At 42.2% G+C, this 221,776-nt stretch overlaps 2 long non-coding RNA genes across 12 annotated transcripts; one reads left to right on the top strand and one right to left on the bottom strand.

Annotated features, from left to right (window-relative positions):
- Nucleotides 1-8,831: 8,831 nt before the first annotated feature.
- Nucleotides 8,832-154,859, bottom strand: LOC120097031 (uncharacterized). 11 transcript variants are annotated; one of them, XR_015638924.1, is made up of 8 exons: nt 154,403-154,859; nt 154,023-154,100; nt 54,146-54,367; nt 27,572-27,739; nt 11,581-11,681; nt 10,771-10,911; nt 9,784-10,002; nt 8,832-9,557 (listed from the first exon to the last, which is right to left on the bottom strand). It is a non-coding gene; the product is annotated as an uncharacterized LOC120097031 (long non-coding RNA). The 11 variants fall into 11 exon arrangements; XR_015638925.1 differs by lacking the exons at nt 154,023-154,100; nt 154,403-154,859 and adding an exon at nt 23,979-24,140; XR_015638922.1 differs by lacking the exons at nt 154,023-154,100; nt 154,403-154,859 and having other exon boundaries at nt 54,146-55,033.
- Nucleotides 39,680-43,229, top strand: LOC148001032 (uncharacterized). Its single transcript, XR_015638931.1, has 3 exons — nt 39,680-39,841; nt 40,056-40,305; nt 42,541-43,229. It is a non-coding gene; the product is annotated as an uncharacterized LOC148001032 (long non-coding RNA).
- Nucleotides 154,860-221,776: the final 66,917 nt, after the last annotated feature.

Genomic DNA, 221,776 nt, shown 5'->3' with positions numbered 1-221,776 from the left:
TTGGGCTAAAGATCTGAGAAAGTTAATCTGTTCCTGCACTTGCCTAATACTGAAGCAACCCTGGCCCCATCTCTCTAACAGGACACAACACATGAGGGATCCTGAAACGGTTGTGTAAATGAGCTAAGTACAACAGACCTCAGACGGTGGAGGCTGCTTCATGGCCATCAGAGGGACTCAGGCTGGTCCACTGCTGTGCTTACAAGCTGTCCTCTTATAGTAGAGGACCTGTCCATGAAGGGCTACATTTTAGGATGTAGCTCAGTTAGAATGGTACCTGTATATATAAGGCCCTGGGTTTTGAGCTTCAGCACCACATAAACTGGGCATAGTTGTGCACACCTGTAATCAAAGCATTCAGGAGGTAGAGCCAAGAGGATTAGGAGTTGAATTATATAGAGATTTTGAAGCCAGCCTGAGCTACATCTGACTTTTCCTCATCAAACATAAAGGCAGGAGGAGTTTCTTGAATCTTCAATTTCCTCCTCCATAAAATGGGGATGCTAACTAAAACACACCTCTATGCATGGCAAGTGAGAGTTAAAAGAGGTGAGCTACCAAGAGTAGGACTTTATAAACATTCAAGTAATTAGGAGACTTGCCCACTATGTCTCTGCCTGTTCTTTACCAAAGACAGCTGTGAGATATGTTTTGTGCCATTTGCTAGGTTTTGTGGAAGAAAAAAAGGTCGGAAAGTATTACTATCTGGGACAGGAGCATGCGTACTCACTTCTTCATTTACATCTTCTTCCTGTGGATTGCCATCTGCCTTGATGGCTCCAAGTGCCCTCTATGACCTCTAACCCCCAAATCATACCATGATCTAGTCTACCTCCAGGACATTTCCACTTGGATCATCCGTGACTTTTGTTATTAGACTGCTCAGGCCATCCCACCACTGAGGGGCATCTTAAACAGGATGAGTATATATTGTCAAAGTTCAGAAGACTATGTGCAGGGACAACTCATTCTATCTGAGGCCTGCATCCTTGTCGATAGATGGCTATCTTCTCTGTGTGTCCTCAGAAAGTCTTCCTTCTGTGTGTCTGTCCCCTAATATGATGGTTCACCAATCATATTGAGTAATAGCTCAGCCTAGTAACCAAAAGTTAACTTAATCATCATTTTAAAGACTATGCCTTAGGGCTGGAGAGATGGCACTTGCTGTTCTTGCAAAGGACCTGGGTTCAGTTCCCCATCCCCGAGCTCACATATGAACTCCCCACTTCTGTCTTTGCCTTTTGTCACATTGCCTCTCACTGCTGAGACTGTATCTCTCCCTCCTGATAGACTTGGTGGGCATGACTCTGACACTTCAGCCTTGAGTTCACAGCATGCTGCACAATGCCTGAGGTCCCCCAAGGGCTCAGTGAATTGCTCTTGCAAAATTCCTTACCAGGAGGAGATGTAAGCAGTATCTACCTTCCTACATAGATCCCAGTGCCAAACAGAGGCATAATCCCCCCAGGTTTACTCTAGGGAACCAATAAGTTCATTGTACTTCCTCAAGAACACAGGTAAGGGGTTACTTTCCAAAGAGTAGGTGCTCCCCCCATAAAAGACTACCCCAAAAAGTCTTTTCTCAGAACAATGATGATTTTCCTATACCTAGCAGTTGAATGAAACCATCCTCCTTTTTCCCCTGGACTATATATTCTAGCACTTTCCGGGGCTACAAGCAATTAAAGTGGACTTACACAACAGGTGGTAGGGTGTGACTAGATACTCAGGAGAGAGTCAAGTCCCCAATCCATTCTCCTATGAAGGGAAGTAAGTAGTCAACAAGCCTAGGTGGGATAATCTTTTTGCAAGTAGACATTGCTGAACTCCCCAAGATGGCTTAGAGGATAAACCCGCACAATGATTGATTGATCACCTTGTGCTTACTGCAGCACTATTTAGTGACAACTTACAGAACCAGTCTCTTGGTGCCCAACAACAGAGGAGTGGAACCAATCTCTCAGTAATGAACAACAAAGGAATGGTTGTTTTTAAATGTGATATGTATACACAGTCATACTTTTTTCAACTATAAAGAAGAATAAACTTGTATCATTCGAGGGGCAGGATACAACTGTAAAAGATTCTATTAAATGAATAATGCCATTCTCACAAAGATAGATATTGTATACTTTCATTTGTGGTTCCAAGATTATAAATGGCCACATACAATCATATTTGCATTTATTAAATGAAAGTAAAAGGGGAGTTGTCTAAGGGAGCTAAATGGATTAACTGGAGGGAGAGAGCAGGAGAGACAAATGTAGAAGGAAACGTGAGGGGATATACCCAAAGTACAGTGTATTTCTGTGAGAAAATTTGAAAACTATAAAATTTTAAAGTGAAAAGCCTATCCCGTCGCAAAGCCTATCACCTTAAATAAATGAATGAATATCTATGTGCACACTTACATAAGTGGCTAGACTAGCCACGCGTACAGCATCATAGGAAAAAGTTCTTCTATAGCGCCTACAGGCCAGCCCAACTCTAAGTGTATTCCAGCCCCATAAAGGCCATGTTTAATTTCCTGCTGCCTTTTATTGTGTGATCAATAACTTCCTAAAATCTTTCAAAATGTGCTTCAGGGCAAGGCTGAGGATCTTCAAAGTGGTGTGGGGGGGACATCAGCAGAGCCTGCAAGAGGCACTTCTTGGGAGATGTAGGCATCACCAGGGTATTAATATTAATAGCAGAATGACTGCCCCAAAGCATCAGCCTCAATAGTTTGCAGTTCCAGACAAACACCTTTAATGAGTGGTGACAGATGAATGGTTTCCTGGTAGAGTTGAAATACATTGTTACTAAGGCAGCAAGTATTTCTCCCAGGTAGAACCAGCCTTAGAGACATTGTCTCCACCAGATTGCAGATACTCACTTACTACCTGGGATGGAATGTCCCTGGCAACATGATTTCAGACCCAGGAACTCTTTGCAAATGACAGCAAACAACGGAAAAAATTATATGAACTCTTCATTCAAGCACAGTATCAGTTGTAATTCCACAGGTGGTGTACAGGTCTACTTGAAATATCATCTCTACCAAATATACCAGGGTGTTTACTACCCTTGGGGTAGGACCTTTGGCAAGGATCTTTTGGCAAAAGAAATGATATATCCAGGAAATCCTTTTGCAAAATGAATACAGGTGTGTTCTTCCTTAATAGAGACTAATTTACAAATTCTACTGAATTGAGCAAGTGTTCATTAATAATTGTTTTCTGTTTTCGTGGCTCCGGGCCAGGTCAAGTGATAAGATGGATATTACAACACAATCCTTGCCCTTAGCAAACTCATATTCTGGGCCACCGTTGAGATAACTCAGCAGCAGACAGAGGCACTGCTAACAAACCTAAGTCCCTGAGTTCAGTCCCTGGATCCACCTGATAGAAGGAGAGAACGGGTATCTACAAGTTGTCCTTTGAACTCTACAGGAAGGCCAGTGCATACATGGGTACACACACACACACACACACACACACACACACACACACACACACACACACATGCGCCCGCACAGAAAAACAAATAAACAAATGCAATAAAACTTTATAAAGAAAGAAAAAAGAACCGAATCACTCCCTGGAATTACAGTGAGTCTGCATTAAAGAACAAGAGGGGTCTGGGGTTTACAACTGAAGGAGCTTTGATTCTGAGAATGCTTGCCTAGCCTGGGTTTGATCACCAACGCCTCATTAACCAGGAATAGACATACCAAAATCCCACATTGCTTCACTATGTTTCTCTCATCTGCATTGAAGGCTATGCGCTGGGAAGTTCTAACCTTAGGATCACAATCATGCGGTCACAGGTTCTGTACCCATCCCATGAGAATCTGCTGTCCACTGGTCATTCTCTCCTACCCACTGTTTTTATAGTCATGTTGACAGCCAGATGCAGCAAGGCCTTGGTCCTCATTATCCTCATCACCATCTCCATGCATCGCTTACTGAATAATCCAAACTGGATACATCAATCCTGGAATGGGACCTGAGAGAAATGTAAGCTGCTATTCCACCATCGAGAAGAGGCTCTGAGTCTCAGAGAGGCCATTTAACTTGCCTGTGACTTTACCGCTAATTGTCTGCAGAGATCAGCCTGAACCGGCCATTCCTGGTAACCTCCTTACTCCCAGTATTCAAGAGGCTCTGAGTCATTTCCTAAGTGGACAAGCAGTAGCATTGCTACAAGGTATGTATAGACAGACCTTAATGAAACCTTATGCCTCCTCCTCCATAACTACTCACAAGACATGAAGTTGCAAACTGACACGGGGCAGGATTCTAGAAACAAATGACTTTCTAATTACAAATAACTGTGGGGTTTATAACTCTTCCCTAGGGGAGATATGGTGGTCTCCTGAAGTTCAGTAGACAAAGGTAGAAATGTTCAGTGCTACACCAAGTCTTTAGAGAGATGGGACAACTTCAGCCGGACAGTACAGGTACACAGAAAGGTCATGGAGAACCCAAACTCTTTCTATTTTTCTGCTACTCATCCACAGTAAGATGGCTGTGCTCATCTCACAGTTAGAAAATGGCTGCAGAGGCAGGGCTGGGTGTTTCCTCATGTAGCTGCCATCATAGATACAAATGTGTCTTTCTTTTACCCTACTGAAGGAAATTGCTTCTGTTGCCTCTTCTTAAATTACCCCCTAGTTCTGATTTGCTGCAGCAGGGCTCGGCAGCAGTCCCAGCCAAAGAAATACTGTAAGCCTCAATGGCTCCGTTTGGTTAGTGTTCTACCTATGGTCAGTTCCTGAATAAGAGTGATGGTCCAAGACCCAGAAAGTAAAAAGCATCCCCATAGTAACTGGCTTTGGCTAAACCAAGGGCTCTTCATCTCAGAAGGGAGATAGGCTTTTCAGCTCCCCCATCGTCTCTCAAGCAGTGGACTCTCTACACAAGTGCTACAGTAAAGCTGTCCTCAGCTCCAGGAGGTTGTGAGACCCGAGCTTTCACGAGCTGCCTGCTGTTAAGAGCTTTGCTCTTTTTATTTTTATTTTTTCTTGGAATATAGCTTTTATTGGATTATTTTTTATTTACATTTCAAATGGTATTCCCTTTCCCAGTTTCCTGTCCATAAGAAGGAAACTCCCCTCCCCCTTCCCTTCTTCTATAAGGGTGTTCCTCTCCCCATTCATCCCCCTTCCTGCCCCCCCCCACATTCCCTTACACTGGGGGTCCAACCTTGGCAGGACCAAGGGTTTCTCCTTTATTTGGTGCCCAACAAGGCCATCCTCTGCTACATATGCAGTTGGAGCCATGGGTCAGTCTTTGGGTAGTGGTTTAGTCCCTGGGAGCTCTGGTATTTGTTGGCATTGTTGTTCTTATAGGGTTACAAGTCCCTTCAGCAATTTCAATCCTTTCTCTAATTCCTCCAACAGGGGTCCCTTTCTCAGTTCAATGGTTTGCTGCTAGCATTCACCTCTATATTTAACATGTTCTGGCTGTGTCTCTCAGAAGACATCTGTATCCAGTTCCTGTCAGCATGCACTTCTTAGTTTCATCAATCTTATCTAGTTTTGGTGGCTGTACATATACATATGGGCCACATGTGGGGCAGGCTCTGAATGGCCGTTCCTTCAGTCTCTGCTCCAAACTTTGCCTCGATGTCTGTACCTATGAAAATTTTTGTTACCTCTTTTAAGAAGAAGTGAAGCATCTGCACTTTGGTCATTCTTCTTTTTGAGCTTCATGTAGTCTGTGGATTGTATTTTGGTTAATTCAAGCTTTTGGGCTAATATCCACTTATCAGTGAGTACATACCATGTGTGTTTTTCTGTGATTGGGTTACCTCACTCAGGATGATTTTTCCAGATCCATCCATTAGCCTATGAATTGTTTTTGATAGCTGAGTAGTACTCTATTGTGTAGATGGACCACATTTTCTGTATCCATTCCTCTGTTGAAGGCCATCTAGGTTCTTTCCAGCTTCTGGCTATTATAAATAAGGCTGCAACGAACGTAGTGGATCATGTGTCTTTGTTGTATGTTGGAGCATCTTTTGGGTATATGCCCAAGAGAGGTACAGCTGGGTCCTCAGGTAGTGCAATGTCCAATTTTCTGAGAAACCTCCAGACTGATTTCCAGAATGGTTGTACCAGTGTGCAATCCCACCAACAGTGGAGGAGTGTTCCTCTTTCTCCACATCCTCGCCAGCATCTGCTGTCACCTGAGTTTTTGATCTTAGCCATTCTGACTGGTATGAGGTGAAATCTCAGGGTTGTTTTGATTTGCATTTCCCTGATGACTAAGGATGTTGAGCATTTCTTTAGGTACTTCTCAGCCATTCAACATTCCTCAGCTTAGAATTCTTTGTTTAGCTCTGTACCCCATTTTTAATAGGGTTACTTGGCTCTCTGGAGTCTAACTTCTTGAGTTCTTTGTATATTTTGGATATTCGCCCTCTATCAGATGTAGGGTTGGTAAAGATCTTTTCCCAATCTGTTGGTTGCCGTTTTGTCCTAATGACAGTGTCCTTTGCCTTACAGAAGCTTTGCAGTTTTATGATGTCCCATTTGTGGATTCTCGATTTTAGAGCATAAACCATTGGTGTTCTGTTCAGGAAATTTTTCTCCAGTGCCCATGTGTTCCAGATGCTTCCCTAGTTTTTCTTCTATTAGTTTGAGTGTATCTGATTTATGTGAAGGTCCTTGATCCACTAGGACTTAAATTTGTACAGGGTGATAAGCATGGATCGATCTGCATTCTTCTACAAGCTCACCTCCAGTTGAACCAACACCATTTGCTGAAAATGCTCTTTTTTCCATTGGATGGTTTTGGTTCCTTTGTCAAAGATCAAGTGGCCATAGGTGTGTGCATTCATTTCTGGGTCTTCAGTTCTATTCCATTGACCTACCTGCCTGTCTCTGTACAAACACCATACAGTATTTATCAGGATTGCTCTGTAATACAGCTTGAGGTCAGGAATGGTGATTTCCCCCAGAAGTTCTTTTATTGTTAAGGATAGTTTTTACTATCCTGGGATTTTTGTTATTCCAAATGAATTTGTGAATTGCTCTTTCTAACTCTATGAAGAATTGAGTTGGAATTTTGATAGGGATTGCATTGAATCTGTAGATTGCTTTTGACAAAATGGCCATTTTTATTGAGCTCTGCTCTCTTAATATGACCAGCCTGCTCTTCACTCTCCTCGGCATTTGAGGAACAAAGCCCTGCTATGAGTTAGCTCATTAGCTTGGGTACTTTATGCCTTAGGTCTCTAGCTGAACTAAGCACAAAGCTCTAAATGACAAGTGTCAGGGTCCTGGAAACGATACTTTAAAAAGGGCAGCACTGTGGTACACCAGGAGCTTTGAACTAAAAGAGATGGGAGCCTTAGAGACTAGATCTCGCTGCCTCCTCCTACAGCATGGATGGAATCCCACCCAGTCAGAAAAGCCATTGTAGGAGGATGCTAGAACCTTTATGGACCCTCTTGGAGGTCTACATCACTGAGTACATATCTTCAAAAGGGGCTATGGGATCTCATCACCTCCATGTCTCTCTCTGTCTCTCTCTGTCTCTGTGTCTCTGTCTCTGTCTCTGTCTCTGTCTCTCTCTCTCTCTCTCTCTCTCTCTCTCTCTCTCTCTCCTTCTTGGTTTAGATGCAAGTGCTTTGGTTCACTGTGAGCTTGCAGAAAGTGGCCATATGATCTTGACTACGAGTGCCTGTGGAGCAGGAGCTGAGTAAACCTTTGTTTTTGTTTGAGTTAACTGCTTCAGGTATTTCTCTATAGCAATACTGAGATTCTCCGGCTTTCCTGCTATCTTCCCCCAACTGCCTTAGCCCACATGTGGAAACTAAATCTCTTTTCCCTAAGGCAAACCATAGAAACTAAATCCTGTCTCCGGTGACTGTAACTTCATAGAGGTTCTGTTTTCAGAAGCAAGTGATGCAGCACGTAGAGGCCAAGAAGAAGCAAGCAGACAGGACATGCTATTTCTCCATCAGGTGGTTGGTCATGGCAACAGGAAGCAGTAGGATATCTTGCTTCCCTTGTTCATCTGTATTTGTTGGGGTTGGGGACAGTTGTGATTCTAAGATCATGAGTTTTCCATCCCTATCATAGACAGGTGGAACTACATGGACAGGAAACTAGACAGAAGAGTCAGAAAGACAATTTCAGTGTGAGATTTGACTGGTGTAGACATAGCATGAGGAAGAAGCCAGGGGTCACTTCAGCTCACTAGCATAGGACCCCAGATGGAGCTTGACGCTGAGAAGGACAATGAAATCAAGACACATTGCCTAATCATTCTGATCAATTGATGTCAGAGCTGGGGGTTTATGCAGTCCCAAGAGCTCTGCAGTGAGTGCTTGCTTTCAGTGGGAAGTAACAACAGAGTGTGCTTGCTCCTAGCCAGCTCTCCCCTCCTCCTGCCTGACTCTTATAGAGCACACTTGCAGTGGATGGCTACCTCAGCTTCATAACAACCTGCTTCCTAAGGTCAGAAGATACAAGATCAGGATTGGAGGAGGCATCAACGTTCCTGGATATCTCCTGAGTCTCTCAGATCACCTGCCATTCTACTTTACTTGTATGTTTTAAACTAATACCAACAATTGGCTGAGTCCACATAGTAGCTGAGCTCAGGTCTAAGAATCCATATTGAAAAATAAATTAATAAACAAATAGATCCTGGCCTGATGGCATTTGCTTGTAATTACAGCACAAGGAAGGTAGAGACTAAAAGGACCTCAGAGCTCACTGGTCAACAAGCCTAACCTACTTGTTTGTTCCAGACCATTAAGGGACACACACACACACACACACACACACACACACACACACACACATATATATATATATATATATAATTATTTATTTTATATTATCACTTTATTGTAGTATATAAGTATGCACCTGAGAATCAATACCAAAGATTGTCCTCTAGCCTCCAATGCATGAGCACACATGTTAAACCACACCCCTACACAGAAGCATACCCACAAACATGCATACACACGTTCACACACATACGCAATAATAAGAGTAGCTGTGATAATCAATCGTGCACTGCTTCTTGTTCAAAATGTTATCAGAGAAGCTTTTTTGTAAATATGTAATAAATCTATGACATAATTTTATTATAAACCAAATCATCCTCCCCATACAGACATTTGAGTACCAGCAGCATTAAGAGAATGGACTATTCACTGAAAATACATAGCAAGTAAAAACCATTTAAAAATTCAAAGATAGTAATGCAATATTCAATGTTTAAAAGGCTATCATACTAAAGGAAGAACAATTTAAACACACAGAGCGTTCATTGTTCCCACTCAAAGTAAAAATGTTCTTGCTTTGCAAGGGTAGTTGTCAAATTTGGTAAGTTTGTGTCCAAAATCAACTTGAAATTGGCGTTATATAAGCTCACTTCCTTCCTCCCAGCAAACACATTTTCTCTGCCCGATCTGATTTGGGTTCCGTCTTTGAATTTGTAATTGCCTCTGCTAACTTGGATTTTTAAATCAATTTCTGCTTTAATGTTATAGTCTTCTCCCAGCATTCGCATCTTCTCTTTGTATTTCTCCACTGAAGTATTTACAAACAGCTGCAATGCACAGAAAAAAAATATTTTAGCCATAATTGAAAATAACAATATCCGGATCTCCTAAAATGCTCCTTACAGAGACACACAGATCCAAGTGCCAAAATTGCCTTTCGAATGACTTATTTTTTGACTCCAAAGTTTATTATTTCTTGGGATACCATGCACAGACTTTATAGACGTATTTCCCATGGGTAAGCGCGGGCATTTATCTGCAACTTGGACTCACCAGTAGCAGCAAACAGGATCATGAGCATGTTCTTGGCAGGCAGCAGGGATGAACAGCCCCTGGCCCAGCCCGACAGCCGCACTTCCTGGTTCTATCTTGCTCTGGGTACTCCGACCTTTAGGGTCAACTCTTGTGCTGTTTCTTTTCTCGCGTTCTATTTTGTGTCGGCAGATTCTTTCAAAGCAGCAACACCCCTGCGTTGCTTGCTAAGATATAATTCTTCCAGGAGAACAATAACACTTCTTATTATTTCCCTGTTTCTCAGAGGATTTTTCCTGGGTATTAGATGAACATAATCAATTTCTCCCAATTGTGGGCACCACACATGGGCGGTCTCCACCTGCCAGCCCTTAAATGGGACTAACTAGAGACTCTCAACCTTAACCCCAAGTTAGAAAGCCTTCCACTGCTCCAGGAAAAGATGATACAGGACCATACACCACCCTACTTCTGCCTCTCTTCCTTCCCACCAATGTTCTATCCCCATGTAATCAATTTACACTAAGGCTCATCTACACCCAACTGCCCTGTTTCCTGGCTTTAATTTACCTTCTTGCTTCTCTCTGCTGTCCCAGCCCCCACCACCATCTCTTGCAGTGTTCCGATTTTCTGAGCAAAATCCATACCAGCCACAAGCCCAGCCTAATCACCGCTATGACAATTTAATTAAAACCATTCAGACTAAGCTATGAATCATCCATAAATTTCCACTCACTATCCACACGATATGGAAAATATTACTTCATCCTACTGAACCTCAATTTTTTGGCCTATAAAATGGAGATAAAAATCCCCAGCCCATAATATATTTTGGGAAGATGAAATGATACAGGGATAGCAAAGAGGAGCTAAGTGCTGGGGAGTGCTTCTTTTTGCTCCTTCCCTGAAGAATGTAATGTTTGAGTCTTAAGAGAACATTCCAGGGCAAATGGATTGTTCCTGAGCTGGAAACAGCAGGCACTGTCTCCAGAAGCATAATGGCTGTACCTGTAAATCCAGACAGGAGGCAGTGTCAGCAAATGTCTTTCTTGTTATTCTCTGCAAAACTACACACACGTCAGGTGAGATGGCTCCGTGGGTAAAGGCTTCTGATGCCAAGCCTGAAAATCTGAGCTTAATTCTATGGATCTGTAAGAGGAAAGGGAGAAAACCACTCAAACATTGTCTTCTGACCTCCATGCAAGCTCCATGGCATGCATGCATTTCATCCTCTCTCTCTCTCTCTCTCTCTCTCTCTCTCTCTCTCTCTCTCTCTCTCCCTCTCCCTCTCACACACACACACACACACATACACACACGCACTATCTCTAAGAAAGGTAATAAAAGTGGTTGTTAAGGGTACTTAAAAATTATTCTATTGGGGGAAGGTGTGATTGGGAGGGATATAAAGTGAACAAATAAATTAATGAAAAATTATTTTTTGTGTTTATGAGTGTTTTGCCTGAATGTATGTTTTTGTACCACCTGTATGCAACATTCATGGAAGCCAGAAGATGTATATGATCCATAGGAACTAGAGTTATAGACACCTGTGGGCTGCAACGTGGGTGCTGGGAATTGAACCTGGGTCTTCTGGAAGAGCAGACAGTGATTATTTTTTACTGTGGAGACATGATTTTTTTCTTTCCTCTTTCTTCTTTTCCTTCTTTTTTCTTTTCTCTTTCTTTTTAAGTTCATACCTCAGATAGAAGTTTCCACCATAGAGTGAAAAGGAAGGTCCCAAAGGCATCAAGATTGACATGAAAGAAATTAATGGCAGAGGAAAACAAGGAACCTTCCGTTGACCTACCAACCTACCTAGGACTGCATGTAATAAAACAGAGCGTCGTGCACAGGGAAAATAAAAAAAAGGTCCATGCTGTCCAAATGCCAGAGAATGCAGGTACCATGTAAATGACCTATAAAAAAATTAAGACTCTGGTGACTCAGGGCCTTTGAGCCTTAGACACCCCCCAAGTTCCTACCCCACCTCTACCCACAGATGTGCCTTTATTATTCATAAACAGTCTCTGTCTACCACTAGCCACGGTTCCTTCTTTCAATACTTTTCTCTAGAACACAAAAATGTGAAAACTCACTGGGTGACTTGCTGGATTCTTATCTGTGCCCACAACATACCCACTGATCCTGTGTTAGTTCCATTAACTTCCTACCCTGCATGTGTGCAAATAAGGCTTGCCCTGAGAGAGTTAAACCATCCACACTGCTCCCAGTGCCTGGCCTGAAGTAAATGCGCAATAAATGTTTGCCCAATTCAATTTCCCTTCTCCCTGGATTAATTGGTGGCAGACACAGGGAGCTGGGCCCTCTGGGTAGCTGCAATGCCTACAGGCTTTGTGAGTCATGTCTTGAAAGGTTGGGCAGTAGCCACCCCCTTCTTTGCCTCTGACCTCTCCTGCTTCTTCAGCATGTTTATGGACATAATTACTGTGTGCTATTGATTTCCTGACAGCTGCCTGATGTAACTATTTTACAGAATCAAGCTAATTTCATACATTGAGGCTTTTATGGTCTTTGGCAAACTTGACCCAAGAAGTAATTCCCTCTTCCATGGGTACTTCTGCCCCTTCTCTAACCTCACTTCCTGAGCTCCTCTATCTGTAAGGCCAGGAAAATCCAGAGCCTCTTCCTTCTCCTTGTGGCCCCATACTGATGGTTTCCTCAGGGGTACTATCATAGGCAAACAGGGATGTGTTGGAGAACCAGGAGGCAGAAGGGTGCCAGGTAGAAGGGGTCTCTGCAACCCCTACAGTCTGCCCTGTGGTCTCTTTCCCCGTACATATATGGGTTCCTAAAACAGTTTTCCTGAGCCCATCTGCTCCTTGCGATTTACAGAGGGATCTAAGGCACACATTGTATCATTTCCTTAGCAGCTCAGTCCTCTGATTACACTGTTATCCACTTTAAAAGTGTGGAAACTGAAGCTGAAACAGGAAGGCAGGTTATAATACAAAATATTCACACCTGACCTATGCACATCTCATCTAACACCCTTTCCCTTGGTGCTCTTTCTACTTAGAATGATGTGCAGAGCCAAGATAAAAACATGGAGGCCTCTACTGCTAACCCATGCTTCAGATTCTGGGGACCTTTCATGGTTCTCACAGGCCCAGTCTCTCTCACATAGCCTGGCTCACCAGGCTGTGGCCACATGCCCTCTCCATTTCTTCCCTTCAAGCCAACTCTACCTCTGTAGAACTATGTCCAGTTCTCCCTACACCAGGTAGCCCTTCCTTATAAGTCCAGCCACCAGTGATCTCTTTACTCCGAATAGTAGAAATGCCATCTACACTAGGAGAAAACAGATCTACTCAAGTGTCTCTGAGAGAACCGCCCTGAGTTAGTTGAATCCACACCATATGCCTTTCAATAGATAGAAATTGCTCACCTTCACAACAGCCCTCCATTCTCTCTGAGGATTGACAGGCTTCCAATCCCTAAGTTCATCCCTAGTCCACGGATGGGATCCAGAAAAGCCACACTAGTCAAGGCATGCATGTGACCCAAGAAGGTCCAATCTGAGTGACCATAATTTCTCATAGGACAGGAAACAGGGAGGAAGGAGGGGTCAGAAATAGAGAAAGTGGCTTCAGGTCAAACACTCTAAGCTAGAAGATCAAGCCTTGCCTAAAGCTAATGGGGCTCTTTTATTAGATATTTCAGCTCCACACAGCAAATGGTTTCTCTTTGTTTAAAGTACTATGAGGCAGGATTTCTGCCCCTGAAGGGATTCTAGCACATATACTTGAATGGTGGTGTTTGTTCTAATACATATCAACACAGCAGCAGCCTGACCCTCTATTCAGACGTTGAATTTTTATAAGGGGGTATGCCAAACTACAATTAGCTCCATTGATTTTTTTTATATGACTTATTGGATTTTTGTTTTATCTGATAACAAAATAATACATGTCCATTAAAAACAATTTAGAAACTCCACCATGGAAGATTACTACTAACAAACAAGATATATTTACTTTTATTTAATTATGTATGGTATGCTATGAAATTGGAATGGATGTGTGCACACTCGTAATTTTGGATCTTGTTTTAGTCTCTTGTACTATCAGGCTAAGGCTAGCACAGCAGAAAATAAAAAGAGAAAGTTGCTACATTGCCAAGGTTCAAACCCTGTCTCTTTATGAATGTGACTTTCAAAATAAAGCTATCCCTTGTATGTCTTGATGGCTTTATACATAAAATTAGCATAAAGAGGACTGGTGAGATGGCTCCACAGGTAGAGTCACTTGTCCAGCAAACCTAGAGACCTGAGTTCAACCCCTGGAACCCAGGAAAGAACTGATTGCACAAAGTTGTCCTTTGACCTCTACAATGTATGAAGTGCCACTAGCACTACATGTATCATGCACACCAAGAGAGAAATGAATGGTGACAGTAATTGATCTGTAGAGGTTTGTGAGGATTAAAGCACATAAAGGTATTTAGTGTGAGACCTGGCATATACTATGAGCTCAGTTTTGGACAAATTGAACTTGACATATGAGGACTAAGTAACAACCAGTTGCTGTGGTTGGTGATAGTAGTGATGGTGATGGTGATGGTGATGGTGATGGTGATGAATGAATCAGTCTTAGGCATTGTAGGATATGTAGACTCATCCCCGCCCTCTAAGTACTAGATGCCACCCCACCCCCAGACTACCTCCACCCCACCTTTATCCTTACAACTAAAAGTATCCAGACATTAACAAGTGACCTCTGGGAAAAAAATCTCCCCCCCCCCCAAAAAGCTACACTTGCAGGATATTTCACAATGTATCTGTACCTCATGGTATTTTAACTCATTCTTTATTGTGTAATTAGAGTGCACAGAACTTACTTAGGCGACCTTCATATTGTATCTGTGGCTTGATTGATAGAATTCCTACTATTCAAGTTCTTACATTACATCCTTTCTTCCTAACAGGGCCGCCCTTTCTTAAACTGGGAACTCCATGCAGAGCCACGTAACCGAATCTAGAGTTGTACAATCAGTTGACAACAGGAAACGGTTTCCGAACACATGATAATCAAACATTAAAAACTGAGCACACACTGACACTGAGGGGTTTCTGGCAACACTCATTTGTACAGCAACTTCTCCTCAACCTTGACTGGGAAAATAACATTGCAACTGCCAAAGACCATGGCTTCGGAGCCCTCAGACTTAGAACTACTGTTCCATTTTTGTTTCATTTTTTGTTGTACCTACAAAGTTGTGTGCTTTTACTCAAACCTTGTGGCTTACTTGTGGAGAGCAACAGCCTTCAATATTGTCTTAGCACTATTCCTTGGGATTTCAGTAGCAATTCATATGTTTTTGGATCATATTGTTGGGATGTTTAATTTTAAGCAAGCATTGTTATTCGGCCTCCTGATATACATTTCATGGAAAGACAGAATAAGGATGAATTTTTGTTTAGTATTGGGACAGGATTTCTAAGAAACTTTGGAAAAGCCTTCAACATGCCTCTGCCATCTTGCAACATGTATTTAAGCAAAGTGACCTTCTCAGCACCGATAACTGCAAAATCAAAACCTCCATCAACTCTGAAAACTGTGAAAGGTGTCCCACTCTGTTCACCTCAAATACTCAGTCCGAATTTAACTATTTATTCGAAAAGAGGCAAACATATCCATCTCATTGGAATTCAGTGCAAGCTTGGTGTGGTCTTTAACAAATGGTAAAGTTTTACTTTCCCAAATAACTATTTTTAAAAATTTATAGAAGGCTGTGTGAAGAAGCCCATGCCTGTAATCCCAGAATTTGGGAAGCAGAGGCAGATGGATCTCTGTAATTTCAAAGCTAGTCTGAGCCACATAATTCCAGACCAGTCCGAGTTACGAATGAGATCTTGTCTATAAATTAATTAATTGATTAATTAATAGAATTTGTCAGATGAGAGTTGAGCAATGTTTATGGGTATGGCAATATGCCATTAAGAATTGGGGTTTTTTTTCCTATGTTCATCTAGCAGAAAAAAATAGTAGAACGTTTTACTTAGGGGAGAAGACCTATCTATTCCCAGGTTCCTGGCTTTGTTAACAGAGTCAGTATGGATCCCATCTCATGGAGTGGGCATTAAACTCAATAACAAACATTGCTCACTATTCTCATAACAGGCGTGTCGCTATTACACCAGTGGTATATAACAAGCAGGCAGGTTCCTATTGCAGCTCGAAGGGTCCACAACTATGTGAGATTGACTATTACATTTCTCCTCCAGTAGGCTATATCACCATCCAGCACCGTAAATGCTAGTCAGTAGGAATGAGGCACCAGCTCAATTCCTCCATGTTCAATGACTTTAGTATGTGGTGTCTTCAGCAATCGGGTCTTATCATTAGGTTGTAGGAGATTAAAGTATTATCAATGGCCTTTAATACTTAAGGGAGTCTATGGACTCCTTCGGATACTCAACTGCATAACCCATTCATTGCACTCAGTGTTGGTAGCATATGATGTATAGTTGAGGTATTGTCTCCCTATTATATTATAACTTCATTTAAATTTAATTTACAGATGTATCTATTTTAGGACATTTCTACAGTATTAGGGTTCCATATGAAATTTTGTAAGGCCTTCGTTGTTATTTGTCCCTTCCGTTTCCCCTCCTCTACTTCGCCCTCCTTCCCCTCTTTTAACCCTCATAAGAGAAACTTCTTGCAGTAGATGATAATTATCAGAGATTGAACGATGTGCATAGAGCAAGAGAGTTCAGAGCACTTGGTCCTTAATGGAATGTCTTTTTCAAGTCCCTCTCCCTTAAGCCTCAGGAATCTATGTAGAAGAGGAGGTAGAAAGACTGTGGGAGCCAGAGGTGATGCATAACTCAAAGAAAACAGAATTTTCCATATCCAACAGGACTGATACACATATGAACTCACAGAGACCACATCCACATGTACAAGACCTGTACAAGTTCAAGCCAGATAAAGTCTCAGCAAGGAGAAAGAGGAGGGGACACAAAATCCCACCCATAACCAAGAAGCCATTTGCAACTGATGGGAAGGGGGAAAATTGGTTTTTGCAACAGCGTCATACTGGACTCTGTTAGGCATCAACTATATTCCAGAGCAGGACACATGGACTTTGTGTTGTTTGAGGCTTGATTTTCTTTTGTTTTGTTTTGGGGTGTGTGTGTGTGTGTGTGTGTGTGTGTGTGTGTGTGTGCGTGTTCCTGTTGTTTTGTTTGGTTCTATTTTAAGAGGCAAAGCATGAAGGTTGGTAGGAAGGATCTAGGGAGAGTTGGGGGAAGGGAAATAATATGATCAAAATGTATGAGATTATTTAAATTAAATTATTATTTGTTAGTAGCTTTTTATCTTCATACATATTTCATGCTACAGTATACCCAGCATAACGTAAACATTTCTCAGATAAAAGGAGTTCACAACTGAAAAACATTTAAGAAGCTGCAAAGTTGTCTTTTTCTTAATAGCAGAAGACATTATGGGATAGGTCGAGTTAGGGAAAAGACTACAGTTTTCGTTTCATACATTGAACTGAACGCTGTTCACAATTACTTCATTATTAGGACTATGGTAGTTCCATAAAATGACTCACAAAGTCTTCCATTTTTCTAAAGGAGGAAAGGATTGAGTTGACCTTCTAAATTAACATTTCTTAATGTTTGATCAGTTGAGCTATAAATTTAAGGAAACTTAGCAAAAGGCATTTCTTCAGTAATTTTTTTCTTACAAGTTATTCAAAACTGTAAGTTCTTTAATTTGTCAATTTAGATTTCTATCTTGATACAGAATCATGTCTTATAATATGAATACTAAAAATTACATCAAATGTTATAATTGATATCATACAGCATGTTCTATATCTAGTACCTGTAATTATATCCATTTTCCAGAATCTAATTTTGTATTTGCTTTCTCCTTTTATTCTATTAAATTTTCTAGGTCTTCTACTGGCATTTTAATTCAATTTAATTTCATTTAACACAGTTCCTCTGAGTTTTATTTGGGTTGGTTGTTTCTTTTCATTTTTTCTTCTTTGGATTATTTTTTTATTTAATCCATTTGTTTCTTTACTAGCTGATTGAGACAATCCTGCTGTGTCTACGTAACCAACTCCTAACCATTGAACTCACAGTGCCCTTAAGTCAGCACCCTGAATGATAGGATTAGAGGTACTCACTACCATAGCTGGCTCTCTTTTCTTGTTCTATATTTAGCTTCTGTTTGCTGCTCATTAAAATATCTGAATTAATGTTTCATTCTACGTGAAGAAAAAAAAACCCACAGTTTATAAAAAAAAAAAAACACATTTAGCCCAGCATGATCCGTTCCTGGACTTTATCTCATGTTTTTATTAAATGAAGTTCATGTCGATGATGTATCCTTCACCCTTGTTAGTCCCTTGGCACATCATCGCCTTCCATATTCTGGGAATCAATTTTAGGAATCAATGACTGAATCTCCTTACATTTCCTAATGCTTTTGCTATGGACACTTGATATTCAGTTACTGGACATCATCTATACTTTGTCTTTTGAGTGTGGTGTTTTTGTTTGACTGTCTGTTTCATGAATATTGAATCATCCTTTTGTGCTTCAAATTCTATTGTAGTTATGTTAATATAAACACTATTGCATTTTGTGTCCCCTTTCTCTGCATCTGTTATTCTTAATCTTCCCTTGTCAATCATTGCATGACGTTTGAATCTTATAGCAGCAGCACATAGTTGAGGACCTAGGAGGATTGATCATCTCAGTTATTGTTCTAAATTAAATATCTGTACTTGTTACCATAAATTCATTTTATTATTTCTGCCCATGGGACTCCTTTACTACTTCGAATATTTTTAAGACACCATGTAACCCTGGCTGGCCTAGAACTCACTATGCAGGTAGAGCTGGCCTCAAACTCATGGAAGTCTGCCTGCCTCTGGCTGCTGAGTACTGAGATTAAAGACTCATGCCACCATGCCTAGCCTTCTTTTGATATCTTTATTAATTTATTTTCCCTTACAGCTTTCTTTTCTTTTTCATTTCTATGTACTAAAGACGTCATTAATTGTTTCCTTTGATTTTTCCTCTCTAGTAGCTTAGATGACAGAAAAAAATATATCTTAAAAAAGTATTTTAAAAATTTTGGTGTCAGTGAGAATGGCTAAGATCAAAAACTCAGGTGACAGCAGATGCTGGCGAGGATGTGGAGAAAGAGGAACACTCCTCCATTGTTGGTGGGATTGCAGACTGGTAAAACCATTCTGGAAATCAGTCTGGAGGTTCCTCAGAAAATTGGACATTGAACTGCCTGAGGATCCAGCCATACCTCTCTTGGGCATATACCCAAAAGATGCCTCAACATATAAAAGAGACACGTGCTCCACTATGTTCATCGCAGCCTTATTTATAATAGCCAGAAACTGGAAAGAACCCAGATGCCCTTCAACAGAGGAATGGATACAGAAAATGTGGTACATCTACACAATGGAATATTACTCAGCTATCAAAAACAACGAGTTTATGAAATTCGTAGGCAAATGGTTGGAACTGGAAAATATCATCCTGAGTGAGCTAACCCACTCACAGAAAGACATACATGGTATGCACTCATTGATAAGTGGCTATTAGCCCAAATGCTTGAATTACCCTAGATCCCTAGAACAAAGGAAACTCAAGACGGATGATCAAAATGTGAATGCTTCACTCCTTCTTTAAATGAGGAAAAAGAATACCCTTGGCAGGGAAGGGAGAGGCAAAGATTAAAACAGAGACTGAAGGAACACCCATTCAGAGCCTGCCCCACAGGTGGCCCATACATATACAGCCACCCAATTAGACAAGATGGATGAAGCAAAGAAGTGCAGACCGACAGGAGCCGGATGTAGATCGCTCCTGAGAGACACAGCCAGAATACAGCAAATACAGAGGCGAATGCCAGCAGCAAACCACTGAACTGAGAATAGGTCCCCCGTTGAAGGAATCAGAGAAAGAACTGGAAGAGCTTGAAGGTGCTCGAGACCCCAAAAGTACAACAATGTCAAGCAACCAGAGCTTCCAGGGACTAAGCCACTACCTAAAGACTATACATGGACTGACCCTGGACTCTGTCCCCATAGGTAGCAATGAATATCCTAGTAAGAGCACCAGTGGAAGGGGAAGCCCTGGGTCCTGCTAAGACTGAACCCCCAGTGAACTAGACTATGCGGGGAGGGTGGCAATGGGGGGAGGTTTGGGAGGGGAACACCCATAAGGAAGGGGAGGGGGGAGGGTGGTGTTTGTCCGGAAACCGGGAAAGGGAATAACACTTGAAATGTATATAAGAAATACTCAAGTTAATAAAAAAAAAAAAGAAAAATTAAAAAAAAAATTTTGGTGTCCTTAGTATTCAGAAAATAACTCTTAAACTTTATTATAATCCATCTGAAAAACAAAGAATAAATCATTTCTCCTTTTTCTTCCTGTGAAATGAAGAAGCTAAGACATTTTAAATTCTTTCTATACACACCGTCTCTTCTATCTCTTAGAATAAAACATTCTCAGAGCCACGTTTTCTTGTTTTATTTTGTTGGCACTTTTGAGGACAACTTTAACTTTCATGCCACCTTAAGCCATATTAACAAGCATCATTTAGATTTTACTCCATGCTCGATAGACCTTAGTGCTCAGCTCCAAGTTCACTCCGAGACAACCTCCTCACGCTTACATTCATTTTGACACATCTCTGTCAGCTGGAGTGTATTCTAAAGTACTTTTCACCTAGGAAGCGCAAGGCCCTGGGTTCGGTCCCCAGCTCCGAAAAAAAAAAAGAACCAAAAAAAAAAAAAAGTACTTTTCTCTGAAAGAAAGTAAGTCTGTGCCACATTCTAAACTCTTATATTTTGGAAAATAAGTGTCTGGGTTTAGCCCTCAGGGCCCCCACCTGACTAAATTATAAAACAAACTAATTTGAATCACAGTTACTTCTCTTAAAGACTCTGAAGTGCTTTATGCAAAGCAGATTCAAGAGGATAATAGCTCCAGAACTGCAGAGGCTCAATACTGGTCAGAGACCCTTGCAGGCTATCCTGAGGAAAATGGATGAGGTTCTGTTGTCACTGAGAGGCCTCTGGAATGTATCTGGAATCTGGCTGACAATGGGCAGAGGTGGAGAGGAGAAAAGAAGAGAAAGATAGGGATGGGAGGAGAGCAAATAAAGAAAAGAGAGAGAAAGGGGAGGCGATGAGAGGAGATAAGGAGATGAGATTCTAAGCTGCTAAGTATCATAGCAGATCTCAGGGGCCAGGCTAGTAGTGGATTGTCACTTCTATCCAGGCCTATCTGACAGAACCATTCACATGCCTACGTTATTATCTACATTTCCTATTGTTATGAGCAAATATCTGACCATAACAATTCAAAAGAAGAAGAAATTCTTTTGGCTCACTGTTTCAAGATATTCCAGCCCCCCAAAAAAAGTGTGGTGGGGAAGTTGTACTAGTGATGGTGTCTTAGTCCTGCATCTCTGAGAACATGAGGTAGCTGTCGCATTAAGGTGGCCAGTCAGAAGGCACCAAGAATAAGAGAGAGGGAGTCATGGGTAATATTTTCCCAAGAATCCACTCACGCCCTGTGACTACTTCCTCCAGGTAGGCCCACCTCCTACACGTTCAACAGACACCCCCAAAATAGCACCACAACTGGGGATCAAGTGTTCTAATACTTGAGTCTGTGAGAAAACTATTCACATTTAAACAGAGTAACAGATGTAACTATTAGGAAAACCAAGTGGTTTGATGATTGGGAACCTCGTCTGTACTACAAGATGCCCTGTTGCCTTTGGTATTTGCAAGACATTCTAATTAATTTAACTTTTGTGATGAGGTATTCAATCTTTTTGTTTCCGTTTTTCCCCTTTTCTGGTGTTTATCGTGCTTAATCTATTAAGTCAATAATCCAGCCAGGCTTCAGATAAACAGCTGAGGCAGCTTCTCAGTGCACCATCTTCCACAGTGAGTTTGATCTTTGTTTCTATGAGCATTGTCCTGATGGAACATTCCTCAGCAGCACTGAGGATGACTTTTCGATTGAGTCTCCTTCCTGTATTCTCTGTCTTAGCTCGGCGTCGCCTTCATCTGGGTATAAGGAGAACCCATGTCTTCCTATTGCCTATTGGGTCAGAGGCATTTCTCCTTCCGTGCACAATGCTGTCTTTGTCTACACCCAGGTATCCTTCACTCATTTCATTTCGCCATCTTTTACCCCTTCTTTTTTTCATCTCTACTTGTTCCTCCTCCCCACTTTTGCTTAGACAATTCATAGCATTTTTTCCAATTTACCATTTATTTTTAAATATGACATAATTTTCCCAGCCCACGGGGGCTATGAGGCAGACGTGTATTGCCTTTGACTTGATACACTCTTGGGTGAAGGGCAGTTACAGACTCTCTATCCAAGTGCCAATAAGTGGGACCCACATTTCTATTCTGTCAGAACTAAGCAGAGAAGACTCGGCTAAGGCTCAAGAGACTTCAGGAATCTCCCTACAGCACTCATGGCATGACAGGCACAGATATCTGGTACAAAAACATGAGGTCTCTGGTTATCACTTGAGCATCTTCCTAAATAAGAGCTGTAAGGCAAGTATATGCCATCCATCGAAACTTCTGGGGTTTCCAGAGCAGAGGGCCGGAAGGGTCTCTGAGTCCAGGCACATAACCAGGGCAACAGCATTCTCCTAAAACTTCAGCAGAGAGGAATGGAAAATGTCCCCTGATGACAAAGTCAAGCTTAGCTGGATCTCCTGGAGATGTCTCTGGCCTCATAAGGTTTCCATGCAATTTATTGAGCATGGCCTAATAAACAGAGCTTCTGTATGAATTGATGCTATAAAACGAGTTCAATTATCACAATAAATGTTTTCAATGTCTATATTAACTACCCAAATAAAGCCTAAGTCATCTTTTTTTTTTTTTTTTGCGATTTTTGGATACTGACCATGTACTTTACTGATCATTAGTCAGACAATGTTGGATGAATAAGTCAATATGAATGGGTCCATGAATGGAGTGAGTGACTGAGTATTAGGAAACAAACCAACAGCTAAAACAATGTCATCTTGTCTTAGTATACCAATCAGAATTGGTTTCCTGTGTGTTTTCCCTCTCTCTGGGAGAAGGAATTCCTCACATTGTAACACAAAGACAATAGTCAAGTGACTTCTAAGTGGCACCCAACTGGAGCATGCTGGGAGAGCTGTACTGGCCTTTGCCTGATGCTGAACTGCTAGCCTGCCAGTTCACATTGCCGTCAGCCAGCTCTTGATCTATACTCGCTTCAGCCCCCGCCATTGACACAGTTCTGCCCTGTCTTGCTCCCTAGGTATGAGGTGCCTTGTTTTTGACCCACTGTATTGATAGCTAACCAGCTTCCCTTTGAGGGTTCTCCATCTCTTTCTCTGACTGAGCAGTGGACTTGCTGCAGATGTAAACACCCACAGGTACAGAGACATGAAGAACAGAGCAAAGATTGAGGTCAGGATCAGAGACTCCCAGTGAAGAATCATGTGCTCTGTAAAAATGGCAGACTGTTAGCCCCTGCGTATGTGGATATGACAGCTAAATACATGATCAAGTTGCCAAAGTGACATGGTGACAGGTTCCTCTGACATAAATACCAGTCAAAATGTAATGAGGATGTAGCCCAACCACCAGCAGAGTCCCGGACAGGATGCCCTACTCTCTACAAAGTGAAGATCAGAGAACAGCCCTGGTTCTGATCAAGGTCTCCTCTGCACAGGATCAGGTAATGAATGCAGAGGGCTCAGGATGATGCAGGTTTCTGAGCTGATAGAGGCAGCTCTGACAACAGAGCAGGGAAACTGACAAGTAGCCCCAGGTCCTGTACTAACTAGCTATGCAATCTCAGACCGCCATTAACCTCTCTCAATCTTGATAGACTGCCCAGTGGAATGGGATATTGGTAACGGGTTGTTTCTCTGTACTAATTCTTTCCATGAGACTCATCTCACCCTCTGCCTGTGCACCCACCTCACATACCACCTCGGAGTCACCTAACGAGCCCCAAATGGAGTTGTTCCCAGGGCTGTCAGCCAACTGGATCTTCAGTTGATGTGGGGCCCTATTTTTGTAATGCCTCTGACAACAGCTTTGGTGCCAGGCTCTGATTTAATTGTTATGCATATAAAACAATGTAATCCAGGCTGAGGTGACAGATAAGCAGGGAAAGTGCTCACCTTGCAGACATAAGGACATGAGTCCAATCTCTACAGCCCAGATGAAATAGCCAGGGATGTCCCAGAAATTTCAGCACTGGAGAGGCAGAGATGAGAGAGTCCCTGGGGCTCACCAGTCAGCAAGCCAAACCAAATCATCAAGTCACAGTCCAGTGGAAGGCCCTGTCTTGAAAAAAATCCAAGAGCAATGCTATCTTGAAGAAGAATATTGAAAGTAAACCTGTGGTCTCCATATTATGTGCACATGCATATATGTACACTCAATACACATATGTACACACACTAAAAAAATTAATAATGATGTAATCTTCAAAACACTCTGAAGAAATATAGCAACCCACCATATAACAATGTTTCACTCAGCAATGGATGGCATGGACAGTGTGGTCCCAAGAAAATTATAATGGAACTAAAATATCCACATCGCCCTGCAGCATAGAGTCACAGCACAGTGCATTGCTCCTGTGTTTGTGGAAATGATGTTGGAAACAAATCTGCTGAGCCACTTGTTGCAGGAAGCTAGCACACATCCAATTATACATGGCATGTGATACCTGATAATAACAGTAAGTGATTGGCATGTGTTCATGTGCTTGGCATGGCTTCGCCATTATTTTGCAGCATACTTTTTTTGCACTTACTTTTGAAAGAACTTACTGAAAAACAAGATGTTTTGTTATGCCAGCAGCCACTTCACACATCTGCTTATGTCCCCTGGCAACCTGAAGCGGCTGTGTGGGAAAGTTGATACTGTGTGTGTAAACATCCTTTAAGGCTCCCACCGTGGTGCAATCACCTTCCTGTGCACATCTCGAAAGCTTTCACCATTCTGAAATGACTTACAACTGTGTCATCACTATTCCTACCATAGTGTCACACTAACCCAGTGTCCCAGAGACACTGCAGACTTCTTGCTTACTGATAACTAGGCTCTCAACTCATGTCCAAATAATAGCTTCTGCACCTCTGACTGCCCCAAATTACCCTCCTACCTTCCAATCCATGGCCAGTTAAACCCCATCTTTATTCCCTACAGTTGCAACTCTAACATGGCCAGAAATTCTGTTTCCTTAAAATTATGGCCCTCTTCTGCCTTTCCAGGTTTTGAACCAGGATCATAGCACCCCAAGGTCTGTAATGCCATCTGACTACAGCTCTCACCTGTGGTTATTCAGTATCATAGCCCACCAGCCTGGAGGGTGCTGGAGCCTAGAACACAGCCAGCCCATCCATCTTCGCCAGATGGCTGGTTCTGTGTTTCTTGCTTCTTGTCAACCACTTGGTCAAACCAACTCAACTCACTTCTCCCCTTGACTGTTTCTTTACCTGCAAACAGTGTTTCTAAACCTGTAAACAGCTTACGTGGCACCATAGGAATCTGACCATAGAAAAGCACTTTCTGTGTCTCAATAGCTGGGGTATTCCAAGCACTGGAGTCTGAGACCCCTGGCTGGAAATCCCTCTCTTCTATTTCATCTGCCCATTTGTTTGTAAATGAAAATTCATGAGTGAGGTGTAAAGGCCTTATGAAGAGAACTCAATGGGGTTATTTCAAATGTGTGTAGCCATGTCTACATAATTTCACATAACTATTACCCGACCAGCTGCTCTCAGTCTCTTCTACAGTCAATTCCTTCTTCCCATAACCAAGCATAGTTCAGAACCTCATCATTTGTAGATCTGATCTAATGTTGAACTTAGACTTCTAGGAAAGAAAAGAGAACCTTGTAGGTCAGCTTCCTTTCATTAACAAGTTGCTCTGACCATCTACCAATTGCTTTTCTTTGGTTTTATTACTCTCTTGTCTTCTACTGTGTATGGGAAAAGCAGGCATCATTCCCTCTGAAATCTTAAAAACTTTTAAGGCTCCCCACCCAATAATTCATTCTTCCTTCCACCCATCCATCCATCAATCCATTCATTCATTCATTCATTCATCTAACAAGAACTTACTCTGTAACTCAGACTTCTTTTCCATAAGATATTGCTGTTGACATCTGCTGCTTTCTGAGTGTTTAATTAGGATTAGAGTGTCAATAGGTACAAGGGTGATATCAGAAGCCACAAGTCTACATTCAAATTCCTGTTGTATCCCTTACCAGCTGTTTGATCATTAAAGAATATTTAGCTGTTCTGTGCTTCTGTTCCCTTCCCTAGAAAAGGATTAAATGTGGGTTAAACTGATATTTGGAAGGTGCTTGGGATAGTGTTTAGTACACAGTAGGTGCACTCTATACAAGCAGCCTATAATTACCAAATATGCACCATGTCCTGTGGCTACATAAACATTCACTGCATCATAGCTGTTGTTTTTTATTATGTTCGTCTTCACAGACAGGAGACAATAGGAGTACACTGGAAGTTACCTGGAGCAGTATCATGGGAAGAAAATCCAGTCTTTAAGCCATTGTAGTACATCAAGAGATCTAACCTAAGGTTGTATCTAACCTAAGGTGGCCAGCTTTCAGTTAGCATTGGAAAATCCCAGGAATACTCCCATAGTCCAAAGCAAACAGAGTAGTGGGCTACTTAGCAAGGGAGCATAATACCCTATGCTGTCTTTCTCCTGGGCTTACCACAAGGGACAAAGGAAACTAAGTGTGTGAGAGTGCTATGCAGCCGAAGGAGAGCTTTTTGTTCTCCTGAGTATCTTGCTCTGTTTTCTGATGATACAACAGAATGCCTACAGGAAGAGATGCTTAAAAGAACAGAGGTTAATTTGACTAAGAGTTCTATCTACTGGGTAGTTGTATCCAGTTAACTTTGTTCAGCAATCCATGGTGGAGAAGTAGAAAATACAAGCGGGCCATGAAGGAGGAACACTTACACAGAAGAGATGGGAGGCTGTGAAAGGCTTACACTTGTCCCAGAAGAACTAACACCTCCCCCACCCCAGCAAATTTAATCCCATGGAGAGAACTAACCCAGTTTCTGCACAAGACATTAATCCATTCCTGAGGGTGGTACTCTATGATCTAATTATCTCCCTTTAGACTTCCTCGTTTTTATTTTTCAGGATTATAATCTTCATTTATATTTTGACCATCATTGAATATTACAGTTCACTTCTTACCATTGTCAACATCTATGTAGAGTTTTTAAAGCACATATTTTCAAGACATTTATTACTTTTAATTGTGCATATCACGTAATTTCTTGGTCTCTAATAGTCTCAGCAAACCTTACCCAGGCTTAAATGGATTCCCTATACTCAGCCTCTAAACCTCCCACGTGGTCCTCAGATGCAGCTAGCAGCAGAACCTGGAACCACTGCCAGAATCAGGAGGCCTCAGTGGTAATCAGTGCATAGAGGCCTGAGGTGATAGGATGCTGGTGCAATTATATATTGATTACAGGGGTTGTAGCTGTCCTGATTGCTTCTTATTGATATAAATATACCAGGCTGCCTATTTGGATAAAGCTGAGGAAGAATTAGGACAGACAGGAAAAGAATTGAAAAAGAGCTTAAGAGAGGAGGAGGTGTCAGTGCAGAGGAGCAAGCCACAGAGCTGGAAACAGCAGTGGCATGAGTTACCCTCAGCCTGGAGCTCTTAGCTATGGGGCCAATGTGTTCTTTTGTCAGCCTGACATACCTGGAAATATGGACTCTTGGTTGAAGAGCTGTTACCGTCAGATGTCCTTTCAGCATGTCTGTGGCTGTATTGGATGAAGGTTGCCATAGGAGGATGCAGCCACTGTGAGCTGTGCCATACTTAAGTAGGTAGGCCTGGACTGTCTCAAAGACTTAAATGGATGTGAGCCTGGAAGAGAGGCAATAATCAGCGTCTCCTGGAGGTCTCTATTTCAGCTCCTGCCTCATGGCCCCTGCCTTGCCCTCTCCTACCCTGGACTCCTTCCATTTTGGATTCTAACATAGTTAAATAAACATAGTTAGATAAAATAAAGAAGAGTTTATTTTAAGCCAAATAAACTCTTTCATCTTTTAAGTTGTTTTGGTCAGGATTCTATCACAGCGACAGAGAAGTAGAACAGTATCCAAGAAACAGGACAACACAGATACCATCTCTCCACAGTCACTTCATTCCTTAGAACTCCCAGATGCAGGAGCCTCAGCAAAGCCTTTGTGGACAAATATGAGGACCAGAATTTGATCTCCCAGAACTCATTTTTTTAAAAAAAAGTCAGGAATGATGAGAAGTGCTTGTATTAGAGGCAGAGACAGGTAGACCAGATCTCTGGACTTGCTGGCCAGCCATTGTAGCCTACTTGGTGAGTTCTAGGCCAGTGAGAGATTCTGTCTGCAAAACAAGAAGAGGGACAATTGAAGATTTCCTCCAGCCTCCACAGCATATGTACTTTTATGCATTTTCATGCATTTCCATATGCACACATATGAGCAATGCATGTATATATGCATGCACACACACCCCCTATTCATACTCATACTTGAACTCATACTCATACTCATACTCATACTCATACTCAAGAAGAACTTCTGGAAGCTTCTTATGCCTAACAAAGATATACCTCTCAGGTTGGAGAGATCAGAATCAACAGCTGGCTGGCTGGCTGCCTCCCTACGGCAGCCAGGCTGTGATATGAAAGAAGCAATGGCAAGAAACTACCTGTGGAGGTCAAAAGTCAAATGAGAGTCACAGTACAAAGGGGTCAGAAGTCATGAAGTTGAAGCACAGAGAGAGAGAGAGAGAGAGAGAGAGAGAGAGAGAGAGAGAGAGAGAGAGAAGAGAAAAGAGAACCAGGAGTCTGATCTCAAGATAAATTATTGGACATCAATTATGCATTTATGTTAATGGGATAAACATGTTTAACAGAGCAATGGCATCATCCATCCCAAAGACTTTGAGAACCTCCAGTCTGTGCTAATGAGAGAACTAGAGGAAAAGGGTCAAATAACAGTTCACACTTACGAAAATAACTTAAACATCATGGTTCAATAGACGTGTCTAGGGAGTCAGAGCCCCTGCATTCAAGATTAGGAAGCACCAGCCTGAAGGTCTAGCAATGTTGTCTCATGTTGCAACTAAGCAAGCATGATCCTTGCCTTCTACACAGTGTTACATGTATACCACCTCATCTAGTTTGAACTAGCTCCTACATTTCCACAGCCCACAGTTGGGGGAACAAGTCCCCCACCCTCTTAGAGAAGCCAAAGTGTGTATGCTTGTGCATACACACACACACACACACACACACACACACACACACACACACACACACACACACACACACGAGCTGCTCCTTACTAGTCACAGAGGCTAAACTCACTCAGGTTGGTTCATAAGCCCGAATTAACACTCAGCACTCTTTGGACTTGTGAAGAGTAGTGAAAGTTTTGAGTTGCTGACATGCACGCCTCAACAAAGGTGAGGCTCAACAAGGTAGCAAATGCTCTGCCTTCTCCTGCAGCTCCCATATGCTAACCAGCTGTCCTTGTCAGGGTCTGTGACTCTTGGTGGCATTTCTATTGCTAAAGTAAGATGTTCCTCAAGTTCAGTGGTGAAGAGCAAGAAGACTGGCATATGGCCTGAAATGAAGATACAGGCATTAGAAAAGTTTTGTTTAAGCAAAATATATGGTGCTTCTGGGAGTGACCTCATCATTCATGAATAAACTATGCATATTAAACAAGGCTCTTAAAACAGAAACACACAAAGATACAGTTATATGTAGACTGGATAAAGAAATGTGTGATGGTATGAATAGGTTTGGCCCTCCACAGACTCATGTGTTTGAAAGCTTGGTTCACAGGAAATGGCACTACTAGGAGGTGTGGTCTTGTTGGAGGGGATGCGTTACTGTGTGGGTGGGCCTGAGGTCTCCCAGGCTTAAGCTCTGCCCAGTATACAATTTCAGTCAACTCCCTACTGCCTATAGAAGACAGTCTGGCTACCTTCAGATCAAGACGTAGAACTCTCAGCTCCTACCCCAGCACCATGTCTGCTAGCACACTGCCATGCTTCCTGTCATGATGAAAATGCCCTGATTAAATGTCTGCCTTTATAAGAGTTGCCATGGTCATGGTGTCTCTTCACAGCAATGAAACCCTAGCTAAGACAAAATGCTACAAGCAAAGCTAGTGGGAGCCTAACCACACATTTCCCATTGGGACCACTTATTCCACGTTTCTTGACTTTACTGAACATGATGTAAATGATGCACTAAGTAGTAAAATCAGGCTTCCCTGCCTAGTGCTGGGCCTGAAACTAAAGGAAGAACCAGTGGTCTTTGTAGGCTACTGAATGTCCGAGAAAGAACATCTGTAGCCACAACTTTTCAAATCTAACAGCTGATCTTAAGAAATCTGACACTCATGGAAAGAAAGGTCCTTTCCCCACAAGGAACAGAACAGTAACAGAAACTATGGGGGTTTTGGGTACTTTTTCCTCAAAACAGTTACAATATATGTATTGGGTGAAACAGTTCTTTGAAAATTTCTGCAAAAAAAGCAGAAGGTACTTTTCTTTTCAAAAGTATCAAATGCTTGAGTCTCTGGGTATTCTTTTGGTTCCCAGGAGTTGGTTCCCAGTAGGCAGAAGGCCCCAGTCAGCAGACCATCCTAAGCCATGGCTGAAGCAGGAGGATTGCCTCAAGTTTGAAACCAACCTGAAGTTCAAGACCACCTGGAACTTCAAAGGAAGACCCTGTCTCAATAAAACAAGAGAGAGAGAGAGAGAGAGAGAGAGAGAGAGAGAGAGAGAGAGAGAGAGAGAGGAGATTTACCTAGATAATTTAAAATCAAGTATCAGATTGCTACGTGCTAGCTCACAGAATTGGCACGGACAGTAAAGAGATCCAGACCTTTCTTAGAGAAAATCCATACAAACAAGGGCTGTTTCTTGTATTGCTGCTGGTTGGAATATTGCACAACCCATGTCTCTCCTCTGGCCTACAGGGAAAAGAAAACTCCTGCTGAGGCTGGTCCAACTCACAATTCCAAACTGTTTCTTTGTAACCCTTACTCCAAATTCCCGGTTCCAAATAGGAACACCCAATTTCTCAGAAGTAAGTTTCCAAAGACCGGTTGACAGGATATTGGAGCATGCAGGTCTAGAATTTTCAAGGCCAGCGTCTATGTGGATGCTGGCCTTGATTCCCATCATTGGCATACTGATGTGGGGCTACAGGGTTGGCATTAAGAATGGATAAAATGTATATACAATGAAAAAAATAAAAAGAAGACACTGACATCATGGAGATAATGCCTGGGTATAGAGGTCAGCCTGGATTCTTGGGTGACCCCCAGATATATTTCTTTACATCCAGGTCAAGAATGGTGACAAATGCTGGGTCAGAGAGCACAAAGCAGTCAGCTCAGTTTAAACAAGGAGATTTTGAGAAGCCTGTGGCTGTTGGAGGGTCATGCTACACATTCTCCAGCCTTGTGTGATTGACAGGACACTCTTCAGACAGTGGATACTGTAGTCATCATTACCTTAGAAAGAAACAGAAAGAGAGACAAAAACAAATGGAGACCGAGAGAGAGAGAGAGAGAGAGAGAGAGAGAGAGAGAGAGAGAGAGAGAGAGAGAGAGCAGATTGCTCAATGAACAGGGACAAAGCATTGTCTCTGCCATCCCTGTATAGTCATTTCTGGAGTGTTTGGAGGAGACAAGATGACAATATGTTGCTCAAGAATGGAAAATTCCAGAATGTTCCATGTTCACCATCCTAGAGAAGGCAGAGGGAAAACTGAGTGATGAGGCAGTCTAATCTTCTGCCCTTGTCTTTTAGGATAGGATTCATCCTGTTTACACGCTTGTTTCAGAGCAGAACTTGTTTAATTATCTGAAGTTTTTGGATTTATTTTGTTGTTGTTTTTAATTCGCTAAGTGTAGCCCGCAGCCTCAAAGTAAGCAGAGTGTGTCTTTAATGAAGCTTTAATAAGTTTAAAAGAGGGAAGAACAGAAAATAAGTGTTGCCATCTACTAGGAGAGTGCAGTGCTCTCCGTACACCTGCCCCTTTCAGCCCTCTGCACCGACACTTGACAGGAGTCAGTTCACCACACAAGGTCTCTGTTATTAACAAGAGGTGCAGAGAGACTCCCCAACTCGTGAGTCTATTCAGGCCTTGTTGACTGATTACCCACCACATACAGCAGGCACCAAGAATCACGTAAGTGCATGCTCCTGAAAGAACTCAGCACACAGTAGGCATTCAAACAATGCTTTTGTTTTTCTTGGCTGTGGTTCCATGTCTGTCAAACCTGAAGTCACAGCCCCATGAGGAATCAGGCATTTTCTCTACATATATACACATCTTCTCCATAGGCTAAATACTGAACAAATCAGCTTTTATATATAATATTACTTCCATTTATTTTGCAAAAGATTTGCTGACAAGACACCGGTAGCATCCAAAATTTCATCTAGACAAACAGGGCAGGGACCAGGGGAGCTGGGAGCTCTGTTTTCTCCTGTAAGCTTCCCACTGCCTCCTTTCTACCCTTGCAAATGCACCCACAGCCCAGCACATGTGCACCAGGGTGATAAGAGACTTTCAAAGGCCTGGCCACAGCGGCAAGAAGCAAGTGGATCCGAACCTGTGTGTCTGTGTGCTTGTGTGGCACACACACACATGCACCTGGAGTGCTTTTGGAGCTCATGAGACAATGGAGCAAAGGCAGAGAGACTACAAAAGGTGAGGGAGAGGCAAGGGAGCAAAGAAAGCAAGCTGCTTGGCCGCCTCCCTTCAGTTCTGGCTGCACAATCTGAGCCAGCTAACCAGTTAACCATATGATAAAGGACGGCAGGGAAGGAGGGAAGCTGCCAGCCCTCGGGCCCTGATGTGGAATGAAGATAAACATTAATCACCGCAATGCCTTATGGGAGCTGGGCTTGTTCTGTACACATTTTGGTGGGGGATTTATGAACTAGTAAATGTGGACAGCAAAGTTAATGCTTTCCCCTATTTTCTTCTGGGGCCTTCATGCTCTAACCCTTGGTTAGTCAGGTAATCTCACCCCAATCCTAGTATGCACAGTTCAGTCATACACATAGCAAACACACACACAGAGTCATACACACACACACACACACACACACACACACACACAAACACACACCACACATATACACACAAAGAGTGACATACACATATACACACCACACACACACACACACACACACACACAGGGGTGGCAGGGGGCAGGGAGGCAGCTCTTGCCTTGTGATGAGGGCAGATTAAGGATGGAGGGGTGAAGGAAAAGGAGACAAACAAACATGCATTTATGGAGACCTAGTTTGTGCCAGGCTTTTCAGAAGAATTTTTTTAAGCCCATTTGTACAAATGAGGGAAACTAAGATGTAGATAAGCTATTTGGACTTCGTTTTTATTTTCAGATCTACACAGCTGGTAAATAGTGAATAAGGACTCAAGCCTAGAATTTTTTCTCTCTTTCTTACTCTTTTTTATGCCTAAACTAAGATGCTTAGCATGAAAAATATGGCAGATTTTGACAGATGTATATACTCAAGAGATGCTCAAAAAAATGGGGATAATAAACATCCCAACCCCGATGTCCCCAGTTTCCCCCATGAGCCTTTGCAATCTCCCTCCTCCATCCTTCCAGTCCCCTCTTCACCAGGCTACAATGGGAATACATCTCTGTTACCAAAGAACACTTTGCATTTCCTGGAACTTTCTGTTTATTTGGACCCACAGAATATATATATTTTGTGTGTCAACCCTCTGGCATTCATGATTATACTGAAATGAATCTATGCTGTAACATGTACTGGTGTCCAATTACTTCTAAGTTGATTCTATCCTCTGATATGCCACAATTAGGTTATAACACAAATGTGTTAGTAAATATCTGGTTTATTTCTGCTCTGAGACATTGTATGTACACACACACACACACACACACACACACACACACACACACACACACACAGAACCCTCTACAAATTATCATCACCACCACCACCATCACCGTTTCCATGTCATGAGTGTGGGTCTCTCTCTCTCTCTCTCTCTCTCTCTCTCTCTCTCTCTCTCTCTCTCTCTCTCTCTCCCCACTTTTACAAAGGTTCTGGTATCTAATTCAGATCATCAAGCTTGTATGGGAACTACCTTTATCCACTGACCTATCTCATTGGACCCTCCAACTGGATAATAATTAGAATAATTTACCAGAAAGTTATACAGATATAAAATTACCCATCTGAGAAGGTATTTGCTAGCATTGGTCATTAGAGCACTCAAATGAAAGCTACAAGGGGACATCACCTCGTGAAGGGTAGAATGACTAGAAAGGAGCAGAGTGACCATCTGAAGAGTCAGGGCTGATGTGGTGTGAGTGGATGCTCCAGCTCACTGGTAAGGAGTTGAAAGGTTAGGACTATTTCAGGACACTGCTGGGCTGATTTCATAAGGTAACTATGATTAGATAGACCCAGTACACTCCTAGGTAGGTAGTTGCCTAGGAGAAATGAGACACGTACTCATACGAGCACCTTTGCCAACTCTTTATACAAAATCTACCTGATGTTAGACTTGTAAGTCAGCTAAAGATAATTTTGAGCATTGTGGAATGTTGGTACCCTAGAGAGTCCTGTCTATAGGAATGACTGTATAAGTAAAATGAGAGAATACAATTCAATGAATCTATGTGATATTGAACAAGATACTTAGCCTCTCTGGGACTGTGTTTGGTACATTTCTGTACTTTGTTGATCTTAAAGAACTCTACCATAAACCTAACTCATGAAAAGGGAGAATACATCCTACATGAGGGCCTTAGCGTTCCTGCCAGTAGGTGTGTCCTTATACCTTTCTGGCAGAAGTTCAGTCATATGAGTAGATATACACAGATACATGCACATTCACATGCACACACACACACTCACCCACACTCACAGAAACACATGTATACATATATATATAGAGATATATAGATATATATATAGATATATAGTCACAATATACATACAGGCATATTCACATATACACTCACACTATCCCTCACATACACTCATGCACACATTTATATTTAAACACACATGCAAACACTCACACACTTGCACACAGAGTCACACATATACATACATGCCCACACACTCATATAAACACACTCTCATACACAGGCACATACACATGCTACACTCATACACACTCACATAGACTTTCACACACAAATACCGCCCACAGACACATACACACAAACTCACACATACTCACATAGGCACATACACAAACTCATACATAGACACACATACTTATACATACACTCACACATATATACACTCACATGCACATTTACATTTACACACACACACACACACACACACACACACACACACCTTGAGAGCTTGAAATGTTAATCTCTCCAACAGTGAGGGTCTCATAGTTATTGTCTACCTGCTCCCAACACAAAGCCATAGCCTGCTTTGAGGCTCACAAGAAGCTGTCTTCCTCTTGTCAGAATCTCCTTTGTCAGCAATGATTTACCCATTCTGAATAACCAGCAGAATGAAATTGGGGACAGAATCATCCACCTCTGTCATTTGGAGATAGACTTGTCACTTGCAGTCTCCATTGGCACCTGTGGTGCTTTGGGTCAAAAACTATTTCAAGGCCTCACTTATTACCACTCTTTAAAGAAGTCAGTCTCTGATGGAGAGCCAGGGCATTCCATGTTTTGCCCCCTCAAAACGCACTCCCACCCCCATGATCCTAGCACTTTCTTTGAAAGCCTGTTTACTTCAGGAAATTCGGCGACTGCTCCCAAATGTCCTTTGATGTCTATTGAATTTAATATCTTTTGCTGCATTATGGAAAAGCTATTTCAGCTTGGGCCCCAGCATCTCCTTGATGTGCTGAGGGGGCTTTCTGTTGGATTTTGCGTGTGTGGTTGTTGATTTGTGTGGTTGAGTTTTTTCTTTTTAAGAACGATTTGAAGATTTTTTTTTCTTTTTAAGTTTTTAAAAATACCAGCCGAAGGGTGAGCAAGCAAAGAGACTGACAGCTCCGAGAAGCTAGAATCCTCCACTGAGGAGATCACAGGAAGCAATTGGTCCCTTGTTTTCCCTAATTCCATTGCCAGCAGTGGCTCTCCAGTGAACCAACACAGAGCATCCTTCAGCAGCACCGTATCTATCAATGGACAATCAACGACCCACTGTGCTAAATGAAGTCTAGCACTAGGTATAAAAGTCAAATAGATTAAAGAGTAACTGTGTGCTGAGGGCTGTGTCTTTACAAGATGGAATGATGCATCCCACGGATTCGCATCTGCTCATGACTTTGCAAACGTGTTATGTCTGGGAATAAGGATCTTTGAAGAGGTAATCAAGTTAAAATGAGGTCATGCCTCATCCCTAACCCAGAGACTGGTATCTTTATAAGAAGAGGAAAGATCAGACTGGGAAAACAAACCAAGCGAAGACAGAGCCAGATGGGAATGATGTTGCCACAAGCCAAGGAGTGGCCATAATCACCAGATACCTCCAGTAGCTGGAGAGGCAATGGGTTTTTAGATAAAGCTTATGGAGTGGATACAGATGGGCCAACCAACACCTTAGTCTCCATCCTTCAGCATCTAAAACTACTAGTAAAGAAACTCTCCTTGCTTGCAATTCTCAATTTGTAATAATTCTTTGCTGCAGCCCTACAATGTTATTATATCGAAGACCTAATTAGTAACATATGGCTCCATACTATCAGTTGGTAATGTAAATGCTCTCATGTGCTTAATCATTACAATCTTATAAATTAAGTGCTATTATTAACACCCCATGCTTAGGGTAACCTCAGGATTTATCCAAACCTAACACATATGAGAAGGAAAGGGAACACCAGGAATAACTACACTGGGATAATTGGCTTTGACCAACACTGTCAGGAATGTATTTCACCTTCTCCATGTTATAGATAGGAGACTGAATTGTAGGAAAGCTAACTATCTTACCCAAGAGTACCTGGCTTGTAGGTAATAGACATAAGGTCTTGGCCTAGGCTGCCTCCAGAACTTACTTATAAGACTTTGTCCTGTTGGATCTATTCAGACTCTGAGACCTAGACGGGAAGAAAGAGCCACCTGCATATTGGGTACTATACTGCATATAGGACTCATCATGGGCCTGCACTGACACTGAAAGACAGAAGAGGCAGCAAGTGGACTTCTCCTCATTCTCTTAGGCAGAATCCCAGGAAGAGAAATCAGAGGACCTTGACTATGTGAATTTCTGTCCTCTAGTAACAGTGCCCTGTGGTCAGTCATTCCTTCCTTTTTTGCCTGTTTTCCCTCCCAGCTGCCTCTTACATGTTCTAACTTCATTTGCATCCAATATTAATCAGTGACACACACACACACAGACACCCCGCAGGATGACTCAGGTCAGAGTATCAAACAATGGCTAATGGTTGCAAAGAAATCTGTAGGCAGGGGATCCTCTTCAGACTGTAGATGGGTCCAAGAATCTCCTATGGCTTCAGTCCTAGTCAGGGTTTGTATTTCTGCACAAAACATCATGACCAAGAAGCAAGTTGGGAAGGAAAGGGTTTATTCAGCTTACACTTCCACACTGCTGTTCATCACCAAAGGAAGTCAGGACTGGAACTCACACATGGCAGGAACTTGGAGTCAGGAGCTGATGCAGAGGCCATGGAGGGTGCTGCTCACTGGCTTGCTTCCCTTGACTTACTCAGCTTGCTTTCTTATAGAACCCAGGACTACCAGCCTAGGGATGGCACCACCCACAATGGGCTAGACCCTCCCCCCTTAATCACTAATTGAGAAATGCCTTACAGCTGGATCTCATAGAAGCATTTCCTCAAGGGAGGCTCCTTTCTCTGTCATAACTTCAGCTTGTGTCAAGTTGACACACAAAACCAGCCAGTACAGCTCCTAAAGTAGAAAATGGGATGTACCACATTAAACTTAACCTTTGGGTTTCCCCAGAAACAAAGATCCTCCCTTTCCTAAAGAGCAGAGACCAGAGATAGAAAGAACAAAGACCACATTCTGAAGTCTGTACTTGTTTTTAAGTCAAGCTTTGGACCCTAAATTAGGCTGAAGTTTTAATGTCCCCACTCCCTATGGCCTATGCCACCTCCCAGGTGACACCTTGCACATTACAAAGACTTGGACAAGCGTTGAGTTTACTGTCTCTTTAGAACTGGTGCTTGTGACCACTCTGGTGAGCCTCTCTGGGCTGGCACAGTCTGGTCTCTGTCTGTAGCTGTTATCAGTCTCCTTTCTCCCTGGAAGTTGCTTCGTGGGCAGATCCTGATCAACTCAGATTCCCATCCCATCCTATTAGTCCCGCATTATGTAAAACCTGCTCGCTAAGCAACTGCCTGCCCAGGCCCCTTATCTCCAGCTGCATGAGCCAGTACCCCACAACTGCACTCTATCTGGCTCAGTTCTCCTCTGCTTTGTCTTTTCTTTTCATGGATTCACCCATCGCACCATTATGTAGACTTTTAGGACACAATATGGATTGGTCAGTATCATGACTGATGTGATGACCCTCAGTATATTCCAGTACAAAGACCAAGCTCCTAGGCATCATTATAGCTACTCCCTCACCCTATATCCAAACTGCATCTAACATCTCCTTACTCTTTCCAAGCACAGTGCCCTCCCACTTCATACTCTACTTGTCCCCCAATACGCCAGTCACTCAGTGCCTTTTCTTCCATTGCCCAGAATGCCACAGCCCTGTGCCTAACTCCATCTGTCTCTTTCACTCCTTACTGTGCATCTCTGATACCACTTCCTGATGCCAATGGTCCTTGCTTCCTCCCTTCCACACCCAGCTTCCCTTAGAACCAGTGCCTAGCAGACCCTAAGGTGCCTAGACAAACCTCTCCTGGCTCTTCTCCGAGGTGACAGATGACAAAGTCCCACTGTACCTCTCTGGCTCCTTGGAGACCAAACATCCTCACTGTTGAGTCCCTATCATGTCCAACTGTGCAGGTAGCACAAAAAGAGCTCAGAAAATGTGCTACAGCTAAGATCGAATTCCTCATCTATCTGCCTCCTTTCTGGATGGGTCCTGCTATGTACATGGCCCCGTGTGTGGAAATTAGAGGCTGAAGACCTAGACCGTAGGGGAAGACACACAAAAGTCTCCAAAGACAGCCACTGGGAGGGAAGCCCAGGATGTTATTATGCCCCAAGACAGCGGAGGAAAGAATAGGAAAGCATGGGATTGGCTTTTGCAGCCACCCTCCTTTGAAGGCTTTTCCTGCCAGCCACATTCCAGTCTGTGCTGCCAGCCCTTGCAGGAGGGTTCTGAAGGTTTGTTTTTCCTTCCTTTCCTCCTTTTCTCCATTGCCACAGCCCTCTGGTGCTCATGGAGATTTGGCTGCCAAAGCCTTTTCAAATACACATCATTAATTCCACTAGGCCGTGCATGTGGGGCCACGTAGTTGCAAAGGGAGAAAAAGGCAGAATTCAGAATCTGGGCTGCCACATACAAAGACCATTGGGAAGGCATAGCAAAGACAGCCTTTATGTTTTTGTTTTTCAACAGACAGAAGGTCACGGCAAGCAGCAACCATTAGGCTAATTAGACCCTCAGAATATGAGAGGGGAGAGAACTCTCCAGCAGAGGAGAGGGAAGGGAGGGGACAAAGACAGTAATTGAAGCCAAATAATGAATATTAAACTCTTGTAAGTAATGTTTAATTAAGTTATCTTACGACAGAGGCTTTTTGCAAATATTTTCATGGGATTCAAAGTAGTACATTAAGTGCCTGGAAAAATCACTGAGCAGGGAGAGGGACTGCCTGCCTTCCCTCAGTCTAGGCAGCTGCTTTGGTGTAACAGAGTTCCCTGGGTTGAAAGCTAAGGGGACTACTGAAGAATGAGGCCCCTAGCCCACCGCTTCGGCCTGCTCTTCACAGCTTCCTCACCTCACCACAAGACACAGGTTAGAGTTGAAAACTCTTTGTCCAGACTCATGTGTAAGGTCCGCAAAGGAGGACGGACTAATAGGCTTCATTCAGGAAAGGAGATGCAGAGGGGTCTTTAGTGCAGAGAGTAGAGTCTACCCTTCCCTCTCAGGCTTAGTGGCAGAAGGGTGGAAAGGGGGGAGAGGGAAAAGGAGTATGAATATTTTTCTTTTCTTTTTTTGTCCTGGGTAGGTTGTTGCCAGGGGCAGGTATGGTGTGTGCTGAACTAAAGAATGTCCGAACTGATGAACATCTTTCCTGTCCTGGGGGATGATAAGGGTGAGGATTAAAAATCAACAAGATACCTTGCTTTCGGTACTTGGTGTTGTCAATCCAAATGGAGAAACTTTGAAAGTGGCATGGTCATCCCTGACACCTTGTAGGAACGAAGATGAGGCAACGCTCGAGGAAAGATGTTTTCAAAGCATGGAATCAGCTGAAGGTAACTGTGCAGACTGTGTAAAAGTCTCTTATATAAGACATGGGAATGCAACGGGAAGCACTAGGAGACGGAAACAAGCAGGCAATTCACAGAATGGAAAGTAATCTGATGAGCATATAAGGAAACAAGACAAAGATACAAGAAATCAGAAAAATACTCTATCCAAAATGCTACTGTTGGTGGCGTCCGAGTCAATATCTGCTTGCCCAACAGCCCAAACATGCCAGATCAAGTCACCTGTCCTTCCGTGATAAGACTATTAAAAACAATCAAATTAATAATGCAAGGGAGGTGCTAACATTAGGAAAATGAACACTCCCCCCAACCCTGAAGGGCATCTCCAGGATCAAGTTAAAGTCTAAATAGTTCTGCATGTCTCAGCAAACCTGACCAAGGAGTGACCCTGCCTGTCACTAGATCATCACTGTCTGGGCTGCAGTCTCATTCTGCACCATGGTCTGCCAAGTTCTCAGCACTGTGGAATCTCTTTCTGGGATCATGTTCCCCCTCTGGCTAGTACCAGGCTTCAGCTTTTTCCTTCTCCTAGCATGAGACTCCTAGAGGAAATCCCAGTTCCCCTAGGTGCCTTATTTCACAGCCTTATAGCCAAAGGGAGAGAAAAAATAGTGTCTCTTAGAATACTGTGATTCCATTCAAGCATGCCACTTAAACAACCACCTCATACACACCAGACAAACAATACGATGTGAGTATGTGCTTGTGTTAGTGAGGATACAGGTAGCCAAAAATGTATCATTGAGATACACAGATGCCATTAAAGAGCAATGCATCAACACACACACACACACACACACACACACACACATACATACACACACACAAGTATCCAGGAAATTCCCTGCCAATTATATATTCTAGATTTGCAAAACTGTGACAAGAACATGCAAGGAGGCATTTTTGGGCAGTTCAACTTGGAAACAAATTCATATTCACTAGCAAGGCAATGGACCTATCAACCAGAGCATATATGAATTGAAGTTGGCAAAGACATTATATCACAATGCTAAATCTTTTCAATAGATTTTTAAAGAAAAAAGTACAAAATAACAAAAGACGTGGCAGTAAAATTAAATCATTATTATGCAATTTGTGTAAGGGCTTTAAGTGCCGTGTTCTACACATAGACTCTTCTGGTCAGTAGTCAGAATGTATTACCCTGCCCATTGGCCCACTTGCATATTTAGAGGCAAATACATATGTATTAAGGATGAAATGCATGCTAATAACACTGTATGCATGGTAGAGGCTACCTGGGGCAGAGAATTCTAGAAATAATGGGGATAGTGTCCAGGGCTCTAAATGGGTACCCATCACATTCACCTTTAAAGCTTTTGCACATTTTAAATGTTTCAGAAGATATTTAAAAGTAGCCATCATATTCTTAAACAGATATAAATACATTTTATTAGATTGCAAACACCATGAATGGCTGTACTTCATTTCTATTAAGTGCTATGCACTTAGGATTAATGATGTGTATTTGAAAGGGGCTATCTGGGCAAATCTCCACCAACTCCTGAGGGCAGAGCTGAAGGGAAAATGAGTGAAAGACAATATCTGAACCTTCCTGCTAAGAAGACAGGAAGTAAGGCCCTCTGTCAAAGCTCAGAGGGGGAGGCGGCTTCATAAGCCAATCATGAGCTTTCTTACTCTTACTTCCTCTGTCTTGGGACATAAGGGTTTCTCTCTCGGTGAGTTTCCTTGGACACTTTTGTGAATCTACCCACGGTCTGCCTACAGTCTGTATCTTCAGTTCCTAGGTTTCCACCCACTTGTGCAGGTCATGTGCTACTAGGGAAGAGAGGAAGATCAGACATGAATCTTCCAACATGTAAAGCTGAGGTACATGCAAAGAGGAGGGATTTGGAGGGTTGTGATGTGTTCTATTGTTGAAACATCTATAAAAAAAAAAACATACCTGAAAATCAGGTGGATGGCTATCTGCCCAGAACTAATCCACACAGAGCAATTGCCATAACTAGACCAAGTGAGTTACTGGACCTCTCCTAAACCCTGGTAAACAAAAAGACGTAAGGGTGGAGGATCTGTCTACAGGGAAACAAAAACTCAACAATTCTCACTGAAAGAAAGAGGTTGCATTGCAATATTTTTCTCCATTGCATTACAGACATTACACATATATCTGAATGTAGCCTCATTTAAAAAGTCAGCAGGAATTTTCAGATCACTGACAGAAGCCCCTTTTCTTTTCAGAGTTTGAGTATACTTGGTGAGCAATAAGAAGCCAGACCTGGATCATGGATAAGAAGAGCAGCAATGCAGAAGTACCTGAACCTCTATGAAAGAGGATCTCAATTTAAAGAAGTCATTCTCAAGGAAGTACATAGGTGAATGCCTATTTCTATGAAGGTTCACTATGATGAACTCCTCCACCATAAGTTAAACATCCAAAGAGCAGCATTTCTCCCAGAGAGTGACCCTGCTGTGTTGACTATTTATTGAAAAGGAAATAGACCAGGGAGAAAAGCCAGAAATCCTAGCACTGCCTTGTGGTTTGCCCTGAAGTTATCTGTATTTTGATGCTAATTCCACTGCCCCAAGGACAGCTGCCTAGTCACTAGTCACATATTCAGAACTCAGGTGACTTCACCAGAGCCACCTCCTCATTGAATTTGTAAAGTACAGATGAAGGGCAGGTACAGGATAGAAGGAGGCCTGTCATTGAAGGAGAAGGAAGAATGGGCGGGAGAGAAGTTTGAAGGATGGGGAGGAGACTAGAACGGAAAGGAGGAGAGGAGACAGAGGAGAGGGTGAGAAGCCATGGCAGGTGATGTTAAGATTCTGCTCTGTGTATTTACAGGTTGTTATTAATGTTCCTAAAGAATGGATGGTACCAGGCTTTGTATGTTTAAGTGGGCAATTATATCTTACCAATTGGGTCAAAGGTTATTGTGTTGTGTGTTCTTTAATGTGTAGATTTAAGTGTAATGGAGTGTGGGGCAACTGGTCTGGGCCGCCTCAGAGTTGGGATGTGTTTCCACCAAGATATCTAGCAGATATCTTGAGGCACCACGGTGCGGACCCAACGAGGTAAAAGACAACTATACTTTTTTTATTTTTTATATTTTTACAACAACACTGCGTTGTTTTAGTAGGGAATCAGAGACTAACTTCAGCTCTGTAATTAGGAGATTGGTCTGTCTAAGGTATTGCCCACTTTAGCCTACTGTAACTGATGATGGTTTTGGGCCACAAGGTACTAGTAATGAGCACAGACCATACAGCCCACAGAATCTAAAATACTTCCTATCTGTCTCTTTACAGCAATTTTTTTCTAATCCCAAGTCTAGAGTGAAACGGTCCATGAGGAATAGTATAATATAGGCCACACACAAAATATTAAAGCTATTGGCAGTCACCTTGAGATATCAAAAAGTATATACTGCATTTAACCTGATAAAATAACAAAGTGTGATCAACCTAAAGGAAATTTTAACATTATACATTTTGGTTTATTGCTCCTAAAGACATGCAAATCAGATCTATATTTAGCAGTTAAAGCATTATCTTCGTGCAGTTGGTTACAGTTGAAGTGTTCTGTAGCTATGTGTGGGCAATGGCTAGTATTGTAGAAAGACCAAGGCCAGGTAATGTAAAACTCTTTGCTCAGGCACACAAACACACACACACACACACACACACACACACACACACACACACACACACCACCACCACCACCACCACCACCACCACCAGCAGCAACAATAACAACAACAAAACAGCATGTAATTGTACTTGTAATTCTGATAACTCTTCCCTTATTCTTCCCATCCACACCAACCTTTCACAGTATGTAGCTCTCTGTGGAAGTATGAACCACATATACAGATACAAGGACCTCATGTTTTCCATAGAGCTGAGCCCACAGACCTGGGTTCCATGTCTGCCCTGCAACTTGTTCATTCTGGACTTCTGCTCTCATTCAGTACCCTGTACCAGACTGTCACATTATATGGGCCACTCTATCTAACCTGTCTTTATCTCTCCTGGGACTTTGACGTGGAATTTTTTTCTTCTTCTCTTGCTCATAGATATCTACGAACTCCCTCAGCTAGCAACTGACCTGCACCTCTCTGGGAGTGTGTGTGTGGAGGGAGCATGTCCAGGAGCCAGCTACAGAGATTAGGCTGGGTTGAGAATAAAGCACCCCTACAGAGTAGTTCAGCAAAGTCAGAAGTAAAGGATTCATCCATGCCTGGAAGGGTCCTTTGAGATAAGAGAAACATCAGACACCTTAGAGTTACCCAGTGAGACATATTGGGAGAATTGAGCATGGAGCAAGATGGAGGAGAAAAGAGTCTAGGGTCAAAAAAAGGTAAGCTCAGTTCCTCTAGAGACCCACTTCACAGACAGAGTCAGGAAACAGGTAAGTCACAATGGAAGCCCAAGTCCCCTGCTTCAAGGTCTGAAGGTACAAGATGGGGCTGAAAAGATGGGGACTGGGACGCCAGGGAGGAACTTAATACTCTGGGGTTTAGTACTGAGATTGTTGGCACTCAGCACCATCTGTCACCATCAGAGAGAGGATGTGCACTCCAATCTCCATCTCCACCTCCACACAACCTTACCGTGCCCCTGGAGACCACCATTCAGGCAAAGCCTGATCCCTGGCTATGCCACGGAAAACAAAAAGTCCAGGACACAGTAAGCCAAAATTAGTGAGTTTACATAGACATAAGATGCAGTACGCACGGCTAGTAAGAGAGATGGCTCAAAAGAGGATGCTACATGTTCAAAGGTGGCCTGATAGAGGGGTGCACAGAGAGAGGAAGAGGAAGAGGGAGAGGGAGCGAGAGACCCTTTGGTGTCCTACCAAAGGGTCTGGCTATAAGTACTACCCTGGTTAAGTCATATTGCTAAAACAATGTCATTTACAACAATGTTTAAAGATGTTTTTAAAAAGCTAACAATTATTATATTCTTACTTTTTAAAAAAAGAATGATAAAACATGAGAGCTAGTTTACCTGCTTCTCTTAAAGAAGTTCTTTTTTACAAATAAAATTTTTCTGAAGGTTCCTTGCTTAGGTTTTGGGATAAGAAGAGATCCAATAGAGTTAAACACATTTAAAATATTCTGGTTCTGAGTAAACACAATTACTTGTTATTTTAACATCCTTATTGGAGAGGTCTTCAAGAAAAGCCAGCAGTATCTATTTAGGCCATTTTGGCTTTATCTATTGTGTTAAGGTTTCTAACTCTTGGCTGGCAGGAAGTCAAATAAGATCTCAGCTTAAGGAGATTCCTCCCTTCCCATGTACCCTTAATTTTTACTGTCTTTTTTACCCAGTCTCAAAAATACAATCCAGATAGCTGGGCTTGAAACAGCACACCAGTAATCCTGGCTACATAGCAAGTGCTACACAGCCTGTGCTGCGTTCATAGCAAGACTCTGTCAAAGATTTGTGTCAAAATAAAAATGGTTAGTAGTATACATTGTTAGTATACCATTTACCTAGCATATGCAAGATTCTGAATTAAATCCTAGTCTCTCTCTCTCTCTCTCTCTCTCTCTCTCTCTCTCTCTCTCTCTCTCTCTCTTACACACACACACACACACACACACACACACTCTCTCTCTCTCTCTCACACACACACACACACACACACACACACACACACACACACACGGGACGGGGCGGGAAAGCACATCTAAAGTCTCTGTAACTGCTCTGCTCCTAGAAGGAGCTTGTGAAGGCACTTCTATGTGTGCCCAGAGAGATGGGGAGTGCTGTATTTTTAAATTATATATGCTATTACTATAAGATAATCGCTCAGTATAACCTTTTTCAAACTATATATAAAGTACAAGACAAAAATACCTTAACCAGATGTTAAGGTACAAAATGTTTTAGATTTCAGGGGTGTTTAAGACTTGAAATCTTTGCATAGACTATAGAGCACCCCAGATTCAAAATTTACACCTCAGCTGAGCAAAACAGGAGGATCCAGTCAGCACTCAAAAAGGTTTGGATCTTGTTGCATTTTCAATTTTAGATTTTTGGATTTGAGAAGCCTAACATACATTAGAAGAAAAAGGTAATTGGTAAATTACTGAAGTTGCCTAGCCCTGCAGTAAGTTCTATCTTTTATGTACCACAACAGTATTTAGCAACCATATGAAGTCAAATTGCTATCCATATATCCATGTAGTGTGTGTGTGTGTATGTGTGTGTATGTGTGTATATGTGTGTATGTGTATATGTGTGTGTATGTGTGTATGTGTGTGTATGTGTGTGTATGTATGTATGTGTGTGTATGTGTGTGTATGTGTGTATGTGTGTGTATGTATGTATGTGTGTGTATGTATATGTGTGTATGTGTGTATATGTGTGTATGTGTATATGTGTGTGTATGTGTGTATGTGTGTGTATGTGTGTGTATGTATGTATGTGTGTGTATGTGTGTGTATGTGTGTATGTGTGTGTATGTATGTATGTGTGTGTATGTATATGTGTGTATGTGTGTGTATGTGTGTGTATGTGTATGTGTGTGTATGTATATGTGTGTATGTGTGTGTATATGTGTGTGTATGTGTGTATGTGTGTGTATGTATATGTGTGTATGTGTGTGTATGTATGTGTATGTGTGTATGTGTGTGTATGTGTGTGTATGTGTGTATGCATGTATATGTGTATGTGTGTGTATGTATATGTGTGTATGTGTGTATATGTGTGTATGTGTATATGTGTGTATGTGTATATGTGTGTATGTGTATATGTGTGTATATGTGTGTATGTGTATATGTGTGTGTATGTGTGTATGTGTGTGTATATGTGTGAGTGTGTGTGTGTGTGTGTGTGTGTGTGTGTGTGTGTGTTATTGGTTCAACATTCTCTTGAATTTTAGGAGATCTACTCTAGCCCTTTGGCCCACTGCAAGCTTTATGAACATAGGGAAAGTTGCCATTATTTTACACAAATGATAATTTTACACATTTCTCTCCACTTTGGTTATCACATACTTTATATAGTTTCTCCAAATTAATGGGTTTAAGATTGATTTTCTTTGGATGTCAGCAGAATGTGAGCAGTGTGGTATACTACAATTTTCCCAGCCATGTCTACTGATGGGCCCTCCCTTTGAAACGATTTTGTATTTACCCTTACTTACTGCTGTTTGGATTTCCTTGGGATATATACCCAGCACTGTAACTTCTGGGTGGAAGGAGAGTTGCATTTGACTTGATGCCTGACTTGATACTCCGTTTATGGCCCCTGGCTCCTCCTTCACACTCGTTACCTACACCATGCTGAACTAAATCATGTAATATGAAACTTCCCACCTGCCCTAAAGACGTTATAACAGTCAGTCTTTCCTTTGATGAGTAATGCATCTCCTTGATCCAACACTAGGTGAGGGCAGCAAATATGACTCCTCATAGCCCACCACACCTAAAGAGCCATGTGAATCTTTGATATATTAAGAAGCATACTTTGAGCTCTGGACCTGCTTCTTGTTTTCTGGCACATGGCTTCTACAATCCTTGGAACCTCTGGAGTGAAGCTGCTTTGTATGTTAATGAGGAACCTGAAGGCTAAGGCTTCTCATAGCTTGAGAAGCTGGGGGGGGGGGGGGCAACAATGGCTCTACAAGGTGGAAAATTCCAGATCCAACCCATGACCTCTGAGGTCAAAGGTTAAGGTGGTCACCAGTGATTTACTGACTCAGAATCATTTACTAGACCACATTTCATTACTCAATCACAATTGAGCCATGAAACCATGATACTAAGACAAAAGGAAAAGGTTCAAGGCACCCAGGTTATGAGTATGCCCACAGCCATAAGCAGACAGGCATGCAGTCCCACAGGGGCAGAAGTTCCTTTGCCTCATCCTACAGATTCCTCAGTCAGGCTGTTTAAAGTATTATATGTAATAAATTGATATTGATAACTAAATCATTTTTTTCTGGGCTCTGTGAGCTACGCCAGAACATTATTAAACTCGACAAGGAGAGCATCAAAACCTATCATTGGTGTCCTGAGGAGTTCCCTCATCTCTTAGTGATCTCTGCTAGGTAAAGTCACACTGTTGACTGTGCCACTAAAGAAAAGAACTTCAGGATGAACCAGTAGAAAGCAAAGTTAGTGACTGTATTAAGATAAGGAAGAGGACAAATAAAGAGAGAGGTAAAAAGGGAGGCAGATAGACAGACACAGGAAATCATGGTAGGCAACAAAGAAATAGATACAGGTTTCTTAAGGAAGTCACACTTAGATGTCTTACAAATGACATACACATGCACAGTTTTGTGTCTTTCCAGGTTATATGGGTTTAACTTATAGTGTAATTTATACCAAGTTTCAAAAATTAAGCTTAAAATTTTATGTAAAATTTAACATGTAAGAGAAAATATGTGAGCTTGTTTATTTGTTATCCTTTCATAGGGCTGAGGAAGTGGCTCAGTGGCTAAGAGTACTTATGGTTCTTGCAGTAGAATACCTGGATTTAATTCCCAAAACTACCTATAACTCCAGTTCTAGGTGATCTGATGTCCTCTTCTGACTTCCTCAGCCATGACCCCCAAAAATAACTAATACAAGGGTGGCCATCTTGGTCTGGCTTGAGACAACCATGCAAGTCCTTTGAGCTATATACAGTGTTCTGAAGGGAGTCAGTCAATACCACCTGTCCAGTTCTACTCCAGTCCCCACCCTTCCACAACAGTAGATTGAAGAAATTTCTCCAATATCCCCTGTGTCCCTGTGAATCCTTTCTATGACATCCCCTCATTGTGTGGCTGATTATGTACATCTGAAATAGTGTTTAAGAAGGATGGCTTTACCAGAACTCCATCCAAATGCTTGAAATAAAACAAGCCTTGAACTACATAGAGTGGCTCTCAATCTGAGATGTAGGCATAGGCTTCCTGGGGTGCTGACAGCTTTTCAACCACTCCATGTGGACTTGAACTTCCTAACCCACAACTCACCTTTGCTAGACATTTCATTGCCTTATCACTCAATTTCATCTTAAAAGCCACATTTAGTGATGACCTTAATAGAAAATGAAGGCTCTGGTTCTTTTGGCCAAATCTCGCATGAAAGAATGCATGGCAAATTGCTTCCCTGGACTTACTTAACACAACCCTCCAATTTACTCCCTATTATGGTACTTACTCTAATTTAGTTATTTGTGGCTGTCAAATAAAGATGAAGAGGCCTCCCAGGTTTGAGAGCAGTTCTCCACATTGAGACCACAATGCTCAAATACTTCCAGAGGCACAAAAGCCAACGCATACCCATGATAGGGGGTTCATCATCAACTCAGCAGAAGCAGAGACCATTGGCTATGCTGTGAAATAAACACTAGTCTTCCTGTTCTAAGCACAAATCTGAATCCTGAGAAGTACCTGCTGAGGTTTCCATGCTTTTGTGTCCCAGGACAAAGAATTACACCAGGGACACAGGGCAAGGTAGAGAAAGCATTTCTAAGAAGAGGAATGGGCTGGCGAACTGAAGAAAGGCATGGGCTCAACTGCACTGGGCTACTAGGCACATTGTGACACTTTATAGGTCATATACATAGTGTCTACCCACATTGCATACTTCAAGATTTTCTCAAACACATGTGCTTCATGTAACCTGGAACCCAGGAGGAGATAGGCTTCCAATCCTCCTGCCTTTCTTTCAACTGGTTTCTTTCATTTGTTAATCTTTTTTTAAAAAGTTTCAAATTCTATCTATCTATCTATCTATCTATCTACTGTCTATCTATCTGTCTACCTATCTTATGTATATGTGTGACATGTGTATTTTGGTACGGGCGTGGGTGTCATACATATGGAGGCCACTGGTCAATTTGTGTGTGTAGTTCTCTTCTTCCACCATGTGTGTCCCTGATCAAACTCAGACTTTCAGGTTTAGTGGTTTAGCAGCAAGTGCCTTTTCCAGCTGAATACATCCCTGGCCCTTCATATGTTAATCATGATGCAGTTTCCTCCAGCCCCTAGTCTTCTACAACAGGATCACTGCTCTGGAGGCCTCTTAGCAACTCAAAGAAGGTCAAAGAAGAACAAGTTACATGGTCCTGGGTCCTCCTATGACAAAATGACTGGGTACAATTTTGCACTCTCTCGCTACCTCCAAGATTCAGCTTCCCACCTAAGCTCCAAGAGGAAAACCAAACTAAGAGCATTGCTGAGCTGGGAATCCTTGATTTTATATTCCCAAAGCATTGTTTTAGATACTCTTTCATTTTTCCAGAATTCACACACTAGACTCCTGGCCCTCTCATATCCTTGGAGAAACTTGAGCATGACTGGATTCTCTTTGTTTCTACTGGGTCAGATTCAACAGTGAAATTCCTCCCAGATTTTCATTTTCTGAGGTCTTACTTCTGAGCATTCCAAATTGTGAATGTTTCTTAGACATGGGTTCCAAATTGCACATCTGGAACTGGTCTCTCCTAATGGTCTGCCCTCAATCTGAGAAGTTTATCAGTTCTTTTGGAGAGGTTCCACCATGCCATTATCATTGGATATGAATGTCACACTTTGCAAGCCTTGTTTTTTGGATCTTTAGACAAATCAGAGCCATCAAACCCAACCAGATTTACTTGGTGCCTTAGTCAGAATGTTAACTGGAGAAAGGAAATCTTTTCAGAGATGGAGGGAAATACAGAGAAAGACTGAGTTGTTGCCACAGACATGGCACAAGAGAGTATACAGGAATCCTCCGTGTCCTGCAGTTTCACACCATTGACAAGGCATTTACATATATACAAGGTCTTCTGGCCTTCCCACTCTACAGGCATGCACTATTCCTACTCTTAGACCATCATCTTTAGCTCAGATATTTACCTCTCACCTCAGTACAGTCAAGTTCTCCTTCCCAATCACTTCTATCAGCCTGGCCTAAAGAAGGAGTCTCCCTCTCATCATTCTGCATTTTATCAAACTTTTTAAAATAGTACCTAATTATGATTTTATATGTGTGATTATATTCCTTCTCTCTCTCTCTCTCTCTCTCTCTCTCTCTCTCTCTCTCTCTTGCTCGCTCTCTCTCTCTCTCTCATTGAAATATTAATTTCTTAAAAGGTAAGAATCCCAAAAATATTTATTTTAATTTAAGAAAACAGGTAAGAATCCATTTCATCTCATTCAGTTTGAGTTACTAGAATACGAGGCACTGCTCTGTCAGTGAATCATTGCTGAGTCAGTCAACATGGATTTGCAGGGCAAGCCTATGCTCACAAGATTCCACATGTTCCTCCCCCTACCTGTATCTGCCACATTACACCACAATGGCCCATTCCCTCAAATGCTTTGCCTACCTCTTATGCCCACCTCACATTACCATGATGAAAGACTATGCTTCTGTATCTGTAGTCTCTCTACTTGTAGCACAGGGCCAGTGTCAGATGCTTGACAGATCCTCCACAAACAGCACTGTCCTAGCTCTCACTCACTACTTCCTAGCTGCCACGATGTAAGCACCCTCTCCCTCTGCTGTACTCTTCTGCTTCTCCTCAGAAGTGGTACAATGGAGTTTGCAAATCACGGGTTAAGACCCTGAAAGTGTCAGCTAAAATGACTCTTCTTAAGTTGTTTTTCTCAGGTATCCATAAGACTGGTGAACACTGGCTAACTTACGGCCATTAGGACTTAAGTGTAGTTTGGGGAGATATAATTCAACTCATTCTGGTGCATCCTTAGAGCTGATTAGGCCCCACCCATCCAGTGCCCACATCAACCACTCTCTGTCTCATTTGCCTGTAGTAAAATCTCAGGGAAGAACTGTCTGATCAAATTGTGAGTTCACCAAAATTGATGTCTAATGGCCTTTCTTCCATCACCTTTTCCCCAGTTTTGTGACTTCTTACTTCACTTTTGCTTTGATGTCTTCTGGTAGCCTACAAGGAATCTGCCTCTGTGTGTGAGTGAAGGTGAAGCTAACATCAAGGTCCAGCGATATTTCTCCATCATAATAGTGTTTCAGATACAATGGAGGCAGCTGAAGGAGAGGTACTGGAGACACTGAATGAGTATAGTTGGCTCTCTTCCCTACTGGGATCCTCTCATAGTCAAATGGAAGCTCTAGTCATGAGATAGTAAAGGGTCCAGAGGAAGAGACTGTAAGTTGGCACCAGAAGCAGAGAAACTGCTCCATTGGGTGTGCTAAGCCTGCACAGCTATATGCAGGGTGGGTTAATAAAAACTTCCAGTTCTAGCCATCATCTTGGTGCCCAGCCATGAGCAAGGATACTAGCCTGTAGTCTGGGCACAGTCTCTAGTCCAACACCTTCACACTAACCTGCCAGGTGAAAATGAGCCAGGCTCTTCCCCTCTGTGCACTCCCCACAGGAAGACTGTGTGGGGATGGTTTAGAAAAGGTGGGGAGTGGAATGTCTAGCCCCTCCACACACCCACATCCTCTGAGCATCTGCAATGACCCCCCCCCCCCCGCCGCCGCCAAGATCGCCACAACATCAAACAGGGAGAAAGGGCAATGCGAGCCAAGCCTTCATCTGCTCAGTCACTCTAAACAGAAATCACTTACCCTAAGCGGCAATCAGTCCCCGATGGCCTCCTTTCCAAATGCCTTGTATGACAATGAGTGATTTGTAACAACATCCAATCAGGCGCACCTAACCTTCCTGTAATTGCCTGTCCTTTTCAGCGTTCTTAAAAGCTTTCCAGTGGAAGAGAACATAAGCTCTTTGCCAGAAACAGGCTATTACACAGAGGAGAGAGACACCCCCACCACCCCTTGCCATCCTTCAAGCCCATCTGTGTACCCCCCAGTCTCTGTGCCACTGTAGAAGGAACCTCCTTCTTGACTCTCAACTCTTGACTCTCCCACACAATCCCCTGCCCTTTTCTAACTTCTAGAAGCTAGATCTGAGCAACTCACAGCTACCCTGTATGAAATAGGGGCAGAAGAAGGGGCAATAATAGTATTTTCATTCAGGCCAAATGCTGTCATGAAAACATGAAGAACCAGACACCATGGAGGTCTGGAAATGAGCCCTGGGTCCCAGGGTTTGTGCTGAGCTTCCATGCAGGCATGGGAAGAAGGCAAGTTGTATATTCGACTTCTGTGCTCTGACCAGAATAACAGTGAAACTCTGCTGGCCTGGACAGCCGAAGGTTAGGAATGCTACTCCATGCCACAGCCTATCCTCCACATAACAGAGGTGAGACCAATACCTAGATTGGGAAGCCCATTAAACCATGATCACAAAAATGAGAGAAAAGTAGCCATGACCTAGAAGAGTATCATAGGGATTAAAAAGAAAAGTGGAAATTCTATGAAAAAAGAAGTCCTAGGAACAGTTTATAGGCAAAAATCCATAGCTGTACCATTTTTACCTTAAAAGATCTAGAATGATCTCTCACTCCCCAAAACATTGTATTCACTTCAAATCTCTTGATGTTTCCTCAACTCAATGGATTCATTCCGCAGACACATCTTAACACCGTAAAAGACAAGGAAGGAGCTGAAAAACTAACTCAGTCAATGTTGTCATGCTAGCACGAAGACTTAAGTTCAGATCTGCAGAGCACATGTTAAAAAATAGGTGTACTGCACGTGCCTATAATCCCAGAGCTAGGGAGGCAGAGACAGGAGGATGCCTGGGGCCAGCTCACCGGCCAGTCTGATTGAAAGAACTCAGAGTTCAGGAAGAAGCTCTATCTCAAAAACTAAAGTCAAAAGGAAATTAATAAAATCCCTAGGTTCGATATACATTCCTAAACACATATGCATATATCTGTATTAGTCTGGGTTCTCTAGAAGGATAGAACAAATGGGATGGAGGTGGGGGAGAAGGACGGAGGGAGAGAGAGACTTCATACATTAAAATAGCAACAGGAGCTGAATCACACTGAGTGCTGAGAAGTCAGCAGTTGCTTAGTCCTTTAGGCTGGGAGCCTCTGTAGTTGGAATAGTCTTATGGTGGCTGTTTCTCACTGGGGAGGTTGACAACCAGGCAGTTGCTCAGTTCACAAGGCTTAGTGTCTCAACAGTCCCAATCTTGAAAATCTGGAAAGTTCCTGTGACGTGGCTGGTTCTTTAATCTAAGATGGGAGATAGGAAATATTGGTTCTGTTATCAGTGACAGAGTCGTCGCCATCCTCCTCCTCCTCATCCTCCTCCTCCTCCTCCTCCTCCTCCTCCTCCTCCCCCTCCTCGTCCGAAGCAACAGCAGCATCAACAGCAGCAACGAAAACCAACGGAGTAACAATAGAGAAACCCAGGGAAGCAAAAGGGTCCTTCCACCACACCCTTTTATCTTAGCAGCTACCAGAAGGTGCTCCCCAAAATCAGGATGAGTCATCCCAAATCAATTAAGGTAATCATAATAGTTCTTCGGCTGAGGTTCCTATTTAAGTGATTTTAATTTGTGTCAAGGTGATATTGAAACCAACCATTATAACACCCACATATCTGAGTATGCACACCCACAAAGGACCATTTAAGATGGGGGTTCAGCTCAGTCTGGGACTGATCAGTCATTGGGAAGACTTCATGAGATCGCTAGTGACTGGCCATGGACAGTGCGTGTGTGTGTGTGTGTGTGTGTGTGTGTGTGTGTGTGTGTGTGTGTGTGTGTGTGTGTGTGTGGTGTGTTTCAGAAGTACCTCCAAGGGGTAGCTTATGGGCAGAAGTCAGGGGAGGTTTTGAAGATTAGAGAACAGGGTGGGAAAATCACTAAGGCACATCCAAGCAACCATGTAGAGAGTGATGGGAAGTGAGGGGGACAGAAGAAGAGATGAAGAAGAGGGCATGGGAACCCCTTTCCACACCAGAGGCCAGCAAGTAGCTTTCCCTCAGACCTGTGATCCTACTATTTAGGCAAGCAAAATAGTTAGTTCTAGTCTGAGAATAGCCAGGGGAATCTGTATGGTAGAGTCCTACAAACAAGAAAATAAGGCCCCACTAAGTGTCCTTTCTGAGCCTTTATGCTGAGCCTTCATCTCCAGCTCTGTTGCACTGGAGGTGAGTTTTCCCTGGAACTTCCTAATCAGTCCAGGAAAAGACAGGCCCTGGAACACCATCCTCTCTCCCTCTTTGCCCATCACCGAAAAGGCACTCAATCTAAATTATCCTCTCCATGTTGAGTTACATCCTGTTGCTCTTTCAAGGTATACCACCTCCAAGAAGCCTGTGCTTCTATCTGCCAGTCCACCTCAGTCTATGCCCATCTCCCACCCTGGAGCCAACTGTACATTTCTCACTATGCATTTGGTACTCAGCAGTCTACCTGGCAATGCATATGTTATTCCTTGTCCCCAGACACACTTCAGGGCTCTGTGGGAGGGGCTGGCATTCTACCTTTCTGTCCTCTCCCCTGATATTTGAAACAGTGGCTTAGTTCTGCTGAGAGCTTAAGAAACATCTGTGAATTAATTGACTGATAAAAGGCACTGAAATTTGCAAGCAACGCTGTCTTTTAATCACAGCCCTGGGAACACCAGATGGAATTCTGTTTCTTTTCTAACCTTCCCCCTTGTGAAAAGTTGACAGTGTCAGTCCAGTTTCTCCTAAGCACCTGGTCCCAACTTCAAGCATATGAATAATACCACTTCCAATGGAGGTCCAAGGCTCAACTCCTCCAAGGTAGAAGATACTTGATGACTTTGTACAGAAATCCACAGAGGGACCCTGAGGGAGACTGCCTGTTTACAGAGTGTGGACCTTGTCAATGCTATTGAATCTTTTACATTGTCCTACCATGGTATCTTATAGTCATTCTCTATTGTCACCTGTTCCATGCAGGTACATCACATCCCACTCTACTATAATGTTCACTCTTTCCTAGACTAGTCACATGTTTACCATGGTGGTTTGAATATGCTTGGCCTATAGGGAATGGCACTATTAGGAGACATGGCCTTGTCAGAATAGGTGTGGCCTTGTCGGAGGAAGTGTGTCACTATGTAAGCAGGCTTTGAAGTCTCTTCCTTTGTTTAGACTCTACCCACTGAGGATGAGCTCCTCCTCCTGACTGCCCGCAGAGAAGAGTCTGACTGCCTTTGGATCAAGACACAGAACTCTTTCAGCTCCTCTAGCACCATGTCTGCCTGAGGGCTGCCATGATTCCCACCATGATGATAATGGACTGAACCTCTGAAACTGTAACCAGCCCCAATTAAATGTTGTTCTTCCTAAGATTTGCCCTGGTCATGGTGTCTCCTCACAGCAATAGAAACCCTGACTGAGACATCTACCAATGTTCAGATCCTTTTTCTCTCATTTCCAGATTTTCAGTCTCTCGATAGCAGAGTATATGTTTCTTCTAAATTCTGTATCTTCAGAACCACGAGTGCTTACAGTAAGTAGCAGAAACTTGCATAATGTAGAAGGAAAAGAGGGGAGGGAGGAAGTATATGAGAAGGGGAACAGATGGGTAAAGGGAACCAGAGGCCTTAGGAATTACCTTTTGCTCAAGCTCCAAGTAGAATTCAGTCCCACTACAAAACACAAGGCACCATTTGCAACCTACACAGAAGTGTCAGACTCTCAATTTACTCACCTACTTCTGAGTTTTCCCATTTTCAGAAACAGGGAGGGTAGAGTGCCTACCCCAGGGTACTTATAAAGCTTAAATAAATTACTATGTGCAGAATTCTTCTCATACTGCCTGTCAGAGAATAAGCAATCAATCACATTAGTCATTGTCTTTACCATTCTCGTTATAGCAAGAATGGCTCCTTTGGGCTATCAAGTCCACACCTGGTTGCAAAATACACACTTCTTCTTCTGTGTAGAATCTCCTTCCTGCTAAGGGGCAGGCATACGTCTTTAATATGTTTTAAATTGTCTCCTATTGTGTATATTTGAATGCATGATTTATTGAGTATGTGCTGCATAGCTCCGACTTGGGGACAACCAAACACAAAATGCCAAATGCCTCATTCATGCCTTCTTGTCTGAAATCAAGGAAATGTTCAGGCTGAGTAAAGTTTCCAGATAACTGAGCTTTATCCTTCCACACACGAACTTTTCTTACTTTGGCCATTGTTGATGAAAGATGTTTTCCATATGTAGCAACTTCATGCTTACTTTGAGCTCTGCTCATATCAGTATGGTTTCATAGAAGAGGAGCCAAAGCCTCTTATCATTCCCGTGTCCTTAAATCACCCTGGGCATCACTCATGGGCAAAACCAGATGGTGCCCATCTCTACGCACAATGGGGTTCTCAGGATTCAAGGGCACAAAGGCCTGTGACAGTACTGAGCAGACTTTAGAGGACCACATGAATGTACAGGGCCATAACAGAAAACCTTGGAGGTCATTCAGGCTACAAAGCCATTTGTCCCTCCACTAAGTGTCCCAATTACTCTGTGCTGAGCTGAAGTTTCTTCTTGCTTTTCCATTATTGTTAGCTCTTCCAGGAAAAACATCCTTAACTTACAACCTTTTTGATCTTACAACCAACCATCACCACCATTTCTGTCCCATGGTGCTCTATCTACTGTCACACCAAATGAGTTTGCTGCCTAACTCATTAAAGAGTAACTGCCATGCTGTTCCTACAAAGGCAAAGAAATCAGACATTCAGAGGGACAATCTGAATCTTGAGAAGCATCTAATTTGATACTATAAGATGAGGCATCTGAGAGCCAGGAAGGAGGGAACAATTACTCTATTATCCAGCATATTATTAACAGCAGAGTTGGAACTAGAATTAAATTGTCAACCTGAGTAGACCTTGTTTGGTCTGAAGGATGTTGAACCCATCAACTTGCCTGATGAAACACATAGACATTGCAGTTTTTGTTGTTTTCTGTTCACATCTAAGTTTGTAGCAAGATTCACATGGATATACCATGCCAGACCAGTAGGAGTAAGACCAGTAAGACCAGAAACTTCTTTGGCAGCCAAAAGACCAGACTGAGTTGGGAACAACAGGATGAACTTGTAAAGCTCAGAATGCCCTAACCAAACCCCAGACCTGAGCTTACTCAAATCCAATTTCTGCATCCATCCCTTCTCTTGTGTAAATGTGAAGGGTGGTCCAACATCCATTTCTTTCAGTTGGATATGCGGACCAAAAGCATCCTCTGAGAACCTACTGGAAATGACAACTGTAGACTCCATCCCAAACATGCTGAATTAGGCTCTGCCCAAGTAACTTGTAGGCACATGACAATCTAGTGTCTCTGAATTTTCCACTTCTGTCCTCTTCTTGTCCCATCCTCAGGTACAGCCGTAAGAGGATCCCCAAGGGAAACAGGAGCAGCCTGAGCTTCCCCTAGTTTACAAGGTGGTCTCTGCCTGTTATCAGAAACCTTTCCCTTGCTCTCATGATGGGCTGAGGTCACCACTCACGGGAAGTTTTCAGGATAAGAAGAGGAAATTATGCCGTTCTACCATGAAGAAAGCCATTACCAGACTTCTCGGTGAGGAAGGAAGAGTTCAGGCGCTCACAGACCCAGATAAGCATCTCTTGACTTCCCAGGCTGTTCCGCTCCTTACACAACTCTTCATCTAGAGAAATGATTTGGCTGTCACATGCATTTAATCATTTCCCCTGGCCTCATGGCCAAGTACCAGGGGAGAAGCAGGCTGTGGCTGTGACTTCTTTGCTATCCAAAGGACATCCTTCTTTAAGAGGATATGTGCATTACAGTATGGAAACGGGGTCCAGAAAGGGAGAAATTCCCCCAGGATCTCACCCTTTTGAAGACTGGGGGCTCAGGGATCTGGGGACCCCAGAGGCTTTACTCTGCTAGCTACCTGATCTGATGTGGTGAGATCACAGTAAGGATGATAAAGCTTCGTGTCCAACAATAGGTTAATAATTTCATATGAGAGATTTGCATACAGCTGTGGCTCATCCTTGTAGTTCCCAATTCATCCCCCCCCCCACTGTTTAGTTTGGCCTCTTTCTAGAATAGGATGAAACGCCTTTGTGTCTGAAATGGATTATACAGTGGTAATTAGTTGGACTGCTTGTGCACATTATTAAGTTAAAAGCCATCTGAGGGCAGTGCCTTTTCCTCTCCTGCTCCTACGCCCAATACCCACAGTGCTGAGAACAATTCATGACTTCCAAGATGCACAGTAGACCTAGGTATAGCACTTGGTAGATTAAACTGGAGATCTTTCCTTAGCCAAGCATGACTGAGTACTCTGTGGAGATAGTGACAAAGTGACAATATTTCTTTATTCCCAGATAGAACTCATGAGTTAGTCAGGGAACATTTGAAAAGTTGGACAGCTTCTACCACCTGCTGAGTATGAGCGACACTACCTTTACAACACAGGCTGTCCCCACCCAGCATTGGTATTGAAAAATTAGTCTTCCTTTTCTCTATGCTAAGCTGTCACTTGTCACCTGAAGTAGCATGGAACTGTCAGTAAAGAGGAAGTTAGAAACTGCTCTGCAGAAGAGCAGGTATGAAGCAGGCACCCTCCCCACCATAGCCACTGTAATCTCTCTCACATTGGGGGCGGGGGAACAGTGAGACAGCTCTTCTCAGTTTCAACATGATGTTCTCTGTGCCCACCACCCTGTTCCTGCTCTAGGTCATTGTCCAAGCTGATGATGTTGGCCTGAGAAACATGTCACAGCCTTGATCCAATACAAATGTCACAACACACACATGAGAAAGATGAGCTTCAAAGGCAAGGTGACTTCTGAAGGTCTTGAACACAAGAGAACAGAGGCAAGGTGAGCACTCGAGTCCTCTGAATTCTGACCTGGTGCCCTGTGTTCCTACCGGCTGTGTTACTACTTCCTTAATCCTTGTCAAACATGCACTTCTGCTTTCCTATTGGCTGAAAAACTGTAATAAAAAACTAAATGCAGGAACTTGCTTAGACTATTTGTAAAGCAAAATATTTGCTATTCTTATTTTTATTTGCTCCCCATCTTATGTTATTGGGACAATACAAATTAAAAGCGAGATTCAATTGTACCACTTTTAGAACAGCTAAATCCTGAACATCACCACTCAGCAAACACTAGCACAGGGCAACTGCTTCTTGTTTACTATTGGAAGGAGTGGATAATGGGGCAGTCCCCTCTTTATGAAGACAATCTGGAAGTTTCTTGCAATGTTAAGCAGAATCTTGCCAGAGAACTCAACTGTCTCACCCCATGATTTCCACCAAGTTGAGTTACAGACTTACGACCACACCAGAATGTTTATAACAGCTTTATTCATAATTACCCAAACTTGGAAGCAGTCAAGATGTCCCTCTATCAATAAACAGACTCTGGGACTCAGATCCAATGAATTGTTATACAGTAATAAAACAGAAATGAGCTATCAAGCCCAACAAAGAATGTGAAGTAACCTTAAATACATATTACCAAGTGAAAGGAGCCAATCAAAAAATGCTACATACAGCACAAGTCCTAGCAAGTGACAGTCTGAAAAGATGGGTTCATACAGAGGCACTAATCTGATCAGTGGCCACCAAGAGTCTGGGAAGGGCTTCGTGAAGCAGCAGAGGCTTTCCAGGGGTGGAGGTGGAGGCTACATGCTATTCCGTATTCCCAAACTATGCAAAACTATGCAACATGAAGTGTTAATCCATGCAGAGCTTAATAGTTGGTAGGCAATTTATAAGTATTGGCTTATCGGTGACCACAGACTTACCACACCAATGCAAGATGATAATAGTAAGAACTGTGTTAAAGGAGAGATTATATGGAAAGGACTATATTTTCTGTTCAATGTTTCTTTACATTTAAAACCTGCTTTTTAAGGTAAAACCTCTTTTAAAAGACTAAAAGTAAATAAAAAATTGTGTCTAGTGTAGAAGAACATAGGCACTGCTCTATTTGTAGCATGCATGAACTTTAATACTTGAGTCACTGAGGAACAAGGGGCCTGGCTGACATGCTGCTGTCTTGTCCCAGCATAGCATGGCTAGATGGGAATCTTGAGGCCTGATCTCTGTCTCATGACTCTTACACCTTTGAAACTAGCACTCTCCCACTTTGCCACTAAATATGGAAGCAACGATCTGAACTCATTCCAGACTGGCTACTGCCTCCAATTCATGCAATAGGTGTCCTTTCTAGGGTACTGTGGATAATGTACTTGCTACAAAAGCAAGAAGACTGGAGTTAGAAACCCCAGTACCCATGTAAGTGTCAGGTATGTGTGGTGGCCTGCCTGAAATGGCAGAACTTGGGAGGCAGATAGACTGGGGATCCCTAAAGAAAGCCTGCCTGCTCTACAAGCTGAGTTAGCATGCTCTAAGTTCCACCCAGGCACTCACTCTATTTCAACTCATAAGATGAAAAGCCATTTAAGAAAATACCCAATGTCAACCTCTGGCTTCTGCATACATGTACACTCCCCCCATACACACACTAACAAGGAAACACACATAACACACACACACACACACACACACACACACACACACACACACAAAAAAAAAAAAAAAAACAAGCCAATGGCTCTTCTGTTTCATCAATGGCATTGGATATCTAACCATCACCTGAGGAATTTCTCAATGGCTTTTATTTTCCAGAAATAATCCTTAAACCCCAAGCTGCTGCACCTCTCCCCCAGGGAGTCTGGTCCCTGCTCTCCTGGTAAAACATTGGTAAATAGCCACAGACTGTCCTACGTCCAAATGAAACCTGTGGAGGAGGATGGGAAGAAGGATTTCCACAGCAGGAGCCATTCTGGGACACAGGCACTGAGCTGACAGACTAACTACAAATCACGAATCAGATGCAGGCAGTAAAAGGCCCATCATCTCACTAAAGCCATCTTTATTCACCCTGTATTTTTCCACACATTTCATTTCCCATCATGGCTGACTGCCTAAAGCATTCATGTGAAAATAGCAGATTTTTGCCTGTGTTGTGTTACTCCCTGTCTCCTCCCAATAATGCAGTTTACTGGAGTCTCAGAAATGACATAAACACTTGGCATATTCAAGTGGAAGAAGCAAAGAGGAAAAAAATAAAATATCTACCGATACCATCATGGAGAGAAGAGTTGATCCTGTAATCCTATGACAACGGTGGAGTCAAAGGTGTCCTGGTATGTTAGAGAGGCCCTTCATGTTGATGCCATTTCATAGATAGGATAACTGAGTCCCAGAGACCATTTCCTCAGTGTCTGTACAAATATAACGAGGTCTTGGGTGTGTTCTCCAGGGGATTTCTTTCTCATCAAGATACAGAAGCTGGGAGAATTCTGAGTGGAGCCTTTGAGTAGGAGATTGGAACAGTGTCTTTCTCAAGGTCTTTTGAGTCTCCTCTCTTGGTACTCACAGGATCCAGTAGGATTCATGGAGGAACCTAAAAGGATGCATGAGAAGCAGGATAGCATAACACCAACTGCATGCACAGCATGGAATAAACTTGGCATAAATTAACTCGAGTATCCAGAATCATCATATGAATGTCTTTCTAATAAGGACTCTGGGGTCCCAAAGCATACTGCCACAGAGAAGAAATGTACTCGTGACCATATTGACATCTGGCTTATCATTTGCTAGACAAACCTAAGTCCTTGAATATGTATGGTGTTATCAACTTAACAGAATCTAGAGACAGCTAGGAAGCAAATGTCTATGTAAGTCTTGGAGAGAATCTCTTTAGAGATATCTACCTTGATCGTGTATGGCGCTGTTCCACTGGCTGGGGTCTTGGACTGAATAAAAAGGAGAAAGCAGGCTGAGCACCAGCGTTCATCTCTCTCTGCTTCCTGACTGCAGAGGCAATGACTGGTCAGCTGCCTCATATTTCTACAGCAGGGACTTCTCTGCGAAAACCCACTGTGCCTTCAAACTGACAGCCAAAATAATCCCCCTCTTTCTATCAGGTGCTTTTTGTCAGAGTGGGGAAAATAACTGATACATTGTGTTAACAGAGTAAGCCTCCTGAGAATTCTATACAGCTGGTTGGTCATTCTCCCTGATGGAAGCCAAGAAACCAAAGAACCTGCTGGATATAGAAATGTTTTCTGAATGTGCTCAGCTTGACTACAGTGGGGCTGGATTTCACCCCTAATACTCGATCTAGAACTAAGGCATAGTGCATTGCTTTATCTTCTTTGAAATGTCCATCTCACTTGACCCAGGAAAAGTACAAGGGTTTTCCATAAACCACCTAGTTAGATCTCCAAACGTCCCTATAAAATGGCACAGCGAAGCTCACTAACCCATTCAACTGAGTAAGAACCCAGAGCTTAGACCAAAGGCCTCAGCATGGAGGCCTCACCCCTCTCCCTGCTCTGTATCCACACTAGACATAGAAGTGCTCTCAGAAGTAAGTCCCTCTGTTTGTCTCCACCCCTACTAAGACAAGTGTAGGGACATTCTTAGATTTGGAAGGGTCAAAAGAAGGGTTCCTAACCCAGAACTGTTTCCATGCAGCATTAACTTTAATTTCCCAGATTCCTCCATGAGTTGGTTTGATGATATCCCCTGTTGGCTTCCTATGCACTGGTGTTGGATGACTGATGGAAAAGGAACCCTGCCAAACTTGTCCCCCAAATCAACCTTCCTTTCCTCTTTTCTTCTTTCTCCTTTCACCTACCAAGACTTCCTCCTTGTTCCTGTTTGTCACAGATTATTACCTCCCCAACCCCTCACAGCCCTTATCCATGCTCTTTATGAATTGTACAGTGAGGGTGACATTTAGAGGCAGAGTCCTGGAAGAAATCATATGGATCTGGATCTGTCAGAACACTAAATTTAGCAACCCAGAGGGCCCCGAGGAAATCAGAAGGGAGGGACATGGAAGAGGGGGAGACTTCATCCTGCAATTGGGCTGCAAAACACAGATCCACCCAGACCGGGCTGTCCTCCTTTCTTGCTCATCAGAATGGGGAACATAACCTCAATCAGCTGCATTCGCCTGACACCATTGTTAGGTTGCTTGGAAAGGCCCTAATCATGTCCCCTATTGTCTGGTCCTTCACAGAGCTAAGCATAGCCGTATCAAAGCTGCTCTTCCCTCTGCAGAAACCCCTGAAGTGTGTTGAAATATGCATCTAGACATATAGGTCTACATATAACCTCCCACTCTCTTATTCATCTGCACAAGTACACACTCCCACACGGAAGTGTGTTTATCCAATGAGGAGCAGAGGGTACTGTCCAATCTCAACCCTTCTCATAAAAGGACAGCAGTGACAAAATGCTTTGCTTTTACTTGCTCTTCAGATCCCTCCTTGGGGGAGCCACCCAAAGATTGTGCATTGAAAATAGAAGCCCAGTGTTCATTCTAGATAATCTGGAAACATCTATGTTCACAGCTTAAAATGATGCAGGAGCAGTAGGAATCTTCTCATTGCCTCAGTTTCTCACCTGAGCCAAGAGACCTGAAGTGCTGGCAAAGTAGCTCTACCTGTCCCTCTTGTTCTTCATAAGCTGTGTTTGGAAAAGAAGCAGAACCTATTTTCTTAAATAGAGGTTAGCCCTACCCATAGAAAGTAAATAAATGATCTACGAAGATTTCCCTTTCCCGAAGAAATGCTTAAGCCCTTATAAAATGTCAGACCCTAGGCAATTTTGTTGTTCAATAAGATGCAAAGCAGGAACCAGATGTAATAGAGTGAAGCAAATTATTGTCTTAACAGCTGGAACCTGGATGCCTCTTAGGGGGAGAACATTGTTTGCTGAGGATAATGCCTCATAAGAGACACAGTATGATGGATGGATTGCTCTAACAGCATGGCTCGTTCTGCTTGGCTGTATCATGTCCTTTGTAGAGTCTCCCAGAATACTCTAGTCTGGGCCCTGTCAATATAACTGGGAATGCCTACTGGATGGGTACAAAAGACACCTGGAAAAAAGGAAAGTCAATTTTGTCACAGCCATAGTAAAGCAGGGATCCTTGATATGACCCAGCGACTGTCAGCGTGTGCACAAACAAGCTCAGACCAGATCAGCAGAGTCTACACATGATGAGAAGGACCATCTGTGATGGTTCAGATGTAGCTTAAAGTTGTCCCCATAAATAATATGTGTGTTGAAGTTTAATCTGTCTTACAAATATTGAGACATTGGAAACCTAACCTGACAATGGTTTTTAGAAGTAGAGACAATTAAGGTTGTGATACATTATTCCCTCTCATTCTACCAATCCCATTTCTCCATTTTCCATTCCAAACATGCCTCCAGGTGGTTCCATCCCTTGTGTTATATATACTCAGTATATATGTATATATCAAGTATATATGTAATATGTATCAAGTATAAATATATATGACATATGTATATGTATGTCATATATATCAAATATATATTTCATTCCAAACATATCTCCAGGTTGTTCCATCCCATGAATTATATATACACATACTCAGCATATATATATATATATATATATATATATATATATATATATAATGTGTGTGTGTCATTATTATCAAATATATATTTGTATGTATCATGTCTCCCAATTCTAATCTTACATACACTGTAATTTACCCTCCACACTGAGACAGAGTGATTGTACTGAAATTAAAACATTACCCTGATGCTTCTGTGAGCAAACATCTACTATAGGGGTTATTCCCAAATCACTGTGTGCTAACACATTTAGTACCAGGGGCCTCCCACAAACCACAGCATGACCTACATGGCCATGATCATCACCTCTACTCTACTCTACTCCAATATTCTCATCTGCCTGGAACACCTGGCCTCATGGATACTGTCACTTCTTCATATGGTAATCTACTTCCCTCTTCTACTCACCAGTCATGAAGAAAACTCACACTGCTCTTCCAGACCTCACAAGTGAGACCTCTCTCCTGCCATACCCACAAACTCACACCCATCTCCCAGACCTGAGAAGTGAGGCCTCTCCTGATGTACACCCACACCTCCCGAGTAGATAGTTTCAAGTGTTTAAGATCTGCCCTTACCTGGCCTTAGTGCAGTTTTGAACATGTGACTAAGAAATGCCTGCGGCACTTCAAGCTTGGACGCCAGTGCTGAGCCACTAGAAATATAAAGCCAAATTTTAAAGTCCCATGAACTCCTAGGAAGATGATCTCTCCTGGGTCACAAGCTACTAAGTATTGCTATCTTGATTGTCCTTAATTAATTTTGAATATAAATATAAATATTAATTCACTAAAAAGTTTGGGAATGTTGTATGTTACTTTCAAGCATATTTCATAATATAGGAGCTGTTCTTGGGATAGAAGACAGGACCTGTTGGGCAAGCATTATACCACTAAGTTACATATCCAGCTGCTGTAGGTTATTCTTTTTTTTCTTTTTTTTGTCCTTGTCCTCCTCCTCCCCTTCCTCCTCTTCCTCCTCCTCCTCTTCCTCCTCCTCCTCTTCCTCCTCCTTCAGATTATTCTTTACATACTCCTAACGTCCTTCAGCCATCCACATCAGGATTTTTATTACATCATCTTCCCCTCAAGGAAGCAACAGACTAGCATCCATCACTGGCTACTCTTTATGCCCCTTCCTCTACCTGCTCTCTCTTGTTCCATTCCCTCTGCCTATACCACTTTTCAACCATTCTTTCCCCTTCATTATACAGAACCCTCATCCTTCTGAGCATGACAGTCACACATTGCTGTAGAGTCACAATAACAAGACAAAACCCACATGAATTCCACACACAGTAACCTACCATCTCCAGACTTCCACCCTTGGTTTGGATTGTCCTCCCATGACCCAAAGAACTAGAGAGTGGAAGGGAAGCTAAGCTACAGAGTAATGTGCATTTAGTAGTACTACAAATAACCCTTGCATGGCTTCCATGGATCTTGTGTTAAGCATGTGAGACAGGAAGGAGAATGCGACCCTGTTCTGCTCTCAGGATTCAGTCTATGGAGGCACAGAAGTAGTTTAGGGGAAAAAAATCATGTTTCCTTTTTACAGCCATCCAGAGAAGGGATGGAGGGGCTTAGTGCACTTTGTCCTTTTATTGCGACTTAACTGTCGTATACAGAAGGTGGAAGAGTTCTGTATAATTAAGAGGAAGAAATTTCGTAAGGCAGTGTTGTAGACAGAGGAGATGGAGTTTACAAGCCCCTGTTCTTCCTCTGCTTTCATGGACCACGGTCCACCCACTGAAAACTAGCCTCTCCCATCCTCAGCCCCCTTGAGTGGTGGTTCAGCATATTTCTGTGTGAACTAAATGTTATTTTCTAGTATGTCCAGATTTTATTAGTCTTCCGGTCCGTGAAAATCTAAGTAAGAGATGAAGCATGTGGCATAAAGTGGCTTTTTCTTACACCAGGCAGAAAAAGATAACGCTACTCAAGGGGGGAAAACGAAGAGAGACAGTCACACACAGAGAGAACTAACTTCCTCATTTAATCAAGTCGGAACACAGATTATATGAGGTTGAAAAGCAGTTACCTTGTCCTAGCACAAGCCTCTCACTCTTGTCTGGGGCTATAAAACCGTATGTGATTTTATCTTTTCATAAACTTTTATGGAATCTGATGTTCAAGGGGCCATGGAGGATCATCCAATTAAACTCCCCCCTCTAATCCTACTCTTAAACCCCAGCACCAAATGGATAGGAGATTAAAAGGCAATAAATATGACAAATGAGAGTTGATCTGCAGGTTGATAAAAGAAATAGAGTCAGGTAAGGATTTGGCAGGGAAAATCAAGCCCTGATGTTGGCCAGCATGGGCTGTTGGGGACCTTTGTCATGGTAACAAATCCAAACTTCTGAAACACTAAAACTCAGATGCTTAGGACAAAGTTCTTCTCAATAATGCTGTGACTGAAGCTAAGACATTCTGTCCACCCAGAGCAAGGCAGTGCAGAGGGAGGAGGCTGAACTTGATAAAGACTCCCAAGGGATGAAACACCAGCACTAATCTTGCTAGCTAGGAAGCTCTGCAGGTAATGCTAGTGTGCCCTATGTATTTTCCAAAGGATAACTATATTTATCCTTGTTCTTCATGGACAAGTCCCTTCGTTCCCTCGTCCCCAGTCCCCTTCCAGGGTTCTGCCCACCTTTCCTTTCCTATGTATACAAGTCATGGAGGAAAGAGGATATACCCTCTTGTATCTATTAGCAAAGCAAAGGTCAGAATAAGCCAACATTTTCCCCCACAGCCCTTCATTAAGTAGTAGGGCCAATATGAACCTTGTCTTTCTTGGAAAATAGCCTCTGCTTCCTGGAGTTGTGTTAAGGGTTTAATGAGAAACCAAGGCGATGCAGACTTTGCAGTAGCCACCCAAGCAGCTCATCTTCTTTCCTCCCTTAGATCCACCCCCTGCATTTTAAGCAACTGTTCATTGTCTACTGGCATCACCACCCCTCCCCTAATGCAATCTTGAAATAGAGGGGGCCTGATCATCTTTATCACTTCATTTCATCACATTGAAGATAGCCAAGAACACATTCTCTGCCAGACTCTTTCATAAATATGTATCAAACTAATCCTCATATCAGCCGTAAGAAATAAGAATTATTTCTTCATTTTAATTAATGCACAAACAGAAGCTTACAGAATCCAAATGATTCCTCAAGAATCATTTGTGACAGATAGAGATGAGTCCCAGACTAAGTGTGCCTTTGGATCAAGGTCTGTGCTCCTTCCAACTCTACACTACCCAAATTAGCATCTAGGCCAGCAGGTGACCAGACAGAAACAAAACCACAGGAAAATTAAATCGTGGGGTTTCTGCCATGTCGGACACACTGTCTGCCATAACCTTTTCTGTGATGAAAGGTATGCCAAAGAAAGTTGGGTGCCAAGGGAACCTTGGTGCACTGGGCTCTCACAAGTACTAAAAAGATGACATGAGAAACTGTTTGAAGAAACAAGAGAACTCTAATTTGATTGCATTGTGTGTGTTTTAAGCAGGAAAATCTGATGCATTAAAAGGGATGGGTAAAGTCCTTGCCACACAAGCAGGAAAACCTGAGTTCAATTCCCAGAACCCGCATTTTAAAAAGCTGAATACAGTGGTGTGCTCCTGCAGGTCCATTACCAGACAGGCAAAGACAGGTGGCTCCTTGGGTCTTTCTGGCCAGCCAGCATAGCTGAATCAAGACTTGGTCTCAGAAAAACATAGCAAACAACATCCTGGTGAACAATACAATGTCTGGCTTCCATATATGTGGATGTCTACAAACATCAACACAAGCCACACACACACACACACACACACACACACACACACACACACACAGGAAGACAGGATGAAATCAGGAGAGTATGTATATCAAGGTAAGAAGTACCATGAACTCAAGTTCAAAGCCCCATATATCACATCATCGTTCCCTGCTTCATAGAACATTGTCTCTGCCAACAACCCACAGAACAACTGCCCTTAAACAAGTGTGACAATGAAAGTAAGTCCTTCCAAAGCAGGTAGTTTGGGTACAGCAGTGAACTGAAGCAAGAACAACCCAGTCCTGCACCACTTACTGTTCATGTACATTTGGACCTGTGGAGGATGGGCAGGCTGAAGGACAACACTTCCTGTCTGTCCTGGGTGGAGATGCTATCCTGGACTTTGCTTTCATTCTCTATGTATGCAAGCAACAGGGAGCCTCAGAGAAATGAAATTTCCCTGCATGCCAATTGGGTACATTGGAATTCAGTTCACTGAGTGTCTACCATGAAGCAGCTACAACCAGCTCCAGGAAGTAAAGATAATTTTTTATAGAAACCCAAGGTTCTAATCTTGGTACTAACATTTAATAAGAGACATTGGAGGAAACTGCCAGCTTGTTCTGCACCTTGGTTTGCTAGCATATAGTAGAAAAAGACTCCACTTGTGGGTAATGCCTTGGTCAGTGCTCAGGAAAAAACCAACTTCAGCTTCTAAGGCCAATCCCAAAGTCTTCACAGCTCCTCTGGCTGCTTGGCATCTCAGGAAGGAAAAGAGATGAACTCACAATACAGACCCACTGAACACCACACTCTTTTCCACACATGATCTCACTTTATCAAACAGGCACTTTGTCCCTCCAATTAATCTCATTTTTACAGGAAAATATAATCGGGGCTAACCCAAAGACATATGGCTGTCTTGAAGTTTCAATTACCTGACTCCAAGGACACAAATGTCCTTTACTGCTTCAATGGAGCTTGGTCCTGGCTGGTCAGAAGACTAACCAGTGAGACACCAAAACAGATACATCACTGGTAGTAAAGTTACTTTTCTTGCACTGGACTGCCTCTGCTTTCTGGGATCCTCTCTGTTGATGTTTGCTTTCCCCTAAGGAATGAGTCCTTGATGGACTGGCCCTAACCCACCTTAGAAGAGGACCATCTCTTGTTTTCAGAACTACCCAGCTGAAGGTTCTGACTCTTAATACAAGTAAATATTCATTTCATCACACTTAATTAACACAGAGAGACTAGAGAGATCTCAGCATGGCACCCAGCTAGCAGGAGCCTGTGCCTCCCTTGGATTCAATCACGGCACTGTCTTCCACAATTAGCTTCCTTTCCCCTGATCTGAAGGGTCTGTGCCCATAAATATCAACCAATTTTATTGATATTTGTAATTAAAACCACCCAACGGGTCACGCTCAGTTGAGCAACTTTGCAACACATACATCCATAACAGGAACATGAGCATATTTGTATGTGACATTTGATAGATAATAATACAGGGCATTTTCTCATTTTCAGAACATCCTGTGCATACCAGCTAATTAATCCTAGCATGTCTCTGGGGATGGAGGACGTACTTCAGACATACCCCTTTGATTGTCTTTGTTCCTGAAATTTTAAAGAAGGAAGGATCAAGAAAGTAGGTGACTGGGCTGGTGAGAAGTCTCTTAACTACTAAGAACACTGTTGCTCTCTCAGAGGACTCAGGTTCAACATCCACCATGCATGTAATGGCCCACAGTCACCTGTAGCCCAGATCCAAGGCATCCAGTGCCTTCTTCTGGTGGAGTTCAGATTCCCCATGTGATGCACATACATACATGTAAGTAAAACACTCATACTAATAAAATAAACATTTTTATAAAATTGATAGCAGGCCGAAGACACATGGAAGCACATGAATCCTAGGGCTAACCTTGTCACTTTCTCAAGTTTCTTCTCACTCATTCTCTCTGCTTCCTTCTAGGGGAGTTTTAAAATAAATGATATTAGAAATGAGCTCCAGGCAGGCAGGTTGCTCACATCTGCAATCCCAGTTACTCAAGGGGTCAAAGCAAAGGCCTTGTTGGGAATTTAAGAGTAGCCTGGGCTACCTAATGAGTTCCAGGCCAACCTGGACAGGAGATTGGGAAATTGTCTCAACACACATAGGGAATGGAGATCTGGGCTTCCCCATAAGATCCATGGAGTCATCTAGAGTTTTCACTTATGATACAATGAGCCCTTCCAGCCCCTAACCCCCTTATCCCACAAATGGTGTGGACAAAGGAATAAAGTCTCACTTATTCCTTAGTTCACACCTCATAGAGCAGGAGTGATAGAGACCATCACTTAGAAGCACCATGGTTGCACTTCCCTAATGATCCACTGTGGAATGATGGTTTGTCATAGTTGTCTATTTAACTGGATCCAAAGACTGATGAGACACACCTGTGTGCCTTCTAGGGCACTTCCAGAGAGGACCGGTGTTGTGGGCACTGACTGGAAGGAGAATAGTCCCCTAAATGAAAACAGCATCTTTTTCCTGGCAAATTTCCTGACTGGCAGAAGGGAAATCAGAATGACATCATGTGAGCCTTCAAGGTACCACTTTGTCCTGATTGAGCACATCTCCTGCTGCCAGCAACAGACTCCAGCCTCTAGGCCCTTCAGTATGAACCTAATGCCAGCAACTGTCCAGGCCATTTTTCAGGGTTGTCAATGCTACATTTGGGTGCTGAAGCATCTAACTTCTTAGATGGGGAACTTGACCCCTGCCTCTTTGACATGCAGAGATGGTCAGTGTTGAATTAATTAAGCTCTTTCATGTAAGCCAAACCCCTGGGTCAATAACTTCTTATAATACTTACACATGCATTTTATTGGTTCTGTTTCTCTAAAGAATCCAGTCTAACTACTACATGTAGCTACATTCACATGTTGTTTGGGATGCTGGTTATTTGTTCCCTGGGCATTGTCCATATGTTTATCCATGAGTCACATGGAGTGCCAGAGTAGAATGTTCAGAGATCACTGGTTGAGCAGAGATGGTCACCAGAAATGGGCTCTGCATAAGCTCAGGTTATCATATCTGCCCATGACTCTTTTCACCCCTTGAAATCTCATAGCTCCAATATACTCAGTGAGATTTAAGATCTTTCTCCCCAAATCCCCTAACAGCATTCTTAGCAGAAACAATCAGCTTGCAAGTGAGTTAAAAGGAAGCTGTTTTATCCAAAAGGGAAGCCTTGCGAGTGTCTGGGCAGCAGGTATAGTCCTCCTATGACCTGGAGTAACCTCATCATTGCCAAACCCCTGAAGGATGGAAAGGAACTCCAGGTGGGAAGCAGCTAGGAGAAACCGGTGAAGAGAGATAATTCAAAGACAGATGGAAATGTATTGCTGAGCAATACTGGGGGGAGGGGCATTTTTACAGTGTGAAGACTCACGCCATACCTGCTTCCCCAAATGATTTAGGACTGTTATTATAATAGGCACATATCCAATAAAGCCATTAAAAACAGAAACAAGGAGTGTAACTGTCTGCAGAGGGTGACATTGAAGAAGTCATGATTCCCATTATCCCAAGAGCTCAAGTGGGAACAGTGGGTTTAAAGAAAGTGTGGGGAGATTCATTGATCAACGGGACAACTAACTCAATTATTCAGGGACTAACGATCCAATTTGTGTTTAATCTGAGCCTCTGGCATCACTTCTCTCTCTCTCTCCTCTGCTGCCTAACTAGGAATAATTTTTACTGCCCAGCACGTAGCCATCCAAACATAGCCATGAAAGGGATGGAGTCAGCAGCTCATTCAGCGGAAGTCAAGTTTATCTATCACCCAGGATGACTCTGCCAAAACTCTTCACAGAGCTGCTAGGGCACAGATGTATGACATCAGCTTGGACACTCATGAGACAGGATGCGTACCACCTTCAGGGTATTCTTTAAGCAGTTTGGATCATTAGAAACTTCTTTGTCATAAAAGGACAAAAATCCACCCTTTTTGAGAAATCAAGCAGTGATTCCCAAGCTTGGTTCAACTTCAAAACTACCTGAGATGTTCTGGAAAAAAAGAGATTCTTGTGAAAGTATAAATTAATGCCCCATTGGAAAAAAGAAAGTTTAGCCAATTTACCAAAACTGGGCATATACAGAGCAAAGATTATACTCTCAGGTGGACCCTGGGACAAGTTTTAAAACATTCTCAAAAATAGGCTTCTCAACCACCACCAAAATGTCCATCAACTATAATGGAATGCCTGAAGCTGGATGATGTATTTTAAAGAGAAGTTTATTTGTTTCATGATTATAGTGGCTGTGAAGTTTAAATACCATGGTGCCTATTGTGGCTGGATCATAATGTGACATAAAAGTAGAAAGGGAAATGGTCACATGAATAATGGACTGAACACATGAGTGACCTTACCTTATAACAAATAGATCTCAAGAGAACCATCCTATTCCAAGATAACTATATTAATCCTTTCTTAAGGTCATGATGATCCTATGACCTAGTAAACTTTCACTAGGCCCTGCCTCTTAAAGACTCTACCATGTCTCAGATACATTACAGTGACTCTATGTGAGGCACTAGGCCTTGTAGGAGGAGAGGGCCTAATAGAAGTAAGCTATGTGTGGGGGGCCACACTTTTCAGGGTAATGACGAGATTTCTATTATAGACTCCCCATTTTATCCTCTTCCATTTTTCTGACCACCTGATGGTGAGAAGCTTTGCCTTGTCACATGCTTCCTTTGTGGTGTCCTGTCTTGATACAACTGGGCCAAGAGATGTCGGCTGGAAAGCTCTGGACTCATAAGCCAAAACAAACATTTCCTATTTTAAGTTGATTTCTTTTAGGTTATTTTGTCACAGCAATGAAGAGATGACCCAATTTCTATCAGGTTCAAAAACTGGTAAAATTAAACCAAACATTTGGAGAGGATATAAAGTGTAAGTTGGGGATATTGCTTACCTGATATGACTGCTGGTTGGAGGGGAAAGCTGAACCACTGGCTCTGTTCCTGAATGGCTCAGGTGTTTGCTCTGTGATAAATCACTGAGCACTGAGCTGTCCTTTCCATTTGGTGCACGTTGCTGTGTGTGCTTTATTCTTCATAGTTTAAAATGGGTTTAAATTACACCTTGTTTTCTGGGTTTTCCGCAAATCTGAAGCCACTAAATGTTTACTTTTTAAAACAAAAGAGTAAGTTACAGATTTATTGAAGCAGAGTTTCTGAGACTTTTTTATGCTCAGGAGTAATTTTGTTGTATGTCTTTGTGGGAGGGCCATGGGGAAATTCTTTACCAAAGTTGATGATGCTCAGAATAGTCACTCATGCCTGGAGAAAGAACTCCAACCTACTGTCCTACATACCATATGTGTTCTGCCTGGACTCAATCCAATAGATAAGGGCTCTGTAGGCTCTGCTGGTCCTGAGTCCAGTCTATTTGCTCTTTCTGGCCCTGGTGAGCATCTTTCTGTCACAGTCTCAGAAAGCAAACCCAGAGTTTCATTGCTCATGTTAGCTATACAATGATAGAGAAGAGACGCCCTCAGAGTTTCTGAGGAGTACGTTTAAAAAGTCCTGGCTGAAATGAACATCAAGAATGTCATTCGTCCTCACTTTCCAGCATCTCAGTCAACTACAAATGATGCTATGGGACAAAAGTCCAACCTGTAGCTGACACATGGAGTAAATTGCATGTAGATAATGCTCATTCTTTCCCATGGAGTATATAGGCATGTAGTTGGGCTCACTCTTCCTTGTGTCTGCTCAATCCTCTCTGTGGTGGCTTGAATAAAAAGGAACTGCCTTAGGTTCATGAACCTGAATACTAGGTCCCCAGCTGATGGAATCTGGGGATTTATGGAATGTTTAGAGGGTTCAGCTTTGTTGGAGCAAGTATGCAATTAGAAGTAGGCTTTGAGCGGCACAGGTCTTCCTGGTTGCTGCCGCTGCAGAGAGCCCCTGGGCAGCACCCCACGAGCGAACCTGAGCCTCGGGACGACAGGTAAGACCAAATTTTCTGCTGCAAGAAAGCTGCCTCGTGAGCTTGGGACACACGGAAGCAGAATTTCTCTAGGACCTGGCACGTTCTGTGTTTACCGGAAGTCCCACACCCGCGGATCCCGGCCCGCAGCAGCTCTCTGCTCCCAGACTTGGTGAGAGAGAGACCCAACGGCCTGGTCAGGTGGGCACTCCTGAGGCTGCAGAGCGGAAGAGACCACCAACACTGCTCACCCCTGCCCACATCCCTGGCCCAAGAGGAAATTGTATAAGGCCTCTGGGCTCCCGTGGGGGAGGGCCCAGGAGCGGCAGGACCCCTGCCAGAGAGACCGCCGGACCCTGAAAGAAACAGACCGGATAAACAGTTCTCTGCACCCAAATCCCGTGGGAGGGAGAGCTAAACCTTCAGAGAGGCAGACAAGCCTGGGAAACCAGAAGAGACTGCTCTCTGCACACACATCTCGGACGCCAGAGGAAAAAGCCAAAGACCATCTTGAACCCTGGTGCACTGAAGCTCCCGGAAGGGGCGGCACAGGTCTTCCTGGTTGCTGCCGCTGCAGAGAGCCCCTGGGCAGCACCCCACGAACGAACCTGAGCCTCGGGACCACAGGTAAGACCAAATTTTCTGCTGCAAGGAAGCTGCCTGGTGAACTCAAGACACAGGCCCACAGGAACAGCTGAAGACCTGTAGAGAGGAAAAACTACACGCCCGAAAGCAGAACACTCTGTCCCCATAACTGACTGAAAGAGAGGAAAACAGGTCTACAGCACTCCTGACACACAGGCTTATAGGACAGTCTAGCCACTGTCAGAAATAGCAGAACAAAGTAACACTAGAGATAATCTGATGGCGAGAGGCAAGCGCAGGAACCCAAGCAACAGAAACCAAGACTACATGCCATCATCGGAGCCCAATTCTCCCACCAAAACAAACATGGAATATCCAAACACACCAGAAAAGCAAGATCTAGTTTCAAAATCATATTTGATCATGATGCTGGAGGACTTCAAGAAAGACATGAACACACTTAGGGAAACACAGGAAAACATTAATAAACAAGTAGAAGCCTACAGAGAGGAATCACAAAAATCCCTGAAAGAATTCCAGGAAAACACAATCAAACAGTTGAAGGAATTAAAAATGGAAATAGAAGCAATCAAGAAAGAACACTTGCAAACAACCCTGGATATAGAAAACCAAAAGAAGAGACAAGGAGCTGTAGATACAAGCTTCACCAACAGAATACAAGAGATGGAAGAGAGAATCTCAGGAGCAGAAGATTCCATAGAAATCATTGACTCAACTGTCAAAGATAATGTAAAGCAGAAAAAGCTACTGGTCCAAAACATACAGGAAATCCAGGACTCAATGAGAAGATCAAACCTAAGGATAATAGGTATAGAAGAGAGTGAAGACTCCCAGCTCAAAGGACCAGTAAATATCTTCAACAAAATCATAAAAGAAAACTTCCCTAACCTAAAAAAAGAGATACCCATAGACATACAAGAAGCCTACAGAACTCCAAATAGATTGGACCAGAAAAGAAACACCTCCCGTCACATAATTGTCAAAACACCAAACGCACAAAATAAAGAAAGAATATTAAAAGCAGTAAGGGAAAAAGGTCAAGTAACATATAAAGGGAGACCTATCAGAATCACACCAGACTTCTCGCCAGAAACTATGAAGGCCAGAAGATCCTGGACTGATGTTATACAGACCCTAAGAGAACACAAATGCCAGCCCAGGTTACTGTATCCAGCAAAACTCTCAATTAACATTGATGGAGAAACCAAGATATTCCATGACAAAACCAAATTTACACAATATCTTTCTACAAATCCAGCACTACAAAGGATAATAAATGGTAAAGCCCAACATAAGGAGGCAAGCTATACCCTAGAAGAAGCAAGAAACTAATCGTCTTGGCAACAAAACAAAGAGAATGAAAGCACACAAACATAACCTCACATCCAAATATGAATATAACGGGAAGCAATAATCACTATTCCTTAATATCTCTCAATATCAATGGCCTCAACTCCCCAATAAAAAGACATAGATTAACAAACTGGATACGCAATGAGGACCCTGCATTCTGCTGCCTACAGGAAACACACCTCAGAGACAAAGACAGACACTACCTCAGAGTGAAAGGCTGGAAAACAACTTTCCAAGCAAATGGTCAGAGGAAGCAAGCTGGAGTAGCCATTCTAATATCAAATAAAATCAATTTTCAATTAAAAGTCATCAAAAAAGATAAGGAAGGACACTTCATATTCATCAAAGGAAAAATCAACCAAGATGAACTCTCAATCCTAAATATCTATGCCCCAAATACAAGGGCACCTACATACGTAAAAGAAACCTTACTAAAGCTCAAAACACACATTGCACCTCACACAATAATAGTGGGAGATTTCAACACCCCACTCTCATCAATGGACAGATCATGGAAACAGAAATTAAACAGTGATGTCGACAGACTAAGAGAAGTCATGAGCCAAATGGACTTAACGGATATTTATAGAACATTCTATCCTAAAGCAAAAGGATATACCTTCTTCTCAGCTCCTCATGGTACTTTCTCCAAAATTGACCATATAATTGGTCAAAAAACAGGCCTCAACAGGTACAGAAAGATAGAAATAATCCCATGCGTGCTATCGGACCACCACGGCCTAAAACTGGTCTTCAATAACAATAAGGGAAGAATGCCCACATATACGTGGAAATTGAACAATGCTCTACTCAATGATAACCTGGTCAAGGAAGAAATAAAGAAAGAAATTAAAAACTTTTTAGAATTTAATGAAAATGAAGATACAACATACTCAAACTTATGGGACACAATGAAAGCTGTGCTAAGAGGAAAACTCATAGCGCTGAGTGCCTGCAGAAAGAAACAGGAAAGAGCATATGTCAGCAGCTTGACAGCACACCTAAAAGCTCTAGAACAAAAAGAAGCAAATACACCCAGGAGGAGTAGAAGGCAGGAAATAATCAAACTCAGAGCTGAAATCAACCAAGTAGAAACAAAAAGGACCATACAAAGAATCAACAGAACCAAAAGTTGGTTCTTTGAGAAAATCAACAAGATAGATAAACCCTTAGCCAGACTAACGAGAGGACACAGAGAGTGCGTCCAAATTAACAAAATCAGAAATGAAAAGGGAGACATAACTACAGATTCAGAGGAAATTCAAAAAATCATCAGATCTTACTATAAAAACCTATATTCAACAAAATTTGAAAATCTTCAGGAAATGGACAATTTCCTAGACAGATACCAGGTATCGAAGTTAAATCAGGAACAGATAAACCAGTTAAACAACCCCATAACTCCTAAGGAAATAGAAGCAGTCATTAAAGGTCTCCCAACCAAAAAGAGCCCAGGTCCAGACGGGTTTAGTGCAGAATTCTATCAAACCTTCATAGAAGACCTCATACCAATATTATCCAAACTATTCCACAAAATTGAAACAGATGGAGCCCTACCGAATTCCTTCTACGAAGCCACAATTACTCTTATACCTAAACCACACAAAGACACAACAAAGAAAGAGAACTTCAGACCAATTTCCCTTATGAATATCGACGCAAAAATGCTCAATAAAATTCTGGCAAACCGAATCCAAGAGCACATCAAAACAATCATCCACCATGATCAATTAGGCTTCATCCCAGGCATGCAGGGATGGATTAATATACGGAAAACCATCAACGTGATCCATTATATAAACAAACTGAAAGAACAGAACCACATGATCATTTCATTAGATGCTGAGAAAGCATTTGACAAAATTCAACACCCCTTCATGATAAAAGTCCTGGAAAGAATAGGAATTCAAGGCCCATACCTAAACATAGTAAAAGCCATATACAGCAAACCAGTTGCTAACATTAAACTAAATGGAGAGAAACTTGAAGCAATCCCACTAAAATCAGGGACTAGACAAGGCTGCTCACTCTCTCCCTACTTATTCAATATAGTTCTTGAAGTTCTAGCCAGAGCAATCAGACAACAAAAGGAGATCAAAGGGATACAGATCGGAAAAGAAGAGGTCAAAATATCACTATTTGCAGATGACATGATAGTATATTTAAGTGATCCCAAAAGTTCCACCAGAGAACTACTAAAGCTGATAAACAACTTCAGCAAAGTGGCTGGGTATAAAATTAACTCAAATAAATCAGTTGCCTTCCTCTATACAAAAGAGAAACAAGCCGAGAAAGAAATTAGGGAAACGACACCCTTCATAATAGACCCAAATAATATAAAGTACCTCGGTGTGACTTTAACCAAGCAAGTAAAAGATTTGTACAATAAGAACTTCAAGACACTGAGGAAAGAAATTGAAGAAGACCTCAGAAGATGGAAAGATCTCCCATGCTCATGGATTGGCAGGATTAATATAGTAAAAATGGCCATTTTACCAAAAGCAATCTACAGATTCAATGCAATCCCCATCAAAATACCAATCCAATTCTTCAAAGAGTTAGACAGAACAATTTGCAAATTCATCTGGAATAACAAAAAACCCAGGATAGCTAAAGCTATCCTCAACAATAAAAGGACTTCAGGGGGAATCACTATCCCTGAACTCAAGCAGTATTACAGAGCAATAGTGATAAAAACTGCATGGTATTGGTACAGAGACAGACAGATAGACCAATGGAATAGAATTGAAGACCCAGAAATGAACCCACACACCTATGGTCACTTGATTTTTGACAAAGGAGCCAAAACCATCCAATGGAAAAAAGATAGCATTTTCAGCAAATGGTGCTGGTTCAACTGGAGGGCAACATGTAGAAGAATGCAGATCGATCCATGCTTATCACCCTGTACAAAGCTTAAGTCCAAGTGGATCAAGGACCTCCACATCAAACCAGACACACTCAAACTAATAGAAGAAAAACTAGGGAAGCATCTGGAACACATGGGCACTGGAAAAAATTTCCTGAACAAAACACCAATGGCTTATGCTCTAAGATCAAGAATCGACAAATGGGATCTCATAAAACTGCAAAGCTTCTGTAAGGCAAAGGACACTGTGGTTAGGACAAAACGGCAACCAACAGATTGGGAAAAGATCTTTACCAATCCTACAACAGATAGAGGCCTTATATCCAAAATATACAAAGAACTCAAGAAGTTAGACCGCAGGGAAACAAATAACCCTATTAAAAAATGGGGTTCAGAGCTAAACAAAAAATTCACAGCTGAGGAATGCCGAATGGCTGAGAAACACCTAAAGAAATGTTCAACATCTTTAGTCATAAGGGAAATGCAAATCAAAACAACCCTGAGATTTCACCTCACACCAGTGCGATTGGCTAAGATCAAAAACTCAGGTGACAGCAGATGCTGGCGAGGATGTGGAGAAAGAGGAACACTCCTCCATTGTTGGTGGGATTGCAGACTGGTAAAACCATTCTGGAAATCAGTCTGGAGGTTCCTCAGAAAATTGGACATTGAACTGCCTGAGGATCCAGCTATACCTCTCTTGGGCATATACCCAAAAGATGCCTCAACATATAAAAGAGACACGTGCTCCACTATGTTCATCGCAGCCTTATTTATAATAGCCAGAAAATGGAAAGAACCCAGATGCCCTTCAACAGAGGAATGGATACAGAAAATGTGGTACATCTACACAATGGAATATTACTCAGCTATCAAAAACAACGAGTTTATGAAATTCGTAGGCAAATGGTTGGAACTGGAAAATATCATCCTGAGTGAGCTAACCCAATCACAGAAAGACATACATGGTATGCACTCATTGATAAGTGGCTATTAGCCCAAATGCTTGAATTACCCTAGATCCCTAGAACAAACGAAACTCAAGACGGATGATCAAAATGTGAATGCTTCACTCCTTCTTTAAATGAGGAAAAAGAATACCCTTGGCAGGGAAGGGAGAGGCAAAGATTAAAACAGAGACTGAAGGAACACCCATTCAGAGCCTGCCCCACATGTGGCCCATACATATACAGCCACCCAATTAGACAAGATGGATGAAGCAAAGAAGTGCAGACCGACAGGAGCCGGATGTAGATCGCTCCTGAGAGACACAGCCAGAATACAGCAAATACAGAGGCGAATGCCAGCAGCAAACCACTGAACTGAGAATAGGTCCCCTATTGAAGGAATCAGAGAAAGAACTGGAAGAGCTTGAAGGGGCTCGAGACCCCAAAAGTACAACAATGCCAAGCAACCAGAGCTTCCAGGGACTAAGCCACTACCTAAAGACTATACATGGACTGACCCTGGACTCTGACCCCATAGGTAGCAATGAATATCCTAGTAACAGCACCAGTGGAATGGGAAGCCCTGGGTCCTGCTAAGACTGAACCCCCAGTGAAATAGTCTATGGGGGGAGGGCGGCAATGGGGGGAGGGTTGGGAGGGGAACACCCATAAGGAAGGGGAGGGGGGAGGGGGATGTTTGCCCGGAAACCGGGAAAGGGAATAACACTCGAAATGTATATAAGAAATACTCAAGTTAATAAAAAAAAATTTAGGATATGGAAAAAAAAAAAGACTGAAGAATTTCTCACCTAGAATCCACATTACACTTATAGACAAATTTATATTAATAATTTGTAAGTTGTATGAGCCATATATTATTATTTTAATTTTACACATGAACTTGGCAAATTGTCCTTTCTTCTTAGTTGTCTTCTTTGCAAGTAGTTAATGGTTTTCATATACATGATGAGACATATTAATTCTGTGGAAGATTGTGACATGTACTATGAGCTTGGGGTGGGAACTTTCTGCCCGGCTTTTTTATTTATAATTATCCTATTTTTGAGATCACAACACATTTTTGGAGATAGTTCTTTATTCTGTTGCCCATAGGAGCCTACAATTTGCACACAGTCTTTAAATTCATGAAAATCCCCGTGTGTCATTTTTTTCTATGTTGAAATGAAAGGTGTGAGTATTAAAGCTTTTACAAGACCTTAAAAAAAAAAAAGAAGTAGGCTTTGAGAGTTTATGGCATGACGTTGCTTCTAGTTGCTATGGTCAGTGTGGTCCCAGCATCCTGCCCCTACCACCATACTGATTGCTGCTATGCCCCTCCTTCTATGATGGGCTCTTACCCATCTGTGATGTGACAAATACATTCTCCACCCTAGAATAGAGTTCCCTTTCCTGTTTAGTGAGCTGCCTTCCCCAAACCCTTCCACATGTGAGCTTTGCTCAGACATGAAGTACAGTTACAACAAAGCCACAAGCAGGTTCTGAAGATTTCTCTACTCCTACTTTTCTCTTGAGAACTCCATGTTTCTGGGGTGGAGCAAGGCTGGTCTGGGGTCAGTGTTTATCAACCAAGAAAGAGGAAGACTTTGACCAGAACTGAAGATGATAGGTTTACACCACAAGCCTAGCTGAACAGAGAATGTGCCCCAGGAAAAAATAAGCAGAAGTAAGGAATGGTAGTCTGTAAACAATAGTTTAGATCATGATCCCTTCTGCTCCCAGGGCTCCACTTCCTCAGGATTACATTATTCAGTGCAGACTCAGTCTGCAGAGACATATGTGACAACTTGATAGGTTGAGTAGATTTTCTTATACCCATTTTAGAGGAAGAAATTGAGGACTCCAGAAACCCTAAGCTTCATTTTGGCTATAATGCCAGCTGCTCCATGCCAACAATCTCATCATTAGATCAAGAAAACAAAATATAAAATTCCCTGCAGATATACTGTGAAGTAAGCAGATACTTTCTGTTTTCATACAGGAAGAGACCTGATAACATGAAGGAGTCAGACCTTCAGCTGTCACAGAGGCCTCCATGTCTGGCTTCCAAACACCATAGCTGGAGGTGAGTTGTGTTTTGATTTGAAGAAAAGCATCCAGGGACCACGTGCACAAGGAAGCTAGGCTTTACCTGCATGAGGTACATCAAGTGAGGACAGAGTGAAGCGTGATTAAACCTCATTCTGTAAACCCTGCTATGTTTTCTGCTGAGAGGAAGGCCAGCATTTCCTTCTCCCATGATCCTACACTGCATTCATATTCCCAACCCCTGAAGGTTACCCTCATTAACATTGCCAAAGGCAGCGCGCTCTCTCTCCCTACATTTACTTGCTCCAAGACCAATGGAACTTTACCTGCTTCCCAGACACAGGAGGCCAATGACTGTGCATTTGGGGCTATGTGTCTGCATGTCTCAGTGTATGCATTTGGTGCATCCTGGTGCAGGATGTGCATGCCTTGTAAGTGGGTGCATTTTGCTCTCTCCTAGTGCTTAATGTCCTTCCACAGTCAAGACTAATAGAATCAGGTTGTGATTCAGATGATATCACATTGGTGTGACTCACATCTTGCTAGATGGATAAATTCCCCACCCCCTCTGCATTCTTTTCAAGGTAACCGTGACTTGTCACACAGCCAACCAAGGATGCCAGGAAGCAGATTTTTTTTTCTCCCAGAGACATTGACTTAGCCATGACAGTTAACAATGGTGGCTGTGGAGAAGAAATAAATGGAAGGCAGGAGCCAAAGGCTGGACCTGAGGTGTGAGCTAGTGAGAAGAGTTGCCCCCTATCTACCCCTCTGTTAGGGATGGGGATGCCCAGAGGCTATGTCGGTGTGGACTGCATGACTCTGTTCCCTGGCAATGACCTTTCTCAGCAACCTTGTTATTAAACACCCTCTCCTCTTGGGAAGCAAGCAGGTCCTGAGGGGGAAATAAATAGTCAGCGCAGCTGGAAAACACTGCGACAACAGAGCAGGGGTGCAATTATGCCATCGTTTCCGCCACTAGAATTTCTTTAAGGAAATTTTTCATTGGGAAAATAAAAAGCAGAGAGGCTGACTCACCCTCTTTCAAGATGCTGTCGGCCCCAAAGGATACACATGCAGAGGTCAGACCAGCACAGTTAGCTGTGCTCTGATCCTTGGCTCCAAAGGCAAACACAGTCTGGGCACTTGCCCGTCTTTGTGCCAGTTCCTTCATTTCTCTGCCTGGGGTCTTTTTGGAGATGTTTCTTCTCCAGACCTTCAACTGCACATGTGGGGCCAAACAACATCAAGTAATCTAGGTGGTTGTGGGGAAGCTGCTCAATTGCTTTTTATAGACTTGCATTAGTTAATTACCTTGTCTCCGAAGCAAAATAACGGACAAAAGCAACTAAAAGGAGGGTTTGTTTTAACTCACATTGTAAGGAACAGTCCATGTGCCGGGGGTCACACTGCATGCACAGTCAGGAGGCAGAGAGAAAGAGATGAATGCTGGTGTTTACCCTATCCTGGTCATACATTCAGGACCCCAGCCTATGGGATGGTGCCACCTACACTTAGGATTATCTTTCTCATTTCAACTAACTTCATTTAGAGATTCCACACAGATGTTCAGTGGTTTGTTTCCCTTGTTGATTCTAAATCCTATATAGTTATCAATCAGATTAACCAGCACGAGTCTCATTCAGGCCACAAAATGCCATCTTGGAGTTGGTGAAACAGCTCAGGGCAGGGAGTGTGGGAAAAAGCACCTGCCATCAGGCCTGGTGACTGAGTTCTATTCCCATAAACCTTCACAGTGGAAAGAAAGAACAGGCTCCTGCAAGTTGGCCCCTGATCTCCACATGCATGCCATGGAATATGCACAAATGCACACATCCATGTACATTCACATTAGATACACAAGTAAGAAAGTTCAGTTTATTAAGGCTCTGAGTTTTCATCGAGGGTTAATCATACAAATTACGCGGGCAGTTTGCTTCACCTCCAGATAAGCAGGAGGACACAGATGCTTTCATTTCCAGCACTGAAATGCTTCTGATTTGCCCCATCCAACCACCTTTTGTACCAGGTAATGACCCAGGGAGGTAGATTAGTGACACAAGCAATGAGCGACATCTACAGGGTTAGTCTAGGTTTCCAGTGACACCCGTTCTAAAGACTCTAAGCCTTCATCCCTCTGCTTAGGGAAAAGGGTAACACAGGTTGACCATACCCTCCCATGAAAATCAGAAATGCGAAGTGCTACAAATACGAAGGCACATCGAGTGTCAACATAACAACACAAACTTAAAGAATGATGGGTCAAGGCATACCCACTCCTTGGGCATAAAATCATTATAAATACAATATAAATGACCTTTTTAGGACACACATAGAAAGAATATGTGAAAATGTGAATGAATTTCATGTTTAAACTTGTATTTCATTCCCAAGGTATCTCATTATGTACATGCAAATGTTTCAAAACAAGAAAAATATGAACCATGAAGCACTTCTTCTTGTAAGTATTTTGGGTGAGGTGTAAACCTGTACTTAGTACTTTCATTTAAAGAGCTTCCTGTAGCAACTCCAGAAAATGCCAGCCTCATTTTCCAAGCAAAGCAGAAAATGCGTGGGAAAGGGAACTGCAGGTGGCATGGCTAAGAAGACAAACAAAGGGCATGTTTAGGTCAGCTAATACCTCTGGCCAAGTCAGGAAGCCCATGGATCTCTGTGCCCAGAGTCCTGGTTCTGTAAGTCCCACATCTGTGGATGAATCCCAGCACTCAGCCCCTGCTCTGCCCCAGCAGAACCATGTGTAGGTGATTTCCCCCAAGCCCTCCCATTTATTTCGTTCAGGATTTACCACTGCCCTATTACTTCATTTAGCCTGAGTCACTGGCTTCTTGCTGGTCAACATGTATTTTCCAAATATCCTACCTGTCTCCATCAACCACCCGTTACTGTAACTAAATACTATAACCCGAATAACTATGAGTAAAGACAAACATCCACCACTTTGATGTTTGATGGTGTGGGAAGGTCAAGGATAAAAGGTCATAGCTGATAAAGCCATTTTTGCTGTTTGGGATTTTCAGTACCATAGTGTTACAAGGCCAGAAGGCTACCTCCAAGAGATACTGCCCTACCATTTTATTTTTATTTTTCATTGGTTATTCTATTTATTTACATTTCTGATGTTGTCACTCTTCCCACTTTACCCTCCACAAGCTCCCCATCCCATTCCCTCCCCCTGCTTCTATGAGGGTGCTCCTGTACCCACCCACTCCCACCTCACCACTGCAGCATTCCCCTATACTGGAGCATCAGGCCTCCACAGGACCAAGGGCCTCCCCTTCCATTGATGCCAAACAAGACCATCCTGTGCTACATATGCAGCTGGAGCCATGAGTTGCACCATGCGTACTCTTTGGTTGGTGTTTTAGTCCCTGGAAGCTCTGGGGTTTCTGGTTGGTTGATATTGCTGTTTTTCCTATGAGGTGGCAAACCCCTTCAGCTCCTTCAGTCCTTCCATTTTTAGAATGGACTTCCTCTTAAAGTAACCCACTAAGACATTCATCTATCAACTTATGAGTGGATGAGATGAGGATGAATTTTTCTTGATGAAACCACATTTTAAAAGCTCCACCAATTTGGTCTCTTCATGAACCTCATGATAAAGATTAAATCTCTACATGGACTTAGTAGTCTTACTACACACTTAGTAGTGTGGTTTGAAAGTATTCATACCACAACACCATACGTCCCTGCTGTCTCATCTCAACTGTCGTACTGCACAAGACCTTCCTTAGCTCCTCACTGGAATTGCTATACATTTCTTCATGTGTTTCTAACCCTTTGTGATTCAATCTTGATGTGATGAATAGCTACCCATGTGATGGCACTCCTTAAGGGAAACTCCTTCCCTGGGCTAGCCCTTCCTAGTGCAACCAGAACCTTAAATCTAATCACCAAGTCAGGTTCCCACAGGGAATACCTTTGCAACTCCATCATTGACAGTTTTATGAATGGCAAATAGATTGCTCAAAGGTGAATGTCTGCACACTGTGAGAGAATTGAGCTTATAGAGGATGCCCAACGCCCAGTGCACACTGAGGATCATGAAGAATTTCTGCTCCCAGTCTGCATAGACTCCTCCATAAATGGCAGGAAGCCCCAGCCTTGGCAAGGGAAGACAAAGTCTTCTCTGCTCAGATTCTAGGCTGCCAGTGCAGAGTGCCATGAGCCTTTGCTCAGAGCCAAGGGAGTCTCTTTCTTTTTAGGACCTTTAAGTTTCTGCCTCAACAGGTTAGTGCTGGCCATTGTGCTTGCCAAAGTACCTTTACCAAAATGCTGACTGATTACCATCTGAGCTCCTCCCCATTGCTGGCTGCCTGTTTCACCTTGTTGGGACCAGCCATTTGATGCCATAGCCCCATCTCTACGAAGAGAGGTCTAACTGAGCTAGGAGAAGCCTCCTTCTTTGTCCACATGGGCAAGATAGGGGATGTTTAGCTCAGTGTTTAGAAGAAACTTTCACTCTTTGTCAGATGTCAGACTAAAATAGATTCTCAATTTGTAGTAAATTAATACTTCCCATGTGACTTAAAAACAAGATGCAAGACTCTACAGCCCATTGTGTCTCACTGCCAGAAAACATAACATCAGTTGTCATAGCTCTGAGAGTGCTCTGCCTTAAATGAAAACACTAACAATCTAATGACTAGTTCTTTCCCTTCACTTTTTGAGACCCAGTCTTTTGTAGTCCAGACTAGCCTCTAACTCCTTATGTGGCTAAATATATCCTTAAATTCCTGACATTCCTCACTCTACCTCCTCCCACGTGTCATATTTGCAGGTTTACACACCCGTCCTGTTGAGTCAGAAACTTCTTTGAAGGTTCTAAAGAGAAAGGGAATCCCTTAACTCTGAGCAAAGGCTCATAGCACCCTGCACTGGCAGACTAGAATCTAAAAAGACAATTCTTTGTCTTCACTTGCCATGACTGGAGCTCCCTGCCACTTATAAAAGAGGCAGCACAGACTGGTGGGAGAACTTCTACATGATCCTAGTATGCCCTGGGCATTGAGCATTGCTTGTAAGTTCAAATGTACTAAATGATAAACTCAGGGCATCATGTATGCTAGGCAAGTACTCTACCAAAGAAGCTACATTCCCAGTCCCTCCTTTTCTCATTGATACACAATTGTGCATCCATTCTAGCTGCATATTGTAGCAGCTACCCAGTACAGTATCACTGCATCAATATCCCATTTTGTAGTAGACAAGAACAAGATTCAGAGAGCATATCATAGATGTCAGTGGTAGAATTAGAACTTGAATTCAGATCTTATGTCTCCATACACTTAATGCCACACTGTTTTCTCTTTGTAGAGCCTTGTTTCTCTCTTTCCCAAAATTATAACGCTTCTGGGCAGACTCCTATCTTGATGCGTTCCTTCTTCCATTTTCCATCCTCTCCCTCATAGCACAATACGCCTGTAGTCCTTTAATCTACCTGTGATTCAATGACAGGGACCTGATAAAGAATTTGCATTGGCCAGTCACTATAAGACTTACAGGGTAGTCACCAAGTCCTACAGTTCTTGAGCTAATCAATAAATCTATCCCATCAATAAATCTATCCCCAATATTATCCACAGTCATAGTTAAGAAGTGACATCATCATCCACTTTCATAGATGTTTTCATTTCAGTAGGGATGTCTTTCTTTTTAAGATGTATTTATTTTAAGTATATGAGTACACTGTTGCTGTCTTCAGACACATCAGAAGAGGACATCTGATCTCATTACAGATGGTTTAAAGCCACTATGTAGTTGCTAGGAATTGAACTTCAGACCTTTGGAAGAGCAATCGGTGTTCTTAACCATTGAGCCATCTCTCCAGCCCTTCGGTAGGGGAGTCTTAACAATAAGGAGTCTCAATCCAAAAGAAAGTACTAGCAGGCAGGCTTGGAGAGTCTTTCTAGAGGAGCTGTTTGGAGTATGAATTGCTTTTCAGATGTTTTCAATGTTTGTTTTATTTTTAAATAATCCCTTTCATCCATCATTACTTTTTTCTATCACTCCCCAGTGGGTCTCTAGCACATGAATTCCCAGTACTTCCTGCTGTGGCTGCACTAGCATTCCATATTCCTTACCAGGTCTTGGGGCTCCAGTTCCACTAAGACTCATCCTCTAAACTCCAGATGGTTTCTCAGGGACCAGACTCCAAAAGATCTCCCTCCAAGGATGCATCTCCTCCAAGGGCAAAACGGGCAGTGCCTTCACTTTTCTACAGCCCCTGCCAAAGGCTTGTCTTCTGATTACAGGAAGGGCTGGCTTCCTTCTGTTTTCTAAGCAGAGCCTCCTCTGCCCCTAATAACAGGGCTGTTAAAATCAGCAGTTCCATTTTATATAGCCAGAACCACACCAACTCACATCAGCAGGTCAACCGCAGAGCTGCATTTAGCAAGGGCAGGTAAGACTTAAGGAGAAAAATGTCACAGAATAGGAAGTGGGCAGGCAGACAGCCACAAACTTGACTTGGTAATGTTGTCCAAAGCCAACGCTTATTATCAGCATAAAGCTTCTCAACAATAATAGCTATACTAACATTAAAGCTGGTTCTTTCCACCCTCCCTAAGGATTCTGTTCTTTCCCAGACTTATAATTTATGAACACTATGACCTACGCCATCTTAGTCTTGAAACACAGATATCATTATTGTTTTCATAGAAATGTGGTAGAAATATGGAGAGGCTATACAGGCATTTAGAGTAACAGCCTTGGCTTTAATGCTAGTGCTCTCCACTAGGCCACAATGACTATACAAACCTCCATTTAATGTTATCTGGAGACGTTTAGCTGGGATGTTCATGGGCTATAATAAAAAGATCTACCTTGGCAGTGATTATAACTGAGCTCTACAACTGGTCAAAATGGAAAGAGCAACTGACCATAGGGTATTCAGCCTCAATAGATACATTTACAACACACCCCCTAAAGCTAAGTCTAGGGGGGCATTGTGAAAGGACAGGCAGACATATTGTAGGAATCAGGACATGTTGTCTTCTGAGATCTAGAACCTTCTATACATGATAAAGAAATCGCACCCATGAAATCCCAACAATATGAGAGCCGAAACAAAATGTGCTCAAGGTCAGCATCAATTGACCTGTTGATGTACTTAAGGGAAATCTTCCAAGACTCTACCCTTCAGTGAAGAGCTATAGACAAGTATTCGCTGCTAAGACAAGGAGAATCAGTTTTTTCCAGAGACCAGACCTCTGATAGGTTATCCAACCCAGCATTCATTCCTAAATACAAACACACAAACACAAATGGACACAATTGTCTGTGTGTATTTGTGTGTGTGTGCGTGTGTGTGTGTGTGTGTGTGTGTGTGTGTGTGTGTGTAAATAAAAATGAGGTTATGAATTTGAGAGGAATTTGGGGACAGGAGAGATTGGAGAGGGAGTGAAAACATATAAATATAGTTTTCAAATATGAAATTCATAAAAAATAATAAAGAGAGAAATGTATTTCGGGCCTATCTGTCCTGGCAGAATCTTGGATGTACTGGCAACATGCAGGTGACTGAGGAAGATTGCTGACAGACACATGTCCTTCTCTACTGATGATAGCTGTTAATTATCTAAGAGGTGTAGTTGTAACAGACAATCTGTCTGGCAGCCCATTCAGGACAGAAAGAATGGTTTCAGATCAGCCTCTCTAAAACCAAACCCATCTGTGCAGGGAAATATCCTTCATGTTGTTACCCCAACAATTCTACACTTGTTATCAAGGGATGGAGTGTTTAAATAATTCATCCTGGTGGTTTTACCAGGAAGCTACATAACTCAAAATTTCAAATTCTAGTGGCCAGCACATTCTCAAAATGTGTTCCAAGGATTCTATTAAAAAATAAGAATGTCTCCTAGTAGCTGGGGAGATGGCTCAGTGGTTAAGTAGTTGCTGCACAAGTAGGAAGACTTTGGATCTCTAGAATTCACATTAATGCCAAGTGGGCATGATGCCCACCTGCAATTTCAGCCTCAGAGTGTGGAAACAGAGGGTCCCCAGAGCAAGCTGGCTAGCAAGACTAGCCATAGTGGTGAATCCTGGCCATCACGGAAAGAAGCTGCTTCATTTGGATAGGGTAAAAAAGAGATGGAGAATGATTCTAACATCAACATAAGGCCTCTCTGTATGTTGACATCCATAGGCATGAGTGCAAAGTGAATAAGAACCCACACACATGTGTATCTACACACATGTAAAAAATTCATATGCATACACAGGCATAAACACTATACACATATGTACACATACACATACACACATAATACATGAATGCACACATACACACATGAACACATGCACAAGTAGATAAAGGAAAACAAGTCGCTTAGGACTAATTTATGTCCACAAGATAGTTATACTGAAGTTCTAGCACCCAGTAGCTATACATGTGGCAGCAAAGACTGAGTTTGGGGTGACACTTTGAGAGAGACTGGCTGGCCCAGCTGGCACCTTGATTTGGGGCTCTATCTTCCATAATGTGAGAAAACATACTTCTGTTGTTTGAAGCCTTACAGCTTATGTCATTTGATTATGACAGCCACAGGAACCTAACACAAATTCAAAGAGAAAATCATCCTTTAAAAATGAAGGGTTCCTCAGTGTCCTTCAGCCTAAGGACCCTGGAGAGATGTGAGATGGCCCATTATAGATCAACTAAAACAGGAGCTCAGGAAGCAAACTGGTGAGCAGATGAAGTTCTCAGTGAATGTATGCCATTGGTATAGTCACGCCCATAACAAGGATCCTGATTGGCCCAGATCCAGAGGACTAGCAAGGCCTTCCTTCTAGTCCCAAGACAGATATTGACAATGTGTGCAGAAAGCATCAACTACATCCTCCTCTAGGATGACAGCAGCCTGAGACTGCTCCCCAAGGAAAACCCCTACTGAGATCAGCTAACCTGCCTTTTAGCTCAGGCTGTGTATAATCAATGTGTTGATTTCCCAAGCTGCTGCTGGCACATCTCTATCAGAGCCCACACCTATCCCAACTTTTCCTGGCATTTTGGTTGTGAGTCTAGCCTTAAAAGGCTGAGTTCTCTGGTCCATCAATCCCAGCTTGTTGTGTATGTGTGTTTGTAGTTTATTCCTGGTCACTCTGGCCAATCCCAAAAGCTATGTAGATCTCAGTAGTGAACACTGTCAAGTATTTCCTTGTTTCAAGTTTTTCATTTATCATTATTGTGTGTATACATATGATGGACATATGAGTGAGTGCATGCATATGGAGTTGATTCTCCCCTTCCACTTCTATGTAGTGTCTGCATTAGGGTTTCTATGGCTGTTACAAAGCATTACAACCAAAGCAACTGTGAAGGAATGGTGTATTTCACCACACAGCTTAACTATCACTGAGGAAAGGCAGAGCAGAAACTCGGGGCAGGAATATAGAAGCAGAAACTGAAGCAGAGACCATAGACAAGTTCTGCTTACAGGCTTTCTTATATTACCCAGGAACACCAGGCCAGGGGTGGCACCATGCTGTTAGGGTTAGGTTTAGCTCTCCTACATTAATCGTCAATTTTAAAAACATACTACAGAGCACACAGGCTCATCTGGGGATTGGAGAGGCCATTTTCTCAGTTGAAGTTACCTCTTCCCAAACGACTCCAGTTTGTGTCAACTTGACATAAAACTCTTCAGCACATATGGGTTTAAGGATTGAACTCAGGTTGCCAGTTTCTCACAGTACCTTTTTCTGTTCAGCTTTCTCCTGGAGCTCATGTTAACTGTTCCTTAATGCTTTGCCACAAGAGTAAGATGCCCAGAGTGGAGAGAAAACATCTAAGATGGATAAAATCGATCATGTTTCCTTACACAGTCATTTCCCAGGACTTCAAGCTGCCGTGAACAGCCAAGAGGAAATGCTTAGGATGTAGAACTCCTCAAAAGTTACTTGACGTGCTCAGCAGGTAAAGTTAGCTGCTATCAAGCCTGAAGACCTAAATTCAATCCCCATGATTAAACACGATGGAAGGAGAGAACCAATTCTCTCAAGTTGGTCTCTGACCACCATGCATGATCTATGCAGGAACATGTGTACACACACACACACACACACACACACACACACACACACACACACACACAGACATTTTCTAAAAATATATACATATATTATATAATATGATTTGGAAAATATTGCTATTTCACATTGGGTTTTTACAGTCTCGATGCACAGCTGTTAACACCTGCCTTGACATCTTTCCCTGCCAAAATTGCTGCTGTGATACCCCATAACCAGACTTTGGGCATCCATCACCTATCTGTGCATATGCTGGAATAGATCATGCCTCCTCACAGGGGCTCCAGGTCTGCCATGTGGGGAGATTGCATTTGTAGACAAAAAATGGTAATGAGGCACAGGGGCAGCCTAACAACCTATTTGAATCTGATATGGCCAAGCCTGTGTAATGACCACAACAAAAGCCAGATCCTGAGATGGATTTTCCAGTTGCTTCTATACTGAGTTAGGTTACAATTGTATGTATGAAGAGATACGTGTGAAGGCTTTCTCATGAAGGCAAGTTTAGGTTTGCTTAATGTAATTCACATAGAGAGAGGGTAGGGAGGGAAGGAGGGAGAGAGGGAGAGAAAGAACTAAAAGAAGCCCAAGCTTCAGTGTAGGCTGCTAAGAGAAGAGAGGACCGGTGAGAAAATACATTTGGGCTCTCAAGTTAAATTCTGGCACTATTAAATGAACAGCCCTAAAAGAATCATGGCATATAGTTGATTCTATAGACAATATCTTTAGACTGCCCTAGATGAACCACAGCAGATGGGAATGTCTTCTGAGAGGCAGAGATAAAAAGCAGCTGACACATAATCTAGAACGCAGAGGCCTGCCTCCAGTTCTCCTTCTCCTAGCACCAGCCCAGGCCAAAGAGCTTGTGCATCCCAAAATAAAATGCAGAGATCTGGGTGCAGCTGAGGAGGCAGCTGTCTGTGTTTTGTCCTCTGAGTTCCCCAAATCCACACCAATCAAGGTCTCAAATGTTATCATCACCTACACTCAAATGTGGAGAGCAGCAAAAAGGGTGTGACAGCCAATCCTATCACAGCCTGATGTCAGAAAACATCTGAAGAACAAGAATCCATTTGTAAGCCACAAAAGAAATGTGAGAATGGAGAACACCCCTAAGTTTCTATCACTCAACTCTTTTCCATCCAAATCTCTGTTCTGCTTACATGACAAATGTATGTTTGAACGAGTCAAAATCTTTCCGGCTCTAGTTAAGGGTGCTCTATTCTCTGCAGTGCTGTGGTTTGCGTGTGTCTCTCAGAAACTCATGTTGAAACTTGATCAGAACTGCAATTACATTAATTACATAAACACTCTAAGCCAGGGTGGAGGATCCTCAGAAAACTGAAAACAGAATTACCATATGATGGAACGAGGCTACTCCAGAAGATCTAAATCATCACGCTGTGCAGGTTCTTGAATAGTCACAGTGAATATCCACAGTGGTCAAGATATACAATCAACTTCATATCCATTAACATATGAATGGATGAAGAAAATGTGCTGTATATACACAAAGGAGTTTGTTCAACCATAAAGAGTGAAATGATGACATTTACAGGAAGATAGATGGAGAGCACACTGCTAAATAAAAATAAGCCAGATTCAGAAGATAAATATCGTGTGTGTGTGTGTGTGTGTGTGTGTGTGTGTGTGTGTGTGTGTGTGTGTGTGTGTGTGTGTGTGTGTGTGTGAAATAAAAATAGATTAAGGGGAATTGAGGAAAGGAAGAGGAAGCACAAGAGAGGGCAATGCATGTGAACATAAGCATGCATGGGAAACATAGGTCTGGCCTAGATCTTTGGCCCAAGATGGAGTCACCCTAAGACACCAAGATAAGTGACCTGTGTGGGACCCAGACCCTTTGAAGAAATGGTAACCAAATATTCTACCCTTCTCACAAATCTGCTGACCCTTTAATCTCAGAAAAAGAACTTAACCATAGCTTCCTGCAATCCTAACAGCCAGAATAGCTCCCCTCATAAAATGTTACTTACTACAGTCCCAGATGCCTTCCTCTCTCCAATTTAAAGCACCTTATAAAACCTAAACTCCCCATTGAGTGGGGTTTCTCTTCTCTCTCTTGCAGACAGCCAAGAAATTCCTACACTAAATAAGGATTTGCCTTTGGGCCTCAGTGTAGTTCTCGTGGTCTAGTTCTCTCATTAAGTCACACAGAGAGGTCTTAATGAAACTAATTATTTTGTAATCTAATTTTAGAAAGGAAGAGTAGAACAAAAGTAAATAAGTATCTGAAGTGAAAAATGAGGGTTCAATTTATAAATGTGTAACTTTTCTTTAAGGTAAATCTTCTAGAGATGATCCACCCACGAGTATTCCACACTCCTGAATACTACTGGTGTCTTTATAAAGCATAAATGGAACTGTTTGGCCATCTTTGCTCTTTCTCTTTCAGACACAGCAGGAACAGGTCAATTTTGAAGTACTAAATAAACTCACTCACACAGGCTATCAGTACATTGGTGCCACCATTGTTTACATTCAAGCCTCCAACAAATTTATATTATCCACAAGTTATCCAAGATTTAGGACAAATTTTAGAGCAGCCAGGATGAACTAAAACATAAGCATGGGTTACAACCAGCCTGAGTCAGCTGTGTCCAAGTGATATCCCTACTTTACCCACATCCTTGTGACTACCCAGCATCATCCATACCTCCTGACAGTTTCAAGAGATAAAGCTTTTATAGTTGAGTTGATACCATTTTGGATTGTGTTTGGCTATGTAGCTGAGACTGGCCTTGAACTCATATTGCTTCTGCCTCAGCCTCCCGAGTGCTGAGTGAGATAACAGGTGTGAATTCATCAAGATCATGATACTTACTTCTGTCATCTATGATGGTGGCTGCTCTTGAGAATCACAAATGTGTGACCTTCATGGCAACTTCTTCCCCACCAGCATGTGAAGGGTCTGTCTAACTAGCCTGAACTTTCAGGTTCCCCACTTCACCTACTAGAAACTACGTTCTGCATTCTTCAGTGCCTTGACTTTGATCCCCATCCCCAATGGTCTTTTTCTTTCAAATGATAGTCCTGCTTAATAATTTAAGGATCCTTTTTTTTAAATGCCACACGTGATCTAACTTAGATCATAAACTAAGAAGGTTACAGAAGCAGTATCAGGATAAGAAACATGTTAATGCTTTCCCTATCTCTCAATGCCAGTCCCACCCTTCCTTATTATTTTCCTAACTGATGCTGAGCTCTGACTTTTTTCTAAATTCCATGTGTACAAATGTGTGCAGGTATGCATTTGTGGGTATCTGTCTTTCGAAAAGAACAAGATTGATTTGAATCTTTTGTAAATTAAGATGAGACATGGATAATAACATGTAACTGGTTATAGTGGAGGTCACTAAGTTATGGCTATTATAGTATTTTTTAATAATGGATGCTGGCTAAACAATGTTATTTTATTACTTTCATTTCCACAACTAAGAAAATAAATAATCCAAAAGTTGAAGCCAATTACTCACTATGATTTGTCTACAATGTGAGGGATGAGTCTCAAAAATTAGACCTCATCTGCCTCTAAGCCTGCATCCTTTCCCCTGTAACACATCGGTCCTCTCAAATAATCCCTCAAGTGCTTTTACATTCAAACATCCAGTGGATTCATCACACTTCACTTCCAGGGTGTTAGGAAGGATCTTCAGATGATGTTTCTAAAGAACTTTGAATTTCCCTGGTGAGAATTCTCATTGAAAACAGCTATATTGTCAACTCTTAATTATTGGTGACAGTGCTAGACAGGGATAGACCCATTGGACAAGATTCATAATTAATCCCCTCATTTGAGTCAAGAGTCTCTGCCTGTTTCTTCCACTGTAGCTCCTGTCAGAACTGCCCACAGGGAAAACCTTATTTCCTGAGGGGTTCAGCTCCCAAGATCTGAGCTGCAGAGAGCTTCACTAATCAGGTATCTGCATTAACGCGGCCTCAAAGAGCAAAAGCCAGAGTAAAAGAGAATAAAATAACCCACAGAGAGTGGACTGATCCAAGGAAGAAACCTCAAGTCATGGTTTTGTTTTATTTGAACACAAGTAAGATGCTCACATACATGTGATAAGTCAGGTAAAGCCTCAACACTCTCTCTCTCTCTCTCTCTCTCTCTCTCTCTCTCGTGTGTGTGTGTGTGTGTGTGTGTGTGTGTGTGTGTGTGTGTGTGTGTGTGTGTGTGTGAAGAATCTGCCCTCTGTCTACCAGAAGCATTTTAAAGCAGTTTGAAACTCAAACTTTCCATAGAACACTTGCTTTTAAGCTGACCTGGATGTTTGTCTGCTTGTTTGTGTTTGTTTGAAGAAGAACCTTCATCTTGAGCATAGATCTCTACAAGAAATCCTGGGACAAAGATGAAGCAGAAACTGAGGGAATGGCCAACCAATAATTGGCCTAACCTCTGACCCATCCCAAGGGCAAGCACTAATTCCCGACACTATTAGTGACACTCTGTTATGCCTGTCAACAGAAGCCTAGCATAACTATCCTCTGAGAGGGTCAATACAGCAAATAACTGAAACAGATGCAGAGGCCCACAGCTAAATATAGGACAGAGCTCCAGAAGCCTTATGGAAGAGTTGGGAGAAGGATTTGATTCCATTGATCAACCTCTCTGTTTCTATACTATTGAGTTTTTATTACTATTTCTCTGTAGTACCACTTCTACTAAAATCAGGGACAAGGCAAGACTGTCCAATCTTTTCATGTATCTTCAATATATGTTCTAGCTAGAGCAACAAGACAACAAAAGGATATCAAGGGAATAGGAATTCTAAGGAAGAAGTCAAAGTATTGCTATTCACAGATGATATAATAGGATATGCAAGTGACCCCAAAAACTCCACCAAAGAACTCCTACAGGTGATAACCACCTTCAGCAAAGTGGCTGAATACAAAATTAACTAAAAAAATCAAAATCAGTAGCCCTTCTTTAGACAAATGATAAACGGTCTGAGAATAAAGTCAGGGAAACAACACCCTTCACAATAGCCACAAATACAATAAAATCTCTTAGTGTAACTAAGCAAGTGAAAGACCTGTACAATAAGTACTTAAAGTCTCTGCAGAAAGAAATTGAAGAAGATATGAGAAGATAGGAAGATTCCCCACGCTCATGGATTGGTAGCATTAACATAATGAAAATGGCCATCTTACCAAAAGCAGTCCACAGATTCAGTGCAATGCCCATCAAAATTCCAACACAATTCTTTACAGACCTTGAAAGAATATCTCTCAATTTCATATGGAAAAACAAAACAAAATATACAGGATGATCTAAAGCAATCCTGTACAATGAGAGAAGGTCTGGAGGTGTCACATTTTTCTTTCCTTCAACTTTTTGCCTCAAATATTTGTCACAGCAACAAAAGGACCAAGTAACATAATCCCCAAGGAAGAAAGTTCTCCATGAGCAAGGCCAGTGGTCATGAAAATGGTTGAGAGGATCATTTCTTGATGTGTAAATAAAATTGGTATTTGCAGAGCCACAAATACTTACTAAGCATCTACTGTGTAACAGGTAATAAAAATGCTAATGACTAGGTATAAGAGCCGCAACACATGGCACGCTCCAACATCCAAGCTTACAAAAGTCGGGACAGCCACAGAAGATTGTACTATGTACAGTGTGGACAAATAAGTGCCAAACCAGAGGTCACAGTAGTCCTAAAGCCACACACTGGCTTCTTACTCCATCAGCCACCATCACTATTGGTCTCTATATTCAGCCCAAATAGGAATTGAATCAAGGAGTCTTGAGCCTATGAAAGCTTCCCTGTCTAACCTGCTGGTCCCACCACTGGAGACTGACAAGGAAAAATCATATTAGAACCAATTACAGTTCACAGCACTAATACAACTGTGGAGTGGATGAGTGTGGAGAACAACTGAAGTCAGGTGGCAAGAAGGAAACTAGCCAGAGTCACTCCTCTGAGCTCACCAGACCCATGGGACCCAGAATAGCCTCACTGTTGAGTTAATCTCATTGTCCAGAGACAAAAGACTGTGACTGAGTCTAAACCCACATCTGACTTAAGAAGTCGTACTCCAAGAATGAGGACCTAGGAAAGACCTTGCCCTGCAATTTCTGATAAACCATGAGTCTACCATGCTGCCAAACAAGGCAGTCCTCTGGCTATCCTGTGGGTAATAGTGATCCTGCCAAACCTCTCCACTTGAGTTCTAGTCTCCTTGGAACCACTATGACCAATGGTGTTTGCCTTATCAAAGAGTAGGAAGAGGACAATCTTGTCAGCAAGTTAGAAAGTGATTAATGGGTTCAAAATTGTTCTCTTGAATATAACGACAGTGATGTTTGAAGATGCTTCTAGAGAAACACAACCAGGAATGTTTTGAGACTGATGGGAGGAGAAATTGTCAACTGCCTGAAGTATCCCCTGATAGTATTTCTCCACACATATAAACATCACTGGCACAAGCTGGCTCTGGAATCACCTATAGACCAGCATAACATTAGCATCCTGCCACCTGAGCCTTCACCATGTTGTGGCTCCTCTGGCTATACTTTTGATTTTCTCCAAACCTTACATCCTGCCAAGAACATGGCAGGTCCTGGATAAACATTGCCAAAGACTATGGAGTAGAAAAATATGCTTTCTGAACCTTTTTCATCCCTCCTGGATCCTGAACTCTCCTCAGGCTAGGCTCTACCTGGACACTTTGTAAGCCTACACCAGTTTGTCAAAGATACACAGGTTCTAAGCTTGTCATACACATATGCTCTTGTAAGAATTCTATAACCTGGGTACTTTCTGACTATGATATCTATTGTCATTGCTGTTCTGACTAATCCCTTTACCATAGCTCTATGCTCACTGCCTATGGATAAACACGTTTGTAGGGGTGGGGATGTCTGTGTCTCTGTGTGTATGTGTGTTTACTTTTTAAGTGTAAAGTCTTGGAGATTGAAAAGAATGACTGGCTTGTCTGAAAAGAGGATTTCACCAGAAATTTATATCAGGACAGCAACATGACAGGCAGATGTTAGAGAAGACCAGAATACTTTACAAGGCTCTGTGGGGACAGAGATGTTCTTGGGACTTACAAAGTAAGTTTCCTCTTCCTTTACACCTTCTGTAGTATGTACCTGTGACTCAGTTCTGGGATAAATGACATTGGGTTACTATACCAAGGAGTGCTACTTATCCAATTCCCAATGCAACACTTGCACAGTGGCTGGGTCTCAAGAGAACACATGGGCTTCAAAGAGGGCCATGTTTCTATGAACTGAACACCAGAGATGTCCCACTGATGCTCTGCCATTTTTAAGACTCTGTTAAAGTAAGTACCTCTAATGGGGCTAAGTTTTTTTATTGTCTTGAGCTTGATATAGTAATATCAATATAATAAGACTGGGGGCTTAGAACAAATGAGATTAATACAAAAGGAAAAAATGTCTCTCTTCTTATCTCATGGTGTAGACTGAAATCTATACCAGTTAAATCTGTTTCACACACTACCCGGACCTAGATCACATCTGTCAGTTAAATCACACCAGCAATAACTCTGTTGGCTCTGACCACAAGAATGCTTGTTTTATGTTGGCCTCCCAAGGATCTCATACAGCCTCAGCTCGGCTGGTCCTAAGCAATCCAAGGCAGATATGCCTTCACAATTCAGGAACCAGTTCTAGGTGCGAGTTAGTGTCTCATGGGTTAATCCTTTCCTGTGATGTGGCTTTACCTTGTCAGACTCCAAGTTCAGTCATGAATACCAGTCAAGAGCTAAGGCCCTAGGCTCTGGGCTGGCATTGAATGCTCAAAAGTCGTTTCCTGTGTCAACTGCAGTCCCTGCCTCAAGACTGCAAATAGTGTCCTCAGAAGAATCCCCCTTGTCCCTGCACTTGTCATCTGCAAGGATTGAATTTGATATGTGATTATAAAGTAATGAGACTGGCTTTTAAACAAACCACAGATCCTATGAATCCAGATGAGTGCTGGCCTTCAAAGATGTCACCACGCTCTGCCGGCCACATACTTACTCCAAAGAGGCTGCCACCCCAGCCCCTAGGGATAAAAGTTCCCTATGAAAATGCCTCAGGGGCAATTAGCTAATTATAAGAAGAAAATAAGATCATTCACACTATGCAGTGGTTCCTGTCACTCTCTAGTGCGCTTTGTTGTCAGTTTGTCAGATTCACCTGGAGGCTTGTCTTTCTTCAGAGTGTGTCTTATGCATCTTGGCACACCCAGGCAGTTCATACAATCTTGGCATACAGAAAGCTCTGATAAATGCTTGGCGTACCCCCCTCCCCAAATCCCACCAACAGGTTTCTCACTGGCTCAGTATTATTCTCCTCTCTTTCCTATTTTTTTCCGTGCAACACTCAGTGGTTTATTCCTTTTTCTTTTTGTTCCTTAAATCACAACAAAAATTCCTCAAGATGGAGCTAGAATTCATCATGCATAGAGAGGCAGAAGAGCTTGTGTTTGTCAAACTAAACTGAGTTGTATGGTGGAAACCAGAGGCTTTATGGCTTAAATTTAAAGATCCATTGTTACACACTGTACAGTGGCAAAGTGTAGAAAGCCAGGCACCAGGATGCTTCATGTCAGCCAAGGGAAGCTACAGCACTCTCCATCAGTGTGTTTGCCCAGTGGAAGAAGACACACTAGACTAGCAGTGTTCACACTTGCAATTATATTCTGTCTGGAACTAATGCAATATTTTCCTCTACAACCTACTACCTTTCATACTCTGGCCTCATGACACCATTGTAAAGAGGGACGAGGAAGGCTCCCATGCACTTGTAAGAAGGGAGGCATGAGTTGAGACAGGAGTAAGCACCAAAATTCCCTAAAACAGTGTCTGGAAGCCAACAGAAGCAGATCAAAGAGTTTACCAAGCCTGTGGGATTGTTCCATGTGGTCCCCAATACATCCTGACCCCCACCCCAGCAGAATTGGTCCCCTTGATACATCTACTTTGAATTCACCCAATTTCACTTTCTTTTTGGCTAAGGGACATCAGCAAATGTGATACAGGCTGGATTTAAAAGTGCTTGCACACTGGAGGCTCTTGGAATGTCAGCACCACCACACAGAAAGTACAGACTTTCTGCTAAGGAGGCCACATGGATGAGAAGCAAGGCACCTCGGCTAGGATCCCTAACCAGCTGGAAGCAATAGGAGTAGGCCTTCTTGATCAGCCAGCTTGCAGATGAACTGACAGACTGACGACCACTGTGTGATTGAACCCAGCCAACATTGTGTGGAACCGAGATAAGCCATCCAAGCTACATTGGCCCAAATTACTGAACCACAACAGAGTGAGGAAATAAATGGATCTTGCTTGAAACCACAAAAATTTGGAATGATTTGTTGCCAGCAGTAGATAGCCTACTAAAGCAATTCAGATCTAGGAGAGGAGTTAACACTGTAACAAAACTCCAAAACGTGTGGCATTGGCTTTGAGATATGACAGGGAAGAGGAGCTGTGGAATCAGTGAATAGGTTGGTGAGGTTGGGGGGAAATGGTGTAAAATCTTGAAGTACATGCTAGGAAAAGGGTAGCTCCATGTTATGGAGTGTTGAAATAATTGAAAATAAGTGTTGCCTACAGAAACTTGAAAGAGAGACAGTACTTAATGAGCTTGTCGATTAGGTTGAGAAACTCTTCCAACTCAGTGCTGAAACCATCCATTGGATGCTTCCAGCTGTGTGTGATAAGGAACTGCCAGAATTAAGCAGGAAGCTGTTCAGTTTTCAATCAAATTTTAGAAGAAATACAGAGGACCCTAAATGTGCCAGTTTAGAAAAATTAAACTGTTCCTCACAACTAGTCAGTGCTCCTCGAATAAGAAAAGGGCTCAGCATAAAAATCAAACAAGACAGGTAGACTTGTGAAAGCCCACTATCACACTTCTAAAAGGCAGGGACTAAATCCTTTCAGGCAATACAGAGATGTCTTAAAATCTTCAGAGAATTGTCCCATGGAAAAGCAGAATACCTGTGTCACCCGGGTTTCTATCTCTGCAACAAGTAACTGAGATAGCCCACTTAAAAAGAAGAAAAGTTGAATTTTAGCTCAGATTCAGAGTCCATGGTCATTATAAACCGTGACAAGGCAGCCCCATTGTGGTGGCAAGACATGAGACAGTGCAAAGGAAGCTTATTAGCTCATAGTCAGGGAGGAAAATGAGAAAGAATGGGAAGAATCGTATTCTCTGACTTCAAAGGCCACCCAGGAACTAAAAGATTTCCTACAGACCCTACCTCCTAAGGGTCCCATTGTCTCCCAGGAGTGCAAAGTTTGGAACTAAGTCCTTGTGAACTATTTCAAATGTAATAATAGCAATTCCCAAGAGATGGGTCTGTCTCAAAAGAAGCAAGCACTCCATGAGGGTTTGGGGACATAGAGATTCAAAGGCAGACCACACGCTTCTAGAGCATTTTTGACTGCGAGAGCTGTACAATAGTGTACTAAAAGCAAAGGCACAATTCAAAGTGAATAGAGTCCTCTCAATCCCCACTTTCTAAAAGCAAGAATCAGGCTAATATGGCTACTTGACTACAGGAATGGGCAATTTCCTATGATAGAGAAAATACTCTCTCAGAGAGTCAAACCAAGGGCCTAAAAGAAGGGTTAAAGATCTATGAGAGACAGACCAAGAACCAGTCAATGCCTTCAAGATGAAAAACCAGGCCCAAATTAAGGACGTTCTCTGACCCAAATGGAAAAACCCAACCTGTGAGCAGCTGGACTTCATAACTGCTGTACAATTTTGTGAGTCCCTTCCTCTCCGTTTGAAGCATGAATGTCTACCAGCTACATCAAATGCCATTCTCACCATTGTGCCTTAAGGTGGTGGGAAGAAATGTATTTGCTTTTTAAGTTCAAGTAACCTGTGGATCAGGAGGAACAGTGTGCTTAAGAAGCCATGTCAAGAGGCCTTGCCTACATCTAAACTTGAGGTAGACACATAGGCTTCAAGCTTGATGCTATAATCATAAAAACTGATGGGGGTCTTGAGAAGGACAATGAGTAATTTACTGAGGCTACCAGGTAGACTTGGTATACTGCTCCTAACCACAGCTTATTATTTCCATTCATAATGTACACTCTTAGAAGACATAACTATGACTTCTACTAAAAGTTGAAGCCCATACCATCTCTTACATATTAGATGACTTCATGACTTGCTTTGACCAATCAAATGGGGCAAGAGATACTTTGTATGACTTCTGAGCAGGGGCCACCCAAGACCTTAAGAGCTATCTTTTAAAAGTAGCTGGTTATCTTACTGAAAGGGAAGAAGCTGTATGATAGGAAACAAGACAAAGCCCTAGCTGAGGATGCTTGAATGCAAATGTTGGCATGCGCTTGGTGCCATCTTGGATGGTGTGCACCAGATAAACACCTGCATCGCAGATACAAGAATGACCCTTACAAGAAGCACTCAGCTAAGCCCAGCCTACTGGGCTCAGAACTATGATCAAATATTGTTATTCAAGCCATTCATTCCTGACATGGTTTATTATGGGTCCAAAATAAATGTTAAGAAACAGAAAAAAAATGAACTAGTTAGTATATCTTGCTTTATAAAAGACAGGCATGTAAAAACAATTAAATCACATCCTATCTGACTCCCACCTAGTGTGTGTTGTGGGCGTTGCTGTTATCTTCATCTAAAAGCCAGGGTATCTTTTCTTTTTTGTTAATTCAAAGTCTCTGGGTTAAGACACATGCAAAGGAGTGTATCTCTTTCTGAAGAGACTATAAGCCATTATGGAATAAAACCTCTGTCAAACTGTTAGGTAACATAAACATAGACTGGGAATGTAAAGCCCTGAGACTTGAAGAATCTGTAAGCAGTAGTTTCCCTGTGTCCATCTGGGCAAGCCCACGGATGGTCAGGAGAGTACCAAGCATGCCCTAGTCTCAAAACTATGAGGTTTTTATTTCTCATGCATGGGATACTCAAGGTATGATTCACATTACTTAAATCACTATATTCTCTTCTCTCCAAGTCATTCACTTTCTGCCTTACCCCAACCCATACACAGCTTTGTCTTCTCCCTGCGTAGCTTTTCAACTTGTCCCTTACCTCTGCTGATATTACAGGTCATATTTTTATTGCTTTATCTGTTACTTATCTGCACCCCTGACATCCCCCAACATATAAGCTACATGAGAAGGGGTGTCCTATTTGTTTAAGGTTCGGGAACCTTCTGCATGCCAAGTAAATATTGTAAGCAGTCACACTATCACTTAGCAACAGTCCCAAGACAAGGATTTTCATCTATCTTGTCTAGTAGTGCATCCCCGATCCTTTGAGCAGTTCCTGCTGATGGCAGTTGTCCAGTAAATGTGGCCAGGAGGAAGAAAAGAATAAACAGAATGGGGTTTCCCCAGCACAGTATAAAGATTGTCTCTAACACCATTGAATTGTTCATCCCCTGTCTAAATTCCCCTGGTATTCTGCATGTCTTTGTTTTGTTTTGTTTTATACCAGTAGTCAGAACACCCTCCCCTTGCCCTCTTTCTTCTGGAGAACACTATTGGTCATGTTTGGGTCCTAACACAGGCGGGCACTTTGGTTTCATTTTCCTCAGTCTCCTTAGCTCCAGACCAGAATCATAGCCACCCTCCTTCCAGCATTCCTGTTGCTCTTCCATGTATGCTTGCCATGATTCCCATCTAGTCTTGGCGCCTGGCTTGGCTCTTACTGAACGTGATCACATGGCTGCCCATAAAGAGATGCATGTGGAAAAGACAATAAGGAATAAAGAGACAGAGTTCTTCATAATCTACAAATTATAAAGACGAAGAAATAAGGAACTATGGTTACTTTCTTTTATTAAAGAAGAACACTTCAGAAAAGAGATGTGGCCTCTTGGACAGATGATAGCACAAATGCTTTTTCCATCCCAATGCCTTTGCTTGATATTCTCTCTCTCTCTCTCTCTCTCTCTCTCTCTCTCTCTCTCTCTCTCTCTCTCTCTCTCACACACACACACACACACACACACACAAACACACACACACACACACACACACCCCACCTGTACAGTTTTGCTCTATAATCCTATGTGGATTTATCACCAAATGTACTCTTTCTACACCACTATAGGACCTGCCTGACTTTAGATCAGACTTTAGATCAGGATCTGGGCAGGTCTGATGATGCCCAGTTCATAATTCAAAGCTACAAGATGCACTGCCATTTGCTTCCCATGGCCAAATACTCCATCTCTTCCAGGATCCAATGCTGTGCCAAGAGCTATTCCTCAAAGGGCACATGTGTCCTACTGCAGGTGGCACAATGCTATTCCAGAGACTCTGGTGATGTTTCCATCGAAGCTTGCATAAGCCCATGTCATCCCATCCCTTTCCCTCCTCCCAACAGTAGTTCCCCGACCCCTTTTTTTTTTTTTGTTCTTTTTTTCGGAGCTGGGGACCGAACCCATCCCCGACCCCTTTTATTTCATTTTTAATCTACAACTTTTTTCATAGTAATTTATATATGATATAATACAACATGAGGTTCAGTATGCAGAATTTCCACAAGGCACCACAAACTGAGGGTTTGATCTCCCAGTCCTGGACTCTTGAAATCAGGTGTGGACAGGGTTGGTCCTGGCTGAGAGTTGTCTGGGACGATCTGCCTCCACACATCTTTCCTCCATTCTGATATGCTTCCAGCAGCAGACTTTGCATTCTCTAGCCTCTAATTCATCATTGCAGTCCCCCCACCTCCACTGGTGTGTGTCTGTATCCAAAGCTCCCCTATCCATGAGGAGTCATTTGAAACTATGGTACTCACTACCCTCTGCCACATGTTCTCATCTTAGCTGGTTATATCTGCAGTGGTCTTACTTCCAAATAAGGTCACATTTTGAAGCAGTAGTGGTAAGAATATCATCACAGGAGTTTGAGAAAACATAAATATCTTTGGGGCATCTTTAAGCTCCTAGGATATCTATTTCCTTTTCCTGGAATGGGTGCAGCTTCTGTCTAGGCTCACTGTCTCCCATTGTTTTTTGAAGTTGAGATGCAAGGTTAGAATGATTGACAAGAGGCCCAAGAGAATCACCACTGAATTTTGAGCTCATTCAAAGACTACCCTGAGAACAGGTCTTGTCCTAGACAGACCCTCTTCATCCTAAGACATCAGGGGACCCTTAAGGCAGCCACCACTTTGGCCCTTAGGAGACCTACTTCCTATGGAGGATCTTCTTGTAACTAGACAATCAACATTGCAACATATTTTCTTGTTTAAAACATTCAATGCTTATATGTTCTAAAAACTCATTTATTGAACCCTCATGTGTGTGGTTCAAGAGTTGGAGCCTTTGGAAGGTGATGAAGGCCTGAAGACGGACCAATTGTTAAAGGATTAGTACCTATAGAACAAGAAACATAAGAGTAAGAAGCATGACCTGATGAGAGCACTGAGCTAGGGGTCTAGACACCTGAAGTTTGACTCAGCCTCTGCCATTCAGCACCTGGGAATCCCTGGAAAATTCACCTCATCTCTAATCCCTATCTTTCTCCCTTCTCACCTTTTCTCTTTTTTCTACCATAGAAATATTAATGACAAAATAACATATAATCCCTACAACAAAGGAACCAGACACAAGATAATCTTGTTAATCCCACAGATGGGAGGAAAAGGACCAGCAATCAAAATAGTCATGGTCAAATTAATTAGTGCAAACTTTTTAAAATTTGTTTTCACAGTCTATTTCTCCCTAAAAGTGGGATTCAAGAGAGGGTTTTTATAGTTGAAGAGTAGGGGGTTTTCAAATGTGGGATTTGACAAAGTAGGCTTATAGAAGCAGAACATAAGCGTAGTCAGTTGGTCATAATGACCTCTTGAATCAAAGACATGGCCAAGGTGGTCACAACAAGGTTGTCCTAAAAAGGTAGTCAAAATAACCTTTGAAATAAAGGCATGGCTACTACTTCCTGGAGCAGACTATACAGAACCATCTGTAGTTTAAGTCACAGGAAGAGCATAGCCCAGTCCTTCTGGAACAGATTTAATCATAATCAGGAATGAATCTAGTCTGTTTTTATTATAATATGGCTTCCAAGCCTAAGATAAAGGAAGACCAGTCTAGCCACCTGGCACTTTAGCTTTGGTTTTTGTATGCAAACCAGTGAAAAAAGTCCATTGTCTAAGCTACCTGTATGTAATGTTAATATTGATTAGTGAGTTGACAGGATCTAAAATGACCTAGGAGATGAATCAATGGGCATGTTTCTAGAAACACACAGAAGTCTCTGGATTGGATTAACTGAAGTAGGACATCTCACCCTAAATTTGGGCTACATCATTCCATTGGGTCCTAAAGAGAATGTGAAGAAGAAAGGAGCCAAGCACCAGTATCCCTCACTCTGCTTCATGATCACAGATGCCTTATGACCAACTGTCTTAAGCTCTTGTTTTTAGGAACTTCTTATGATGATTCTTGAATTAGGAGCCAAAACAACATTTCCTACCTTAAGTTGTTACAATTGTGTATTCTTTCTAGCAATTGGAAATATAACTAATACACTTTGGAAACTTGATATGGGGTAGTTGATTAAACAAGATACACCACCTGCAAATTCATAACTGAACAAGATTTAAGACAAGTTTATACTGTGTCTTCACATTGTGATTTTGAAAACTGCACAGGTAATAGTCCCACAATCATAATACACCCTTGGAAGTGTTCATATGCTTTGAGGACCCCATGTCCTTTCCCCATTCCCATTAGGCCTTTGGAGATGTGCTGTGCATTTGAGGGAGTTTTTTTGTCCCTAAGCATCATTCAAAGTAAACAGCATGATTGAGCACTGAGCTAGGGGTCAGGGTCTGACTCAGGCTCTGTCATTCAGTATCTGGGAGGCCCTAAGCAATTCACCTCACCTCTCTGATCCCCATCTGTAAAGCAAACAGAATGACTGATCTCTAAGTTTCCTTCAAGATTGAACAGCCTATTGCTCAAACCTGGCTGACTGTTAGCTTCTCTGAAAAGAAGTGAACATATCAGAGTCATCAGGGAAGCTTTCAAATTTCCGTTTTCTTTTGAAAGCAATTATGAAAGATCAGTCAGAAACTCCTTTGGTCCATGTTTAAAATTCAAGATCTTGAGGAGATTTTTTAATACACTGTCGGTTAAGTATGGGTACATCACTAGCCTGCTCACAATATGGTACACTTTATGAGTTTTATAGTTTGGATCGGGAATGTTCCTTAAAGGCTCATGTGTTTATGACTTGTTCCTAAAACAATATCTATTGGGAGGTTGGGAAAATAGTGAGAGGTGAGGGCTAGGTAGGAATGTGTTCTTGAGTGGTGTGCCTTACCTCCAGGACTATGCTCACCCACTTTTTCTGCTTCCTACCACCATGACCTGAGCTGCTGTCCTCCCACACGCTCTTCCACCATTGCCACATAGGCCAAAAGCAATGGAACTAGCAAACCACAGACTGAAACCCTTGGAATCGTAGCCAGAAGAAAAAAAAACTTTCCTCCTCACAGTCATTTGCCTCAGGCATTTGATCACAGCCACAGAAAGCTAACATGAAGAGAGGCTGGACTGCAATGTGGATCAAAGCAGGTCAAGGCTCGAATGGATGAAATGTTCAAAACTGTCCATTCCTATGAGTTGATAATTAGCTCTTGCTTTGCTTACTTTTCATTGCTGTGGTGATTTTTCCATAAAAAACTGACAAATGCAAGCTAATGAAGAAGAGTTTCTTCTGGCTCATGGTTCAAAGGTAGAGCCCATCCTGGTAAGGAAGGCATTGCGACATCAGCATGACACAGCTGGTCACACAGCATTCATCAACAGTTGAGAAGAACAGTGAATGCTGGGGCTCAGCTTACTTTCTCCTTCCTATTCAGTCCAGGAAGCCAGGTCACAACACATCACTATCATTTTAAGAGTTAGGTTTCCCGTCCCAGTTAACTCAGTCTGAAACTTAATAGGCAAATCCAGAAGTTTGTTTTCTAGTTGATTCTAATTCTTGTCAAGATGGCAATCAGAAAGCTGTGAAGCTCTGTTGCGTTTCCATGTGCTTTGGGCTCTTCTAGCTTGGAGGTAGGTCACAAAGGAGGTCTTCTAAAGAGTAGTGCACCATCTCATCCCTCACATTAGCCTCATGAGATAGATGGCCCTGAGGGAGTAACAACAGGAGAGCCAGCAGGCTGACTAGCTCAGATTCCTCTCGGGCCCAGATCCAATTGGTCCACCCCAACAATGAACACCATCAATAAACTACTGGACTGACTGAAGGGACCAGTCCTATAGATCCAAAACTACAGACTCTCCATTACACAGGGCAACAAGAGGATATCTGAGAGGAGTTCAAGTGAAGTTCCAGTATTTAGAGTAGCAGAAGCCAGGGACTTCATAACAGAATAACAAGTCATTGCAATGAACGTCTGCAAGCAAAGGAGGGTGGAGGAAAGGGTATACTGTGGGATACTCTGACACAACTATAGCTTCCATGAGATTTTTTTCTCTGTTTTTGATGATAAGGTTGCAGGGATAGATGATGGATATGAGGGAAGAAGAAGATGACTGGAGAGCCTCATGTGAAATTCACAAAGAACCAATAAAAAGTTAAGAAGGAGGACAGGAGGAGGAGAAAGCAGAAGGAGGAAAAGGAGGAGGAAGAGGAGGAGGAGACAAAGAGAAAGGAGAAGAAGCTGAAGAAGAGAGAAAGAGGCTGAAGAAGAGCAAGAAGGAGAAGATTCAGAGATGAGATCACAAGACTCCATAGATATCTAAGAATAACAGGCTACAACTTAATTGTGTTTTCCATAACAGTTCAGATCCAAGGACTTGTAAACAGGAGGGTCCAAAATTGATCCCCAGAACCCACACAAAACCATCAGTCATGACAAGCACTTTTGGTCCTAGTGTTTAGAGATAGACCAAAGATGTTGGACCTCACTGCTCAGCCAGCCTCATCTAGTTGGTGAGCCCCAAGCATCAGTGACAGAGAACATTGGTAAAGCAGGGTGGAAGGTATCTGAAGATCTATACTCAAAGTTGAGCTCTGGCTTCAGCACACATGCACACTCACACACTCAAACACCTACACCTTTACAGATTAAACATGAATGTACACATACACACTAGCTCTGGGAGGTCACCTTGGCATTTTGAAAATTGATGTGATCTCTGCCTACAGATGAAACTAAACCAAAGAGTCATGAAACTCATGAGGACCCTTGATTTCCTGTACCCCTGATCTGATCAGATGTAAGAAAATGGTCTCCAGAGCTTCTGTACTATTGGTGATCTCACCTTTGCCTACTCTGGGAAACACTTTCACAGAGTAAGTATTCAAAATACCACATGGGACATGCATGTACTAACACAGGGTTTTGCTTTGCATCTGTAACCTGCATGCCACTGGGAACTATGTGTTTTTAGTCAATAAAGCTCCAGAGAGGTAGGTCCATAGGATAAGAGGCCGTGGAAGTCCGTTAGAGAGGGTAGATGTTAAACAGTAAGGTGGGGGTATCACTTCCAAGAATTCAACCCCTTGTTTTTTCTCCTCAGCGGCAGCTAAGGAGGACAACTTTGCAGATAGGAACATTTCTGAAAGAGAATTGCTCTGTACTGGAATCTGAATATCTAATACCAAGTAGAGGAAGAAAATGAGGTACAAAAATATTCTGCTAATTCCATACTTTCTTCACTATCCTTATGTTGTTGGACACCTAAGTAGGTTCTATAATTTAGCCATTGTGAGCTTTTCAAGCACGAAGAAAAACACAATTATGTCCTTGCGGGAAAATGGATGCAATTAGATATAATCATATGTGCGGACAATTAAGTCCATCTCAGGAAAACAAATATCATATGTTGTCTCTCATCTATGAGTCCTAGATGTTATTATATAGAGACATAAAAGCAGATACATATGTATGACATAAATGTAGAAGGAAACTGTCTATGGGACAAAGAAGACAAGACAAGAAGGAACAAAAAAGGAGGGGCAGGATATAGAGGGAATATGCTGGACATGGGTGACAAGAAAAAACAATGAAATGTGGAAAGAGTAGGTACCCACAGCACCTTTCTTCTTTCTGTGACCTCTAGCAGCCTGTTTCTATTCGTGCTCCATCTGTGAAGCCCCCTCCTCATCACCACAGATGCTGGCCTGAGACAGATCCCCTTCACCAACTGAAACCAGGATGAAAATAGGAAGTGGGTGACGCAAAGGACTCAGAACTCAGCAGGAGAACTCATTAAACCCAGGGAGTCATTTTCTGCACTCTTTGAGCTCAGTGTCTATAATAGATCACAAATTCAAAATGACAACATGTATTTCTGTGGGCATTTACTGACCAATGGGCCTTTAAAGTGATCAGTTTCTTTAAGTTGCTGAGGGGACACCAAACTGCAGTCCCATTGCTTGGCAGAGTAGATCAGATCATGGATGGGAACTCTCTGGATTTGAATCTCTATCCTAAACATATCTCAAAAAAATAAAGATAAAAAAATAAAACCTCAGTCCCAAGAAACCATTTAAAATTCTTTCATCCCCTTCTTATGATAGGTTGAAAACCTAAGGCACAGAGAAGTTTAAGAAGTCACTGAACACCACACAGCTAATTAGTGCAGAGCTAACTGACCATATGAGTTGGGAATGTACTTCAATCCCTCTGATCATCAAGATTTCCCCCATTCAAAACAGCATGCTTTTGAAAATTAGAATCTGTCTCCTTTTCCCCTTTACCTCAAAATTATACCTCTAACCCCTCAAGCCCCCAGCAGAGCTATAATCAATATCTTATTTAATCCATGCACTGCACACCTAATGCCTTTTGGGCCTCTGTCTTTACTCATCTCAGGTTCTCACCAGTGCCCTTCACCTTCTAATGGCATCACTATCACTAGCTCTTAGTGCTGAGGAGTGGGAAGATTGTTAGATGTAAGGGCCTGATGGACATCTATGATGCACCAGTCATCCAAAAAAGCTGCAAGAGAAGTAGTGCTAGATCAAGAACAGAAGCTACAAAAGGAAAGTATGTGTCCTGTGAGCTTTCATATGGCAAGAACAAGTGAGCAGGAATGAAGCAAGCCCAGGGTTGATGAAATCTAGCAGTTTAATATCCACAAGACCCTCGGTCTGAAAGAATTCATAATCTCTCTCTCTCTCTCTCCCTCTCTCTCTCCCTCCCTCCCTCCATCCTTCCCTCCATCTCTCCTTTCCTCCCTCCTTCTCTTTCTCTCTCTGTCTCTCTGTCTCTGTCTCTGTCTCTCTGTCTCTCTGTCTCTCTGTCTCTCTCTCTCTCTCTGTCTCTCTCTCTCTCTCTCTGTGTGTGTGTGTGTGTGTGTGTGTGTAAAACAATAGTTTCAAAACTCCAAAAGCTTTCAATATCTCCATATGAATCTAGGAACAACATGGGGGCTGGATTCTAAGCCCTGAGACATAATATAAAGCTTTCTAATATTTTTCTTTCTAAACAGCTATAGACCACCTAATCCTGTTCCTAGGATGAGCTCCTGGAGCTTAGAAGAGATCTGATTACATCCAAATGCCAGTAAAGTGGCTCATAAGGGCTCTAGCATCCCAGTAGCCATGATGGGAACAAGCCCAGCTTCATCCCATTTCAGCATCATTTCATAAAGAGGCCAATCCCAGAGAACACTCATTATCTAATCATCTTAACTTGCATGATTATTTCCCTCAAAGTATAATTAGCAGGTGTGCCTCTGGGGTTTAAAATATATAGATAGCACTGACTGATGGACAAAAAATAAATCTCAAAAGGGAGAAGAGACTGAGAAACAGGAGAAAGTAAGAGTGAAAGACTTAGAAAACCAGAGAGAGAGAAAGAGAGAGAGAGAGAGAGAGAGAGAGAGAGAGAGAGAGAGAGAGGTGAGAAAACAGCAATGGCAAGAGTAAAGGTGGTAGATGGAAAGAAGAGCAGAGATAGCAAACGGATACAGGAAGAAATGGAAGAGATGGAGAGAGACAAAGAGATAGAGAGATAAGGAGGGAGAGAGAGATTTCTGAAGAAGTAACAAAGCCTATGTCAGTGAGTCTTCTTCCATCATGGGAGCCTAAGATCCTAAAACCACTACAAGCAGAATGTCCAGTCCACAAATGACTCTGGCCTCATACCTTTCTCAGGTCAGTGCTATTGCCTTATATTCTATTATAGCAGAAGAAAATGTACCTAATAAGATATCAGTGCCCAAAGGAGACAGACATGAAGTCAGTAGCTTAAGAACCCTGGCCATAATGTTTCCCCGGCATCATAAAGGAAGCAGATATGACCACAATGCTCTCCACAGAGACTACAAGGAACTGCACCAAAGATTGTTACCAAACTTCATTTGTTCCCATGAAGTCCCAAGAGAAAGAAGAACCATGAGTGTGATTGGTTTTTCCGTGAGGCCTTTGCAACCTTAATACTTGGCCATGAGTTTTTCATTCATCATGGTATAAAGGCTTGTCTTAGTTACTCTCTCATTGCTGTAATAAAATCTCCTGACAAAAGCAACTTAAGGAAGACAGAGTTTACTTTGGCTTGTAATTCTGGAAGAATGTAGTCAATGATGGTAGGGAAATCCTGACATTAAACAGGAGCAAGAGGTCCACTGGCCAAGTTGTATCTGTACTTAGGAAGTAGAGAGTACTGATCTCAGTTCCCTCTACTTATGCAGTTCTAGACCCCCAACTAGGGAATAGTGTCACAGTGGAGAAGTCTTCCCACTACAAAGGAAGGATGACAAACCCCCAACATGCCTGTCCAGGCCTGTCTCCTAGGTGATTCTACATTCTGTCAAGTTGACAATTATCACTAACCATCCCAGTGTTCTTCCCAGTGAGGTCTTTAGGCTCCTGGAAGGATGTAATGAGCCAATCCACACTGTTTATAAATGCTAGAGCCTAAAGCAAGGATCACTGACTAAGAATTTTAGAAGTTCTGTTCCCTCCTGCATTTCTTCTCACTGTGTAGCCCTCTAATGTCAGAAATTGGGTAAAGAGATAAAAAGCCCCATACTATTTCAGTCACCCCTGAGCAACTGAGATCTGAGAAGAGCTAGCAGATGAGCAGTTAATACTTTGTTAGTTATACCTTCATGGCTATGACAACACATTGCAGTAGAACAGCTTAAAAGAGGTCAGACTAGAGCTCACGGTTTTAGGGAGTTCAGTCCATGGCCAACTAACCCAATGACTTTGGCCCAGAGCATCATGGCGGATGCTATGTGATAGTGCAAAGATGTTCCTCCAATGGCCTTCTTGCTCTAACTTGACCCCACCTCATAACAGACCATTCTGCTATAAACTTCCACTTTCAGAATCCAAAAGCTTCTATTATGTTACTGGCTAGAGACTACACCTTCAACACATTAACATTTAGGGGCATACCTAACACCTATTTGTTGAGCCCACGTTCAGGCTTCCCATCCTCACATGATGAGGGATTATCTCTCTTTTATGCCCCCCCCCCAGGCTTAGCCTATATACTCAGTAGCACAGAGCAGTAGATATGACCTTATAGCCAAATCACTAAGTCAGAATGAGATCTTCTTAGGACACCTGCTATGCCAGGCCTTGTTAGACTATGATACCTTGCATAGTAGCCATACTTTTTCACACAAAAATATACATTAGGCTTTCTGATTAAAATGTTAAATTAAACATTTTGTGAATCCTCTTGTTGTGAGTAAGTAAATGGTTAATGTTAGTAGGGTTACAGAGACAGACAGGGGTCACTGGAAAGAAGCCATTTTGATGCATATTTTCCAAAGAGTGTGAATAGGTGAATAGAAAGGGGGAAGATGCCATATTTGGGGATCTTATAAAGGGGTCCCAGGAGATATGGGTTGACTCACCAACAAAAGACCCAGAGGGCATCTGAAGATCCTACCAGGAGACTCAGAAGCACCCTGAGAAAAGTGTAAGCTGAAGCCAATGTGTGGAACAACTGCTGACTAGGTTCTTCCCAACCCGGGAGGGTCAGGGATGCTGCTACTCAAGTGCTAAAGCTGAAATGGGGCTTCTAGTAAGGTTGAACTGGAAACACTAAGGCACACATTGGTGCACAGTTTCCCACAAAGCAGATGCACAGTTAAATGTTAAGTTAAAAGCGAAGCCAGTGAAATTGTATCTTGAGCAAGGGACAAAGAAAGGAATAACTAACTTATCTTAGCTCCCAATTTCCACCAGCTCCAAAAGTCAGAAGAGCTAGATATATAAGTAGCAATAATAGTAAGAAAGAATGCTTTGGTTTTTTCTTGAAAAATTAAATTCCCATGTCTCCTCACACAATAAGAAAAATGATCTGAATTCTACTTACTGTTTGATTACTCTGTATTGAAGCCAGATAATAAATGTTCTGTCATCATAGTCAGGGTTTCTATTCCAGTATAAAACATCATGATCATGAAGCAAGTTGGGGAGAAATGGGTTTATTCAGCTTACACTTCCACATTGCTGTTCATCACCAATGGCAATCAGGACTGAAACTCAAAGCAGGTAAGAACTTGGAGGCAAGAGCTGATGCAGAGGCCATGGAGGAATGCTACTTACTGGCTTGCTTTTCCTGGCGTGTTCAGCCTGCTTTTTTATAGAACCCAAGACTACCAGCCCAGGGATAGTATCACCCACAATGGGCCCTCCCATCCTCCCACCTTAGAGCTGGATCTCATGGAGGCATCCTCCATCAGCCTCCTCAAGGGAAGCTCCTTTTCTGTCATAACTCCAGCTTGTGTCAAGTTGACACACAAAACTAGCCAGTACATGCTCCTCTCCCCAAATGCACACAAACTCATACAAACAACTTTTGAACTTTTTTAAAAACTTACTCTTTTATTTTTACTTTTTAATTTAATGTATATTTATAGTACAAAATAATGGGTTTTGTGTGACATTTTCGCACATGCTTATCAGATACTTTGATTAGATTCTCTCTCTTACTAATCTCCCTTGTCTCCCTCCCTCTGCCCCCTCTTCCTTCTCTCTTAGTCTCGAATTTGAATGATAGCTTGGTAACATGAAGAACAGAACACAAATGTGGAATAAGCAGGAAAAAATGTGTAGAACACAACAAAATGTCATCAACAAAGACCTTTTCCGGTTCTTTAAGATGAGGATACATGGCATACATGCAGCACAAGATGCAATTGCAGAAAAAAGTGGATACCACTACTTTAAAAGGGTGGGAGCTGAAATTAAGGTTTTAATAGCACCACTGAAAGACCAAACAGAAGAGAGCTCCCCAGATGGAGACAAGGAAGGGAAGTAGGAAATATATTTGCAAGACAATTCAAGAGGTCCAAAGATATTTAACATACACTGGAGGGGGGATGTAAAACAGAAAGAGGTCATCCAATGCATGCTACAAAAACATTTTCCATAAATCGAAATTGAAGCATATGAGTTCCTTGATTGAAATGGCTCAGATTGCCCAACATAATAAATAGATAAAGCCCTCCCATCAAGGCTTCTTCTGAAATCTTAAAACCACAGGACTAAAGATAATCTCTTAAATGCTTCCAGAGGGTGGGGGGGGAGTCACATCAAAAGACGCAAAATCAGAAAAACAATCGACTTCTCCGTAACCACGTGTGACATTAGAAGACGAGATGCTGAAAGAAATGTATTTTCCACTTGGAATTAAATTCCCAACTGAACTACAATTCCAGTGTGAGGACAGAACAAAGCTATTTTTAGGCCTATAGGGCACATTTGGATGCCTGGGATGCTATTGACTATGTGGCAAGAGAAAAGAGGAAGACAGTTACAAAAACAGAAAATACAGGTCTCAGGGAAGTGGGACTGCAGAGGGGAGAACGCTTTGGTGAGTCCTAGGAAGAGGACATGGAAAAGAAGAATCCTACGTGGCAGCTTCATGATGAGCCTTGGTCTGAGGAGGAGTGGCATAAAATAAGTTATTCTGTTATCAAGCCTGGTATGAAGAAAGGATATTCCATTCTAGAGTCCTACATGGCAATTAGCAAGCAAAATTCAGACATAGTATACATATTCATCTAAATACCAGCTTAAACAAATCTGAGTCAGTTAACACTTTGGTGCCATGACACAATACCTGACAAAGATGGTTTACGAAGACAGAGTTCGTACGTCTGAGAATGCAGTCCATCATGGCGGGGAAGGCATGGCAGCAGAAACACGAGACATCTGGTCCCAATGTGCACTCACAGCAAGCAGAGAGAGATGCTAGGGCTCCACTCACCTTTGATTTTCAGTCCAGGAATCCAGCCCAAGGCATTCAGGGTAAATATTTTCCTATCAATTACACCTTTTTGGAAACTATACACCCAGAGATTTGGTTCTATGCAATATAAATCTTATCACGTTGACAGTCAAGATTAAGCATGACAGAACTATGTTTTCTTTCTTTTCATCTTTTTTCATTGGACATTTTATTTATTTACATTTCAAATGTTATCCCCTTTCCCAGTTTCCCTTCCATAAACTCTCTACCTCATCCCTCCTCCCCCCGCTTCTATGAGGGTGCTCCCCCACCCACCCACCCACTCCCACCTCACTGCCTTTGTATTCCCCTACACTGGGACATCAAGACTTCATAGGACCAACAGCTTCACCTCCCATTGATGCCAGACAATGCCATCCTCTGTTACATATGAGGCTGGAGACATGGGTCCCTCCATGTGTACTCTTTGGATGGTTGCTTAGTCCCTGGGAGCTCTGGGGGGTGGGGAGAGGTCTGGTTGGCTGTTGTTGTTTTTCCTATAGGGTTGCAAACCCCTTCAGCTCCTTGAGTCCTCCCCTAACTCCATCATTGGGGTCCCTGTGCTCAGTCTGATGCTTGGCTGCAAGCATCTGCATCTGTATTTGCCAGGCTCTGGCAGAGCCTCTTAGGAGACAGCTATATCAGGCTCCTGTCAGCAAGTACTTCTTGGCATCTGCAATAGTGACTGGGCTTGATGTCTGTATAAGGGATGGATCCCAAGGCGGGTCAGTCTCTGGATGGCCTTTCCTTCAGTCTCTGCTCCACATTTTGTCCCTGTATTTCCTTTAGACAGAAGCAATTCTGGCTTAAAAATTTGAATATGAGTGGGTAGTCCCATCCCCCAACCAGGGGCCTTGCCTAAGCTCTGGATATGGTCTCTACAAGTTCTCCCTCCCTTTTGTTAGACATTTCAGATAATCTTGTCCCTGTCAGGTCCTGGGAGCCTCTGGCTTTCCTGGAACCTTGGACTTGCTGGTGGCTTCCCCAGTTCCCCATTCCCCATTGCTATACATTTCTGTTCAATTTCCTAACCCTCTGTATCTCATCCTTGTTTCCTCCCATACCTGATTCTGCCTCCCTTTTTCCCCTCCCCTTCCTCTCTTCCTCCCAAGTCTCTCCTACCCTCTACCTCCTGTGAGTATTTTGTTTCCCCTTTTAAGAAAGACTGAAGCATCCACACTTTGGTCTTCCTTCTCCTTGAGCTTCGTATGGTCTGTGAATTGTATCCTGGGTATTCCAAGCTTTTTGCCTAATATCCACTTATCAGTGAGTACATACCATGTATGTTCTTTTGTGGCTGTTACCTCACTCGGGATGATATTTTATAGTTCCAAGAGCTATCTTTTTAAAATGAAGCTCAGGATGAAATTCTCCTGCCTGAGGTTTACCTTTCATGGTATCAGAGGCACCATGCAAGCTTCCAAATAAGGAAAGCAGCTAACAGTCCTACCCAGTTATGACATCTACGGACCACAACAGTGAGTTAGTGGCATTCATGCCTTGGCAGTAACTAACAGCTTTCTAATTGAATTTAAAGCTTATTCAACAAGGAACTCATGCCTGAAGCCAACTACTCAGAGCTAAAGAAGTCATAGATCTTAGACAAGAACCAATAGCCACCACTTTACCAAACCAGCACAACCCCTACATTTGTTCTCATACCCATAGATGGTGTGGTCCTCACCCCACATCAAGGAAACAGACCCAGACCATTACAGAAACCCTCAACTAATCAAATGCTCAGCTGTGGAGACCAGTACTAACTGGAATATCCACAGTACAACCACTGCACTCATACCCAGGGATTAGTGAGGAAGAGGAGGCAGAAAGAATGTAAGAGTCAGACACTCAAGGAGTTTGCTTTCATATTATGTCTGCTAGGAATGTCACAAGCTACACCCGTAAAGTCTCACCAACATGACTCCCTACACATAAACTAAATAAGGATGACTCTAATAGTCATACACAAATAACTACAGGGAACTAAGGAGTGCTGAGAGGGGGAGAAATAATCTTCCCTAGGGAGGAGCATACCAACTAGTTCTCCAAAGCCAAATGGTCAGACCTCAAAGCATATAAACACAAATAGCACTCATTATCTGTACTGAGCAGGTTGCTTTTACACATTTGGAAATATAGATAGATTTATAAATATGTATAGATATTTATACTTATGTACTTCATTTATATTGTATATTTACATATTTAGTATATAAATAATATATAATAAATGTATACATTATAAATATATAAATATATGTAATATATTTCCAAATGTATCAATACATAAATATATATTATAAATATATATTTCCAAATGTGTACATATATTATATATTTCCAAGTATACAAATGTATATTTATTTGAATATATGTATATATACACATATATACATTGGATATATGTTCATATTTATATATCCATATATACCCATATATATAAATCCATATATAACAGATGTTTATATATACATATATGTATATATGTATATGTGTGTATATATGTACGTGTGTGTAGTTTAAAAGAGGCAATGAGAGCAAGAAAGTGTACAAGGGAGGTATTAGAGGAAGGGGAGAATTATATAATTATATCATAATCTCAAAAAAAGAGAAAATATAAAGTCAAGGAGTTTCAGAGTCACTTCCCACAGTAAGAACATGTACTGTACATCACAACAAAAGTCCAAACACAACTCCCTTCAGAGCCCTGGGTGACCAAGCATCCTGTGGAGCTAACATTCTCTGGAATATCAATACAGGACAAGGTAGGCTTATCCTAAGCCAGGCGCTTTGCATTGTTGTGACAGGTCCTAGCACACAAGGACCTGCCAAACAGCCATCAGGGCAGGTTCCCTTTGTGAGTTAAAATGAGTGCAGCTCGGAGAGAAGTCTTGAAGAATAGGGGCTGTGGTGACACCAGGCTTCATAATTGAAAAGGATTGGAAGCACCCTAGGACCTGACATGATAGAAACAACCTCTCTGGGGAAGGACAACTACTGAATGGAGGTGACAAGAATGGTTGGGCTGAGAGATGACTGATAGTGCAAAGTAAAACTGTATGAGCAGACTAAGGGCAGGTGGTGGGGAGCTCTTCAGTAGATCTGGGGGAGCTCTTCAGCTCTATCTCCTCCATCTCAGCTGTGATTCAGCTTTCTCAGCATCTCTCTGACCCCATCATTCTCTTCAAATCTTAACATTGAATTACTTGTAATATTGAAGCTTCTTGGGGAAAAGAGAGAAAGGCCCCTGCTCTGGGTCTCCACTGTCTTATTTCCTAGCCATTCTTTCCTGTAAATTTGGCAGATGTTTCTACTCCCACCCTGTCAAGGAGCTTATGCTTTCAAGAACTCTCCCAACTGCCAAGTCAAACTTCTCAGCTCCTATCCAATATTATTATTCTGTGTGCTTAGTGATCTCCCAGCCTTTCCCTTCCCTCCATCCCTTTCCTGTTCCCCCGACCCCTCCTTCCCCTCCTCTTTTTCTCTTTGTTCTTTGATACTTCACTCACTCATCCTGAGCACATTCACTGTGCACCTTCTCCATGAAAGGCCGGACACTAGAACCTACCATCTAGTGGAGGAAGGTACCCACAGAAACTAGAACATTCTACAAAGTGCTATAAATATGCTGCCAGAAGCTTAGGTGGTTCAGAGGAAACACAAAAGGAGCTGTAATTCTCTCTTAGGAGAGAACACTGTATAAGAGATAATGACAGATGTGCACTTCTGGCAGAGGGACTGACAGGATCAAGGCTGGAGAGCCTAATGGCTTGCTCAGAATAATAGGAAGAAAGTGTACAGTGTCTTCTCATCACCTTGTCCCCAGTCAGCTCACTGAGGTCTCACTATCACACATAGTTGCTCCCTGTTTCTCTCCTCTTCTCAACCAAGACCTTGTCTCCCAAGTGGCCTCATGTTCAATCAACACTATCCAGCAAAGTAGAACATCGATCCTTCTTAGCCTTCCCCTCCCCAGCAACATTCTAATCTGCAGCCATTCATTTCCCCAGGAAAATTGTGTGAGGCTTATAAATGGTCTCCCCACCTTACATCTCCCTCCCCTCACTTAATACAAGCTATTAGGAGAGACTTATAACAAACAAATAGCACAGTGGCATCTCCCTTTGTTTCCTGTCACCACAGAAGGCCTTCTCCAAACCTGAAACCCACCAAGCTCTCCCATGATCCTCCCCAATCTATGGCTTCTTAACCAGTGAGAAGTCATTCAACCTCTTCTCCAAGGATTTTCAAGTAAAATTGGAAATTGCCCCAGGAAGATTACACTATATTGCTATCTGGTGGATTTGAGCTCTCTCTGAAATGCCAACTCACAGAGCCACGGGTACCCATTTCCCTGGCTGAGAAACTAAGAAATGTCAGTGCCTTTGACTAGCACAAAATACCCTCTCAGTGCAGCCTGTGCCTGGCCCTCTATTGCACATGTCACCTTTGTCAGTTCATCTTATGTTCTAGCAATAGTTTTCTCCATATTCTCAGACTCTAGAACAGGGCCCAATTTTTAAAATGAGCTAGTGATACTCTGGTTCAGAAGTTATCTCCAACTGTAAGACACTCCTCATATTAAAATATGAACTCATAAAAAATTCACCATCTTTCTTATAGTCTGATTTTTATTAATGTAACAGTCTTTTCGTTTGTTTATGCCAGTACTGGGGATTGAACCTACAGCCTCGTGTGTATGCTTATCAAGTACTCTAGACCCACATTTCAAATTTTTTGTTTTATTATAATGTTCACATGCTTGTTATTTTTAAATAAATAGCAAGTCATACAGAAAAAATACAAACTTTACTCTAAGTCCCCCATTCTATATCTATAATCACTAGCAGTTATGTTCCAGCATGCATTCAAACTTAATTAATCCATCTCTGACTCAGAGCAGCACATTCTTGTAGGATGTGCCACTGTCCATACTCCCATCACCTGAGAAAAGAACAGTGAGTATCTAAAGGAATAAAAGGGTCCTTGCAACCCTCACATCCCTCAGTGGCAAAGTCCGTCATTCTCACATAAGCCTCCTCCTGCTGGATTCAACTTTATCACAAAATCCTGATGTCCTTCTGCCCCCCAGACCTAACTTCCCTCATCACCCATCTCCCCTACCTGCTCCCTGAGTTCTACTCCAGGATACAGCCTTGGCAGGGGAGACTCTCTAGGCCTTTCTAATTACAGAGGAATTGACAGGATAGGGTGGAGAGATGTGTATTTTTAGCTGTGGTGAAGAGAAAGGAAATCAAAAGAGAAAATGTTCTTACCTCAGCTCCTGCCCCTGAGCTCAGCAGGCTCCTGGGGTCTTGAACTGGAAATGTTTGGGAATGAGAGACTGAAGGCGAGACAAAGCTATGGAGGAGTGGTGGGAGGGGAAGAAAATGGTTAACACTGCTGTCAGAATATTTGTTTAGGAGAGGTTTGCAAAACAGGGAACTGTGTTTACTGCTCAGTGTTGGAGAGCTAACAAGAAATAGATACACAGACTGTATGATGCTAACTGCCTTTGACACCAGTGATAGCCCTTTGGTTACAGCGAATTCACCCCATGCCGAAATGGATTATTGCATGCGTCTGTTGTCTTGAGAGCCACCCTTTTCAAATATTCTAATACTCGTGTTAGCTCATCTGTCCACTTACTGATTTATTTGAAGGCAGATTGGTGTGAGGGAGCACCAGGCAGGAAGGACCCTTTGAGGATGCAGGTCTGAGGGATAAGAAGGATAAGGATGGTTGTTGAGTCACATACTCAGCTATGGAGCCTTGAAGCAGATGCAGAATTGCCCCCAAGAGTCAATCTGGAGTGACAGCTCATTCATATCTCCCTTTACCATTTATCATGTTCTCTCTCTCTGTCTCTCTCTCTCTGTGTCTCTCTGTCTCTCTCTGTCTCTCTGTCTCTCTCTCTCTCTCTTTGTGTGTGTGTGTGTGTGTGTGTGTGTGTGTGTGTGTGTGTGTGTGTGTGTATACAGACCTGGTAGAATATTGTACAAGAAGATTTGCTAAAACTTTTGACAGAGTGGCGCCTAAATTGCCCAATAATAACTATCTGCATGCCAGAGGGACTGAGGACTTGGCTCATGAAGCTGGCTACTTCATCAGTCCTAATCTGGCTCTGGGATTGAGTGTCAAGGTTGGAAAGCCAAAAACTAGAGTCTGATGTCAGTGCAGCACTGTAGAAAAAGGAGAAGGAAAGTTGGGAGTGGGGGAGAAAGGGGAGGAGGGAGGAAGAAGAGGAGACGAACATACAAATAAGAAGTAGAGGCAAGCAGGCAAGCAACACATCTTAACATTTTGAAAACAACTCTGTACACTTGGACCACCAACTATGGAGGGGGGTCTTGCCCTCAGCCAATCCTTCCTGGAAATGCCCTCACAGAGTGACCCAGGGCTATGTCTCATAGTTGATTCTATATCCCCTCAAGCTGACAATCAAAATTATCCATCTCAATACCAACAACCCATGCCAACTTTACAGGCTGTTTGCTACCAGGGATAAACTGAGTTGGATGGACTCTGAGGTCAGTTCCAGGTCCTATGGGGGAAATGGCTGGGGTTAATGTTTGCTGTCTTCTGCAGGCTTGCAACAGTTGAGAGACAACTTGAGGCTGCATACAGTGGAATCACATCACAAGTACCTTTTATTCACTCAAATGCAATCATACTGATTCTACAAAAATTAAGAGAGACAGATCAATTTAAAATTGAATCTACCCACCCTTATACCTGGCAGTAACATCCTCCTGAGTGAGGGGTGGCAGTCTCTCTATTCTTATGCCTTTTCTGCTGCAAGTGCCCACTGTAATAAATGCAATTCTGGTGATTTAAGGAAATAGGAAGCACTTATATCAAGTACATGCCGAATTTGATATCTCTAAAACCAGTAACTTGCAACTCTTCTTAAATGCTGTGGTCCTGGGGAACTTTATAGGTTGATTTCATTTATATGCATTCTACAAAGACTCTACACTTTACGGTCTACCATTAATACCACATGTGGACTTATGCTTCTTGCCATCCAGGTGAGATGAACCAAACTGAAGGGACTAGAAATTATATGGGGATCTATCTATAGAAGAACTCTATCACCTCCCCTATCTCTCTGTCTCATAAGTTAGCCAAGTACTAAACTTCTCTGCCAGCATCATTAAAGAGAAAGAGTGATACTGAGGAATTCCCCAGGGTCAAGTGCTGGGAAATTCCTTGCTGTGTTGTGCTCCTGAGTTTTGAATGTGTATTTCCAAACCCAGCCAACTTGGGCAAGTGGATAACTTTTCTCTATCTATGCCTTTGTCTCTAATGGGGTTTGTACCCTTCACAAGTTGCTTTCAAAGAACAAACTCAATGTTACACTGTAAAAATATAAAAGGAATTGGAAGGTTTTTGTTTGTTTTGTTTCATTTTACTTTGTTTCATTTTTGAGACAAGCTCTTATTACATAGCCCTAGATGTCCTACTCCTGTCTATGTATACAAGGATAACCTCAAACTCACAGAGATCCACCTGTCTCTGCCTCTTGGGTGTTGGAATTAAAGGAGTGGGCCACCACACCCAGTGGTAGTTGAAGCTTTGTTAAAGACTCTGAAAATGTATTTTCTTCTTTACAAGTAAATGTAATTCCCAAAATAATGAAGCATGTCTTCCCTGAGCACTCTGCCCGTCAATATTTGGTGAGCTTCATGCTGCTCCTGGTAAGAACAAGACAGATCAAGCCTGGTTCTATTGGGCTTTGACTATGCTCATCCTCTTCTTTGAGAGTCTGCCTTCCCCCCATGTCATCTGTCTCTTCATCCATGTGTGTCAATGGGCACTCAACTGCTCTTAAGGGGCACATGACAAACCTGAAGAGATTTTCCTGTGCTCTCCTCTCCTTTCTGCTACTCTACCCACTTCCTCTTCTTTCTTCCACTCTGTTCCCTCCCTTACTCCCATCTCTTCCTCTGCCCTTCCCTCTCTTCTCTCCTCTCTAGGATTGTTGCTTCATGTCCGTCCTGAACCACTGCAGTTTGTGAGGCCAGAGAGACAGCTTGGGGGATAGGGGCATCTGTTACTAAGCATGGTGACATGTGCCCAATGGACCCACATGGCAGAAGGAAAGACTCAACTTTTGTAAGTTGTCCTCTGACCTCTCTGTATGCATGCCATGGTGAGCATGTGCTCACACACATACACACAGGGATAAACCACTCCAAAACTGTGGTTTTGGTTTTATGTTCATGTGTACAGCATATATCTAGATATCCATAGGCTCATATATATGTGTGAACAAATGTATATGTGTGAATAAGGATACCTTTTTTCTTTTTTAATTTTTTTCCAGCTAAAAGGGTAAAGACCAAAGCAGAAAGCCTGTTATAATTTTTTTCTGCAAGACACATAAGCACTTTAGACATTATTCTAAAAGACTTTGGGGCAGAGAAATTTTATATCTAGCCTCTGACAAAGAAAAGAGCAGAAAAAGAGATTCTGGGTGAAAAAAGTATGTTTCTGAGTAAACAAATTAAGATGACTTAGCATGTTAAATATCATAATTAAGGACATCTATAAAGACCATCAATAAGTCAGTATCTTAAAATGAGAGTTCATAATATGGGGAAAATATTAGCAAGACACAAAACCCAAAAAGTAATTTATAAAGATAGCTTCACTGTACAGTATGGTCCCCGTGGTACACACATGGCCATTGAGCACTTGTGCTGTAACTGACCCGAACTGTAGGATGCTAGAAAGATAAAGTACACAATGTGGAAGGATCTCTGGAAAAATCACTGATTCCATGTGATAATGTCTGAGGTTGGTGGGATAAATAAGATAGATTAGGAAAAGTTTTTCCTGCAAACAATTACTTAAAAACCCTCTTTTACTTTTGCTAGCCATTTTCTCATCACTATGAGAAATACAGAAAGTTATTTATGGAGTTGGGGGTGGGCGAGGTTTCATGTCAGCAAAGATGTGGTGCTAAAGGATATTGTTCATAGCTGTTGTGGTATAATTAATAAAGGGCACGACTGGTTCCCACGTGTCACCACTCCATGTTCCCCTGGTACTCTCGGACCCTGGCATTAGTTCTGGCACCATAGCGCTATATAGAACTAACCTTAATTTATCTCAGCAGTGACTGGTTTCAGTGAGGCACCATGCCACATTAGCCTAACTATTTTCTGGCCCCAGCAGTCTCTCTGTTCCCATTGGTAGTCACCCTGGCCAGTTGGGAACCGTGGTCCCAGCTACCCGGTAATATCAAGACTCAACAAACTGTAACCCAACATTCAGATTTATATGTTAAATACTCAATGTATAATACATCCACACAATTAATTTACAACCAAATGATAAGGATATAAACTGCCCACCTAGATAAGATAAATTTGCCTATAGAAATCCATCACTTAAGAAATATTCATAACAACCTGTATCTGTGTAGAGATGCATAGCGAGGATTGTTTACGTCTGCCTTCATGTTGCTTCTCTCCTTTCTGCTCCTCCTCTCCTTCTAAAACCTCTGTTCCCACCTCCCTTTCTTCTCATCCAGTGATAGGTCTTGTTTTATCTTGTGTCTGCCTTCACCTGCATAAGGACATCAACCTACACATAGTGGCACAGACAGAAATATGGAGAGCTCAGGTGGAACCAGAGGCAGACAGAAACTTAAAGGCCTGTCCCTGGTGACCCATGTACACCACTAATGCACATGTTCAAAGGACCATTAGCTGGCAACCAAGTATTCAACCACACAAGCTTGTAGGGGACATTCCACATTCAACCCCTCACACTGGTAGAACATTTTAACCTCTGCGAGGCTCACATCATAACTCTACAGCCAAATCCTGAACATATAAGAAATGTTTTTAAGTTAACAAGGAAAAGGCAGCAGTCCCAATGGAAAGATGACAAGCAATGAAAACAGACAGTCTACAGAGAGATAAATGCAAAGCAAGCATATGAGTATCTGCTCACAATAATGAAGGACAAACTGAATGCAAACTGAAAACTCAACAAAAATATTTTACAGCTGGGCAAAATCAGAAAATTGGATAATGCCAAGAGTTGTTGGAGATTTAAGGAAGCAGGCACCCTCTGCACTGTGGATGAATACAGCCATTCCAGGGAACCATCTGCCAATACCTAGTTGAATTAAATGCACACATATGCTATGGTCCAGAAATTCCACTCCTACACTTATTTCTCTGATGAATAGCTGTACAACTCCAAAGAAGCCCAAGTCTAAGGATGTACATTTTCATTTTATTTATAGTGTGATGTCAGGTGTTAGAGGCAAGCTGAATATACAGTAAAGTACAGGGAGTGGATCACACATGTTGTAGCTGGTGGTTACTTACCACAGAGAATGCTGTGGTTGAAAGTTATTGACTACATTAACATGTGATGGTGCAGATGAGTCTTACCATAGTGGATAATGAATGGTATATGTGTAGATATGTCTCCATGTTAGAATGAGTATGTCAATGTGTGTGGATGGGCATGGGTGGGTTCAAAATAATACATGTTCACTAAACACATCCTAATATAAGTTAGATATCAAGTCCTGTAGAATATGATAGGGAGACAGTGGGTAGTAGGAATAACGTTATTGGGTAACAGAGAACAAATACATGTTCATGGACTCCCATTCTTTGTCTGACCCAAGAAACATGATAAACTTATATCTTCAATGGAAAAAAAACTAAAGCAGTGACTTTGGTCTATAAAGGAATGATAGACAAGAAATACCATATTGTGAGTACCCAATGTATGCAATTATTTTCTCATTCAAGGTGAGAAAAAAACACAATAAACTGGATAAATCTGGATAATATAAAAATAAACACAGCCATTTATCTAATGAGACAAGTTTTGTGCTTGCACTAAATTCTCAGAACACCGTCTGCCTTAAATTTGAACTAGTTATTTTAGTATTATGTTCTTGGAAGATTGTTCATGAGAGATTGTGACTTGGGGAGGTGAAGCTAAGAAGGATGGGTAGAAAGAAAAAATATAGGACAGTAAGATTCAGGAACCTCCAGTTTCTATTTCAACCACATTGATCTACTTTAGGCATTAAATTTCCACATAATCTTTTATTTGACGAAAGGATTGTGATTAAAAAGAAAAAGACATGAGTGGCGTCCTTGTGGGCCATTATAGAAGATGTGGAACAGTGTACCAGCGTCTTCATCCATGTTACACAAAACCTGCAGACTATCCTTCATGCCGTCATCTTTTAGCAACAAAGGTGGAAACCGCAGGCAAATATTAGATCGATGTTTTCAGAAAGACTTTTTGAGAAGCTGGGGTAATGCAATATGGCCTGTCTCTTCCTGGTAATAGAACGTACCAGAAAGAGCAAGCTTGGAGAATCGAGGAGGACTAACAGCTGCTATTCTTTGAACCAACTCTCCAAGCTCCTTCTCAGGGTTGCTTCCAGGAGATTTAGCAAGAGCCAAGTCCCCAAGTTACAGATATGTTCACCTGGTGTCTGAAAGGGTGGGGGACGACCACCTCAAGGAAAATTGAAATGTCATTAAACACAAAGAGCCTGGTTTGCATTCTTACCTTAGTGGATAATAAACACATATACGCATGTATCCACAAACACACATGCACAGAAGTGAGCCACAGAAGTGCGTACAGGTAAAGTCAGTATTGTGATTTGAATGTCAATTGTTTCTTTCAGGCTACCATGATGGGAGGCTTGACTGCCAAATTCTAGGAAGTGACTGGATCCTGAGAACTCTGATGTAAGCAACAGATGGATTCCTTGGTGTCTCTATCATGGTAGCATGATAGAGAGGTGCTAAAACTAGAAAGTAGAACATAGTTGGAGGAAGTATGTCACATGCCTTAGAAGAGTGTATATTGTGTATATTATGTGGTGTAAGTATTAACACTACATGATATTTGTATGTGCACACAGGTGCATGGGGGCTACATGTGAGCATATGTGCACACCCAAGAACAATCTAAAGTATCATTTTACATGAGTCCTTCACAATGCAGTTATTGGGCTATGGCTTACCGACTACAATAGGCTAGCTGACCAGGAAGCCAGGCATCTACCTGTCTCTAACTCTCCAGCTCTAGGATTACAAATGTGCACCACTGTGTCCAGATGTTTTATATGGATTCTGGGACTCTGGTCTTCATGTTTACAGAGCAGGTCCATTCTGGGCTGACCAAACTCCCCAACCCTACAAAATATATATTATGAAAAGTTTGAAGGGATGGGGAATGAACAAGAGGAGGTGAAGAAGATTATATGACATAATGAAGGGAGTGCTAAAGGTTTGGCTAGAATCTACTCCAGGTGCTTGTGTATTAAGGTCTTGATTCTCAATTCATGGTGCTATCAGAAATATAGCCTTTCGAACACGGGGGCTTTGGATTATTTTAGCCATGCCCTTGATTGAGACCATGGACATTTGTATTGTCCTTTCTCATTTGACTGCCTGATATGAAGTGAGCAGCTCTGCCCAAGCATGTGCTCCCTGACAGGGTATGCTGTCTTCCTTCCAAGTGTCCCAATGACACAACCTCTCAACCATGGACTGACATCTCCAAAACTGTTAGCCAAAACAAGCCTTTCCTCCTCACAACTTGGTTGTCTGCTATCCATCTGACTAACACACAAAGTGTATTAGTTTACTAAAGCATCTATAACAAATCCCCACTGAGCCTACAGAGGTAATCAATAATACTCGTCCTTTCTGTTTTTTTATTTGATTTTATGTATTTGTGCAATTTGCTTTCTCTTTACTGCTGACCTATTGGTTGTTGGTAGACTCTAGGAAAAGAAGACACAATGTCTCTGACTATATACCCACTGCTCAATCACCCCTTGGCCTTTTGGCTAAGATCAACTGTATACCCACTGCTCAGCCCATCGGGCTCCAACAGCTAGCTCCAAACCCATAGTCACCCATATGGTCCTGATTAACCTCACAAACAGAAAAGAAAGGAGTAACATGAGTGTCCAGGTGAGTTTTAGGGGAGGAGCATGGATAGATAAGGATGCCAGGGAGGTGGAGAAAGGGTGGGGCGTCAATGTTGTTATGTGTGTGAAACTTGGTATATATTGGAAAAGAACAAATTTACTTAATTAAAAAAATATTAGAAATATCTAGAGTTACAAGGTATGTGAGACCTTTTGTACAAAGTTTAAGGAAGTGGCAAAAACGGGAAAAAAAAGACAAGAAAAATACTTCAATAATGCATCATTTCAACAAGCAAAAATGAAGGCTCTACACCTAGAATGACTAAATCCTCATAATTATAACTAAAGGTAAGAATAATAACAAAATAAAATACCAAGGCTTGAACTTAAACATAATGGGAAAATCAATAATATTCATCATTTTTATTTTACTTTATGCATATGAGTGTTTTGCTTCTATGTATGTATCTGGAACATGTGTATGCAGTGCAAGCAGAGACCAAAAGTGTCAGATCCCTTGGAACTGAAGTCACAGACTGGCACCATGTGGGCGCCAACAACTGAACCCAGGTCTTCTGCAAGAGCCTCAAGTGCTCTTGGCTGCTGAGCCATCTCTCCAGCCCTTTATCCTGGCTTCATTTAAATTTTTTCATGGGAAAAAAATAACAAAATACCAGATAAAATTTCTTCCAAATATGAATACCAAAACCACAGATCACAGGTGGCCAGCAAACCTATGGGGAAAAAATGCAAAGAAAAATGTTACGAAATATAAAGCTGATAAGAACATATCTCAGAAGTCAGAAGGGGAAAACCACATGGCACGTGGCAGAAGAACAATAAAAATAATGGCTGATTCTTATCAGGAGCAACAGAGAATGGAAAGTAGCAGAGAAATGCCTTTAACTTTCATGAAGAGGAAAACCATCTTCAACATAGATTCCATAGCCAGAAAAAAAAAAAAAGACATAAAAATAAAGTAAAGCATCTTAAGTCACACTACATAAAATGTATGGGAAGATTCTCCTGCTGAGGGAATGATTCCGGATGGACTTAAGAGTTGAAGGGAAAGTTCTCTGCACCCAAATTCCATGGGAGGGAGAGCTAAACCTTCAGAGGGGCAGACATGCTTGGGAAGCCAGAAGAGACTACACTCTGCCCACATTTCTGACTCCAGAGGAAAACACCTAACGCCATCTGGGACCCCGGTGCACAGGGGCTCTGGGAAAAGGCAGCGCAGGCCCTCCTGGTTGCCACCCTCACCGAGAGCTCAAAAGCAGCCCCCCACGAGCAATGTGAGCCTCGGGACCACAGGTAAGATGAACTTTTCTGCTCCAAGCAACCTGCCTTGTGGACTCAGGACACACGGAGCCAAAATTCCTCTGGGACTGGACACTTCTGGTTTTTAGCTGGAACCCCAACCGCGCTGATCCCCGCCCACAGCTCAATGATCCCAAATCCCTTGGGAAAGAGAGCTCACCTCCTGGGCACTCCTGAGACTACAGAGCAGGGGAGACCACCAATACTGCCCACACCTGCCCACATCCCTGGCCCAAGAGGAAACTGTATACCGCCTCTAGGAACCAGAAGATAGGGGCACTCGAGTGGCAGGTTCCCCGCAGTCCAGATACTGCCCGGACCTGAAGGGACCTGGTCAACAGTTCTCTGCACCCAATTCCCATAGAAAGGAGAGCTAAACCTTCAGAGGGGCAGACATTCCTGGGAAGCCAGAAGAGACTACACTCTGCCCACATTTCTGAGTCTAGAGAAAAACACCTAGTGCCATCTGGGACCCCGGTGCATGGGGACTCCAGGAAAAGCCAGCGAAGGCCCTCCTGGTTGCCTCCCTCACGGAGAGCTCAAAAGCAGCACCCCACAAGCAAGTTGAGCTGCGGGACCACAGGTAAGGCCATTTTACCAAAAGCGATCTACAGATTCAATGAAATCCCCATCAAAATTCCAACTCAATTCTTCATAGAGTTAAAAAGAGCAATTTGCAAATTCATTTGGAATAACAAAAAATTAAGGATAGTAAAAACTATCCTCAACAATGAAAGAACTTCTGGGGGAATCACCATCACTGACCTCAAGCTATATTAGAGGGCAATAGTAATAAAAACTGTATAGCATTTGTACAGAGATACGCAGATATGTCAATAGAATAGGATTGAGGAGATCTGAAGGGCCCTGATCAAAAGCTCCATACACCCAAATCATGTGGGAGGTAGAGCTAAACCTTCAGAGAGGCAGACACATCTGGGAAGGGAGAAGAGACTATACTCTGCCCACATTTCTGACTCCAGAGGAAAACACCTAATGCCATCTGGGACCCTGGTGCACTGGGGCCCTGGGAAAAGGTGGCACAGGCCCTCCTGGTTGCCACCCTCACAGAGAGCTCAAAAGCAGCCCCTCACAAGCAACTTCAGCCGAGGGACCACAGGTAAGACCAAATTTTCTGCTCTGAGCAACCTGCCTGGTGGACCCAGGACACAGGACCACAGGAACAGCTGAAGACCAGTAAACAGGAAAGACTACACGCCCGAAAGCAAAACACTCTGTTCCCATAACTGGCTGAAAGAAAACAGGAAAACAGGTCTACAGCACTCCTAACACACAGGCCTATAGGACAGTCTAGCCACTGTCAGAAATAGCAGAACAGGTAACACCAGAGACAATCTGATGGCGAGAGGCAAGCACAGGAACCCAAGCAACAGAAACCAAGACTACATGGCATCATTGGAGCCCAATTCTCCCACCAAAGCAAACAGTGAATATCCAAACACACCAGAAAAGCAAGATCTGGATTTAAAATCACATTTGATCATGATGATGGAGGACTTCAAGAAAGACATGAAGAACTCCCTTAGAGAAACACAGGAAAACATAAATAAACAAGTAGAAGCCTATAGAAAGGAATCACAAAAATCTATGAAAGAATTCCAGGAAAACACAATCAAACAGGTGAAGACTCACTGAGAAGATCAAACCTAAGGATAATAGGTATAGAAAAGAGTGAGGACTCCCAGTTCAAAGGACCAGTAAATATCTTCAACAAAATCATAAAAGAAAACTTCCCTAACCTAAAGAAAGAGATACCCATAAACATACAAGAAGCCTCCTTGCAAAACTCCAAATAGATTGGACCAGAGAAGAAACTCCTCCTGTCACATAATAGTCAAAACACCAAACGCACAAAATAAAGAAAGAATATTAAAAGCAGTAAGGGAAAAAGGTCAAGTAACATATAAAGGCAGACCTATCAGAATCACACCAGACTTTTCGCCAGAAACTATGAAAGCCAGAAGATCCTGGACAGATGTCATACAGACCCTAAGAGAACACAAATGCCAGCCCAGGTTACTGTATCCTGCAAAACTCTCAATTAACATAGATGGAGAAACCAAGATATTCCATGACAAAACCAAATTTACACAATATCTTTCTACAAATCCAGCACTACAAAGGATAATAAATGGTAAAGCCCAACATAAAGAGGCAAGCTATACCCTAGAAGAAGCAAGAAACTAATCGTCTTGGCAACAAAACAAAGAGAAGAAAAGCACACAAACATAACCTCATATCCCAATATGAATATAACAGGAAGCAATAATCACTATTCCTTAATATCTCTCAACATCGATGGCCTCAACTCCCCAATAAAAAGACATAGATTAACAAACTGGATACGCAACGAGGATCCTGCATTCTGCTGCCTACAGGAAACACACCTCAGAGACAAAGACAGACACTACCTCAGAGTGAAAGGCTGGAAAACAATTTTCCAAGCAAATGGTCGGAAGAAGCAAGCTGGAGTAGCCATTCTAATATCAAATAAAATCAATTTTCAACTAAAATTAATCAAAAAAGATAAGGAAGGACACTTCATATTCATCAAAGGAAAAATCCACCAAGATGAACTCTAAATCCTAAATATCTATGCCCCAAATACAAGGGCACCTACATATGTAAAAGAAACCTTACTAAAGCTCAAAACACACATTGCACCTCACACAATAATAGTAGGAGATTTCAACACCCCACTCTCATCAATGGACAGATCATGGAAACAGAAATTAAACAGAGACGTAGACAGACTAAGAGAAGTCATGAGCCAAATGGACTTAACAGATATTTATAGAACCTCCTATCCTAAAACAAATGGATATACCTTCTTCTCAGCTCCTCATGGTACTTTCTCCAAAATTGACCATATAATTGGTCAAAAAACAGGCCTCAACAGGTACAGAAAGATAGAAATAATCCCATGCGTGATATCGGACCACCACGGCCTAAAACTGGTCTTCAATAACAATAAGGGAAGAATGCCCACATATACGTGGAAATTGAACAATGCTCTACTCAATGATAACCTGGTCAAGGAAGAAATAAAGAAAGAAATTAAAGACTTTTTAGAATTTAATGAAAATGAAGGTACAACATACCCAAACTTATGGGACACAATGAAAGCTGTGCTAAGAGGAAAACTCATAGCTCTGAGTGCGTACAGAAAGAAACAGGAGAGAGCATATGTCAGCAGCTTGACAGCACACCTAAAAGCTATAGAACAAAATGAAGCAAATATACCCAGGAGGAAGGAGAAGGCAGGAAATAATCAAACTCAGAGCTGAAATCAACCAAGTAGAAACAAAAAGGACCATAGAAAGAATCAACAGAACCAAAAGTTGGTTCTTTGAGAAAATCAACAAGATAGATAAACCCTTAGCCAGACTAATGAGAGGACACAGAGAGTGTGTCCAAATTAACAAAATCAGAAATGAAAAGGGAGACATAACTACAGATTCAGAGGAAATCCAAAAAATCATCAGATCCTACTACAAAAGCCATATTCAACAAAACTTGAAAATCTGCAGGAAATGGACAATTTCCTACACAGATACCAGGTACCGAAGTTAAATCAGGAACAGATAAACCATTTAAACAACCCCATAACTCCTAAGGAAATAGAAGCAGTCATTAAAGGTCTCCCAACCAAAAAGAGCCCAGGTCCAGACGGGTTTAGTGCAGAATTCTACCAGACCTTCATAGAAGACCTCATACCAATATTATCCAAACTATTCCACAAAATTGAAACAGATGGAGCACTCCCGAATTCCTTCTATGAAGCCACAATTACTCTTATACCTAAACCACACAAAGACCCAACAAAGAAAGAGAACTTCAGACCAATTTCCCTTATGAATATCGATGCAAAAATACTCAATAAAATTCTGGCAAACCGAATCCAAGAGCACATCAAAACAATCATCCACCATGATCAAGTAGGCTTCATCCAAGGCGTGCAGGGATGGTTTAATATACGGAAAACTATCAACGTGATCCATTATATAAACAAACTGAAAGAACAGAACCACATGATCATTTCATTAGATGCTGAGAAAGCATTTGACAAAATTCAACACCCCTTCATGATAAAAGTCCTGGAAAGAATAGGAATTCAAGGCCCATACCTAAACATAGTAAAAGCCATATACAGCAAACCAGTTGCTAACATTAAACTAAATGGAGAGAAACTTGAAGCAATCCCACTAAAATCAGGGACTAGACAAGGCTGCCCACTCTCTCCCTACTTATTCAATATAGTTCTTGAAGTTCTAGCCAGAGCAATCAGACAACAAAAGGAGGTCAAGGGGATACAGATCGGAAAAGAAGAAGTCAAAATATCACTATTTGCAGATGATATGATAGTATATTTAAGTGATCCCAAAAGTTCCACCAGAGAACTACTAAAGCTGATAAACAACTTCAGCAAAGTGGCTGGGTATAAAATTAACTCAAATAAATCAGTAGCCTTCCTCTACACAAAAGAGAAACAAGCCGAGAAAGAAGTTAGGGAAATGACACCCTTCATAATAGACCCAAATAATATAAAGTACCTCGGTGTGATTTTAACCAAGCAAGTAAAAGATCTGTACAATAAGAACTTCAAGACACTGAAGAAAGAAATTGAAGAAGACCTCAGAAGATGGAAAGATCTCCCATGCTCATGGATTGGCAGGATTAATATAGTAAAAATGGCCATTTTACCAAAAGCGATCTACAGATTCAATGCAATCCCCATCAAAATACCAATCCAATTCTTCAAAGAGTTAGACAGAACAATTTGCAAATTCATCTGGAATAACAAAAAACCCAGGATAGCTAAAACTATCCTCAACAATAAAAGGACTTCAGGGGGAATCACTATCCCTGAACTCAAGCAGTATTACAGAGCAATAGTGATAAAAACTGCATGGTATTGGTACGGAGACAGACAGAGAGACCAATGGAACAGAATTGAAGACCCAGAAATGAACCCACACACCTATGGTCACTTGATTTTTGACAAAGGAGCCAAAACCATCCAATGGAAAAAAGATAGCATTTTCAGCAAATGGTGCTGGTTCAACTGGAGGGCAACATGTAGAAGAATGCAGATCGATCCATGCTTATCACCCTGTACAAAGCTTAAGTCCAAGTGGATCAAGGACCTCCACATCAAACCAGACACACTCAAACTAATAGAAGAAAAACTAGGGCAGCATCTCGAACACATGGGCACTGGAAAAAATTTCCTGAACAAAACACCAATGGCTTATGCTCTAAGATCAAGAATCAACAAATGGGATCTCATAAAACTGCAAAGCTTCTGTAAGGCAAAGGACACTGTGGTTAGGACAAAACGGCAACCAACAGATTGGGAAAAGATCTTTACCAATCCTACAACAGATAGAGGCCTTATATCCAAAATATACAAAGAACTCAAGAAGTTAGACTGCAGGGAGACAAATAACCCTATTAAAAAATGGGATTCAGAGCTAAACAAAGAATTCACAGCTGAGGAATGCCGAATGGCTGAGAAACACCTAAAGAAATGTTCAACATCTTTAGTCATAAGGGAAATGCAAATCAAAACAACGCTGAGATTTCACCTCACACCAGTGAGAATGGCTAAGATCAAAAACTCAGGTGACAGCAGATGCTGGCGAGGATGTGGAGAAAGAGGAACACTCCTCCATTGTTGGTGGGATTGCAGACTGGTACAACCATTCTGGAAATCAGTCTGGAGGTTCCTCAGAAAATTGGACATTGAACTGCCTGAAGATCCAGCTATACCTCTCTTGGGCATATACCCAAAAGATGCCCCAACATATAAAAAAGACACGTGCTCCACTATGTTCATCGCAGCCTTATTTATAATAGCCAGAAGCTGGAAAGAACCCAGATGCCCTTCAACAGAGGAATGGATATAGAAAATGTCGTACATCTACACAATGGAATATTACTCAGCTATCAAAAACAATGACTTTATGAAATTCGTAGGCAAATGGTTGGAACTGGAAAATATCATCCTGAGTGAGGTAACCCAATCACAGAAAATCACACATGGTATGCACTCATTGATAAGTGGCTATTAGCCCAAATGCTTGAATTACCCTAGATGCCTAGAACAAATGAAACTCAAGACAGATGATCAAAATGTGAATGCTTCACTCCTTCTTTAAAAGGGGAACAAGAATACCCTCGGCAGGGAATAGAGAGGCAAAGATTAAAACAGGCACAGAAGGAACACCCATTCAGAGCCTGCCCCACATGTGGCCCATACATATACAGCCATCCAATTAGACAAGATGGATGAAGCAAAGAAGTGCAGACCGACAGGAGCCGGATGTAGATCGCTCCTGAGAGACACAGCCAGAATACAGCAAACACAGAGGCGAATGCCAGCAGCAAACTACTGAACTGAGAATAGGACCCCTGTTGAAGGAATCAGAGAAAGAACTGGAAGAGCTTGAAGGGGCTCGAGACCCCATATGTACAACAATGCCAAGCAACCAGAGCTTCCAGGGACTAAGCCACTACCTAAAGACTATACATGGACTGACCCTGGACTCTGACCTCATAGGTAGCAATGAATATCCTAGTAAGAGCACCAGTGGAAGGGGAAGCCCTGGGTCCTGCTAAGACTGAACCCCCAGTGAACTAGATTGTTGGGGGGAGGGCGGCAATGGGGGGAGGATGGGGAGGGGAACACCGATAAGAAATGGGAGGGGGGAGGGGGATGTTTTCCCGGAAACCGGGAAAGGGAATAACACTCGAAATGTATATAAGAAATACTCGAGTTAATTTTAAAAAAAAAAGTAGCCAAAGTGTTTTTCAGTAGTCACTACCCTGAAATAGAGCAGAGTGGTACTACCATTTTCCTCTGAGTGACCTGCAGAAAGTGTCTGGACTTCTCCAACCATCAGTGTGCTTGTCCAAAACAATAGCACCTGCCTCCTTGAACTGTTAGATTGGTTTTTAAAACTCGTATAACAATTCATAGCCTTAATAAATTATCAATAGACAGTAGGGACATACAGAGAACATCAGTGTTATTAAAGCTTTCTCTCTCTTTCTTCCTCTCTCTCTCTCTCTCTCTCTCTCTCTCTCTCTCTCTCTCTCTCTCTCTCCCTGTCTTCCTCTCTCCCTCCCTTCTTCTCTCTCTCCCTAATTTAGCGATTGAGCATGCATTGTCTACATACATGTTGAGGCCAGAAGTATATGTTGGGTGTATTCTTTCCTTACAGTCTATGAGACGGGATCTCTAATTAAACCTGGAGCTCATTGACTGACTAGGCTGGCTGGTCAGCAAACCTGGGAGGTTCTCGCGTCTCTGCTTCCTACACTGAAATTACAGGCATAGCCCTCAATGCCCATGCTTTACAGAGTTGTCAGAGGTCCTCACACACATATAGCAAGTACTTAAGCACTAAGTCATCTCCTTAGCTGAGTTAATAAGATTTCTGTTACTGCACCATGATAAACTTAAAAAGAAGAAAGGATGTTTGAGCATACTGATTCAGAGACATCAGTAGTGGTTGCTTGCACTCATTGCATTTATGTCTATGATAAGACAGCACAATGACAGGAGCATGTGGCTATAGAGGCAGATCACCACATGGTGGCCACGAGTCAGAGAAGAAGTGAGGCCAGGATCCTAAAAGACCAACACCTCCCCATAAGCCCTAAATCCTAAGGGTTCCCTTTTCTGCAGATAGTGCCAAGATGGAGGCAGAGCTTTTAAGACATTGGCCTTAGGACGTGTTTAAGACTCAATGTACAGCAGAAAGGCAAAATCATATGAAGAAGGAAAGATGGAAATTCTTTCCTTAGGACCCTGTGCATGTGTTGGCATCTGCAACCATCACTAACTTTTCCATGCAAAAGTAACTGCCCATCCCCAGGATCCCAAAGAGTTTTGTATATATAACTCTATGTTATCACTTGCAAATTGAGTTATGCTCTTTCCTTTCTTAAAGCATTCTTAATTAAGCACTTTAGTTAGAGTCTATTCTGACACATATTGTAAAACCACAGGGAAATCCCACATATCCTTTACTGAACTCAGGTTTCCATGAGTGATAGCATCTCATAGAGCTAGAGTGCACTGCCCCAGACAGAATGTTTTCAATGATACAATCAAGATACAGAACATTTCTGACTTCTGCAGACTCTCTCACACTACCCTGATAGAAACACAATGGCTTCCTGTCTCTATAGGCCCTGACAACTACTAAGCAACTCTTCACCCTGAAATATAATTGTATTATGTTGTAGAAATTAACCATATAGTGAGCCCAACCCTCTTCTCCATGGAATTCCTCACTGAGTGATCCAAGTGATTGCTTGTATCAGTAGAGTTTGCTTTTTATGGCTAAGCACTATTCTCCGTAAGAGATTTGCCACAATTTTATCAGTTATTGATTGAAGATACCTGGGTTGTTTCTAGTTATTGACCATTATGAACAAGTTTTCACAAACAGGATTTTTGTGTGGCTGTAAGGTTTGTCTCTAAAATAAATGTTGAAAAAGTAAAACTCTGGATTGTACTAGATTGTACTGGATTGTACTAGATTGTACTGGATTGTACTAGATTGTACTGGATTGTTGAGTGTTTAAGAAACCTCTAACCTTTCTTCCAAACTGGTTGTATTTTTTACCTTTCTACTAATTACAGTTTTAAAAAATGTCTTAGCTACTCTAATCTCTTTGCATTTTCATATAAATTTTAGAAGAGATTTTTTTCTCTACCAAATCCTTATAGTTTAAAAAGAATTGCATTGAACCTGCATTTGGCTTTAAGGGGGAATGATACCTTCACTATATCCCAATCCATGAACATGGTACATCTCCATTTATTTTGACTTTCTGGTTTCTTTTGTCAACATTCTATTTCTTTCAGCATTCAGGCCCTCTGTCTATCTTATGAGATTCACACCTCGGTTTTTCTTTCCTCTTCCTCCCTTCTCTTTCTCCTCCTTCTCTTCTTCATCCTTTCCTCCTTTCCCTCTTTTCTATTTTCAATTCATCATTTACAGTACTTCGTTTTGTGTGATTCCAATGTCATTTTTTGTTTACTTTTATCCCACAGACTTGCTAGAATTACATATTACTTCTAATGATTTTGTGATGTTCTTAGGATTTTATATGTAGACAATTGTATAATTAGAAAATTGGGGGAATCATTTTATTTCCTCTTTCCTGGCCTATTTCATCTTCTTCTCTTATCATTCTTCAAGCACCATGCCAAATAAGATGGGCCAGAGTGAACATTCTTGCCTGGCTGTCACTGTCAGAGGGAGTGTTCCACCTGTCATGATTGAGCATAGCATCTCTATTTAGTTGGGGAAAATCTTCTAGTCCTTTTTTTCTGAGTTATTTTAAGTCAGTAATGCAAACGTAATTTTCTGCACTGATAGGTATAAACCATGTTACTGTCTTGTTTATAACTTCTTGATCTTGTATTCTAATTGATTTTTAAATGTCAAGCCAACTTTTTGATCTGTAGTAAAGATATCTTCCTCATGTTTTTTAAGATACTGATATATTCCATGTGCAAATGGATAAGAGAGATTGTATCTATACTCACAGGAGGTACTGTTCTATAATTTCCTTTTTTATTGGCTTTGACTAGTCTACTGGTTGATAATGTGACATGGAACTTACTCCATCATTTTCTAAATTCTGAAGAAAATGTATGGAATTGATGCTAATGCTATTTTACCTTTCCAGCAAATACATCCAGGCCTAAAATTTTCTTTGTAAAGAGATTTTATACTTAAGAATTCAAGCTAAGTAAATTTAAACCCAAATGTTCAAAAAGTTTGGCTGTACAGCTACTTGGATTATCTATTTACTACTAAATGAATTGTTGTAGTTTATTGTCATCTGTCTTTCCTGACTTGCTGGGTTCCTAGGCTCACTCCCTCTCTATCGCCATAGTGCCTATAGGTTTGTAATCCTGTCCTCCAATTCAGCCCCGATCTTGGCAAGTTCTACCTTCTCCTTTCTTCCTCAGTCTTCTACTGAGATGTCCCAATGTCACTGATTATTTTTAAGAAAATTTAGTCTTCACTTCATTGATTTTTAGTATTTTTTCTGTTTTTAAAGCATTTTATTTCATATCCTCTTATCTTTTAAGGATTCTTTTTCTACTTTTTTGGTCCCATTTCCCCCTCTTTCTAGAATTTTGAGGTGGAAATCTAGATCATATGAGACCTTTCCTCTCTTTTGATGTATAAATTTAGCACTATAAATTTCCCTCTCAGAGTTGCTTGTCACCATGTCCCATAGATTTTGATATGTGGTATTTTCATCACCCCATTCAATGTTGGAATTACATTATGCCTGCATGGCTTGCCCAGCCTCTTGTGTTGATATTTTACTAGCTTGAAGTATAGAAATCTGACTTCCTTTTACAGTTCCTTGTCCTCTCGTTTATAATTGTCTTGAATATGTGCAACATACATATTAAACCCACATCATGCTGTTATAATTTCTGCTTCTCTCACCAAACATAATATAGAAAATCAAGAGTAAAAAGTAAATGTGGTATATTCGTCATGCCCTTTCTTAGTGTTCCAGGGTTACTGATTTTATTACACCTCCTCTCTGTTTAGAGACTTCCTTCCAGCTAATCTCTTAGAGCAGGTGTGCAGCCTACGAATTGCTTTGGTTTACCTTCATCTGAGAATGTCTTTATTCATGTTTATATCCTGTAGATATTTTATTGTGACCTGAAAAATGATGATGATGTGTGTGTGTGCTTCTGTGTGTGTGTGTGTGTGTGTGTGTGTGTGTGTGTGTGTGTGTGTACACGTGCATGTATATATGTATGTTTATGGTGCCACTTCCTGCCAACCACTTAGGTTATCATTCAAATTTCTCTCCCACCCACTCATGAAAGAGGCATCATTTCTCAGTCGTTGCCTCCAGAGTTTCTTTCTCTCCATCATTTGGGATTTTACCCATGTGGTATGAATCTTTGTGCAATTTCTTCGAGTTTGTCCTGTTGGAGATTCACTTCATTCTTTGAATTGATAGAATTCAAATGTTGCCAAATTTGGTAGTTTGAGTCATGATTTCTTCAAACACTCTTCAGCTCCACAGTCTTTATTATTATTATTATTATTATTAGTAGTAGTAGTAGTAGTAGTAGTAGTAGTAGTAGTAGTAGTGTATCATTATTATTATTTTTTATTTTGGGACTGCAATGACACAAATATTAGCTCACTTGTGAAAACCCTCCCACGACCCTGAGATTGCTTTCATTCTCCAGTATGTTTCCTTCTTGATGATGGACGCTATGACTGGAAGAGTGAATGGGTACAAATGCTCCTTTCATCTGCCCTGAAGCAGCACCCACTGACACTATACTGGCTTTCTGATCACTGGGCAGTGATGGGAGTACTTAACAACAGGACAAGAAGGGGCCAAGCATCTTCCTAGGTCATAGTTTAAGTCTAACTCCCAACCCCCTTGGTCACTGTTGGTGAGGAAAAGCCATTATCTAAGAATTTCCTGTGTATCTATTGGAGCTGTTGAGTTCTTGTTTCTCTGCCCTATTTATAGTTTGAGTCCACTTTTAAGGAGCAGAGAATGTACTAACATGTCTTCTCTTGGGTCTTGGGCCAACTAGACTTTGTGCCTTCCTTTCTCCCCATCTTTGTGTTCATTTTTATATAAATATCCACAGGATTTCATCCTGTTTTGTACACACACACACACACACACACACACACACACACACACACAGACAAAGAAATTCAGTCAGCTCTCTCCTCTCTTCCCAGATATGGCATTATCAAGTGATATTTCATTTTTATATAATATTCTAATTCACTGGAATGTTTCTGAGGGCTTGAAGCAAGCCTTATTCACTTTTATTTCCCCAGCACTTAGCAATGATCATGTGTCCAGCATATGTCTGTCACTTGAATGAACAGCATGCCCAAGTGCCTGTGATTCATCCTTCGCAATGACCATTTCTCTCCACTCCTGGTACAGCCTCTCCAACACTGAGCCTGCACCTGCAATTAGCTTGCACAGGTGCACACAGCTGGGGCTCAGTAAATGCCTCACTCTGGACAAGGGCTTGTACTCTAGCTTGAGTGTCTGTCCTCAACCCAGAAGCAGAGCAAAGACAAGCAGAGAACAGAGGTTGCAGTTCTGAAGTGTAAGAAGGGCACATTCTTGGCATTTGCTACTGAGTAGCAGAGTCACCAGTGCGGAAAGACTGCAGAGGGACTGTGCCTGGTTGTTTCCATTTCATCTCCACATTTGTTACTGCCTCCAAAGCTGCTAGGCTACAATTGGAGAAAACAAAACAAGAGAGCTTTGGGAATATTCTAAATTGAAACAAAATTGCATCTCATTAAAATGTACACACACACACACACACACACACACACACACACAGCATACTCAGTTGCGGGTTACAGGAATTCCCAGATCACTTGGTAATTTACTCTCTTTCTATTCCCACACTGTTTAGAGGCACAGAAGTACAAAGTAGCAAACATAACTAATGAACAGCTTTAGTGCCTTTATCAATCATAAACATTGTGCTAAGTCCCCTAGGAAAGGACTATAATAAATCCTCCATTCCTGGTCCTGTCTGGGGGACTTGGGAGCCAGCTTTCCTTCCTCTTTTCCTCCCTCCTTGGCATTTTTAAGGGAGCAGATGCTGGTTCTGTCAACCTAGTGGTTTCATATCCTTCAGAGGAATCTAGCTTTGGACAATAGAAACATAATGTCAATCACATAGAAAGATTTAAGTTTGCTAGTAATCACATTTTAAATGAGTAAGGAAAAATAGGCTTGTATGCTTTTTAGTCATCTGTAAAGAGTAAGGTGCATAGGTGCTGAGAGAGGACCCAGGAGTTGAGATCTGAGTTAGGTTCACAGGACCTGCTCTGTTTAGATCAAAAGCTCGTTAACTCCAGCTCCAGGGAACCTTATGCCTTCCTGTGGTTTCTTAAGGTATCTGAACTGATGTAGTGCACATATACCACACACACACACACACACACACACACGCGCGCGCGCATATTATTTTACCCTCAAGTATTCTAAATGCTATGATTTCTACATGCTACATGTAGCCACTATTTTTGAAAAAACTATTCATAAGAATTTTACATTCTTGCTTGCATTAAGTCCTAGGAATCCAATGTTCATTTTGCATCTGTGATTTAACTAATTTTGGACCAGCACATTTTGAGTAGTCAATGACTAGCAGCTGTCTAGATAATGTAGATGAAAACCAAGAGCAAATAAAGGATGTGTGGAGTGTGTGCATGAGTGAATGTGCACTGAGTCAGTGAAGGAATCATTGAGTGAGAGGTGATGAATGAATGAGAGAATCAATGAGAGAGGGGGGAATCAAGGAATGAATGACCTGAGTGAATGTGTATGGAGGAATAAATGAACGAATTGATGTGAGTAATGAATGAATAAGAAAGTGAATGAATGAGTGATGAATGAATGAGTGACAAATGAAAATATAGATGAGAGGGGGAAGGGAGGGAGGAAGGAAGGAAGGAAGGAAGGAAGGAAGGAAGGAAGGAAGAAAGGAAGGAAGGAAGGACACTGAGTGAATGTGCGTGAAGAAATAAATGAGTTAATAAATGTTAGGGAATAAATGAATAAGAAAATGAATGAGTGAGAGTGAGTGAGTGAGTGAGTGAGTGAGCGAGCGAGCGAGTGAGTGGATGGAAAGAGTGAATATACCTGGTCCCTCAGCAGCAGCACACAAGCTTGCTGCAGACCCACAGGCAAGAGCTGGCAACTCCCCAGTTATCAGGTGTGTGAACTGTCTGCTCTTCTACCTGGACAGAGTTCTTGACCCTCAGCCTCCTTCCTTATAGCAGCTCTTGGAGCAGGATCACTGAAGGCCTGGGATGCAGACAGTCCCACCCCACTCCACTACTCATGCAGGCAGACAGTCTGCTCCAAAGCCACTCCCATGGAAAAAAAGGGCAGCTGACATCCTGAGGTTCCCAGAAGAAGGCACTCATTACAATTTCCTGCATCTAAGGTGCCGCCATTGTCTCCCTGCCTTGGGTAAAGAGGCACCTGGGCAAATCTACAGTCTAAAGGTAACCAGGGGTCTTCTGTGGCGAAGCTGCCTACCTAGAGCAGAGGGCAACCCCCAGGCCTGCTTTACTCTCAACAGTTTGGACTTTCATACTGTCTCAAATCCTTTTTCTCCCAGGGCCATGACTCAGCATGGCGGGTCATTGCTGATGGCTTCTCAGATGTTGGGGAGGGAGATATAAGATATGAATAAAGAGGGGTGAAAGCCCTTGTCAGACATGTCTTCCTACGAAGTAAATTAGTCCTAGAAATTTTAAGAGACAAAAGAGTAGATGACTGGTCACCATGGTTCTACATGGTGAGAAGAATAGGGAGTGATATATTAGAAATGAGGTCTCCCGTGGGGTTTCCTACAGGACATGGAGCATTCCATGAGGCATATGACTTCTTAGGTGTGTGTGGAGTCCTACGGTGTATGGAACTTTCTCTATCACTCAGATGATCACTGTCACTGTCGACTCACCAAGAATCTTCTGAAAAAATCATCACTTTACACAGCTTTCTGAATGTCCGGTCTCTGTTAGGTCCCTTCATTAGATAGACAGCTTTCCAAAGTGAGGGAGGGATTCTGCCTCCTTCATCTCTCCTCAACAATAACCAACATCACGTTAGGCACTTGGTAAAAGTTTGACTTGGAAATGCCAGCTGAATAAATCAGAGAAGTTAAATGGGTCCAATCCTCTTCAGACCTAACAAGATGGCTGGAGAGTGGAACTCCTCATTCCACACCTGTAGATGCCCACCACCCTAGTTGTTCTGTTAGACAGCATGATTCCCAAGAACTGTGATCTCTAGTGACAGATAGCTAGTGTACTGATGACCTACCACAACCTCCCTTGATTCACCAATAAGGCTAAGCAGAGTCACACAGGACAAGCTTCTGAAGCGTGCAGTCACCACTACTTCCAGAGGTGGTGTAGACACAAAGGCAGAAGCACAGCACCATTGTGAGCCTCTTCCTGCAGATTTGGTCCCTCCCTGCAGTGCTAACAGCTACCACACCTGCTCTTCTGCTCTAAGTGACGCTCAGCACCTTATCATTCCCCGTTGGCCCAGACGGCACAGCAGCCAAGAAGCAAGGCGGAGATGACAGCTCCAAAGCTGAATGCCCAGACCACCTTTCTTGCCTCTTTCCTCAAAATAAAGTTAAATACCCTGCAAACATTTCAACATAAAGTCACAAATCACTCTTTAGAGGTCGTGTTGAGGGCTGAAAAATTGTAGAATGGGCTGAGAAGATGGCTCACTAAAGTGTCAGTCCTACAAGTGAGGAGACATGGGTTTCAGTACCCAGAGCTCATGTAAAAGATTGGTGTGGCCATGCAAATATAATCCAGCAGAGCAGACAGTTGGATCATTGGGAGATACTGGCCAACCAATGTGGCCACTTGGTAAACCCCAGGTTCAATAAAAGATCCTTTCTCAAAAAATAAGGTAGAGAGTCATTGAGGGAGGAACTCAACATCTACCTCTGATCTACACACACACACACACACACACACACACACACACACTGAATAATAACACCATGGTTGCCTAGGTTTTATTTTCTCATATACACCAGAGTAGTTACTAGAGTCCTAGATCCCAGACCACCATGTGTGCATTTAGAATTTTAAAAGAGAATAGTGTCTAGGAAGGGAAGAGCCTGATGGGGACTTAACCGAGAAACCCAGAACACCCATATCCAATATCAATAGCAATGGCAACGTGGAAATATCCAGTGCCCCACAACAGTGTCACTAGTGTGACCCCAGCAAGCTAGCTGCCCATGGCCATGTCAGGAAGCAAGTTTTGTCACCCTGCACCAACCTTTGTCCTCTTCCATCTAAGTGATACATTTCAAGCTCTTCTAGCCCCTGGTCACCTTAACTTTCTATTGAAGATCTGTGTCTCCCTCCACACCCCTCTGGAAGCAGAACCCAGGTTGATTTTTTTCTTTGGTTTTTGTTTCAGTTTTATTCTTATTGTGGCACACATAGTGTGTGCATGCATATGTCTATGTGTCTGTGTGTGGGGGGGGTGTTCAATGTGTATGTGTATGTGTGTGTGCATGTGTGTGTGTGTGTGTAAGAGAGTGTGTAAGGGCATATGTGTGAATGCAGATAGAGGCTGAAGTTTGATGACATGTGTCTTTCTCTGTCTCTCTCCACCTTATTCATTGAAGCAGGGTTTCTCAGTTGAATCCAGGGCTCACTGATTTGCTACTCATGATGGCCAGCTTGATCCAGATAGGGTTGCCTATCTCTGCACTCTGAAGCCTGAAATTTCCAGAAGGTCACTGCACCCAGCCAGCATTTATTTAGGTGTCCAGTCCCCATGCTTGAGTGACAAGTCCGCATGGCCTCCACTATTCTCTGTTCTCCCTCCTCTGTGCCCTGCCTACAAATCTGAACAGACAGGATACCCACACTGCAGCTGTTGCACAGACATTCTGCAGCTCAGTTAGGTTATCAATACTCCTTTCCATGTAGCCACATTATCTTTCAGAATCCCCAGCTGGAGAATCAAAGGGAATATCTCAAAGCATCCTTCTTTCCCAGAACAAGCATGTGTCCCATGGCGTTAGGATTAGAACTTCTCAAACAACAGACTGATATTGTCCAGAAACTTCTGCAGCACCAAGCCTGGGTCTGCCTCTGGGTCCCTTCCGGCAGTCTCCCCCCAGCAAACTTTTCTTCCACATCAATTCACTTCCTCTTAGAAAAGTATCTCCTGCTGCCGGATCCCTGTTTTCAGTTTACCAAACATGTTTACAACATTTCTGAGCCCCAGATGTAGACATGGCTGGAGAATTTACCCCTATAAAACTTCTAGCTATCTTGCAGATAAGAGGATAAAAATGTGGACTGCAAAGTCATCACAATTCCTTGAACAAATATTGGTCTGTCTCATGTGGTGGCCACCTGGACACCTGCTATAGGTTTTGTTTATGGGCTTCTTCTTCTGAAGATCCTTCGGAGTACAGTCTTAGACACAAGGTCAGTGCTCAGTCTCTACTTGTGAAGCTCTTTTGAGATTTTTGAGGCAGGACAAGGGCAACTGGGGACAGCACCTGCTCCAGAAAGCTCCAGAGAAGGATTTGCTCCACCTCATGGGTTCAGCCTCCAAGTTCATTTTGAGATATTTAATTGCAGCAATAAAGTAGATTAGCTGCTTCACACTGTTGGCATAAATGAGAACTTCTTTCTTTTGTATTAACCCTGCCATGTCAGTCCTAACAGCAAAGCTCAAATGGGTGTTTAGACACATATCCTCTAAGCGGCTCACCCCAAGTGGCTAAAACTAGATAAAGCAAGACCAGAAAACCCAGGGAGGCTTCTTTCCTTAAATGTCGATATGTGGACAACAAAGCTGATGATCTCACTTGGATCCATGAATATCTTCAAGGATCTAGACGCGCATGCACAGGCACGCACACACGCACACGCACACACACACATATACGTACACACATATACGTACACACAAAGAGAGAAAGAGAGACAGACAGACAGACAGACAGAGAGGGTGGGAGGGAAGGAGGGACAGGGAGAGAGAGAGGGAGAGGGAAAGGGAGAGGGAGAGGGAGAGGGAGAGGGAGAGGGAGAGGGAGAGGGAGAGGGAGAGGGAGAGAGACTCACACATACTGCCCTGGTCTTGTCCCTCAGTATCAAAGCAATGATTCTCAAAATAGGACCCACCAACAAAGGATACAAAATCAACCCAGGAGCTTGTTCAATGAAAAGACTTCTAGGTTCCTCTGAGATCCCAAATCAATGTGGCCAGAAAGCCACGTGTTTGTTACACGATGCAGAAAATTCAGTTTTGCGTCACACATTTAGCAATTATAATCTATGCTCTCCTTTTTGTAAATGGAGAGGGTGGTGATGGTGATGATAGCAAGGACAACAATGGGAAAACAAAGATAAGACAGTGATAGCATTGATTAAAGACCCAGATGCCTGAATATTTACTCAGTAACTTGTGGTTATTAATGATCTTATATTATTTCATTTAATTCTCACAACAATTTTATAATCACAAACCCATTCACAAACAAGAGCTGAGATTTACAGAGAAGTCAGACTTCCCAACTCAGCCAAGCTCTTGCTCTGCGTTGTCTTCCAGAAATAACACACTTGCATGAATCAATTCACACAGCCTGTCCCACCTCCCCAGAAACCACAACTGAGGAGTCTCTGGCCAGACCTGAACAGTCTCAGCTCAGAGCCAGAGAATCATCTGCTGAAGGACAAAATGAATGACCTTGAAACATGTTCTACCCATCCAGGAAGAGCATAGGCTCCTGAGCCAACTGCTAGATACCCAGTATAGACTCTGAATGCCCATCGGCCCCAGCTCATCAGAACTACTGCCCAACAACCAGGAGACCTGGGGCTTGCTATGACTATGCAACCTGACATAAGTATGACCCCTGTACAATGCTATTTTGTTAAGACTAAATGGACAGGCCATTGGGTGATGCTTGGTTGATAAAATACTTGCTGTGAAAACATGGATATCTGAGCTAAATCCCCTGAACTCACATAAAAAGCCAGATGTGAAGAGACACGCCTGCAATCCAATGTCACAGAGCTCCAGGTGCAAGTGAAAGATCACACCAAAAAATAAAAAGTAGACTGAGAAATGGTTCTCAGTATTGACCTTTTTCCTCCACATATATGTCAATGTCTATGCATGTACACCTAAACACACACACAGACACACACACATACACACACACACATGCACATGCACACACACACACAATTTAAATGGACAAAATATATGTAAATGTTCTTCACAGTTATAAAATACACCATGGTCTTTGCTGTCTTTGATAACAATAATACAACCAGGTTTCCAGTCCCATCTCTTCCCTCCTTCCATTTTTTCTTGCCTCTTTCTGGCCTAGGTGCCACCACATCTGTCTAAACAAGAAGCTAGGGCCCAGCATCTCAGCTGAGAATGGGTAGCTGTAATTTACGAGCTGGATTTTTCCTCCACACTTTTTAACAGTTCAGAAAGGCAAGTCACGGCAATAAATTGTGTACAGAAAGGACGGCATGTCACCAAAGGGACCATTACCTCCTTAGAAGTCAAGCAACAGAGATTAGAATGGAAATTATTTGGGATCTTCATCACTTGGCTGAAATTGTTCAAGGCTCAGCAATTCACTGAGGTTTGCAACTGGGTCATTGGTTTTAGTTGTGTGTGTGTGTGTGTGTGTGTGTGTGTGTGTGTGTGTGTGTGTGTGTGTACATCTTTTGTTGATATTCAAAATTAAAAGGAAAACAAACCACTTCACATTCTATGGGCCTAAGATTGCTCCAATGACATGGGTCTGGTATTCTTGACCTAATTTCATCTGGCTAAGCCTTTTCTGGACACCAGGAGTTCTTCATAAAGCATTACAGGAGGAAGGAGAGAATCGCTTTCTCAAAGGCCAGAGTAGCTATATCCCAGGGCAGACAACCTGGAGAGGGAAGGCATCTTTAGACAAGAGACCTTTCATTAGTTATTACCTAGACTCTAACAGTTCCTGGAAACACAAAGGACCTTTACCTTTCCTAGGGAGCTAGTTGTCCAGTCCCATCTGCTAGACTCCTGGGTCAGGAAAGACAGGAATATGTAAGAACAAGAATAAAGGCTACCCTTAAGTAAGGGCATCCTATGTGCCAGACACTGTGGTAAAATTTCATGTGCACTGCCTTACAGGATCATAGAAAGGCCCTATGAACCCAGACTCTACTGTTATTGTCCCCATTTAGTACATGAGCCAACTGAGGCTTACAATGGTTCTATGACTTACTTAAGATCACAGAATATATCAGAAGTGTGCCGAGATTGTTTTGGGATTTTGTTTTGTTTTTATATTCTTGCCTTGACACATACACAAGAGAAACAGCTTTTAAAAGAAGAGACTTATTTTGGATCATACTTCCCAAGGTTTCAAGCTATGGTTACCAGCATCATTGTTTTTAAGCCTGTGGTGAGGCAAGATGTTCTAACCAAGGGATAGTAGTCAAGAATCAGAGAGAGACAAACAAGAAGGAGAAAGGGTTAACAAGAACCCACTGGAATGTGTCCCCAGTGTGACCTATTGCCTACTGCGAGGCTACACCAATGAAAGTCTCTAGGGTTTTCCAAAGGAGTGCCACTAGTTGGGATCCAAGTTTGCTACACATGAGCCCATGGTGGAAGTTTTGTATGTGAAACATAATAACATGGGAGCTTCCATTCATATTCAACATTTCCCTGAGAACCACACCCTTGACCTTTGCCATCTGTGCCTGTTATACATGACTTGGCTCCCAGAGAGTGTAGACCTACTGTACAGAGTTTAAAACTCAAGTTATGAAGCTGCGTTATGTAGCCAATACCTGCCTACTGTTTAGATTCACTATACCTCAGAGTGGCTCAGTTTCCCTATTCACAAATCAGTTATAGTCCTCCAGACAGAAACTCAATGGGGGCATAAGTGGCATGTGTGCCTCCAGGTGCAAGTATGCAGGCACATACATGTGAGTGAGGAGGAACCAAGCTGATCTCCTTCCATCAAGAACCCACTTCCAAGATAAGTAACACGTCCCTGTGATAGTGACATCATTTCATACAAGAAGGTGGACCCTTCAGGACCTCATCATTTCTTCTTTCTCAAACTCTATTAATTACAGCTGAAATTTCCAACACATGAACTCTGGGAGTCACATCCAAACCATAACATGCTTCTAATCACTCCAAGAATAAGGCTCTAGCCTTGACCTCTCAGCAGGCCACACTATCCCAAGGAAACTGTGACACCCATCCAACAGTAGGCTCCTTCTCTGGGTAGGATTTCTGCCTTCAGCTCCTGCCCACAACAAACATTCCTCCCTCACACCCTTTACTCGACTGTATGGTCCTAAGAGAGTCCTGGGCACAGAAGCCTCCAAAAACCTCCCTTTTTGCACCAGCCAATATCACTGTGTAGAACACTCTAGGGTCAGCTTGTAGTCTAAATAATTTAGTCCTAAGGCCTCTTGTGGTCATTTGAAATTATTAAGGGTTACTAGAAGTGCAGACTAGAGACACTGGAGACTTTCATCACTTCCTGTCCCTCAGAAATAGGAAAGGAAGCTGAGGGTAACTCATTGCTTAGAGAAGAGAAGGAGGGAAGAGGACTGAGGTAAGTGTGCAGGCCCAGAGAAAGTTGGGAGCAGTAAAGTAGGCCAGAGGGTCTGGGCTGAAGACATGTGATTAGTATCACTAATCATTTCACCAGCTTAAAATAGGCTCACTCCTCTGAGACCGTCTTCCCAGGGTCAGCAGCTTCTGATTAACCCAGGTTGTTGCTGAACTGCAAGGTAGAAAAAGACAATGATGAGGCTGGGGGTGGGGGAAGGGGGTGTCCCACCAGAACAGCAAGCAATGAGGTCCTAGAGCAACTCCCTAGTTTCCTTCAGCACCCTGTTCTTTCCAGGGACCACTGGACCCCAAATTCACTGCCCAGCTGCCCAGAACAGAATTAGCTCGTCCCCCTCCCCTTCCCAGAGAGCAGAACCAAGCAAGTCAGGGAGGTAATTGGCAGGGCTTGGGGCCAGCCCCAGGGGGATGGTGATTGGGAGAGGCTCCTGTCTTCAGCACGTCACCCTCACTTACCCTCAGGGTTTGCCTGGAGTATTCTCTGCAACGGCCTCACATCTGCTCCCAGAACAGCAACTCCAGTGATTCAAAACACGCAGCTCTCTGCTCAGGCCCTTGTCATCTCTCAGCCTCCAGACTAGACAGTCCCCTTCCCTCCTCCTGTAAGTCACTTGTTCAACATGGTTGTTTAGAAAGGGGGCGGGAGTGGGAAGGTGCAGGGGCAGAGGCCCAGAATTACAGCAGAAGTTAATTGCCTGGGTGGCAGCAGGCCAAAGCAGGGACATGTCAGCCTCAGAAACTGACCTGGTTCTCCACTGAAGGTCATTATGGGAACAGCAGCATCAGTGTCTTCATCCCAGAAGGCCACATGAAAGATGACAAGTTAGCTGGCCCGTGTGCAACTCAGCCTCCAATGTGGCAGTGGGCATCTCTGATGGCCGTGGGCACCGTCCTCCTTTTAAAGGCCACCTTCACTGATGAGTACTGTTAATTGGTAGCTGTGGGACTACACAGGAGACAACATTTCCCAAAACATGTTCACACAGAGGCCCCCAAACCCCTCTTCTTCTCAACCCCATCCTGCCCCATATTTCAAGTCCCATCAATCCTGCATCTTCCCCTGCACTACATCACAGCAGCTCACGTAGCAAGTGACCAGCCAGGACATAACATCATGCCTAACAAGACAGAGTCACAGAGCTAACAACATCAGCTGGTATCGGGCAAAGACCATGCTGAGTGTCCAACTGCCCTGGGAAGATTGTGAGTCTCCTTGTCCAGGCCTCTGTGTGTGTGAGTCAATGCCTTAATGTGAAGATGAAGATTGGGAGTAGTAAAACGATCAGTGACCCCCAAGATCTACCAATAGACAGGCAGCAAAATGTCCAGTAAGTAAAGAAAGGACCCTGGTACTGGCCCTAGAGGCTCATGGTGAACAAGATTTAGAATGGAACCCTAACAGCCATACTCAAAGAAAGACCAAAGGTGGAAAAGTATCATTAAAACCACTTCCCTCTCTGATCTGTAACCCAAGGTCAGAACTTGAGAGAAGAGACACCAGGAATACAAAATCAGGTGACCAGATAGTGTATAGCATAAGAACACCAAAGCCAGGAAGTCTGGGAGCACGTTCAGTACTCTCTGTCCTGTGTCCCCACTCCCTCCATTCCAGGGAGCTTAGACAAGGAATACCCATCATGCAGCCTTGTCCACTTCAGCCCTGGGGAGGCACTGTCAAGCAGCCTTAATCAGCACCTACCTAGAGCTCCAATCAGCTGCCTTCTGACCACGCCAAGGCATAAGAATGTCCTGGCAGCCCATAAGGCAGCTGGCAGCAACTGGGATCCCACAAAAGCATCTTACTCTGCCCTGAAAAGCCCCACTCTTGCATTCTCTTGGTGCATCAACATGATTTTTGTCCTCTGAGATCACTGCTGGGGAGAATGGCCAGCCCAGATGTTGCCACCCAGGATCCGAGAACAATCAGGCCACTGTCATCCAACTCACCACTGACAGACAATCCCATGTGTTCACCCATCAAGTATGTAATATACTTCCCCCACTCTTCTCTGTAGCTCTAATTGCTGATGGACAATGTGTATCCCACTGGCCAGGGTGAATTTCTAAACATTCCATCCTGACCAATGAAGGATTTATCACGGCCTTTGGGCCTGACTTCCTGTGAGTCTACTTCAGGACCAAAACAGCAGGATACAACTGCAATGGCCTCAGTCTGTCAGTGAGTACATTACAGTGGCCCAGCACTAATCAAAGATGAAAGTCAAAGCCATTTGTCTTTAAGGGATGGGAGTGGGATTGTCTAACATTAGTTATTGGGTCAAATACTGAGGACAACACTTAAAATAGTAGACAGTAGACTGGTAGAGGTAGACACAAACAGATAGAATGCTAAGTAAGTAAGCAATGCTGTGTGTGTCCATCTGAAAAGTCAGAGACATCATCACAGAGCAAGTACCTGGATCTTAAAGCATGAAGGCATCTTTAGTGTCACAAGGATCAGTCATTGGCAAGAATTTCAGATGGAGCCAGCACTAGGAAAAGCACTTTGCACATCCTGTATGTTAACCTGCACAACAGTCCCAAGCGGTGGGCACTTTCCTCACTGTGCATTTACAAAGGAGGAAAGGAAGCCTTGAGCTATAGATTCCCAAGTCACAGTGATATCAGAGTACACTGGGACTTGAACCTAAACAGTGTGACTCCAGGTGTGACATTCTTAGTCAGGATGCCATGTCACTCTCCCGAGTGAGAAGCCAGAGCATTGCAGTTACAGCTGCTAGGTGAGGAACCTGAGGAGAAGGGAAAGGTATGTGCAAAGACACGGGGGTGTGATCTCAAAGACAAGGTGTGAGTCCTTGGAACCTACCAGTAGTCAGGCACAGTGAGGACAGGATAATGTCCTGGTTGCTTAGAAGTAGTGGGGTGTGTTGAGGGCAGGAGCTGCTGATTCTAGAGAGCAGGTGGCACTAGATCATGAAAGATCATGGACAATGGACTAAGACTTAGACGAATGGGCACTCAGTAAGAAGCTGGGCATTCAAGTGGAGAAACAGCATGGTGAGCTTAGGTTAACAGGAGGCAAGGGTAGAGACCGGGACATCAATAAGGAAACTATAGCCAGGAAGAGCAGAATAACTAGGGACAAAGTTTCAATCATTGATGGATTATGGAGAAAGAGGACAAAATTCAGGAGTCTAGCACTTTCAGAGGCTGACCAGCAGGTTCTGGCCAAGGCAGACCAAAAGGGCTAGTGAGAAGACATGAAGTTCCAGCCACAAGAAATGTGAAAGAATGGGACAGAAGAGCCTGGGAGAAGGCCAGGAATCAGTAGTGCCATAGGGAGATCAGGGTCAGAAAAAAGAAAAATGGTGGGTTTATGGGGTGATAAGGGGTGACAAAGGATGTCAGAAAAGGCTGTTAAGGTATAAACCACAAACAGGAAACATGAAGGATCATGGACAGCTTTTGCCTTTCACATGGTAGATTGAAGGAGGACTATTTTCATTTCAGATGACTCAAAGTTGTACGATAGATTATGTATAAGGAACCGACAGACACTCTACATAGCTTAAGAATCAGAACATGGATAGAAAGTGCTGCATATCCCAGGCTCCTCCCTGGTAACCTCCCTTTGGGAAAGTTTCACAGATGGAATAGGTTACACAAGTGTAAGGCACATAGAGGATGGTATACATGCAAGAGGGGACAGAACAGAATAGGGTTTGAACAACATAGAAGAGGAAACAGACACAACATTCTTCACCCTGAGCCAGGAGGCTGGAGATGAGAGCTGTTGGAGAGTTAGACAAAATGGAAGATACTGAGAACTAGAAGTTAAGGGACCACTTGCCAGGTGACCTGTCTTCTCTTCAGTAGGGTAACAATAATAGTAAGTGGGTCAGTAATGAGGTTAGGACCGAAGGAGAGCCAACTGACCAGAGACTGGAAAGATTGGTTGCCAAACAGAGCCAGCAACCTGCCTGCTAACCCACAGTGGCTCCTTCTACCCAACTGTGCTATTCTCTCGGAGGGTTCTCAATGAGCCAGGTGCGGAGGAGTATTGACAGGTAGCTGGACCAACATCAAAGTGTGAAAACAAGCTAGTGGGTCTAGTCCAGCTAGACTGCATCCAAGTTGGTGAAGCGGCTGTTAAGAATTGTGTTGGACGGGTACATCATGGGATCTTGGCCTGACATGGATGGAAATAGGACCTGCCTAAGGCCAAGGAGCAGGATCCAGGGACTACAGCACTGAATGAGGTCACATATCAGATAAGACAGTAAAGCACTCTGAGGTAAGTGTCAAATGAACTGTGTAAAGTGCTAAATGAGTTTGCATCTGACTTTGACACCTATCAGCTGTGCAGCCTCAGGCAGATTTTTTAACATCTCTGAACCCACCACGAACCCATTCCTAACAACCCCCTCTCTAAGGGTGTTGTCACCCAAGGCCCCAAGGAGAGAACTGTGAAAGTTCATTGTAAGCTATGTGCAAATGTCAGCTGTGATGTGTCAGGCAAGGGAGGTCAAGGGAGTCAGCAGGTTTCAGGCAGGATTAAAACAAAGCAAGTCACTCTCCTAGTCCTTCCTGAGGCTGCCTTTCGCTTTCTGCCCTTGTCCTTCCCAGATCTTATTTGGTTGGTTTCTGACCAATCTTTAAAACCTACTGGAGTCAATTTGAATTCTAATCAGATCCTCCAAGGTGCCCCCTCCAGCCTCAGCTGGGTGTCATCTATGAAATTAATGAGCGTGCTCTCTGTTTCATTGTCTAGTTCATTGCTGGAAACATTAAATAACCCAGAGCTCCAGACATAGAATTGCTTCAGATAGCCTCTCACAGGTCTCCGGGGTTGTTTGTTTGCTTGTTTCCTTTGAGTCAGGTCTTTTCCCTCCTAAATTTTAGCCATCACCACAGTCACTATTCACACAGAGAGACAATCTCATCAATTTCCTCAAATTCATCCTACTTATGCCTCCAAACCTTGATCCTGGCCTCTGCCCGGGGTCCACCTTCTTTGGGCCTCTGAGACATTATCACCCAGCCCGTGAAGTTTAGTATATATGTTAGTGTGTTTAAGTCAACTAGTAAAATGCCTTACATGGAGTAATTTATAAATAACAAAGATGCATTGCTCACAGTTTGAGAGACTATTACATTCAACATGATGCCAATAGCTTGGTGTCTGTTGGCACCTTCTGCGTGTCTTTCCATGTCCCTCTCGAAAGCTGTGATAGTGAATCTTGATTGCCAACTTGATTGGGTGGAGCAGTGCCTAGGAATTTAAGAGTCCACACCTCAAGATGTGTCTGGAAGGGTGTTTGTGGGGAGAATTAAGTATAGAGCCACTCTGAATTCAGGCTATGTCATTTATTCCATGGGCTGAAACTGGGGGTTGGAGAAAATCAGCCATGTTTCTTAATCTCGGCTCCTTGCTTGCCATGAAGTTACAGGCCTCTTCTGTCATGCATCCCACTGCCATGATGCTGTCCTTATCTCAGGACTTAAGAGATGGGGCTAGGGAGCCAAACCTCTGAACCAGTGATTCCAATAGACTCTTCCTCCTTTTAACTGGTATTAACTCAGGTATTTGAGCCCCCTAACACAAAAATTTTTCATACAGCCATTAATCCTACACATAAGGCTGGAGAGAAATTACCCACCTTCCAAAGGTTCCACTTCATGATAGTATTTTTCTTGGAGAGGATTAGATTTCAATGTAAGAATTAGACAGGAGTATGCAGACCATATCAGGACGTGTCCAAGCTGTAAGTGCATACCCAACAATTTACCACTAAAGAAAGATTCTTGGAGGTAACTGCTGGAAATGTCTTACATGCAACCCAGATCTTTCTCCACCCTACTTTACCTAAAGGCAAGTTCTAAGATCCAGATCCTGGAGATAGTACCTCTCTCCAACCTCTTGGCATTTCCTTTCTTCTGTTCCCTCTTCCTGAGTCACAAGAACTCCACTCAACTTCTGTGAACTACCAACAAAGTGTTGGGCATTGGCACGTTGCCATTAATGTGATCTTGCCTGTGTTTCTGGATCTTCCATCTAAATTCTTCCCTGTCTTTTCTGGTGTCCTCAATCATTCTCTAGCCTTAGATCTTACTGAACAAGTCCTCCAGACTTCTTCCCCTATGCCCTGCATAACGATTTCTTCCACTGTTGATTTCCATCTGAATTCTGGCTCCTGGGTCACCCCTGGCTCTTCTGATAATTTCAGTCACCTTCTTGATCCTTATTCATGTCTCTCCATCTCTCTATTTCTCTGTCCTATGCCTAACCAAGCAGTCTCTCTGTTATTTATCTTAACCCTCTACCCATATTTTGCCACAGCTAACCCTAGTTCAATTTTTTTTCCTTCTTGACTACCTCCAACTATTGAGTTACCTTTTACCTACATTTAGGGAGTCTTTTGTGACTCTGGTCTTTGATGCCAAAGGTCTATGGATTTGGCATTTGAATAAGACACTGATCTCCAGATTCTGGTGTCCCCATTAGTACTTCACCTCTCAAGACAGAAGATTTAAGTCTCTTCTTGGGAAGACCAGGAAGCATAGCTAATCATCCTCAAGAAGGTTCAGATCCAGGTTCCTTAGTGTCTTTTATTCATCAATCATTCACAGCAATGACTAGAGTTTACTTGACATGTTGTTAGGCACCAGGAATCCAGATGTTTTTAAGCTACACTCTAATGTGGGAGATTCATGAAGATAAAGACATGATATCCAAGATTGTAGATAAAACATAAAAGAAAGAAATTTATTTATTTATTCTTGGGGGACACGGTGTCAAGAATAGTTCACATTATTGTCACACTGGGATACACAAAGAAACATTCTACCTTATCCTATAGAGCACACATTTGTAGAGGGGTATGTGAGTGTGTGTGTGTGTGTGTGTGTGTGTGTGTGTGCGTGTGCGCGCGCGCATATGTGTGCACGAGTGCGCACATGCGCACGCATTCATGCACATGCATGCATGTATGTATGCCCACATCTAGGTACATACCATTGTGTGTATGCAAGCGTATGTCAGCCACTGTGACAGTAGTTGGTATAAATGCCTTCAAGGACATCATAGAAAATCCAGAAAAGGAAGAACTGAAAGCTCCCAGGGTGATCTCACAGTCCTTCAGTTTCCCAACTTCAGCAACACCCTCTATGCTACTGCCCCCATCCACCCTATGCCAGACCTTAGCAACATTTCAGGCTTCTCTAAAGCTTTCCTTCATTCCATTGTTCTCATCTTGATTGATATAACAGTCCCATGAGTGATCTCCTTGCCTCCAGCTCTACCCTCTTCCAACTGGCTCTCCACATTGAATCTTTCTCTCCTTCCATGGTTCCCAATGCCCTATGCCTAGCAAAACTCTCTATGCTACCAGTTTAGACCCTGCTTATACTTTAGCCTGTGTTCATCACTCTTGCCTAAAGCCCAGATTCAATATTCTACCCACATTATACAGCTCTCTCCCATTCCATCTCCCTCTGTGTTTCTGCTTCTTCCTGTGACAGCTCTGACCAGGTGAACCCATAACCAATCGTTTGCCCTCTGCCTAGCTTCCTCTGCCCTCTTCCAGCCCCACCTTGACAAGCACAAAGCATGCTCATGTATTTTGGTCATCTTGTCCCACTGGAGTGCCACCGGGGAGAAGGCAGACGTCATGTCTGCATAGGAAATACATCAGTCATTGTTGAGTAAGAGGGGCTCAGTTATGGAAGAAGACACATCACTTAGTAAGGCTCTGTCTTCAGCATTCTCACACGAAACTCATCATTTTGAATTTTCTTCTAAAAAAAGAATAACAGTAAACTTGCTGTGAGAGGTGAAGAGGACTTTGGGAGCCTTTGTGTTCACATCTCTAACATCACCTGAAGAATCTGAGACATGGAAGAAATTGAATCACCTAATGCTGCAACAGGAACAGCCATGGCCATCATCACAATCACTGTTCTAGTACGAGCTAGTTTGTGCTACACCCCCCATCATCCACATAACTCGGCACATAACTTAGCAAAAGCACTTTCTCATCTACTTTCTTATGGAAGTCCTACTCGATCCTGCATTGATTAGTCAGCTACATTTCCATTTTATTGATCAGAAAACTGAGGCACAGAAAGATGAAGTCACAACTTCCTAGCATAAAGGAATCCCCCCCTTGGAATTCAGAGAACACACACACACACACACACACACACACACACACACACACACACAGTACCTAGCCATTGGCATTTCACTCAAATAGGGTCAGGTGCCAACAAGGAGCAGAATAATGTGGCCAACATCAGGTTACCATAGCAACATATCTCCAGAGTGCAGATTGGATAGTGACCCAAGAGACCATCAAGACAAAAACCCTCCTGCTTTCATCTCAAGCAGAGCCCATGCAGTGTCCCGTGCTAACAGACTAGACAGGCATCCACAGTTCTCAAACTTGTCAGTGCTCAAAGTCAGGGCCTGACTTTACTTAAGAAAATTATTTTTCCTGCAGTCTCATGGGCAGTGGACTATGTCTTGTCTTTTAAAAATGAGTTTGGGAAACCAGAACTGACCTGACACATCCCTCTAGTTTCCCTATGCCCTCTTAAACATTCTGCCAAAACTAATATCTTTATTCCAAAAACCTTCAATTCACGTAGGGCAAGCAGCTTCTGCCTGTGCTGTACGGAGCGTACACTTCAGTCTTTATATTACCCAGAGGAATGAGCTGCTATTATGAAATCATTAAATTAATAACTTGGTAATATAGGCAGATATATAAAACAATCTGTTCATAGAACAAAAGAAATTACTACGTTCCAAACATTCATAATTTAATTTAACAGCAAATTAAAGTAGCATACATAATTTTAGCCTCAAAATGTCAATAGAATTATGTAAATACAGCACCAAGTCCTGGGTTGTATGTGCACACACGCACATGCATGTGTAGGGTTGTGGGTGTGAGCGGAGGGCAGGGGGTGGGCCTGACATTTCCCTCCTGTAGGTCTCTCTTCTTCACAACACAGAAGCAATTGACAGGAATAGATGAGGTGCCCAGCTTTTAATTAAGAATTTATTAAACATTCAAAGAGCTGTGGAGGAAAAAGCCAGCAAGGCATTCCGCTGGCTGCTAAGGCTGGGTGCTGAGCAAACAATAAGAGTGACAGAGAAGAAGAATCCAACAGGGGGCTTCGCATGCCTCCCTGGGGAGGGCAAGCATCAGGCACCACTGGATTTCAACCATGCTGTTTGTAAGAATCTACGACATTTATAACTGTGGAGACGAAGCCACAACACACAAACTATTAGCTGAGTATCGTGCATGACCAAGATAAGGAAACTATCCTTAACACTTGGCAAGAATGAGCCATCACTGTAACAGCTCTGAGGGTGGGTCAAGGTACCAAGTAACCGGTGAGACTGAAGTCCATTCTAGACAATTCAAAGGTATCTGTTATTTGTACATCAATGGTCCTGGGGCTTTATGTCACTTTATGAGCCTCTCACATAAATGTCTTTATCTTTATTTTTGAAATTATAATATTGTATTTCGCCCTTACCTTTCCTCCGTACAAATCCTCCTATATATCTCTTCATACTCTCCTTCAAATTCATGGCCACATTTTTTCACAAATTGTTATTGCATGCATATATGTATATACATATATATTCCTAAATAGAATTTGTTTGGTCCATATAATGTTACTGGTATGTATGTTTTCAGGGCTGACCATTTGGCACTGGACAACCACTTGGTTGTGGTCTTCCCTGAGGATGACCACCTTTCCTGGACCCAGCTTTCCTCAATGGCCTTTAGTTTCTTGTTGAGGCCTCATGGGCTTTTCCCCATCCACTTTGGCAGGTCCACTGGGGTCCTCCATGTGCAGCTCACATTTGGGCAGACTTTCTGTTGTCTACTCTGATGTTATAGGAAACACGATCTCACTCACAGCAAACCCCCTGGCTGTTACACTCTTACCACCCCCTTTCCTATAATGTTCCCTGAGCCTTAAGCATGGAAATGGTTAGGAGATGTATTCACTGGGACTGAGATCCACAACTCTGGGTTTTGATTAGTGGTGGGGTTTTTTGGAGTACTCTCCATCTGCTGCAAATATACTCCCCACAGATACAGCCTATCGCTGTTGCTCTCTGTTGCCCCTGACAGGCATAAGGCAAGTTCCTATGGCTGAGGACATCATGCACTTCAGAAACAGAACTCAAAGACACCTGAGCTGGAACTGACATGAATGTCTCCTCCCTGCTGACCCGAAGATGCTGTGCAAGATTCCAAAGGAAGGAGGCAACCAATGGTTCTCCACAGCTGTGCCTGTGAATCACATAAACTAGCCTGGCAGGATAATCCTAAGGGCACAATAGAGGCACACATGCTTTGGTGGTGGCCAATGGCTCCATAATTGGATTTAAGACCTGCTCAACAACAGGGAGGCCATGCCTGGTGCTGCAAACCTAACTTCTCAGTACTCGTAAAATCATAGTTATTGAAAGAAAATCTGTAACCACTAGCTTACTAAGCCAGCATAATTCTTAACAACGATCTAGAAACATTTATCCTTATACCCACAGGGAAGTATAGTCTTCATCCCTCATCAAGGAAACTGCAGAAGTTCTTACTCGCCCCTTTCCTGTGGTCAGAAAACTGAAAGCCTCATTCTCAATGTGCAGAGTCAATGATGGGACCTTTAAGGGGTGAGGAGGACATGAGGATAGAGCTGCTGTGGATTACAGAGGCAATGGCTTGGACATTTCGTGAGGGCTTTCCTGATGAAAAGGAAAGAGTCTGGCCTCCTTCCACGTATTCGCATACTTTTCCAACCCTTGCCACAGGTGATACACAGAAAGGGCTTTTAGCAAAAACAAAGTCCTTGACTTTGAACTCTTCAGATTCCAGAACTTTAAGAATGTAGGTTTGGGTTTGTTTTTTGAATAAATGATTGAGTCTGCGTAACCCTGTAAAATAATACAGAAGCTGGACACTGACCCTTATCACAGCAGAAGGGCAGAACGTGCTGCTCACTAAGCAGACTCTGCCTCCACTCCAGGAAGTAGCACATTTTTTAATTAATCAATTTACTTTACATCACAAGCACAGATTCTCCCCCCCTCCTCCCAATCTTCCCCTCAGCTCCCCCCCAGCCACTCCTCCTCCCTTTCTCTTCAGAAAACAAAAGGTTCTCACTGATATTAACCACCCTTGGCATATCTTGTTGCAATAGGACTAGGAGCATCTTCTCCTAATTAGGCTACACAAGACAGCCAGGTTAGGGAAAGGCAGGCAACAGGGTCAGGGACAGTCCCTGCTCCCACTGTTACGAGTCTCACATAAAGACCAAGATGTACAACCATTGCATATGTGCAGTGGGCCTAGGTCAGTCCCAAGTATGCTCCCTGGTCAGCGGTTTGGTCTCTGTGGGCCCCTAAGGGCCCAGGTTAGTTGCTTCTGTAGGTTTTCTTGTGGTGTTCTTGAACCTGCTAGTTTCTACAATCCTTCTGCCCTCTCTTCCACAGGAATCTCCAAGCTCTTCCTAATGTTTGACTGTAGGTCTCTGCATCTGTTTGCATCACTTGCTGGGTTAAGCTTCTAACACATCTTTCCATGCTAAGAATTGCTTTCAAAGGTAGTGGGTATCACTCTATTCACAATAGCTAAGAACTAGAAATAATCTCAATGCCTTTTAACAGATGAATGATAGTAAACACGAGGTATATCTACTCTATGGAATACTAGTCAACTGTAAAGAAAAGTGAAATGATGAAATTTGGAAGCAAATGGATGGAACTAAAAGAGATTATATTGAGTGAGATAGCCTGGACGCAAAAAGACAAATATCTCATTGTTCTCTCATCTGTGGCTCCTAACTCCAATTCTTCAGATGTGAGTACATAACCTAGAGTCACTGCAAAAGCCTGGGAACTAAAAGGGACCCTGGAGTGGGGAGAACACTAAGGAGGAAACGAGCAAGGCAGCAGCATTGTGAAAAGGGAAATGGGAGAAATGGGACAGTGGTTAGTTGTAAAGGAACAGAAGGCATAGGAGGGTAAAATAACAGTAAGGGTATCTTTAAAAGTCATAAAAAAACAAAATAGTATTGATTTATCTTAAATTACATAGAATACAGCAAGCCTATGTGTGGACACAGAAGTGTAAATTATATATTTATAATTATAAATACTTCAAATATAAGTAAGTATACAGTATAAATTTAAATTCCCTACACTGACTGACAATGCTTTCCCCCAAGAGCCATGGACTATGCTCCTGGCATGAAAATCTCCCTCACAAGCTGTTGGTCAAGGAAGTGCAAATGGCCCCAAGCATCCCAGGCTATTGCCACTGTCCTTGGTTCTCCCAGAGATGGAAGGTGAGTCTCTATTGCTGAAGATGCCATATACTTCAAATACAGAACCTTGGGGGTTGGCGGATTATTATTAGGGGTATACGAAGGTGCCATGCGAACTTCCAAAGGAGGGAAGAAAGCAATAGTGTTACCCATCTATGATGCCCAATAACTACACCAATGATAAACTAGCATAATGCTAAGGGTATGATGCTATCACTCATATCTACACAGCAATTAACAGTTCTCTAATAGGACTTAAGGCCCCGCAACAAGAGAGAAATCATGTCTGTACTACAACCTTGCCAATTACTTAGGACTAGTGAGGTCATGGTTCTTGAAGAACAACGTATATTTGCCACTTTATTAAACCAGTATAATTCTTAACCTCATTCTAAATACTTGTCCTTATACCCACAGATTAGTGCAGCTTACGCCTCTTAACAAAGAAACTCCTCTTTGTAACTGCTGTGAACAGACACCATAACCAAGGCAAGTCTTATAAAAGGCAACATTTAACTGGGGCTGGCTTACAGGTTCAGAGGTTCAGTTCATTTTCATCAAGATGGGAGCATGGCAGCATCCAGACAGGCATGGTGCAGGGGGAGCTGAGTTCTACATCTTCATCTGAAGGCTGCTATTGGAAGACTGACTTCCAGGCAGCTAGGATGAGGGTCTTAAAGCCTATGCTCACAGCGACACACCTATTTCAGCAAGGCCACACCTCCAAACAGTGCCACTCCCTAGGCCAGGCATATTCAAATCACGACAGGGACCATTACTGAAAAACCCCAACTGACTAAAATGCAGAGCATAAATGATTCTGTGCACAGCCCCAACTGATCCATCTACAACATAAGTCCTGAACGCAAGACTCACAGAGCACTGAGAAAGAGGGGGTAGAAAGCTCCTAAAAGCCATGTATGTTATGAAACTCCTAGAAATGTCATCATGCAAGCTACACGTGGTCTCGACAACATGGAAGCCAAACATGATGTGAACAAGAATGTGCTAACATGGAAAGGGGAAATTTCATAGAGCCTCAACCCTGGAAGTTGAACTACATGCAACTAGGGAATATCACAAGTGAGAGAAAAATTGTCTTCCCCGGGGCATATGATCAACCCCCACTCCGGTATATATACTGGTATACATACAAGGGGCAATGTGGACGAACCAGGTTGTATTTGTATATTAAGAGTGTGTGTGTGTGTGTGTGTGTGTGTGTGTGTGTGTGTGTGTGTGTGTAAAACATCATTTTTTTAAAGGTCAGATGACATTTGAGAGACAATAATGGGAGATACCTAGGAAACATTGGAGAGAGGAAAGGGAAAGAAAAAATTTTATAATTGTATCTTAATTTCAAACTTTAAAAAAAAACTTAAAATTAAAAAAGCATGAACATCCAAGGCCTGTGACCTCCCAAACCTACAAAGAAAAAAGACTATAATCTATCCTCTTCAAACACATAGGCCCACACCCATGTGCATATGGACAGCTCTCATTGAACCTAGGAGGTTATTGATAACAAAAATGTAAAGCATGAAATTGAGAAAAAGATGGGAGGTGCCTGGGGAAGCTGAAGGGAGGTACATGAGTATAGTCAAAATACATTGCATAAATGTATGTAGTTTTCAAAGACTAAATAAAGTACGATCTAAGAAACTTACACAGGCAAGCACACAGAATTCAGCACATTTCTAGATGCTATTGTGTCCCACTGATAAATTCCACTCAAAGGAGCTGTACTTTAGCAGAAGATGATAAACTAGAAGTATATGAGTGGAGAACAGTCTAATCAGTTCTAACTGTATGCTCAAGAGCACAGCAGGAGTCCCCCCAAGGGCCTGCTGGAAGAGGGGGAATTCCTAAACTAGAGCTTGAATGGTGGTTAAGAGGCCTGAGAGACACAGCCAGAATACAGCAAATACAGACTCGAATGCCAGCAGCAAACCACTGAACTGAGAATAGGACCCCCGTTGAAGGAATCAGAGAAAGAACTGGAAGAGCTTGAAGGGGCTCGAGACCCCATATGTACAACAATGCCAAGCAACCAGAGCTTCCAGGGACTAAGCCACTACCTAAAGACTATACATGGACTGACCCTGGACTCTGACCCCATAGGTAGCAATGAATATCCTAGTAAGAGCACCAGTGGAAGGGGAAGCCCTGGGTCCTGCTAAGACTGAACCCCCAGTGAACTAGACTATGGGGGGGAGGGCGGCAAGGGGGGAGGGTTGGGAGGGGAACACCCATAAGGAAGGGGAGGGGGGAGGGGGATGTTTGCCCGGATACCGGGAAAGGGAATAACACTCGAAATGTATATAAGAAATACTCAAGTTAATAAAAAAATAAATAAAATGTAAAAAAAAAAAAAAAGAGGCCAGTGAGAAGAGAGGAAAAAAAAAAAGGTGTGAAGTGTGACCCCTCCCATGAGGAAGAAAGAAGACTCCCTTAATGGGAAGACCTTTGATAACTAAGGTTGTTAATAAAATCATATACAACTTTCATCTTCTCTAAAATATTTCTTTTCTGTGCTTATGGATGGAGAGTGAAAAGAGGAACAATTAAGCCCAGTAATGTGAAGTTACTCCAGGAGTCTAGGGTTGGCAGCACCAGCAAGAAGTCTGAAACTGTTATCAATGAACATTAAAAAACAGAAGATACCAAGAGAGGCCATGAGGGCAGCTTTGAGAGTTCTGAATTATTCATGTGCACAGGACACTTGCTATTTTAAAAAAATCAAAAATGCAAGGATTTTAGCACAGTAGAAGTTCTTTTCATGCACACTAGAAGACAATGTGTAGGGAAAAGGAGAGTTGACCCATGCAGTCACTGGGCCCCTTAAGGCCTTCTGCCTTGTGGTTTCAATGGAGTCCACACAGCCATCCACTGGTCCCTATGTGCAAAGTCAACACATGAAGGCAGGGCAAGGTCAGAGAGAGCTGTATACATCTGGTATTGCTAGGCCTGAAGGTGACAAGCATCCATTTTGCCCGTGTTTTATAAGCCAGTACCCATTGTTCTCCCTCCTGGGAGGCTGGGAGGGCATAAGGAGAACAATTTTCTAATTCCCACAGATGACAATGGAGAGAAGAGATGGGAAGCCAAGAGTGACTATTTTCAGGCCTAGGGACTTCAAGATTGATGGGGCCATCGATACACAAGTGAAAATTCAAAAGAAAGAGCACAAGGGCTGCGAATTTAACATTATTCATCCATATGTCTATAGTGACAATAACCCAAGAGAATTACCGGGCAGATTTTGCTAAAACGTGTAGTCCCAGCATATCCCAGGCACTTTGGGGATAATAATGCCACTTCCAAAAGTGATACATTAAATGATGGGGTTGTGCGTGACACCAAAAGCAGCGACAACAAAATAAAAAATAGATAGTGTAGAGTTCAGTGTCAAAAGCTTTATGAGATAAGTACAGAAGTTCATGTCTGAGTTATCAGCACTCAGGAAGCTGGGGCTAGAGGATCAAGAGTTTGAGCTTAGCCTCAGTCACATTGAAAATCACTGCCTCAATGAAAACAGTGCTGTAGAGAGGGCTCAGGAGTGAGAGTACCTACTGCTCTTTCAAAGGACGGGGCTCGGTTCCAAGTACCCAAATCTGGAAGCTCACAAGTAACTGTAACTGAAGTTCTACAGGATAAAACTCCCTCTTCTGGCTTTCTAGGCCCCCAAACTTGTGTACAACACACACACACACACACACACACACACACACACACACAAACACACAGACACACATGCACATGCATATGCACACACACATACACAAACACACACATACACACACACAAACACACACACATGCACATGCATATGCACACACACATACACAAACACACACACACACAAACACACACACATGCACATGCATATGCACACACACACACACACACACACACACACACACACACACACACACACTTTGTCCAGAGAGGTAAAAAGGCAGACCATGAGATCAAAGAACATGAGAAAGATAAAATATTTGCAAATGTGGTAAGGATTAAAATCCAGAACAAATAACTACTACGATTTACAACAATAGAAGAAGGAAGCAGGGAGAGAAAAGAAAAGAGGGAAATTCAAGAAGAAACAAAAAAGCAAATGTTGGCATGGTGTGGAGGAATTGTAGTACTCTGAATTGACAGAAGAACCAAGGATGGGGGTAACTTCAGTATTGGTCAAAGGAACAAACAAGCAAATCCAGTTTTTATAGCCCCAGTGGCACGAGATCCTTTGTTTTAACAAAAGGACATTGGAATATATGCTACAACATGGACAAGTGACAAAGTGAAGGTGTGTGAAATAAGCTAGGCACAAAGGAGGAAGTATGTCTACTATATAAGACCCTAAAGGAGCCAGACTCATGGGCAAAACAAGAGCGTGGTAGGTGCTGGGAACTGGGGGAGGGGAGACGGTGAATTAATGTTTGAAGGCTCAGAGTCTCAGCCTAGAAATGTAAAAGTGTCCTGGGGATGGATGGTGGTGATGGTTATACAACAATATGAAGGCACTTGCGGCTTCCGAGCTGCACAGCTACAAATGGTTCAGATGGTAAAGTTTATGTCAGGCGTATTTCACCACAATAAAAAAGGAGAGGTGAGTTCATCCACCAAAAGATGCAGGGTCACAAGGAGATTCCCTGCTCAAAGATACCAGTTAGCTAACTGAGAGACGCTGTCTGAAAACCCTCTCCACACATCTGTCTCCCTCCTGAGTAACCTGTCACTCCAGTCTTCTATCACCACCCCTGCTCCTGAGTTCCCCACCTCCCTCAGTCCTGACCCTGGAGAACTGAGTTAGAGACAGCAATGTCCGCCATCTAAATTCCTCCCTACGCACTCTCCAGCTCAGCAAGAAAACCTCTTGAGTCCCTACATCCTCTAGGCATGCTTCTCTTCCGCATTCCAGAGCTAACCATCTTCTAAACCTCCCCCCTCTCTTGCCTCACCCATCCCTCCTCTCCTGGCAGATCGTCTTCCTCAACTCAGTACAGTGTCTTCCCTGGCAGTCTCCCAGGTGGGACCAGAGCATAGGATTTCACAAGCATTTTCAAGTAAACATTACCCTACAGAGACACCTCTATTGCCCCCATTGTAAACATGAGAAAAGCAAGGACCACAGAGCCTAGCTAGTACCACAGGCTGTCTATAGAGTGAGTGGCAAACCTGGGGTTCCCACAAAGGCATCAGCTAATAGGGACAGCTAGCATCAACCCACAGCTAGCAGATGCTGGGTCCACTACAGGTACTGCTTACATGTTACAATTCACAGACCCCTCACAACAGGTGAAATAGACTACGAGCCTGCCAAGATGTGGATACAGAGAGGTTAAGTAACTTGCCCGATACAAACAAGCTAGCCAAGAGTGGGACACAGATTCAAGGCCCATGCCATCTAGGACAGAGTTGTGCTGGGAGGCACAATACTAACTCTCCCAGAAGTAGGTCGCCCCCCCCTCCTCCCAAACCTACAGAATCCACTTCATCTGTAGCATGATGCTGATCAAAGACTAACCTAGATCATCAGCTGCACCAGCCACACATGGGACTAATAATTCCACACTGCTTTTTCATGTGGGAGGGGGGACCCTTCTGGACCTCCCCTGCCTTAAGATCTGAGTGATCTGTATAAGACACAGCTGACCGTCACCTATTTTGAAAGACACTGACATTGTGATAGGATAAAAAGTGTGCATGTGAGGGGGTTGGGGATTTAGCTCAGTGGTAGAGCGCTTGCCTAGCGAGCGCAAGGCCCTGGGTTCGGTCCCCAGCTCCGAAAAAAAAAAAAAGTGTGCATGTGGTCTCTATCTCAAGTCCCTTGCAAGCTTTTAAGGTTCTTGAGATTTCCTGAGTGACAGAGGTGACAAGGCACCTTTTGTTACAGCTTTCTGGTTTTGTCAGCAGTTCCAGATGCTGAGCTTCTAAAACCCTTGGAGTTTCCTGAGTGCAGAATAATGGGAGCTGTTTTTGTGAGTTGTAAACTAGTTCCTTTCAACTCCACTGAAGTGTCTGTTAAGAAGGTGGCTTAGGTGGCTGGTATCTCTAAAAGCCACCTCAACAGCTTCAGGAAGAGGAATGAGGGTAGAGCCTTCATCCTCACCCCAACCTCCCAGAAGAGGAGAAAGACGGGGGTTAGCCCCTGTTTCCAATGGTGGAGACTCCACTAGCAACCTAAGGAAAGGTGAATAGAACCACGTGATAGAGGCCTGAGATAGGTTGAAGGAAATGCCCTCCACAGGCTTACATAGCTGAACATTTTTTTCCCTGTCAATCTCCCTGTTTGGGGAGTTTAGAAGGTGTGACTTTGTTGGGGGAAGTATACTACTGGAGACAGGCTTTGAAAGTTTAATAGTTTATGCCATTTCCAGCCCCCTCCCCTCTCTCTTACCTTTGTGATTCAAGATATAAGTTCCTGTGTGCATTGAAGGGAGGGGATCCTCTACAACTTTCATGGACAGCAGTGACAAGCTGCAGGAAGCAATAAGACAGTACAGCCCAACAGAACTCAGTTACCATAGCTAGTATCTGTTCAAATGTCAGGAGTCTAACACCAAGTTTTTGGGGTTTGTTTGTTTGTTTGTTTTTAAATTTTTTTATTTTAGGCATATGTCAACACAGCACAATCTGGTGGAAACTATTCTTGTGAGGATTAACTCACCCTGCATACACAACAAAGTATACATAAATCTCCTTGAGGAACAACATAAGCTAAACACAGAGCCAATGTGACGACATTGAAACTCTTAGTAAAGTACCAGTGACACCTTCCATAAAGACAAGTTCTATAGATTGACAGAGAAGGAACAAGTTTACAGAAGGGTCTGGAGAGGGGTCCAGCATCAGAAGGTCTCCATCCACCAGACTGGACAAAAGCCACCAGGCCAGAAAGCTCATTTACTATAGCCTCCTGGGTGTAAAGCAGGTTTTGCATTTCTTCCCTTGAAGAAATATCACTGTTTGCTTAATACTTGAGGTTCCCCTACCACATGTCTATGAACCCAAAGACCTTAGCACCCTACAAGCCCTTGCATTCACATCTTGCTATCATACCTGCCACTTGTTGCTGTGACACATTTATCCCTCTGGAACCATAAGCCCAAATAAACTCTTCCTTCTATAAATCACCTCAGTTCTAGATTTTATCACAGCAACAGAAAAGGAACTAAAACAACTCCAATTCCTACAAAGGAAGAGCTCTTGCACTTGAGACCCTTCTAGATCTCACTCTGGGCCACTCTTCACCTGGTTCCTCATTTCTGTCCTTTCATGAGGCTGGTAAATGTAGCAAAGTAAACATAGTAAACATGTTCACTATGTAAACAAAGCAAAGTGTTCCCATGTCTTGTATAAGCCAGTCCATCAAATAATCAAATTATTAAGCCTCAGATGAAGCGTGCGGTAAGCCCCTACTGGGTAGCCAAATGGCCAAAATTATAGGTAACCTGGACTTTTGGTTGATGTCTTTAAGTCAGAGGACCTTGTGGGACTAAACCCTTCAAGCTGTAAGGTTTGCATTAATTGTAGGTAGATGACCCAAGAGTCGACTCGATGTATATGCCATTAATGAGATGAATTATTATACACTCAGCTAATGTCTGCAGAGTGTAATATCAGCTGTCAGTGGTTGTGTTGGTTACTTTTTGTCTTGCTGTGACAAAAAAATAAACTGATAAGAAGTAACCTAGTGGAGACAGTCTAGTCTGCCTTGCAGCTCAAACGGATTCCGTGCATCTTGGTAGGGAAGACAGACAGCTGGTAAGGAAACATGCTGTCAGCACCAGCTAGGCACACTGCATCTGCCATCAGGAGCAGGGAGTGAACAGGGTACAGATGAGCTATAAAAATTCAAGGCCCACCCCCAAAGGACCCACTTCTTCCACCAAGGCTTGACTTTCTACAGTGTGGAAGTTTCTACAACCTTCCCAAACATCACCACCAGTTAGAGGCCAAGTTTTCAAACACATGGGCCTAGGGAGACATTTCACATTCAAACAATAATAGTTCAATGAGCCTACATATCTGTTATTGGACATATTGGGGTGGGTGGAAGGGGGAGTCATTTTGATATCCACTTCATATCTAGTATGTACCTGCAATACATTCATTCGGATCAAGTTTCATTTGCTTTCTCTACTGGGGCTGTGTGCCAAATACTAGAAACACATTGATAAGTTAGATATCCCTAGGACAGCTTTAAGCACATGTCTCTTTTGGTCCATCCTCAGTAGTTCCTTGTATTGCCAAAAGCAATTTTGATATTGTATTCATCACACTATCGACTCCCAAAGGTCAGGATGACACTTTATGGAGTTCTGCATTCCCCTTTACATGCCTCGATTCAGGTAGATACTTGAAAAATTCATTCAATGACTCACTGTTTGAATGACTCAACATGTTCTGCCGAATCACAAATCTCATGAAATAAACGCAGGCTGCAGTGATGAGTCACCAGCTGGGAGGACAGAGTGTCTTGGTGTAACTGGCTTGGTAGCGCAGTCTATGGCTCTCTCCCTTTTACTACTGCTCATTAGCATAGTCATCAACATTTTACATAATATTTGCAATCTATTCTCTCACTTTATTCTCCACGGTTTGGAAATATAATCTTTTACATTGGCTTGAAATTAATTTTCTATATGTTTCATAAGCATATTTTGATTGCTTCTGATTAAGTTGTCAAACTAAAGAAGTCGTCTGAAATTAAACATAATATCCCTAGAGAAGCAATCTGAGGTGAGGGAGCTGAGGCTTTGAGTGTCTTAGAGATGAGTACCACCTGCTACACTAGGCTATCAACCTGACAAGGTTTTGTTAGGTTTACATGAACAGACAACATATCCAGCCAAGAAGATCAGAATAAGCTATCTTTGCTAATAGTAAGAATTAGGCTGTCAAAGACATCACTAAGATCTTTAAAAGCCGAGTTCCAGTGGCCTTCCCTCATTATTAAGTACATTTTTCCTAAAGCCAAAAGTGAAATTCAGCCCTGGGCTCTCATTTACCCACAAAGAGCATCAGGGTGGAAGACCGATAGCTCAGACTCTGCCTGGATCCCAACCTGGGTTCTCGACAAATGCTTCATGCTTGAACCATACTGCTCTCCAGCCAAGGAAGCAGGTAGGCTAACTGTGTATCTTCAGCTCTCTCTCCAACTCCTCCACATCAGTTCCCCCATATTTCCACCTGCCCCATGCCCAGCTCTGCAGCAGATCACCTGCTGTGGCTTCCCTGCCACCCCACCACCCCTCACCCCACTACATACACCCATCTCCAGTGGATCACACAGTAACCTTCCCCTTTTAACTTTCACAGAACACTCTGACCAGGGAAACAAAGAAGCTAATTGCATATCTTCACATCTCCTTTCTCAGTCCCTCAAAAACCAATCCCAACCATCTACCCACCCCTATTGGTCATATCCCCAGTTCTGTAGGTAATCACCTGCTCCAGCCTTTCTTCCAATGAAACATACAGAGCTTCCCCTCCAAACTTCTTCCCCACCACCACCACCCTAAACTCATTGTTTTATCCCAGCCTTCAACTCCAGCAAGCATTCCCTGGGAACCTACTGGCCACTCCTGCCAGCCAGTCAGGTAGGCTAATTGCAGACTTTCACCTCTCCCCCAATTCTTCCAAGTCCCATCACATAGCAGACTTTCTACTGTTGGATCTCCTCACTTTCTGCCCCTTTCCCCAGGAGACTAAAAAATCCTGGTAGAGCACCTGGCTATCATCTCTCCTGGGGACTCATTCATGCCCCACATTCTAGCCCATTCCCATTTGTAAGTGTCAGCTCCAAATACATAGAATCATATTTTAACTGGAAACCTTAGTGGTCTGTATCTACCTGTATCCATAAAAATTTCCTACTTGGCAACACATAGGCAGTGCACTCTCCTAAGAAACAGATAGGTCAAAGAAACCAGGAGCAAAAAAAAAAAAAAACAAACAAACAAACAATACCAGGTATCATAACACATAGAATTGCAGTCTTTCCAGATCCAGATGCCTAGGTACTAGTATAAAAACACAATCAATGTCAAGACTAGAGCTCCACTAGAGCCCAGCAACTCTAACACAGGAAGCCCTGAGTACTGCTACATAGCTGAAGTGCAAGGAAAAGACTTTAAGATATCCTTTATAGATATGATAAAGGTCTTTAAGAAGAAAATAAGTAAATCCTTCTTTTAAAACCTCAGGAAACACAAAGAGTAGAAGGAAGTGATTAAAAATCTCAAGACATAATAAATGGAAATAGAATCAATAAAACCTAAAGTGAGGAAAATCTGGAAAGGAAAATTTTAGGAATTTGGAACAGAAACCGCAAAGGCAAGCTTCACCAACAGAATATGAGAACTAGAAGATAGAATCTCGGGCATTAAAGACACAATAAAAGAAATGGATAGCTTGGTCAGAGAAAATGTTAAACCTAAAAAACCCTTGATGCAAAATAACCAGGAAATCTGAGACACTATGAAAAAAATCAAATCTAAGACGCATAGGAATAGATGAAGGAGCAACAACCCAGGTCAAAGGCACAGAAAATATTTTTAATAAAATCAGAGAAGAAAATTTCCCTAACCTAAAGAAGAAGATGCCTATCAAAGTACAAGAAACATACAACAACAAATAGACTGGACCAGAAAAGAAAGTTAAGCAGTATTGAGCAATAAATCTAGTCCTATAAAAGATGCTAGAAGTAAAATTAAAACTAAACAGAACACACACACACACACACACACACACACACACACACACACACACACACACAAACACAATGGCTACAAAAACAGGATCCAACTTTCTATCTCATCCAAGAACTATACCTCAACATCAAGAATGGTCACCATTTCAGGGTAAAAGGCTAAAAAAAGATATTCCAAGAAAATAGACCTAAGAGGCGAAACTGCAGGTGATAAACATTTTCAGCAAAGAAGCCGGTTACAAAATTAGCTCACAAAAATCAGTCACCCTTGTATATACAAATAACACACTGAAAAGAAAACAGGAAAACAACACCTTTCACGATAGCTTCAAATCACATAAAGTATCTTGGGGTAACTCAAAGCAAGTGAAAGACTTGTATGAAAAAAACTCTAATATATTGAAGAAAGAAATTGAAGAAGGTACCCGAAGGTGGAAAAATCTTCCATGCTCATGGATCAGTAGGATTAATAGTACAATGGCCATGTAATCCCCATCTAACTTCCAACACAATTCTTTACAGTTCTTGATAGGACAGTCTTCAATTTTCAGCTTCATATGGAAACACACACACACACGCACGCACGCACGCACGCACGCACGCACGCACACGCACACGCGCGCGCGCACTAGGAATTATTACCATCCCAGACATCAAATTGTACTACAGAGATATAAAGTAAAAAGTAGCATGGAATTGGTACAAAACATGCCTGCTGATACCCAGACATAAATCCACACTCTTATGAACACCTGATTTTTTATAAAGAAGCCAGAAATACACATTTCAAAAAAGTCAACATCTTCAACAAATTGTGTGAGTCAAAATGAGTAGCAGTGTATAGAAGAATTCAAACAGATCCATACTTCCACCTTGTACAAAACTCAATCCCCAATGACTCAAAAATCTCAACAAAAGCCCACATACACTGACCCTGATGAAGGAGAAAATAGGGAATAGCCTTAAACTCATTCATTGGCAGAGGAAAGGACATTTTGAACAGAGCACTGTTAGCACAGGCTCTAAGATCAACACTTAATAAATAGGGCCTCATGAAACTGAGAAGCTACTGCAAAGCAAAGGACACTTGTTCTGATAATGCAGCAGTCCAAAGAATAGGAAAATATTTTTTACCAGTGACACGTATGATAAATGACTAATATCCAAAATATATAAAGAACACAAAAAGCTATATATTAAGAGAAACAATACTCAAAATACTCATTTGAAAAATGGTGTACAGATCTAAACAGAGAATTCTCCACAGAGGAATCTCCAATGGTGAGAAACACTTAGAGAAATGCTTAACGCTTTTAGTCTTCAGGGAAGTGCAAGTCAAAGCTACTTTGAGATTTTGAATTACATGTATCAGAATGGTTAATATCAATAGATCAAGTGATAGCTCATGCTGGCAAGGGGAACATTCTCCCATTGCTAGTGAGAATGCAAACTTGTAGAGCCACTATGTAAATCAGTGTACCAGCTCCCCAGGAAGATGAGAATTATCTACTTCAAGATCCAACTATACCACTCTTGGGCACATACCCAAAAAAAGTCCCTCTTACCACAGAGACTTGTGCTCAACCATGCTCCCTGCTGCTTCATCTGTAATAGCCAGAAATTGCAAACAACCTAGATGCCTCTCAACAGAAAAATGGATCAAGAAAATGTAGTACATTTACACAATGGAGTATTACTTGACTGTTAAAGATAATAAAATCATTAAATTCATAGGTAAATGGTGGAACTAGGGGGAAATTTTATCCTGAGTGAGGTATCCTAGACCTAAAAAGACAAGTCGGTATGTATTCCCATACATGAAGGTATCAGTTGTCAAGTGAATGGCAACCAAGCTATAATCAAAAGACGCATAAAGGTTGGGTATATGGTAAGGGACTAAGGAGACAGGAGACAGATAGGTCTTGTTAGGAAAGAAATAAAACAGTTATGGATGGATGGGTGGACCTGCTAAAATGGAAAGATTAAGTGAAAGGTAGATGGGAGAGGGTAGTGAGGGAGAAAATATGAGAGAAAATAACTGAAATTGAGGGCATTCGAGAGGCAGTATGCAAACCTAATACATTAAAAGTCTACTAAAATATATACATATCTAAAGGCAATTTAAACAGAAGTGCCAAATAGGAGACAGAGCCCCAACTGGACACTTTTGTCACCTAATGAAGCTTCCAGTATGAGGATTGGGTTACATCTAATTGAGTTGTCGGCCAAATGAGTTCCATAGTAATTGCCATATCACCCAGGCTGCTGCAAAGCCTACGGATTGCTCTTCACAAACTGACAACAAGGCCTCATTGCAGGATACAACACCTACACAATTCATTGAAATTGGAGAATTCCAGCTGGTGCATATGTAAAGCCTTCATCCCTACATCTAGGGTTTTTGATGCTACCAAAAGGGAAACATAAGCACCATCCTGCCACAAATGCTTTAATCCACCTTGGTATCCTGCCTACAAGATAAGCTAAGGCAATGGTAACACAAAGCCTGTGGGAGTAGCCAATCAATATCTGATTTGACTTAAGGTCCACTCCACAAGATGGAACCCATACCCAACACTGCTTGGGTGACCTAGAACCTGAGATTGCCCATAGACCTCATGTAAAACTGAATGCTACTTAAAAAAAAAAGCAATAGAATGACTTCTAATGATATTCTGCAACATTCACAGATTGGTGCCTTGTTTAACCATCATCAAAGAAATTTCCTCCTTCAGCAGATGAAAAGAAATACAGAGACCCATAGCCAGACATTTTGCAGATAGTGAGAGACCTTGGCACACTCAGCCTTAACACAGGATGCCTCCATCAAACCCTCCTCTCAGGCCTCAGAGAACCCTGGGAAAGAGGAGGCAGAAGTGTAAGAGCCAGAGGGCATAGAGGACACCAGGAAAACAAGCTCACTAAATCAACATGATCAAAGCTCCTAGGCACTCAGAGAGACCTAGGCAGCATGCGTGGGGCCTTCACAGGTCTGTACCAGGTCCTTTACATGTATATATTAAGGCTTCCTGTTGCGTGTTTTTAGGGTATTCTTCAGCATGCATGACCAAACATGTCTGTGCTTCCTGTGCTCTCTCTTGGGCTCTTTTTTTCCTGTTTGTTTCTTTTGTCCATTTCTGATGTGTTAGTTTTTGTTTTGTCTTATTCTATTTAATAAATAAATAAATAATGACGAGGACAACAACAAAAACCTATTGCTTCCCCACTTGGATGGGATTGTTCAAAACTTCCAGCTCAATGTACAAATTTGAAAGACATGATATTTTCCATTGGATTGAAATTAATTTGCTGTAATTCACACCAGTGTATTTTGATTGCTTTTGATTAAGTTTAACAAACTAAAGGAGTCTGCTGAAATTAAACATCAAAGTAAACAATCCGTTTTCCGAGGCTCCTTGTACATAATTATCAGCCTTGTCATTCTCGCTAAATATATCCATTATGTGACAGCCCCTGTGCCTGAGCAGTGGTAATTAATACAGAATCCCAAAATCAATTCCAGAGAAATCCTCCAAAATCAAGGGAAACTCATTTGCATAGTTTCTAAAAGGCATGAATGAATTGTTCTGAAACCAGGATGAAAAGCGAGGGGCTTTCAGAGGGCAGGGCATTTTTGTATAAATAAATAAATAAATAAATAAATAAATAAATAAATAAATAAATAAATAAATAAATGGAGTCACATACTTAATACTAGGTTGTTGCCAAGAAAAATAGGTCTTTGGTGTAGAGTATGAATAAATAGGTAGATGACTCTTTGGGCCGTCACTTTGTAGAAAGCCTCAGCAAAATTAATGGCTAGTAATTAACTACCCAAGCAACTAATGGGCTGAGAAAAGTTCACAGGTAGCTTTGTAACATTGCTGAAAATGATGGAAATTAAAGTCAATGTAATTTTATTAAAGTGCGGGGAAAATAATTTAAATATTTTTAAGGAAAGCAGGGGAGAGAGACCTCTCAGGCCTCTGTAGGCCTCATTTGTTTGTTTACTTTCATCCAGGGAAATACAGAAGAGGAAAAAAGAAGAAGAAAAAAAAAAACAAGAAACAGCTGCTGCTGGCAAAATCCTCTCTGGTGCCCAGAAGCAGAGTAATTCTGGGCACAAAATGCAATCTTTCAAAGCCTTGGTGTTCTCATTGAAAAATAGGACATGCCTGAGCCAGTCTTACTCCTGGATCACTCCAAGGGGGTGACATCAAGCATATGACAACCCCAGGACAGGGCCAGGCATTCTGGGGGGCTGAGGGGTAACCCAGGTATTACTTTCCAAGCTGGCAATCCTTCACTTTGCCTATAGCGATCTCTCCATGCACATCCATTATTCATGATAATAATAAGCAAAAGAATAACCAGTATTTATCAGGTTCTTATCAGACTCTGTGCTAAGCACTTTTTCTGCATAGCAACTCACAAGAAAGTTCTTACTGGTACCATCTTTCTCTAGAAGTTTAAACAACTCTGCTAAGGAGTTAAGAGCATCTAGCTTAGCAGCAAACATGGTCTCTGAACAGACAACAGGCATGTGTATGGGCCCACTGCATGGTTCAGCCCCTAAGTGGGCTTGAGTGAACTTCAGAAGTCAGGAAATGCTGGGAAATGACATGTGAGATGTCAATACATGTGGATGCTCATCTAATCTCCCAAAGGAACCTGTGAGTTCCAAATGGTTAAGAGGCTTGTACTTGGTTTCAGTGGAATCAGGTGAAATGACCGGGACTTTGCTGCATGAAGCATGGTGTGAGGCATGGCCTAGCACCACAAGAAGAACAGGATAAAAGAGATTATGAGACAAGCTCTCCTCCAAGGAAGGCTGCCTGGAGGAGACATAAGCCCAAAAAAGATGATGAAGACTCAGCCATGGAGGTGAGTGTTGTGGTTCAAATGTGGTGAGTTCCTATATGTTCACATGCTAACAACTTAATGTCACAGTGTAGTGACAGAGAAATGAAGGGACCTAGAGGGAGGTCTTTAGAAAATTGGGGCTAGGCTCTCAGAAGAGGTTAAGATCGTTTGCTGAGATGAAAGTTCAACCCTGGCTCCTCTTCTCTCTCTGGCTTCCTGTTGTATCATGTAATCTATCTTTCTCATGCATGTTCCTACTATTATATGCTACCTTCCATGACACCCTCACCAGACCTGGGGCCATGCCCTTGAATCTCTAAAACTGATATTTATAAAATCCCTCTGGTGGTTTGAATAAGGATAGCACCTACAGGCTTATAGACTTGAATGCTTGGTCATCAGGGAGTGCCACTACTTAGAAAGATTAGTAGGTGTGGCCTTGTTGGAGGAAGTACATCACTGGAGGGGGGGCCTTTGAGGTTTTAGACACATGAGCCAGGCCCAGTGGCTCTCTCTTACTGGATCAGATGTGGAACTCTCATCTACTTCTCCAGCACCTGGTCTGCCTGCAGGTAACCATGTTGATTAAGACAATACCCAAGCTCAGGAATTTCATTATGGTTATGCAAAACAGTAAGTATTGTGGATAAGACCATAAAATCAGAGAGAAATGCCCAAACAAATGAGGGATGAAGTCCCACTCTTCATGAAAAATGTCTCCAGTGTCACAAGCAGCCATTTTACTGGCATGTATAATATAAGGCTAAAGACATGTATGTGGAATGTATGTGGGGCAACGGGGATCCATTCAGAGTAGCTGTTCACATAGGACTCTGGAGTGGTTAGATGCGCATCTGAGAGCACCAATGGGTGATATAATAGAATCTAGAAAAGAGGCACGGGCACCAGTGAACATCGTAAGAATGACTGAATCGTAAGGTGGTGCATATGCATATTACTAAGGTCATTTTCTATTTTCCACTGTAATTTAATGTTTGTTTTCCTTTTTGTTTGTTTCTTATTTCACTGAGAGGAGAGAGAGAGAGAGAGAGAACAAGTATGCAATTGGAGAAATTAGGATTCCCCTCCACCATGTGAATACTGAGACTTGAACTCAGATCATCAGATATTACTGGCTGAACCATCTACTACAATTCAATGATGATCCTGTGAACTTGACTTTTCAGCCCTATTTCAAAAGGAACACTTGAGACTTGAGACTTTAACCTGTGACTCTCCCAGCCCAGCTCCCTTCTCCTAGCAGAGGGAATTGATAGAAAATTCCCAGCCCCCAATACCCATCCATCCAGCGCCATGCAGCTGCTTCCTGGTCCCTCTTTAATAGAAAACACTAAACAAGGAAGTAAAATCAATGAGAAATAATAAGTGTTTTTAAAAATGACTCCATAAAAAGACAAACTTAAAAACAATAAAAACAAAAAGTACAGGCCTCAAAAACAATTGCATAAAGTCAGTACAGGGGGGCCAGGAGAGATTAATTTGAATTTTAAAAGCTCGAACAGTAATACCTCAGCCAAAAGTCAAGGCAGAAGCCAAGTTGGGGATCAAGGAGAAAGCAACGTATTTCATAAAATAGGGGAGGTCTTAGGGTCTGAGTGCTAAGCGGAAAGCCTTCCAAGAAAATGTGGCCTTGTACTTGACCTTTGAAGAGGTCTGTGGAGAGAACGTCTCACTGGGAGAGGAGTAACTGAAAGAAGAAACAAACAAACAAACAAAAACCGGAAATGGAATGACAGGGATGAAAGATGATGCTAAATCTGGTGGGGAGACCTGGGTGGGGGTGGGGGGTGGGAGGAATCCAGATGTGATCAATTAAATATAGCAAGTTGTTCTCCTCATGGCCAATGAATGACAAGGATGGTTAAGGGTGTACTGGGGAGCAGGTAAGGCAAACTTTGGGTTTCGGTTAAAGTCTAAAGTCGGAAGCCAGTAGGGAGAGTCAAAGACCCTCTCCGGAAAGCTCAGAGCTCAACCATTGCTGCCTCCTATCCAGAAGGCCACAAGGGCAGCTTCACTGACTCAAGGTCAAAGACTATTGAGGGGCTCAAGAAGGGCCAGCGCCTGAGGGAGCCAGTCCTCTGCTGCCTTGGATAGGCTTGGCCCAGTTCTCCTTCCCCAGAGTGAGGAGGTGTCAGAGGCAGTAAGGGAGCTGTTACAGAGCAGCAATTCTTCTTGGCAGGAAATGTGAGAGTTGCTGCTGGTGCTGACTGGGCTCTCCTCCATCAAGACAGGGTCAGCGGATGGTGGTTATCAGAGTGAAGGAACAGAGACAAAGAGGACAGTGCTCAGGGGTGTTAGCAGAGGTTGACAGGGACTAAAGTGTCCCCAGAAACCATGAACGCATCATTAGGAAAAGGTTCTAAGAATAACGTGCACTTACACATATGCATGCATGTGCACACACACACACACACACACACACACACACACAAACACACACACACACCTACTTTCTAATACACACATCTCACTTCTCCACCAGCATGCACATCTGCTTACAAACCTGAATTTCTCACCTCCCCTCTCCATCGGGCTCACACTCATACTTGTTAACACACTCACTCATTTCACCTTTCCCCTCATGACTTACACATGCAGCTCCTCACGCACCCTCACACTCTCTTCTTCTCCCCTCTTGATACTCACGGATATGCCTGTATGCTCATGACTCATGCACTACTACGTACCCACTTGGAGAGACCTGCACACACACACACACACACACACACACACAGAGAGAGAGAGAGAGAGAGAGAGAGAGAGAGAGAGAGAGAGAGAGAGAGAGAGAAGAGAGAGAGAGAGAATAAACTAATTAACTAATTTTCATTTCAGATTGCTGAAATTTTGTCAGCCTCAACAAAATTACTGGAAAGAGATACTGAGTCCAGATGGATTTGAGTTAAAGGACTGTCTGCCACTGTGAGACTATGACCTTCTCCTCTCATTTGGGGTGGGACTGTTACAACATCCCTTCCATTCAAGAAGAGCAGTGACAAAGAACAGCAGGGTTTTCCCTTCCTATCTTCTCTTGGCAACACAAAGCTGGTGCCCTATATTGATTTCCAATTCTTATTTTCCTCTCCTCTGTGAACTCCAAAGCCAGGAAATGATGACCCTGGGCTAAACTGTGGTTTCAGAAACAGGCAAGTGCCCCTTGCCTCTAGGCCATTTTCCTGGAAGCAACATTTGCTTTTGTTGCCCTCAATTGTCATGCAACTAACGGCCATTGCTTGCTGATTCCCTCCTTTAGGAGGCAGTGTGAACCTTTCCCCTGTGGATCTGTACTCTAGCAGCAGCAGCATTATGAAGGGAAGATTTTCCAGGGTGTGTGTCAGAGAAGGCCATGGACGAGGGACCATCCTTCACACAGAAGAACACTTCAACTCTTCCAACGGTGGAGCCTTGAGAATACCCTGACCTCCTTAAGATGCTTAGTGCAGCTCCTTTCAGGCAGAGTCGTGCTCTATCATTGCCTTGGTTACTGCCTAGGCCTTTCTGCTTGGTGTCAATTATTTAATAAATCTCAATTCATTTTTGAACTTCAATCTGGATTTCTGTTAACTTTTTCCCTTCCCCAAGGGATGGACCTCATCTCTGAAGCAAGAAGACATAACCTGGACCCTTGGACTTTATTTTCATGACTTTGGAAGTCCTAGATGAAGGAATAAGGACCGCCTGAAGATCTCTTCCTCCTGTTCTTCTCTTGAACGTCAGAGTCTGGAGAGCAGAACAGAAGATAACTTTAACTGGCGGATTTCAAAGGTGCAGAGATTGTGATGAACTGAAGTGTTCCTCGAAACATGTATGATGAAACATTGACACTGAATGTGACTAAAGATGCATAGATGCCTTTAAGTAAGGTGGAGGACATCATAAGATGATGTCCTAACTCTTTCAAGAAGACCATACAAAATATCTGTCTGTTCTTTCCCTCCCTCCATCCTATATTCCCCCATCCTTCTGTCTCTGTCTTTCCTTTTCCCCTCAACCTATCTATCTACCTACCTACCTTCCTGTTTCACTTAACCCAGAGAGCCCATAGGGGAACACAACAAGAAAGGATTCATCTGCAAGCCAAGGACAAAGACCTTAGTAAAAACCAGTAGCCCTTTATCTTGACAGTTCAGCCTCTAAGACGAGGAACCACATCTCATTCATGCCCACTAGAGTTCTGTGAGAGCATCCCTTGCGAACAGTACTCCGTATCTCACAGTCAGGAATGGTTTGGTGCCTCTTATCTCAGTTTATTCCTTGGAGCCTCAATAGGGCCCCATGAGGGATAGACTGAGGGATCACTGCACCCATCTTTTAAACTAAGGGAGTTGAGACTCAAGCAAGTATGTAACCTAGGAAACAGAATACTGAACACGCAGAGCAGAAGTGCAGAACCTCTTCCCCATACCCTAGCTTCTGCCCCCTTTCCTCGGCCTGGGTCCACCCTGCTTCTGCAGTGTGGAGCCCACACTGCCTCTCCAGCTCTTGCCAGGCCATGGCAGAGATGTGAGATCATCTCAGGTTCATTCTTCCTGCCTTTGTTCTTCAATTATACCTGGCAACTCAAAGATGTTCACTACCTTAGTTCCAGATGCTAAAACATCTCTGGAAACCCATGTCCACTTTCCCAGGCACGATGTACCTGCGAAAGACTTGATGTCAGGTGAATGATGTTAACCACAAACTGCTGTGGGCAGGTCCCATTGGGCAACTCAACATTAATGGCTTACAGGACAGGTCCTAAAAAGTACAAGGGCCTTAACTGTGCCCCTGGAACTATATTTTAAAAGGTAGGTTTAGTTGTGTGCACTTGTAATACAAGTGCTGGAGTAGTATAGACAGTAGATCCATTAGTCTTGCTAGCAAGGCAGTGTGGCCTACTTGGTAAGTACCAACCAAGTGAAAGTCTTTGTATCAAAAAGAAAAATGAATAGTTCCAAAGTGATCCTTTAGTTCACAGGCGAACAAACATAAAAACAACCCACACATACATGTGTCCACCCTTGCACACAGACACACAGACACACACACACACACACACACACACACACACAGAAAGAGACAGACAGACAGAAAGACAGAATTCTCAGCCTTCCCACCATATGCATACCCTGAAAGCACAATACATTCTGAGCTACCTTATAGCCCTCGCCCCTCCCTCTCCATAGCAGAGAAACTCCATCATTTCCCTTGGTTGCTGTTTGTCCCTCCACATGAGCATGTGGAACAATGCTATTGGACATCTTTCCACAGGCAGCTGTGTGGCTGCACGAATGTGCACAGCAAATCCCAGCTGCTGCAGGATGCCTGATGGCAGCTTACACACAACCACACATATGATTGGGGGGTTCCACTCCATTGTGTCATTGCTAGACTGGACACATTTACAAAACTGAGTGTGCTCAGACTGCAATTTACAGTAGCCTTAGCCTCCAGCCTGTAGTTGAAAGGGGGCTCACAGAAATTACACCACCCAGTCTTGGGAGAGTTTTTGAAAAGAGTAGGAAGAAAATGTTTTCTCTGATAGGAGGGAAGATGCACTATTACCAGCCATCATTTACTGAATTCTGGTTATGTGCCACAGTGTTACATACATGATCTATGGTCTTTCTATCTGAACTCTGAATGGCATCAGTCATTCTACCTTACAGATGATCACACAGTAACCAGACAGGCTACTGAACTATTCATGGAGGCCAGTGGAGACATCTGAGGCTTCTTTCTAGCACATTCCAGAAGGAGATTCATGTCACCTTAAACATGCAAGTCAGCCAACAGCAACTTGATCTGTTTAGTCCCAGGATATAGAAGCTTCTTTAGTCTCTGTTCATCTCTGGATCCTCCAAACTGAGAACATAATTCAGTACACAGAAGATAGTCAGCAAATGCCTAGAGATCATCAAAGAGTGACAGGCAAGCAAAATCTTGACTGACAAGAATCTGCCAATTTGGACCCTCGAGTTAAGTAAACCATTGAGTTTCTATTTTCAATGAAGCAGGAAAATCACAACACAAGACTTATATCTATATATCCTCAGGTCAGTAGATTAAGGAGGCTCTTGGTGGTGGGTGGAGGAGTACATGAATGCTTGCTGTGTAGTCAATGCTCTGCCCTGACTGCGTGACCAGTACTGTCCCTCTCAGAGAACTAAAATTAATACATGCTTGATCCCCATGTCCAAGAAAGCTCCCTGTGCTTCAGTGGGATCAAGAGCCAGACTGGAGACCTACTATGTTCTGACCTCTGTGTCACATGTTGCAGGGGGAACCAAATTGCATTACAATATTATACTTATCATACTGTCTCATGGATATTATTACAGATTTATAATAATGGTCCCAAAATGTGTATTGCATAATAGCCAGTGAGGTAGGAATATGGTCAGAAACAAAAAGAAATTTCAATAGCCAAATAGAAAATTGAGTCTATTGAGTTGATTCTCAGTTCACTTGACAATTCAATTATCCAAATGAAATGGTCTCAGTTAATCAAGATCACAGTGCAAGTGAGATTGACTCTAGAGATTGCCTATACCCTGGTGAGCATATGGGTCCATAAATATGTCCTCCCTGAATGTATCATGGAGGAATAGCTGTCAAAACCCATCACTTACAGGCCACCAGATCCCCCAAACATCCCATACATCCTTCTGCATACAATTCTGAGAAAGGACAAAAGAAGAAAGCAGGCTGAAGATCAGCCAACCCTGAGCACACCCTCACTACTTTATGACATGGGGAAACTGCTTTGTCCTCATGTCTCCCAAATGGAATAACAACACCAACTGCCTGGACATACAGTTTATCATCATTGGTTGTTGTTGTTGTACTTGTTGTTGTTGTTGTTGTTGTTGTTGTTGCTGCTGCTGCTGCTGCTGCTGCTGTTATTCTTGGTTTTGGAGACATGATTGCATGCAGTCCAGGCTGGCATTCTTATGTAGTAGAAGGTAACTTTGTACTCCTGATCCTTCTGTCTCCATCTCCCAAGTACTTGACTATGGATACACAGCAGACACTGAGTCTGGTTTATGAGGCACAGTAGATCAATTCCTGTGCCTCCTATATGATAGACAAGTACTCTAAGAACTGAGCTTCAGGCCCAGGCCCAGAAATTATTTTTTTGTGTGGGTCCTTACTCTGTACAGACAAATCTTAAAAAGATGTGTGGGTGTGTTCATTAGCTTTTCATTGCTGTGGAGAAAGTGCTAGACAGAGATAAACAATCTGAGAGAAGGAAAATTTATTTAACTTACAGTTTCAAAGATTTCAGCCCACCATAAGCTGGTTCCATTGCTTTCAAGCCTGTAGCGAGAAAGAAACATAATAGCAGAAAGGCAGGACAGAGGAAATCAAGTCACCTTATTGTGGCCAGAAGAGGTTGAAGAAGGAGGGAAAGAAAGGGAGGGAAAGAAATGGAAGGAAAGCAGGAGAGTGGAAGAAGGAAAGATCTGGAAACAAGATAGACCCTTCAAAGGTATACTCCCAGCAACCCAATTCCTCCAGCCAGCCCCCACCCTTAACAGCCATGCAACTATGATGTCATCGATGAATGAATCCATTGATGTCATTAGTACTTTCATGAACCAATCACCTCTCAAACCTGCTGGGCGACAGGTTTTCAACTCACAAGCAGAGGAGGAAGACACTTCATATTCAGCCATAACAACAGTATTGTGTTATAGCAACAAGACAAAGGAGTCAAATCGGGGAGAAGGTAGACATCAGCAATGAAACATGAAGGCCGTTGGACCCAAAGTGTTCCAAATCATAAAGTATTTCACTCTAAAGAACAGTTAAAAGATAAAAATCACTCACCAAAATCGAAAATGCCTTCTTTGGCACTTTCTCTAGAGATGCTCCTCTAGAAGGAGGCAGTTATCAGATCCTTTGTCTCTTCTGTCCACTAGACACCTTCTAGTTCAAGGCAACAACAAGGAAAATCTAAATAAAATAACATGTGCCTTTCCACTCTTATACTTGGATCATTCATCTGGGTGATGGTATTAAACGATGAAGAAGCTGAAATGGTGGTGCTCCAAATGTTTCTCCATTGTCCTGCCCCATCTACCAACCGTGCTCGTGATTATGTGTCACTGCAGTAACAAATGCAGATAAGTATCAAGACACGTGAGCATTCGACAAGGTCAAGCTTGACAGTGATATGAAGGCTGAGAAAGAATCAATAAAAGCCAGACATGATCTAGTATTAGCCTGAGTAGACTACATTGCCAAATAGCAGTTGGTTAAAATCAGGGACTGTGCTGGACAAAGCTTAAAGGAGCCTATCTGCTTCACACAGGAAACCTTGGCCTGAAAAACTCAATGTTCAATCCTTCATCACTCACACATTTTTCTTCAGATTGTTACCAAATTTATAAGACTAGATTCAGGGTAAGCAGAGAGATATCCCCCCTTCAACATGGGAAGTATTGTAATCTTTTCCCAGGTAATAGATCAAGTTTTGCAAAGTCAATTAAAGTTGGCCAGTTAGTAATGCTAGCTATCCACCTCCTAAGAGCTCGCTAACAGTGCTGGACACAAATGTACTTCCTCCAGTGTCATAGTCATTCCAGCTGCTAAATGTGTAAGCATGCGTGGTCCCCGAAAAGCAAACTGATGACTACAAAAATGGAACATTTGGGAGTGGGAAAAATGAGCCTGCAAGAGCCATCAAGAAATCTGAGGACCAATTCTTAACCACAGGCTTGTGCCTCAGATAATTGTCATAAAATCTGTCCTTATTACAAATCTGTCAGCTACAGTAAGCTCATTTCACTAAATTTTATTACAACCAAATGTTTTCCAGGCGATGTGAAACCTAAAATATGTTAACTTTGATTTGGCATCGGTTGGATCCTTCTGATGTTTGTTTGTTTGTTTGTTTGTTTGTTTGCTTGAATGAGTCTTCAATAATCCAAATTTCTTTTGCTTCCTTGATTGAAATGTTGTGTTCAGGGGATGGATAACTGGCTCCGGAGTTTATTAAGATCATGTGCTGCTGACCTTGCAGAGGAACTGAGCTTGGTTGCAGTATTCCCATTAAGGAGTCGCATGCAAGTCCCTACATAAAGCTTCACTTTTAGGGAATCCAACATGCTCATAAGTGTCGAAGCAAAATTAAAAAAAGAAAAAGAAAAAAAAACATGTTTTGCTTCTTTCTTTTTTTTCAATTTAGATTAATCTGAAGTTCTAATGAGCTGTATGAATTAGCAGGCTCATGAAATCGATTGCCATTTTCATACATACAAGGTTTTGGTTGACCCTGCACACCCTTCTCTTTCCCCATCCTTTATCCACATTTAAATTCTTCTACCCCAGCATTTCCCTTCAATTTTCTTATCTGTCCTGCTGCACATCTACTCTCTTCCTTAAAACCTCATTTCTCATTGTGCGAGCATCCTATCTCATTTCCTGGCCTCAGTATACCTACTTTCACACAAGTACTGAAAGGCAAGGTGGAAGAGGAGAGTGTTAAAGTAACACAATATGGGAGAGATACAGACCAAATTACTGCTGTGGATTCCAGGAGCTGTCGTGCAACCCTGGGTTCTACTCAGAAGTGAGTTCATAGTCACAGCACATAATCTGGCACCTGTTGTAGTCAGCTTGGGTTGTCTTAGGCAAGCATCCTAGATGGAGTCACTTCTGCCATGAAAATTCATGTTACTGGGCCCCTTTTGATTGGCCCAACTGTTCCTAAAGAAAGAGAAGTGATCACCCTCCCTCATGGGTTTCCCAAGCAATGCAGCTGCTAATCTTAGTGCTCAAGGCAGCTGAACCATCAGCTCCTGGATCAGTGTGAATAAATCAAGTTCACACTCTTTCTAAACACTGTGTGTCCATACACGCTACACACACCCTGGCAGGTGGTCTGAGTGTTAAGACAAATAGCACCCCGCTTGCCAAGAAGCAGGATTAAGACTGGCAGAAAAGCCTTCCTGTCACACCAGCCAGGCTATCTGACAACAGTTCCCCTGCGCTTGACAGAGATAAGAATGACCAGTTTGCCCTCACTTCTGCCAAAAGTTATTTTTTCTCTGATGGCTGGAAAGATACAAGGCCATAAATATGAAAAAGTGAATTCATAAAGTCCGGGGTTCTTTTCAAACAGAAAATGTTTAAAACAATAAAGAAATGGAACCAGGTAAGACATCAAGCTGCTATTATTACTTACCAGCCCCCACATATCCATGTCCTCAGAAGGAAACGGTGCATACTGGGAAACTTGAGCCACTGAACAAAATCAAAAACAAAAAAAAATTCCCCACTATCCTTTTTTGCACCCCAGGAAGAAAGGGGGAAATAATAAATATGCCAGCTGGTGCAGAAAATTATCATGAAAAGTACAGTAGGAGTGGGGTTTCCAGTCAGGATCCTCATCCTCTTCTCTAAAAGGGGTAATGCATTTCCAAGATGTAGAAAGCAGTGGTTTATAAGACACCAAACACCAGGTGGTAAATGACAGTTACTTCTGAGAGACCAGAAACAATTGAGTCTTGAACCCATCCAAATTAGAGAGAGTGTCTAGATCAAAGCACAGGAGGGGAACAGGTAGAGCCTGGCTGATTCCTTCTGTTGGTGAAAAGGAGCTTAGAGTTCATTAAAGTCAGGACAACTGGAGTTCCCAAGACACACCATTTGAAAAGAAACCTGGAGATCAGGAGAAGGTTCCCAGGAGAGGTCAATGAAGTGTTTGTGCCATCAGGGAGAACATCCAAGGCCAGAGAAAGAGTTGTCTGAAAGGACTTGAAGGGACAGTGCCCAGTAGTCACACAGGATAAGAAAGAGTGCCTGTTGCCACTAACCATTAGAACTCAAGAAGATGTAAAACTCTATAATTCATAGTCTAGTTCCAAAGGTCAAGTATAAGAAGCCCAACACTGAGCATTAATTAGTCATAAGTGCAAGACATTTCCAAAGCAGACCAAAACTCGATAACATTTATGTGATAACAAAAATATCCAGCACCCAAAAAGGAAAGATAGAAAACAAACTGGTATCAAACCAAATATTACTAGGCATTATAAGAGGGGGGGAGTGAGGGAGAGAAACAAAAAAAGAAAATACAAGCCATATTAAAGATGAAAATTAATCAATTGAAATTGATTTAAAATTGGCACACATTAGAATCCACAGACAAGGATATGAAAGAGTTCTCACTATATACAAAAAAAAAAAACTGAATAGAGGCATGAAAGATACTGAAAATGAAATTATGAAGATGAAAATTACAATATCCCAGGGTAAATCAAATTTTGTGAGATTAATAACATTTTAGGCATTACAGAAGAAATATTCATAAGCATGGACTACATATACATAGAAACTATTCAAGGAACTTTTTAAATGGGGACAATGCACAGAACAAATTTCTATATTTGTAATAGAAGGAGAGAGAATGAGAGAGGGGGAGAGAGGGAGGGAAGGGAGCACAAAGGGAGGAGAGAGAGAGAGAGAGAGAGAGAGAGAGAGAGAGAGAGAGAGAGAGAGAGAACAGAAAACTATCTCCAAAGAAACAATGGCTACAAATTTGTCATAGGTATAAGACCTAGGTCTCAAGACTTTCAATGAACCCCAACCACAGGAAATGTGAAGACAGCTACACAAAAGTACATCACAATTAAATTGCTCACCAGCTGGTGGCAGAGAGAAAACAGTGTAAGCATGAGGAGGGACACCATGTTGTACCCAGAGAATCAAGCATAACATGGCAGTGGCATCTCATCAGCAACAACACAAGCAGGAAACCACGGAGCAGCGTCACTGTGCTCCTGAAAGAAGCATGTGCTTATGTGGAGCCCTATAGAAGGGAAAATGGATTTCAAAGTCATACAGAATCTGGAAGGATGAGTCGTTGGCCATACCTATAGCTTGAGAAATGATGGAGAAAGGCTCATGGTGAAAAGAAGGTGATATCAGATAGAAAAAGAGGTCAGCAAAGGAGAAATGATGCACTTTGGCCATGGTAAACATGGTGGTAAATGTAGGACTTATTTCTTATCTTCTACAGATAATACTTTGCAAAAAGTAACAAGTTGTGTGGGAAATTACATATGGAAGTAAAAGCACAAATGGACATTAGCATGGAAATATAAATATGTATGTATACATGGTCCTTATACAATATTATAGGTGAAAACATTTGTTGCTGAAAGTCAGACGGATATATGTAATCTGTATATGTAAACCCTTAAGCAAAAACAAACAAAGAGCTAAAGAGTATCAGTTTACAAATGAAACAATAAAAATAATTATTTCAAAACAGAAGTAGGAAACAGTAAAATGAGAATATAAACAGGAGTGTAAGATAGAAAGCCACTGCCCAAATAACAGATTTAAACCTAACAATATTAATAACCATACTAAATGTAAACTAAATGCTCTAAGAAAAGGGGAGAGATTGGGCAAAAAACAAAATTAATGCTAAAACTACCCACAACAAAGTTTACATGAAAAAAATCGCAAATTGAACGGCAAATAGATGGGAAAGAATACACAAAAGGAACCTGGAGTGTCTCCAATGTTACACAGAACTGCTAACACAGCAGGGAAGATGGCAGTGGTAAAGCAGAGTGTGCCAAGTGATAAGGACTCGTGTATCCCGGAGACACAGCAGTCTTCAAGCAGTGGCATGCTTAATAAATCCTTAAAAATACACAAGTTAGGGGCTGGGGATTTAGCTCAGTGCTAGAGCGCTTACCTAGGAAGCGCAAGGCCCTGGGTTCGGTCCCCAGCTCCGGAAAAAAAAGAACCAAAAAAAAAAAAAAATACACAAGTTAAACCATCAAGAACAATGGCAAACGCACAACTGACCCCAACAATTCAAACATTCTCACAGTAATAGAAGTCGGCAGAAAACTCACCATGGACATGAATGACTAAAGCAACATTCTCAGCTAACTAGATCTAATTTATACTTAAAGAAATAAATACCCACGCAACAAAAATAGAATGCACATTGCTTTGGAGCATGTAAAGAACATTTCCTAAAACAAGCCATATCCTGGGCCCGAAATCTAAGTGTCTTCATAAATTTAAAAGAATTCAAATCATACAGATTATGTTCTTTAATCACATCGAATTAAGTTAGAATTCAGTAACAGAAACATCTCTACAAAATCCCCAGACATTTGCCCAAATTCCAAAACAACCCACAATTCCAAGAAGAAATCAAAATATCAAGTATTCTGGCCCATATGAAAATAGAAAGACAGTGAAGCAAAATTCTCAGATAATGCCAGTTTATTTGTGGGGAATCGGTAGAAATAAACTCATTTCTCTTTTTTTACAAGAATAGAAGCTTCAGGACCTGGGTTTCTTCCTTAGAACACCAGAAAAAGATCAGCTAACTAAAGTCAAAGGGAAAGAAAGGAAGCAATAAGGGTCAGAACATAATCAATACAACATGGGATGGGAAAGAAACAGAAAGATCAATGAAGCTGAAAGATAGTTCAGTGAGGAAGATCAATGAAATTGACTGGTTTCTACACAGACTGATCAGAAGAGGAAAGAGAATGGCAAGGTATCAATATCAAGTAAGAGAGAGAGAGAGAGAGAGAGAGAGAGAGAGAGAGAGAGAGAGAAGAGCACATTGGAAATTACGTCATAGAATTAGGTGATTTACAGGAGATGAATATCTTCCTTGAAATCAGAGAACTGTTGAAGCTCAATGATGAGCTTGATGATGTCACTAACCATTAAGTGAATTTCTTCCAACAAAGCAAATTCCAGACTCTGGTAGTTTTGCTGGCATCTCTTACCCTAATTTAAAGGAAGAAAACTGTCACTTCTATACAAAGTCACCCAAAGACTAAGGAAGAAACATTGTCTAACCCAGTCTCTGAGGTCATGGCCTTAGTGTGCATTCTGTCATTGTGGTAACTGTGACCAACAGCAGCCTGAGGGGGAAAAGGGTTTATTTTCCATTACAGCTCCCAGGTCAAACTCCATCACTGAGGGAAGTCAGGGCAGGAGCTGAAGCAGCAACCTGGAGGTTAAATATTTCCTGGGCACAAATGTGAAAATGTAAAACTACAAAATTTCTAGGAGAACCCCTTTATGACCTTAGTTAGGCAAAAATTTCTTAAGGCCAATTATCTATAAAAATAATTGAATAAAAAAGAAGTGTATATGAACCTTGTGACTTTTTAATGGAATTGTTAAGACATTCTAAATACCAGAAGAAAATTATGGCAATGGCAATGATAAAAGCAAAAACAAAAACACCTCATGTTCAGGATGTATAATGAACTCTCTGAATTCAATAATGAAAAGATATTGACAACCTGATAAAGTAATGGATCTGTGAACGTGCTTCAAGTTATCTACCAATGAGTCAGGGTTGGGGGTTACAGTGTTCTTTCTTTGAGTACAAATAGAAACTCGGAGGTGTGAAACATGTACCATTATCACTATTGCCTTGTATGACATGACTCTATCTTTGCTAACTGGAGAGAAAAAGGCTTGCCTCACCTTAAAGAAATGAATGACCATGTTTTGAAATTGTTTATGGAAAAGAACCACATGGCAGGGCAAAGCAGACAGCTGAGGGAAAACCCCAGGTGACATAATAAGCATTTTGTGGCTTAAATACAAACTGCCCATGGACAAACAAATGTAAAAAAGAAAATGTAGAATGTATGCATAGTGTGGCTTTATGCAGCCCTAAAGAAAACTGGATATGTGACATTTGCAGAACAGCGGACCAAACTGAAAGTCATTATGGCAAGCAAAACAGAAGACTTGTTAGAAAAAATGGGTTTTTCTCTCATGCACAAACCCTCCATTTAATCAGAAGGATTAGGGTCACAGGAGGAAGGCAGTGGGTAAAACATGTGGACAGGGAGATAGAAGAGAGGATGAGTAAGAGCAAGAGAATCTGTGAGCTCAAGGCCAGCCTGATCAACACAGTGAGTTCCAGGACAGCCAGTGCTACCTACTCAGATGGTGGCTCAAAAAATGATTCTTTACTTTGTCAAGGGGTGGGTACCACACAAGTTCATGTTTGAAGTACTTAGCCCCCATCTGGTGGGCTCTGTTTACAGAAGCTGTAGAATTTTTGAGAGGTGGGGCATTGCTGAAGGAAGTTTATAACTGGGGAACGCATTTGAAGTTTAGGCTGGTCCCTAGTCTGTTCTTAGCTTTTGGTTTCCTACCTTTGTCAAAGTGAACAGCTGTCCCCACATGTTTCTGACACCATAGGGTTCTTCCTATCACAGGGTTTAACATGGAGACTGAGTATAGGCTGAATCCCATCCCCAAAAAACCCCTGAGTCAAAATCAAATTTAAGTTGTTTTTCCAGGTAGAACTACACAAAGTAACTAATGCAGGTGGTTTAAGTCCAGACCTCAGTCAGGCTCAGCTGAAGGAGGCTGGAAGGATGGGAATCCTGGCAACAGCATGATAAACTTGGAAGTGGAATTTCCACATTCAAGCCAATAAGGGAGAATCTTCCTGAATGAAAAGTCAAGGACTAAGATGCTCCTTTCTCAGACCCACAGAACCCGAGAAATAATGACTGTATGCTACTGTGTTATGACATTAGAAAAAGCTTGTCATGTGACAACCAAAAAGGAGAAAGGTAGACAAAGGGTCTGGGCAGGGATTTCATCAGATGGGATTGAAGTGGCAAACAAGCACATGCAAACTTGCTATGCATAATTAGTAATCAGTGAAATCCACACCAACATCCACCATAAGAAAGCACCATGACCCTTTTTAATTTGCAATTGTCAGATCATGGGGACCTGCTCCAAGACAATTGTGAAGGCGACAAGAAGGGACTGAAGGTGAGGCTGATTTGAAGAGAAAGCAAACTTGTCTAATGGACAGATTACAGGTAAAGAATGAGAGAAATGTCTAAGGTTGTTCTTAGAGTTTTTGGTCTGAATCTCTAGAAAACTAATTTTTCCATCATTAAATAGAGAAATCTGAGCTGTCAAGATGGCTCAACAGGTAAAAGCAATTGCTGCCGATGCGGGTGATCTGAGTTCAGTTCCCAAGGCCTGCATAGTAGAAAGAGAGAACAGACTATTGCAAAGTTGTCTCAACCTCCACATATGTGCCATGACACATACACACTCATATATTCACACAATAAATAAGTGTAATTGAATTTTTAAATAAAACAAATTAGAGAAATCTGAGGTGGCCAAATATAAGATGTGTTCACTTTACACTGTGCCAGGCTCAGGGTGCTTACAAAGCAAGCTAGATATCTCAGTCTTATACTGCAGAGGAAAAAAGTCTTAGAATTGGGGCCAGAGATACAAAGTTGGGAAGGAGCCTAGTGAGATGGACCATGTCCACTGTTAAGATGCCAAGAAGACAGAAAACTCAGCAATGACAACTGTTCACAAACCATAAGCCAAGGGAAGACAAGCTTTCTAGAAATACAGTGACCATCTGTGACAAGCAAGGCTCGTAGGTCAGCCTGAACACACTGAACTTAGCAATAGTGCCAGTTCTACTGAGAACCATTTCGCAAAGCTGCAGACTGAAAACTTGATTGAATGGGCTCATGGGAGAAGAAGAGTTGAAGAGGTTGAAACAATAAGTATTGATTAGTTCTGCTGTCAAAACAAGCAGAGGAATTGACCAGTCAGTGAAGGCATGTGGGGTCAAAGGAGCTCCCCTTTTCTTTAAGGCCAAGGATGGTAGAGTATGTTTATATTCTGATGAGACTGTTGTATCACAGGGTACAGAGGTAAAAATTAATAAGAAAGAGGGAAAGAGGATGACAACTGCAAGAGAAAATGTCCTGAGGCTATGGGGACCAGAGCAGATAAAAAGGAAAAGGTAAGAAGCTTGGTCTATTACTAAGCTGTCACTCTCCATAAAAGAACCACACCAAGCAGACATTCACTAATAGTGTTAGGGGTACAGAGTATCACTAATAGTGTTAGGGTTGGCTCTCTCGCATGGAATGGGTCTCAAGGCTGTTCCCTCAGTCTCTGCTCCATTTTTATCCCTGCACAACTTGTAGGCAAGACAAATTGGGGGTTGAAGGTTTTGTGGATGGAGTGATGGCCCCCTCCCTCCTGTGGAAGTCCAGCCTGCCTACAAGAGTTGGCCAATTTCAATCTCTATATCCTCCCTGCAGACAGGATTCTAGCACAGCTGTCTCCTGAAAAGCTTCACCCAGCAGCAGATGGAGGCAGATGCAAGACGCCCAGCCAAACATCAGATGAAGCTCTAAAGAGTCTTGTGGAAGAGTTGGGGATAGAAGTGAGCAAGTTCTGAGATCTTCTTCAATTTCTTTCTTCAGAGACTTGAAGTTCTTGTCATGCAGATCTTTTACTTGCCTGGTTAGAGTCACACAAGGTATTTTATATTATTTGTGACTATTGTGAAGTGTGTCATTTCCCTAATTTCCTTCTCAGACTTTTTATCCTTTGTTTGTGTTAATTTTATATTCAGCCACTTTGGTGAAGTTGTTTATCAACTATAGGAGTTCTCTGGTGGATCTTCTGGGGTCACTTAAGTTTACTATCGTGTCATCTGCAAATAGTGATATTTTTACTTCTTCCTTCCCAATTTGTATCCCTTTCACCTCCTTTTGTTGTCTGGTTGCTCTGGGTACGACTTCAAGAACTACATTGAATAAGTAGGAAGAGAATGGGAAGCCTTGCCTAGTCCCTGATTTCAGAGGGATTGCTTCAAGTTTCTCTCCATTTAGTTTGATGTTGGCTACTGGTTAGCTGTATATTGCTTTTTTTTTTTTTTTTTTTTTTTTACAGATTCAAGGTCTCTTTTTTTTTTTTTTTTTTTATTAATTTGAGTATTTCTTATATACATTTCGAGTGTTATTCCCTTTCCCGGTTTCCGGGCAAACATCCCCCTCCCCCCTCCCCTTCCTTATGGGTGTTCCCCTCCCAACCCTCCCACCATTGCCGCCCTCCCCCCATAGACTAGTTCACTGGGGGTTCAGTCTTAGCAGGACCCAGGGCTTCCCCTTCCACTGGTGCTCTTACTAGGATATTCATTGCTACCTATGGGGTCAGAGTCCAGGGTCAGTCCATGTATAGTCTTTAGGTAGTGGCTTAGTCCCTGGAAGCTCTGGTTGCTTGGCATTGTTGTACTTTTGGGGTCTCGAGCCCCTTCAAGCTCTTCCAGTTCTTTCTCTGATTCCTTCAATAGGGGACCTATTCTCAGTTCAGTGGTTTGCTGCTGGCATTCGCCTCTGTATTTGCTGTATTCTGGCTGTGTCTCTCAGGAGCGATCTACATCCGGCTCCTGTCGGTCTGCACTTCTTTGCTTCATCCATCTAGTCCAATTGGGTGGCTGTATATGTATGGGCCAAATGTGGGACAGGCTCTGAATGGGTGTTCCTTCAGTCTCTGTTTTAATCTTTGCCTCTCTCTTCCCTGCCAAGGGTATTCTTTTTCCTCATTTAAAGAAGGAGTGAAGCATTCACATTTTGATCATCCGTCTTGAGTTTCGTTTGTTCTAGGGATCTAGGGTAATTCAAGCATTTGGGCTAATAGCCACTTATCAATGAGTGCATACCATGTATGTCTTTCTGTGATTGGGTTAGTTCACTCAGGATGATATTTTCCAGTTCCAACCATTTGCCTACGAATTTCATAAACTCGTTGTTTTTGATAGCTGAGTAGTATTCCATTGTGTAGATGTACCACATTTTCTGTATCCATTCCTCTGTTGAAGGGCATCTGGGTTCTTTCCATTTTCTGGCTATTATAAATAAGGCTGCGATGAACATAGTGGAGCACGTGTCTCTTTTATATGTTGAGGCATCTTTTGGGTATATGCCCAAGAGAGGTATAGCTGGATCCTCAGGCAGTTCAATGTCCAATTTTCTGAGGAACCTCCAGACTGATTTCCAGAATGGTTTTACCAGTCTGCAATCCCACCAACAATGGAGGAGTGTTCCTCTTTCTCCACAACCTCGCCAGCATCTGCTGTCACCTGAGTTTTTGATCTTAGCCAATCGCACTGGTGTGAGGTGAAATCTCAGGGTTGTTTTGATTTGTATATTGCTTTTGAAAAATCTCCCATGCTCATGGATTGGCAGAATTAATATAGTAAAAATGGCGATCTTGCCAAAATAAATCTATAGATTCAAAGAAATCCCCATCAAAATTCCAACTCAATTCTTCATAGAGTTAAAAAGAGCAATTTGCAAATTCATTTGGAATAACAAAAAATTAAGGATAGTAAAAACTATCCTCCACAATAAAAGAACTTCTGGGGGAATCACCATCACTGACCTCAAGCTATATTAGAGGGCATTAGTAATAAAAACTGTATGGCATTTGTACAGAGATACACAGATATGTCAATAGAATAGAATTGAGCAGATCTGAAGGGCCCTGATCAAAAGCTCCATGCACCCAAATCATGTGGGAGGTAGAGCTAAACCTTCAGAGAGGCAGACACACCTGGGAAGGGAGAAGAGACTATACTCTGCCCACATTTCTGACTCCAGAGGAAAACACCTAATGCCATCTGGGACCCTGGTGCACTGGGGCCCTGGGAAAAGGTGGCACAGGCCCTCCTGGTTGCCACCCTCACAGAGAGCTCAAAAGCAGCCCCCCACGAGCAACGTCAGCCGCGGGACCACAGGTAAGACCAACTTTTCTGCTCCGAGCAACCTGCCTGGTGGACTCAGGACACAGGACCACAGGAACAGCTGAAGACCAGTAAACAGGAAAGACTACACACCCAAAAGCAAAACACTCTGTTCCCATAACTGGCTGAAAGAAAACAGGAAAACAGGTCTACAGCACTCCTGACACACAGGCCTATAGGACAATCTAGCCACTGTCAGAAATAGCAGAACAAGGTAACACCAGAGAAAACCTGATGTCGAGAGGCAAGCACAGGAACCCAAGCAACAGAAACCAAGACTACATGGCATCATTGGAGCCCAATTCTCCCACCAAAGCAAACAGTGAATATCCAAACACATCAGAAAAGCAAGATCTGGATTTAAAATCACATTTGATCATGATGATGGAGGACTTCAAGAAAGACATGAAGAACTCCCTTAGAGAAACACAGGAAAACATAAATAAACAAGTAGAAGCCTATAGAAAGGAATCACAAAAATCTATGAAAGAATTCCAGGAAAACACAATCAAACAGGTGAAGGAATTAAAAATGGAAATAGAAGCAATAAAGAAAGCACAAAGGGAGACAACCCTAGATGTAGAAAAGGAAGAGACAAGGAGCCGTAGACACAAGCATTATAAACAGAATACAAGAAATAGAAGAGAGAATCTCAGGAGCAGAAGATTCCATAGAAATCATCAACACAAAGGTCAAAGATAATGTAAAACAGAAAAAGCTACTGGTCCATAACATACAGGAAATCCAGGACTCAATGAGAAGATCAAACCTAAGTATAATAGGTATAGAAGAGAGTGAAGACTCCCAGCTCAAAGGACCAGTAAATATCTTCAACAAAATCATAAAAGAAAACTTCCCTAACCTAAAGAAAGAGATACCCATAAACATACAAGAAGCCTGCAAAACTCCAAATAGATTGGACCAGAAAAGAAACTCCTCCTGTCACATAATAGTCAAAACACCAAATGCACAAAATAAAGAAAGAATATTAAAAGCAGTAAGGGAAAAAGGTCAAGTAACATGTAAAAGCAGACCTATCAGAATCGCACCAGATTTCTCACCAGAGACTATGAAAGCCAGAAGATCCTGGACAGATGTCATACAGACCCTAAGAGAACACAAATGCCAGCCCAGGTTACTAAATCCAGCAAAACTCAAAATTAACATAGATGAAGAAACCAAGATATCAATGACAAAACCAAATTTGCACAAAATCTTTCTACAAATCCAGTCCTACAAAGGATAATAAATGGTAAAGCCCAACATAAGGAGGCAAGATACACCTAGAAAAAACAAGAAACTAATCGTCTTGGCAACAAAACAAAGAGAAGAAAAGCACACAAACGTAATCTCACATCCAAATATGAATATAACAGGAAGCAATAATCACTATTACTTAATATCTCTCAACATCAATGGATTCAACTCCACAATAAAAAGACATAGATATGCAAACTGGATATGCAATGAGGACGCTGCATTCTGCTGCCTACAGACCTCAGAGACAAAGACATACACTACCTCAGAGTGAAAGGCTGGAAAACAATTTTCCAAGCAAATGGTCTGAAGAAGCAAGCTGGAGTAGCCATACTAATATCGAATAAAATAGATTTTGACCCAAAAGTCATCAAAAAAGATAAGGAAGGTCACTTCATATTCATCAAAGGAAAAAGTCACCAAGATGAACTGTCAATCCTAAATAACTATGCTCCAAATACAAGGGCACCTACATACATAAAAGAAACCTTACTAAAGCTCAAAGCACACATTGTACCTCACAAAATAATAGTAGGAGATTTCAACACCCCACTCTCATCAATGGACAGATCATGAAAATAGAAATTAAACAGAGACATAGACAGACTAAGAGAAGTCATGAACCAAAGATAGATGTTTATAGAACATTCTATCCTAAAACAAAAGGATATACCTTCTTCTCACCACCTCATGGTACTCTCCCCAAAATTGACCAAATAATTGGTCATAAAACAGACGTCAATAGATACAGAAAGATAGAAATAATCCTATGCGTCCTATCAGACCACCAAGGGCTAAAGCTGGTCTTCAACAACAATAAAGGAGGAACGCTCCCATATACATGGAAGTTGAACAATGCTCTACTCAATGATAACATGGTCAAGGAAGAAATGAGGAAAGAAATTAAAGACTACTTAGAATTTAATGAAAATGAAGGTACAACATACCCAAATTTATGGGACACAATGAAAGCTGTGCTAAGAGGAAAATTCATAGCTTGGAGTGCCTGCAGAAAGAAAAAGGAGAGAGCATTATCAGCAGCTTGACAGCACACCTAAAAGCTCTAGAACAAAAAGAAGCAAATACACCCAGGAGGAGTAGAAGGCAGGAAATACTCAAACTCAGAGCTGAAATCAACCAAGTAGAAACAAAAAGGACCATACAAAGAATCAACAGAACAAAAAGTTGGTTCTTTGAGAAAGTCAACAAGATAGATAAACCCTTAGCAAGACTAACAAGAGGACACAGAGAGTCTGTCCAAATTAACAAAATCAAAAATGAAAAGGAAGACATAACTACAGAATCAGAGGAAATTCAAAAAATCATCAGATCCTACTACAAAAGCCTATATTCAACAAAACTTGAAAATCTGCAGGAAATGGACAATTTCCTAGACAGATACTAGGTACCAAAGTTAAATCAGGAAGAGATAAACCATTTAAACAACCCCATAACTCCTAAAGAAATAGAATCAGTCATTAAAGGTCTCCCAACCAAGAAGAGCCCAAGTCCAGATGGGTTCAGTGCAGAATTCTATCAGACCTTCATAGAAGAACTCATACCAATACTATCCCGACTATTTTTAAAAATTGAAACAGATGGAGTGCTACCGAATTCCTTCTATGAAGCCACAATTACTCTTATACCTAAACCACACAAAGATCCAACAAAAAGAGAACTTCAGATCAATATCCCTTATGAATATCGACACAAAAATACTCAATAAAATTCTGGCAAACGAAATCCAAGAGCACATCAAAACAGTCATCCACCATGATCAAGTAAGCTTCATCCCAGGTATACAGGGATGGTGTAATATACAGAAAACCATCAACGTAATCCATTATATAAACAAACTGAGCTCTCTGCTCCCAGACCCCGTGAGAGAGAGAGACCTCACCGCCTGGTCAGGTGGGCACTCCTGAGGCTGCAGATTGGAAGAGACCACCAACACTGCTCACCCCTGCCCACATCCCTGGCCCAAGAGGAAACTGTATAAGGCCTCTGGGCTCCCGTGGGGGAGGGCCCAGGAGCGGCAGGACCCCTGCCTGAGACACCACCGGAACCTGAAGGAAACAGACCGGATAAACAGTTCTCTGCACCCAAATCCCGTGGGAGGGGGAGCTAAACCTTCAGAGAGGCAGACAAGCCTGGGAAACCAGAAGATACTGCTCTCTGCACACACATCTCGGACGCCAGAGGAAAAAGCCAAAGACCATCTGGAACCCTGGTGCACTGAAGCTCCCGGAAACGGCGGCACAGGTCTTCCTGGTTGCTGCCGCTGCAGAGAGCCCGTGGGCAGCACGCCACTAGCGAACTTGAGCCTCGGGACCACAGGTAAGACCAACTTTTCTGCTGCAAGAAAGCTGCCTGGTGAACTCAAGACACAGGCCCACAGGAACAGCTGAAGACCTGTAGAGAGGAAAAACTACACGCCCGAAAGCAGAACACTCTGTCCCCATAACTGACTGAAAGAGAGGAAAACAGGTCTACAGCACTCCTGACACACAGGCTTATAGGACAGTCTAGCCACTGTCAGAAATAGCAGAACAAAGTAACACTAGAGATAATCTGATGGCAAGAGGCAAGCACAGGAACCCAAGTAACAGAAACCAAGACTACATGGCACCATCGGAGCCCAATTCTCCCATCAAAACAAACATGGAATATCCAAACACACCAGAAAAGCAAGATCTAGTTTCAAAATCATATTTGATCATGATGCTGGAGGACTTCAAGAAAGATGTGAAGAACTCCCTTAGAGAACAAGTAGAAGCCTACAGAGAGGAATCGCAAAAATGCCTGAAAGAATTCCAGGAAAACATAAATAAACAAGTAGAAGCCCATAGAGAGGAGACACAAAAATCCCTGAAAGAATTCCAGGAAAACATAAATAAACAAGTAGAAGCCCATAGAGAGGAGACACAAAAATCCCTGAAAGAATTCCAGGAAAACATAAATAAACAAGTAGAAGCCCATAGAGAGGAGACACAAAAATCCCTGAAAGAATTCCAGGAAAACACAATCAAACAGTTGAAGGAATTAAAAATGGAAATAGAAGCAATCAAGAAAGAACACATGGAAACAACCCTGGATATAGAAAACCAAAAGAAGAGACAAGGAGCTGTAGATACAAGCTTCACCAACAGAATACAAGAGATGGAAGAGAGAATCTCAGGAGCAGAAGATTCCATAGAAATCATTGACTCCACTGTCAAAGATAATGTAAAGCGGAAAAAGCTACTGGTCCAAAACATACAGGAAATCCAGGACTCAATGAGAAGATCAAAGTTAAGGATAATAGGTATAGAAGAGAGTGAAGACTCCCAGCTCAAAGGACCAGTAAATATCTTCCACAAAATCATAGAAGAAAACTTCCCTAACCTAAAAAAAGAGATACCCATAGGCATACAAGAAGCCTACAGAACTCCAAATAGATTGGACCAGAAAAGAAACACCTCCCGTCACATAATAGTGAAAACACCAAACACACAAAATAAGGAAAGAATATTAAAAGCAGTAAGGGAAAAAGGTCAAGTAACATATAAAGGCAGACCTATCAGAATCACACCAGACTTCTCGCCAGAAACTATGAAGGCCAGAAGATCCTGGACTGATGTCATACAGACCCTAAGAGAACACAAATGCCAGCCCAGGTTACTGTATCCAGCAAAACTCTCAATTAATATAGATGGAGAAACCAAGATATTCCATGACAAAACCAAATTTACACAATATATTTCTACAAATCCAGCACTAAAAAGGATAATAAATGGTAAAGCCCAACATAAGGAGGCAAGCTATACCCTAGAAGAAGCAAGAAACTAATCGTCTTGGCAACAAAACAAAGAGAGTGAAAACACACAAACATAACCTCACATCCAAATATGAATATAACGGAAAGCAATAATCACTATTCCTTAATATCTCTCAATATCAATGGCCTCAACTCCACAATAAAAAGACATAGATTAACAAACTGGATATGCAACGAGGACCCTGCATTCTGCTGCCTACAGGAAACACACCTCAGAGACAAAGACAGACACTACCTCAGAGTGAAAGGCTGGAAAACAACTTTCCAAGCAAATGGTCAGAAGAAGCAAGCTGGAGTAGCCATTCTAATATCAAATAAAATCAATTTTCAACTAAAAGTCATCAAAAAAGATAAGGAAGGACACTTCATATTCATCAAAGGAAAAATCCACCAAGATGAACTCTCAATCCTAAATATCTATGCCCCAAATACAAGGGCACCTACATATGTAAAAGAAACCTTACTAAAGCTCAAAACACACATTGCACCTCACACAATAATAGTGGGAGATTTCAACACCCCACTCTCATCAATGGACAGATCATGGAAACAGAAATTAAACAGTGATGTCGACAGACTAAGAGAAGTCATGAGCCAAATGGACTTAACGGATATTTATAGAACATTCTATCCTAAAGTAAAAGGATATACCTTCTTCTCAGCTCCTCATGGTACTTTCTCCAAAATTGACCATATAATTGGTCAAAAAACGGGCCTCAACAGGTACAGAAAGATAGAAATAATCCCATGCGTGCTATCGGACCACCACGGCCTAAAACTGGTCTTCAATAACAATAAGGGAAGAATGCCCACATATACGTGGAAATTGAACAATGCTCTCCTCAATGATAACATGGTCAAGGAAGAAATAAAGAAAGAAATTAAAAACTTTTTAGAATTTAATGAAAATGAAGGTACAACATACCCAAACTTATGGGACACAATGAAAGCTGTGCTAAGAGGAAAACTCATAGCACTGAGTGCCTGCAGAAAGAAACAGGAAAGAGCATATGTCAGCAGCTTGACAGCACACCTAAAAGCTCTAGAACAAAAAGAAGCAAATACACCCAGGAGGAGTAGAAGGCAGGAAATAAACAAACTCAGAGCTGAAATCAACCAAGTAGAAACAAAAAGGACCATAGAAAGAATCAACAGAACCAAAAGTTGGTTCTTTGAGAAAATCAACAAGATAGATAAACCCTTAGCCAGACTAACGAGAGGACACAGAGAGTGCGTCCAAATTAACAAAATCAGAAATGAAAAGGGAGACATAACTACAGATTCAGAGGAAATTCAAAAAATCATCAGATCTTACTATAAAAACCTATATTCAACAAAACTTGAAAATCTTCAGGAAATGGACAATTTCCTAGACAGATACCAGGTATCGAAGTTACATCAGGAACAGATAAACAAGTTAAACAACCCCATAACTCCTAAGGAAATAGAAGCAGTCATTAAAGGTCTCCCAACCAAAAAGAGCCCAGGTCCAGACGGGTTTAGTGCAGAATTCTATCAAACCTTCATAGAAGACCTCATACCAATATTATCCAAACTATTCCACAAAATTGAAACAGATGGAGCACTACCGAATTCCTTCTATGAAGCCACAATTACTCTTATACCTAAACCACACAAAGACCCAACAAAGAAAGAGAACTTCAGACCAATTTTCCTTATGAATATCGACGCAAAAATACTCAATAAACTTCTGACAAACGGAATTCAAGAGCACATCAAAACAATCATCCACCATGATCAAGTAGGCTTCATCCCAGGCATGCAGGGATGCTTTAATATATGGAAAACCATCAACGTGATCCATTATATAAACAAACTGAAAGAACAGAACCACATGATCATTTCATTAGATGCTGAGAAAGCATTTGACAAAATTCAACACCCCTTCATGATAAAAGTCCTGGAAAGAATAGGAATTCAAGGCCCATACCTAAACATAGTAAAAGCCATATACAGCAAACCAGTTGCTAACATTAAACTAAATGGAGAGAAACTTGAAGCAATCCCACTAAAATCAGGGACTAGACAAGGCTGCCCACTCTCTCCCTACTTATTCAATATAGTTCTTGAAGTTCTAGCCAGAGCAAAAAGACAACAAAAGGAGATCAAGGGGATACAGATCGGAAAAGAAGAGGTCAATATATCACTATTGGCAGATGACATGATAGTATATTTAAGTGATCCCAAAAGTTCCACCAGAGAACTACTAAAGCTGATAAACAACTTCAGCAAAGTGGCTGGGTATAAAATTAACTCAAATAAATCAGTTGCCTTCCTCTACACAAAAGAGAAACAAGCCGAGAAAGAAATTAGGGAAACGACACCCTTCATAATAGACCCAAATAATATAAAGTACCTCGGTGTGACTTTAACCAAGCAAGTAAAAGATCTGTACAATAAGAACTTCAAGACACTGAGGAAAGAAATTGAAGAAGACCTCAGAAGATGGAAAGATCTCCCATGCTCATGGATTGGCAGGATTAATATAGTAAAAATGGCCATTTTACCAAAAGCGATCTATAGATTCAATGCAATCCCCATCAAAATACCAATCCAATTCTTCAAAGAGTTAGACAGAACAATTTGCAAATTCATCTGGAATAACAAAAAACCCAGGATAGCTAAAACTATCCTCAACAATAAAAGGACTTCAGGGGGAATCACTATCCCTGAACTCAAGCAGTATTACAGAGCAATAGTGATAAAAACTACATGGTATTGGTACAGAGACAGACAGATAGACCAATGGAAGAGAATTGAAGACCCAGAAATGAACCCACACACCTATGGGCGCCTGATTTTTGACAAAGGAGCCAAAACCATCCAATGGAAAAAAGATAGCATTTTCAGCAAATGGTGCTGGTTCAACTGGAGGGCAACATGTAGAAGAATGCAGATCGATTCATCCTTATCACCCTGTACAAAGTTTAAGTCCAAGTGGATCAAGGACCTCCACATCAAACCAGACACACTCAAACTAATAGAAGAAAAACTAGGGAAGCATCTGGAACACATGGGCACTGGAAAAAATTTCCTGAACAAAACACCAATGGCTTATGCTCTAAGATCAAGAATAGACAAATGGGATCTCATAAAACTGCAAAGCTTCTGTAAGGCAAAGGACACTGTGGTTAGGACAAAACGGCAACCAACAGATTGGGAAAAGATCTTTACCAATCCTACAACAGATAGAGGCCTTATATCCAAAATATACAAAGAACTCAAGAAGTTAGACCGCAGGGAGACAAATAACCCTATTAAAAAATGGGGTTCAGAGATAAACAAAGAATTCACAGCTGAGGAATGTGGAATGGCTGAGAAACACCTAAAGAAATGTTCAACATCTTTAGTCATAAGGGAAATGCAAATCAAAACAACCCTGAGATTTCACCTCACACCAGTGAGAATGGCTAAGATCAAAAACTCATGTGACAGCAAATGCTGGCGAGGATGTGGAGAAAGAGGAACACTCCTCCACAGTTGGTGGGATTGCAGACTGGTAAAACCATTCTGGAAATCAGTCTGGAGGTTCCTCAGAAAATTGGACATTGAACTGCCTGAGGATCCAGCTATACCTCTCTTGGGCATATACCCAAAAGATGCCTCAACATATAAAAGAGACACGTGCTCCACTATGTTCATCGCAGCCTTATTTATAATAGCCAGAAACTGGAAAGAACCCAGATGCCCTTCAACGGAGGAATGGATACAGAAAATGTCGTACATCTACACAATGGAATATTACTCAGCTATCAAAAACAACGAGTTTATGAAATTCGTAGGCAAATAGTTGGAACTGGAAAATATCATCCTGAGTGAGCTAACCCAATCACAGAAAGACATACATGGTATGCACTCATTGATAAGTGGCTTTTAGCCCAAATGCTTGAATTACCCTAGATGCCTAGAACAAACGAAACTCAAGACGGATGATCAAAATGTGAATGCTTCACTCCTTCTTTAATGAGGAAAAAGAATACCCTTGGCAGGGAAGGGAGAGGCAAAGATTAAAACAGAGACTGAAGGAACACCCATTCAGAGCCTGCCCCACATGTGGCCCATACATATACAGCCACCCAATTAGACAAGATGGATGAAGCAAAGAAGTGCAGACCGACAGGAGCCGGATGTAGATTGCTCCTGAGAGACACAGCCAGAATACAGCAAATACAGAGGCGAATGCCAGCAGCAAACCACTGAACTGAGAATAGGACCCCCGTTGAAGGAATCAGAGAAAGAACTGGAAGAGCTTGAAGGGGCTCGAGTCCCCATATGTACAACAATGCCAAGCAACCAGAGCTTCCAGGGACTAAGCCACTACCTAAAGACTATACATGGACTGACCCTGGACTCTGACCCCATAGGTAGCAATGAATATCCTAGTAAGAGCACCAGTGGAAGGGGAAGCCCTGGGTCCTGCTAAGACTGAACCCCCATTGAACTAGACTATGGGGGGAGGGCAGCAATGGGGGGAGGGTTGGGAGGGGAACACCCATAAGGAAGGGGAGGTGGGAGGGGGATGTTTGCCCGGAAACCGGGAAAGGGAATAACACTTGAAATGTATATAAGAAATACTCAAGTTAATAAAAAAAAACTGAAAGATAAAAACCACATGATCATTTCATTAGATGCTGAGAAAGCATTTGACAAAATTCAACACCCCTTCATGATAAAAGTCCTCGAAAGAATAGGAATTCAAGGCCCATACCTAAACATAGTAAAAGCCATATACAGCAAACCAGTAGCTAACATTAAACTAAAGCAATCCCACTAAAATCAGGGACTAGACAAGGCTGCCCACTCTCTCCCTACTTATTCAATATAGTTCTTGAAGTTCTAGCCAGAGCAATCAGACAACAAAAGGAGATCAAAGGGATACAGATCGGAAAAGAAGAAGTCAAAAGATCACTATTTGCAGATGATATGATAGTATATTTAAGTGATCCCAAAAGTTCCACCAGAGAACTACTAAACCGGATAAACACCTTCAGCAAAGTGGCTGGAGATAAAATTAACTCAAATAAATCAGTAGCCTTCCTCTACACAAAAGAGAAACAAGCCGAGAAAGAAATTAGGGAAATGACACCCTTCATAATAGTTGCAAATAATATAAAGGACCTCGGTGTAACTTTAACCAAGCAAGTGAAAGATCTGTATGAGAAGAACTTCAAGCCTCTGAAGAAAGAAATTGAAGAAGACCTCAGAAGATGGAAAGATCTTCCATGCTCATGGATTGGCAGGATTAATATAGTAAAAATGGCTATTTTACCAAAAGCGATCTACAGATTCAAGGCAATCCTCATCAAAATACCAGTCCAATTCTTCTGAGAGTTAGACAGAACAACTTGCAAATTCATCTGGGATAACAAAAAACCCAGGATAGCTAAAACTATCCTCAACAATAGAAGGACTCCAGGGGGAATCACTATCCCTGAACTCAAGCAGTATTACAAAGCATTAGTGATAAAAACTGCATGGTATTGGTACAGAGACAGACAGATAGACCAATGGAATAGAATTGAAGAACCAGAAATGAACCCACACACCTATGGTCACTTGATTTTTGACAAAGGAGCCAAAACCATCCAATGGAAAAAAGATAGCATTTTCAGCAAATGGTGCTGGTTCAACTGGAGGTCAGCATGTAGAAGAATGCAGATGGATCCATGCTTATGACCCTGTACAAAGCTTAAGTCCAAGTGGAACAAGGACCTCCACATCAAACCAGATACACTAAAACTAATAGAAGAAAAAGTGGGGAAGCATCTGGAACACATGGGCACTGGAGAAAATTTCCTGAACAAAACACCAATGGCTTATGCTCTAAGACCAAGAATCAACAAATGGGATCTCATAAAACTGCAAAGCTCCTGTAAGGCAAAGGACACTGTTGTTAGGACAAAATGACAACCAACAGATTGGGAAAAGATCTTTACCAATCCTACAACTGATAGAGGGCTTATATCCAAAATATACAAAGAACTAAAGAAGTTAGACTGCAGGGAGACAAATAACCCTATTAAAAACTGGGGTGCAGAGCTAAACAAAGAATTCACAGCTGAGGAATGCCGAATGGCTGAGAAACACCTAAAGAAATGTTCACCATCTTTAGTCATAAGGGAAATGCAAATCAAAACAACCCTGAGATTTCACCTCACACCAGTAAGAATGGCTAAGATCAAAAACTCATGTGACAGCAAATGTTGGCGAGGATGTGGAGAAAGAGGAACACTCCTCCATTGTTGGTGGGATTGCAGACTGGTACAACCATTCTGGGAATCAGTCTGGAGGTTCCTCAGAAAATTGGACATTGAACTACCTGAGGACCCAGCTATACCTGTCTTGGGCATATACCCAAAAGATGCCCCAACATATAAAAAAGACACGTGCTCCACTATGTTCATTGCAGCCTTATTTATAATAGCCAGAAGCTGGAAAGAACCCAGATGCCCTTCAACAGAGGAATGGATACAGAAAATGTGGTACATCTACACAATGGAATATTACTCAGCTATCAAAAACAATGACTTTATGTAATTCATAGGCAAATGGAGGGAACTGGAAAATATCATCCTGAGTGAGGTAACCCAATCACAGAAAAACACTCATTGATAAGTGGCTATTAGCCCAAATGCTTGAATTACCCTAGATGCACAGAACACATGAAACTCAAGAAGGATGACCAAAATGCGAATGCTTCACTCCTTCTTTAAAAAGGGAACAAGAATACCCTTGGGAGGGAATAGGGAGGCAAAGTTTAGAACAGAAGCAGAAGGAACACCCATTCAGAGCCTGCCCCACATGTGGCCCATACATATGCAGCCACCAAACTAGATAAGATGTATGAAGCAAAGAAGTGCAGGCTGACAGGAACTGGATGTAGATCTCTCCTGAGAGACACAGCCAGAATACAGCAAATACATAGGCGAATGCCATCATTAAACCACTGAACTGAGACTGGGACCCCCATTGAAGGAATCTTAGAAAGCAGTGAAAGAGCTCGAAGGGGCTTGATACCCCATATCAACAACAATGCCAACCAACCAGAGCTTCCAGGGACTAAGCCACTACCCAAAGACTATACATGGACTGACCCTGGGCTCCAACTGCATTCGTAAAATGAATAGCCTAGTAAGAGCACCAGTGGAAGGGGAATCCCTTGGTCCTACCATGGCTGAACCCCCAGTGAACGTGATTATTGGGGGGAGGGCAGTAATGGGGGGAGGACAGGGAGGGGAACACCCATAGGGAAGGGGAGGGGAGGGCTTAAGGGAATGTTGGCTCAGAAAACCAGGAAGGGGAATAACAATCGAAATGTAAATAAGAAATACTCAAGTTAATAAAGATGAAAAAAAAAAGAATAGAATTGAAGACCCAGTTACCTATGGTAACTTGATCTTTGACAAAGTAGCTAACTGCATCCAATGGAAAAAAAGATAGCATTTTCAACAAATGGTGCTGGTTCAACTGGAGGTCAGCATATAGAATGCAAATAAATCCATTCTTACTGCCCTGTACAAAGCTCCAAGTTCAAGTAGATTGTGGACCTTCACATAAAACCAGATACACTCAAACTAATAGAAGAAAAAGTGGGGAAGAGACTCAAACACATGGACATTGGGAATTTTCCTGAATAGAACACCAATGGCTTATGTTGTAAGATCAAAAATCGACAAATGGAACCCCACAAAATTGCGAAGCTTCTGTAAGGCAAAGGACACTCTCATTAGGACAAAACAGCAACTAAGAGATTAGGAAAAGATCTTTCCCAATCCTACATTCACTACAGGGCTAAATATCCAATATATACTAAGAACCCAAGAAGTTAAACTCCAGAGAATCATATAACCCTATTTAAAAAAAATGGGCTACAAAGCTAAACAAAGAATTCTCAACTGAAGAATATCAAATGGCTGAGAAGCTCCTATAGAAATGTTCTACATCCTTAGTCATCAGGAAAATGCAAATCAAAACAACCCTGAGATTCCACCTCACACCAGTCAGAATCGTTAAGATCAAAAACTCAGGTAACAGCAGATGCTGGCAAGGATGTGGAAAAGAGGAACACTCCTGTATTGTTGGTGGGATTGCAAGCTGGTACAACCACTCTGGGAATCAGTCTGGAGGTTCCTCAGAAAGCTGGACATAGTACTACCTGAGGACTCAGCTATACCACTCCTGGGCATATATCCAAAAATATGCTCCAATATATAACAATATATGTACTATGTTCATAGCAGCCTTATTCATAATAGCCAGAAACTGGAAAGAACCCATATGTCCCTCAACAGAGGAATGGATACAGAAAGTGTGGCACATCTACACAATGGAGTACTATTCAGTTATAAAAAAAAATGACATCATGAAATTCGTAGGCAAATGAATGGAACTAGGAAATACTATCCTGAGTGAGGTAACCCAATCACAAAAACAAAAAACCACACATGGTATGCACTCACTGATAAGTGGATATTAGCCTAAAATCTCAGATTACCCAAGATACAATCCACAGACCACATGAAGCTCAAAAAGAAGTAAGACCAAAGTGTGGATGCTTCTGTTCTTCTTAGAAGGGTGAACATAAATGCTCACAGTAGGAAATATGGAGTCAAAGTGTGGAGCAGAGGCTGATGGAGAGGCCATCTAGAGACTGCTGCACCTGGGGATCCATCCCATATACAGCCATCAACCCCAGACAATATTGTGGATGCCAAGAAGTGCATGCTGACAGGAGCCTGATATAGCTTTCTCCTGAGAGGCTCAGTCAGAGCCTGACAAATACAGAGGTGGATGCTTGCAGCCAACCATTGAACTGAGAAGAGGGTCCCCATTTGGAGGAGTTAGAAAAAGGATTGAAGGAGCTCAGGGGGTTTGCAACCCAATAAGAGCAATACCAACTAACCAGAGCTCCCAGGGACTACACCACCCTCCAAAGAGTACACATGAACAGACCCATGGCTCCCGCTGCATATGTAGCAGAGGATGGCCTTATTTGGCACCAATGGGAGGAGAAGCCCTTGGTCCTACCAAAGCTTGACCCCCCCATTGTAGGGAAATGTCAGGGTGGGGAGGCAGGGAGGAGTGGATAAATGGGTGGGGGAGCACCCTCATAGAAGAAGGGGGAAGGGTTTATGGATGAGAAATCGGGAAAGGGAATAACATTTAAATTGTAAATAAATAAAAAATACCCAAGGAAAAAAAGAAGTGAGCAAGTTGAAGGGGTCAAGGACACCACAAGGAGACCCACAGAGTCAACTAACCTGGGACCATGGAGGTGTACAGAGCCTGGGCCGCCAACCCGGGAGCATGCAGGAGTTGTAGTTAGGCCCTCTACACATCCATTGCCAATGTGCATCTTGGTGTTCATATGGTTCCCCTAACAAGTGGAAAAGGTACTGTCTTGGTCTCTATTTCCTGACATTGGAATTGGATCCCCTCACCTCCATCTTGGACTGCCTGGAGGGGCCTCAGTGGTAGAAGATATGCCTAGACCTGCTGGGACCAGATACTCCAGGGTGGGATGGTACCTTACAGAAAGGGTGGGGACAATAACAATAATGAGGAGGGATTTGTATGGATGGGACTGGAAAGAGAAGAGGGGTTGTGATTGGGATGTAAGGTAAATTTTTTAAAAAATCACACAGAAAGACAAAGACCAAGGCAGAAACTATTGGGAACTATTATAGACCTCTGACATACCAGGCACTCTACCTCCTAGTCACTCAAAGGAGTTTTTCCAAAGTGTATGGGTGTATTGTCTGTCTGAATGTCTGTGTATCACATGCATGCTTGATGCTCACAGAAGCCAACAAAGGGCTTTGAATCTCCTAGTATAGGAATTGCAGGTAGCTATGAGTCACCATATGGGTGCAGCAAATCCTCTGGAAGTGCAACCAGCACTGTTAACCACTGAACAATATTCAATCCCCAGAAGAGACTCTTTTAACCCCTCTTTGCTGAGGAAGCCACAGAGGCTCAGAGACTTCCAAGCTCCTGTGTCATGCACAGCCACTTCTAGTTTCCCAGAACTTGCAGCACACAGGCCACTTCTTCCTTGTTGTACACATCTCCAGGCCTGCTCACATCATGACATCAAAACAGAGCCTGGGTCTGAGGCCAGGGTGTTGCAAAGCAGTTTTATGTCTCCCATTTGAACTCAGTCACAGTAGAAAATGGACCATTGGTTTTCTTACCGCCCTTTCCTTGATCCACAGATATAAGAACTTAGAACAGTAAAGTTAAAAGAGACCTCAGAGATCACCCACTCCCCCTATTTCCATAAAAAAGAAACTGAGGCCCAAGGTTACTTAGGCCCAAGCCCAAAGACACAGCAAAGCAAAGGATCATCTCATTACCCATGAGCTGTCAGACACCATTCCCCTCTGTCCCCAGAGATGTCTGTGCACACTCCTGTATGTACAAAACCGATTTGAAGATGCAAATTGGTTACATCCAATTTCATCCAACTGTCCTCGAAAGTTAAGAACTCTGCTGGCATGCACAAAGCAAAGAGTAAATTGTTCCCCTGAGAAATCTTGGAAACAGCCTTTGTGTGTCCCTGTCCAAGGTGCTAGGCAGGCCCAGGCCCTTGGAAAGAAGTCTGTGTGTTTGGGGCCCAAATAGTTCCTTCCTAGAAAATGAGGTATCAGAGATCTGCTTAATGTAATTCAGAAATGGGTGCACACACTTATGAAGAAGTTTCTATGTGCTTTTTGCATAGTTGCTTTCTGAAGTAAATATGTGTTGCCGGAATGACAAGATGATCTGAGTGAAAGTCTGCCTGGCTTGGGCTGACAGACAAGGTAAAAAACAAAAGTGCAGGATGGCACTGTTGCATAAATGTTTGTTATGTGACAGGAAACTCAGGCACAGGGTATCAGCCACCCTAAAGCCTGACCTTCCGTCTTGACAAATCCATTCCCCCAAAGTAGACCTCAAAGTACCAGAGATGAGAGATGTTGTTTGAAATCATTCTTTTAGAAATAAAAGCATTTTTTCAAACAAAAAGTGATTCCAAAGGCAACTACTCAACTGAACTGGAAGCAAGAGTGGGAAAGTAGCTCCACAAGATGGTGTCGTTTCCTCAAGCTTTAAAAAGCATCAAATAAAAAAAAAGCATGGGATTTGCCCTACCCTCCTCGAGAAATGACTAGTGCTTCCCAGTTCTGGCCTGCAAAATTCTTTGCTACTGACAGAACTCATTCAACTGCACCCTACTTTTTATATACTCTGTTCTTTCCTGCTTTCTGTCTCAGCGTCTCTGAGACTACCGTGAGCTACTTGTCATGTCCAGTGTTTACCCTGCCTTGGTGTGTGACTGGAAATGACATCATGTCTCTGATCCCTTGAATGGACTTCTCAACAGTATGAGATAGCAGACACTGTTAGTGACTTTCCCATATCTCTTTTCTGGCATCATCAGTAAATTCCTGTCCCTTTCTGCCTAGATGTCTTCAAGTCTGAAATCCACAGGGAAAATCAGAAATGCTGAGTCAATATGACCAGACAAAAACAGCAGCCATTTTCCAATGAATAAAATAATTTTTGTGAGAATTTTTCTAATAAATAATATAAACAAAATTATAAAAAGCATTAATTTCATATGAAGAATGTTGCCATCTGTTACCAAGTTTTATGGTAGAATTGAACCCAGTTTTTCACAGTGGTCACTTGCATAGTAACATACTTCATAGCCCTTTCCCTTTCCCGTTATGATTCCTTTATCTTCATTCAAATAAACTAGAGGCATTAATATTTTTGTCTCAATGATTCTTAAGAATTTGCTCTAAGAAATTTGATTTCAGGATAGGAATAAGAAGACCTCCAGCATGACGTTCTAAAATGAGAATCGAATGCCGATCAGCTGATTAAAAAGGCACCTGATGTTGATGATGAGAACGACACAGGTGATGCCAGCATCTTAGAGCATCATAGTTGCTTAAATGCTATGGTTAAACAGTGTAAAGGTAGGAGGAGAGAGAATAAGTTTACATAGTAGGTCTCCCATTGTGCTGCTCAAAATGTGTGTCGTGGACCAGAATTAGCCTATGTACTATTTAATGCCAGTCTTTAACAAGATTAAGTACAGAAACCAAAAGTAGGCATATGGAAACTTTCTCTTAATAATTTTACATGTGTTAGATATAGTAAGTTTCAAATAGATATATATTTTATTTATTTTTCTAATGATTTATTTTGTTAATGAATTTCTTAGAAGATAATTTGTGGTTCACTAATCTAGGCCTGAAAACTACTAGAGTAATATTAGCTATGCTAATTGTTGACTTTTATCAACTTGCGATGATAGATGCCCATGTCTGATCAAGCTGGGCTCTGAGGCCCTGAAAGAATGTGGCATACTACAGTCTAATGATGTAGACCATATTACTTCACTTCCAGTGTTCTTTTATTCATGAATGTAACAAAGAAAGCAATGATCCAAGGGAGGTTGTTTAAGTTCAGAAAAACATGGAAACAAATGCCAGTAAGCACATACTGAATATTAACAGAACAGCCCTTACCCAGAACTTTCTCAGAATACATTAATGTAAACACAATTGCCTAGCACATACTATCTTGGAAATTATGAAAGCAAGGCAGTAAAGCACATCCAGATTTAGGGTTACTGACCAGACTGAGTTCTATACTATGATCTGACATCCAACAAGAATAAACATGTCTTATAAGTTGAATGTAAATGTTTATCACAGAAGGTAAGAAGTAATGACCTAGAACAATCCAAGAAATAAAATACGCCTTTTTTCCTGGAGACTTTCTCATAGTTCCCCAAAGTATTGTTCACCACACACCATTCTTCTGACCATGGTCCAACAGCTAATGATGAAGCTGTTTAGAAGAACTATCAGCTTAAAGGTCAGATAGAAACCAAGATCATGCTGAAAAGAGCTGAATCCCTTGCAACTGAAAAGCAGACTGCACTGAAAAGCAGACTTTGCATCTGATCATATGAATGGCAAAGCAACAGAGAAGCCTGGGTTCACAGCTTGGCTAACAGTCTTCAGTGCTAACAACAGGACATAGCAAGGAATAAGTAAAACCATGGCATCCACAATAAAAATAGGTTGGTGCCCCTTAAGAATCTCCTAAATTGACCCGTGGATCCCGGCCCGCAGCAGCTCACTGCTCCCAAACCCCGTGGGAGAGAGACCTCACCGCCTGGTCAGGTGGGCACTCCTGAGGCTGCAGAGCGGAGGAGACCACCAACACTGCCCACCCCTGCCCACATCCCTGGCCCAAGAGGAAATTGTATAAGGCCTCTGGGTTCCCGTAGGGGAGGGCCCAGGAGTGGCAGGACCCCTGCGCCTGAGACACCGCCGGAACCTGAAGGAAGCAGACCAGATAAACAGTTCTCTGCACCCAAATCCCATGGGAGGGAGAGCTAAACCTTCAGAGAGGCAGACACGCCTGGGAAACCAGAAGAGACTTCACTCTGCACACACATCTCGGGTGCCAGAGGAAAACACCAAACACCATCTGGAACCCTAGTGCACGGAAGCTCCCGGAAAGGGCGGCCCATATCTTCCTGGTTGCTGCCGCCACAGAGAGCTCGTGGGCAGCACCCCGCAAGCAAACTTGAGCCTCGGGACCACAGGTAAGACCAACTTTTCTGTTGCAAGTGACCTGCCTGGTGAACTCAAGACACAGGCCCACAGGAACAGCTGAAGACCTGTAGAGAGGAAAAACTACACGCCCGAAAGCAGAACACTCTGTCCCCATAACTGACTGAAAGAAAACAGGAAAACAGGTCTACAGCACTCCTGACACACAGGCTTATAGGACAGTCTAACCACTGTCAGAAATAGCAGAACAAAGTAACACTAGAGATAATCTGATGGCGAGAGGCAAGCGCAGGAACCCAAGCAACAGAAACCAAGACTACATGGCATCATCGGAGCCCAATTCTCCCACCAAAATAAACATGGAATATCCAAACACAGCAGAAAAGCAAGATCTAGTTTCAAAATCATATTTGATCATGATGCTGGAGGACTTCAAGAAAGACGTGAAGAAATCCCTTAGCGAACAAGTAGAAGCCTACAGAGAGGAATCGCAAAAATGCCTGAAAGAATTCCAGGAAAACATACATAAACAAGTAGAAACCCATAGAGAGGAGACACAAAAATCCCTGAAAGAATTCCAGGAAAACACAATCAAACAGTTGAAGGAATTAAAAATGGAAATAGAAGCAATCAAGAAAGAACACATGGAAACAACCCTGGATATAGAAAACCAAAAGAAGAGGCAAGGAGCTGTAGATACAAGCTTCACCAACAGAATACAAGAGATGGAAGAGAGAATCTCAGGAGCAGAAGATTCCACAGAAATCATTGACTCAACTGTCAAAGATAATGTAAAGCGGAAAAAGCTACTGGTCCAAAACATACAGGAAATCCAGGACTCAATGAGAAGATCAAACCTAAGGATAATAGGTATAGAAGAGAGTGAAGACTCCCAGCTCAAAGGACCAGTAAATATCTTCAACAAAATCATAGAAGAAAACTTCCCTAACCTAAAAAAAGAGATACCCATAGGCATACAAGAAGCCTACAGAACTCCAAATAGATTGGACCAGAAAAGAAACACCTCCCATCACATAATAGTGAAAACACCAAACGCACAAAATAAAGAAAGAATATTAAAAGCAGTAAGGGAAAAAGGTCAAGTAACATATAAAGGCAGACCTATCAGAATCACACCAGACTTTTTGCCAGAAACAATGAAGGCCAGAAGATCCTGGACAGATGTCATACAGACCCTAAGAGAACACAAATGCCAGCCCAGGTTACTGTATCCTGCAAAACTCTCAATTAACATAGATGGAGAAACCAAGATATTCCATGACAAAACCAAATTTACACAATATCTTTCTACAAATCCAACACTACAAAGGATAATAAAGGGTAAAGCCCAACATAAGGAGGCAAGCTATACCCCAGAAGAAGCAAGAAACTAATTGTCTTGGCAACAAAACAAAGAGAAGAAAAGCACACAAACATAACCTCACATCCAAATATGAATATAACAGGAAGCAATAATCACTATTCCTTAATACCTCTCAACATCAATGGCCTCAACTCCACAATAAAAAGACATAGATTAACAAACTGGATGCGCAACTAGGACCCTGCATTCTGCTGCCTACAGGAAACACACCTCAGAGACAAAGACAGACACTACCTCAGAGTGAAAGGCTGGAAAACAACTTTCCAA

Source organism: Rattus norvegicus, chromosome 15 (genome assembly GCF_021556685.1).
Source record: "Rattus norvegicus strain SHRSP/BbbUtx chromosome 15, alternate assembly SHRSP_T2T, whole genome shotgun sequence".
Classification (NCBI taxonomy): Eukaryota; Metazoa; Chordata; class Mammalia; order Rodentia; family Muridae; genus Rattus; species Rattus norvegicus.
The sequence above is the reverse complement of the archived record's forward strand: the minus strand, read 5'-3'. Positions and strand labels throughout refer to the sequence as shown.